At 39.3% G+C, this 243291-nt stretch overlaps 23 protein-coding genes and 1 long non-coding RNA gene across 31 annotated transcripts in view; 9 read left to right on the plus strand and 15 right to left on the minus strand.

Annotated features, from left to right (window-relative positions):
* Positions 1-1462: 1462 nt before the first annotated feature.
* Positions 1463-12753, minus strand: LOC145485478 (autophagy protein 5-like). Its single transcript, XM_081464146.1, has 8 exons — positions 12643-12753; positions 11313-11440; positions 8446-8524; positions 6101-6178; positions 5741-5825; positions 4988-5082; positions 4111-4159; positions 1463-3444 (listed from the first exon to the last, which is right to left on the minus strand). Exons 1-8 carry the CDS (start codon positions 12751-12753, stop codon positions 3245-3247), a joined length of 825 nt encoding a protein of 274 aa, XP_081320272.1. The 3' UTR covers positions 1463-3244.
* Positions 12754-12772: 19 nt separating this feature from the next.
* Positions 12773-14114, plus strand: LOC145485467 (dimethyladenosine transferase 2, mitochondrial-like). The gene has a single exon (XM_081464135.1). The coding sequence runs from the start codon at positions 12811-12813 to the stop codon at positions 13876-13878; it is 1068 nt and encodes a 355-aa protein (XP_081320261.1). The 5' UTR covers positions 12773-12810; the 3' UTR covers positions 13879-14114.
* Positions 14115-15812: 1698 nt separating this feature from the next.
* Positions 15813-20932, minus strand: LOC145482662 (uncharacterized). The gene is made up of 4 exons (XM_081461275.1): positions 20694-20932; positions 18513-18773; positions 17734-17931; positions 15813-17257 (listed from the first exon to the last, which is right to left on the minus strand). The coding sequence occupies exons 1-4, from the start codon at positions 20764-20766 to the stop codon at positions 17043-17045; spliced, it is 747 nt and encodes a 248-aa protein (XP_081317401.1). The 5' UTR covers positions 20767-20932; the 3' UTR covers positions 15813-17042.
* A 2304-nt stretch (positions 20933-23236) lies between these two features.
* Positions 23237-35439, minus strand: LOC145485489 (uncharacterized). 4 transcript variants are annotated; one of them, XM_081464174.1, is made up of 5 exons: positions 34602-35439; positions 34289-34313; positions 27656-28625; positions 27038-27100; positions 23237-24941 (listed from the first exon to the last, which is right to left on the minus strand). In XM_081464174.1, exons 3-5 carry the CDS (start codon positions 28499-28501, stop codon positions 24453-24455), a joined length of 1398 nt encoding a protein of 465 aa, XP_081320300.1. In that variant the 5' UTR covers positions 28502-28625; positions 34289-34313; positions 34602-35439; the 3' UTR covers positions 23237-24452. The 4 variants fall into 4 exon arrangements, with proteins under 4 accessions (XP_081320300.1, XP_081320294.1, XP_081320287.1 ...); XM_081464168.1 differs by having other exon boundaries at positions 34289-35439; XM_081464161.1 differs by lacking the exons at positions 34289-34313; positions 34602-35439 and adding an exon at positions 32977-33519.
* Positions 35440-40153: 4714 nt separating this feature from the next.
* Positions 40154-57091, minus strand: LOC145485517 (uncharacterized). The gene is made up of 15 exons (XM_081464182.1): positions 56526-57091; positions 52224-52454; positions 51886-52118; positions 51019-51276; positions 50330-50648; positions 48874-50023; positions 48450-48642; positions 47495-47616; positions 46605-46809; positions 46122-46301; positions 45810-45989; positions 45305-45465; positions 44734-44860; positions 44318-44391; positions 40154-43701 (listed from the first exon to the last, which is right to left on the minus strand). Exons 1-15 carry the CDS (start codon positions 56992-56994, stop codon positions 40857-40859), a joined length of 6747 nt encoding a protein of 2248 aa, XP_081320308.1. The 5' UTR covers positions 56995-57091; the 3' UTR covers positions 40154-40856.
* Positions 57092-59488: 2397 nt separating this feature from the next.
* On the minus strand, positions 59489-67644 carry LOC145485602 (cilia- and flagella-associated protein 157-like). The gene is made up of 7 exons (XM_081464245.1): positions 66473-67644; positions 65810-66077; positions 65311-65454; positions 64865-65002; positions 61575-61780; positions 60608-60800; positions 59489-60192 (listed from the first exon to the last, which is right to left on the minus strand). The coding sequence occupies exons 1-7, from the start codon at positions 67060-67062 to the stop codon at positions 60058-60060; spliced, it is 1674 nt and encodes a 557-aa protein (XP_081320371.1). The 5' UTR covers positions 67063-67644; the 3' UTR covers positions 59489-60057.
* Positions 67645-68383: 739 nt separating this feature from the next.
* LOC145485610 (uncharacterized) lies at positions 68384-76222 on the minus strand. The gene is made up of 6 exons (XM_081464250.1): positions 75851-76222; positions 73906-74038; positions 72429-72524; positions 69331-69495; positions 68693-68802; positions 68384-68599 (listed from the first exon to the last, which is right to left on the minus strand). Exons 1-6 carry the CDS (start codon positions 76120-76122, stop codon positions 68491-68493), a joined length of 885 nt encoding a protein of 294 aa, XP_081320376.1. The 5' UTR covers positions 76123-76222; the 3' UTR covers positions 68384-68490.
* A 1614-nt stretch (positions 76223-77836) lies between these two features.
* On the plus strand, positions 77837-89922 carry LOC145485621 (T-box transcription factor TBX5-A-like). Its single transcript, XM_081464262.1, has 5 exons — positions 77837-78895; positions 81523-81805; positions 82984-83124; positions 83627-83688; positions 89202-89922. Exons 1-5 carry the CDS (start codon positions 78369-78371, stop codon positions 89365-89367), a joined length of 1179 nt encoding a protein of 392 aa, XP_081320388.1. The 5' UTR covers positions 77837-78368; the 3' UTR covers positions 89368-89922.
* On the minus strand, positions 89917-95892 carry LOC145485615 (substance-K receptor-like). Its single transcript, XM_081464255.1, has 2 exons — positions 94906-95892; positions 89917-93145 (listed from the first exon to the last, which is right to left on the minus strand). The coding sequence occupies exon 2, from the start codon at positions 93116-93118 to the stop codon at positions 92042-92044; it is 1077 nt and encodes a 358-aa protein (XP_081320381.1). The 5' UTR covers positions 93119-93145; positions 94906-95892; the 3' UTR covers positions 89917-92041.
* A 6266-nt stretch (positions 95893-102158) lies between these two features.
* LOC145464856 (uncharacterized) lies at positions 102159-107604 on the minus strand. Its single transcript, XM_081448662.1, has one exon. It carries the CDS (start codon positions 107463-107465, stop codon positions 102159-102161), a length of 5307 nt encoding a protein of 1768 aa, XP_081304788.1. The 5' UTR covers positions 107466-107604.
* Positions 107605-108383: 779 nt separating this feature from the next.
* Positions 108384-112118, minus strand: LOC145482667 (orexin/Hypocretin receptor type 1-like). Its single transcript, XM_081461288.1, has 2 exons — positions 111791-112118; positions 108384-110029 (listed from the first exon to the last, which is right to left on the minus strand). The coding sequence occupies exon 2, from the start codon at positions 110000-110002 to the stop codon at positions 108926-108928; it is 1077 nt and encodes a 358-aa protein (XP_081317414.1). The 5' UTR covers positions 110003-110029; positions 111791-112118; the 3' UTR covers positions 108384-108925.
* Positions 112119-113946: 1828 nt separating this feature from the next.
* On the minus strand, positions 113947-124719 carry LOC145485788 (deoxyhypusine synthase-like). The gene is made up of 8 exons (XM_081464421.1): positions 124432-124719; positions 123069-123242; positions 121399-121617; positions 120445-120531; positions 119882-119987; positions 118965-119068; positions 118373-118498; positions 113947-115216 (listed from the first exon to the last, which is right to left on the minus strand). The coding sequence occupies exons 1-8, from the start codon at positions 124621-124623 to the stop codon at positions 115139-115141; spliced, it is 1086 nt and encodes a 361-aa protein (XP_081320547.1). The 5' UTR covers positions 124624-124719; the 3' UTR covers positions 113947-115138.
* On the plus strand, positions 124703-131470 carry LOC145485794 (ubiquinone biosynthesis protein COQ4 homolog, mitochondrial-like). The gene is made up of 8 exons (XM_081464434.1): positions 124703-124842; positions 126123-126299; positions 127794-127890; positions 128117-128219; positions 128981-129007; positions 129505-129599; positions 130140-130241; positions 131119-131470. The coding sequence occupies exons 1-8, from the start codon at positions 124749-124751 to the stop codon at positions 131288-131290; spliced, it is 867 nt and encodes a 288-aa protein (XP_081320560.1). The 5' UTR covers positions 124703-124748; the 3' UTR covers positions 131291-131470.
* Positions 131471-134795: 3325 nt separating this feature from the next.
* On the minus strand, positions 134796-138794 carry LOC145485802 (proteasome subunit beta type-1-like). Its single transcript, XM_081464446.1, has 7 exons — positions 138648-138794; positions 138042-138149; positions 137429-137510; positions 137214-137245; positions 136326-136423; positions 135487-135593; positions 134796-135266 (listed from the first exon to the last, which is right to left on the minus strand). The coding sequence occupies exons 1-7, from the start codon at positions 138701-138703 to the stop codon at positions 135081-135083; spliced, it is 669 nt and encodes a 222-aa protein (XP_081320572.1). The 5' UTR covers positions 138704-138794; the 3' UTR covers positions 134796-135080.
* A 1-nt stretch (position 138795) lies between these two features.
* On the plus strand, positions 138796-143666 carry LOC145485812 (U6 snRNA-associated Sm-like protein LSm2). The gene is made up of 5 exons (XM_081464454.1): positions 138796-138879; positions 138951-139018; positions 140548-140578; positions 141182-141241; positions 141839-143666. The coding sequence occupies exons 1-5, from the start codon at positions 138796-138798 to the stop codon at positions 141962-141964; spliced, it is 369 nt and encodes a 122-aa protein (XP_081320580.1). The 3' UTR covers positions 141965-143666.
* Positions 143667-147858: 4192 nt separating this feature from the next.
* LOC145485629 (casein kinase II subunit beta) lies at positions 147859-152352 on the minus strand. Of its 2 annotated transcripts, none has more exons than XM_081464271.1 (7): positions 152133-152352; positions 151908-152041; positions 150926-151028; positions 150631-150746; positions 149910-149985; positions 149260-149449; positions 147859-148632 (listed from the first exon to the last, which is right to left on the minus strand). In XM_081464271.1, the coding sequence occupies exons 2-7, from the start codon at positions 151977-151979 to the stop codon at positions 148518-148520; spliced, it is 672 nt and encodes a 223-aa protein (XP_081320397.1). In that variant the 5' UTR covers positions 151980-152041; positions 152133-152352; the 3' UTR covers positions 147859-148517. The 2 variants fall into 2 exon arrangements, with proteins under 2 accessions (XP_081320397.1, XP_081320393.1); XM_081464267.1 differs by having other exon boundaries at positions 152240-152351.
* Positions 152353-152452: 100 nt separating this feature from the next.
* On the plus strand, positions 152453-158077 carry LOC145485639 (DNA polymerase epsilon subunit 3-like). Of its 3 annotated transcripts, XM_081464282.1 has the most exons (6): positions 152503-152576; positions 153250-153304; positions 156349-156420; positions 156927-157012; positions 157494-157612; positions 157905-158077. In XM_081464282.1, the coding sequence occupies exons 3-6, from the start codon at positions 156355-156357 to the stop codon at positions 158072-158074; spliced, it is 441 nt and encodes a 146-aa protein (XP_081320408.1). In that variant the 5' UTR covers positions 152503-152576; positions 153250-153304; positions 156349-156354; the 3' UTR covers positions 158075-158077. The 3 variants fall into 3 exon arrangements, with proteins under 3 accessions (XP_081320404.1, XP_081320408.1, XP_081320412.1); XM_081464278.1 differs by lacking the exon at positions 153250-153304 and having other exon boundaries at positions 152453-152576; XM_081464286.1 differs by lacking the exons at positions 152503-152576; positions 153250-153304 and adding an exon at positions 156011-156103.
* Positions 158078-158782: 705 nt separating this feature from the next.
* Positions 158783-159775, plus strand: LOC145485664 (uncharacterized). The gene is made up of 2 exons (XR_014049213.1): positions 158783-159579; positions 159641-159775. It is a non-coding gene; the product is annotated as an uncharacterized LOC145485664 (long non-coding RNA).
* Positions 159658-164452, minus strand: LOC145485656 (peptidyl-prolyl cis-trans isomerase NIMA-interacting 1-like). Its single transcript, XM_081464295.1, has 4 exons — positions 164133-164452; positions 163068-163190; positions 162215-162233; positions 159658-161327 (listed from the first exon to the last, which is right to left on the minus strand). Exons 1-4 carry the CDS (start codon positions 164362-164364, stop codon positions 161249-161251), a joined length of 453 nt encoding a protein of 150 aa, XP_081320421.1. The 5' UTR covers positions 164365-164452; the 3' UTR covers positions 159658-161248.
* An 84-nt stretch (positions 164453-164536) lies between these two features.
* LOC145485672 (pre-mRNA-splicing factor SYF1-like) lies at positions 164537-184394 on the plus strand. Its single transcript, XM_081464307.1, has 27 exons — positions 164537-164694; positions 165291-165442; positions 166028-166081; positions 166709-166778; positions 168198-168395; positions 168567-168662; positions 169196-169234; positions 169716-169760; positions 171976-172095; positions 172626-172685; positions 173102-173186; positions 173552-173624; positions 173982-174281; positions 174792-174867; positions 174936-175022; positions 177063-177176; positions 177295-177381; positions 177484-177559; positions 177670-177779; positions 179788-179891; positions 180160-180259; positions 181119-181235; positions 181551-181608; positions 181836-181947; positions 182062-182162; positions 182929-182963; positions 184147-184394. The coding sequence occupies exons 1-27, from the start codon at positions 164665-164667 to the stop codon at positions 184177-184179; spliced, it is 2532 nt and encodes an 843-aa protein (XP_081320433.1). The 5' UTR covers positions 164537-164664; the 3' UTR covers positions 184180-184394.
* LOC145485682 (putative G-protein coupled receptor 19) lies at positions 184305-186755 on the minus strand. Its single transcript, XM_081464313.1, has one exon. It carries the CDS (start codon positions 185449-185451, stop codon positions 184393-184395), a length of 1059 nt encoding a protein of 352 aa, XP_081320439.1. The 5' UTR covers positions 185452-186755; the 3' UTR covers positions 184305-184392.
* A 2359-nt stretch (positions 186756-189114) lies between these two features.
* On the plus strand, positions 189115-209427 carry LOC145485691 (uncharacterized). The gene is made up of 12 exons (XM_081464317.1): positions 189115-189364; positions 193734-194324; positions 194668-195051; positions 196088-196384; positions 196832-196993; positions 198825-199208; positions 200310-200537; positions 201721-202068; positions 202978-203832; positions 204528-205310; positions 206090-206317; positions 207151-209427. Exons 1-12 carry the CDS (start codon positions 189328-189330, stop codon positions 209295-209297), a joined length of 6444 nt encoding a protein of 2147 aa, XP_081320443.1. The 5' UTR covers positions 189115-189327; the 3' UTR covers positions 209298-209427.
* On the plus strand, positions 209427-217248 carry LOC145485699 (MFS-type efflux pump MSMEG_3705-like). Its single transcript, XM_081464326.1, has 6 exons — positions 209427-212025; positions 212677-212946; positions 213762-213816; positions 214110-214325; positions 215353-215664; positions 216106-217248. Exons 1-6 carry the CDS (start codon positions 211580-211582, stop codon positions 216517-216519), a joined length of 1713 nt encoding a protein of 570 aa, XP_081320452.1. The 5' UTR covers positions 209427-211579; the 3' UTR covers positions 216520-217248.
* Positions 217249-237283: 20035 nt separating this feature from the next.
* LOC145485709 (uncharacterized) overlaps positions 237284-243291 on the minus strand; it is a 37330-nt gene continuing 31322 nt past the window's right edge. The window contains exons 5-7 of one of the 2 annotated variants that reach the window (XM_081464340.1): positions 241422-241513; positions 237502-237559; positions 237284-237413 (exon numbers count right to left, since the gene is read on the minus strand). In XM_081464340.1, coding sequence (XP_081320466.1) covers positions 237333-237413; positions 237502-237559; positions 241422-241513 — 231 coding nt within the window. In that variant the 3' untranslated portion in view covers positions 237284-237332. Of the gene's footprint in view, positions 237560-241421; positions 241514-243291 lie in introns of both variants that reach the window. The other variant, XM_081464335.1, reaches the window with a different exon arrangement.

Here is a 243291-nt window from a genome sequence, read left to right on the forward strand (position 1 = left end):
AGTAAAGAAAAGCAAAGCAAAGAAAAGGTTGCAATCTCTGTCCACAATGCGTTTTTATTTTTTTTATTTTTTTGTTCACAATGTATAAGCTCAGTACGATGAAAGGAACAAAACTTTCCTGTCTGTTTGTTTTCTAATGTATACTCGAAACGCGAAAGGGAAATGTTTAAGCATTTTTCGACTATTTTTTTGTTTTGGCGCACTTACCAGTCCTTATCAAAAGAGCTTGATGTTTTGTGTTTATCTGTCTAGGCTACCAACACAACTCAACTTGATTCTGGATCTACTGCAGGAGACACATTCACAGCGAAAAACGAGTAATTAAATATCAATTTCCAGGGAAACCAACAATAATTACTCAATCTGCGAATCATTTAGGAGTCAATATCAATATGTACATAAAAAGGAGATCCATTGTTTTTTGTTTGATGTCCCCAATGTCAAACCCAGAAAAGACCTGTTGACTGTTTTTCATGTAAAACCGGTTTCCACACGCAACAACTATTTGGAACAAATTCATCATTTCCGCAAATAAACGTAAAAAATATCCCTATTAAATGATCCCCAAGGGCAAAACACAAATAAATGAAAAATTTTTGCTGACGTCTGTTGTCTAAATGCAACAGTGAAAGCGTAACTTAGAATATCAGTCAGACCATAGTCTACAAATAGATACTTGGTTTTACTGCTAAGATGATACGAAGATGGAGCAACACAAATTTTCTTAGTAGGGTCAGTCAGTTCGTTACTTCTGAAAGGCTCTTACTAACATTTCCGAGGTCTCTACAATACTGAACTGTTTGTAACTGCATTCATTATATGGCTGTCTCACAAGGACTGGGAACTAGCGAATTCACGAATTTGATTGGCTGAAATCGATATTGACCGCGGTCTAGATTTTCCCATCTAGACCGGCGTTTCATTTTGCGTTGAAAGGTAGCAAGCTAAAATACAAAAATGTTCACCATTTTCTTTTATTTACTTCTCAATCATTTATGAAAGTGCCAAAAAGCCTGATGACAAAAAAAAAGTAAAGAGGACGAGCAAATTTCGGCAGGTTTAAGTTAAGCTCATCGCCGTTCGCAAGCAAAATGTCAGAAACTTAACCAGTTACATTAAACGAATTAAAGTTTTCTTCTTTGCCATATAATAAACATCTTATTATCCGAGCCAAGGCGGTCTGTATGAGAGAATCTTGACCTCGGTCGTGTGTACAGACCTCACTGCGTTCGGTCTGTACTCACGACCTCGGTCAAGATTCTTCCATACAGACCTCCAGCTCGGTTAATGAGAGCTAAGTACTGCTTTGCCAGGACTGAAAGAAATTGAGGTACGCCTTTAATTTTTGAGTTGTTTCGCGACTAAAATTTCATGCAGTGATAAATAGAACACAACTATATTCAAGGCGTTTGCTTACAGAGCATACAATGACTTATGTAGTTATGGAAATGCTTTAATTTGTCTGGTAGGAAACAAACTCCTCGAAACAGATGGACTAGTAGCAAGCAAATTTAAGGACATCAGGAGGATACGCTTGAACAACTTCGATTCATTCAACAGGTGTTGATCGCGAATTGTAAAGCGCAGGCCAAGAAAATGAAAGCAGAGGCTTTTAAAGATAAACGTTGGCTGTTGTGGGAAAGACAGGAAAGTTCTTCGTTAGAGCAGAAAATTTAGCCTCTGAAGAAATCGAGAGGCATGTAAGTGGCGTTATTCACAGTGAGTTCATAAATGGATTCATAAACACAGTGGCAGCAGTTGTTAATGACTAAGAACTACTCAATCGAAGACGCCTCCCCAAACGAGCAAGAAAGATCGGGATCACATGTCGTGTTCGCAAACAGCAGTTTTCTGCGCGTCAGCTAATACCTATATACGTACAAATTTAGCTCCAAAAACTTAAAAGCCATGTTCAAGAATGCCGTTTGTTACATGCTGCAGGTGGGAGTACTGGATATCAAAAGTACAGACTCCAACCTCCTCATAAGCGAACTGAACTCGACTGTTGCAACAAACGCTGTAAGTCTGAAGTTGTCCAAGAGAATTCACCAGAAGGCATTTGACATGAGCTTCTTGCACAAGCAAATCACCCACCTGCAAAGTGCTTTTGGTGTTGAAAATAAATCGATGGCAGCGTTTGAGAACATTGTGCGGTATCTTTTGAAGTATTTATCAAATTGGAAGGCCACAAAATCTCTCGTCTTACCGCTTTCTGCTCACCGTTCTTCACCCTAATCCTAAAACTTGTAGGCGTTTAGATACTGTAAAAGTAGATTTATTTACTCAAAAGGATGGAATATAACAGCAATATCATCGGAGATGCCCGAACTAGTGCAAAACCCAATACATTCCTGATATTCAACTCCGCCTCGTGAAATTTTCAAACCAAAGTAAAGTCTCACGACGTGGGCGCGAAATGCGTCTTATCCACAAGTTCTTCACCAGTGTATTTTTCATTTGGGACACCTTTAGACGCGAACACCGTTGCCGTAGATGTTGTTTTATGTGGTCTCGTTTGTTTTCTATCCTCAAAACCAATGAAATTATTTATTTGTGCAGATAACTGGCCTAGGAACTACTGGCATGGAATGTCGATATAGAAACTTTTATTTTACAATTCTGTCACTTTTATAAAAATTTTTACCTGCTTTTTATGCATTGTTACTTGATTATATGATCACCCTTGTCATAACTATAATATACAAAACAATGTTTTTGAATCCGAGTCTTTCCAGTTATCAGTGGGCTCGCCCAATTTTCTCGTAATTACAGACAGAATTGAACTCCACTCATTCAGATTAGGGTCGCACGTGGGCAAAACGAAATTGATTTCCCTGTTAATTCATTGGAGGGATTTCAGGTACCAAAACAAGTAGCGCGTAAATCGGAAGGGCGTACTGTGCTTTGCCTTCCAATATAATCCATCACCTTTTCTTTCTTGAGAACGCCACAACGGGACCCTGGCCAGAGAACAATGAAAACCTCCGGGGCAATGAATGAAAACCCCAGGGACAAGGTGATTATGAAAGGAAAATGAAGGAAACCTTCGATGCTATCATTGAATCCAGCTACCGACGAATTTCAGCTAAACTGCTTGATACGGCCTTCCAGATAAATCCCTCCAAAATCCCCTTCAAAATAACAAAAACGCCACGGAGATGAATTGTTCCTAATGACGCGCTTACTACAACTACACTGCAAAGAGGTTCTCTGCAAATACTTGAGATGGATGCCATCAGTTAAACTACACAACCCTTACAATGACAATGTACAAAAAATTGTCCGGGTGACTGAAATGTTCACTAATCCAGTGTATAGGAGTCTCTAGAGGAGGTTCAATTCCTTGAATCACAACTCGCCACTCGTTATCAATCACTGCGCTGCCACCGGCAAACACCTCAGGAACGAATTCATGTAACAAGTCACCAAGTGTGTGCTGTTCACCTGCAAAAGGAATCAACATGAACTGAAATCCGGATAGGTGAGTAAAAAGCTGACAGATTCAGGCTGACTCCAGCCTGACCCGAGCCTGAAGGTACTGTATAATACATGAATGAATGATTTTTATCATTTTTAAAGCACGTACACACATCAGCCTTGCTAAAGATGTCATTTGTAGAAAATTATACAAGCTACGTATTGGCCCACTGACTTTCCGTCAACTTGTCATCTGTGAAACATCTAGTGACACAATTCTCATTGATCTATTTATTATGGTTGTTTATATTTCAATTCATTAAATGCCATTTTTTTTATTTAGTTTTGTATATCTGAGGAACTTGAGACATTTTTAGATTTTAGATAATTACATTTTACTTCCTTATTTTAGTGTCCACAGTTAGTACTGGTGACGGACTAGACTTTGTGTTAATTAACACTTAAAATTAAGGTTCTTGTCCTGATATCTTATCCATGGATGCAACTGCTGAAATCAACTTTTCGAAAATTCCCAAGAACAAGATATGAACTAAGAACTTGTGAAACTTAGAATTGAGGAATTCATCAATTAATTAAGAAACCCATGTGTCAATTACAGTAAACTTTGAAGAATTTACTCTATAAAATCCTCGTCATACGCACTTTATTCTCATTCTGAAAGGAGGCACTCACCATTTTCGTTGACAGGTCTAAACAACTCTTGGATAAATTGCTTATCAGACTGCAAGTGAAATTAAAGAAACGTGTCACATACAGAACAGTCATGAGTCCACCGAGCAAAGCCACCAACACCCAGCACCCCATCAAAGAAACTACTACGTGAGACTCTGAAAATAACCATACCCACCACAATGTAATACGAACAAAAACTGAAATTTCTAGAGGGATTTAGTGGGGGGGGGGGGGGGGGGGAAGGAGGATCAAACCAAAACCCTCCATGGGGGGTATGGATATTTTCTGGAACACAGTGCTGAAAATAGACATGTTTATGTAACTATCCTGTTACATGTGGTACATGTATACATGTTTACTACTTCATGCTTTGTAATGTACTTGGTAATAGGAGAAAAACTGAAGTAATCTTTTTAATTCCCTTTATTTCTAATATATTCTTCCTAACTGGATGGGTTTACCTAAGAAAAAATAAATTATGACTCTGGGGGTGTAAGCATTACCATGTACTCCTCACTTAAAAATAAGCACTAGTGAGTAACTTAATTTACGATTGTCGCAAGTGTGAAACAAAGAAATAAAGAAAAGAGTCGAACGGAAGTCAAGCCCAGAGCATTCAGCAGGAGACCAGAGGGAGGCTGTAACCATTAGGTTTGTGTATGTAACTAGTAAATGCAGCTCCTCTTATTATACTGCTGTTTGGTGATCACATGAAAATCTGAAACAAAATGTTCAATTATAAGGTGTGTATGGCTGGATATTGTCTAAGTACAACTTCTCTTTGGTGATCATTATCAGCTATTGTAAGAGCTTTTCAAAGACTTAGTGCTTAACCTTGTTAGTATGTTTTAAAAGGAATAGTTACTTAACACATCACCTGAAATATTCTGAAAGGAATGAACTTGAAGTACGGGTCATCCCCTGTTCTTTCCATCAGACGGCGGTTCACAGCCCAAAACTGTTCAAACTTATCTGTTGAATAAAATGTAATGTCACTACAGGCTCCAGCATTTGCATGTACATGATGCTACATAATCTCTGATTTGCCTATATATATGTTTGCATCATATATTTAAAGATGAGCTAAGGTAAAGGTTTAGTCTGCATATGATCCAAGTGGCCCATCAGGCTGGGGCTTATCTGGGGTCTGCAGCATGAAGTGACTAGGAGTATTTCTACTCCCCCCTGGATGGGATAGTAGTCCATTGCAGGGTTACCCCAAGCATTAAATTTGACGCTTACCTACTCATTTATGCACCTGAGTGGAGAGAGGCATTGTGAGAGTTAAGTGTCTTGCTCAAGAACACAACACTGTGTCCCCAACCAGGGCTTTAACTACACTGTAGGACCACTTGCTCAAGAGTCAAGCACACTAACCATGAGGCCACTGCACCTCAACCATATGAAGATGAAGTGTACTAATATTCATAGCATTCCCATTATATTTTGATCAGTATATGTATGGAAACTATGTATATGTACAACCAAAAATTCAAATCTTAATCAGATGGATACTTTAAATTAATATATCCTACATTACTTTACAACATTTACATGCTATAAACACCCATACAGAATGGACTCTAGGTATTTCAGTCTTATTCTGGCAGTTGATCTGTAGAAAACTCACCATTACTCAAGCCCAGCCACAATTGTTTGTGATCTTTCTTTTGCATTGAATTTATAACTTGGGATCTGTGTTTCAAATTATCAGCCTGCAAAATAAAAGAAAACTTATTGCTGCACAAAATCCAGCACTGAATAAACATAGAAAACAAAACAAAACTATGCCTTTCATAAAGACAACAAAAAACAGTTCGGTATATACTGTCTTGTAAAAGAGTCAGCATAAGCTAGGTACGTAATAGGTTAGGTTGCCAAAGAAAACTTTTAAGATCTCTTAAAAGAGTAAGCAAGAAGCACGAACCCTTTACCAAGTATTGTCTATAAAACGCCTTGCAATTTTGTGACATTGATATTCAATAATTACCTCCTTGACAGCAGACATAAAATGTGCTTCTATGGCTTCCTTTCCAGGACACCTCATTACCTCACTCTCAGGAAATCTCTACATATTTAAACAAAAACCTCTAGTTAACCTACTGTGAGGTCTACATGTATACCGTAAGTTATTGAACCAAGAAAGAGAGTCACATATCAAATGGCCAGGGATACTCATCATCAAGCACTTAGGGGTATAAATCAAGGATTCTTGTCTCACTTAGGGTGTTGATGACAAATTGTGACTATTTCAACTATCAAAGTATCTTTTAGGGTGCACTCCAAGAAACTAGATGTTCTAACAGCGTTTACTCGGGCTTCGTACCGCGGTATTAAATCGTACTTTACGAAAACGCGTATTAGACACAATAAAAGCAAATTAAAGAATCAGGATATTTTGGCACAAGAGTTCCACTTAGATATTTACTATTCAAGTTGCTTGGTTGAGTATCCTCATCCTATCGCAAGTTGTGAGTTTAAACCATTTTGGTTCAAGAATGAAGCACAACTGTCTACGCATCGATGGAGAAGTTGTTCGCAAAGAATTTTCGAGGTCTTTTTACAACTTATGGCGATTACTTTGTACATGCTAGCAGAAATTGTACGAAGTTTGCTTACTGGTCGTGGCGATCCGAGTAAATTGTGTAGCTGAACATCTTTGCCATGTTGTGATCTTAAACCCTTTTCAAGAGTCATATCTCCTTTGGAGAGCGAATAATCCCTTTCGAGAGAGCCAAAACAAATCATGATAAACTCCTTCGCAAAAACAACAGTCCTGTGACTAGGCTCAAATTGCATTGCACATAATTTGCATAAACTTTCAAGTTGTGTATTTTGCGGATAACTTCCAAGAATTTGTGACCCTTAATGCAGTTTACATGTATGAAGAAATATTCAAGCTACATATTTTTATTGAATCAAGGCAAGAGTATTTTAATTTAAAAAGGACTCTCATTTTTAAGGGAAGATGTGGCATTCTGTTTTGCTATTTATTTTGGTTTCATGCTTGTCTAGTCCATGTCATGCAACATGATTTTCTTTTGCAGTCAGACACAGTTTTCTAAAAGAACTGGCGATTGCTAAGACTGCTAAATATATTTGAACTACTAGTGAAATAACTGGATTAACTATTGTCAATGCAGATTTTCCTTAGGACTTGGCAAGAACATTGGTTCGTCAATAATCCCACACAATTCCTCCCGCACAATTCTCCCGCACAATGTGCCTCCAAATTCACACATTATTTTTTTTTCCTGTACCCTACTAGAAAGCCAACTAACTTGGAGGTAAGATATTTAATTCAAGTTACCAAAAGTCTTATCTTTACAACTTTGGAGATCGACATATTTTGCGCGGTGCAAGAAACAAGTGGCATGTTTTTAATGAGCTACGAGTCCAAAAACGTTTTCGTACTTAGCTGGTTTTATTGCAATATGATTTGCTTTACTGCAATGTTCTAAATAATAACAGCAGTAGCCACATACAGTCATTGACTGCCTATTTTTTGCCAGTGTTTTCATAGATTGAACTCATACCGCAATCAGCTCAGTTGTTATCTCATGAGAACATTTTGAGCGTGAACTTTGCTTACCTGGCTGGCTTTCAAGCAATATAATTCGTGGACCAACCCTTTCTGAAAACGATCAACATCTTTGTATGTGAGATGAATGTATAAGGCGCGATTCTTGCCAAAACTTTCTTCACAAAACACCGCATTCTGTCACAAAGAATGAGGAATGTCGCGTTTCTCGTCCCCAGTTTCCATGCTCCATGCATGGAACACCTGGAACCATGACCCCCCTTTTGGCACCAAAACGCTTGCATTTTACGACTCGGGCTTTCCTACAGAAGCCCGAGTAATACTACTAAAAGAAATGCTTGTATTTCCATTTTTAGGCTCCATTTCCCCTGGTCTCATGAGTCCAGTCTACTTGTGCTAGGTCTTTCCTATACAGCAGCTGGTAATCAAGCATATTCTGTTTAAAGTGGTATCTTTTAGGGGTCAAATAAAACTTGAGCAACATCCAGATTGATCTCCATTAGGGGTTTAATTCAAATTTTCCAACAAACATTGACGTGACCTTTTCATATATGTATGGGAGTCCCCTTCCACCCCCCCCCCCCCTCCCCCCGCCACCCTGGGGTTATAGAATGAGTGTTTTGCTCTTCTTTTATAAACCACATAAAGTACATACATGTACAGTTTGTATTTGGAAATAAAGAACCATAAATTGTGGACAAGTATGATTTAGTTATTACTTTTGAACATACTGATATTTCTAAAGACAGAACAGGACTTTTTGATTCAAAGATATGTACTGTAAAGTTCATTACCTGAAAGTGAACTGTGAGATTCCATGGTAGAGAAGCTGATGAACCATACAAGTCAAACAGTACACCAATAGGATAATGCCTGCAGTGATGAATTACATAATTATATCAGCATAAGAACTAATGTGTAATGCACAAATATGTTGGGGGACTATGTACATGTACATAAAATACACGTACATTATAAATGATCTCTAATTGTTATTAATAGGAGGACTCTTATAAAGCTAACTCTACTAGTCTCTTAAAAGTTTTAAAACATCGCTGATGGTTCCATTTGTCTAATACCATGTATGTACAAAGAATTACATGGCTTTGCATGGTATTAGAGCTTTAGAAAGGACATCCAGCTCTCTGCCTCTTTACAGTTCAAGATCTAACTTTTTGACTTTTTTTAGCACTATCTTTTAACCCATTTAATTTGTAAGGTATCTCATAGCCTATCAAAAAGTTGCTAGTATAAACGATTTGTATTATCAACATTAAAGAGATCAAATATAATAGTCATAGTAATATATTTTTTGAATATTTCTGTAATTTCTCTTTGAAACTGTTCTTCAACTTACCGATAGTATTTCAATCTGCAGCTACACCAACCAAGGTCACTTAAACAAAACTGACCAATCACAGTGCAGGACACAAACAATGAATTCAAACTAAAGTTGTTTTAGCCAATCACAAACATGGGAGGACGATGGTTTGAATTTTTTTATTATTTATTTTATTTCATTTTTTTAATTTAATATCACCACTTACATATACAATTTACATTACATTGGCTAATACAATAGATGTAATACAGCTAGGGGGAAAAAACAGTACTGAATAAAGGAATAAAAGAAAAGAACAAGTTAAAAAAAAATAATAAGGAACAAAAAATAAATTACAAGATATAAATTGAAAGGCACCTAAGAATTACTTACTCACTTTGTTTGAAATAAAAAACTGGCTTTGCTGAAAAAAAAATTATTATATTCTTGTAACTAAATGTTCTGAACAGCAAAAAAAGAACTAATTGAGATGTTTCCAGTGATAAAGATGGCAGTAAATCGAAAACGTGGCTTGTGCAAGGTGGCTTGTACCTTCCCAACAACAAGTTGCCTCTGACGTTTCATGAGAGAGTTCTTGATTTATATTACGAATTAAAAACGTCTCTCAGTGGCAGATAGCACTGTCAGTTAACCAGAACCAAATTTATTATGTTATTGTAACTAAATGCTCTGAACAGCAAAACAAAGAACTAATTGAGATGTTTGCGGTGATAAAGATGGCAGGAAATCGAAAACATGGCTTGTGCAAGGTGGCTTGTACCTTGTTTCTCAGTGGCAGATAGCACTGTCAGTTAACCAGAACAAGCTTGCACTTTGTCCAAAATGTTACAAACTTGTCCCTTAATCCTACAAGGTCTGTATGTCAGACAGAAAATGATGGGCAATGTTGTTGACTTTATTGAAATGGAAAATGTTTATTGAAATGTTGACTTTATTGAAATGAACTCGCATGAAGGAACATCCAGCCATTGCAACTAGCCCTGGCAGTCACACTGGGAAGCGAAACAATGACTGACGATGTTTTGAAATCCACTTGAAGTTGAAGGCTCAATTTTCTGCTGTAGAGAACTATAGAACACGGTGGTTCCAGACAACAGAACAAGTGAAAGAAGGAAGAAAAGGCTGCCCAGTTGTATCTTTTTCATATTCATATAGTTCTGTTTCCTGTCAAATGTAAAGTATTTGTGTAGTAGATTGTGACATTTCTCAACTAAACCACTAAATATGTGAAGTAACAAAACAAGACGTTTGAATTATATGTTTCAAACCAGCCAAAGGCTCTGTAGTTTGTTGTAGTCCATGACAATTTTAAGTTGTTCTTGCCATCATAAGTGTTGGTAAACTGTTGAGATTGAGTTATATGTATTTTCCATAAATTCATTCTATGAGGTTCATGGTGTTCACTTCTGCACATGTAATATCTTGACTGTATAAAATATACACGATGTACAAGGCTCGAAAAAAGTGCCATCCCATTGCCCTGGACTAGTAGATTTTCCTTCTGGGCAAGTAACTTTACATTCTCACTTGCCCAATGGGCAAAAGACCAAGCAAGTCATCTGCCAACTAAATCATTAAAAGGGCAAACTAAGACTTGCCATGGGCAAGCAAACTTTAAGAGATACTTGTCCCAAGGGCAAGTTGGAATTCAAGTTTTTTTCGAGCCCTGCATGATGTATAAAATAAAAAAGTTGAGTTTTTACTAGGAGTTGAATTACTTTTGCAAAGCGCATATGACTGATTACACCGCTCATTTTCAGCATGCGCTCCCAAAGGGCTAATCTGGCAAATGGGCATAGTGCCAGAAAAGTTGATCATTTTTAACACAGTGGGATTATGAAGTTCTAATCATAGGTTTCGTAGAGCCCTGATTGCTGCTCAGGATAGAATTCAAACCTGCTTGGCATAAGTTCTGGCGATCTTTTCAAGCAAAGTACTGATACAGATAGGTGAAACACACCATCATGACAACTGGCGTTTCCATTTTTACAATCCTTTTTTAGTTTTCTTTTGAATGCTTCTTTAAGCCAACTCTAAATACTCTCAAAATTAAAAGTGTAATTCTGTGTTTTTCTTCTTTGCAAACTTTGTTATCACTGGTTGTTTCTCGAACAACTTTAGTTTGAATTCCTCGTTCGTGTACTGCACTGTGATTGGTCAGTATTGTTTAAGTGACCCTGGTTAGTGTAGCCACACTGTAAAATTATCATCCTTTTAATTTCAATTTTAGCAACAATGGAGCTGTCTTATGAGGACCTTACACTGTGGTCCTTAAAGTGGCCCTATCTTACTAGACTTTTCAGCTAAAAAGTCACTCACCATTTTAATGGTTGCCCATCATATTCAAACCACATTTCATCTACACTTTCATTACTGATTGCCCTTTGGAAATGCCGCTGTACTTTGTCTGTCACAAGGGTAAGGTAGCTTAATCTAGGCACTAAAAGCTGAAAAACATGATTCATTAATCGACACATTACTGAGACAACACAGCATACAAAGTGTGAGGGTGGGAGTGGTGAGTAAAAGCTTACATCTCCTTTCCAGATCTTAAGAAAGATGAGGCCCTAAGACCCACTTGCTTGACTAAAAGAAGCATCCAATATCTCTTTCACTAGTTAATTAGCCATCATTAATCAATGATTTCTCAAATATGTTAAATAGAGTGAATTTACTAAACATCCCTCTGACACCAATATATACATGTACTTGTAAATAAATAGCAGTGTCTTGGCACATACACTGTATGATGTTTTGAAAAAGGAAATATCTCATTAAACACTGATCAGTATACACATATTCTTCCCATATCAACCAGTTTCTAAATTACAACATACACAGCAATTACAACATACACAGGTAATAATTTCTCATCTCTCTCCTTATAATTTTATGAAATAATATATTTGTGGTGGGTTTCTAGCCTGTCTTAAAGGAAAAGGCTTTCTTTGGCAAGATATAATATAAACTAAGAACAGATACACTATGCTTTGCCTTAAATAATTTTTACATGTGCATTTTCTCCCACTTTTCAAGCTCTGGCTTGCATACAATCACCAGCTCTACTCAAGGAAAGCTGGAGAGTGGTGGCTGTATATACAACTGATAATCTTCCTTGCAATGATGAATAATTGTCCATGCGTTAAAACATTTTAGTGTCACAGCCTCGGATGTGGCACATATAAGACAACAGAGGAAAGTGCTATCTGTATGGGATATTTGAATAAAGCCATTTAGACCAAAGATTTAAAAAAATCAGACCCCTCGGAAATAATAAAAAGTTGTTTGTAACGTTTATTAAATTACATGTATGTGGCTTTTAAACTTGAAAAAATTTTACCATCTAAATCTTGGGGGCTGGGACATTAAAACCTCAGGTGGGGAATTTGAATAACAGTTTTGCCTGCTCAGTGGATGGGGGTTTGCCCGGGGGTTACTGGGGGGGATGGGTTGTTGACATTTTTTCCAATTGACTAAAGCATTAACGACTGTTATATTTCAGTTATTTTCTGCATTCTGCGACAGGACAAAGAGTATTGAGCTTACTACTGCTGCAATCTTCTAGGAAATCCTGCATGTTCAAACGTGCCTTTCAATGACAACACAAATTTACCACACAGCAAGGAATATTGATATGGTGGCTACTTACATAGTATGGATCTGGCTGTTCTACAGTTACCACCTCATCTGAACTTAGATTGAAACACACTGGCAATCGGCCATCCCAGATAGATCGTAGTACTTCCCTGTCTTCCGCCATTTTGAAAGTAAAACATTCCCAGAAGTCATTTCGCGTTCACGTGTATTACATCACAACATGGCGGCACGCTTTGGGCACGTTGCTCGTCTGTCGAGAAGTCCTTCTTCAAAGTGTCACTCAACAAGTTCCCACTTGGTAAAGCATGACATTTCTTTGTTTAGAAGGTTGAGGAGGAACTATAAATACATTTTGGACGAGAACTTGGCCGCGAGAATAACTCAAAGTCTTGGAAGGTTACAAGACGATGTTATTATTGCAACTAATCCAGGTACTGGAGTATTAACAAGAGCGCTCTTCGAAGCCGGGGCGACTCATGTTATAGGACTTGAACCTGAAAGGAGATTTCATCCTATTCTATGGGAAATTCAACGTCAACTTTCAGATGAGAAAAGACTTGATGTGATTCATGGCGATTTCAGTAAAATTGACCCTCACATACTGACAGATGACATTTGTACACCTCCAGCCATTGCTTCTGAGGATGTTCTGCGCTTCGTAAAGCCGCAACCATGGGAATCCGATAATTTAGCGGCGAGATTTGTGGGGGTTGAAGCTGCTATTAACCCATCAGTTCTCCACAGGACTATGATTAGACATCTGGGTTCTATATCTGCAAGAAATGGAATCTTCCAGAAAGGAAGATGTGAATTGGCATTTTTCTTTGAAGAGGATCGAGCTCAAAAAATCACTGCCAAGTTTGGGAGTAAATATTACAACAGACAATCAGTGATTGTGGAATTGTTGTGTGATGTGAAGGTGTTACTTAAAGAACCGTATTCTCTGTTTTACCCTGTACATGGAAAGCAAAAACACAAATATCTTACATTAGTCAGTATTGTGCCAAAGAAACAGCCCGCTGTGAACATTTCAAGTGGAGATCTGCATTATTTAAACTACTTCATAAGACTTCTGATGGTCAAACCAAAGAGCAAAGTTGTAAACACAATGGAAACCATCAACCCTGGTAGTGGTGTGATTTGTGAAGAGCTACAATTCCCTCATGATATGAGAGTAGGAGATCTGTGTCCTGAAGACATTGGTAAACTTGCAAGTGCCTTTTTCCAGTGGGAAGGCAAATCACTCAGTTTTTTCTATGATGTGGGAAGTAATGAAGTATTGCAGTAATTTGCTCTTGGTATACCAGCGTAATACTAGTGGACAGGAGTGAATGACTGTGTGCTAGGATTACCATGAGCTGTTGACACTATTCCTTATTGTGCAGTTCCAGATAATATCGATACTCCCACCACAGAAGGGTTGGAATTTCTGTGGGGGGGGGGGGGTGGGGGGGGTGTGTTCTTTAAGACCAAACCCTTTAAAATGTATCAAGCTTAATTGGATTTTCCAGAGGGGTGGGGGGGGGGGGGTCTTGGAAAATATCCCTTTTATGGGGAAGGTATGGATATTTTCTGGAACTACACATTTCAACAACCAAATTTACAAATTAATGACCAATAAATAAGTGACTAAACATTTTTTACATTTTCAAATGATAATGGTATATTTTCTGAACGTCTATCAAGTTATAGAAACAGTTGTTTTGAAAGCTTGATAGCAACACGAGTTACATGTATTTCCTTCTTAATAGTATGAGCCAAAATTTTGTTCCAGTTACTACCGTCTCTTGCATCTAAGTTTAAACACATGACGCCAAAACATGCTCTAATTGGGTGTCAAACATGGCATGATTGGTCATCAAACATTTGAAGTTTAGCTTGACATGAACTTTCGTGCTCAAAATGTTCACTATCTTGATTTGATCAGTGATTGTTTCCAATTCTCTCTTCTTCTCCATGACTTCTTCTGTTTTCACTTTAAGTTCATTCTCCTTGCTCTTGATGTAATGTTCAACTGGGGACAACATCTCGAGTTTGCAAGCCTTACTGACACCACTAGATGAGCTAGTTTGGTGAACTTGATTCCTCAAGCTTTCAAACAGTTTTATCATGCTTGCACTCTGGCTGGGATTGCCAGTAAAGGTAGCTGAGATGTCTCTTCTGGAATGGAAACTAATCTTGGATTTTCATCAATTTTCTTTGACACAAAAGAAGAGCAATGCTCTGCAGTTTTGACTTTGGGTGTACGGAGTTTTGTGACCATGTTTAAAATCAGTCGTCGATGTCCTTTAGGGATTTATATTGAAGGACTCTGAAAGTCTTGCTCCGGCTAAAATTTCATGGTTATACTACTGTACAAGTAAAACCACTTTCATGAAAGGGGTATGTATATTGACACAGGTCAGGGTCAATTTCTCTGAGGAAGTGTTCAATGTCAAATCTTTCTGCCATTTCATGTGCTGAACTTTTAGTGCAAAAGTTCACGCCACGGTCTGCTAAACTTCAAATGTTGGATGACCAATCATGCCAAATTTGACACCAAATTAGCGCATGTTTTGGTGTTACATGTTCATGCATAGATGTAAGCGACGCAAGTAGACATTTGCCATCTACAACTGAAAGCAATTGAGTTTAGGAGTTGTATTGAGCCTCACCAACCCAACCCTTCATTTTCAAAGTAAAGTATGTCTTCCATCACAAATCTGCTGCAATGTTGTGTTTTCAGTGTACACAGCTTCTGTGACCAACTGTTTCAGAATTTCCTGGATCTGTCTTGGCACATTGTAGTGGTCATCCCATGGTTGATTGTTTGCTAACCATGTTTGCCATTGCATTGCCTTTGAGAGGTAAATTATTCTTTATATCTGGCTGTAAAATTCCTAAGAGTTTCCATTTTAATGGAGATATTTTGTAGTGTCTACAAACACAAAATAAGATATCAACCATCATTCTTTTTGTTGTTTTGTTTTTTTTTCCCGCATAAAGGGATCGGCTGTACCTTTTTGACTATTCACTCTCAGGAAATATAGCTTAATCCATTGTCAAAAAACCTAACTAGTCAATAACTTCTAATATGTGCCCTATTAAGTACCCCGCAAGATATTGATTCCCTTCTCTTTCTGCTTGGTGAGATTCACAGTGAGTTGAAGGAGAAGGGAACCTCTGTCATGAGGGGCACCTAGTAAGTGTCCCAACAGTTTTTTAGTGTGTGTGTGTGTGTGTGTGTGTGTTAGTCTCCTTCGCAGCCGTTATTAGGGTCGTCACGCAACGCTTCTTCCCCACTGTGGGGGAGAAGCGTTGCCTGACGACCCTAATAACAGCTGCAAAGGAGACTGTGTGTGTGTGCTAAATAAGTGTCCCTATTCCTCCAGGTGCCCCTGTACTAACAATCATTCTCTTGGTTTAAGTGCACCAATTCCAATAAGTGCCCAGTTTGCAAAATAAGAACAACATATAAAAAGAAATTTAAAAACCTGGCTTCAATTGGCATTATCCTGCATTGCAGAATCAATGGTATCCCTAGCGTCACAATTGCTTCTTTCATGTCAGGGTTCAATTCCTTCAAATGGAAGATCTCAATTCTAGACACGTTTATTTCAAAAAACACAAATAAGCCTCCTTTAAACATCAAAAATAAAATGAATACCCAGCTGCTAAATTAGGCAATGAATAAATTCTTGAGCAGAGTACACATCAACTGATTTTATCAGAGTGACTTTTTTACAATATTTCAACAACAGAACTTTAAATTAGTTCCTGATCAGCTTTTGTCATTTCCAGACGATTTTCTGTCATTCCCAATAAAGCTGATTAAAATTTTCTGTTATGCCGTTTTGAAAACAAATTTAGCCCAGTAAGACAAGTAAAAAACTGTGGCTGTATTCCAGTGACCCTTGCCATGAGGTAAGAAACAAAAACATAGGACCCCTAGTCCGGTCACTCTCTGTCACGAAACGCTACACCCTGGGATGAGAGGTACGTGACAGGGAGGGTCAGAACTGGACTATGGTGACCCCAGCCAGAGAGGGCCGTAGCTACATCAATGAAATGGACACTGCAAGACTCATAGACTCCTGAGGACACTAAATTTCTTTTTTAATGACAGTTTCTGGAGATTTTATATTATTTTACAGTTTATTTATACATTTTACAACTGTTGCTCAGTTTGAGGCGAAATTTAACAAAAGCTCGTGAAAGCTTCCGACATTATGGGGATTCAGTGAGAGAGAGAACTAAGGACTAACCGCGCATGGACTTGGAATGAAGCCGCGAATGATTTGCAATACAGATGAGAATGCTGACTTTTCTTTATCAAGTATATTATCTAAAACGGTATTCTTACACTTGTAAAAGATATATTGATTATTTTCTTTTGCAAAGGTTTGCGAAAACGTTGAAACTGAACATTTGTTAAATTTGCATCACCTAAAAACGTAGAAAATGTGAAACATACTATCCTGACACCAACAGGGTTCTTGGTAGCATGCAGATCATCACCAGTATCACAAAACCCACAATTAGCCCCGCTAACATGTTATCTTGAAGTTGCTGCTGTGTTTGAAGCTGCTCCTCAACCTCTCTTTTCAGTTTTTCGTAACTTTCACTTCTTTTCTTTAACTGTTCTTCGTATTCGTTGAGTTTCCGCTTCAACGAGCGTTCTCTTTCACCTTTGAAAACAAAAAATGCTTTTAATAAAAAAGGAAAAAAAATGTCGAAAGCATTCAGTCACAGCTTGCCCTATCCACTCTTTTTTTTCTGAGAATATTGTTTTTCCGGCCGAGGCTGAATATTCTTATTTTTCTGCCGATTTTAGGCTGACAATATTCTTGTAAATATTCTTAGATTACAGCTTATGACATTTCTGTTTTCGAATGTATTTGGTGCCTCGTTGGTGTTAAAGTAATTTTGGAGCATAACCTGCAGGCCTGATATGACGCACAAAACTTCTCGCAGCAGAAATGTTTTAAGCATCGAACACACGGCTAGTGCTGTTTCTGTTGTTTTTTGGCTAGTTTGCCGTTTAGAGAAAGGCAATATTACGTATTTTATTCCAACTTTCAAGGAGAGTTCGAATTTCGCGCCTCTGAATGAAAGATCCTTCAAAAGAAATACAACAGTTTTTAATTGACCAGAGAGTACTGACCTTTTTTCTCGTCCAACATTTCTCTGATAATTTCGATCTTGGTGATGTTACTCTCAAGCCGCTCTTCGTGATTTTTCAGAATCCTTGCGTGATGCTCAAGTCTACTCCAAGGATCACCTGACTCGGTCCGCTCGTCATCTTCGTTGGTTGATCCAACCAGTAGATCAAACACAACATCTTGCAGGTTGGACTGAATATCTGAAGCAAGAAGACAGTGGACTAAACAAATGAAAATGACTCTTTCTAACGGAGACTTAAAAAAACAAAGTAAATAAATTACAATATTTAGAAAGAGAAAGTCGACCACATCAGCCTTAGCTAGTTTTCATGTGACTCCTCTAGATCTATCCTGGTGGAATTGGAATTTAGTGTTGGGTTTGCAGAATGCGGAAAACCGGAGAACCTGGAGAAAACCCTAGCAGCAAGAGAACCAGCAACAAACTCAACCCACATATGACACCGGGCCCGGAATCGAACCCGGGCCGCATTGATGGGAGGAGAGCGCTCTTACCCCTGTCACCACCCTGCTCTACTCTCCTGATTTTTCAAGAATAATCTCCCGGGACATAATGATATATCACTACCTTGGGTACCTTGATTCTTGACATTTTTCTTTCATTCCTGACAAGAATGAGCTGTTCTCGAAACAGAGCTTCTTCGAGACTTGTCAACTCCATGGAAATTATTTGCAATGACAAATTCACCTTTCTTCCAGTTGTCAAGGATAACCAGAACATTTGCACTACCTTCCTTTAGATAAAGATGATTTTACTTTTTACCTTTCTCGGTTTGTTTCTCTTTCTCCTCGTGCTCCGCGGTAAGTTTATTAATAACATTTTCTATCTCTTTTATCTTAACACCATGGTCCTCCAGAAATTTTCTTTGGTTATCTAACAGACACTCTAACGTTTCCAGTTTCTTGAACAATTCCTCTGTGGGTAAGTGTTCAATTTGGTGTACTGATCCATAATCCCTGTTCTGTTCCTTGGAGTCTCCACTTGTTAAAGACTTTTTCTCTGGACGACTGCTTTGGGACGACGCTGTACATTAAAATTCACATCGATATAAATCAGCAAGCAGTGGACATACTATGAAAACAGTTCATTTTAGGTTCAGATAAAAAAAAACGTAAACAGAACCTCAATTCAATTCAATTCTTTTATTTACACTATATAGGGGATTTTAGATACAATGAAAGATATCTTGTAATATAATATTGGCCGTTTTCACACTAGAGACGGATAATCCGTCTACGACGGGTTATCCGTCCATTACGGATAATTCGTCTTGGTGTGAAAACGGAACGGTGCTCATTTTAGACGGATAATCCGTCTATTTTTATCCGTCCGATTATCCGTCTATATAGACGGATAATCGGACGGATATAAATAGACGGATTATCCGTCTCTAGTGTGAAAACGGCCAATGACTTTGTAATATAAAAAATATCTTTGTAATATAATAATGAATGAAGGAAATAATAAAAAAAAAAAAAAACAATTTAAAGGTAAAGTAATGAAAATAGTAAAACAAGTTTAAAAATATGAAGCCGTAAGGAAATAAAATTTCTTTGTGAGCGGTGGTTAAAGTAGCAAGAACTTATATAGTCTTCATGCTCTCTTGTCGTCGGTTAAAGTGACATGACGAATTAAAATCATGACAAGATAAGTGTTGTAACTGATCAAGACAAAATAAGCTGCAACTGTTATAATGCGTTGTTCCCATAATGTTTTAGAACCAATTCATCAAGCCTTAATGGAACGCTTGAGAACTTCAGTATGTTTGTACAGAAAAACAATTTTAGTTCAGTTACGTTTATTTGTACTAGTTTTTAAGACGTTCATACCTTGAAGGAAAACTTTATAATGTAAATACGATCGATGAATTTAGGTTTGTATTGATGAATCATGGTTCCCTAGCGCGAACTTTGCTTCAAGCAACGCTTCCCTTCAATGCAAAAATATGAATAGATAATTCGGACGCGGCGTTATTGATAATGAGTTTCACAGAATCTATGGAGGACAACAATAAAAAATATAGAAAAATCTACTCAGTAAACATCGTAAGAGAGAGAAATTTTTTAAAATGAATTACGCAGAAGTCCCGGATGTGCGTATACTCTTCACCAATACACAGCTAATAGGGATACCTTGAACACAATAGCTGGTCAACTAAAAACTGAAGTCTATTAGTGAACAATGTGGACAGTTACCAATTAAGAATTCACAAACATATATGTGAAATGTAAATTAGGGAGCTAGTTTATCTGTTAAAGTGCTAATCTTCATGGACTAATCGGAGCCTCAAGAGATATTTCTTTCGTAATAGATGACAGTTTTCATAAATATTCATTAGATGAAATTATGCAGCCAGTATGGATCTCATTCTTATTATCGAAGCAGAAATGACGCTTTCCGACAAAGAAGATAAAAATTTGGATGAAAGAAGTTCCATTTTGCTCTACAAGGAGGTGCATCATTTTTGAAATGTCGTTCCACAAAAACTCTGTATTTGGCAAGTGGGAACGGTTCAAACCTCAAACAGTTTAGGTCAAGGTGTCCATCGAACAATTTAGAATAATTCAGTCGCTTTCTGATCTTCGCTGCAAGTGCGGGAATTTAGCTGACATTAGGAGCATATCTTCTGCCAAAGTATAAAAATATCTCTAGTTTTGGGCCAAAATAACAATGTAAATATATGCTGCAATGTCTGTTTTTGAAACTATCTGGTGATAATAACAGCACATGTATGAATCCAACAACATCACGGAGTCACGGAATATGCAACGTCCGTGTCACCATTTTCTTCGTTTCAGTGTCGTTTGATTGAAAGTCCACAAAAGATAAATTCATGTTTCTGTCAAATTTTGAGTATTTTTATTCGAAGCATTTTACCACAAAGTACCGTTTTTTAACTGTTATCATAAAAGTGTAAATGGCAAATAAAAGTGATATATTTACCCTGTTTTGCCTTGTCGTGCGATAACTCAAGTTTTTCGCGCCATTCCTTGATTTTCACCACCAACTGGCCCATTTGCTCGGCGAAGATTAACCAGGTTTCAGACGGATAGCTTCTTTCAAGAGTTCAAAACACCGCCTATCTAAGTCCCAGAATTCGTCCCCACTAAGTAAGTTGTAAAAAGACCACATATGTTTAACATTCAAATTAATTCTTTCGTCTGGAGTCTCTTGTGCTTCATTTTGTTTTCACTCAAGGGATGCAGCTGTGAATTTCTTTGCAGTTTCATTGGTTAAACGATTATTATCTCACTTCATCATATTGCCTGAACGACTCAGTGCTAAAATTCATCGATTATTAAAATTTCCTTTGCGTGCAGGTGTAGTGCATGTCAGTTTATCTATTTATTTACCCGGTCGCAAAGATCGCGTCGTTTGAACTATGTTAACAAGAAAATATCAACTGGCACGAAGACTTCAGAATTCAGTGCATGCTCAGTAAAGATGATTATACTGCGCAAAAATTTGGCTCAGTTCTTTTTATAGGTTTGTAGAATTCCGAATAATGCACTTTAATATTTGGAGTCATTGTTGAGTCAAAAAATAAGCAGGAAGCATTGTTAGCATCAATATATTTGTATTAAATAATTTACCTCTTGTCGGCCTAGTCATTGAAAATATTCAAAGTCGTTTTTTATTAGCTCTTCGACATATCCGTTAGCCGCTATGGTGGAAAAAAGAATATTTGCCTCTGAATAGTTCACCTCTTTCTTGTTCCGCATCTAAAGCGAGCTACCCTAGGCAGCCTGAGGATATGGTCAAACAATTATAATATTTTGGAAAGTGGTAGAAATGTATTAATCTCTTCAATAAATTTCCCAGTCATCTACACTAAGCGATCGGCGACACCATCTGCGTTCATCCAATGATTTGCATACGAAATTGAAGAAAATAATTGCAAGAAAACAACCTGGCAAAACGATTGTCCAGTTTTGAAAGGAAAGTTTGATGGACAGGTTTGGGGCGGTCCCTTTTCGCAAAACTATTAGCAGATTCACGACTAACATGATGACTGGACAAATTTTAAAAAGTACTTTTAAGTTTTAGCTGTATCACGCTGGGTGCATATAGAACCACATCGTGCAGAAAGTCAGCTACAACTCTCGCAAAGTTCCATAGTTGAACGATAACAAGTTTACAAAGAAAAAAAAAAAGACTCTGACGTTGGGTATCGTATACTCTCCAGCTGTAACTATTTAATTAATTGTTTGGAAGTGATCTACGTCCTTTTTTTACCTCGCGTACATAACCATTGAACCGGGATTAAACCCGGTATTCAAAGGCCTTATCATCAATATTTTATCGCGATAATGGTTTGAGTAACTTTAGAATTGAATAGCATTACTGTTAATCTTTTTAGGATTAATTAAGGATAAATTGATTAAAATCGCTGCCATGCCCCCGATACACTTCATTCTCCCGTTGTTGTTGTTTTTTTTATTCCTATTGCAATTACAAACAAAAGTTATCCCATTATTGTCAGTTTATCGAGATTCAACAGTTGCTATCACTGTCAAATTTCGCTTATAACGGGCTAACAACCTAGCTACTCTCATTCTCAGACGGTCCGGGTCGCTCGCGGCGACGCGCTTTCGTCCCTGATCGATGACAGCAACAGGATCGTGAGATTCAGTATCAGGTGCAGTGTGATACATGCTCTTATTAACGTTTTCACTCTGTAAGTTTATTTCTAATCGTATTAAATTTTTCCGAGCCAAAGGGCTCAAATCGATTAAATCTAGCCACGTCTAAAAAATTGTGAACACGGACCTAAAAACTAATTTATTTAAGAAAAAACGCATTTTGCTGTTCTGTTGACTTGTTCCGTGGGGTTTTAAATCGGATCCGTAAATTGGGCAACTGTTTAAATTTTCGATTCAGTTATTAGCCTGTGACGGTGATGGGCTCCTGATTTAATTCGATCTGAAGTTAAATCATAAGAACTCATATTCTACGGCCATTTCAACTTTAACAGAAATGATATACACACTGGGGTTATAAACAAGACAGCACAACGCATGTTAAAAAAAACTTTGATTAATGACTTGAAGATTCGTATGCTTCAACAGACATCCGGAGAGAGTGGCGCAGGGTAGAATAAAATCCGGTTTAACTGCTACGAAGAAAGACTGGAATCTGATTATAAAAGCTATAACAATGGTGATTTACTGATAATTTACAGGCCTATCGTAAGGTTAGTTGGAAAATATTTTAACATGTACACAAGGTTGGTAAAGAAAAAGTTTCTTGCTAACCACAGTTTCATTAAGACCATTTAAAGCTGCGTTTAAATCCCCCTAATCAATAATGTCTCTTGTGGACCTACAATCCACGACCTAGGTCCTTGGGCCCACCCCCCCCGCCCCCCCTCCCGGTCTGTGGTACGCCTGGATCAGATAGCAAGAAAATGCGTTGACAAGCTATTTTGGGAACAATAGTTCATTACAAGAATAGAGAAACCCCTCCCCCCTCCCCCCTCCCCTCTCCCCCCGACAATGTTGTAAACGAGCAATGATGACTTTATTACGACAAACAACATTGAATTGGAGGGGAATGGGGCGAACTGGATTTCTCTTACAGACATTACAAAAGTGGACAAGTGTGCCAAGACTTTTGTCAGGGATTGTAGCTTGCAATAAAGGCTCGTGTGAGGAATATCATTTAAAAGAGACTGATGTCATCAGCATTTGAAAACACTCCCCACATTAACCTCAGTTGCAAGCTAGTCCCAGTCCAAAACCGAGAACACGAATATGGTCTATAAACGTCATGGAGCTTGATATGTAGATAGAACCCTACCCTGAACTAAATAAGCATAATAAAAACATTGTAATTCAAACTTGTTTTTTTATTATTTTCCTCGACAACAGCAAAGCGCCATTTACACAACCTTCACAAACTGATCATTATACAAAAAAACATCAAACTTGAGCTTGTGATGATTTCAATCACGGCACTCGCGTGCGAATAACTTACACTAAAGCAACCGGCGAAGTACTTCGATAAGAAGTACTAACGCCCCAAAAACAACCCTCACTCTAAAGTAAACTAAAGTTACTCAGCATTTTTATCTTCTCTGACGCTACTATTTCATTTTCTACTAACACAAAACTAATTTGAAAAAGTAAAGGAAGTTAACTGTTTGCCTCAAACAATCCAATGTATACCACGTTAATTTTACGGTATATTGTGAGATCTTTTTTTGCTATAAGTACTCTTTTATTCAAACCTATTTAAGCTAAAAGAACCTGAAAAATGTTACACTAGCAAATTTCAAGCTATCCTAGACTAATGTATTTTTAAATCTATTCATTAACGCTTAACCAAACCTTTACATAAGCCACATAGTACCTTAACTAAGGTTTTATAAATCATCGAATACAATCAATAGTATAAAATATCTGTCCTATGATGTCAATGACTGATCATTCTAAAATCAGTCTCTTACACGCAAAATCGTATAATGGAAATACGAAAAGTTTAGAAAAATACTTGATTTGGGAATAAATATAATTTTCTCTGTGAACAATCCTGTACACTACTGGGTTAACAAATCGATACTAATTTGTATAATTAATAGTAGAAAGCATAGCCATGTATATAAACATAAACGTTCGTCTACTTTTTGGTTATAATTAAGACGGGAAAATATAAATGTTGTCAGCCGCTTTATGTTGTTATTGTTTGATATTAAAGTCAACTTCACTCATCTTCAGGAGTGGGGGAAAAACGCGAACGGCGAACAAATCTTTTTCTTTTCTTGTCGTTTATGACGTCACTTCCGCCTGGCTGACTGTTGTGGCACACATCACCCACATACGTCACATCCACGTGTTTTCCTTTTTCTTTCCGGATGACAAATCTCACTTTCACGTTACACTCTGGTCGCTTGCATTCCGCTCCTCCTCTGAAGAACACCGCTGAGTGGATTTTGCGCGAGTTTTCTGATCTCACGTGATTATTCTTGAAGCGCAAACTGCACCATGGGTTGCTTTCTTTAACTTTGCTGAGAAAGATTCGAGTCCAGTCCCCACTCAACAATCGGCCTCCACTTGGAAATGTGTTGATTGGAATTCTCTTCCAGTCTTCTTTCGTCAACTTAAATCTTGCGGTTGTTCCATCGATGTTCTTTCGAAAATACTTTTCGGGTTTTCCGTCTTCATCACCTGCATCTGATGAATCAGAATCGTCCTGCAAGAAACGAATTTTTGTACGGTACAAATTATTGAGACGCTCCAGAACCGGAAAATTCACAGTGACAGCTATCAAACAGCAAACAGGGGTTTTTGCTAGGCACTTTCGTAGGATTTGCATCAGCACAATCGCGGTTGTGTGATACGAAAGAACTTGACCGTGACAGTGTAGACTCAGTAGCAACAAATCTATGTCTCTGAGACAGGACTGTACGCGCAGTTTCCCGCAGTTGCTAAAAAATTCAACTAAGCGCGCTATTTTTTTGATTGAATACACTCTCTCTTTTTTTATAAGAATACACTTTGTAAGAATATCGAGGCTGAAATTTGCAATGAAATTTGCGAAATTATTAAAAGGAATATTTTAAGAATAGATCCGAGGCTGAGAATTTTGAAAATAATTTATTTTTTGTGCTGAAAATACAATACAATTATATGTTTTAACTAAACTGTATAAACCTAAACGCCAAAACTAGTGAAAAAACAACAACAAAAGCAGCACTAGCTGTATGTTTCTGCAGGAAGTTCTATGTGTCCTATCAGGCTTCATTGCCTGCAGTCTGGCTCAAAAATGACTTCAACGCCATCAAAGTCGTGATAGAACAGATGATTTGACGTTCTGTCGGCATAGTCCACTTTTTATTCCTATAATAATTAATTTAAAAATATTCACAAGAATATTTACCGCCTAAAATCGAAAGAAAAGTAAGAATATTCAACCTGGGGCGGAAGATAATATTCTTATATAAAAAAAAAGCGTAGTCAAAATGAAAAACTTGGCGAGTGCTCTAACAGAGATTTACCACGATGGCACTTGTTTTCCTGTCTAAACAGAGACTAGAAGAAGAGTAGAAAACGGAAGTAAGTTTCTTAGAAATTATGCAACAAAATTTAGGAAGACTATTTTACTTTCAAGCTTATCAGCGTCAGGAGACCGCTGACAAGTTTGAGCTGTAACTATCTTTGCTTCTGTTTTAAGTTAATTTTATTGTTAAGGTCATTGCTCACATTTGCATTGCGCATCCTTGCTGCGCATAATTTATGGCGTCATTAGCGCGCGCTTGTGCACGCGCATATTGAAAACATGACGAATTTGCCTTGATATTGAGCTCTGTCAGTTGAAAAATGGCTCTAGCTCACCAACGAGCATGGGCACCCCAATTTTTTTTCTAGTCGTTGTAATCAACTAATCATAAGCTTTGCGTGAGAAAAGACTGATCTAATTTCTATTGCTGAAAATTGAATAAATAAGAAAATAGCAGATACACTGTAGGCTTTTCTATTTTGCAGTCGGTAACCACGTCAAGAAATTTGGTTCAAATTTTTAATCAAGGATTTAGCTTTCTGTCTGAATCAAACTTAAACGTTTATTTGTGTCCGACACAATGTATTGACTGTAGTTTAATGCGTGTTCTTATGAGTCCGGGCTTACAAAGATGTTACAATTACTGGGAATGCGTTCTTATAATAAGCATTAAATAATGCCAAAATGGGGCACTTTCAATGCCTCACTGCTCCTTAATGAGCATGGGCACCCCCCTTTTTTATTTCAAAATTGAAGTTATCATATGACAAATATTCAGTGGACAAAGTTTGAACAAAAATCTATTGTCACTTTTATTTCAGAGGAATTACCTTAAACCTCCAAACTTAAATACGTTTTCGGATTGGAGGAGAACGTGTCACGTGTCGTGGGTTAAACTCAGTAACCCCTGGGGAAGAAACGACTTGAACTTTCGATTCGCACGTGATCAGATCGTGCACCTTGAAACCGAGGCGAATTTGTTTTACCAGCTGGCGCCAAGCAAGTAATGTTTTCGCAGCTTGTTTCTATTTTTGAGTCGGGAGGAATAACAAAACACTTAATGACTGGCCCCAAAGGAAACAGTGAGTTTTGTTTCCCCGAGGGTCGAGGGGAAACAAAACCCACTTTTTCCCTTGGAGGCGGTCATAAAGTGCTTATTGTAAATTATATCACTGCCAAAAGCCTTATAAGTCGCCCGTCAGGTATATATCGGCACTCAGATACACTCCACGAGGGATGGTTGAAGCACAGGTTATATAAAACAAACAGGTTTTAAAACAAAGCCTTACCATGTCATCAAATTCCTGGTGCTGGAGATGATCTACTCTGATGCCTTGGACTGATGACTCAACCTGTACGTGTTGAAAACAAAATCCCAGTTTGTAGTCAGTTACTGCAGACTTTCCAGAATTCATTCGTTGCTTACATGTAGTAAATCGATTATGGATGTACTTTCTGAAACCTAACAACTTTCCAAGACTGGCATATTATTCTACAACCTTGAGACACAAAAATCCCTTCCACAACTGAACAAAAAACGAAAGTTGACCGTAGGCTACAACGTTACAATATCCAAGTTGCTGACAACACTGACTTAGGACCTTGTGTTAGAACGGGCAGAAGTTTGTTCCAGCATTAACACTGTTGAAAATCTCTCAGGTTTACAATAAGAGATCAAATCTCATTTTTCTTTACAATGTGAGGCAGTTAGGTTAGGAGAATAAAGAAAATAATCTGTTAGGAGATATTGCCTAGATTTGCCAGTTAGGAGAATAAAAACTTCGAGAAAGTTTATGATGAGTCTAGACAAGAACGGCTCTGTTGAGCTAGGACCAGGGCAGGACCTTAACAACAAAGAGGCCAATTTTTTTCCATGAAAAAAGGTGCAAGTTAATATAACTGATTACCTTTCCAGTAACATCCGAAATCAATCCATTCCAACTGGCAGGAACCATGATGACTGACGGGCGTTCATTTCTCAAACCAAAGGCGGGAATATGCGATGAAGCTGGAGTGGACTGATGATGACAGGAACAGCTACAAGAATGCTTTGGTTGAATTCCGATCTCATAGGTTGTCAACGCCCTGTGGGTACCCCTGTATGGATTCATTTGGTAAAGCGGTGCTTTCTCTTGGCTAACCATGCTATAAGCTTGCACCTCTCCTTTAGGGCCCAACTGATCAGATGGCAGTGTGCCGTACGTATTTGATTGGTAAGCAGGAAATCCCTCGGAAGCACCCGCCTGTTTGGTCGTTATTCCCTCATAGGATTCAGAGGGGTAACCATGCGTTCCACCGGTCCCCACTTGAGTATCTACCCCCCTGTCTTGACTCCCCACGGAATAATAATACACTTCATGGCCACCGTTCTCATAAACTGGAACAGCCGTGTACACGTTCAATATCTGTCCGTCACTCATTTCAATTGCAGAACCACTCGCACGATAAGCCTGCTCTGGCAGCTGTGCCTCCATGACACCAATCGATTTCATATCGTAAGGATTCGAGTCGTTTGTCGTCGTTCCTTCGTGGATACTCGTATCCACATTGGCCGTCTTTTTGTACTGATCAAGGCGAGTAGTCGTCATGGCTACAGAATTGTTGTTATCAGGGGATACAACAGCATAATGTTCCACCTGTCCGTTTGAATGGTTTTGAGGGTACATACTCTCTACTTCCCGACAGTCAACTTCATCAGAGCCGATAGGTTCGAGTTTTGGACAAACACTTGTAATGTCGTGCAGTGAATACATGACGATGGACGCTCACTGATTTGTCTGCTCTCCTTCCAAAGCCAATACCATAGGAAATCTCTAAAATGCCTGACGTTCCACCACTAAAAACATATCAGCTGTTCAACGGCAATCAGGCGGTGGACTAAAATAAAAAATATATATATAACCAATGCATGACTTATAGCAAGATCATCAACTCATCCCTACTGTAGTCAAAAGTTTACTCCCTGTAAATCCTTTAGCTGCCAATTTTGTGACTCAAACGTAATGAATTTTACCTCTCTCTTGGATATTATACATATAAAGCCGAAACAGTGACTTGACGATGGAAAACACTTCGTTTTCGAATAGCTCAATCTGATAATGGATATTAGAGGTAGATGCCGTCAATCTGTTAAAATCAAGATTTTTTTTCCGTTTCGTCTGAGCAAAATGGAAATTAAAGGGAGCAAATTTTCTTTCGGACAATATCTTTAACAATGAGGGTCATGTTACAATTTCTGACCCAAGCGCCTTTTTCTGTTAATAATGCAGTTTCAAATTGTTTCTTACACGAGAACAGTGGCCATGAAAAGAACAAGACTATCTAGCTAATAACCACGTGTTTATATCGAAGATTTGCCGATTTTATAAACAATTTCTTCGCCATTTCATAATGGGTAAAAATCTGCTAGCTGAAAATAGGAAACGTTGAAAGTCATGTTCCTGGTTCTTTTATCGCATCAGGTATTCAGGTAGCCTGCGTCGCAGACAGTGTTAACCGCCGGTATAGTCCTATATCGGGGATTTTATGACACGTCCGGCTGCAACGTAGGCTAGTATTCAGGATATGTACTTGTTCTCTCGTCCGTATTTGAAGAGTGTATCAATTCTAATTTTATTTCGGCTAGGACAGTTTCTATCCGAAAACATCTTTTATAATACCCAATGTAGCTGGTTAAATTTGCATCCCTACTGACAAGCCTGTGTTCGTGCCGTGACACCGCCTACTCTTAACAGTATTTAGAAATTAAAATTAGCCCGAGGCGATCCGGTTTGAGTTACCATATTCTCCCAAGATGCAAAATGGGAACTTTACTAAGAGCACTACTGAGAATTGCCATTTGATCTTTGGGTACGTGCAGATAATTTCCAGAGTTGACCCATAATTTCGTTTTCTCGCCACAGGAAGGAAATTACGTCAAAGCAAAACTTAAAAGGTTGGAATAATGGTTTTCAGTTGCCATCAGCGTTCTTTTTTTTTATCTTAACATTTTAAAATATGAGCCCCCGTTGTTGATTTGTCCAGACAGTTTCAAATAAACCCTTTCTTCGTTACTGGGGCCATTACAGTTTCCATACAGCAAAAATTTGTCAAACCATAACTAAATAACTACTATTGGTCGAACACAGTCTCGCAGAAATTGCAATATCAAGTCGAATATCCCTTGCCCATACCGCTGTCGCGTGGTCGCTGTCATTCAACTACATTGCGTTTGTGACGAGACAAGAAGACTACAAGAGGAATAACTTCTGTTGTTTCAACACAAATAGAAATAGCTTTATAAGTTCCGCAGGAAGATAAGATCATGTGACGATAATGTGATGGACTTAAAACGGCCATTAACCACCGCAATGTAATAACAACTATTCGGGATATTAAATCAAATCTTTATTTGGCTTCGAAAACGTACTCTGTTATTCATAGCTCTGAGTCACTAAAACTTTTACTTTTCGTTTCAGGTCAATTATGACAAAACTAACGAAACAGGAATTTTAGAAGCATCATACCTAAAATTTCGCAAGCTTGGCTGACGTTGTCATATCGGTCACGCAATTGCTTCGGCAGTTGTACTTGTTATAATTGATCCCCATTCTAAACTTAACGCTTCTAAAGTCCGTTTTGCAAGCATTTGAGATCAGAACACCTAGCGCAGTTTAGGAATATACACTCAGTTACGATTTGTGATTTCAGTTCCTAATCGGGCGCAAACGGAACGTTCTGCCCAACATTTTGACCCGCTGATTAAAACGAGTTACAATGTCATCGGTGAGCAGTGACGCAGAGCATAAAGTTATTGTTTCTCATGAGTAAAGTGAATAATTTGGACTTAATTGATCGAATGAAAGTTCTCGATTATCAATCTGTATAAGATCAATCGAGAAACACAGCCTAGCGCCTCCGCTAGAAAATGTGTATTTCTAATCAGTTAACCACAAGGAGAATTTTAAGAACGTCGGCTTGTATCCGGCATTATGAACCGCACGTTCAAACAAATACTTAAACTCATGGCTTGAGTCACGTGAAGATTATTCAGGCAGATACGCCACAGCTTCAAAGGAAAAGAAAACTCGAACGTTTCGATTAATAGACGAATTTGACATCACGGCCCGGTACTGAAAAAAAGTAACGACTTCAGTATTGTGTAAACAAGAACTCATAATTATTCACCTCCACGTGGAATGAATTCACCCTGACATTAATCACAGGTTCCGTGATTTGCATCAGAATATATTTAGGGACGTATTCTAAAACCAAACCTTTGTACCATCTTCAAAATGGGATAACTACGAAATGACAACTAAACTGTTGAACTTGATCTGAAGATTCGACTGTGGGGTCTAACTACAGCCGTTGGACTACAGGAATGTGATTCCGTGACTCGAGCCTGCTTTAGTGAACTCAAAACAAGCACAGTGTCAAGGTCTAACCTTCCTCTGCTAAATATCATCTGAATCTGAGGTCTTAAAACACTAAAAAAAAACTTCTGAAACTAAGCTTAATAGTATATTCTAGTCTTGCCAGGGTTTCGAACTCTTGGGGTTCTCAAATTAATCATCAATTTTTCCGACCGTTCGGCATGCACAATATTTAATATAATCAGTATACATTTCGAGAATCACCGACTGAAAATATCACTTTGCTACGAAGCATATGGATACTAAACACCTCGTAATGGTCATTAAATAACAATTACGACTAAATGAAGACAGTTTAGTGACGGTGTACATATCATAAGTTAGAAGCAAGCGAAAAAAGGCAAAAACGTACCTCGATGCTGGAGGCGTGCCGTTCTCACACGGTTGTCGCACTATCTGAATGGTGTGACACAGCAACAGTGATGACACTCATGCTGGGACAACCGAATGAGTTCATGGGAGGGTGGGTGGGGGTCAAGCAATAAGCAAAAGGGCAAGTGAGGTTTAAAAATTGTTTGAATAAAAAAACCAGTCTACTTTGGGCTTGCTTATGTCGTAGATCTTTCTGATCAGCATTCTAAATCATTTAGATCGAATTCGCCGACTGGTGAAATGTAGAGTAAAATTTGACAGATTTGTTTGAACGCAGTATGTCGTTTGCATCTCATGTCACCGTTACTAGTTAAAAGGAAGCCAAAAATATATTAATAGGCGAGGGCTGAGGAATCCTTGTCGAGAACATTTCTTTGATTGACATCATAACCGGAAAAAACGGTTGGCACATGACTGAAGCATGGTCTAGGTGACCTATCAATTTATAATCAAAAACGTGCTGAGTAACAGGAGAGCGTCGATTATTTGAAACAATGCTAGGCAATGTGTGTCTTATCCAAGGCTTTCAGTACATGCATCACGAGGAAGTTTAAAACTGCACGTACAAAGAGCGACGCGCTGCAGCGAAAGCTAAAGGAATTTGACTCAGACGGGTGCCGGAAGGCATTCTACACGGGTGTAAACGCAGCCAGCCCAACGACGGAAATGTTAAATTCACTGAATATTACTCCTTGAGCACAATAGTGTTTTGTAACGGGCAGCTAATTACAAATTCAAATTTCGTTTACAAATGTGTAGCTTCAATGATCTGATAGCAATCAATAGCGGTAACAAAAGGGCTAAAAATTATTACAAATTCTTGATGACGAATGAAGCAATCAATAAAACGAAAAAACCATTTGCGTGTTGGCCGTTGTTTGTCTTGCTCCCCATTGCTTTCATTTGGAATTCTTGAAAATAAATTTAGATTTGACGCTCGATTTGCATCACAGTACAAACAATTCCCTCCTTGATATCTTCGTAGCGTCAAGCTGCAAAGATCTTCATCCAAAGAAAAGTAAATAATTCAGATAGTCTTGTCTTGGTGATAAATCGATTACAATGACCTTGTTTGATCACTTTTTCCAGCGGAATGTGATTGATTCCGGAATTCTAGACCATTCTATCTCGATTATGGAAGTGTTTAATACACCTCCAAAATGTCTTCCGCTATTGAGTGTCTGTCTGCCGACACTGACCCCGAGATTCAGAAAAAAATACTGCTCACCACAACTTATTTTCCTAAAATTAGGAACATCTAGTTGACTAGCGTTTGGTACATTATCATAAACAATAAAAACGATAAACGAGGGGAAATTCATTCTCAGATTTCGGCGGAAATAAACGCAGTCGAAAACATGCTTCTAACGGCGTTATTTAGCGGAATGAGTCCCACTTTCGAATGCCTACGTACTCACCGTTTTGTTAATAAGGATACTTACTTAAAACTTGTAGCTGTGTGAACAGTGAGGGAGAAGAGCACTGCACATCTAAAAGAACCACAGCGAACTGAAACTCGTGCTGTTCTAAATCGCGACACAGCAAACAATATCATGTTATTGACTGCATTGTCGGACGGGCGACTGGTGTAATTCAGGGGGACTGGAAAGTTGTTTTCGTAGCGGAAGAGAGAAAAAAAAGCGAAGAAGAAGCCGAAAACTTTTAATTATACACTGTCCAGGTGGAGAGGTACTCAGCAAAATAGTGAAGACTACACAGTATTAAGCCACGATCTCACGTAACATGAGATGTAACCTAAGTTCGCCAATTGCCCATAGCTTGTACGGCCCAATACGAAAAGGTGACAAAGTGAATTCTTAGAAACCCATACTAAAGATTTGTTTTTAACTCCAAGCAGTAAGTAAGTTAATTGTCTTAACTGTCACAGAGTATAGTCAGGAGAATTGGTTGAAACTTTAATAATGATAATGAAAAGAGCAATTAAAATTTATAATGCACAGACTTCCAGGTGATGCTCAGTCGCGCATAAAAATTATAATACATTATAAATTTAAACGTGGAGGATAAAATGAAATTACTTTATAATACGTCGCTGGATAAAAACATAAAAACGATCCAAAAATATTAATAAATTTAACGATAAGCTGAGATATGAGATCTGCTAAATCAGTACTGACAGCTGTATAGCTAATGGGCGGAAATTTTTAACTGACACCCGAGTACCAGATCTTTTTTCGACCCTGTTTACCGGATTTAAATTCAATCGCCCGACTGACATATCCCCTAACAATCAATCCTAATATTTATCATTCTCGTTCAATTTTTTTCGCTCTTATTTCCTCTGTATTGTTTTTCAGTCTTAGTACTATTAAAGAATATTATTTTGTGGTTTAAATCAATTTGAAGGAAATTGTCTAGCGGTGCTTGCTTGTGTTGAGAATTGAAGTCGCCAAAATGCGATTCCTGTTTATATATCGGCATCAATTGGTCTGCTTATCAGCCTCCAAAAAAAAATATCGAAAATCATTTAAATGTAGACGGACGGACAAACCTGTTGGCTGAGAAGAATTGATACCTGGCTGTGCCATAAGGTCTGATAGCAATATAAATATCATAAAACATGTGTGTGCACGCAGTCATAACCGGTAACAATCTGATTAAAAGCCGTGCTTGTTAATTTTTTGTTAATAATTTCCTCTTGTGTACACGTGTTTTTTTTTTCCTGGTCTTGTAACTGTTATTTTGTGACTGTTAACTCCGAATTGAATTCGAAGGTGAATATAAAGTACATACCTGTTTTAAGCGGCGCTTGGATGAGCTGAAAATGAAAGTCAAAATCGTGGAGTCAGCAGAGGAACTTTAAAGCAAACTGGTGATCTCTGAAATCAGGTGGAAAACGGCCAAGGATATCACTTCTTCAAGAGCTCAGGTACCTTTGACCAATTGTATTACAGCATCATTTAGTAGCGTTTGTAAAACTGAGGTCACGAATGAAAGTTTTTATCACTTCCTGTTCTCAGAAATCTCAAAATTACAATATAACTATGAATATAGTGAAAGAAGTTTCCTGGAACCGCAGGTTTAAACAAAAGAATGAGGAACTGACCTTTCATTTTAATTCACAAGAAGGCGTGAGGACTCTCTTTCCTTCAGTTTCCTAGAATCTTAAACAAAGAAGGAAGCTTAACGGCATCCGTAGCGAGGTCATGACAAAACAAAACACCCGAATTGAATACATCTAGAGGTAACCTGAGATGTTAATCCTGGTTAAACTCTTCAATCTGTTTCTCGAAAGCCCCGGAAACTTTTCGGGCACGTAAAGCGATTTTTAGTTCATCTGTATCTAAAAACGGAGAAGTGTATACGCCTGAAACTTCTTGAATGAAGAGAACCTCTGTTCGTATTCAGAATACGTGAGTAAAACAGCTCTGTAATCTTTAGGTTTGAGATTTTGCTACGGCTTTCCGGTTGCGAAAACTTTTCGGGAGCTTCAAGCCCTCTGTCACGCACGTGTCAAAGGAAACGTGCGAACTCAGGAGTGGCTTTTAGGGAACTGTCTCGCGCTGCGCTTGCTTGAGTAACGGAAAAAAAAACAGTAACGCAAGCGATTTCTTTTCAGTACGGAATTGCGACTTTTACTTAATCCAGAAAGCTCATACAAACTGTAAACCCAGTCCATGAACAAGGGGTGAACACAAGAATTTCCCAGTAGCTCGGTGGGGACACACAAGCATATACAGCCGTAAAATATCGCTTGACGTGGATTTTAGTTTCGATGATATAAAGGACCGTAAGGTTGACCCTGTCAGTTTCCAGTTTCGAAAATAGTGTCAGAATACGTATTTGTAAGGGTGGGGGAAACTAATCAGCTGATTGTCCACTAGTCGGCAATTAACTTTCATTTTCGATCCTGTTGAGCAAACAAAACATAATGATAAAAAAAAAAAAAAGAGTAATCCCTGACACACCTGAGCCAGCAACCCCCTGGGAAGTCCATCAGTTGAAAATCAAATTTGGCCCGGTCTTAAAGACTACAAAATTAATGTAACGAATGTTGAAGGGTCGCGTTCATTTCTTACTGCCCCGTAAATTTCCTAAAGTAACGACGCCTCGAAAGTAGCGAACCCCCAAAAGTAACGAGCCCTCTGACGGAAGCGAGCCCAAGGGCTGCTAATTCCGAAAGTAACGTTCGGAAGTTCACGGTATCCGCATGATTGCAATGAACAGGCGATGGAAATGAAAACAGGAGCGGGCAGCTAGGCAGAGCCCGTGTCTGTCTGCTCTCCCAAGTCCCTTAATTTTCGCGCCTTTTCTTGCCGGTCTTCCGTCAGAAATTAAATATGTTCAATTGTGTAAAGCAAGAACTGAGCCTACATAGAACCGCATAGCAAGGACAAATGGATCGGGCGTATTAGCCAAACAAAACAGGCGCTTCGCTAAGGCTATGTTATAATGAGACCCTGTTAGGGATAAATTCCGACAGGCGACATGGCCTTGAAACGGCGACATGAGAGCTATGAATTGGCGACGAACGACAGACTACTCCAGCCAAATAGAGAAAGCGACACCAATGGCAAGATAGACCGACAACGAATTTCGGAACTGAGAATGCAAACATTGTTTTAAACGTCTGAGTCGAAGTGAAGATGCATTTCCAGAGTTTTATATGTGTTTTCCTCAGTCTCTCACGCGCGATGTCAACGGGTCGTGAAACCCAGGCTTTCTTTCATATGCTAAAACGTCCACGTCGAATAAATCGAGTCCGTCATTGCTGAGTATTTTTTCTCACTCTCAGCTGAGTGAGAAGTGCCCTAAAACGCCTAAAAACACGCTTAAGGAAAAAGGAAAGAGATCTTCGACCGTCTGCTTCATACTTTTATTAGTGGGTCACCAGCAAAAGAATATAAAGCTGTATTATCAACAAATGGCATTATGGAAGGAAAAGAGAGACGGGGGAAAGCTGCCAAGGTCTTCTCGTTGTCAGCAGAAGATAAGGTTTACGCCAAATTCAAAGCTAGGAAGATTATAGATAGGAGAGATTATCTGATTGAGGCCGTTAAGATTTTGAGTTAAAGAACGGTTGTTGAACATAATAATAATAATAATAATAATAATAATCGATATTTAAACAGGGTGACCCCTTCAGTCGCAGGACTGGTATCAACGGGGGCCCTGTATAACGCAAAATAAAAAGAGCATGTATAAATAATATATATAAACATGGTAAAAATTGCCATAGGTTCGATTGTACTTTAGGTCCAAATACAGACTGGAAAATGGCTGAAAATAGCAATTCCACCTGGAGGTTAGCAACCTCAGCGCTCGAAAGCATGCCCAAGCCCTTAGAAAGCATGCCCCCAATATGCCCCCAGCCCCTTGCAAAAGATTGAATTCGTTTGCGTGAGCCTCATGCTCAATGCGTGAGACTTGAGAACACTGTGTCGGTTTTTTTCAATAAACAAAGGTATTACGATGTGTTATACGTGTAGCTTTGTTTTAATCGAACAAGGTCAAATTTTCCGACACAACTCCTCTGAGACGAAATTCCGACAGGCGACATAGGAATCTTGCGAAATGCCGACATGGCTGGTGGCGAATTTCAGACAGGGGACATGGGTACCCCCCTAACAGGGCCTCAAAAATGTGAATTCGAACTAACGCCAGGAAAGAATCTTTCGTCCAACAATTGACTTGCCGAACTACGCAGCCAGCTAAAGAGCAATTGATTCGGTAAACTGGCTTTCATTGCCCTTACATCAAAACCAACACGGTTCGTAACCTGCGAGGTGGATTGCACGCTTTCATCGATCTTGCCACTTTTTAAAACATAGTTCCTATTTTTCTTTTACCGACAACATGGAAAAATCTAATAATTCTTCCGGAGATGAGGAGGATTATTCCTGTGAGCCACCAAATTTCTAACTCAAGTTTTTTTCTGGCGTCGAAAGCCATTTAGGAGGCTAGCAACAGTTTCCTTTACCTTTCTAACAGCTATACTTTGAAGGATGAATACTACCACTGTATAACAAGTGATGCTACAATAATGGTATCATACAAATTTCCAGTCATTGATAAACAAGTTGCAGTCATTCTTTTTATATAACAGGTTACCATAGCAACAATATGATCTGCTAAAAACACCCTTAATTTTAGCTTTAAGCGCTTATAACTCGAAAACGAGTTCGGTGACCCCATTTTCTATTATTGAATTGTAATTGGCATGATAAGGTGCAACTTTTTGCAAAGTTTAAAAAAAACTTCTGTGAAGGGGGTTCAGAGCCGCCTTAAATTTTCGAAAAGTTAAGGTGGCTCTGAATCCCCGTCACAGAATTTTTTAAACTTTGCAAAAAGTTGCATCTTGTCATGCTGATTACAATTCGATAATAAAAAATGGGGGTTACGTATGCCGAGCTCGCTTTTGAGTTATAAGCGCTTAAAGCTAAAATTAAGGGTGTTTTTAGCAGTTCATATTGTTGTTATGATAACCTATTATGCCACAAAATTGACAGCAACATGTTCACCAATGATTGGGCAGGTTTTTTTGCCATCAACCGATGTAGAGTGGTTACAATGACCCATCAAAATCTAAGTCTTGGAAAATTAATACTGAAAACTATTTGGAGCCACCTTCATTTTCCGTGAGCAAAATTTTACATAAGAGTTTTAACAAATTTGTGTTTTAAATGAAATCTTACGTACGAAATACCACGTTAAAGATAATAGTTTTACTGAGCTTTAATAAAGGAAGTATTATCAAATATTGGTAGCCGTCTGCTGAATTATTTCAGTTTCCGGGTTTCACTCTCGCTCGATCGCTCGATCGTGAATTGAACTCTTGAAGGAACAGCCACTTGAAAGAACGGCTCAGTGCATCGTGCACAAATATAAGTTTACATTTCTGACATTTTCCTTTAAGCCTCAGTTTTCTATTCATTTAAGCGAAGAGGCCGTGAAGGACAGAGAGCTCAACCGCCAAAAGCTTCAACCATGCACTACTGAACATATGCAGTTTGTCTTCAATTCCTCGGAAAACAGATCCAAATTTAATTACGTTTTGAGAAACACTTTTACCGACTGCAATTTTCGTTTGTTGTCAGCTTGATATTTAGGATATCTGAGTAGTTTTAAGTTGTTTGTTTGTGTGGGATCGAGAAAACGTAAACTAACTCACCGCGATCCAATTAAGAAAAATGTTGATGTGTCGCTGAACATTTTCGCGCGGTTGATCGTGCTTTTAACTTCATTTAACTTCATTAACTCTATAAAAGAAATGGTAAACGTGTAGCGTGCAGCTACCGAGAGTATGGATGCTCTTAGGAGGTTTGCTAAGCACTCAAGAAGCTTAAGTCGTACCCTGCTTTCGACTCGTGGATCCACAGCTAGTTTGAAAATGTTATGATGAAATTCATGATCAATAACAGGACAGACGCATGTTTTCGCTCTCGCTCGTTGACGCATCGCATAAATTTATGTGTCTGTCCGCTTACTGACAACGAAAATTAGCCAATGAGCGCGCTAGAATTTCTGCAGTTATCGTAAGAAACTCCATAGTTGCACGCTGTACGTTTACCACTTCTTAAGGTTGACTCCGTCATTTCAAGTCATGACTCGAGCAAAACGGGCTTTTTTTGTTGCTTTTAGCGCACGTAATTTTCAGCTGAAGTCCGGGAGAAGGAGAACTATCAAGGTTAGAACATTGAGAAAGGTACTTCAAGTATGCGAAGTGCTAGTTCCTGATCAAAAACGAGCGCTTCAGATGTCAATATCAGTTTGACACAATATGACGACATAAATTACAAAAGTGTTAACTTAATTAATGTGTTATTCGTGTAGGGGTGATTTAGGAAGTATATGAACTCCCTTGCGGGGTAGGTGAGGTAAATGGCCTTTGTGAAAATACTAAGAAATTGCTTCTCTTCACTCCCCAGAGACTTTTTGGTGCTTATTGTGTTTGAACATTTGCAAATTCTGGGGGTAATAGAAAGTTATTTTTTCGATCGCAACATCCAAAACGAGCATGGCGTCGTGTGTCGAGGTTTCTAGATGGTATAATTCCTTAAGGTCGGTACACATGAGGGGACTAGTCTCTACAGCAAGTCGCGGGGACAAGTCCCATCGTGTGAACTGGCCATTTCTGCTTCAAAATCTAGTCGCAGGGACTAACTTTGGTCCCTGCGACAAGTCCCACGAATTCAAACCAGTTTGAATTTTTGGGAAAAGTCCCTGCGACTTGTTCCTCAAAACGCTTCGTGTGAACTGTACGTGGGACAAGTCCCTGCGACCAGTCCCTTCGTGTAAACTCTTCAGGGGACTAGTAGCAGGTACTAGTCGCCTCTAGTCCCCTTTACTTAGAACCAAACACACCTTAAAAGAGTTCGAAATGGTAAGGAATAAACATCAAGAAGACTCGACCTACGATAAAGAGGGTAATAATGGCTTAGACGCAATGACAACCTTCTTCGGGCTCATGGCGCGGACTTCCAATTGCACGGTCTGAATCAATGGCGTGTTACAGATACCTTATTACTGCCTTTATCTAAAGTTTGATAACTCCGCACTTTTAATCATTTGTAAGATTTTTTAGTTCAGTGTAGTTTTTGAAATGTTTGAACTTGGAAACCTTTTTGGAGTGAAACAATTACCACAACTATTGCGAAATAAACTGACTTTTGTATAACTTTATTGAAAACTTTGGCTTCTGCCATTATAAATTGTAAAAATATTCTACACTGTAATAATAACGAAACAAAGCCGATAACCAAATGGAAATTAATAAACTGCAATGAAGAAAACACATTTCAAGTGGATTTTCAACATGAAAAACAAAATTGGGCACAGTCATTGTCTTTTTTTTTTCATCCTGCGAAAACAAGGTTTGAGCAGGGCTTGAACCAAAGTCTCTAAAAAAAAATATAAGGGTGGACCATTTTACTGTTGAGGGGGAATGGGGTGATTTAGTGTAGGCATGAGTTTTTTTAACCCATTCATGCAGTACGAATTTTCTCCTCGGTGCGTGTGTATGTATAATTTTTTTTTTCTCCGTATAACAAGCTTTTTTTCGGAGAAGGGAGAACGTGCACAAATTTTTTCTTTTTTTTGGTACAATTATGCTTGCAGGCTATTTTTTCAAACTCACCAATCCACGTGTACCGGCCCCTCAAAAGTCAAGATGGTCCACCCCCAAATGCCATTCAAGTCCTTCTATGGGAAACAGTATCAATTCAACTGCTCTGTATTTAATCTAGACGATTCTCTTCTGTTCCTTCTACTGACTTAAGGGAAATTTAAAACTGTTTCAGGTTTCCTAAGACTGACATCTCCGCTAGAAAGATTAGTCGTCAAGTTAGGTCAACCGAACTCTTCAGTCACATTCGCCGGAATGCTGTTCTGGTGACTCCAAGTTACCTGAGCTTGCTCGTTTCTCCAAATCGTATGAACCCTTCCGCTTTTTAAAATGCAACTGAAATGGACTTATTTTGACAGGGGAGTGGCTCCTTCCTTTGTCAACTTTTTCGTCGATTTGTTCCGCCTTAGCTGTTACCCCGTTGACCTGGTTGGTGGGATATTTTCCATTTGTACATATTGCTGGCGTTTCTTCAACGCTTTCTTCGTGATCCTCAGCCAACACTTCTAATGGCTCACTTGATAACTCAAAAGATTTCTTTCTAAGACCGCGGAATCGGAAATGTCGTTGCTTGGATGATTTAGCTACGGAACTATCCGAGGTTGTGTGAGCCACTTTCGGCTTTTCAAACGCTTCTTTCTTGTTCTTAACTAGATTTCCGTCACTACGGCTCTTAATTTGCAGGATGCTTCTTCTTTTATCAGCAGGTTTAGATTTTGGTTTTGATACAGCAGCACCCAGTATCTGTTTTTTTCTTTCTTCAAGTGAAAGAGAAACTTCTTCTTTCCTTTTCACTCTTTCTTTGGATTGCTGTTTGCCAATATCCAATAACGTCATCTTTCGACTTTGTGAATCAGTTTGAGTGTAGTCTGAATTGGCGCTTTCTGTGATGACTGGATTGCCATCTTTCGTAATCCGAGAATCAACCTCTTCGTGACAAGCTTCCTGTTTGGCAGCTGATGGTTCCTCGCCGTCTTGCACATGTCCATGAAGCTCAGAATCACCAGGAAACCCTTGCTTTCCTTTCGGGACGCCATCTTCCTTGGTTGTTTCTTTCGTGTCGTCATCAACGGCATTCCTCTGTGCGTCATTTTCACTGTAGTGAGACTGAATTTCTTTTGATAAGTTAATGATTTCATCACTGTTTTCTACCAAAACATGATCAGTTTCATCAGCCTCTACAAGACGTGTTTCATTTTTTTCCTTTCCAACTTCCGAGTTAGCATGATCTTCAGCAGTATGTTCCACCACAGGCTCGGGTATGATGTTTATCATAGTCCAACTATCATCTTGATCTTGAATCACTCGATCGCACGAGGTCATCTCAGTGAAAGTAACACTCTCGTCAATATTGACTGGATTTTCTTGGTTATTCACACCAGAATTTTCTTTAAGAGACAAGGTTTGTGCTGAAGTGCCTTTTTTGATGGCATTTTCAAGTACAGGTCTGGATGGCTCGGTATTTACTTTACCTTGCTCTATGATCGACCTTTCTCCTTTACCTTTAGAATTCTTTAATAAAGGTGCACGGTTATTTGCTCTTCCAGTATTCTGACTTCTAGTTTTCATTCGAGTCTGATCAGCTATTCTTAAGCGAGGCGGTTTTTTGTCGTCTTCACTGCTAGATGATCGACCAGATCCCTTTTTAACTTGACTCAGTCTGGTCGTCTTCAACCCGTTTACTTGCTGTTCCAAGTTCTTTGATTTAGCCACTGGAGGCCGCGTTCTAGATCTTTCTATATCAAAGCTTTTGGTCTTCAAAGCAGGTCGTTTGTCCGTTCTTTTTGGAGCTTTTGCAGCCAAATCCCGTTTATTTGGTGCAGTGTCTTGTCCATTACGGCTATCCAGAAAAGCGGCGTTCTTCGCTTCTTTTTGCCGCTGAGCGCGTGTTTTAACAGAGCTTTCTCGCCGGTCTGTTGTGTTCTTTTGGTTTCTCTTTGACATGTCTTGACTTATATTCGTAGTCCTATCTTTTGGCCTTCTATTGCTGGTCACCTGTGCTACATCGACGCTTTTCGCTTTTGAAATTCTGTCACGATTTGAGCGACCATTCGCCATGGAACTCCGTTTAGAGTTTTCAAATGAATTGTCAAAACTCTTGCTTTTCTCTAACTGCTCTGTTGTTTTGCTGGTATGGGGCAATGGAGGTTTAAAATCACTTTTTCGATTTTCCCTTTGACGAGGACTGTAGGGTTTCCTGTCTTTGATATTTTCCTTGGCACTCTCGGAGGAAGAGTCGCTGTTGTCATGGATTAACAAGTCTAGCGTTGCACAAAGAGCTTCTAATTCCTTGTCCTTGTTCTGGTCTCGAACTTTTCCTTTCACTTTGCCATTTTGTGGTTCTTTCTTTGTTTCTTTCTCAGACTCTGTCTCTCTTTCAGAATCTGTAGAGCTGCCTAAAGTGTGTATAAGATTTCCTAGCACAGAGGAGAGCTGGTCTGCTTCCTCTAGCACGGCTTCCTGAGGTGACCGTACTGATTGGCGTTGATGCGGAACAGTAATTAGTTTGTTTGGCTTTATCAAGTCTTCTTCATCTGATGAGCTAATGCTTCCTTGGTTGGGCTTCTCATCAACAGGCACAGTTTCCAGGTGCAGTGGATTCTCCATAACTATATCACAGGATGTTTTCTGTTCCTTGATGCTACGCTGAGAGAACCTCCGTGTGAATGGCGAGAAAGTTGATGTCAATTCGTCATCATTTTCTGAAGACATATGAAGCGCGTTTTCGCTCACAGAACGACGTACGTATCCTGATTCATTCTCCTTCTCTTCCGCATGGCTCCGTGGTTTCTGAAATTCATTATCCTTAGTCGTAGATCTCAGAGTAGAACTAGTCTCACCATTTGTTCTTAAGATGTTAACTTCATCCATTGAAACAGCTCTTTGTAATATCTTTGATTCTCTGTTCTTTACGCCATTACTAAACTTGTTAGTCTTGAAGGAATTATTTTTCGATGAAACTAAAGCTTCTTTCAGCTCCATTATTCTCTCCGCCAGATCTGTCGAGCTAGCTCTACGCAGGTTTGATTGCTCTGCTTTTGCTGGGCTACTGTTTTCTTCCAGGCTCTTCTCTTCTGCCAAACTGATTACAAAAAAGTGAAAACAATCAACGAAACTGACTCCACGAAATCCGCAACAATCAACAATTTATATTGCTATGTCTGATTGGTTAGTTAGTCTGAGTTGTTCTCTTCCTAGTTTTGACTTAGTCAAATGTAGTTTTAAGTCTTTAACGACTTCATTCTGTTCACATGAGACTTTTTGCGCATTTCTCTCCCACCCATACCCTCTGTCCTATCCGCGCCTACTCGCCCCCACGTTCTCTCACTACCCCGCCTTGACTCCCTCCCCCATCCCACATTCCCTCCCTCCCTTGCCTCGTTACTCCCTCCCTGACTACCCCCTTTCTTGAAGTATTCGTTGCTTGTGTTGTTCGCCCACTTCACCGCTTCATTAAGTAGCAAGCTGTTCGTAAATATGATAGGCTTAAACGGAAGGTAAGCTGGTGCTTTAATTTAATTAAAATGCATCATATTGTAGTCTAACAGGCAGACAGAGACTATGATTTTTTTTTCCAGTCATTCAACACTTAGGTTGGGGCGGGGGCGTTTATTTAAATCCTATATGTGAAACAAATCCAGTCGATGTCAGCATGCAATTTTTCAGGTCAATACTTGATATTAAAATACAAATCATACCTTAGGTACTTGTTCAACAGCAACAAAGGTCCTTCAATCTGTTTTGACAAAGGAAAGATGAAAAAGCTCCCAATCTGAAACAAAGACAACCAAAAATGATTTTATTACAAATTGCATAAGCCTCTCTCAACTTGATCCCTATAAAAATCAAGAGGGCCAGATAATCTGCCTTAGGACTGGGTGACCCTTATGACTAACCACTGATGGCACTATGGAACAGGAATCGACTGAAAGTAAAGTGTCTTACCTAAGAACACAACATTGAGTAACCATTTAAAACCCAGACTTTATGCACCAACCATTAGGCAAGGGCGTTATAGCAGAGAGCAATTGCAAGATTTCTTTTATAACTTGTGAGGTACAACAGTCCCAGAAACACTACAAAAGTTAATTTTTAGTTAATGTTGCAGTTTTACCTCCGTCCACCCGCTTGCAGTCATAAATAGCTTGGCATTCCTCACGGTCCACACGTGTTTTCTGAACTTAGCTCTTCCTTTGAAAATCCTGTAGTACTTCTCTTCGTTTGGGTGTTTTTGAATTTGCCTGTAGAAATATAGGGAGTTCAATAACATGAATAGATCACAAAGTAAACTGAAAACGGAAGCAAATCCTACGGAATTGAAAACAAGCTCCATGAATACCTGGGCTCTAACAACCACCAATCTTCGTACCCTGTGTCTTTGCTTTCCTTGTGAGAGGGGGTGAGGAAAACAGAGACACTGGAAACGAAGTTGAGTCAAAGCTAAAAAACCCTGCAAACTTCTTTCAGTTGGGACGATCCAAAGGAAAGAAATTTTGCATCTCAGCTGCTTAACAATATTTTAGGACGATCTTTTCCAACGCTGATCACGCTCAGTTATATTATTAGCTTCGTGTGACGCGATTAAACGGTAAATTGTTTCACTAGCGACAACAACTTTGATGACCTGATCAATGTACAAACCCCTTAGTTCTAGTTCTAGTAAAGGCAAAAAAATACTTCCTTACTTGAAGATACTGATCATGTATTTGATGGAATTTCTTGCCCTCAGAGCTGATGTGCTGTTCAGTAGATTCGTTAATTTTTCCTCCATCAGTTCAGACGGGAACACAGAAGATCGACGCCTTCCCTGAGAAGGTTTTGTATTAATGGACCGCTCCTCTGTCACCTTGAACGAAGCAAACTCTGCCATGTTACAATTTTAGCATCTCTAATGAAATTGTCTTCAACGTTATCCTTCTCTAGAATATATACATCTTATCGAAACACCATTTCGTTTTCAAAATACTCCTCCATGATAACCCTTACACGATAAATGACTTAGATTAAGGTTCATCACATTACAGTAAGGCTTGTCTCTGTCAGCGACCAATCAAAACACTCTTATATTAATATTGAAAGATCCGGCTTTGAATCCAAGGCGCTACAAAGGAGTCAAAGGAGTCAGTTCCCTTGTCTCATTATTTCTTGCAAAACATCAATGTTTCTATTTTGCATTCTTCAGGTTCCTACCTCTTCGCTTTTGCGGGAAATACTGGGGGCCTCCTTGTTATGTTCTTTATTGTCCGCGTTGTTTTCGGCCACTACAGCAATGGCTGTTTTTTGCCAACTTGGAGAAGAAAAGTCTCTGACAGCCTCCTCGTTTTCTGGGGTGTAAACTGTACTTGCTGTTAATTTGCCATCCACTGTTTCCTTTAATAAGAATGAAAACACGAATATATGTAAGCTGTTCTGTCTTTAAGGTGACTTTGGTCAAATATTGCAACCAATTTTCAGCCTCTTGGAGAAGACCTCCAAAGTACACCAGTTTCTTTTCATTCCTACCTCATCGTTTGTTTTTGACACCTCTGCAGGTTCGTTTTCTTTACTCTGGTCGTTCGACTCTGTAACTTTTGCAATCACCGTTTTTTGCCAAATGGGAGAACTGAAGTCTTTGACTACATGTCCGTTTGGTGAAGAAACATCACTGTCGACACGAGACGAATCATCTTGGAAATCCTGCAGCTAAACATAAAAAGCCAACAATTAATTAGTCAACTGAAAAAAATTGGTGTTTTTAAATTCCAGCTTCTCTGTAATCGACTTTAACATTCTTCCTTTAGATCCACTCAGTGTTTGGCAAAGCAATAAAAAATGAAATCCTGCCGTCATATTTCCGTTTAAAACACTGCATCGAACTGTGTTTGACAACGGTCTGCAAAAAGGCCGATTTTCTTAGTAATATAATGTAATTTTTAGATGCAGCACTCTTCTAAATCATACACTCTGAAAAAAAAAATCGCCTGACACCGATATTTCAGTTGTTACCTTGATCTTTAATCTTTCCAGTGAGGGAGAGGGCAGTAACTGTTTTTCATCTTTTCTCATCTGCAAAGTCTTCTTCTTCTCCGAAGGAGGTGTTGGTTTCACCTCAAACGAATCCTTGTTTTCCTCGGTGGAGAATTTCTCGTTTACGTCGTTTTTCTCGTAACCATTGTCAATTTTCCGCGGCATTTCTACAGAACCATCAACACTTTAAAGAGAAAAATAAAAGTTAGCCGGAAGGGTTATTTATTCAAAATACAGTTATTTTTTTGGTGTAAACTCGACACAGCTGACAGTTAACAGCTTGGCTTGAACAGAAATGATCATAGCTATTATGAAACAAGCACATGAGTGAGAGCAAGTTTGTGTACAAATAACAGTTTGGATACTCGGCTCGTTAAGAAAGTAGTTAAAGGCTGGTTTTCATTAACGAATAAGCATAAGCTAAGATGTTTATAATTAGCACCTTTTGTTAGAAAAATCCCTCACAAGAGCTGCTAATTATCACCATCTTGGTGGGTCTGGGTATGCCGGCTTATACTTATGCTTATCTGCTAGTGAAAACCAGCCTATTGGAAACCACATGCTGTAATTTCTTTTTTACTTCCACTGAAATACTCACTCCTAATATGAAAAAGGTGTTGATGGAATCGTGCAGTTACATACTCTCGTGGACAAACCTGTTACCGTAGTAACACTTATGACACGTCCAAATGCTTGATGGCGTTTTAATATTACTACTACCCAGTGCGGTATGAAAGCCACTTAAAAATGTCTATATAACATTTAATAACAAGCACATATCAACTAAATTGACAGTCATCGCTAGCAAAATTAACGTACATTTTTCAACACACGTTCCCGAGGCAAGTCGAGCTAAATGATAACATTACCTATCTCGTGGCCTTTTCAGTGGCGTTGCATCTCCGTTCATCTGATCAATCAATGGTTTCATGTTGTTTAACGTGTTATACCGATTCACAACATCGCGTACACGACCACTGCTTCTTCCAAGCTGAAAGCGGCAAAGGAATGAAATTAGATCATTGACAAAATCGCACTACAATTTAAAATAACGAGATCTGAAAGATTTTGGCTGTACTGCGCAAGACTCGAGAGATAAAGAAAATTTTTTTTCGATATATTAAAACCACAGGCAACCCAAGCTCAAGCTGTGAGCGGTGATTATCTTGTGTAGATCACCTTACATAATAGCGGTCATGGCGAAATTATAACGCTTTGTATGGGAATATTTATGCTCGGCTTTTGGAGATACAAATACTAGAAAGCTCTTCATAAAAACGCATTATCTTACATCCACAGTGCATTGCCTTTTGTCTGTTCGCTTATTCTGCTGCGGATTTGAAGCGATTTTAGCGAGTTATCGCTTCCTAGGTTTCTCAAACCTAATAAGCGATAACTCGCTAAAATGGCCTCGTTTTAACAAAGTAAGCGGTGAGGCAACAAGCGATACACTGTGCAAGTTATAGACATAGACAAACTTTATTTAGACTCGAATTTGAGAGCAACTATAAAGCTAATATCGTCGAGCTAAATAATAAAAAATGTTATTAAAATACAAATTTATGATAAATTTATATTATAATAGTGTGTACATTATGACAGTTCTCTTACATTTTCGCCATGACTGCTATTACACAAGATGATCACAGCTGGAGCTTTGGCCGCCTGCCATTAAAACTAAGTAAAAAATCGCAGGTGGTTGTGGAGTAAATGAACACACTCTTTTGCGGCTTTATTCCAATAAGACTCCAAGCCGGGATCGAATTTAATTTTATAACCGAAATTGGCAATTATTTAGTTCTAAATTTAACTAGCAATTCTTACCCATGATCCCTTCCGGTCCATTCCATTTTTGGCTATCAGTCCATCCACCAAAAGCGGCGTTGCCATTAACAACATGGCAGCGTCTCGAACTGCTGACGTCACTGTGTGCTCTTGTAGCTTTTCGTTTTCTTTGTCAAATTCAGGGCTCAGTGTTGACAGAACTGGCATAGCACGCCTAGCTGAAGGTGATAACCTGTTGACAAAACCAAAGAACAAAGAAGATAAATATGTGCTTTAGAGGTAAATATGGCGACCTATACCCTACTGGAATAACCGCAGAATCACCCGAGGAAGTAAATATAATATTATTTCTCGCAATAACAAGAAATTTTGGAATGAAGGACATTGGTTAACAGTATCGATGTCTAGGGCAAGTAGATACGCATTTACTGTACATTTCATGTCGTTTACAATAAATACTTACGCAGCAATTTCATCAAGCAAGCTTTGTTTCTTTGATTTCTTGTTGGGCGGTGTAGTTTGTGGTTTGGATTCGGTTGCTCTCTTGTTGTGCAGATTGTTTGCTTGTTCTCTCTTCTTTATCTCGTCATCTTTTTTCTTTCTTCTTTTTTCCTCTTCTTCTTTTCGTTTCTTCTCCTCATCATGTTTTCTTTTCTCTTCATCTTTTTTCTTTCGTTCTCCTTCCTTTCTTTTCTTTTCTTCCTCCTTGTGCTTCTTTTTCTCGTCTTCTTTCTTAATCTTTGCCTTTTCTTCCACTTTCCTATTGTCAGCTTTATGCTTTCCATTTTTCTCTCCTTCTTTGCTATTTTGATCGTTTTCGTGATTTTCCTGGACATTTGCATCAAACGCGTTCCCTGTAACCTTCCCATTGCCTGTATTTTCAATTGTACCAGTCTCACCTTTTGATCTTGCCTCCATTTCTCTAATGATGTCCCGAGCTGACCGTCTTGTGTATTGCTCTCGGGAAAATGAACCCGCGGGACGCCTTCTCTCCGAGTCTTCTCGTGCGAAGTTCTTCTTTTCGTCCTCTCTTGGTTGAACACTCTTCAGAGTGACTCCGTTTCCAAACTTTCTCTCCATTTGTTGGTGTTCATCTCCATGTTTCCCTTTAAACAATTTATTATCCTTATCAGAGTGATAATCCGAGTCCACCGGAGTCTTATGTTTTGCTTTCCCTTTCCCAAACCCAAAAAATCCTCCTTTCTTACGACGTGTATTTTCCCTCACACCCTCCGAATTCTCTTTCGATAGACTTTTCCTTGTTGTTGTCTTTCTTCTTTTATCATTGAGCTCGTCGCCTGAACTGTCTATTGTGGAGCTTCTCCTCCGTCCTGCTGAAGGTTTGATTCTTACCCGCCTTGTTTTCGATTGGAACACTTCGTCGTCGCTTCCAACCGAACTTAACGTATGCGCACGAACTTTGCTGTCAAGCGGAACGGAGCGTGTTGAGGAAAGTGGCTTGTGTGACACCAGGTTTTCCATGCTAGATCCTGACGTTGATCGTATTCTATTTCCCGCAACGTCTGCAGCAAGATGAGAACTTGCTCGGCCACGCTTCCGACCTTTATTTGAGGTAAACTTCGCTCCGGTGCTGATCTTTCTTCTGCGAGAGGCTGGGAAAGGAAAACGGTTTTATAAGCTTTTCCATGATACTCTCAACAGAGCATAGCTGAGCTAATGTCATCTGTTTTAATCTAGTAAAAGACTTTCCAGACCAAGCTAGGGCTGACAGATTGACAGTCTTTGCGCTTAATTTTGGTTCGAACTAGCCAACCAGACCAAAGTCAACCCACCCCACCCCCACCCCCAACCCCTGCCACCGGACCTTCCTAGATTGATCATGAGACAGAAAAAAAACATCAGAACTTTCACTGGACAAAGCCAGTTGTCTAAGCCACCAGGCCATCAGGCTACCCTACCTTTGTTCAAGACTTCTGTCTGAGGACTTCCAATGCTAAAGTCAGCGTTTACAGGATCATCAGTATCAAACAGGTGATAAACCTCACGGATCCGCTTGTGAGTGATGTGTAGATACCGGGTACTTGGGTTGATAGTATATTTAGCGTGATCTTTGTGAAGATTCTCCGCACTGGTTCCTGACAGCAGACGGTAGATGTTCTCTCTCTCACTGAGAATCTGAAGCGGTGGCTTGTCCTGCGCGAATGAGCGAATCGTCCATGCCGCATCCAGTGCGCTCAAAACACCGCGGGCGCAGCCAGAGCCTGTTGGCCAAAAAGGCTGAGAAAAAACAAAAAATATATATTTATATCATTGAGTGCAATCGGGACAGACATGTATGAGCTGATTTGAAAAAAACTGCTGCCGTTCTTAGGATATTTCTTAGGATACTTCTGTGCATCACGAACAATTTAAAGGAACATTTTTCTGTTTTATCTAGTCGAGGGTAAAATTGAATAAACATTACTGGCAGGAAAGACCTTAGTTAAAATTACCCCAGTTGCCTTACCAATAAAAAATTCAATGATACGTCAAAAAAATGGCATCCTTTTTAAATGACAGGCTTTCCAGAAGGAAACCACGACTGATATTAAGAACAAATTTTACTTGCAGAAGAATTCTAGAAATTATATTTTAATTTGATACTGACCTCCAACAAACTGTCTCCCACCAGACCCACCAAAAGTCTGCTTCCTTTCCTTTCAATGATCCTTGCAGCATGTTCAGCTTTCTTGATCGACGTGAAATCAAACGCAGCAATGTCTGGTTGATTATTGCCTACAATCTTGAGCTCGAGATTCTTCAGTGTACCTTTTGTAGCATACTTCACCACGTCTGTTACGTATTCCAGTAGTTTAGATTGGTCAATGTTACTTGGAGCAAGAAGCTTGACTGGAGGGCTCAAGTCCTGCGTGAAACAACACAAAGAAATTGCAATTTTATCAATAATGATTTGTTGGCATAAAGTAGATGTTCGTAAACACATTGGCGTTGCGTGTTTGCTTGCTTGTTTGTTTGTTTGTTTGTTTGTCTTTGCCTTGTTTCTGCTGACGATAAAGCAGACTAGCAAGCTAAGGAAATGGAGAATGCCATAAATGCGTGCTTTTTACAGTATTAGTAGTATCTTTCCCAGATGGATAAGTAAGTGAAACATTCCTGTTGCAGAAACGACTGCATGTGAGTTTAATTCCGACTTGCCTCGTGTGAAATACATGAAAACTTAACTCCGACAAGGTGTGCCCCCACATTTAGTGAACTGTTCCTCAAAAACGTGGGAAATGCCATTCCCGAACCACTAAACTTAAAAATTTCCTGGAGGGAGGCATTGCCCCAAAACCCCGCTAGCGGCTCGTATCGAAACTTTCTCTTCGGTACGTGCGTAATCAGTAAAAAGTGCGTTCTACGTTACTGACATCACTGACATTGCAATCTGAATAAACTTTTGCATTGTGCAGAGCTAACCAGCTTGTTTTATTCAACTACAAACACATGACACAAATTTTGGTGATTACAATACCTGTTTAAGAGCTCCTCTTTTGAGTAAGCTGGCTTTCCCAGCTGTCATAACAAAGTAGTGTGTTTCATCTTTGTAGTAAACAATATTTTCAAGCTTAATTCCTTTTTCTTCTAACAGCAGATCAAAAAACTGTGGATTAAATTGATACGCAATGCCGCTAATTTCCTCAACGTTTGCTTCTTCTTCTGTGCAGTGATTGACGAAGTTTGCCGTTATGCCAATAGCGAGTGTACCTAAGTAAAAAATCAAAACAAAAATAATCAGTCCCTCGGTCTTATTTTCCACTAGCGCCATTTTCTCTCACAAAATAACATGACTAAATTCAATTCTTCACTAACCTCTCATTTCAATCTGTTGAAAACCAGGAATAACGTTCTTCTTCCCATCAGCTCCAATAAGAACATCAAATTCGTATTTACTGACGGGGTGGGACTCGGGAGACACTTTGCACTTCCATCCATCTTCCAGTGAGTTTGGTTCTATCACGTGATCAAACATGACGCCAGTGTACAGTTTCGCGCCAAAAATGAGCGCAGCCTTGAGAAGAATCCCTTGGAGCCGGCGAATACCTGAAAAAAAGTCAAATGCTGCTTGAGACTATTTTCGTATTCTCGATATCGGACTGTAACTAGCTTGCGATGAAGACTCGTGTGTGGGAATATCATTAAAAAAAGATTAAGACGAAATCCGACAGGAAAATGAGCAAGTTCAGTTTTTAATGAACAAAAACCTTGTACCAGAATAACTTAAGCACAGTATAGTTCTTTTAGCATTTTCTAAAAGCTAAAGGTATAAATAGTTGCCTAAAACAACACCAAAAACAATTTTATTTCCCATGGGAACTCGAGAAAATAAATTTCAAAGTACAGAGAAATTGTGCAATCACAGGTAAAATTTCATCATCAGTTTCATTTTACCAGTACTTTCAAGTGTTTCATATAATCTTCAAATTTTTTTTTTGACATTTGGTGTTGTTAGAATGACTTCTTTTGAGAAGATATTTAAACTGACGTTCCACAGAAGTTTGCAATACAATGTAAATAACCTCGGTACAAAGTTTTTGTCGACTTTTTACCCGAACTTCTGGTGGATTGCTTCTTAATTTCATTTGCATTTGAAAAGACTCCTCACATTAGCCTCGGTTACAAGCTAGTCCCAGTCCAATACCGAGAATACGAAATTGGTTTATTGAAGTTTTTACTTGAAAATGCGCCGCCTCGACTAAGCGCCGCCTCAAATGAGCGCCGCACATGACAGCAAAAACTATAAGCGTTGCACCCTGAACAACAACCCAGCGCTAATATTCAAAGTCCGTGATTCCTGAAGCGACGCTTGCTTTTAGAAGCATATGTCTGTGCAGCTACTGACTCTAACACGGAAAACATAATGACACTTTGTTGTTGCTACCGTTTTAAAATAGAAATAAGGGTTGCTATGATTTATTCAAAAGTTTGAAACGTGTTTTTAACAGGCATCGCCTTTCAATAAGCGACTCATCAAAGTCGAAAAGTTTAAAAAGCAGCTGGCGATTTTTCAAGTAAATACGGTACGCTGTTTACTGATCTTTTAGTCGCTTAACTTTTGTTATGTACTGATGGAGGAGTTGATTGCATCATCTCTCCCTTTGGATACAACTCCTCCGCACTTTAAATGGTCACGTATATTTGAAAGCTGTAGTCGAGTAATGAATATTGAAAAATCAGATAAATGGAGAATATTGGCATGAAATCGTAACCGATTATTGAATATTTCGATTTTCTGGCTATGCAAGAGAGATAAATACTGGTCTGAGGGAAATGAACAACCAATATTGACCCGAAAAATGAACATTAAACACTTATGGACACCCGGCTAATAATATATCAGCTCTGTGAATATTCATTGCGTTACGTTAAGGACATGAATTCGCCAAACCCGAAAGTTTCAGCCAGCGATGAGAGTGTTGGTAGTAATTTTGAATTTCAGTTTACGTCGATATCTTAATGTGGATAAACGTATGTCACTGATCCATTTTGTATAAAATAAAATATAAGAAAACTCCCCTAGACGTTGCAAGCGTTCGAACATGCTCTAGAGGTCTTTAATTCATAGGACAAGTTCTTTGCAGACGTAATAATTAATGCTGAGTTGGTAAAAGAATGCGGAAATCTTACCAAGTGAACAAGTTCCTTCCTGCGACTTTCGATACAGTAAGGAACAGGCTAGTTATCAAAACTAATGCGTCTAATATTGTTAGTAGTTTAATTAGAACCTACGTGTTTTGCAAGTCACACAGCTTTTGGTCGGTGACTCAATATAGACATTCCTCTTATACGTTTTAAATGGAGACCATAAGGAATTTATTTTTACAGTTACAAGTATCCGGGGAAGTATCAACATGCTGCCGTTGACGAATAGAACTTCAAAGGGATAATGAAATTGCCCTAAATTGAACAGGATTGAGAGGTCTGATTTATCTGCTCTGGAATCCTCCTCTAATGCTTTGGAATGTTACTAAATGTTGTACATACTAATCTGTAGAAGCCATGCTGATACTGAGTCATAGAATACAATACAAAACTACAATTCAGGTCAACGACGCTATTTTCATATCGCTTGTTTTCTCAACTTCTTCCAAAGCTTAAACCGTAATATTGTTTTGATACTTAACTAGAGACCTCGAACTCTGTCCAGAGCCATGATAAAGAACAAAAAAATAGGGTACATTTTAGTAATTACGATTTATTTGCGATTCGTTTTTGCAAAAAGACGTGTGGTAATTAACAAGAATTCGCGAGTTCGTGGGTGAGCAACTTGCAAACGTCACGCAAAGTTTATCGGCGAGAAATCAAATTTGAACGGACGATGCAACTTCCTAGCCTGCGAACAAGCTAGCGGAGAGAGCTCACTCATAGGTCACCAGACTATATTCCTTACTGGGAACGAAAAACAGAAAAAATCGTATGATTGCACAACCCAGAAATTTGTTAAACAAACGATTTAAACTGAACGGCCGCTAATTAAAGTTCTGACATGCAAATAAGACATGCCCAAAGCTCAATTATATATTAATGCGCCAAAGCTGGAAGGACGAGAAAGGACAAATTTGAAATATTTCCTTTATCATTCTATTGATATACTGAGAAAAATAAAAACGTGATAAATAAAGCAGGAATAAATTTTTTTTTTTTAACACCTGGGGTTGATCAGACTTCAATATTTCACAAAAACGGTAATGTAATTAAAAAAATATAATTACTTTGGTTAAACAGAAATAACAGACAGTCAAAATAAAGAGGCGAAAAATAAACAAATAGCCAATAAAATGCATATATTGCTTTGATGTCCGGTGAACTTCAAACACCTGCAGTAAACGTCTAAATCATATTCAGAAGCTGCTTCTCTTGCTGTATTTTCTTTTTTCAGTCACAAAAATTGGTTCAATTAATCTTGTTGAATTTAGAGCTGAATGCGAGATGTTTATCTCGGATTGTTACAAACGACCACTAGGAAGCAGAGAAGAACTCGGTCACGCCAAATGTTTCATTTTTTTTTGTACGCTTCCGCTAAGACTGCTTTGAAAGTTGCCGTGGCTGAAACTAACCTCTAGATACCGAAAAATGTAAAATATCTTGATATATACATTATCAATAACAAAAATAGAAAGAGAGAAAGAAACTATTTCCGACCGCCAGGATTTCTGTTCAATAGCTCGAGGGCAGATAGATCATGTTCAGACCAACATTTTTAGTACAAAACAGTGGTTACATGATGAGGAAACAAGTTTTTAATAAAATATCAATAAAAGTCACGATTATTATTTATACAGCTTTCTCAGGCAAATATATTGGGTAGGGAATTTGAATGTATGATAAGGCTTGATGCTCACGTAAAATCCTGTCCAAGCTTGTCAGCCGCGTGTATCCACGCGCGCAAATTTTAAAATCCCCACAAAATGTCATCACTAATATTAAATACGCTTGCGTTTCAAAAATCTGATCTCCTTTACTAAAAATCCCCTTGAAAATTATCTCCCAGTCTACGGCGATTTGATAAACAACTCTCAACAAATTCACAAAGTAAATGATGTTGTTGAGGATTACGAGGGCTTATCGTGTCGCTACGAACAACAAGGACTGCGCGATCATTTTAGCTTTCTGGGACATTGGAGTGACAAGATTTCGTTGTAGAAAAAAATTCAGCCGGTCTGTTCATTAATAAATCCATGCAGTGGTTGAGCGCAACGTTGTTGTGATGCGATCATCCGTTCCAAGCAATCGAATTGTTTCTTAACAATCAAGAAAACATATATTTGGTCCGCAGTTATGACAATAAGCAAGGCAGATCTTCGGAAAACAATTGTATGTAGACGTTATATTAAACCGTTGTATGTTTCTACACACTTGACAGATTTCCTGTTACTGTTAAGTCAGAATTAGGAATGGCGAAAGGAAATACCGATATTATATTGTTATTAAATAGCTATGACGAACGATATTTCAATTAGCAGATACGTAGAGGTTCAGTTGTTAAAACATATGCGCGCTTATTACTTCTCCAATAAATAAATCATATTTTACAAACCTCAAGTTCTCAGTGAAAATATACGTAAATTACTAAAACCATTATCCACAAACAAGAGATATTGTAATTATACTTACTGATGTGATCGATGGAACCTGAACAGAATTTTCCGTAGAATTTCTTTGCACCGAGTGAACGGAAATCCGTGAGTAGGAAAGGCCACAAATGAAGGACATTATTTCGTACAAAAGATTCCCTCTTCTCCACAATCACAACTTTTGCTCCAAGCAAGGCGACTTCAATCGCAGTTCTCAAGCCGATAGGACCTGCGCCGATGACTAACACATGAGTGTCTTCGCATATTTTTCCTTTTCCATACTCCTTCTGATTAGCCCGACTGTCTAACAGTTCCCACAGTGATTTGCACCTCCACGATTGAAGTTTTCCTTTAAGCTGCGAATAAAACTCGCGCGGATTGTCCGCTTTGATTCCAAGAAGCTTGACAAGTTCTCGAAAGGTGCTCGTTATTTCTGGACAGTCTTGAGCGTCCATAAACTTGAAGAATAAATCTTCGGCCGTTTCCTTACTTTTACGGACATTTTCCATCCTATTGCTGTGGAAAGTAATTCGATTTAATTCATGCGGGCTCAAGATAACCGAGTAATTCAACAAGACGTAAAACCAGGACAACCGATCGCTCGGCACGGTATTCGCGCATCGCAACGGATAAAAATTTCAAATTCAGTAGCAATATGATGTGTCACGTCTGTTTACGCTCAGCAGTGGTCACTCAACTGAAACAGCTTTGTTTTTCAAACAATTGACAGATGTCATCCTTGTTTGAAAGATCTTTCAGATGACCGCGGCGCGGAGAGAGAGAGAGATGGGGTCGACATTTGTGCGGTGCCGTTTTATATCCGGTTTGTTTTGAAAGCGAGATGAACAGTTTTGCTACAGCGAAAAGGTATAACTTTAAAGCTGGTTACATACTCTAATTTATTCTGGAGTAATTGGATATGAGTGTTGTACTGACCCTTGCACGAACTACTTTGCACAACAAAGGCTCTTTCCTCAGGAGACAAGTGTATTCAATTGTTTCATCATTTTATCACGTTTGGCATTTCTGGAGTCTTCTGGGACAGACAACATCAAACAATCAGGTTAAGAAACGCTGGTTGGTATGTAAATGTTTTTATTTTGGGTTCAAAATAAAAATAGAATGTATGAAAATCTGAACAAGTCTGACAATAGTGATCACGCCCGTACGACTTTCTAACCAGTTCACAGTTTAAGTGTTTTGATTGTCATGCAATTCGTGTTGACATTGCCCTGATATGACTAGCCGTGCATACCAGATATGTATCTAAACGTCAAACCTTTCGCGTAACTTGACTGTTAAGGCAAATACAAGAGACGAAAGTTTGGAATAGTTGCGTACAGAGGTCTCCTATTTCTTCAGCTCAGGCTCAGTTTGGGACGATCAGTAACAAACTGATAGGGTTGCGGGATTTAGAAAGCTACGTATATGTTACTGACTCTCCGCCCGAAACGGTTACAAGAAAGAGCGAGAGCTAGTAGACTCTCTCCTGGCCTGCATGAAGCAAAACAAAGCTTGACCCCCGCAAGCTTGGAATACAGGAAAAGTTTGTTTCTTCTTGCCAGAATCCAGTTTGTTCCCCTTTCATACTTGTAAAAGTAAGGACTGTGACGTTGATTCTCCCCCTCACCCCTCCCCCACCCTCTCTGCCCCGTTCAGTCATTCAGTTGTAAAATTGGGCCGCTCTTAAACGTCAACTCGATCGACGAACTACCCATGGCACGGCGGTAATTGTGTCAGTGTACGGTTTCAGTCGTAGCACAAGTCAAGTTTGAGGCTGAGTCAAGTTCGAGTAACGAGTAAAGATTGGTTTAATTTGAGTGTAATAATTGCTATTGTCGAAAAAGAATTGTCAGGTTTTGTTTTGCATTTTGAATCAACATAAGCTTAAGACTACCGGTATTCCTCGCTTAGCCTTGTCATCTTTTGATTTTGCGGAGAACTCTTGATAATTTGGTTGGGTGATCTTAGTGGAAAAGTCTTCGGGAAACAGTCGATAACAAACGGCAAGGCTGGAAAATCATTTCTCGCCATTTTAGATAGCTTTAGATTTCAAGCTCATTCCACCAGACTTGTCAGAGTTGTGACCGGTTCCTCATTGCTCCTGTCATGGTTACGGAAGGTAAGACAAACCCGTTGATTTAAGGAATTTGTGTATCTGTTTCACGATTGAGGCTGCTTATAAGTTGTTACCAAACGCAGGGCAGGGTGTGGCAGAATTGTTACGAAGTTTCCTAAACGTTTGCTGCGTTGCTAACGCTGATAATGTATCCATTCACAGCTATGCAGTGTTTCGAAAATCTTGGACAAGATTTTCCATAAAACCCATACACACGGAAAAATATACATTTGACGTCATTATTCCGTCGGACTGGACACACCGGTACCCATGAAGGTATACGGTGCTCATCGTCAGTGAAGTATCTAACTCACTTTAGGTTTCCACCCATGCCTGTCGTGTGTGCCCGTTTTGGCCAGCTGAATGCCGATAGAGTGGCCTGCGCCATCTTGAACGCAAACTCGGTGGCCAAGTTATTTGATTTTCATTCAGTCAGCTATACCCTGCCAATTTATTTGGTAGCTGTCGGTTTCGCCCCATGGCGAGTTCGCCCCCACCGAGTTCGCCCCCACATCGACTCAACCTGATCGAGTTCGCCCCCTACCAGATCGAGTCGAATATAGAGATTATTGCTCGTTCTTTTATCCACTGCCTTATTAAATTACTGGAGGCGAGGAAACTTCGCTTGGTGGCGACCAGGAGTTCGTTGGTGGCAAGACTCCCTGATGGCGAGATGACATAAACATACATAGACTGAAATAGTTGTTCGAAAACGTTAAATAACTCGATGACAACTACGTAAACACGGACACAAAATTTTGGGGCAAAGTCGAAAAGTTGGGGGCGAACTCGAAATAGAAATTTTATAGTGGAGGCGAACTCGCCATGGGGCGAAACCGGTATCATTCTTTATTTTCCTTCTATCAGAAGATATGTAGGCATCAAAATAACCTTATTTATTGCAACAGAAGATATATTTACAAATTTAAAAAGGTCGCACCTTGTAAGCCTTCTAGTTTGGTATTCACTCGCCAACAAACACAACAAAAATGTATTCAAGCGACGCGGAGTAACAAACTCTATTCATATCTTTCATTGGATTATAAGGCGTATCACCAACTTTATAAAGCGACATTTACACCAAAAGCGGAGAGAAAAATATATTCATTGCTCACGGACATGAGTGAGAAAATTACACTATTTACAAAGTGGGATTTTGATGGAATTGATACAACAATGTGGCTGAACTGGAAATATGTGTACACAGTTTGTTTGCGCATAAGTTAGAGTTAGTAAGTCATACTCCAGTATGGCCTTGAAAGCGGCTTCCACATCGAAGGAAACTTGTACCAGTTCATTCCAGAGAACGGTGGCCTACAGCAATCTCTTGTAGTGAATAAATACAACTACTTCGCAAAGTAACTAGACTAAAGTCATTCACCAAGGAGACAGGGTGGTTTCTTGCAGAAAAACTAAATAGAAAACCTGTTGTCTGTACTTGGCAGCGCCCTGTTTAAGGTATTCTTCCACGTGACCCGCTGCCAACAGGTAGCTCTGTTCTGATTGGTGAATGGTAGTCACGCGATATGGAGTGACTAGAGGAAGTAGGACTTCGTTTGGAAAGGAGCTGATCAGCGAAAAACATGGCCTGCAAAAAAAGAAAGAAAAACACAAAGATCACAAATACGGAGAAATAACTTTCATTAATTACCACGCCATAGTTCACTGAACATAATTTCTAATGCATGACTCTTATCTGTCAGGTTACAAAAAAATATTTTGTCATTAAAACCTCGATTTTTTCCACATATAGTGTAAGTGGGGTACTGGGAAAGATCGTATGAGAGACGTTTACTCAAGAAATAACACAATTTAGAGCTTCAGCACGTTCTACACTATTGGCTACGAAGCTTCAAAAATGTGGCTAAAATCCACCATGCTTGTAAAATGCAAACATTTACAGTTGATGTCCACCTTCATTTGTATGCTACCCAATATCGAATTTACAGGAATTATGAGACCAAGAACTTCAACACTTGTGTAAGAGATGTGTCGACACTGACCTTCTGTGCACTAACAGTTTGTACACCAATACTTCTGGTCTGCTTGCTAATGGGAGCCAGTGGTGAAGAAGCCCCGGTCCTCTCTCCAAGCTTTGGATGGGACCTGGGAACTATTCCCAGGTCTCCCAGCTTGTAATGTGGTAGAGGGCGGTTCACTGCTGCTGCCACGGCCTGTGCTTTAGAAGCTAGAGTTCTAATATAGAGCCAAAGACAATGTCAGTAATAAGACACCTAATATCAAAACCTTCAGTATATATAGATGGCCTGTATAGCCTAGCAGTCTTTGTCATATACAGCATGTCTGCCTGCATGGTAACAAGTTATTAGACAAGAGTGAACTTTAACCAAGGAGCTATAACAAGACTAGAATTCATTATACTCCTTGCTGGACCAGTGAAGTCACTTACTAGATAACTACTGTACATCAAGTTTTGTGCGACAGGCTTTTATAAAATGGGAACTTCTCTTGAAATTTGAACACAACACTAGAATTAAAGAATTCATCATATGACTGCAAAAATTACTTCATTGTGATTGGCTAAGAACAGGTCAATTTATCGCTAATCTTTGACCAGGACTGCAGTGATCACTAACACATTTGTGGTTAGAATTTTCTCAGTAAGTCTGATGGCTCATACGCTGGTAGTGTAAAAACTTGCATTCATTCAATAGACCTTTTTTGTATTCTTGATATTGGACTGGAACCACCAGTAGCTTCCAACCGAGGCTAACGCAGGGAGTCTTTTCAAATGCAAATGATATTAACCCCAAACTACATGTAGTTTGACTTCCAATGCAATACCAAGAACACAAATATGGCCTATTTTCTATATAATTTGATCTCTTAACAGTTCTTGGGGCTTTGCTGAAGTTATTTGTCAAACCAAAAAAGTTATTCACCATTAACTTCAGTGATCTTGTTCCTTGAAACACAAAAACTTGCAAAGTTTCTCAAGTAATGACTTACTCCTTCTTTTTAGGTATATGTCTGCCTATATCTGGACTAGGGCTTGAGTATCCTCTAGTCTGGCGAGTTGGTATAAAATCCTTTGCACTAGGACCCACACCAAATGAAGCTGCATCATTCAATATTCCTAGAAGTGTCTGCACTAGATTTTCACGTTGAGAAATGGCCTCTGCTTCATCTCGCTTTCCGTCGACAACAGTGGGTGCCTAAAAGATCAGAGAAAAAAAGGAAACCATTCAAACACTTACAAGGAACTTGATATTCAAGAATATTACTCGCTAGGAAGAAAACTTGGCAGTCTTACAAATTAACTCAATCCACACATGTCTGTGATTTCAGCAAGACACCTTGATAAGTAGTTTCTTAAATAAATAATAAATAAGTAAATAAAAATTAACATGGATATACGCTTAGCTTGAGAGCTAGTTTACAGGTATTCCACCAAATAACTAATGAGAACCTGGCAACTAATCAACGCCAATATCACAATTCATCAGGTAAAAATCACAAATTAAATACTAATTAAAACTATTCAAAATAAAAACTAGTGCTAAAAAGTCACAACATTTCAACCTCTCCGAGGTCATTTCCAAGTGAGTAAAATTTTTCTAAATTAGCATAAACATGTTAAAAACAAGTTATAATATAGATAAAAATGTAGCAAATGCTAAAATGTGATAAAATATGTGAAAAAGTGTAAAAAATATACAATGGAAGAATAAAATAATCTTAGCAAGAATTGCTCTAAACAAATAATTTGGCACGAATTGAATCGCACTGTTTGTTTAGCGTTGGTTTCAATTCTTTGATAAAAAGCATTTCAAAAATGAGGCAATCAAATTTGTTGTGACACTTTCTTAAGATTCGAAAACTCTGTGCTATGTCTTCTGACTCCATATGGTGCTGTTCTCTGAGGTGGTTCCGATTGCCGATCCTTTGTGTTCTTCAATTCGTTGGTGTAGGTGTTGGCACGTGTAGCCGACATAGCCTACATCACACGGGCCACACTGAAATGAATACACCACGCACCTTATTTTTGAAATGTTTTTTATCAAAGAACCGAAACCAACGTTAAACAAACAGTGTGATTCAATTCCCACCAAATTATTTGTTTAGAGCAATTCTTGCTAATCACTATGTTATTTTTCCATTGTATATTTTTTTACACTTTTTCACATATTTTATCAGATTTTAGCGTTCGCCACACTTTTATCTATTATAACTTGTTTTTAACATATTTAAGCTAATTTAGAAAAATTTTACTCACTTGAAAATGACCTCAGAGAGGTCGAAACGTTGTGACTTTTTAGCGCTAGTTTTCATTTCAAAAACTATAACCTTAACTTAAAATTAAACCATTTTGACAACTTTAGAGTATAAACTAATAACAATATCATTATGCATTGGTCTACATAAAGATAGATTTTATTTAAACTAAACAATTTTTTTCCAAATTCTTGGATCAATGAACATTTATAGCACATTAAATTTTAGGGGCAACTGACAAAGTGATTTAGATTTTTAACATGCCATGATGGTAATGGGCATTGCTGTACAGTGCTATGCACCATGCCTTTGCCACTTATAAAATTTTATAAGGTTACTGTATACCTTCAGGGGTGTCTTGCATCCAAGCGATGTAGTACGTCCTGTTTAAGCTGTAGATACCTAAACCTCTGTATCAAATTGAAGCTTATAGAGCTGGCTATTAAACCATACCAAAAAGTTTGAAATAAAATGAACTGTTGATTTTTTCAAGGCCGCTAAATGTGAGTGTCCTAATCACCTTTTGGAAGCTACAAGTCAAAGTGAATTTTGTTTTTTGCCAATTTATTTCTTTCCTTGGTTTCAGGACAAAAAGCGCTAAAAAAGTGTGTCTGTGTTTTGCCATATTCAATTGCACTAAAAAGTTACAGAACATTTTCGAAATAGGATTTAAAAAATGTGAAGTGATCGTACAAAAACTGCTCTCGGAAAAAAAAAATTTCAAAAAACACAATTTGCAGACATGTTTTTGTTTTTTATATATTAATCTAGCTACTGTCCAAATTTGAGGGCAATCAAACAAATCCCCTTTGAGTTGTAACTCTTTAAAGTGTCTGCTTCAAGCAAAAATTTATTCGAGAAAACAGCGCTAAGGAAAAATCTCTTGCTTCGCAAACAAACTCCGCCCACAAACGCCTTCAACAGGGTTCTCAGATCACTGAGCCAATCAGCGCTTGGAAAATTTACTACCATTGACTCACGGTGAAATTTACACATGAATCTCCAAAACACCCTTGTGTTTTGCAATACGCTCAAGCTCGGTTTTTCTTAAAGCTGGTCTGGCAAAATAGGGAAGACGAAAAAGGATACAAACGCTAGAGTGGCTGGGCGATGAGAACAAACTGAACAAAAGAAAGCACAGGGGAGCAAATGTACATGGATAATATTCCAGTGGATCTCAATGAGTTGGATGATTCATCGGTATCGGACTCAACAAAAGAGTCACTGTAAACATTGCTGTTATCGCTGTTGAGTTCCCAAATTTTTACAGAACCTTTCTCTTTTCTTGACTTGATCTTTTTGCCTGTTTGATACGATAGTTATAGCTTCATCCACGAGGCCAACTTTTGCTTCTTCACTCATTGATGTGTTTCCATTCGTTGTTCACTTTTTCGAACTGGTAAACAGAGTTTTCCGTGGTCCATGTTTACTTATAACTTAATAGAATTACACCTAATACGAAAAATGCTTGGATAACAATGCTGATTAACTGAGTAGCCAGCCAATTCGTGGTATCCATATAGGTAATATTCCTGCGAAAGTAGTCTCGGTTGATTGCGTACATGTTATATGGATGTCAATTAAGAGGGAACTTTTACTTCCAGCCATAATGTAAAACCTCCATTTCTCTGCCAATATTAAGTTTTTTTCAATTTTGTTTTCAGAAATTAGAGATTACTCTTTGACCATTGCTTTGAACCAAAAATCCAAATTTGAAGGAAATTGCCAATCTGAAGGTATACTGTAACCTTAAACTGAAATATTTTTGACAACTTTCTGAACTTTTTGCTGGCTTTTATTTCAACCAACTATCAAAAATTGTCAAATTCACCATTCACTCTCTTGAGAATTTGAAGTGTCAACCTGCAAACATTTGAAACTGGCAGCAAGTTGTCGCAGTTTCACTGGCCATTTGAAATGGAAGCTAACTCAGAAATTGTCAAAAAGATGTCAAAAAGTTCCTAAAAACATTCCTACGTGGCAACAGTAAGGCGTGTAGTACTGTCTACATATAAACAACATACCATCAGTGAAGTTCTGAGAGCTTGTGCAGCCTGAGAAAGAATTCCAGTCAACTCATCTTTCTTCTTCATGGACAGATCTCTGTCCTTTGTAACTTTTGCAAGTTCATTCTCTAGAGATTCCTTGTTTTCTGTTGTTTTCTGTTAAAACAGTTTGAGGAGAATTCAATACAAGTCAAGTTTGTTGACACCATTGACAATATAATATATTATATATTACACATGTTATACAGGAAATTAAAAGATACAGGTACATTTTCAGGAATTTTGTTTAAAACTTGAGCCAGGAGCAAGGAATAGCATTACTGGGTAGCCTGTCATAAGGGTTCTATGGCAGCCTGTCATAAAACCCTTGCATTCACAAGTGTCATAAGGCTGTTTAGATTTACCTTAAATCAATCACTAGCTCAACTTCCCCATAGAATCCAGTAACATTTGGAACAACCCACCTTCAATTCTTCCTTGATGCTATCCACCTGTGCTCGAAGCAGCTCCACCTCACTCTCCCTGTCTTTATTATGTCCTTCCAACTCATCATATTCAACCAGCATCTCCTCTTGTTGTTTGGCTTTCTCTGCCAACATACGGATCATCTGAAACCATACAAGCAGGCACTCTTCAAATCCTGCTGAAGTTTATTTATTACAGATTCTAAGCTTATGTCCCATTGAGATGCCTCACAGATATTAACATTGATACCTAGTCAATGACTCTATGATAGTGAAATTTTCTGCTTCAGTGAGGTGTTTTCCTTAGAGTTAGGAGAGCTGAATTTTATACAAAGGCTTAGATAAGTCAAAGACCCACTGAGTAGTCTCAAGCTGTGTTGTAGAGATAGCTGATTCTTGATGTTAGGGCATTCACTGTTCTACATTCTGATAAATGGAGCAAACACAAAAAGTCCTAAAAAAAACCCTTAAAATCAGATTGCATTAACTGCGTATTCACCTTTTGATTGCTGCTGTTTTTCTTGGCCAGCTCCTTCTCATTATGTTCCAGCATATCAATCTGAAGTTTCATCTTTTTCTCCCTGGTTCTCAGTTCATCATTTTCTTGAATGAGTTCCATGGTTTTGTCTGACATCTTAGCCAGCTGTGCATTAATAGAGACATTCTCTCTTATTGTTCTTTTGGTTGTTTCGGCCATCTGTTTGTTTGATACCTTCCTAAATTCTGCAGCAACTTGGTTCAGTCGCAGCACCATCTCTTTCTTTAACCTGGGTCAAATAAGGTCAAAAAAGGAATACAATATATTACATGTATATCAATATTATTAACAGAATACTTTACCGGCTCTTGGGAGAAATAAGGTGGTAACAACATACAATGTACATTAGCACAACTACATTATAAGTTCTTTCGTACCATATTTATCTCTCCTTACAACAAAAATTCTTATAGACACATACTTAACTGCAAGCACCAAGACCATTAATGCCTTGTGATTTTATAGTATGCATATCAACCATGTCTACATATCTCCATGTGAAGTTAACTACCAAGTTAGACTTCAAGTCAAATTGACCCAATAAGGGACATTCAACAGCTACAGTTGATAATTAACTAACAAAGTCTCGCTTTTTGTAAGTGTTTTAAAAAGAAAAACACAGACCTGTCCTTGTCAACGACAGCTTTCCTTTCCAAATTGTAAATGACGTCTTTATGTTCTTTCTGCTGTTTTTCCAGTTCCTCCTCCATCTTTGCAAACTTTGCCATCAAATCTTCCTTTTGAACACGAAACTCTTCCAGTGAAGCTAATTTTCCACCCAAAACCATATTCTCTGATGTTAACTGATCCTTAATTTCCTGCATTTCAGTTCTCAAAGTAGCTAACTGTACTTCGTATTGATCTTTTTCGCCATCCTTGGCTTGTTGTAATCCGATCAGTCGATCCTGAAGGTCAGCTATTTCGTCCGCTCTTTGCTCCAATTGCTTTTTCAAAAACGAAACAATTTCTTTTTTATCCGTTGTTTGTTGTTCGTATTGAGATCTGTAATCCTGATTTGCCAGTTCAAGCTCGTCGCACTTTTTCTGGTAGCGAGCAAGTCTTTCTTCCAAGTCTCGTATCTGGATAAGGAAATACTCCTTCGACAACTCATTGAGGATGTCACTCGAAGGTGCTGCAGAGGGAGACTTTTTGGCGCTCTTTTTACCACTCTTCTTCTTCTTGCCACTTTTCTTTCCTTTCTTTTTTGGAGGCATGACTTAAAACAATCGAGAGACAATCTTAAAATGGCAAAGTACAAGTCGCTCAAATATTAAATCCTTCGTCTCGCACACAAAACAATAATCATGGCGACTATTAGAGTAGTTGTCATGGGAACGAAAAGATCAAACAAGGCAGTCGTTCTTTAAGTACAGCGGATTACATAACAGGTCGTGTAATGGTTGTCCGCGAGGACAATTTTGCGCCAAATGGATTGTTTAATATCCTTCAAATATTTTTCGCAACGCTTGCAGTTTTGAAAATTAGGGGGAATATCACTCGGATAGCCAGTCAACCCATGTCTCTTCCAAACTACCTTTTCCTCATGTCAAAGCCCTGCCAGGTGAGCGGGCGACGAAAATGGGTTTGTTTTTTACTTTCTCATATTGCGATGAAAATGGTGCTGGGTCAAGGTTATAGCAGCAATGGATTAAAATGTCCACCCCAACTTTGTTCTGATGCTTATTTTTGCAAACTCTGACATGAAATACAGAAAATGTCTATTCATTTACTTGTCTGTTTGTTTGTTTGTTTGTTTGTTTGTTTAATGTTTTTAATGAAGCACCCCCCCCCGTCCCTGCTCCCCTACCTTGCAACATTTTCCAGTTTCTCCTGAAGCTTGTTATGTCATAACAAAAGTGCATGATGAGAGCCTTTAGTAGGTCCACTAGTAGTACTCAGACCGTGAGCATTTTACCATCTCTAGAACGTTTTGAAAATGTCTTGTAATATATTCGAATACATTTTATGTGCATGCTGTATTATATTTTAACTTCTTCAATATTTTAACATTTTTTAACTAAATATATATATATATTTTATATATAGCCCACAATGTAAACTACTGGGTTACCAGTAATTGTGTCAGCTATTAAAGTGTTTTATTATTTATTACTATGGGAAAAGCAAGTAAGTTACATTGGGGGATTTGTCCAAAATATCACAGGGAGAAAGAATGTGGAACCCTCCCTTAGAAATTACCAGGAGGGGGATTGGTAAGGGGGATTCAATTTCAGAAAAGTGACATTGAAAAGTATTTAAAAAATTGCTTAGTCACCAGCATTCAGGGATGGATAGTTCTTCAACACAACGATCCTGCTGAAAACATTCAGGGATTCTAAAGTAACTACTTACACAAAAATTGATTTTTTGCTTTGCCTCTAGCCCCTGGACTACCAACACTGACAAAAATTTGTCACCCTATTCATTATGTTCAAGGAGTCAAACCATGTTCATCAACATCAGGCTTTGCAGACTTTGTACATGTATTTCTACCACAGAAGGTGCCAAAAACCATACACAAAACTGTCTTCAATAAATAAAACAGGATCTCTTTAATCTCTGTGTAATTATTAAACTATAAAATAATCTCATAGCAATACATCTTGGTAATATTAAAATGCTGACATAACAAACAGCTATGGCTAAGTTCTCATTGCAGTTGATTTTCTTTTGTTTGTTTTCTTTTTGTGAAATCCTTTCTTTCCACTTTGCTTTGCAGCCTGTATTTCCAAATATTTTTTCTTGTTGTACCTGTAACAGTAACAAAAACCACACATATTAAAATTTTATTGCCAATTATTACACAGGAATCATATTAAGTTGCACAACCAACATACACTGTACCTCCTAAATTCAGCATCTGATAGTAACTCATCAATCAAGTTACTCTTCCGTTGACGCTTAGGAATACGAGAAGTGTAGAAGTCTGCAGATCCCTCCACCACAGTACCAATCTGTACAATAAAGCAATTCATAATAAATTAAAGACATGATCCATAAATAAATACCGTACTTTACTTTGTAACAGGTTGAGTCTGAATACAAGCCAAGTGGCCTATCAGGCCGGAGCTTATCCCAGTTTCTGTAGCATGAAGCGACTAGGAGAATTTCTTCTCCCTAGAGGATGGGATGTTAATTCATCGCAGGGTGACTCCCAGCATTAAGTTTGTGGGCACCCATTTACACACCTTTGTGGAGAGAGGCACTGTGAGAGTTAAGTGTCTTGCCCAAGAACACAACGCAAGGTCCCCAGCCAGGGCCAGGGCCAGCATTGTATATTTCTGAGATTTAGAGCAGTAGCAAATGTTAATGTTTTCAAATTTTAAACTTTTCCTTCTCGCTTCTGATGCAATAAACTAGAATTAACAGGATTTTTCTTCAGGCAAAACGTTTTCACAAACTTATCCAATTTGCAAAGGTTGACAGAAGCAATGTTACTACCTGGTACCATAATTTTGTACAATAATTCAATCATTAATAACCTGGAAATATTTAGGCAAAGCAGATGAGTCATTCTTCTTGTAATGTCGTTTTCTGTCCAAGATATTTCTCATTTTTATAACTTTCATGTCCTGTTCAATTTCTGGCGTTAACTGAGTTGCTGGAAGGTTAAACCACATCGGCCCTGCAGACTCCTCTTTGGTTTTCTGAAATATCAAGCAAAAAGTCACATCACATTTGAACAAGTTATAATAATTATTATGTATGGTACCACAACTGTATAATCTCAAGGGGAAGGTGCCACAGGCTGTGGACAAACTGCACAGAGTGAGATGTGACATTGTAGATCACATTAAACAGGATCTGGATTACATAGCACACACTGGTGGGATATACTGACACTAATGTTGTTTTGACATAAAGTGTTTTTACGATGATGATGATGATAATGATGATGACAGCAGTGATAATGGCGACAGCAACAGCAGCAGTGGCAACAACAACGATGAAGATACCTTAAAATAAGCAATGCAATTAAGTTTCCTACATGTAGATGTTTAGTTCCTACATGGATCATTTTCACCCAGACGATCACACTATACGAACTACTGATACTCCTGGGTTCAAACCATTTATTATAATAGTACTTTTCTCTCACTACACCTCAATGGTTATGTATAATTATTTTATATATACATGCAATATTCAATTATCGGCTTATGAACCTTCTTTTGTTTTTTGTGAGTGAACTTTGAAGAAACATCATTTTCAATAGGACTTTTGTAGTTCATTTAGTGTGATTGTCTGTTGTTGGTGAATGATGTTTCGAAAACCTGAGTGGAAGTCATCTACAACACTGACTTTATTAGACAAAACATTTACCGGCCGACTGAAGCTGACGCTACGAAGAGGAACCCAACACCTGTTACTACAGTGATTATACCTTACATTAAGGGCACTTCTGAGACATCTCACGGATCCTACAGCCCTACAACATCCGTGTAGCCCACAAACCTACAACTACATTACGACACTTACTGACCAATGTGAAAGACAGGGACAAACCTAACAACAGACAGGGAGTAGTTTACAAGATCAAATGCTCCGACTTTCAGGCTTCCTACACTGGCGAGACTGGCAGAAACCTTAACACAAGACTGACTGAACACAAAAGAGCCACGAGAAATGGTGATGCCAACTATTTTCAACGATCGACTCTGGAAAGCTGGTACACTAACCTAGAACAAACGCCTCTCAACAGATGTCAACAACTACCAGCACCTTACAAACGACTTATCCAAAACGGAAACGAAACCAACAAACGGACTTCTAACAGACCGACCTAAAAATACACAGACCAAAAACCGACCAATTTGACCACAGGCGACCCAAGCTCTCAATGTTATCCTTTTTTTACTTTTACACAAATGTTCAGCCTAATGTGACGTATGGCATATACTATTACATAACGACTGAATTTGACTACGCGAAACGTGACTCTGGCCTTGCAGCATATGGAGGTGTTGTGTCACAACGGTTTGAATTCATAAAGGTTTGTATGAGAATGCAACGGTTTTGCTTGAAAAGTCGATTATTCTTATATTTTGTGAATAAAATCTACTTACCCTGTTACTGTGTTGTATTCTTTGTTGTTTGCCAGCTCCTCAGGCTGATCTAACGCAATTTCGGCGAGTTATTGCTCTGTGGGTTTCCACTGCTAAAAGAAAGGCCAGAGGCCGGAGTGCCCACCGCTCAAGGCAAATAAATCCACTGAAAATAACCCTGCTGCCTCAATTCCTCCGTAAAATCGAAGAAGAGATGTTGTAAACTACTGGGCAACCAGTAAATTATGTTACCCTCGTTAAATAAAGCCTTTTTGTTTTTTTTGTTTTTGTTTTTGTTAAGTTCCATGTCAGTTCACTCGCTACGCGATTCCGTCCACAACGCCTTCGCAACGATACATTTATTTCGAGATTGCTTCACTCACAAATTCGAAAACAGCCGCTTCACAAAAGTTAGGACACTTTCGCGGTGTCGGGTAACTATAATTCGCAGGTAACCGGGCACTCCCTTTATGGGTTTGACAAATAAAGCACGAGGGTACCAGGGAGCATTTTGGTTTGACTGTTGACAAATCGTTGCTGACTACCCCCAGTCGGGCTAATTATAGTTACCCAACACCGCAAAAATGTCCTAACTTTTGTGAAGTGGCTGTTTTCGAATTTGCGAGCGAAGCAATCTCAAAATAAATATATCGTTGCGAAGGCGTTGTGGATGGAATCGCGTAGCGAGTGAACTGACATGGAACTTCAAGATCTCTTCTTCAATTCTACAGAGGAATTGAGCCGGCAGGGTTATTTTCAGTGGATTTATTCGCTTTGAGCGGCGGGCACTCCGGAAATCATTGTCCGGCCTTGTCTTTCTTTTAGTAGTGGAAACCCACAGAGCAATAACTCGCCGAAATCGTGTTAGATCGGCCTGAGGAGCTCGCAAACAACAAAGAATACAACACAGTAACAGGGTAAGTAGATTTTATTCACAAAATATGATATGAAATAATTGACTTTTCAAGCAAAACCATTGCATTCTTATACAAACCTTTATAAATTCAAACCATTGTAACACAACACCTCCATATGCTGCAAGGCCAGAGTCACGTTTCGCGTAGTCAAATTCGGTCGTTATGTAATAGTAAATGCCATACATCACGTTAGGCTGAACGTTCGCATAAAAGTGAAAAAAAAAGGATAACATTGAGAGCTTGGGTCGCCTGTGATTTGACTAACAATAGACGGATCGAAACCCACCAATGACTGATGACAAACTTTACATGAGTCTTTCAGCCAATAACATCATGGCTAAACTGACCAATAACGTTCAATGGACCAGACTTATAACACCATTGACTAACAAACACTATTCACTTGACTCTGAAGATGACTTCTGCTCAGGTTGTCGAAACGTCAGTCACCAACAACAGTTCTTTTCAGAACTACACTCACCCAGACGATCACACTATACGAACTACTGATACTCCTGGGTCCAAACCATTTACTATAACAGTACTTTTCTCTCACTAGACCTCAATAGTTATATATAATTATATATATGTGCAATATTCAATTATCGGCTTATTAACCTTCTTTTGTTTTTTGTGAGTGAACTTTGAAACATGCACTGGAGGAACAGAATGCCTCTTTTCAAAGTCGCTTGTAATCACACTTCGTTTCATCAGCTGAAAGAAACAAAAACTGTGTTATTCAAGTATTACAAGTACATTGAATGAAACTGCTTGACCTGATGCAACACCTCTTCCAACATTCTTTATTGTTGATCTCTATTAACTTTACAGTACAGGACTTACAGTGTACAAGATTGGAGGAAAGTCCTATTTGGTAAATAAACACCTTCTCACTTTGTTGGTATGTCAGCTGATTATGTTCGCAGCTGAGAAATATTTGTCCAAGAAGAGAAGCATTGAGGGTAAATGTGAAATTTTAAGGCGAATCTTTCAGCTAACAACATTATCAGCCAACATACCACCAAGCCAGAAAGGGGTTCATTTATTCTAGAACTCTCTGATTAATTTTTGCATCGTACAAAAACTGTTCCTAAAAAAAGCCAGTAGCAATAATAATGGCAAATGTGCATGATTAACATACATGTAAGCAAGTACATTTCATAAGTTTAGTTAACCTCATTTAAGGTACAAGTAAACACAGTGTATTAATTGTCTGTTTTAAAAAATGATTCAAATTTAAGTTTGCCTAAGAAGTAAAATCTGACAGTTGTAACTTTCTTCACCTTCAAACATTGACATATTCTGATGACTTTTTAGTACTTTCAAGAACAGAATTTGCCTCCAATGTTTTAATGTCTCTGTCTTTGAACTCTACAAAATGAGTTTGTTTTTTTTCAATATAATATTAAAGAATGTGTAGTTGAAACTCTCGAGCTGGTTTTGTTTTTCAATGAAAATAATTGGAGGACTAATATCTATGTAGAGACAGGGTTATTGCATGATATCCATCCTGTAATTTTGCACCACATAATGTAAAGTATCCAGTAAAATCACACAAAAATTCATCCCTGGGTTAGAACAGAGAATAAAGTTCAGGAAACAAAAACTACATGTAGTCATATGCATACCACAAGTATTACAGATTAGTAAAGAGGTAACTTTAGAATATGCATGATTTCTTTATTAATATTTTGATCTACAGCATTAACGTATGCCATGTGGTTACGAAAAATATGTTTTCTTTGGCAGCTGCATCAACTCTTGCTAAAACTGTTTATTTTCTGAGAGATTTTGTATTTGTTGTGACTACAAAATTACGATAAAATTCTGTAGTCAAAACAAATACAAATCTCTCAGAAAATAAACAATTTTAGCTCTTGGATAGTTGGCAGTTTCTATTGAATAGCTATTGGTAGCTTCCTTCTGTGGTTTAAATGTTACACACACTGTATAACCATATTTCCATTCAGTGAGTTATGCTCCATCACTCAGTGACACAACAGACAGGGTATTCACACTGTTCAATTAATTTTGCAAAACTCAACCCAACTTTTTTAAAGGAGTACTACAGGAATAAAATGTTCTAATTTCTCACCTCTTTGTTATTGCAAACAATATCATCAAAGTTCCTACTAGTTGTGACAGGTTTGAAGCTGGTTTTGTCAAACTTGAGATACAAATCATCTGTATCAATGTCCACTTGCAACTCAGATGAGAGTACGGAAGGACTACAACAAACAAACTGAATAAGTCTTGCTCCACGTAAATTAGCTTAATGCAGTTACTGAGTCAGTTAAATTATTTTTCAACTTCTGCTTTGCTGTTCCTGTGAATTTTAGAAGGAGGCAGGCAAAGGGATCACTTGACTGACCTCATACACCTGAGGCCAAAAGTGAAATCCTTAACAAAGAACAATAAAATTTAAAGTCTCTTTCACTGCTGTTATTTGGGTTGCAATGAACACTTCTCCCCACTAACGGCTGCTCATACGTGACCTACATTCCTTTGCACGGTTTAGCCAATAATTGCTTCAATGCTCATGTGTTCATATCTAAGTTGAGCCAAAATTCACCAACTTCGCCAATCAAAAGTTCTGTCTTAATTATCATTACACCAAGCATCAGAGATGTCGCCTTTTGAATTTGATACACACCAGACATCAAAATAAAACAAAGCTTTCTCCAAACACCGCACACCTGATTGAAAAACTTAATATGCAGAGAAAAAATTATATATGCATTAATAGGCATCCAAGTTTAGAATTAACGCGATCTTACAGCATTTGGCCAAACATTAACTGCCACTTTCTTTCCAATCTGTGTCAAAGTAAATGCAGTCAAAACAAAAGGAATGCAGTACAGGGAAGAAACAGTGCATAAGCACCTAAATGGTGACTGCAAAGAAGACTTTAAAATCTACAGAAATTTCCTTTTATCTGACTAATTTCACAGTAAGAGAGGCTTTGGACAAACAATTAAGAATAAAAATAAGTGATAATAATTTCGATGACGTTTCGATGACTCATTCACCATTTTCAAATTTTCAAATTCTAAAAGTCAGATTCCTATGCATTCTTTATTATTATACCTGATTTTTATTCTCAATTTCACAGTGATGCACATCAGGCATTCCAAATCAGTCAATAGGAATGCTTTATTTTCAGTCCAAAATTTTACTACATATTAGATCGGGTAGAGTTTCTACATTTTAAGCTTTTCTACAACTACAATATCATGATAAGTTAATAAAGATGGTGAATTTTAAGCTCGGTAATGAAACGCAAAGGTGAATTAATCAACATGACACGAGCGTGGGACAAAGAAAAATTCTGAGTCCCCGACAGGAATCGAACCCATGACCTCCCGAACACCAGGCGGGCGCTCTATCCACTGAGCTATGAGAACTCATGGAGACCAAGGTCATTTAACTGAGTTCATATATGATAGGTGTCCTGCATACTGCTAGGATCAATGCTATCGAATTCATCGTGAGTAGTGATAAGTTAATAAAGATGGTGAATTTTAAGCTCGGTAATGAAATGCGAAGGTGAATTAATCAACATGACACAAGCGTGGGACAAAGAAAAATTCTTTATTATTCTTTATTAAAATTCTTTATTAACTTATCACAGGACACCTATCATATATGAACTCAGTTAAATGACCTTGCTCTCCATGAGTTCTCGTAGCTCAGTGGATAGAGCGCCCGCCCGGTGTTCGGGAGGTCATGGGTTCGATTCCTGTCGAGGACTCAGAATTTTTCTTTGTCCCACGCTCGTGTCGCGTTGATTAATTCACCTTCGCATACAATATCAATCACATACAATATCATCACGAAGTCTCTTATCGATCACTCTAGCGCTAAGCCACACTGAGGGAAGATCAGTTCTAATTCCCTGCATGTACTTTGCTACAACCCACGACATTCTCCCAGCATGGCTATGAAGCTTGGTTACCTCGCAGTTAGAAAATCACACAGCAATCTTAATTTAATTTGCAAACTTTGTTATACCCATTTAAAAGATCTCACAATCAACTTACTCCTTTAATTTGGTTTTGAATTCAGTTGGAAGACTGAGAAATTCGTCTGCTCTTCCAGGCTCGTCTTCTTCTTGTGAACTCATCCAAATTCTCTCACTACTGACATCATCATCAATTTCTTCTCTCCCGTCTGTTGCAATGTCATCGTAAGGTTTTGCAACCAAGTCTCCTGTATCAGGACTCGTGATATCTGCAGGTTCTTCTTGACTACTTCCCTCTGTTTCGGAAAATGCTGCGTCTTTTTTCGCCGCTAAACGTTTACTTCGCCTCATCTTGTGATGGATTTTTTTGTGACTTTCTCCTCATTTTCAAGCCAGCGGTAAAGCCTACTACGTAGGCGCAATGTGTGTCTCGGTTCCAGATCCAGTCGCGCCAGTCGAATCCAGTCCTCTTCTTATCCAAAATGTGGTGGTAAACATTAACTTATTTTATTTATTTATTTTTTTATAATTATTTTACTTATTTATTTATCTATCTATCTATCTATTTATTTATTTATTTATTTATTTATTTATTTATTTATTTATTTATTTATTTATTTATTTATTTATTTATTTATTTGCGTTTTCCCGCATGATGATTGTCGTTTCTACGTATGAGCTGCTGTTTTATGTCAATTACTGGGGTTTAGATCGTAACAAGGCTCAAAGGAATGATAAGACCCGACAAATTTTTAGTCGAGTTTCAAGATCTGATTGTTTTAAATAGAGACTTCGCATCTGACTTGTCCCGGTCGTCTTTTTAAAATTTGCGTCTCAGAAATGAAGGCCATCTTGTTTGCTCGAAGTTTGAACACTTGGGTCAAGTTCGGCATGACCAGGTTAGACCAAGGACAAATAAAATGCTCTTGCCAGTTATAGAGGTTAGTGGGTGGATTTTTAGTGTAAGGTACTGAGCGACAACCTGTCCTGTCAGAAAAAAAATCTGTACGCGCGAACTTGTGAAAACTAATTAGCTGTCTTCTGAATTCAGTGCATTCAGATCTTTTCCGTGCGATCTGTGCGCGCACCGCTCTACTGTTGTTTGATTTTCTTTGTCTAAACCACAACAAATGAATGATAAATGCCCTTACTCAAAAGTTTGATTTTCCGTTTTCAGTAGTATAGAACGTTTGATCTCGGAAACTCTCGGAAGTAAATCTCAACCTGTCCCCAGTGCTCACGTTTCATTTCTTGGAGTTCAATTCCAGTCGGTCTAATATTTTTTCAGTCTGCAGTTGCGCGCTAACTATTTTCGAAGTCTTAAGAGATGGTTCAACAACAGTAAAAGCTAGCTTTCTTTGCGTGGAATATAATCACTGTTTTCACAAGTTTTGTGTAAGCGTGCTTGTTAGGATGTTGTGATTCCCAAAGGGCAATCTCAACATTTCACACCTATTGTGTTTTTCGGCACTCTGTTGCCGCGGTCATAGTTTTCGCCTTTGCTTGATTGAAGAAAGTTGTAGTTTAAGAATTGATAAGAGCTAGGGTTAAAACTTTCCTAGGACTTTTAAGTATCACGTTATAATAAGCGGCATAAACAAAATTGAAGCACCTTTAAGAAGAGAACGTTGCGTGTAAGTTTTTCTCGAATGGTGTCAAAGTTAAAAGTAAAAGTTACATTAAACTTCGCTGATAAATTAGATCAGTTTACAAAAAAGTGATTGAGTGTGACTAAGCATTGTTTCATAGCACACAAAGCACCGAGAGAAAAATTTGTCCCCACCAAACAGCCAGAGTGATTATTGGCATAATTCACCAGAAAGTCGGATTAAATTTCTTTCTGCCACTCTCAATGAAGTCGGTATCTCTTTTTCTTGAGAAAAACTCCTCTTGACTGACTAAATATGATAAGAGACAATTAAATCTTCTTGCTATTGTTGATGTCATATTTGCGCACAAAGTACGCTGAGTAAGCGCGCGATTTTTCATTTCTTTTTTTCTTTTTTTTTTTTTTTGGTGCTGGTGATTTAAGACCATCAGAGTCATTTGCGCGAGTAATTTAGCAACTTCCCTAACTTTTAAATTGTTCCAACCACAGGGATTCTTTGTTGCAGTCGCTTTATCCGACGATTATCAGCTGCGTCATAAGCCAGTTTAAAAAGTTTTAATTGGATGGTATTAATACTAAGCGATAAAGCCCAAAAACCCAAAAACCAAACGTTTTACACCTGCCTCTACCACAGGCAAAATATTTGATGCAGATTGTCGTGCGCTAAGCCGGCCCGCCCAATCACAAGTCGTTGAATACAAAATTTCTGAGCAATTAACGCCCAGCAGTGAATTGTTAGTGTGACACCTTTCTCACTTCAAAGCAGTTTTGTATAAACTTGATGTCTCGGGGGTCAATTAAGGCGATTGTTTATGTGACGAGCCAATCAATTTACACGTCTTACAGAAGCAAGCTAGTTTTCAACCTGAGCCACTGTTAACATAAACGCGGTAAAAGGTGATACATGTTAAAAAAACCCACTGGGTCACTTACTGACTTGTGAAGTTAGCATCTCAGAAAAGAGGCAAGGAGAAGCGAAGTCAAAACCATGAGCGCACCGGCTGATGACAGTGACAACCTCTCGCCGAGGGCTGCAGCTTTCTCAATCGCTAGCTTGCTAACCAAGGATTTTAATGAAAATTCCAACACTCGGGAGACAAGTGAAGTAAATCCGCCCTCAGTGGATCACAAAGAGAAAGGAAATTGGTGGAATGGCTGCCAAAATGATCGATTAGCACAGAAGGCAAAGATCTGCGCGGTATCAAGAGACGTTTACGAAGACCACTCCATCCAAAACATTTTGAACGGAGAACAAACGCGAGGTGAAAAATGCGGAGATGGCAAAAGGCGTGGATTAACAAGAAGTACTTCAATCCTAGATCCATTACAGCAGTTCGCAGCTTGTTGCGACTTGGTTAGAAATTTAGACTCTCTAAAGAACACTGCTTCATACAGTCAGCCGCAAATGAGAGTTATGGAGGTACAGCGTGAGGTTCAAGTCGCCATGCAACAAAGCGATCTGTGGTGGAAATTCTACGCTTGCGGTACAGAAATGGTGATTACAAGGACGGGAAGGTGAGAGAAAATCTTGTCTAATACCATGTATGACAAATCGAGTCAAACCTCATTCCGTAACTGAAGCGATTTTACTGGAATAAAAGGCAAACATTTAGAAAAATGACTTTTTGAAAAGTCTCTTCAAATGTTTATGAACCACTTATCGTGAAAAACGAATCTACTAAAATTCGTTATTATGTTTCTTGAGACACCAGTGAAAATTACACAAATTATTCGAAATGAAATGTTATTAAATTCGTAAAGAATTCCGCCACATTTTACTAAATTTTACGCCTTGCAGAAGGCGGATAGCAATTTTTGCTCAATAACAAAAGCGCTGAAATCCTTCTCGTTGAATTTTTGTCGAACAGCAAAAACTTTAAGGGACTTAATTTTCAAGCGAATGAAACTTCAGTGGTTTGGGTGTAAATTCTTTAACCGCTCTCCCGAAACAACTAACTACCTTTGAATTGAGATGTTAAATTCGAATAAAACGGAGTGTTACTCTCAAGAAACGATTTGGTAAAAAGAAACTTTCAGCTATTCAAATTCATTGCGCTTCAAATTGGTCTTGTCCTTGACATGCAAACTAAGAGCTTACTCACGGCGGAATAATTGTCTTTTGCATTTAATTCAGTCAATGGTTATTTTCGCTGCGGGTAGCTGGGGTTTCTTAATTCTTGTTCGGTAATTGCACAAAACATCCGACCCGGCTAATTCCTTCCATGAAATATGAAAAATAATCTATCCGTTTAACTGCTAACTTGTTTTATGTCATTTCGTTTATAGCTTTCTACCAATACGTGACGTCATTTTCATAGAAATTTTCCCGTGTCCACGCGCGCTTTCGAATGTTAAGAATGCGGTCGCGTGCCACAAGAGTTTTATTTTCTATGTTCTATAATTTCCCCAGGTGCAAATGACAAAACAAATCTCTTTTGGGTTTCTTTCAAACTGTTGATTTTCTTTCTCTGCGTGTGCCTTTGATACTGGATCCTTTCTTCCGCCACAAATCAATTGTTTTATCCAAGGAGTCGAAAGTGGGGTCATCAAACACTGACAGTATTATGTGCAATTAAAATCTTATGAAACACTTTCCGAAGGGAAACGTTAACTTTTGTAGTACCAACTTTTGTCTCAAGCTAGGCAGTAACTTCTAAAGAAATTTGCAACTGGGTGTGAATAGATTAATAAATACGATTTTCCTCGTCCTCTCTCTTTGAACTTTCATGCATTGCATTTGAACGATTCTATTTCCCAAAAATAATAGTTTACTGAAAGCTTAGTGTCTGAGATCGTTTTAGTCTAGCAAAAAAAATGGAATTTCTATCGCAAAAGATTACCTCAGATAAGGTTTCTATCGCGTGAGGTGTTTTGAGATTGGGAAAATTGAGGATGGACCGAGTTCTGAAGTGACTTGAACCTTTCATATGTTACTATTATGATTCCCAGGTGTAGTGTTATTAAAATGCGGGTTAGTTACTTTTAATATGCAAAAAAATACCAGATATAATAAAGATAAGAATTATTCACATGTGGACACAAAGACCTTTTTGATCGCTTATCTCTCCAAGTGCAGAATATCGGCGAAAAGTAATTCAATTGCATGTCCTCTTTGATCAATCACGCTCAAACAAAAAGTTCAAAATCATAGCAAGAGCCGATAGCGATACAAACACTATGCCCTGGGGTATCAAAATAACAAGATAACGAAAAGGTTTTATATCAAACAGCTCGAGCTGAATATAAGATCACTGTGCGTTGAGCGGTGTGATTTAGCAAGGAATGCAAACAAACTGTACACATGTGTATCGCGAAGCACTCTTGATGGGACATGTTGAGATGAGGTGAAAGTTCTTTGTTTTGTTGAGAGTTTCATTATCAGAGAGTCCTTGTTTTCACTTGTTTCTTCTTACTGCATCTGAATTTCTGTATACAAACGTGCACCAATAAACTTGTTCGTCATCACAATATCTTGGTTTTGATAAGCTGTTTTTCAAGACACGGGTTGTTTATTCAGTTCGTCTATCTAAAAATCAGCAAAGCGTAGGTGGAGGAAGGTCCAGATAGCAACAAAACCACAAAGGAGAAAGGCATATGGATAGCGCAAAGTAAACAACCACTTAAGGGTTTAGCGCAGATTGTATTTCCCACGTGCCCTCTTTTTATGGGTGTGTCTCATTGTTTGTGACTCATAAAATAATGAACGATGTTTTGCTTCTGCTAATGAGAGGAGAGATGATTTAAACAGATGACAGGGCTCCCTTAGCATGTGCTTTAGCTTACTCTGCATTTAAACCTTTGTGCTTTGCCTTTATTGTACTTGGCTTAACTTAGTCGACACAGGTCTTGCGCGTGCCTCACATAGCTACTGATCGTACACGTTAAGCCCTTATGAGGGGTTTTGTCAGCATCTTTAGATCACAGAAGCTGAACTCTTCTATTGCTTGCTAGCTGTCCGCAATCAAACTGGCTCAACACAAGGCTTTCATCATGAAAGCGCATGTTTGAATCGCTTGTCACCTGCTTTTCGCCTATCGCGTTGAATTCGGGTAGATTGTTTATTAAGCAGAAAACCCCACCGAGCTGACATTTTATCATTTATTTCAACTTATCTCACGCTAAAACGTTTGATTTCATTGCAGACGGATGTTTCCAACACTCGCTCTTTCTTTTCTTGGAATGGATCCGAGACGTTATTACTCCGTCCACGTTGATATTGTCCCCGTGGACGGCTATGCGTACACTTTTGTGAACAATATGTGGCAAGTAAACGGAATGGCGAGTGAGATGCACGCTTTACCTTACATACAGTCATACCAGGCGGACGAAGTGGCGCACACTGGCCTGTACTGGATGAAAAATGGCGTGGACTTCAAGAAAGTTCGCTTGACGAATCGTCGAGTTGGCCCGTTTAAAGATGGCGAGGTAATTCTTTTTCATGATTACATCTAAGAGTATCTAATCAAAGTTCAAGATTTAATTTAACTCGAAAGAAATCTGTTTTTTGTTGACATTTTCCTCACGAAAATAAGTTTATTAGTGAGAAGCGGCTTTCTTGTATCCCAAAACTGTCGATAAACAGAATGTATGCCAAGAAAAAGCCAATGAAATAAAGCAAAGAATGATGGGAAGTGCTTTTAGTACGCATGTGTTGTTTAGAGCCGCGATGTCTGGCAATGGAAACGCAGTGATTAAGCTTATAATTCCAGATGGTTTTTATCTCTTAAAACCAACAGAACGAAGAGATCAAATGTTTCTAAGTTACTGCGGGTTACGTTCGCCGCGTGCCTCAAGCCACAAGAGTTGTCATGGGGTATTTAGGGACTTTTTGGCGATAGCGAGATGACGATTTTTGTAATTTTCAAACTGACCGAACTCATAACTTATTCATGAGTGTCTTCCATTGTCTTTTGCATTCATGCGTTACCTCGTGTTACTTGCTTTATGCTTTTACATTACAAAGTTAAAACCTTTCAACTAAAAGTCACAAAACCATCGCTGGTCAAACCGGCGAAAGAGGAAGCAAATTATGATCCAAACAGTTCAAGATGTGTCAAATAAATTAAGACATGCGAATGTAATACGGAGAAACCTCAAATTACACAAACGCGCCGGTCAAAAACATTTCGATGCAAATTTTGGCGCCGTGAATAAAACGTAAGAGACTAATATAAACCAAACTTCCCGGGTAATTTTTTAAGCGCAATTTTCCATAGTTTCAACACTGGTATTAAGAGATTTTCCCACTATGAAGTCAAGATTCTTACATCTCTGGTTAGCTGTGAAATTGATATTTTTTGTAATATTTTAAGGAAGGACTGCTGCATTTTCGAAAGACAGTAATTATGAGTTCGAAGACTGAACGGAAGAACTCCCTCGTGGCAACAAAGTCTGTGGTTTTTGAGTGGCTGTCATACCCAAGGCAGATTAATGTTTAAGAGATGAATTTCCGTCTATTATTGTTGCTGGAAATTTTATTTTATGAAAGTCTAAAGCACAATCATCTTTTGATTGTCTATCACTGAGAAATACGTGTATGGTAAAATAATTTTTTTAGCCTTTTCCGCTCTTCTAAGCTGTGTGTCGTTAACAAAATTTTGCAGCTTCATCTAAGTCCGAATAGAAAGTACCAGCCAAGGATTCATGTCGTCGAAGAAACAGAAGAAGGCGTAAAAGTTTCGTGTTCAACTTATGTGTTCCCTGAAACCACGTTCATTGCTGTAACGACGTATCAAAATGAAGAGGTAAGGATAAGAAGTGCATAGATATTCTATACCCGCGCTAGTGAAGACAGCCGAGTACTGTACGATATTTTATAAACGATATTTTAAATATATTTGTAATATACATGCAAATAGTTAGCAGGGTCACATCAGTGAATGCTGTCTTTAATTCCAACCTGTTTTATCGAATAAAGCATGTAGATGTGTGTGTGTTTGTATTTGTATGAATGTATATGGATGTATAGTCGGTAGAAGCTCTGACAAAGCACAACTTCACCTGGCGGATAACTAGCAAGAAAAGGGAAAAAAATATTCACTTGGTGAAGTCTTGGTTTAACATTTTTCCGCAACAAATTCTCGACTGAAAGGAAGAGAATAAAATCTTTGTTAAAAGTCTGTCATGATATCAAATACTTGACTTATTTCATTCCTTTAAAATGTAGCTTCAAACTGTCTCATAACTGCTTCTTTAAATGAAATGATTTTTGTTTAGTTTGAACGTTTTGTTGTTGTTTGTTTCCAGCTGATTCAAATGAAAATCGACCACAACCCCTTTGCCAAAGGATTTCGGGACAAAGGATCAAGGTATATTAAATATTTCATGATATTTCTGATAAAGTTTTGACAATGTAAGCAGCTGTAAATGATTGACATTTGCAACATAAAACCCAAACATCGCTGAACGATCATAAATTCGACAACGTACAAGATATGTTTGTTTTTATTTTATCGAAAATCACATAAACGAGATAGTTAGTTTTAAAGAATCATTTAATCTCAAAAAATCGGAAAGATCGATAAGGAAATTGTGAAATAATCTGACTACCGTCGATTTTGAAACAATGCATGCAGAGAACTGAATATAATATATTTTACTAATGAGTCAAACTCACTTAAAGTTGTACACAGTTTATCACTTTCGAATTCTGTTGATGCACTCTAAGTTGGCGATGGTACCTTATATATCTTCCATTTTACGTACAGTACTGTCGTTAATTAACCGCATGCCTTTGCTTTTCTCTTGTCAAGAACTAAATGCCCACAATCTGCTTAAGTGAAATTCATTCAACTGACTTAAAGCTTGTTTGATTTCAGTTTAAAATACTATTTTAGGGCTAATAAAATTCCAAACAACATTTCGTTTAGAATGAGTACATGTGTATCACATGAAAAACATCAATAGCGCGGTGATGCGGTGTAATACATCATCAATTCGATTCTGTCACTACATTTCCAGCCAAAATTCTTACCAAAATGAAACAATGCTTCGTATTTGAACAATTTACTGCACTTGTAATTCCAAAGGATGAAATTATAAATGCCTTACAGTTAATAAATGTATTTCAGTGATTCGTTAGTAACTGATGTAAATATATGTCTTTGACAAAATATTTCGTCATATGCTTCGTAATTCTCAATCATCGTCGTTATTTTGAATACGCAGGAGGGAATATTTATCAAAAGTTTTTCAAAAGACTTTGACACGAGGAATATTAAGTTCAGTTCAAGGGATTACCGTACCTTGCCTTATCCAAGATTTCAGTTGTGGTTAAATGCCGATTGAACATCACTGGACATGGCTCAGTTTCTATGAATCTTTTAGTAATTTAGTTCTTAGTATTTATAGAAATGTTACTCTTGATTTCTTCCGTTTGACACTGATATCATGCGACTTTTTGTTCACATCTGACTTCAGCAGTTTGTAACTTGAAACTGAACCGTAGTAAATTTACATATACATCTCCAAGGCTTTGTTAAAATTCATTTGAGCTGACAATGTGACAAGCAATAACGATAAACTACAATGAAATGTTTGAAAGAAAAGAATGATAAGGATTGCTATTCACAAAAGTATTCTTTTGTCGCGTAACGAAGAACATCAAGCGAGAAAACTTAACGATTTAGAATTTCAAACTGAAAAAAGAAAGGTTATTTCACTACTCATACTTCACATAACGTGATTTACGTTTTTCGATGTGGCCGACATTCGGTAGTTTAAAATGAAACACGTGGTTTTGAATGCTCCAAAGGAGTGTAAATGTGACATTGAAAAATAGTCTCTGGTTTAGTCAAACTTTGATCACCGATCAAGAAACTTTTCACTCTTAAACTGTTGGAGGCACACCTAAGTGAGGTTCCCTTAATGCAGCAGAAAAAATGTTTGTAAATGCCGAACCTCGAGAACACTAAACTACTTTTGATCGCATTTGTTCTGTTGAGCGTTGAGGTCCAGCTTGTAATGGTTTAGACTTTTTTAGCTGCCCTAGTTAATAATGTGGCGCAATTTACGCGCCCTTACCTTGGTTGAAATCGGGTAGATTTCGAAGCGGGACTTTTGAATGATACACAAGATATTTCTCGGTTGGTTTATCAATACTAGCATAACATTATATAGGGTTAGTTCATTCACCGTAACAGAATACTTCCAGTCAATAACAGTGTTTTCGCTGTGTAGACACAAAGCAGGCTAATTAATCCCCGTTATTTGTGCCAAATGCATTAAAAAGATATGTCAAAGCATTAGTAACGGCCTAGAAGGATTTTGATTTAGCTCAATTCCATGCCCTCGGGTCTTTCGGGCGGTCCAGTTGAGTGATTCCAAACCTGAGTGCTGTTTCACTTGCTTTAAGCCGGTAAATCAAACAGCACTATTGTTTTACTCACTTAATAGTGTACTTAGAATGCCTGGTTATTGTTGAGATTCTAAAGGAAGGCCACACAGGAGTATATACCGAAACATTTGAAACTGTTTCGCCTTCCAGGGCGCTTCCATTATTGAATCTATTGAAATATACTCGCCCCGTGCCACGTGGGCAATTGTCCAAATTTAGCGTGCGTGAAACTGTTTTTTGTAAAGGAATAGTAATTAACATATTTGTGGTTTTTTCTGACATCATATTTAAGAATAAATCTTAAAATCTAAGGGATAAACTTTGAATGAGTTTGCACACTATCAAATAGAACGCCTAGATAAGTTATGCGCTGAAATTCTTGTAGTATAAGGAATATCGAATTACTAAATCAACTTTAAGTTCGCTCTGAGGTAGGACTGCATATTTTTAACTCTTAATTAAAGCAGTATCATATACACTTTTTAACGGGCGCGATAGCAAAATGATTCAGAAAGATGATAGAAGGCTTTGATCTAACTCATTTTGGGTGAAATTAAGAGTATATTTGTAATTTTTCGCGGAGTTCATCATAGGTTTGGTAGAACGGATTAATGGGGAGTCGCAAATACTCGAATACGCGATTTCAGCTAGACTAAACCGAAGAATCTCTTGGGAGCGGGATTTGTTTACACGCCCGCTAAGTTTTTACTTAACTCGTATTCATAAATTTTCCGTTAAAGTTACTTCTACTATGAAAGTTTCAACAAAAGATTTTTTTGTAGTAGCCTCGTGTCGTGTGCCGACTTCACTCCATTATATTCCTTTTGCGTTAATAAACAAAGGAAAATTAAGCAAAGTACTTTGCTTTACAGAATGTTCTTGTGAATGAGTTACAAAACATGAAAAAGATCAAGAAAACCAAAGTCAGAAGTCTTTTGCAGCTTTTTCCGCCCTTTCTAGTTGTGAGAAGTAAATAAGACTCGAAATCTTTTTACTATACGACTTTTGATTCCATTTGCAGTCAGGCACAGAACTTTCAAGATTCATTGTGATGTACACATATCTCTCTTCAGACATGATCATAATTTTCAAAAAATCCCATTCGGGGTGAAAAGAAAACTTTAAGGATTTAATTTGCTCAACATAATAAAATATCTCATTATTTCACCCTCGTGTCGCGTGCCACGCGTCAGAAAGAGCCAATTAGAAAACAGCTCAAGCTGTTAATGACCCATGCGACAACACTTAAACATAATATGGAAGATTTAAACTTGCGCCTAACTTCACTTATTCTGCAGGCAAGATAAGGCTGGAAGCTCTAGGCAACAGGATCATCAGAACCAAAAAGGGTGGAACTATATTTAGTAGCAACTTTTTTGTGCGAAGTTTTTGTGCAAAGGTGTTTCAAGTAAGACATACGTTCAAATGTCTAAAAACTCTAAGGGGCGTTGGCAAGCTAAAAACAATAAATCCTTGTTAATTCAATTTTATCAGCTCAGTTTTCCTACAGGAGTCAATGCGCGCTTGGGACATATCTCAATTAAGATACTTTAGAGTTTAATCTTTGGAAAAAGGGGAGTCATTTCACACATGTCCCCACCCCTACCCTGACAATGACTTTTTTTATTGATATCATTTTATATCATACATCCCGGCACACATTCGATATCCATCTGTCTATTAGATGTTTTATGAACCAGCTTTTCACAAATTTTTCTGACACAAGTATCAAACTTTAAACTTATTTCAATTAGTTTAAGCAAGGATTACCCAATTTAAAAGTTGCGCTATTGCAGTATATCGATAAATATCATGGGGATCTTCCTAAAGTTTACATTTAACGGAGTGTTGTAAACATAACTTTCAAGTAATCCATCTTATGTACTTTCCTGTCGATTAATGCGAGCACATTCTTTTAACTCGTGTTCCTAAAGGATCAAAAATCGTTACCCAGCGGATAAAAGCAGAACATTTAAGAACAAGGGACCTTGTTTTTTTTAAAGTTTGTTAAGCCAAATACGATGGCTCATGCCGCTAGCGCCCCAGTAGACCCCCCGCAGTCAACACCAATGTTATGTTGGTGTTATCCCGACATTATCTTTACATGTTCCCTGAAATCGGTAACTAACTAAAACTGTGTTCTTATTTAAGTCTCGTGAAACATTGCAACACCTGGGACTCTTCTGCCTTGAATTTTCTCTTAATCGAAGCGGTGCATTTGCTGAAAGTTTCTTTGTTTAGCTTCTTATGAAAGACAAAGCTTTAGGTAAAGTCCGCGTGTTACACATCGAAAACTCATTTATAGTTATAATTATCAAGTATGTTGGTTGTGTGCTGTTTCTTACTTGGAGATGAGATATCCGCATGAGGTATACTTGATATATTACTCACAGTCTAACACATGGCTTCATTCTAATTAACAGTAAAATTGTTAAACTCTCAAATTAAAAGAAAGCTAACAACTGCCAAACACAGTGAGGAAAGTCAAATGAAGAATTTTGACATGTCTTGCGAGGACGCGTTGCATTGTGTTTAGCGATGTCTGTTTAAAATCTAGAAAAATGTAGGAGTGTTGGTTGAGACCTTTGTATAATCAAACGATCTATACAAACTTTTCAAAAGCTAAACTGTTATAATCAATTCGTTGGCAGTTTTAGCCCTGAAAAGCACACCACGTTTACAAGCGAATGGGTATTTTGTGATCTGTTTGTTTATCCTCGTGTCGCGTGCCACTAAAACAACTAATTAAAGTTAATCTTTCGCAAAATACCTCGCAGCAAGATTCCTATTGGAGTAAATATCACTATTGTAGCATGAACGTGCGCCATGTTTGAGCGCCCAGCTGAGCTACTGTTCGTTATTATGCCCGCTAGATTTGCGCATGTGTTGGCATGGGCTGCGCACGTGGAACTCATTTTCAAGGCTGTTTCTCCTCAAATCACTTTATATTAAACGACTTGGAAACTTCTTGATCTCTAATTCTATAACAGCTTTATGATAATTCTCCATCTAACCACAACTAAAGTTTAAAAGAAAAACGTCGGGAGATGACAGCAAAAGTTATTATGCTTGATCACTCAAGTTTAGATATGACATTGTAGAGTGCATGAAAACTTCGCCCAGTGCAAGAGAAAATCTCAATAAATTTGCTTCACAAAGACGTTCGTATTTATTTCTGTGGAGAGATTTCATGCCACACAAACAAGTAGGATACAGCTAGAGGTTTCTTTCCAAAGCGTGTGCGGGATAACGTTTCGATTGTTTAAAGCACAGTATAAGAACAAGATTAAGGGTCTATGAGCATGGTGAAAAATTTCCTTTATGAGCTATGGGTGTGTTTGAAAACAGGTTTACTGAGGGATCTGAGGGTGTTCTGAATTTAGAATTGCTTTGCTACATATTATTTGATCTTGACGATGGCTTAATAGAGGAAAATGCTTTAATTAGTTATACAGCAAAAGTAATTTTCTTTTTTTTCTTTTTCAGGCGCAGGTATCTCCCGTATGAGCAGAGAGAAGACGGATCAGACAGTTCTCAGTCTTCTTTGAGCGAACTGTGCTTCTCGACGGCAAGAAATGTTGAGAGGACAGCGGACTCTACACACGTTCCTCTTCCACTTCATGTCAAACTACATGACTTGTCACAATACTAAGAAGAACTTTTGATTAACGAATGAACAGTTCAAATTCGAGAGATCCCAGGAGAGTTTTACTCTAAGTCGATGATGTAGGCTAAAATATAGATTCGTGCATTGCGACTACAGACTGAAAGAAAGTTTAGAAATGAAAGAGAACGAAAATTGGAGTTTTTAAAAAACAAACAAAGACAAAAGGAACTTAGAACAGAGCTAAACTTCGATATGATTCAGGTATTAATCTATATGATATGTTTTGTTAATTGAAACAATTTGTAAATATGTGTTTTCATCAAAAAATGGTCTTCATAAGGAATGACAATAGATTAGTTTCAGTTGTTAGTATTTAATTATGTACAGAGCATTCGTTGGCATTTAAATATGTACAAAGCTTAGTTGAGGTAACGTCTTAACTCTACCTGGGAGTATGCTAGTTTTTAAAAAAACTTTTCAATGGAATGATGGAGTTTTGTTCAAGAAAAAGTTGTGTCAATTAATAGCAATAACTTTAAAAAGCATCTATTAAGAAACTGTAAATAATTAAACACATACGCTTTTTTAGGACGAGGGAACTAAACGAAAATTCTTTGTTGCAATTATGAAATTTGCATTCTTTTTATTTAAAATGTTAGTAGTTTTAAGTTATGCTTTAAGTATCAAGTAATGAAACTTAAACCATACATGTTAAGATTGTTGTCAATTTAACTCACTTGGCCCGAAAGGCCATTTTCAGGACGAGTTCAATTTCAATTTGGATTCAAAGATGCCTAACCCGGGCCATGAATTCCCGGGTTTCCGCAACGACTTGTTCTTATTCCACACTTCTCATTGCTATGTGCAGAAGTATAGAATACTTTCATTAACTAATGATTACAATAACCAGCATATCCAGCAGAGATCTGGGCACCATCTCTAAAGACAGCTTGTGATGAATTACCATAGCAAGAAGGCGAACATGGGAGCATAACACGCTCATCTTCTCTGTAAGTTCATCAAAAAAGCAAACCGTCCATTAATTTATGAAGCACATCAGTATTGACCGGATCACCCACCGGTTCACAAACTTCGCAGAAAAGTAGTTTGCCATTAGATGAGAATTATTGAATCTATCAAATATTCTATTTCAAAAGTGCCGCAAAGGCTGCACAGGCATCAGATTTCAGTTAAAACGAAACTGACCAGAGTGTTTTTTTTTTTTCGTTGTGTAGTTTTAACTTCCAAGACCGACTATGACAGAATATTAAAGAGAATTAAAAAAATTTCCTTGGAAAAAGGTTGATCCGTATATTCACGACAGATTACTACTCTTTGAAATACTCTACACTTTGTTTTACGTCTTGTAAAAAATAAAAACTTACACTTCAAACAAAGCTTGGTCAGTTCAGTTATGAGAATTTTAAATTTCTAATTGGCATGGCTTGCAGCTGTCTTTTACCTGCTGGCAAAATATCATGGCTAAAAGCGAAGGAAATTGAACTGATGGACTTGAGAATGACTTCTCATGTTTCACCATTGAGAAGCTTGGTTAATCACGAAATATTGCTCATAACAATTAAGTGTATAATGTCTCGATGCATTTGATAAAAAGAGCATTATTTAAACATTTCCATGCCGCGGGTCAAACAGACGAATTGACTAAACGTTGGGATGTCTTTGAATAAAACCAAAATATATCGGCAAGACGTTTCCGGCACTTGTATCACAGATGATAACATATTTTCTCTGTCTCTGTTTCTAAGAGATAAAGAGTGGGATCTCTTCAGGTGGAGTGCACTTAAGTTTTGGTTTTAAACATTAACAAAGTTGTCATCGCGCAATTTAATCGCTGCACTCTACATAAAAACTGATCCTCGTCCAGTTGGACAAATTACTGACTGCCATCACGAACTCGACACGAACTGTCCAAAATGGATTCGTTTGGTTACTAGTTTACCTTGAATGTTTTTCCTATCTACACTAACGTTTTTTCTAATCGACATTAGTGTCATCAGTGTTGCTTTCTAATTAAAAAACCGAAATTATTTGCTTTTTTCGCATTAAGTTTCTGTCACACTCAACCAGCTTGTTTGTCTATTTCTTAGACAGTTGGGAGACAAACACTACATTTACAAATTAAAACAACCGACTCTAAAACAATTTCAATGCCTACCCGCGTTGAAACCCACGCGTTTCTTTTTCCTTCTAGATCAATCTTCTTTATTTTGTTGCACAAATTTACTGGGTTATCATCTTCCTACAATGTATACATCACTTAAGCTTATCACTTAACGAACTTAATTCTAGCAGCTATTATAGCTTTTATACCTTTTATCAGTACGAACCGCAGAATTAAAAGCGATTTTAACAGTAACCGAAAAATCTATATACGTTGTAAACTTACATTTAATACCAGGCTTGAGTTCTCTTTACCCCACAGGTCCTTGCATACAATTTTTTCCTTTTTTCTTCATCTACATCTACTGTATCTTGTCAGCTCTAAATAGAAGTTTTCTCACTTAAAACTGTGTTAATGTTCCTTGTACCCCGTAATATGGAAGTTTCTTTATTTGTATAGCTATGTTTCATTTAAAGCTACAAGCTTATTAATTTCATTCATTCGTTCGATCGTTTGTTCTAGAACCGAGCAAAGGTAGCATCTACCCAATTTAGTATAACTTTTTTTCAGTTTAGCAAGCAACGCACATCTGAATATTTATTTTCTGCAGAGAATAATTTTTGAGAATGCCTTGGCGTAAAACCTGCTCATTGTACCGTAACATAAAGGATGCAGGGCACCAGGAAGGCAAGTCAAAATAAAGATATACGCATACATAAGCTCATGATACCGAAATTGATATCCTTGTGGTTTATAAATCCTAAACCACAAAAAATGGGCTTGATACGGAAAATAACAAACTACAAAAATTATAATAATCACAAAAATCATCTTAAGTAGATCTCTTTCCAGGTCAGTGCTCTCTGGCCTACTTCCCCTGCGGTTACTCTCGTTCATCATAGACGTTCGTTGTTCAGTCTCTCTAGAGCGCCTCACTTCATTTTCCGGTGCGGCTTGGAGTTCAATTTGGTCTTCAGTTTCCACAATACACGACGAAGGGACCATCGAGTTTCGCGCCTCTATTGTTTTCTCTGCAATTCTCTTTCTTAAGTTCCAAGCCACTGCACCGTAAGACGCCAACATGATCACATATGGCAGAGCGTAATTCAGGATGAATTTCGTAAGCACATACGTGTCATTGCTGGCTACGGCAAGTTCTTTGCATTTGCCATCTTGATATCTTAGTCCTATGAACAGCGGGAAGGAGATTGCAAATGAAACCAGCCACACCCCAAGAATCGTCAGAAGTTTTACCTTCGTTGATGGTCCTCGCGGATTCGGTTCAACCATGACTCGGTAACGATAGAAAGCGATCGCGGCCAGTGAATACGTTACTACAAGGATTGCCAGCACTTGGAAAGGATTTAAAATGCAATTGGCTCTGACGACTAGTTCCTTGTTTTCCCCGTTCGCTAGCATAACTGGTAAACACACGCTGCTTAGGATTTCGGCAAAGGCCATATTAGCGACGAGATAGTAGGAGAGGGGCTTGTGGTACGGTATGCTCCAAACAGCATAGCAAACCATCGAGTTACCGAGCAAGCTGGCCACGATTATCAGCGAGAAAAGAGCCAAACGGAAAACACGGAGACCACTTGATTCCGCATACTGCTCGACACCGTAATTAGGAGGATCAGTTCCATTTGCGATGGTAGAGTTGTTAGGTGAACTCATTTTGGTCTTCTTCAAGTAGCACGTCACCTATAAAATGTAAAAATTCAGCAAGGATGCCTGAGGCTGTATTTAAAGATATTGGCTAATTTGCATTCGATCGGTTGGGTGCTTTCCGGCACTGGAATATAGTTACCAAATTGCTAAACAATGTAATTCTCGATCGTATAAGGGCTTTAATCGTATATTGTTACAGACGTTTGGCAATAACGTCCATTAAAAATAACACTTCCAGACCAAACCCCCTCCGAAGTTTTTGGGTTGCTAAGGAAGTCACTCAAACTGACGCCGACGTAATTTGACTAGATAGTGAATGAGACAATTAATAATCATTTCGGCACATCAGTCAAAATTCGTGTTAATGTCCTCCGATCAAACTTCACAGCTTGCCAGCAGAGAAATTTAATTTCATTATTGTTTCAATTCTTCGATACGCCGGTTCAGTATCAAATTATATAGATACTTTTTTAGATCTGTTCTAAACGTTTTTTAAAGAACTATGAGCACAGATCGCTCCGACAGTTTTATATAGATAGTGTTTGAATGTTTTGTCATTGAAATCATTTTCAGTCTCGCAATCGAGTTATAAGCAAATTACTGTAGAGGAAGTATATTTGCCGAAATAATGAATAAGACAAAAATAGTTTGAATTAACATATCCATCTGTTTCTCCTGTAAAAAGACTTCGAATCAACAAGCGGTTTTATTTTGGTAAGGACGTACTGAATTTCGCGCAGCGTTAGAAGACTTTAGTACAAAGGCCAAATATTCTTCTTACATTGAAAACGCACATACTCAATCAAGTAGACAACTTTCTATCTCAAAATGGTTTCCAATTTAAACAGTCACTCGAAAGAAATTTTCACTGTGATTAATACACGGCAGTATTCAAGAAATGAGGTACTGGCCTAAACGTTTTACAACCGAATTAAGCATTTAAAAATGATATCCCCAGAAGTTCTTTACTTCGTGTACTATATAAAGGTTTATTGCTTAAAACGTCCTCTGCTGTGTTTAAAGAATCAGCCATAGCCCGCAGCTAATTATGTTTATAAATATTAAGTGGGAATTGTGTGAGTAAAAAATGACTATCCTGTTGTTGTCAAAATACAGCAGGATGGTTTGCTCAGAAAAAACATAACAACACTCATTAAAAACTGGTCGAAGATGAGAAGGATAATTTTGATTGTTTCCTGCTCGAGCGACCCGAAGTTTGAAACACGGACAGCTACATAAACATTGGCCGCTCATGAACCGGTTTCGGTGAATTGCTTTTTAAAACCATTGCACAAAAGAAAGCAGTTTGTTATTTCGTACAAACAACAATGGCAGAAAATTTGCGTTTAACTTTGACGAAAGCGCGGACCTGAAAAAGGAAATTCCTAATTTGCGCGACTTACTACTTTGTATTATTTTCCAGTTAATTGTTTTGCAGTTAGCGCTATTCTCTGACGCGAAGTAAATTCATTGCCTGCGATGAATACAATGAACTATATTTTTCAAAATCGTTCTGTTTTGGACCCATACCAAGTTTTAAACAGAAGGTTTTGCCAAACAAGAACAAAACACTGTTTTGTTTTTGAACTCAAGAGCCCATTCACCGCAAAAGCTTTTCGGCTGACAAATAGCAGTTCTCTAGTTTTTCAGCAAGCGATCAGATATTACAGCCAAGCAAGAAATGAATATATGGTAAGAACAAATGCTAAAGGACAAAAGGCAGAATGAGGTGTAAACATAGCCAAATTGTCAAACAACACTTCACATTCAACTATGAAGTGAACGCACTGTACCTGAAGCTCTGAAAGATGTTCAGTTGCGTTTGCCAGGCGGATTACTGATCTTCGTGACCGGAATGATTAAACTTATAACTTAGAAAACTGCAAATTGAGAGTGAGGGTGCTTATCATCTGCTCAAAACACACAAAACGATGTCAGAATTAATCATACTGTCAGTAAATGAGCCAATAAGAGTGGGCTGGTGTTGCCCAACTTACAGAGCTTTTCACATTAATTGGACAGTGTATCCAGGGATTCGATCCGAATTGAGTATACAATGCGTTGTCAGGGAAGCTAATACTACTTCTAATAATAATAATTCGAAAAAGCGATGATTATTTAATGCTTTTTTCCTTTGTAAAGATTGTCAAGAATTATTAAAGACAGTGATGTCAACGCTAAAAAGGGCGCCCATTTTTCCGTCGAATATCGTCTTCGCACTCTATCTAAACCATTAAAAATTGTTCGTCTTGTCAAGGCGGTTCTTCTCTGGAGCTCTTCTCGATGAAATTTCCAAATTCGTCAAGTTCTAACGCTGAACTATATTTATCTTTAACTGAGCTTGTCTGAGAACTTCCCTTGGAAATGGTTAAAGAAATTAACTGCGACATAAATATGTAAAACCACACTATCAATGTCTTCAGTCTGCTAATGCAGTTTGTACACAGGAAGAGATCTTTGCGGTTTAGTCGCAATGGATGCTTAAGACAGGATTCTTGGCCTTTTTGCGGCGGGTGGAAACGCCGATCATTGTAAGTTAAAAAAAAAACTGTCAACAGATATCTGAATTAAAAAATAAATGCTATGTATATGAGCCGCGGATGAGTCGAGAGATTAATAAACAGTCCTGCAGTTATGTAGCAAACTCAGGACCAATATATATAAAATTCGATTGCTTTACGTCACAGTAAAAGATAGATGTTTACATGGCATCGCAAACTTCATGAGTTTGATTCCCGTTCAAGTCGAATTTCTTTGGAATTGCAAAATACCCAACATCTTTAGTTTGCTTTGAACTAATATAACTGTGACCATTGCCTTTGCTAATCTGTATTAGATCGGAGGAGTTTAATTGCAAGTTATGATGAAACGTTAACGAAGAGTAAACAAATTCGACCCAGTAAACGAATATGGTGGCCCTTGTCACTATACGAAATTTGGAGTTCACTTTTCGCGATAATTTTTCTTATTCTAAATTGCACATATAACGTGACGTTATCGTTCGTTGATATTGGCACAGCGTTGTTGTCACCTATAAGCTCTTGTTAAGGACGGTGCCTACTAAATACAAAGGTGTTTGCGCCAGGCAAGGACCACGCGGAAAATGTAGACCTTTGCAAGGGCTATTGGAATCCACAAAGAATTGGGGTAGCCACGCATTTTTTCGAGATAATTAGCCTTGAATGTCAACAAAAACGTTGACGTCAGCATTTTCTGAAAAAAGAAGGAAAGGATATTTCTTCACAGATTTCCATCGAATACGCCTTTACAAACAGAAAAGCAAACATATTTATAAAGATCTTAAAACTGAATGGTAATTGGTAACATAAAAACCATTTCTGCTATGTTTTTTATATCAAAATCGTTGCAACAGCGCTTTTAGCGTCTATGACAGCCTTCCTTTGATTCAGCCAAAATACTGCTGTCTCGACCTTTTGGAACAGTCTAAATACCTTTTGCTCAAAACCAGAAACTAATCACGTGTTGAATAGGCTTGCCACTTCCATTTCATAACATAAAATGTGGGCGTAACCACGCGTTTTTTCAATTTATTGATCTTTTTTGAAAACTTTTACGGTGCCCGTTACATTTTTCCCTGTCACCTCCCCAGTATGCAAAACATTTGCGTATTTCGCACTCGTTTTACGCGCGCACTACGCCATCCGCAGGTACATGTTTACAGTTGGATTTCAGTATAATTTTCGACAGATAACAGCTAGTTTTTCAGCTGGGAAACATTAACAGTTAGTGGCTAGCGATATGCTGCTATGTTGGTGCTCCTGGGTTAAGTACGGGTTCGTTAAACTTGATTTGGTCACAGTACCGTGACGAAAATTTTGCTTTCATTTTTTTAGTCGCGTACTTGACAGCGTAGCTGATTGCGTCAATGTCAACCCCAGCGCGCGCGTGGCGCTTAACCATGCCTCGCGTGATATGCAGAACGTGTGCGCACTAACAAAAGTAGGCACCGTCCTTAACAGACAATTTTTTTTATGAACGTCCGCGCTATAACTTCCTTCAAATTTTTAGCAATTAAATGCGTCCATTTACAGTGATGACACATCTCCAGCCTTGCATCATCTCGTTTCCCTCCAAATCCAGCTGAAAACGATTCGAAAACTTGACGAAAGATAAACTAATTCCCTAGCTCCGTATTACGGGCTGTGCTCAGAGCAGTGCTTCGCTTAAATTATTTCTAGCTGTTAATTTTGAAATTCCGGGCAAAGGTCTCGGCTACCAGGAGAGGAAACACAAGAGAGGCATCGGCGTACACCTGAAACAAGACCGCAACAAATTTGTCAGTGTTGACTTGCGAGGGTAGAAAATGACAACATTTAGCTTTATTGTTGATTCGTATTTGCTGTTAGGGAAGTGTAAAATCCAACATATTTCTCATTATTTTGAGTTGCTGTTATTTGTAGTCGTAATCATAATGAACAATAAGCGTTGAACTGTAATTAAAAATTGTGTTCTGGGGCCTGTTTCTCGAAAGCCCCGGGACCTTCGAGAAACGGTCTTTTTTAAACCTGTTATCCACCTGCGCGGTTTCATAAGTAATCAATTCTTCAAAGTTCCAATAGTTTTATCCAATCGGACTTTTGCAAACTTTGTTTATGTTGTGAAAGAAGCATCACTGTACTTTGTATGGCCTTATTAATTGAACGAAACTACACACCTCAACACAACACTTACAGCGTTGTAACGCCTCTAATTTGGCGATTATCACGAGAATTAAACTAAACATTTCTGTCGACTAGTTGTCCATTTTTGTCAGGACGTCCAGGTATCATCCATAATTTTTTCGGACAATATTTGGCCTGGCGCATGCTACTGGTGTACACGAGCGTAATTTAAGGCTGGGAAACACTAGGCGACACGTCGCGGGGACAAGACGCCGCAACAATTCCCTCGTGTGACACGGTTAATTTTTGTGAAAATCATTGTCGCTGCGATAAGTTGCAAGAATTCAAACCAGTTTGAATTCGTGCGACTGATCGCAACGACAAAATTAGCGAAAGCGGCGTTGTCGCACCGTGTGGACACTTCCGGCAACAAGTCGCTGCGACAAAATATAAATGAACCAATGAGAGAGCGTCATATATTATGCTCGCTGGTCCGCCATATTGAATTAGAAAACTAGTTCACATTCCCTCTCAAATGAAACCACCGCGACTTGTTTTGCAATCAGTACACACGGAGCGACTTGTCGCCTAATGTGTCTCGGCCATATGCACAAATTAGCTCTTCAGAGAAAGGCACGGTTTTGGTGCAACAGCACAGGGTAAAATCGAAGAAGGCAAAAATAGGGCACGGTTTAGGCACCGGCAAGACGCATTTCTGGCACTCTTTAGCACAGTTTAGGCACAGCCCAAGCACAGTTTAGGCACATTTTATGAACAATTAGGCAAGTTTTTGGGACAAGTACCACAAAGGTTTCTTTATGCCAATTTGGGCTTAGTGCAACCTAATTTGCGGGCTAAAGGCAGCCCTTTGAACAACGTTTTTCAAGGAGAGGATGTATCTAAAAAAGTAGGCATCAGCAACATATGCCTACTAACAGTATATACGCGGTGAAAAGCGAATAATGCGAATCGCAAACTGTGTTCATGTTGAGAATTTAGAGATTGAATAGAATACGGTTTATTACAATCTATCAAATATTTCCCTCGCGCGCGATTGGTCTAAACACGTCACGTGACCGAATATTCCCCAGCTAAAACTGAGGAATATCCGAGAATATTCCCAAATTTTCAAAACTGCGCGTGTTGCGAAAAAGATTTGACGGATAATAAACACAATAGCCGCCATTTGGCGCGAAAACATGCTAGGATATTTGTCCTTGGACATTATCTGTTCCTCGAAGCTCACAGTTTTCCTGGAGCTACGCTCTCGGAAAACTGTTCCCTTCTCGGAACAGATCATGTCCGCGGACAAATATCTTAGCATATTTTTGCGCCAAATGGAGGCTATTGTTTATATATTTATTATATCGCATAACAAAGATTGTAGTATAGGCCTCACACAGGTTAGTTTAAAGAATCCTTTAAGAGCTCTTTAACACACAACTTTGCCACGATTAAGCACGATTTGGCACAATTTAGGCACAGTCTTTGTGACTACAGACTGAAAGAAAGTTTAGAAATGAAAGAGAACGAAAAAAGGAGTTTTTAAAAAACAAACAACGAAAAAAGGAACTTAGAACAGAGCTAAACTTCGATATGATTCAGGTATTAATCTATATGATATGTTTTGTTAATTGAAACAATTTGTAAATATGTGTTTTCATCAAAAAATGGTCTTCATAAGGAATGACAATAGATTAGTTTCAGTTATTGGTATTTAATTGTGTACAGAGCATTCGTTGGCATTTAAATATGTACAAAGCTTAGTTGAGGTAACGTCTTAACTCTACCTGGGAGTATGCTAGTTTTTAAAAAAACGTTTCAATGGAATGATGGAGTTTTGTTCAAGAAAAAGTTGTGTCAATTAATAGCAATAACTTTAAAAAGCATCTATTAAAAAACTGTAAATAATTAAACGCATACGCTTTTTTAGGACAAGGGAACTAAACGAAAATTCTTTGTTACAATTATGAAATTTGCATTCTTGTTATTTAAAATGTTATTAGTTTTAAGCTATGCTTTAAGTATCAAGTAATAAACCTTAAACCATCCATGTTAAGATTGCTGTCAATTTAACTCACTTGGCCCGAAAGGCCATTTTCAGGACGAGTTCAATTTCAATTTGGATTCAAAGATGCCCAACCCGGGCCACGAATTCCCGGGTTTCAACGATTTGTTCTTATTCCACACTTCTCATTGCTATGTGCAGAAGCATAGAATACTTGATTACAGCAACCAGCCTTTCCCGAAGTCACAAATCCTTGTCATTTTCCACTGATTTCTTTTTATTTACAAGTTTAGAATACTGTGACAAACTAGGGATTTTAACAACCTTTTCCCTAGCCATTGCACCCTTGGCATCCTTTAGATTTAGCTTTACATTTCGTCTTTGTCATGCGCATGTAGTTTACGTATGTAAACTGAAACTAATACAATTATTGACATACACTGGTCGATTACGCTTGCCGTCCCCACTCAACAAAAGAGTCTTTCACCGGGAAAACGCCACCACAAAATAAACTAAGGTCCTCAGCTCGCAAATTTCAAAAGCAGAAAAGGACTTAGCGCCTTTTTGTCACTATTATGGCTGATCACTTCAACATCCCCCTTCACCCTCTCTGCTCCCTGGGTGACTGATGCTCAGTGTCAAGTAATCCCCCCGGATAGATCTACAGCCAGTTCTGTGTCAGAAAATTTGCTCACGTGCTAAGCACAAGCCGCTTTACATACATTTTCAGCCTCTAAAAAAACATCCACGCAACGCGCATGGCATCGTTTTCCAGCGGAGAACTGGGCACCATCTCTAAAGATAGCTTGTGATGAATTACCATAGCAAGAAGGCGAACATGGGAGTATAACACTCTCATCTTCTCTGTAAGTTCATCAAAAAAAGCAAACCGTCCATTAATTTATGAAGCACATCAGTATTGACCGGATCACCCACCGGTTCACAAACTTCGCAGAAAAGTAGTTTGCCATTAGATGAGAATTATTGAATCTACCAAATATTCTATTTCAAAAGTGCCGCAAAGGCTGCACAGGCATCAAATTTCAGTTAAAACGAAACTGACCTGAGTGTTTTTTTTTTGTTGTTTTTTTTTCGTTGTGTAGTTTTAACTTCCAAGACCGACTATGACAGAATATTAGAGAGAGTTAAAAAAATTTCCTTGGAAAAAGGTTGATCCGTATATTCACGACAGATTACTACTCTTTGAAATACTCTACACTTTGTTTTACGTCTTGTAAAAAATAAAAACTTACACTTCAAACAAAGCTTGGTCAGTTCAGTTATGAGAATTTTAAATTTCTAATTGGCATGGCTTGCAGCTGTCTTTTACCTGCTGGCAAAATATCATGGCTAAAAGCGAAGGAAATTGAACTGATGGACTTGAGAATGACTTCTCATGTTTCATTGAGAAGCTTGGTTAATCGCGAAATATTGCTCATAACAATTAAGTGTATAATGTCTCGATGCATTTGATAAAAAGAGCATTATTTAAACATTTCCATGCCGCGGGTCAAACAGACGAATTGACTAAACGTTGGGATGTCTTTGAATAAAACCAAAATATATCGGCAAGACGTTTTCAGCACTTGTATCACAGATGATAACATATTTTCTCTGTCTCTGTTTCTAAGAGACACAGAGTGGGATCTCTTCAGGTGGAGTGCACTTAAGTTTTGGTTTTAAAAATTAACAAAGTTGTCATCGCGCAATTTAATCGCTGCACTCTACATAAAAACTGGTTGTACATAACACTCCTGTACGTCTCGAATTCGTCTTTAATTCTAACGATTCACTTAAAACCAAAATAACAAATACAGAAATTAATAAATACGAACTTAAACTTAAATAAACTGAAAATACAACAATACGAAAAACAACAAAAAATAGAAAGGAAAAACGAGATTACTTACAAGATCTGTACGGCACTCCGGAACTGACAACGACTGAATACAACTAAAAAACTACAACGCTTTTAAACGGAATTTTGAACTAAAAGAATAAACTTAACGAGGTTACGTAATAAACAATAGACGATTACATAACACGACGTGAAAAAACTAATTTGCATTTAAAACTGCACAAAAAAGGCACGCTAAAAATTTACCTTTAACAGCAAGACAAAGCAAAATAGAAAAGGCGACCAAAAAACGGAAAAATTTAACTCTCGTGGCTACATAGCCCCCCTAATGGACTAGTAAAGTCTACAGTTCATTACTATAGTGTAACTATACTCAGACACGAGAGTAAGTCCTCTTGATCATTCTTCACACTGGATTTTCTGGTGAATTCAGTTTCTTCAATTTAAGCTTTCTTCTCTCCTTCTAAGAAGCACAGTTTGGTTATTGGCCTTGTAAGAATTGTGGTGGCAGTTTTCACCTTGGCTGATCGGACATTTCCATCTTTTCCCATGAAAACCTCAGTTACTCTGCCTAATGGCCATTTTCCTCGATGGACGTTGTCGTCTGCAATCACAACTAGATCTCCGGTCGCTAAGCAACGGCGAGGTCTGGTCCACTTCGCTCTCTCTTGAAGGGTCGGCAAGTACTCCTTCAACCAGCGCCTCCAGAATATATCGGCCATGTACTGGACTTGACGCCAACGTCGCTTGCTGTACATTTGTTCTCTGCTGAAGACTCCAGGTGGCAAATTTGGGTTGGCTCTTAACAACAACAAATTTCCATGTAATATTCCTCTGATGAAGAAACTTGTGGATTGATTCTTGATTCCAGTTGCTCAACAACTCGCGTAACTCCCTCTCTCCAGCTTGGAAGTTTGTCCCGTTGTCACTACAAACGGTAGTTGGACATCCTCGTAAATTGATGAATCTTCGCAATGCATTAAAGAAGGAATCAGTATCAAGTGAGTTTACGACTTCTATATGAACGGCCCTGATAACCAAGCAAGTAAATAGGCATCCATAGCGTTTCACATTCGAGCGACCTTGACGTACATAAAAGAGTCCAAAGTAGTCCACGCCTACGTAGGTGAATGGCGGATCTCCTGATGTCAGTCTTTCCTTCGGTAGGTCGGCCATCAACTGCTCTCCACGTACTGCACCAAGTTTTTTACACTGGAAACAGCTACTGATCACTCTCCGCACAGCTGAACGTCCCTTGATTATCCAATAGAATTGATGCAAACTGGACAGTACGTACTCTTGCCCAAGATGGCCGGTTTTCTGGTGATGTTGAGAGATGATCAAATCCGTAGCGTGGTGACGATAGGGAAGAATAATTGGATGTTTAGCCTCATACGTGATTAAGGCATTTTCCAGTCGCCCTCCAACTCTTAGGATTCCGACGTCGTCCAATAATGGATGCAGTTTGCGCATGTAGGCTGGCATCTTTTGGTTCTTTAACTCGGAAGTTACTTGGCGCGAAGGCTTCGATGAACTGATTCCTTGCGTGGTTCTAATGACGTCTGGAAATGACAGCCTTTGTACAAGCTTGATAACTTCCCTTTCTGCAAACTGAACTTCTTCCACGGACAGGACAGGTCCCCTTTCTAAACAGCACTGAGATCTGAAGTTAGTGGAACCACCACGGTATCTTTCAATGAACCACGTTTTGAATCTCAATAGCCAGGCCACAGCTCCTCTTAATCTGTCCCAAGATGAGTAGCGCTCTATCAACTTGGAAAAAACTTCTTCGCCTTGATGACGAGTCGACGACTGGTTGTAGAGCTGAGTTTCACGTTTGATCTCTGGATCGTCATCTGATAGTTCTGGTTGGCGAATTGTAGGATCACAAGGCCAAAACTCTTCCCTCCTCTTCAAAAACTCGGGACCGCTCAGCCACTTGCTACTTGCACTCATTTCGTCCACTGTAAGACCTCTGGAAACTTCATCCGCTGGGTTGTGTTCAGAACTGACATGCCTCCACTGATGGGGTGCTGAATTCTCATGTATAACTGACAGCCGGTTTGCAACAAATGTATGGAAACGCTTTGACTGATTTCTGATGTACTGCAACACACAGGTGGAGTCTGACCAAAATGTCGATTGGCTAATCGGAATGTCCGGCTCTTCTCTTACGGTCTGGTCTAACTGAACGGCTAACACTGCAGCTGACAGTTCCAATCTTGGCACAGTCATTGGTCTCAGAGAAGCAAGACGAGACTTTCCAATTAGAAATGCGCAATGGATCCTTTCTTCGACATCCACCAATCTGAGATACGAAACTGCTCCATATGCAACTTGTGAAGCGTCTGCGAAGTTGTGCAACTCGGCAGTTTTCAAGTCTCCAAAACAGGCAGGTCTAACGCATCTCTTTACTGTTATCATGGAAAGATTGGCCAACTGACTCTTCCATTTCTCCCACCTTTCACCATCGCCGTCGCTGATTTGATCGTCCCATCTGCGTTTCTCTCTGCAGAGATCTTGTAACAATTTCTTAGCTGGGAGGACGACTGGCGCAACGAACCCAAGTGGATCATAAACAGAACTGGTCAAGGATAGTATACCACGGCGGGTGTTTGGTCTGTCTTTAAGAGCAACCTTGAACATGAACTTGTCACTCTCCATATCCCAGTGGAGTCCCAACGTACGTTGCATTGGTAGCTTATCCTTGTCTAGGTCCAGGTCCACCACTGATGGAGCCTTTTCGACTTGCGGGATTGTATCCAGAACTTCGGATCTGTTGCATGACCACTTGGTGAGCCGAAACCCGCCTTTGGAGAGGATTTCTCGGAGCTGGTCCACAACTTCGACAGCATTTTCAACTGATTTAACCGATTTAAGACAGTCATCGACATAAAAGTTCCTCTTGACAGTCCTGACTACATCCTCTGAAAATTCATCTTTGTTGTCTTCTGCTGTCCTTCTTAGCGCAAAGCTGGAACAACTCGGAGACGATGTCGCGCCAAACAAATGGACCTCCATACGATGGTCAATTGGTTGTTGGGTCAAGTCTCCATCCGGCCACCAGAGGAATCTGAATGCATCACGGTCATCTGGTGCTACTCGGATCTGATGGAACATACACTCGATATCAGCAGACAATGCAACCTGTTCTTCACGAAATCTCATCAGCACACCAACGATAGAATTGGTCAAATCTGGACCGGTAAGGAGCTGATCATTCAGAGACGTTCCCTTGTGTTTTGCGGCACAATCAAAAACCACTCGTGTCTTTCCAGGTTTGTTTAGCACCGGGTGATGGGGAAGGTACCACAGCGGCCTGTCTTGTACGTTGATTTCGTTAAGTGGCACTCTTCTTGCATGACCCTTGGAAAGATATTGTTCCATGGTGGCCTTGTAATTTTCAAGGAGCTCGCTATCTTGTAGGAGCCTGTTCTTGAGTGTTTGCAGTCTGCGTTCAGCCATGAAACGGTTGTAAGGCAGGAATGGCGGGTACTGTCTCCAAGGAAGCGCAATTTGATAATGACCATCTTCAAGTTTCACAGATTGTTCCATGGTTGCAAGGGCTTCCTTGTCCTCCACTGACATGCTAACCTTGGATTCAGGGATCACTCCAGAGTTCTCCGCTGCCCAGAACCTTTCAAGCTGGTGCATGAGACAATCATCATCTTCTCTCAAGGCCTCCGCTGAACGAACGAGGTTAACATTCAGATGACAATCTTCGCCGACGCTCCTTTCCATTGGGCCCACGAGTGTCCAGCCAAGAGGTGTATGTATGGCGTATGGCTCTCCTCTGTTACCGCGTCTTTCTTCTAACACCCAGAATGCATCAGGAACGTTGGTGCCTATGATCATTCGGACTTCTTTCTCACTAATACTTGGTAGCTTGATGTCCCGCAGGTGAGCCCACTGTCTTGCATCTTGCACTGATGGAATACTGCGGCTAGAAGCATTCAGTTTATCAACTGTCCATAGTCTTGTAACGTCTACTTTGTCAGTTCCATCCAGTGGCTCCACAGTTAGGCTGAATTCATAGCCAATTCTTGGGCTGTCTTCTCTCTCTTGGGTCGTCAAGTAAAACGTTTTTTGGCGTCCCTGCACACCGAGCTCCGCGGCCAAGCTCTTGTCACACAAGGAGATGTCTGAGCCACTGTCTAGAAGGGCGTAGGTTTCCACGATCTTGCTTGCGTCACCGTGACATCGTACTTTTACAGGAACTATTCTCAGGCACACCTTTCCTCCTCCAGCTGAGGTACTGTTGGCCTGTCCACTTTGTAATGGAGTACTGCTGTTAACCTGAATTCCTTGATCGGCCACTCTGTCTCGACCTTCGACTGTCTGTTGTGGAGACGGTGGGTGAAGCAAAGTATGATGTCTTCTCCTGCATCCTTGGATTTCACATGCACTTTTCGCTAGGCATCCTACACTGATGTGACCATACTTGAAGCAATTAAAGCATAGCTGAGCTTTCCTCATCACTTGTAGACGTTCGTCGAAGTTCTTGTCTTTGAAACTACCGCATTTCGCCAAGGAATGATTTCCGTTGCACGATGGGCACCTCAGGGTTGGAGTGAATTTATTGGAAGACAAACTCTGCCCGACACCAGGCTTAGTCTCTCGTGTATTGAATGTGCTTAAACGTTCTTCAGATGATGCACCACCCTTTGGTTTTCGCCTCTGATTCTCTGATCTGTCACGCGCAACGTCTACCACGCAACCAAACACTGGGTTATTGGCAGCTCTCGCCTTGACTTTGACAAACTCGGCGATATGGCTGATATTCGTTCTCTGACCAGCTTGCTGAATTTGGTCCGCTAGTTCCACAAACTTAGTACGGAGATGGAACGGCAGTCTCTGGACAATTCTTCTTAAGTTGTCGGCGCTGTTAATCTGCTCCAGATATCCAATGGATTCCAAAGTGTGTTCACAGTCTTTCAATCTGTCCGCAAATGCAAGTAGTCCTGCGCGATCCCATGGTTTAAGTGGTGGTCCTTCTGTTAACTTGGTTACGTATTTCGAGGCAATTATGAAGGGGTGTCCAAATCGTTCTTCCAGCAGGTCTCTCGCCTTTCGGTATCCCAGGGATGAATCCATGACTAAACAACACTTGATCGTGTCCTTTGCCACTCCAGATGTATACTGAAGGAGATACATGAGTTTTTCACTTTCGCTGGCTTCATTGCTCACGATGCTGTTTTCAAACGATTTGATAAAGCTCCAGTACTCGAGAGGATCACCATCGAACACAGTCAATTCCTTTTTCGGCAATGCAAATCCCTGCTTTATGGTTAATGCCATCTTATCCACAATTCCTCCAGGCAAGGTAGGATTAGTTGCTCCTGGATGCGCAACGGGTACAGTGGGACCTACTGACCAACTCGGAAACTCCTGTGCATTAGGATTCAGCCGCAACTGAGCGTTTCGAGCACCAATTTTCCGTTCGACTCGAGGATCAGAATGTTCCTGCTCAGGGACATTTGCTGCTCTAACATTAACTCGTTCACTAAACGGCTTCACATCTTCAAAAACGTCCCGTAAATTAGCTAAAGCGCCTGGCTCCTCATCCTGAAGCAACTTTAGTTGAAGATCAGTCCTTTGAATTTCATACTGCGCATCCACAATCTCCAACTCTAGTTTCGTTTCTTCTTCCTGACGTAATAATGCTTGCTTTTTCTTCAGCTGGTACAATTTTAACTGCGCTAACGCCTGCTTGGCCTTTAGCTGTCTGACAGACAAATGTGAAGATAGCAGAGAACTTGCGGTACTTACAGAATCTTCATTTTCTTGAAGCGCTTCGGCGGCGGTAGGTGCGGTGATTTCTCTAGCGTTTTCAATCCATCTTTGGATTCTCGCAACCGTCTCCATTTTCCGATGAAAATGTTCCTTAAAGTAACGAGCTTGACATTCGTCGTAACTCTAGACAAATACCCTGAACGCGAATTCTTCAGGCGCATACTGTCGAGGGCATCCTCTGAATGGACTCGCCGTCTTCTTAGACTTTCAATTCCGGACAACATGGCATCCCCTAGATCTTTGAATGCATATACATAACACTCCTGTACGTCTCGAATTCGTCTTTAATTCTAACGATTCACTTAAAACCAAAATAACAAATACAGAAATTAATAAATACGAACTTAAACTTAAATAAACTGAAAATACAACAATACGAAAAACAACAAAAAATAGAAAGGAAAAACGAGATTACTTACAAGATCTGTACGGCACTCCGGAACTGACAACGACTGAATACAACTAAAAAACTACAACGCTTTTAAACGGAATTTTGAACTAAAAGAATAAACTTAACGAGGTTACGTAATAAACAATAGACGATTACATAACACGACGTGAAAAAACTAATTTGCATTTAAAACTGCACAAAAAAGGCACGCTAAAAATTTACCTTTAACAGCAAGACAAAGCAAAATAGAAAAGGCGACCAAAAAACGGAAAAATTTAACTCTCGTGGCTACACTGGTCCTCGTCCAGTTGGACAAATTACTGACTGCCATCACGAACTCGACACGAACTGTCCAAAATGGATTCGTTTGGTTACTAGTTTACCTTGAATGTTTTTCCTATCTACACTAACGTTTTTTCTAATCGACATTAGTGTCATCAGTGTTGCTTTCTAATTAAAAAACCGAAATTATTTGCTTTTTTCGCATTAAGTTTTTCTCACACTCAACCAGCTTGTTTGTCTATTTCTTAGACAGTTGGGAGACAAACACTGCATTTACAAATTAAAACAATCGACTCTAAGACAATTTCAATGCCTACCCGCGTTGAAACCCACGCGTTTCTTTTTCCTTCTAGATCAATCTTCTTTATTTTGTTGCACAAATTTACTGGGTTATCATCTTCCTACAATGTATACATCACTTAAGCTTATCACTTAACGAACTTAATTCTAGCAGCTATTATAGCTTTTATACCTTTTATCAGTACGAACCGCAGAATTAAAAGCGATTTTAACAGTAACCGAAAAATCTATATATGTTCTAAACTTACATTTAATACCAGGCTTGAGTTCTCTTTATCCCACAGGTCCTTGCATACAATTTTTTCCTTTTTTCTTCATCTACATCTACTGTATCTTGTCAGCTCTAAATAGAAGTTTTCTCACTTAAAACTGTGTTAATGTTCCTTGTACCCCGTAATATGGAAGTTTCTTTATTTGTATAGCTATGTTTCATTTAAAGCTACAAGCTTATTAATTTCATTCATTCGTTCGATCGTTTGTTCTAGAACCGAGCAAAGGTAGCATCTACCCAATTTAGTATAACTTTTTTCAATTTAGCAAGCAACGCACATCTGAATATTTATTTTCTACAGAGAATAAGTTTTGAGAATGCCTTGGCGTAAAACGTGCTCATTGTACCGTAACATAAAGGATGCAGGGCACTAGGAAGGCAAGTCAAAATAAAGATATACTTATATATAAGGTCTTGATACCGAAATTGATACGTTTCTATGTTATAAATCCTAACCCACAAAAAATAGGCTTGATACGGAAAATAACAAACTACAAAGATGATAATAATCACAAAAATCATCTTAAGTAGATCTCTTTCCAGGTCAGTGCTCTCTGGCCTACTTCCCCTGCGGTTACTCTCGTTCATCATAGACGTTCGTTGTTCAGTCTCTCTAGAGCGCCTCCCTTCATTTACCGGTGCGGCTTGGAGTTCAATTTGATCTTCAGCTTTCACAACACACGAAGAAGGGACCATCGAGTTTCGCGCCTCTATTGTTTTCTCTGCAATTCTCTTTCTTAAGTTCCAAGCCACTGCACCGTAAGACGCCAACATGATCACATATGGCAGAGCGTAATTCAGGATGAATTTCGTAAGCACATACGTGTCATTGCTGGCTACGGCATGTTCTTTGCATTCGCCATCTTGATATCTTAGTCCTATGAACAGCGGGAAGGAGATTGCAAATGACACCAGCCACACCCCAAGAATCGTCAGAAGTTTTACCTTCGTTGATGGTCCTCGCGGATTCGGTTCAACCATGACTCGGTAACGATAGAAAGCGATCGCGGCCAGTGAATACGTTACCACAAGGATTGCCAGCACTTGGAGAGGATTTAAAATGCATTTGGCTCTGACGACTAGTTCCTCGTTTTCCCGGTTCGCTAGCATCACTGGCAAACACACGCTGCTCAGGATTTCGGCAAAGGCCATATTAGCGACGAGATAGTAGGAGAGGGGCTTGTGGTACGGTATGCTCCAAACAGCATAGCAAACCATCGAGTTACCGAGCAAGCTGGCCACGATTATCAGCGAGAAAAGAGCCAAACGGAAAACACGGAGACCACTTGATTCCACATACTGCTCCACACTGTAATCAGGTGGTTCAGTTCCATTTGCGATGGTAGAGTTGTTAGGTGAACTCATTTTGGTCTCCTTCAAGTAGCACGTCACCTATAAAATGTAAAAATTCAGCGAGGATGCCTGAGGCTGTATTTAAATATATTGGCTAATTTGCATTCGATCGGTTGGGTGCTTTCCGGCACTGGAATATAGTTACCAAATTGCTAAACAATGTAATTGTCGATCGTATAAGAGCTTTAATCGTATATTGTTACAGACGTTTGGCAATAACGTCCATCAAAAATAACACTTCCAGACCAAACCCCCTCCGAAGTTTTTGGATTGCTAAGGAAGTCACTCAAACTGACGCCGACGTAATTTGACTAGATAGTGAATGAGACAATTAATAATCATTTCGGCACATCAGTCAAAATTCGTGTTAATGTCGTCCGATCAAACTTCACAGCTTACCAGCAGAGAAATTTAATTTCATTATTGTTTCAATTCTTCGATACGCCGGTTCAGTTTCAAATTATATAGATACTTTTTTAGATCTGTTTGAAACGTTTTTTAAAGAACTATGAGCACAGATCGCTCCGACAGTTTTATATAGATAGTGTTTGAATGTTTTGTCATTGAAATCATTTTCAGTCTCGCAATCGAGTTATAAGCAAATTACTGTAGAGGAAGTATATTTGCCGAAATAATGAATAAGACAAAAATAGTTTGAATTAACATATCCATCTGTTTCTCCTGTAAAAAGACTTCGAATCAACAAGCGGTTTTATTTTGGTAAGGACGTACTGAATTTCGCGCAGCGTTAGAAGACTTTAGCACAAAGGCCAAATATTCTTCTTACATTGAAAACGCACATACTCAATCAAGTGGACAACTTTCTATCTCAAAATGGTTTCCAATTTAAACAGTCACTCGAAAGAAATTTTCACTGTGATTAATACACGGCAGTATTCAAGAAATGAGGTACTGGCCTAAACGTTTTACAACCGAATTAAGCATTTAAAAATGATATCCCCGGACGTTCTTTACTTCCTGTACTATATAAAGGTTTATTGCTTAAAACGTCCTCTGCTGTGTTTAAAGAATCAGCCATAGCCCGCAGCTAATTATGTTTATAAATATTAAGTGGGAATTGTGTGAGTAAAAAATGACTATCCTGTTGTTGTCAAAATACAGCAGGATGGTTTTGCTCAGAAAAAACATAACAACACTCATTAAAAACTGGTCGAAGATGAGAAGGATAATTTTGATTGTTTCCTGCTCGAGCGACCCGAAGTTTGAAACACGGACAGCTACATAAACATTGGCCGCTCATGAACCGGTTTCGGTGAATTGCTTTTTAAAACCATTGCACAAAAGAAAGCAGTTTGTTGTTTCGTACAAACAACAATGGCAGAAAATTTGAGTTTAACTTTGACGAAAGCGCGGACCTGAAAAAGCAAATTCCTAATTTGCGCGACTTACTATTTTGTATTATTTTCCAGTTAATTGTTTTGCAGTTAGCGCTATTCTCTGACGCGAAGTAAATTCATTGCCTGCGATGAATACAATGAAATATATTTTTCAAAATCGTTCTGTTTTGGACCCATACCAAGTTTTGAACAAAAGGTTTTGCCAAACAAGAACAAAACACTGTTTTGTTTTTGAACTCAAGAGCCCATTCACCGCAAAAGCTTTTCGGCTGACAAATAGCAGTTCCCTAGTTTTTCAGCAAGCGATCAGATATTACAGCCAAGCAAGAAATGAATATATGGTAAGAACAAATGCTAAAGGACAAAAGGCAGAATGAGGTGTAAACATAGCCAAATTGTAAAACAACACTTCACATTCAACTATGAAGTGAACGCACTGTACCTGAAGCTCTGAAAGATGTTCAGTTGCGTTTGCCGGGCGGATTACTGTTCTTCGTGACCGGTATGATTAAACTTATAACTTAGAAAACTGCAATTTGAGAGTGAGGGCGCTTATCATCTGCTCAAAACACACAAAACGGTGTCAGAATTAATCATACTGTCAGTAAATGAGCCAATAAGAGTGGGCTGGTGTTGCCCAACTTACAGAGCTTTTCACATTAATTGGACAGTGTATCCAGGGATTCGATCCGAATTGAGTATACAATGCGTTGTCAGGGAAGCTAATACTACTTCTAATAATAATTCGAAAAAGCGATGATTATTTAATGCTTTTTTCCTTTGTAAAGATTGTCAAGAATTATTAAAGACAGTGATGTCAACGCTAAAAAGGGCGCCCATTTTTCCGTCGAATATCGTCTTCGCACTCTATCTAAACCATTAAAAATTGTTCGTCTTGTCAAGGCGGTTCTTCTCCGGAGCTCTTCTCGATGAAATTTCCAAATTCGTCAAGTTCTAACGCTGAACTATATTTATCTTTAACTGAGCTTGTCTGAGAACTTCCCTTGGAAATGGTTAAAGAAATTAACTGCGACATAAATATGTAAAACCACACTATCAATGTCTTCAGTCTGCTAATGCAGTTTGTACACAGGAAGAGATCTTTGCGGTTTAGTCGCAATGGATGCTTAAGACAGGATTCTTGGCCTTTTTGCGGCGGGTGGAAACGCCGATCATTGTAAGTTTAAAAAAAAACTGTCAACAGATATCTGAATTAAAAAATAAATGCTATGTATATGAGCCGCGGATGAGTCGAGAGATTAATAAACAGTCCTGCAGTTATGTAGCAAACTCAGGACCAATATATATAAAATTCGATTGCTTTACGTCACAGTAAAAGATAGATGTTTACATGGCATCGCAAACTTCATGAGTTTGATTCCCGTTCAAGTCTGCTAATGCAGTTTGTACACAGGAAGAGATCTTTGCGGTTTAGTCGCAATGGATGCTTAAGACAGGATTCTTGGCCTTTTTGCGGCGGGTGGAAACGCCGATCATTGTCGCCGATCATATCTGAATTAAAAAATAAATGCTATGTATATGAGCCGCGGATGAGTCGAGAGATTAATAAACAGTCCTGCAGTTATGTAGCAAACTCAGGACCAATATATATAAAATTCGATTGCTTTACGTCACAGTAAAAGATAGATGTTTACATGGCATCGCAAACTCCATGAGTTTGATTCCCGTTCAAGTCGAATTTCTTTGGAATTGCAAAATACCTAACATGTTTAGTTTGCTTTGAACTAATATAACTGTGACCATTGCCTTTCCTAATCTGTATTAGATCGGAGGAGTTTAATTGCAAGTTATGATGAAACGTCAACGAAGAGTAAACAAATTCGACCTAGTAAACGAATATGGTGGCCCTTGTCACTATACGAAATTTCGAGTTCACTTTGCGCGACAATTTTTCTTATTCTAAATTGCACATATAACGTGACGTTATCGTTCGTTGATATTGGCACAGCGTTGTTGTCACCTATAAGCTCTTGTTAAGGTCATTCCTCACATTTGCATTGCGCATCCTTACTGCGCATAATTTATGGCGTCATTAGCGCGCGCTCGTGCACGCGCACTTTGAAAACATGACGGAATTGCCTTGATATTGAGCTCTGTCAGTTGAAAAATGGCTCTAGCTCACCAACGAGCACGGGCAACCCCAATTTTTTTTCCACTCATTGTAATCAACTAATCATAAGCTTTGCGTGAGAAAAGACTGATCTAATTTCTATTGCTGAAAATTGAATAAATAAGAAAAATAGCAGATACACGGTGGTCTTTTCTATTTGGCAGTCGGTAACCACGTCAAGAAATTTAGTTCAAATTTTTAACCAAGGATTTAGCTTTCTGTCTGAATCAAACTTAAAACGTTTATTTGTGTCCGACACAATGTGTTGACTGTAGTTTAATGCGTGTTCTTATGAGTCCGGACTCACAAAGATGTTACAATTACTGGGAATGCGTTCTTATAATAAGCATTAAATAATGCCAAAATGGGGCATTTTCAATGCCTCACTGCTCCTTAATGAGCATGGGCACCCCCCTTTTTTATTTCAAAATTGAAGTTATCATATGATAAATATTCAGTGGACAAAGTTTGAAAAAAAATCTATTGTCACTTTTATTTCAGAGGAATTACCTTAAGGACGGTGCCTACTAAATACAAAGGTTTTTGCGCCAGGCAAGGACCACGCGGAAAATGTAGACCTTTGCAAGGGCTATTGGAATCCACAAAGAAAAATTGGGGTAGCCACGCATTTTTTCGGGATAATTAGCCTTGAATGTCAACAAAAACGTTGACGTCAGCATTTTCTGAAAAAAGAAGGAAAGGATATTTCTTCACAGATTTCCATCGAATACGCCTTTACAAACAGAAAAGCAAACATATTTATAAAGATCTTAAAACTGAATGGTAATTGGTAACATAAAAACCATTTCTGCTATGTTTTTTATATCAAAATCGTTGCAACAACGCTTTTAGCGTTTTTTGACAGCCTTCCTCTGATTCAGCCAATATACTGCTGTCTCGACCTTTTGGAACAGTCTAAATACCTTTTGCTCAAAACCAGAAACTAATCACGTGTTGAATAGGCTTGCCACTTCCATTTCATAACATAAAATGTGGGCGTAACCACGCGATTTTTCAATTTATTGATCTTTTTTGAAAACTTTTACGGTGCCCGTTACATTTTTCCCTGTCACCTCCCCAGTATGCAAAACATTTGCGTATTTCGCACTCGTTTTGCGCGCGCACTACGCCATCTGCAGGTACATGTTTACAGTTGGATTTCAGTATAATTTTCGACAGATAACAGCTAGTTTTTCAGCTGGGAAACATTAACAGTTAGTGGCTAGCGATATGCTGCTATTTTGGTGCTCTTGGGTTAAGTACGGGTTCGTTGAACTTGATTTGGTCACAGTACCAAAATTTTGCTTTCATTTTTTAGTCGTGCACTTGACAGCGTAGCTGATTGCGTCAATGTCAACCCCAGCGCGCGCGTGGCGCTTAACCATGCCTCGCGTGATATGCAGAACGTGTGCGCACTAACAAAAGTAGGCACCGTCCTTAACAGACAATTTTTTTTATGAACGTCCGCGCTATAACTTCCTTCAAATTTTTAGCAATTAAATGCGTCCATTTACAGTGATGACACATTTCCAGCCTTGCATCATCTCGTTTCCCTCCAAATCCAGCTGAAAACGATTCGAAAACTTGACGAAAGATAAACTAATTCCCTAGTTCCGTATTACGGGCTGTGCTCAGAGCAGTGCTTCGCTTAAATTATTTCTAGCTGTTAATTTTGAAATTCCGGGCAAAGGTCTCGGCTACCAGGAGAGGAAACACAAGAGAGGCATCGGCGTACACCTGAAACAAGACCGCAACAAATTTGTCAGTGTTGACTTGCGAGGGTAGAAAATGACAACATTTAGCTTTATTGTTGATTCGTATTTGCTGTTAGGGAAGTGTAAAATCCAACATATTTCTCATCATTTTGAGTTGCTGTTATTTGTAGTCGTAATCATAATGAACAATAAGCGTTGAACTGTAATTAAAAATTGTGTTCTGGGGCCTGTTTCTCGAAAGCCCCGGGACCTTCGAGAAACGGTCTTTTTTAAACCTGTTATCTACCTGCGCGGTTTCATAAGTAATCAATTCTTCAAAGTTCCAATAGTTTTATCCAATCGGACTTTTGCAAAATTTGTTTATGTTGTGAAAGAAGCATCACTGTACTTTGTATTGCCTTATTAATTGAACGAAACTACACACCTCAACACAACACTTACAGCGTTGTAACGCCTCTAATTTGGCGATTATCACGAGAATTAAACTAAACATTTCTGTCGACTAGTTGTCCATTTTTGTCAGGACGTCCAGGTATCATCCATAATTTTTTCGGACAATATTTGGCCTGGCGCATGCTACTGGTGTACACGAGCGTAATTTAAGGTTGGGAAACACTAGGCGACACGTCGCGGGGACAAGACGCCGCAACAATTCGCCTCGTGTGACACGGTTAATTTTTGTGAAAATCATTGTCGCTGCGATAAGTTGCAAGAATTCAAACCAGTTTGAATTCGTGCGACTGATCGCAACGACAAAATTAGCGAAAGCGGCGTTGTCGCACCGTGTGTACACTTCCGGCAACAAGTCGCTGCGACAAAATATAAATGAACCAATGAGAGAGCGTCATATATTGTGCTCGCTGGTCCGCCATATTGAATTAGAAAACTAGTTCACATCCCCTCTCAAATGAAACCACCGCGACTTGTTTTGCAATCAGTACACACGGAGCGACTTGTCGCCTAATGTGTCTCGGCCATATGCACAAATTAGCTCTTCAGAGAAAGGCACGGTTTTGGTGCAACAGCACAGGGTAAAATCGAAGAAGGCAAAAATAGGGCACGGTTTAGGCACCGGCAAGACGCATTTCTGGCACTCTTTAGCACAGTTTAGGCACAGCCCAAGCACAGTTTAGGCACATTTTATGAACAATTAGGCAAGTTTTTGGGACAAGTACCACAAAGGTTTCTTTATGCCAATTTGGGCTTAGTGCAACCTAATTTGCGGGCTAAAGGCAGCCCTTTGAACAACGTTTTTCAAGGAGAGGATGTATCTAAAAAAGTAGGCATCAGCAACATATGCCTACTAACAGTATATACGCGGTGAAAAGCGAATAATGCGAATCGCAAACTGTGTTCATGTTGAGAATTTAGAGATTGAATAGAATACGGTTTATTACAATCTATCAAATATTTCCCTCGCGCGCGATTGGTCTAAACACGTCACGTGACCGAATATTCCCCAGCTAAAACTGAGGAATATCCGAGAATATTCCCAAATTTTCAAAACTGCGCGTGTTGCGAAAAAGATTTGACGGATAATAAACACAATAGCCGCCATTTGGCGCGAAAATATGCTAGGATATTTGTCCTTGGACATTATCTGTTCCTCGAAGCTCACAGTTTTCCTGGAGCTACGCTCTCGGAAAACTGTTCCCTTCTCGGAACAGATCATGTCCGCGGACAAATATCTTAGCATATTTTTGCGCCAAATGGAGGCTATTGTTTATATATTTATTATATCGCATAACAAAGATTGTAGTATAGGCCTCACACAGGTTAGTTTAAAGAATCCTTTAAGAGCTCTTTAACACACAACTTTGCCACGATTAAGCACGATTTGGCACAATTTAGGCACAGTCTTTGAACACTTCACGCATATCTTTAGGCACAACTTTAGGCACAACTTCGAGATCCTAAAATGTGCCTAGTAAGACTTCAAATGTTACGCGAAGCGATCAAACTGGGCCCGTTTTAGACGACTTTTTTAAAATACTCTCTTTTATTCAACCATATACGCAGACCCAAACCTTTTCAGTGGGAAGATATTCACAAACTTCAACTTCTTGCCAAATATCAACGTGATCTGATTTTAAAAAAGTTCACAAGAGCCAAATTATGTGTGATTTTTAGCCGTGTACACCAGTAGCTTGCGCCAGGCCATTTCAGTTGAAAACCTTGCCTCTTTTTTTACCGTGATATTAATTCCATGGTGGTTTTAGGTTTGCGTCTTTAAAAATGAATTGATTTAGATTTGCTTGGCGGTGTCTCAGTTTTTAATTTAAAATTGTTCTTTTATTTAAATTGTATTCTTTTTTATTACATTAAATACACTTGTGATCTCTTTTTTTCACGGAATTAGCGCATTGTGAATATGAGCTACCACGTTTGCCTGTCGGATAAAATTTCCCACTTCTCCTTGGACATTAATTTTCCACAGTGCATAATTTTTCCATGTCTGGAAAACTTAACAACGAAATTTCTTTTTTCCAGATTTGCAGACTATGTGTGAAGCAAGTTTGTATTGTTCAAACAATAACTACTTTTCAGAAGTGTCATTCGTTTGATAAAGATCCATCTGAGTTATGTACATAACCCGCAATCAAGAACAATATTCCTTTCACCCGGTCCAAATTTCAAAGATTTAAACTTAAACGCTGGAAAACGAAGAAATGAGGGTTGGGAAATGTTACAATGTTTCAATGCTTACATTGTAAATAATCCCACGATTGTAGTCCCCCTAAACGGTAGCTGCCGGTTTCGCCCCATGGCGAGTTCGCCCCCACATCGACTCAACTTGATCAAGTTCGCCCCCAGCCAGATCGAGTCGTATATAGAGATTATTCCTCGTTCTTTAATCCACTGCCTCCCATTATCAGAGTACTGGTGGCGAGAAAATTTCGCTTGGTGGCGGGATGACCGGTAACCGTTTGACTTCGAACAATCATCATCTAAGTTTATCAAACATACGTAGAAGGAAATGGTTCTTCGAAAACGTTTGATAACTCGATAACAACTACGTAAACACGAACACTAAAAGTTGGGGGTGAACTCGCCATGGGGCGAAACAGTTATCATTCCCTCCAATTCCCGTAAACTTTCATGAGAAACCTTACTTCCTTACAGTTTTTCGGCCACCAGATGTTGCAAAGAAACTTTTCCAAGTTCTCACGTTCTTTACCTTTACTGGAGAAGCAGTGATTTTGATTTTTCCCCACGACACGGCCTCATCCGGTCTGGCTCCCGAGTCGCTGCCGTCAAATTCCTGCCCAGTGTTCACAAACACAGAGAAGTCTGCACCATTACGCTGTGAAAGACAAAAATCCCAACAATTACAAAATATTTACACAACGTAACAACTCTCTACACAGAAACAACTACACAATTATACTCAATTATCACCAGAAATGTAAGTTATACTTAGGCATTCTTCAACGTAATTCGTCAACGTACTTTTTCACTGAACAGACTGTGCAAAGACGTTCAAATATCTTTTCGTAACCCTCCTTTCTTGGGCCTCCTTAAATTACAGAGGGGGGCCAACTGGGCCCTCATTGACCATTTCTAGAATGAGTGTCAATCAAAACCGAAACTAAAAGGGAAAATCGAGAATTGATATCCAAAGAAAAAATTGATATCCATTAAACCAAAGTCACAGTATTGTTGCGATTTCTTTTGTTGTACCTTATTGGTTATAATCACATTGAGTTAGAGGAACAAATACATAAAAACTGCATTGTTTTAAACCTTAATTTAAAGAAGCCAGCACTTACCATTAAGTTAGCATTACAAATATGATGTTTTATAAGACCTCCTCCAATAATTATCATTCCTGTATTTTTTGCATATACTGAGATATTGTTCATTTTCCTAATATCTGAAATAAAACAATAGTTGAACGGTTATTCAATCTCTGATTTCAAGTCCACACATATCCCTGTCCACCCCAAGGATGGGTTTGCATTACCAGCTGCTGTTTGGCAAAATGCTCCTCTCCCCAAACTTTAGTAACGGGATCCAAGAGAGTGGCAGAAATCAAGCCTGCCACATGGAGGGTTATTGGAAATCGCAAAGTGGACTTTAGGGGGTCTCAAAAGCCAACATTTTCAAAGAAAAGAATGGAACGGGGGGGGGGGGGGAAGGGTTCAGGCCCGAAGACCCTCCATTAGAGGGATATGGATATTTTCTGGAACAACATATTCTAATTGCATGCAGCCTTGCAGGGGTTTCATCAACACTCTCAGCAGGAGGGCAATTGGTTTTCACAGGCAGACAAAACTATTTGAACTGAGCTTCTTTATAAAAATAACTTTCCTCTAGATGGTCAATCCTGCATGAAGCCATCAGGAACAAAATAATAGACTTTTCATCATATGGACCATTTGAACCATTATAACAAAATCTTGCTTTATTTTCACACACAACCCACAATACACAACCCATGACAGATTATGCATGACGCATTATGCATGACATGTGACCAATAATGCAAAAATATGCATGACCCATGATCTATGACTCAACCACCCACGACCCACCCACCCACGCAATATAACCTCACCCCCACATTGTCAGAGCAAACCGGAGCTTCAAATTACGAAGAAACTTGAAATGGCAGCTTCACACACACTCTATGGTGTTAAATCACCTTTTATATCAAGCTAAAGTTGATACCTTACTAAGTATTTACCTTCTACAATATCAATTACTAAGCCAGGATTCTTGTACGAATGAAAGTATAAGGTATCCCCTAATGCACCATCAGTAAGGGCTGGGCTGAACACTGGAATGTTATTCTGTTGAGAAATTGGAAGCAGTTCTTCAATAAAGCTGGTTATGTTAACCTTTCTAGGAAGGCATAAGGGCCTGAAATTATAGAAAAACAGTTCTGGATGACAACCTACAAGAAGATAAAAGAGTTGCCTGTTACAACTGAAAGAGTGATCTACACAGCAGGGAAGGTGACGAGTGTGAGTTATTCCTGGAACTAAGCGAAGGGAAATGAACGACACAAAGGAGCTGGAGGATGAGCGGGAGGGAAATGAATTCATGATGATGATGATGATGATAGTGATGGTGATGATGACAACAATGATGTTGATGACAATAACAAAGATAAACACAATGATAATGATGAATACAATGGTCATGCTACTGTTTGCTAAAACATTACCACATTTAAATTTATTTACTGAAGGTTTGAAATACTAAATAATATTGTTATTGATTAGCTTTAAAGGTCATAAAACATACCTTGTAAGCCCAGTACCAAACTGAGTCTGGGTGATTTATTTCTTTTCCAAGCCTTGCAATAACTTGAGATGGGGTCCACTTTATTCCCTAACATTAAAAGAAAATATGCATTATGGCTTTCAACATCATCAGACCTTGTTGTGCCATGGGACACATAAGGCCTTATTATGGCCTTCAGGTTCCCTGCTGATCCTGTTATGCTACTTACTCTACAAAATATTCTTGAACACTTAAGACTGCCAAAGTAAACTTGATTTGCAATGTGTCATATTATGTAATAACCAAGAGTGTGTTGTTGGGGACAGTTAGTAGCGTTGAGTAAGATGTGCCACTTTGTATTGCTTTCTTTCACTTACAAGTGATGGCAAAATGAATTTTGTGATGGTTATATGTATTAAAGGGCCCTTCCTAACCATTTTGCATATGCATATTTGCTATTGTTGTCATCTGGGAAACTCTTACTATCTTTCACCAGACAAAACGAAAGTCAGGCAAAAGATTTCACACAATAGATCCATCATGATGATTCAGTAGTCAACAGATAGCAAAGGCAAATTGCAGTTCTAAAAGAAAATGAGACAGATCTTCAACAACCACTATGGACACTTACAGTAGTCTATTCTTAGTCACTTTTGTGAAATACCATTTTTAGGTGTACCAAAAATAGCCACAAAAAGCTGCTCAGTGTGTACATACTCTTTAAAGACTTATTTTACAAATTGAGTTTATGAAGGAGATATAGTTGAAATAAGCTATCGTAGTGCATATCACTTAGAACTGTTTTATCCATGATTATTACTAAAGGATATTGACAAAGCCCAGTAAATAATCTACTTAAACTGTAGGATATTATGTCGGTGTACCATCAAATCCTTACAACTTCATTTTGAGCTTCAGGCTAAACTACAAATTATTGTTAAATTTATAATGAACAAGGTCAAGGATTTTATATACTTGTGTTTTTTGTTCTTCCAACATCTTATCCCACACAGGCAGAATCCACTCTTCTAACTGACAGTAATTATTGTTTGGTACAAGCAAGTTGCCAATTCTGTTGATTCCCTTTTTTCTCAGTTCAGCACCACGTAATGAAAAATCACCAATATAAGAAGGAGCCATACATTTTATCAGGTCTTCTTCAATGCCGCCAGCTGTGGTGGCTATACAATCAACCTGCAAGATTCAATTGATAACATTTGCATTATTATTAGAAGGAAGCCACACCTCAAAAGTATACATGTACTCATTTTAGACCTCAGGACAAAACCTGATTCTGGAATTAACCTGTACATATACTGGGGGACATTTTCCCCTTTTAATCCACCAATTCCAACAGACACACAATGATTGTAGTACACAGCATCTAACATCACTTTCAACTGACTCTTATCTGTTAGGGAAGGAGGTGACAATTACATTGTATGGACTTCAATGTGCAGACTTATTAAAAAGTAAATTCTGCATACTCTTAAAGACAACCTGCGTTGGATGTAGAAAGCAAGAGACATTAGCTTACCATATTACAAACAACTCTACTTGTAAGTATTCTTTAAGTTAACATTTATAATAATTAAATTACATTCATCTAATTCCTGATTTATACTGGAAAAATGTCTTAGGTCAGAAGGATTATACAATTATGACTTAAGGTGGCTCCATGGGCTAATTATTTATTGCGTTGCACACACTAGTGTTATGTTTTGACTGTCGTTTTTGCATTTGTTTTTACACCCAGTCCTTTCAAACTTATCAAATGTAATAAGCAATCTTATGATGATTTGTAAAATTTTGGGATTTAGTCTAGTATTATAAATGCCCAAATATATGCATTTTTTTACTGTTTTTATGTCTTCATTTGTGATTTTCTTGAATGTTCTTCGGTGAAATCTTCCAAAATTCTCACAGTATGATGAATCTGGTGGGATACAAATTTTAAACACAAATAAAGTGGCTTTGTGAAGGCAGTTTTTCCATTATTTGCAAATTTATGTCTTTTACCACTTCTGAAAAACTGGTCAGATAGATTTTCCTGAAAAATGAACTCCAACTAAAGTAAATATTTATCATCAGTCTGCCAAATTTTACGGAATTTCAATGAAGGAAACACGAGAAAATTCACCGTTAGTTTTGCCTTTTGTGCTTATGTTGATGTTACAGGGTTCATTCTCTTTGAAGCTTTTAAAATTCCATGACTAGCCATGACCTTTTCCATGACCAAAGTTAAGCAGTTGTTCTCACAGCAATATCAAAACAATCATTTATTTAACGTATTTTCCAACATTATAATTCATAAAATGTGTGCTTGTGTCTATTTATACTGAAATTAAAGCCTGTTTCTGACTTGTCTGTTATTTTTTCAATTTTTAAAATATCTTTTTGCCAAGCATATTGCTTTTCCATGACTTTCCATGACCTTCACTTAAATTCCATGACTTTCAAGGCCTGGAAATTGAAAGAACAAATTCCATGACTTTCCAGGTTTTCCATGACCTGTACAAACCTTGCGTTATAAAATAACGAAAAACAGATTACTTAAGCTTTCATCCCTGGGTAGCACGCATGTGATCATAAAACTATAGAGACCCACCTTAACTAAATCAAACAGCAAAGATTTGCTTACCTACCATGTTATTCTTTACCAGGTATTTTATTGTCTCTCGTACACCACTTGAAATCATGTTAGAAGTAAATCCTAAGAATATTGTACAATTGTCGATTGGTCGCTGACCAGGATCAAGGTAATTACTATTTACAGTACCATCTTCAGGTTCTGGAAGAGGCTCTAACTTCTTTTTAATCTAAATGGTAACAAAAAAAACACATCAACTGATGAGATTACTACGTACAAAGCCAAATGATGATTTTCCAGTGGTAACAAAAAAAAAACCACATTAGCTTATGAGATTACAACGTACAGAGCCAAATGATGATTTTGCAATGCACTATTCCAAGATTCAGGGGTTGACTGGCAATAGGCAAGTCTGAATAGTACAGTTAATATGGATTATGTTTTAGAATATTTTGTGTCATCATCCTTTCTCACTTTGTACCAGTAGTCACATATGGCCACAATGGTGATAAGTGTAATGCTACTGGTCAGTTATGGACAACCAGTCCTTGATTCATAAGTTGAAGTCTAACAAGTCTCATTAAGGTGTGTACAACTCACCAGTAGATATTTCGTCTGATATTAGCTCAAATACCTGCATGAACTTCACTATGGAAGAACACAACTACATTTAAGAAATAAAAAACATGTACTGTGTTTCTATCGAGTCATAGAATTATGAGTGGAAGTTTGGGAGAACAAGAAATGCTGTGGGAACATGAGCCACAGTCAAGTATTACCACAGCTTTTCCGAGTTCTCCCAAACTTTCACAAGTGTTTCTATAACTCAAAAGAAACACAGCGAACATGTTTTCTATTTCTTTTAGAAAACAACACAATGAGAAAAAGGAAAACTTGTCAACTTTGATTATCAAAATGTAAATTCCGTTTGCTTGCACCATAGTTACAGCAATTTTTCGTCCTGGTTCTGTGTTTCTATCAAGTTATAGAAACACAATTTTTAACCAATCAGTGCATGTATTTGCTTAGGACTGTGTTCTAATTTTATATAACTGCAATTTGCTTCCCAAAACCTACTCAATAATCACAAAAAGGCACCTTTCAGGCTCCTAGGAATAAGGAGATATCCTGAACACAGGTCTACCGACAAAAAGTGAGTTTTTAAGTGTACCATTTGATAGATGCAGCTAAACCTCGGTCTTTTATAAATATTTATTTTCTTAACTCTTCGCCCTCCCCCAACCCTCCGTCCATCCACCCTTGCGACCCCCTCTCACTTGTTCCCTGTTATGACCAGTAATCCATGCCACTCTTGTTTTATACAACTCACAAAAATACCGACTCAGAGTAATATACTTCGTTAAGCTTGACCAAACTCAGCCTTCACGCTAAATATATGCTCCTTGCTGGCTACTTACCATTTTGTTGATTTCTTCTACCGCTTTGCCAAAGTTGCTGGCCTGAAATCCTGTTGTTCTGTATGACTCCAGCAATGCGTGATAATCCACTCCATTACTGAAGTCATAACCTTTCACTTCCGAGGATCCTGGAGGCATCAGTTCGCTTGATGCTAGAACTGCATCCTTCACTAACTGCGGGATCTCCGCCATGTTTGGATTCCACGAGGTTGGAGGCTTTCCGACGCGTTACATGAAGTAGTCACGTTTTGGTTGCCCCAAACAGTTTGACCTCGCTTCTGACAGAGGGAAAACTGGGACTGAAATTAAAAATAAAAATGGCGGCTGTCGGATTAAGAAATCGCCGTGTTTTGAAACTGTTATTGAATCCATGGTTCAGGCGCTCAAAGGTAAAGCGTTTTGTGACGGCAGGTAAGTTCCATAAGCCTATAATAATTATTATTAATTTATTAAGAGAGACCAAAAACCGTGGTTTATGTTATGAAGTCTGACCCGCTCTCCCGGGGAGGGGAGTCCCATGTGGAATGGACAGGGATACTCGTCGTCTCGCTTAGGGGTAGAAATTTCGGATTTTGGTCTCGTTTAGGGTCTTCTGGGCAAAATGTCATTATTTTTAGCCGTCAAGGTCTCGTTAAGGGTTGCACGCGAAGAAATAACAAAACAGAAAGAATTTTGATTCTTTATATTTACTCAATTCATATAAACAAAGTTTTCCATACCATTAATATCTGAAGTCCACTGTAACAAAATGTCTTTGTCTATTGTTTTACAAGAGTGTAATGGTTAAGATGAAGACTTATGACAATACTTTTATAAACTACTTATAGGCAAAAGTATTTCATGATAAGGTCTTCGCCATCATTAAAAGTCACTGTACTTTTTATTTGCCTGTTTTATAAACTGGTCTCTTTTAGGGGTCTGCATAAGCTTCAGCCACGCCCAGATTGGTCTCTTTTAGGGGTTAAATTCAAAATTTCTGACAGGCATCCCCATCCATTCCATATGGGAGTTCTCCCCCCGGGCCCGCTCTCCTTCGCACGCTGGCAGTGTGCCCTTAATACCTCTTAGATCTTAATGCCTTTTAGTAATTTTTAATTGTACTATGCCACAAAAAATACAGCCAATCAGAATACAAGAGGGCAGTTATGTTTTCGACTGTATTACAATCAACCTTCCCATCATGCGCCACGCGTATGTCCCATTGAGTGTGTTGGCCACTGTATTTTCTATGGCACGGGATGAAATAGTTATGCAACGCCGCTCTCTCGCTCTCTCAAGGCTTGTGTGTATACTGAAAAAATTCAAATGGCTTGTGGGATATTTCATTCATACCATTAAACAGTGTTACATAACTAGTACAGTCAAACCTCTCCACAACGGCCACCTTGGGGACAGAGGAAAGTTGCTGTTGTAGAGAGGTGACCTTTATTGGGAGTTAGAGGTGTAATGTGACACTTGTTTTATTATTTTTTGGGGGGGGAGAGGGGGAGGGTGCAACATGTTTTGTCATGAAATGCTTATTTTACCATAAATTAATGAATTAAAATGTATCAATACAACCAGGGACTTAACAGAAACAGAGGCTAACATTGTTAGGGACTCAAGCTGGTGTCCAATTAATAGAGGGTGTCTGCTTAATAGGGGGCCCTTCACTGTATTCTTATCCTAAGAATCTGTTGTTCTTCTGTAAGGATTAGAGTTGGAGGATTCTAGTAGCGATAGAACCCTGTCTTGGCAAGATGAAGAGGCCAGTCATGTACAAGGAGCACATCAACTCTATGAATCTCATGTCCCTACTTCTAAGATGCAAAAGGTGTTACTAACAGCAGGCTCTGCCTTTATGGCATTGTATGATCCAACAAGAGCAGGTAGAACTATCACTTAACTAACATCAATCTATACCGGTAGTTTCCACAGTGAGAAATTACCATCAGGCATTTGACATTCAACTGACATACATCCCTTGGTGTTGTCTTCTGCTAAGAGAATATCGTACTCCATGATATTGATAAATTTTTCAGTAAATTTTTATTCATTCTTGTATGGCCCTTTTCTTCTAATGCCTGCGTGCTATGTAGAACTTTTTTTTTCATTTTCCTGTGAGAGCTGGAAACAGCAGGGTTTAATTACATTTGTTTTTCTTCAAATGAACCATTTTCTGCGGCTTTTCTTTCATTGTTTCTTGGCTTTGAGTTTGATAATTCTTGTAAAATAAATAAGTGCAGCCAATGTTTCCACATGTCTGAAGGAAAAGAAAATACATGAAATCATTTCTTCCCAATAATTGTTTCTCATTATTTTTCAGTGTATGCAGCAGCTCTTTACTACTATGTTTGCTACCTTCAAGTCTTGTCACATAAGCTTGAGGCTTTGATCTGACCACATTATATCAAACAATCTGTAGCTCGTTTGTCTCACGATGTAGTCACTTGAGATGTAGATCGCGACGTTTCGACTGCTAGTCTTCTTCAGGTGATAAGGTCGACTGATTGCACGGTATCATTTATATCACAAAGGTCAGCTGTGATTGGTGCATTTCGATCCTCCTATTGTTCCCTTGCTCCAGCGAGTAGCTGTTCCCTCAGTGGTCCACTGTTGTACTGTTCTCCTGTTGTTGTGTTTCTTGATCGTGGGTATCCATGCTTCAGGAATTTCAATTCCACTATCCCTGTTGATGTTGTTAGGGTGAAGTCTTATGTGAATAGCTTCCTTGACCCTACGTGTGTACCAGTGAGGATCTCGATCAATAAACTTGACCTCATTCCAGATAGGATAGTGGCCGGTCTCGTGGGTGTGTTCAGAAACGGCGGAGGTCTGGGTACGGGCGAGTCGTATATCCCTGTCGTGTTCTTTGATCCTCTCCTGCATAGATCTCCCTGTTTCCCCGATGTAGACTTTGCCGCACTCACAGGGAATCCTGTGAAATTCCTGAAGCATGGATACCCACAATCAAGAAACACAACAACAGGAGAACGGTACAACAGCGGACCACTGAGGGAACAGCTACTCGCTGGAACAATGGAACAATAGGAGGATCGAAATGCACCAATCACAGCCGACATTTGTGATATAAATGATACCATGCAATCAGTCGACCTTATCGCCTGAAGAAGACTAGCAGTAAGCAGTCAAAACGATGCAATCTACATCTCAAGTGACTACATCGTGAGACAAACGATAATACACTTTATTATTGCATCTACTACGATGAATAACAACAACCTTTCCCTCAACAAATCTGTAGCTCCATGTGGACTTCAAAGTAATTAAGGGAGATTTTAAAAAGAATAGAATAAGATTGTTACAAGTGTATATATATCTTTTATTCTAATGTTCATGAATGTTTAAATTCAATATTGCAGACATGGTGGCAACAGTCGGAGAAACAACAGGGCTTCTTGCACTTAAAAATATGCACCATAGAATGATACAAGATCCAGCTGGACAAGAAATATTGAAGTAATTGCAAATTTATGCCATGTGATTTTAAAAAATATTTATCATTAAATGATGAAGCTGGTCTTACACAAATCATTTAATTTTAACATGACTGTATGATTAATAAAATCAATGTAATTATTTTTGGTGCATGGCATGTCTATGGCTTCCAATACAAACCTAGTTTGTTTTATGTATACAGTATTCCTTATTTTACCTGTTAATCATTTTGCACTTTTTGTATTAGAGAGCGGCCTCGCATTAATTCATCCTCAATTGACTTTGACAAACTCCGACAACTTCCAGATGGATTGTTTGGACGAGAATACGCCAGAGGGATGGACCTTCATGTAAGTTTGTTTCTCATTTACCATCAAACCTTTCAAGCGTTAATTTTATTTAAAAATTACAACTCGGTTTAAAATCTTGAATTCCAACATAGTTATTGCTAAAAAAATATGTGTAATTTATCTGGCACTGACAGTCCATAGATACTTTATTGAGTATGTTATTGTACCCAGCCAGAAAGCATTATGTTGCTGAACAACTTATTTTTTTAACAACAACAACAACAACAAGCTTTATTACCAAATAGAAAAAAAAGTTAAACTTTACAATATAGTATATTACTACAAAAAAGAGGTAAATTATGTTTACTCAGGATAACTATAAAGCTAATCAAGCTGAGTAAAACTAAGTAATGTTTAAGTACAGGAGGTAGGTTGGCACTAAAGCTTGATGAAAGCAATTAATTAGTCAATAAAAAAGAGACGAAAAGAAGAAAGAAAGAAATAAATAGATAAATAAAAATAAATAAATAAATAAAATAAACAAATACCAGTTGAAAACTCATGAACAGTAAGACTGTAAGATGTTTAGCTCGACTTTGTTTTTCAACCTTTTAAGGGGGAGGTGTTTAATGCTTTCCTCAGGGTGATTCAAACTTTTACAGCTGTAAAGCGAATGTTGAATTTACCATAGTTTGTTTTGATGGTATTGATGTAGTAGGTTGATTTAGAAGCAGGCCTAGTATTGTATTTTTTAATATAAATTTGAGAAAATCCTAATCTTGCTTTGTTTCTTTTTATTTACGGAACATTTACTGAAAAAGAGACTTACACCTGATGGTAGAGATGAGGTAAGAGATGCAGTCTAACTAAGAGAGATCTAATGCTCTTGCCTAATATAATAAATGGTATGAACGATATCTCACAATATTACATATTACAAATATTGAGGTAGAAATTATTATGAATGAATAAATGTTATTGAATTATGAATGAAAATTAATTCATTGTAAATAAGAAGTAATGAACTATGGAGGAATATTAGTGAATTGTGAGAATTAAGATATGAAAAAAAAAAGGAAAATTGTATATTTATGCATTTCATTCATTCAAGAAAGAGAAAGCATTTTTCTGTGGTTATAAGTTATACTATAGGAAAATAAGTGTGAACTTGAAATGCTTGAAATGTACGATATGCTAGGATGTATGACTTAATATTTTATAATTGACCCCTGAATGAGATCTTGTATTACACAAATGATACATAAAAAAATACAGTCCTTTGCCGCTAATTTGATTCAGTTCTCAGCCAATCGGTTAATAGTATTTTGTGTGTTCTTGGACTCAGGTCAAGTTTGTTGATGACAAAGACCTTGCATATGTTATGCAAAGATATCGAGAAGTTCATGACTTTGTTCACACTCTTGCTGGTCTCTCAATCAGGTTTGAATCTCGTCACAAATAGCAATTTATTGTGATCAAATAACAATTTATATGGAGTATCTACCTTTCATAATGCCAGATCTGTGAATCATTGAGCTCACTGTGGCACAATAGATGCACATTTATCGTATTTATGGATGTTTTAACTTTGACAAGCCAAACCAAAACCCACCCTACCAATTAATAATAATTATCACAACAAGACTAGCTCTACAAGGGGGAAAGACGAACCAAATCCTGTGCTATGATCAGGTATCCAACTGGCAAGCACTAGCCTGTGTAGTTGGTGAGATTTTGCCACTACTGAAAATTACTCTCTGATCATTTCCATAGTGTCCACATTTCCACTGCCAAAAAAACCACTTGGGCAAAATCTGGCCAGCTACACAGGCTAGTCCACGTGGGATTACCACTATTTCCTGCCAAAAATTGTGTTCTTTATTCATATAAATAACACCTTTATTTATGGAGTCATCTTGGCCTCATGCTTGGTCAAATAACCCATATTGTATGTGAATGGTTTCTGTATCTCGTCATCAGTGTTCCTCATGAAATAGCTGTCAAGTGGTATGAAATGGTTCAAACAGGACTCCCAATGTGTGCATTGAGCTCATTTGTTGCACCTATCAGGTTAACATCACGGTAAGCTACTAGACAGTCAAGTTCTTATTTTTTCGTTTGTCTGTGCTGTTTTCAGAACACTTGGTGTTTCAAAATAATATTACAAAGTCGTATCACATGGTAAACAGATCTCCCCAATCACAACAGACAAACACCGTCAAGTGATTTGTTCATATTCTCTTCATGATTGCCAAGTATTGATATTGCTCACCAGTTTTTGAAGATTTCTGAGAAATTCTGCTTGTCGAAGCCAAGAAAGTTTTACTAAACATCATCTTAATTCGGAAAAAACCTACTTTGCATTCACTTTCGACACACTAATCCACATATGCGATTTACAAGACCTCTTCAGTTGATCGCCATGCAAGACTTTTTGGAAATTGACGAGTTACAGTAGCTCTGGTTTTGCTTCAACGACTCTTTGGGAGGGCTGATGGTATAGATTCTGCCCGGGGGAGGGGGGGGGGGGAGAACTCCTGTATAAAAATGACCGGGGTGCTGGTTGTACCTTTTAGGGGTTAAAAACGTGGTTTTGCTAGCTCTTAAGGTGCTTAGCGTCAAAAGGTTCACAGCGAGAGCTTTTGCAGTTCCTCTGAGGGTATTGGCCGAAAAGATATGACAGGAGATTGTGTCTTATGTAAGAATTAGTACCTCTTAGGGGAGAAAAAATTTCAAGCCACGCCTACAAAACAGGATCTTTCCACGAGCACCGCCGTCTTTTTTATATGGGATTACCCTTCTTTGTCTGTAAATTGAAAATTGAAAATTTATAATAACATCCCTTCTATGCTGGCTGCTAAGGAAAATGGGTATCATTTTAAGTCAGTCGTGGCTTAGAAGACTACAGTATAAGTATTTGCTGTTAATAGCGTTTTTTCTGTTGTTTATCTATTTACAGAGAGCGGGCCAATCTGCGGAAATATTACATCCCTTGGGCTGTATACTGTGGATATCAATCCAAGTTCTTTATGAATGTTTACTTCGAGAAACATTTTGAGGAACCGATAAATAACTTGCAGCAAAGATTGAACTTTGTTCCAGCTCCAAAAATACAAAAGCAAATACCATGAAGATATTGTTGTGAAACTTACTTGTAACAAATAGCGGAAAAAAAACAATTCTTATTGTAAATAGTTTAATTAAAGAAGTAATAAAGATTATGTCTGTGGAAAGGGACTGCTTTTATTCCTTGTGTCTACTTAATGATCGCACTGCCTTGATTTGTTCTAACGTCCCTAATGTACGCACCTACGCAGACGCTCGTCACGCAATCTTCCTTCCCCACGGACGTTCGTGGGTAATCACTTGCGCAGAAAGGGTATAAAGGATAGCAGTGATTGTCTCAAACAAAATTTAATCTTCTTCAGGCGAGTTAACATATCCAAGTCGTTATTGTAAATGCCGTGTAGAGGGGCTTGTGACTAGAGAAGCATTGACGACAACTTTTTTTCGCGAACTGCTAGGCATAAGACTGTTCTTCGTGTGTTTGAGAGCTCGGTTTCGTCCTGTTCTGATAGCAAATACTCCTCGGAGGTCGTTTGGTGAAACAGCTCCGTTCTTGGATGATGTCTTCTCTTTTCCTTGCTTTTTTCTGGCACTTGCACGAACTTTGTAAAGCCGCCAATTTGGTATTGGTAATTTACCTTCGCTTTGTTCTTCTAGAGCGACACGAGGTCTCTTTCTCCTTCGCTGTTCTTTTCTCTCTTTTAGAACTTTCTCTTTGTTCTTTTCGTAGAATCTTGCATTTCTTTCTTTTTTCTTTTGTTTCTTCATCTCCAAGCGATTCACGTAACCTCTCAGCTGTAGTTTTACCCATGACTGGGCGACTGAAATACGCACGGTGCGAACACGAGGTATGATTTTTCTGGAGCCTAACACCTTTCAGTCGCGGTGCACTGGTGCACTGAAAGTGCACCGGTGCAGTGCACTAGTGCACCGGTGCGGTGCGGTGCAATGGTGTACCGGTGTACGGAAAGAAATTTAAAAACTAGTGCGCCTGTGCGGTGCACTAGTAGACTACTAATGTGCCGGTGAAATAAAAGACGGTGCACTGAAAGACCCAAAAGTGCACCGAAAAGTGCGTTCGCTTGCACACTGTACAGCGGTCAGATCGTTTTACATGTTAGGGACCTTACGCAAAACATGACGGCAACGGCAACGAGAACGTCACCAAACAAAAGGTTTGAAGAAAAGCACAAATTTTCTCCAAAACTTTCTTTTTCTCCATAATTCTGTCCAAGTGAGCATTCTTAGCTTCTAACGAGCAAAATTTGGCTCAATGAAGGAATTCATATATTTTTGGTTAATGAGCAAAACACTGCCTGTGCAGGCGCATTATAATTCTTGGTGCATTTCTTTGCTGTCCTCTGCAAAACAGCCACGTGAAATGACCAAATTCTGCGTTGTCTGGAGAACGTGAACCACAACGGCTAATTTTTTGTATTTCTTTTTGGAACTGAACGCATTTGTAGCATATTCAGCAGGGGCAAGTTTTAATACCGACAGACGCACCGGATAGTTCCAAATAAATGCGAATTTCCAAAGTAAAATAGAAACAATTTTACTGGGCGTCGTCCTCGCCGTCGTCCTCGCCGTCGTGGTCGTATGTGCGTAAGGCCCCTATTAAAGGTAGATCGTCACCGATACCTGTACCACAGTGTGGTATCATGTAAAATGTATTTACCATGCAACCAAGACAGTAAATCGACAGCAGGTCTGATTGAATCACAACCTTGCTCCTACAGTTCACCATGACGGTCAGTTGCGTTTTGCGTGTTTTTAGAAACTCACTCTGTTAGTCCTGTCCAGTCCTTCTAAGCACCAGCTTCTCAAACCTCCCTTCTTTAGAAAAATCGTCTGTTCGTTACTGACAAACTCCCCCACCCCACCTTAAAGATTTTGCGAACATCGAGATTTCTTCTAACCTCTCAATTCTAATGGTAAAAAAACCGACTGACATATGTGCATGTGCATCGAAAACATGTGAAGTCAAATGCTTGAGTAAGAACCTCACTATGGAGTTTGGAGAAAGTGCGGTCAGATCTGCATGGAAAAATGAATAAACACACGCGATTATCAAAGCTTATCATGTGTGATGCTATTTCTTGTACCCTTTGCATGTAGATCTTTATACTTCTCGTGCGTTATCCACGGAAACCGGAGACGATCTCGTATACCTTTGAGGGGTTAAAAAAGCAGTTTTGGTACCTCATTTGGTGCCTCAGTTTCAGTTAATGTGTTGTTTTCAAATTGTTACCTCTTAGGGGTGAAAAATATTTCAAACCACGCCCAAAAAACAAGATCGTGGTACTTCTTAGGGGTTCTTTTTAAAATTTCCGACGAGCATTCCCGTTTTTTTTGAACGGGAGACCCCCTTCCGGGGTGCAGGCACAGTTAAAACATGAAATGGAAGTTTTTATTTTTGTTCTCCATAGTGGTTTTGTTCACCACCGGACGAAGAAATCATTTCTATTGGCAATGAATACGCTGATGTGCCAAGATGAATGTGAATCGGTGATTTTGGTGTCGTGATAACGAATTATCTTTGGTAAAAAAAAGGACCGACCACACTAATCCGTCTTCGTCTCAACGAAAACGAAGCAAAATATTTTCGGCCACACTTGCGTTTTCACCTGTCCACGCTAATCCGCTAATCCGCTAATCCGCATACTTTGTGATGCGTTTTCGCCTATCGTCCAACGCCAGAAAACGCTGATGGAAGCGACAGTATACGATGCTCTTTTCGGCACGGTTTTCACACTAGAAACGGAGCGTTTTCAAAATGCTCCACTTTTGAACCCGTTTTCGAAAGCCTCCGTTTTCATGAGCGTTTTCGGTCGTTTTAGTGTGGACGATAGGCGAAAACGCATCAAGATATGCGTTTACATACAAGAACGGATTAGTGTGTTCGGGGCCTTAGTTTTATTATCTTCAGTAGTGCTTCACCACTTCAGAACTTGTCTTTCGATAGCACTTATTATTTCAAGACACGCACGGACTCAGTAAAAATCCTTTAAGATGAGAAAACTCCTACAATCCTAGCAAGTAAAACAGAACAAGTTTAACCCTTTGAAAGTAGGCAATTTCCGAATTAACGAGTGCCTCTGTTTCAAAACGAGTCTTCGTGCGAAAACGAGTCTGATTTGCGCGAAAATTCGCCTGTAGGCGGAACACATTTTCATATGAATGGTTTCGCACGAAGACTCGTTTAGACGCAGGCAAAAGGCGACTCGAAAAGGGCCTATTTTACCCAAAGCGCTTAGATTTTACCCGTTAATCGTTTTCTCGTCACCCCGTGACTCGTGACGTCATGAGACACATCTTTGGCTTACGTAAAACACTCCAAAAACCTCACAAAAAATTAACGTAAAACCCAACTTACCTCAATGGCTACTTTTGTTATTCCCTACACATTTCACCACCTCTTTGCAACAAGTTCGTCATAAAATTACTCAAGGAGCTCAATACCCACCTCTTAAAATTTCTTTCCAATTCAGCCGGAAATACGAGACAAAAAAACGCTTCTCATTTGACGAGCCACACTCCCTTAGGCTACGCAGTTAATAAGGCAGCCTCTTTTTCGGAAGAGTATTTTTATTGTCTACAAATTATACATTGAGAAAGACAGAAGCACTCAAGATTCCACGAGTAACAAATTGCCTCTCTCTAGTGTGCAGCTTTTGTTCCTATGCTATGAAGAGGGAGCCTGGTGACCAACAGCGCAGCAGCTGAACTTACAAACACAAGAACCATTAAGATACAGAGTAAAATAACAAACATTGCATCTAGAATGCTTCCAGCAACACATAGAAATTCAGACAAGTTTGTTTACAAAGTTAAACTTAGAAGCCGCTCTTCAGTTTAATCTCTTCTAAGTGGGAAGGCTTCTTCTGTCACACCATCTTTTGTGACAACACTGATAATAACAGCATCCCCAGTGTAGATATCTCGTTCAGCCGCTGCAGTAAAAACATCTTTGACCAGGAAAACTGCTTTATCTTTAGTCAAAGGAACCTCTGTTGCCCCTTGTTGGTTCTTAAACCCAATCTTCAAAACAATAAGAGGTGACCAGATTAACACAAATACAAGTTCATATTATTTATTATAACATGATATATATTAAACCCTCCGTTTAAGTTTTATCTGATTTTAGCTGCATTCTGTATTAATCAAAGACAGCGTGCCATCTTCTACACTAATAGACCATAACATCCATGTCAAGATGTAGCACTATAGTATGCACAAGGAACATCATCATACAGTTTACCTGATTGTCAAGTAGTGGTTGTAGAAGGGCTGATGCTGAGCCACCAGCTCTGTAAGTCTCTCTTTCATAAGAGCCCACAGGGTCAAAACTAAACACACATCCTTTACCTGAATACAACAAACAATCAACATTATTGTTTTATGCACAGAACAACTGAAGATTGAATATGCAATTTTCAGTGCTTGACCAGTACAGCACCTAAAATGATCTCTGGTCCTGCAATAATTGTTATACCCATTTCAAATCTGAAATGATACCTTAGTGATTCCCAATCTTTTTCAAGATAAGTCCAAAATGATACCAAAGTAATAACCTCTTACTAACCGAGTGCGAGGGCCGTATCGGGGAATATTGGCCCTCGGTCGTTTTTGTAGGAACCTTGCTGTGCTCGGTCCGTACAAAAATGACCGAGGGCCAATATTCCCCAGTACGGCTTGAGCTAGCTAGGTTAGTAAGTAGTTTATTATATGGCACTCGGGCTATGCTTGTTTTGAATTTGCCGTGTTTCGAAAACAAAAAATACACAGCTTATGACCATTTCCATGGCAACGGTCCGTATGGCAAAATCCCGACCAAGAGAGAACCAATCAGAACACTCTGATTTACCTCAAGACTACCTTGCCATATAATAATGTTGGGTATTCAATGGCATTAGATTTACTCTCAACGATATTGCCCAACACTTACAAAGTATTTTGCTCCAACAGATGCATCTAATCAAGGGAGACTGTTGTCTTTTTGTTTAACCTTGCCTAAGCACTTCTGTACACTTCTGCCAGTTGAAATGCATGAGGCATTCAAAAGAAAATAAACACTACATAAAAGCAGTAGAATGTTACCTTCATTATCCAACCCAGCCAAGATATTGTATGTATAGTATGGGAAAAAGCGTCGATAGTACAAAACAGTTGACAACATCTGAGCAATAGCAGGACAGCTAGAACAGAAGTGCATAAAATAGTTGATAAGTGAAATAAAATGAAATTCGTACCCTCAATAATGCACTAAAGGCTAATTATTACAGAGAGTAATTAATGTAGCTGTAAAGGTCCAATTTTGCCCTTTGCACAAACTGGTATTTTCCTTTGCTATGGTGTATGGTGTATGGTGTATGTCATTCTCTTATTGACTTTGCTATTCATCTTATTGGCTACACTACCCACTACTCACTATCCAGTCCATTGTAGATAGCAAGCAGCCTAGCAGTGTGTGGTTGTCGAAACAACTTGGCGTACTTTTCGAAGTATCTGTGAAGAGGATTTTGATACAGTTTTGAACAACTAGTAGGTTTATACTAAAACAATTGGATTATTTTCTCTTTCTGTGTAAGACAGTTGATGAGGGTTGTGCCCTCATCAACTATTACATGATAGAAATTTCGAGCTCATAATCTAATAATTGTTAAATATATGTGAAACAGAGGAAACAAAAATTGTACCCAGAGTAATATTGATCTAGAACATAGCCATAGTTCTTTGCACACATTGCTGTCCTATGCTGCTAACCATCATTACTGATAAAATAATAATGATAATGATAATGATAACGATAACAATAATGATAATGATAATGATAAAGATAATAATAATAATAAAATATGTTAATTGACCACTCTCCCAGTGGGGTTTTTCAAGGCCAATAGAAACAAATGATGAAACAAATACATGAAGATTGATCACTATCACTAGTACATGCACATGCAGTTCCAGACATTAAAATATCCACACCTCATTTTACTCCCATGCTCATGTTCATACATCTAAAACAAACATATAATGAAAGTTAGTTCACATAATATTTAGTATTTCACAAATGCAAGAAAAATACAATGTAAAATGAGAAGAATCTGAGCCTAGTTGTTACTGACAGGACAGATGTTACATTGCCTTGTGAAAAACAAAAACACAACTCAGATTCACAATGCAACTAGTTATCACTGCACCTGAAGTCTTGCTGTAATAAGCTTCGTTAGTGTGAGGCAATCACCATGAAACCCAGCACATCCGAGAACTGTTGAATTGGTTCTAAAAGTATGGAAAAACACGAAACATAAAATAAACTTTGACTATCAGCCCCGCTCGATTAGGTCACCTCACCACCCACACAGTTATTTACTGCATTGTTCATATTGTGAAATGGTCTTGTCCAGCATCATGGTGGTCCATGTTACTGATGTTTTGAGAGTGCATTTTCAAAATTGTTTGTTTCTCTTATTTTGACTTACGCATCTCACGTTAGCATCTGAAGGAAACATCACAATCTACTTCTACAGTTCATACACAGTTTTTGCAATAAAACTAAGCTGAAAAATGTAGGGACAAGAATCACGCCACAGCATGTGTAACTAAGGAGTTTTCCAACAGATTAGCAACACAGATTAGCAACACAGATTAGCAATACCTGAACTGTCACATTTGTAGAAGAAATTTTCACCACATTTAAATTTAATAAATTACCATACTCTGTAAAAAGCCATTATTATTAGATGCATTTCACAGCCAACACTTCACCAAAATAAAGCAAAGTTGACCTTGCAAAAAAAACGTCTCACTCACAGTTTGTAAGTCTTTGGACTATCTCTGGTGTGAATGGCAAATCCCTGACTCAAACGCGTGTCTGAAGCAATGACAGAAAAATCCTCTCCTGCAATAGCTAGTACAGTCCTTGAAGTAGGGAAAAAAGACGCAATGTGAAAACTTATCAAAGTATCAGTAGTTAAGCATATTTTCACTTTTGCTATCTTTGCCTTATTTCTTTTGTCAGTTTAAAAAAGTCAATTCACTGTCCTCGCACTGTATAGTTAATCACAAATGGCATTTCATCCCTCTCCTGAGATGTTTTATGGATAACTATTTGAGGGATCAGAATGTTCTATAACCTTCTCAAAAATATAAACTTATCACAGTGAACAGGGATGTTATTCTTTACAGTAGACAGAGTACAACGTTTATGATGACTCATAGCCAAATCTTACATTCTATCTACTGCAGGGTATACGCTCTTGACAAGAAAAAAAATTTTAATCACAGAATAGAAGCATTTCCTTGCCGCTTGGGAAAAAAACCCTACAATGAAAATCTGAAGGCTTACAAGTCATGTGCTGACTCATGCGGACCCCAATGTCAACTGAAATAAAACTACGAAATGCAAGCATTACTTACCCTCCATTGAATGTATAAGGACTAAAATATTGTTGAACAGGTCTTTCAGTATTCATTTTTTTATACTGTCTGTAAAATGGACGAATATAATTTCTATTTTTGAGCAAAAATCGTTTGTACAGTCTGGAAATTCTTCTAGCTTTGTGCCATGCAGTATCCCATAAACCTCTACGCTCCCACGAAAGAACTGGTCAGCGGTTTAAACACCGCCATATTTTCAGCTTTCAAAATGGTGAGCATTTGCTTTTCGTTTGTAGGACGTTTGTTGGCGAAATTTTACGGTTGTTACTTTCTTTCTTCTAGCTTTTCTACTCATTTTTCAAGTCTTTGGTTGGAAAAGAGGTTATTGTAGAGCTGAAGAACGACCTCAGGTGTGCTAGCACTCTATATTCAGTCGCACGTGAATTTGTCTGATTTGTAAAACAACTGTAGCTGAAGTTTTGTACTTTCACCAGATAGCAATACTATTTCATTAGATTTGGCATGATAGTAGGAATATTTGAGACCTTGCTTTGTAACACCAGCTAAAGTCAAGGGTATTAGCAAACGTTTAAAACTATAAACCAATCGCAGTTTGCTTCTGAGCTGCATTATAAAACGGTCACCTCAAAATGCAGAACATGCAGACTGCAGACTGCAGACCGCAGACCGTGCAGACTGAGTACTTTTTTTTCTTATTCTTGATTTTTGCATTTACTTTTGACTCATATATTTCTTGGTTCTCTTCAATTATGTATCGGAGTGTTTGTTATCCACAGGTTGTGCAAACTCGCTGGTATATGACTGTTGATGTGTTGTAGATTTTGCAAGGCAAACTCCCTTTAGTCCTAAATATGCTTAAATAAAGCTATTTTAAAATGTAGAAATAAACTTCATTTGTAATGTAATGTCACAGGTAACATGTGCATTTTCAACTCTTGGTGTACAAAATGTAATTCCAAATGGCTGTTGGAGCGTGACTGTGATCATGCCAAAAAAGACTAGCACATGGAAAGATCACAGAAAACCGAATAGCTTTTGAAATTCTTAGCTCAGTATGGTTGCCTTGATGAATTGATGCAATGGTTAATTTATCTGTCCATATGGCAGTTGTGTTTTTATGGCGATTTAGACTATGAGTGGTCCCTCTTCCACTTAGTCCATTGTGTGTGACGCATAAGAAAACCAAGGAAAAAATTTCATGCGAGCATTTTGTTTCTCGAGGTTTACTTACGGTCACACTTAACTAAGCAAAAGAGGGAATACTCCTAGTCTAATGGCGATTCTGTACTTTGTAAAGCAAAAGCGATATGTGGGACAAGGTCACTTAGAATCACCGTCCATGCTTTGTTTTATGAATCAGTTGAGAGGAGAATGAAGACTAAGAAAATCGAAAAAAAAAAGACAAAATAAATAAAACTACAAACCTGTCAAAAATTGACGCAATTTACGCTCAGAATTTATATAAGTTTATTTTTATGCTTGATTATAGTATATTTAGGACCAGTAAAGGGAATTTTCCATAGAAAGTCTATTAAATGTGTGAATCAACACTCAGATGTTGAGTTTGTGCCGCCCGTGGATAAATAACAAACATTAGGACATATTGAACACTATTTTTCCAAATTACATTTCAATGTGAAAGCAGTGAAGGAATTGCAACTCCATGGATATGCCACTTCTAATTCCCAGCTCAATTTTAGATTTCTATTGAGCCACAACATTTCATAAGAAATACAACTTTCTGCCAGTTTACTGCTCATAATGTAACAATTGCTGGCTAACTTTTGATCATCTCAGAATTAAAATGTCTCTTCATATCTGTTCAGTATGTTCATAATTTATTAATTTTGTATGTAAATAATTATTAGGAAATGTGGTGTGTTGTTGATTAAAATTGATCTTGTTCATTTCTTAACAGTGTGCATGGGACATTGGACTCTGTTGATCAAGTAAGTACAGCATGCCCTGCATAAAAAAAAATAAACAAAATAAGATCACATTCATGATGACATTGTTTATTGGCAGTACAAGGCAGGACCCTTACATGACGGAGATAAGCAGTAGAGACAACTGCAGATCTCTTCTTGCTGACTGAAAATGTCTTAGTTTTATGATTTGTCTCATCATCTTTGTTAATCTTCTGCAGGGATAGGGTGATATTTTTTGATCTTCAGAAGGGTTCGAGTGATCCTTGGAAATGTCCAGAAATGTCTAATTGCCTTCACCTATCTTTGGAAGGCCTTGGATGAATTTTCACCACCCTTTAAATACCTCGGATGACTGTCCGTAGTCTTTGAGTGTCTTTGCACTAACTTCGGTTATCTTAGTTGTAATCTGTGCTGTGGTGTTTCACTCTCTTTGGGCCAGTCAGAACTAAGTGATTTTTTTTCAAGTGTACTATTATTATTATTGTGTAAACACTTTCTTTGCTTTCTTTCCTAAAATGAATTTGTGTGACTGCAGGCCATGTGAGTGAAACTGCTCCATATTAACTTAGTGCCTTTTTAATTTAATTTAATTTTTTTGTCATTTATTATAATATTTTTTCATAGTTTCTGAACATCAAGTTAACAGATATAAGCCTCACAGATCCAGACAAGTATCCTCATATGGTAAGGTTTAATAAATTGATTATTCTTATTTTATTAAAAACTGGATCACTGGATGAATCAATAGACCAATTTTTATCTTAAAATTCAGCCTAAAACAATAGACCTCAGCACAAGGCTCTGGGGAATAAACCCCACAAACTCTGTAGTTATTCCCCAGAGCTCTATTATTAGGCTGAATTTAAATATATCAAAATTGGTCTGCTCACTGGCTTAGCCATCATGGTGTTATTTTGGGGTGTGTTTTTATTTTAGTTTGTTTTCCATATCTTGGGGCGCCTTGTTGGCTCTCTGTCATCTCATATCCAACGCATGCACCTGGAATAATTTTAGTAGCCAGTTCCTGGCTGTCAGCTTTTTGGGGGGAAACACAAAAGTTCAGGTACAGATGAAAGAAAAACAAAGGGTGCCCTGGAGAAAAGAAGACTGGAACAGGATTCAGTGTTATCTTCCACTAATAATAAAAGCATTTTGAACTATGCACATGTATAGCTTAAGAGCACTGTGATTGATAGGTTTTAGCGTATGTTATAGTGCATACTGTCTCTGAAAAACTCTATCCATGTTTAAGTTGGTTTGATTTTCTTTTTTCGTTTCTAGTTATCTGTGAAGAATTGCTTCATCAGAGGATCAGTAGTACGATATGTTCAACTGCCAGCAGAAGAAGTAGATACGTCACTGCTACAAGACGCAACAAGGAAAGAAGCAGCCCAAAGTAAAGCATGAAAACAAGCCTGACTGGACAAACTGACAAGGAAAATGCCAAGACCTCAACTGAAGGAAAAAAAACAGTTGAAAAACTATTTAACAGAATTTCTGCTAAGTGATTTCTTAGATTTTGAATCTTTTTGAAAATCCAAGTCTGAAAACTTTGTATGCGCGTTGTATGCAGGGTAAATTCTTAAACTCTTCAAACAAAAAATAAGATTGCGTGAAACTGACATTCGATTCCTACACCTTTTAGTAACAAGCACTTCCATGTAAACCCCGTATGGCGTCTAACGTTGCCGTCATTTATCTTGGTGGGCGTCCCAGGAACAAAGTTTGCTCAATCTAAAGGGCATTGTAATTAAAATTGACGGCAGCATGGTTTAAGTTTTAAACTTCAGCGTTTGCATGTTGTTGCATGAAACGTGCAGTGAGAAGTCTTAACTTTTTTTATAATATCCATCGGGAACAACTGATTAGAGGAATTACTTTTATTGTTTTAGTGCATTTAATTTATTTAATTGACACTGCGCCTAAAGCAGATTATTATATCATCGTGAAACAGACTGGTAGGCCGCTTGGCCGCAGTAGCTGAATTGTCTCGCCAGGCACACTGTCACTTGTGTAGATATACCATTTTTGCTTTTTCACTGTATACATGTATGGCCTTGCTCTAGCTACATACCTCTTTTTGTATCATTCTTTCCGGAGGGGTTCCCTTATGTAAAGGTCGGGGCTGCTCGTTGGAAAATTTGGATTAAACCCCTAAAGGAGACCAATCCGGGCGTGGCTTGAGCTTTATTTGACGCCTAAAAGATATCACTTAAAACAGAATAGGATCGATTATCAACCGTTGTTCGGGAAGGGAGCCCGCGCTAGTAAAGCGGCCTCCAGAGAGCAGCGGAAATCGAGCGTAAAAACGGAAATGAGAGTGTTATTTTATTGTTATTTGCACGAGTGCATCCTAAAGGATACTTTGAAAGTGAAAAATTTTGGCGTTTCGTCCTGAACACCCAAAGTGAGACCATAAAGCTTTATTTAAACCCCTAAGCGAGCATCCCCAACCTTTTCATATGCGAGTCCTCCCCGGGCATTCGTTATGTGTAAGGAGAATTTTGTTTTCTCTAGATTCCAAGTTATAGATTTATTGACTGAGATGAAGATCAGTATCATATTATGGAAATGGCAAACCAAAGCAAGAAGCTTCAAGATGATTACCGGTATATTGAGTTTGTTTCATCTGAGTCACTTGGGCTTTAATGAAAGTAGATCAATAGTAATGTTAAAGGAAAACCCGAATTTTTTTTAAAGCAAAAATTCAGAACTTTTGTAAATTAGTGGTTTACCTTTGCGTCAGGTTTTCTGTGTGTAGTGTTTCGACAACTTCAGCGAAAGGTAAACGATGACTCGCAAGGTATTGCCTAAACGTCAGTTACTGAAAAATCCTCACTCGGACGCTTACAAAAGACCAAGTACCGACTGAATCTCTTGTATGATAATATTATGCAATGTAGTATCGAAAACAGAAAACTTACGCTGCTTCTTGTATAGGACCTCTTTCAATACAAAAAGAAATTGTCAGCACAACTGTCTGCCTAATATTTGGTGCTTGCCGTTTGAGTAATAAAAGTGTCAAGTTAATATTTCCCAGGAATATCTTTCTAAATTGATTACAAGTCGCTTTTGAAAGGTTGCTCTGCACGATTTTTCTTGGCTAGCAAAGAACGGGGAGTTAAAACATTACATTCTGTGAAGCACCGACTCAGCAAAACCCAACAACGAGACCAAAATTTACCAATACAAGGCGTTACAAGACGGTGGCAAAGTGTAATAGAGAGGTTATTTTGACAGCCGGGACGCGTTTTAGTTGCCGTTGCCGTTGTGGAGAGGTGGCCGTTGTTGAGAGATTAAAATTAAATAAGAGTGAATGTACGTATGGACTGTCCGCCGGGACCAAATCAAGTGGCCGTTGCAGAGAGGTGACCGTTGTAGAGAGGTGGTCGTTTTAGAGAGGTGGCCGTTAGTGGAGGTTTCACTGTATTGCCGTTAGGTGTCGACAGGTATCGGGGAAGAGTGATATTTTATGTCCATTTTGTCTTGACGACGTTAAGGCGGAGACAGAGACAATATTCGATCAGTCAAACAGCCAAGGCCGGGGATGCCCTCTACCACTTGATTACCAAGTACGGCGGAGGTTGTGCGCTAGGTTAGCAGCCCGAACACGGAAAAACGTTCTTGCTACAGTTATCAATACAATGCAAATAAACTTTTCCACGTTCAAGGTGATTCTTAACAGGTCTCTGCTTCTGACCAGTTGACTGCTGTCAGTGAAAGCCCTCGGGAAGCTGGCAATCTGTTTGCACCAAAAGCAAGCTACGTGTGGGAGCATGGAACGTCCAAACAGCGTAAGCACCATCTAGGTAGAACAGCACAGATAATTCTCCACATGCAGGAGTACAGACTCAACATTTTGGGCATCAGCGAATATCGCTAGACAGTCCGGTCGTCCAGTGAGTGCAGACAGGTCTTGACCGTGCTCTATTCTGGGAGAACTGGTGGCATTTATGCAGAAGATGTCCCCTTATCACAAGTCACATCAAGTCACTGCTGGAATGGGAATGGATTATTGCCGACATGAACGCAAAGGTTGGGTGTGACAATTCCCTCAGAGGAGGAGGGCATCATGGACCGGCATGGGTGAGGTGTTATGAATGACGGTGGTGAGCGTCTGAATGATCTCTGCACCAACAACAACTTGGCCATTGTTGGAGCGTTGTTCAAGCACACAGACATCCATAAGCTTACATGGGTATCTCCCAATGGCAGACACCAACCAGACAGACCACATCCTGATACACAAGAAGTGCAAGTCCTCCCTGCAAGATGTGCGTGTGTTCCGTGGTGCCGACATAGGAAGTGACCGTTTTCTTCTCATGACAACATTGAAATTGAAGCTACGAAAGACCCTTTTTCCAAGACAGACACGTGAGTGAATTGATGTGTCAAAACTGAAGATTCCAGGAGTCAATCACGCACAATTTCATCTTCAAGCTTCGAAACCGTTTCAGTTTCCCGGAAGACTCTCCTGAAGAGGACGGGAGGTTAGCCGTAAGTGGATCAACATCAAGGAAGCTTACACCGAAGTTGGGAAAGAGGTCCTTGGCCTCAAGAGGAAGAAGTAGGAAAAAGATTGTTTGTCCCCTCAGACTTGGCAGGCCATCGATGAAAGCTCTGATCATTCAAGTTGAGTGCTTTGAGCACCAAGTCAGTACGGGCTAGGGAGCAGCTGCTGGTCTCCTGGAGACTGAAAGATAAAGAAGTTATGGGAAGTACATGAAAGGACAAGCGGAGTTATTAGGAAGACAAGGCTGCTTGTGCAGCGAGCAGCACAACAGGGTCAGCTCAGTACAGTGTACAGAATCAACAGGGAACATTGCAATGCAAACGTTCAAGGGAGTGGCCCAGTGAAAGGCAAGAATGGCACCACTATTACAACTGAGAGAGAACAAGCAGCTAGATGGATGTAACATTTCAAGAGGTGCTCAACGGACCAGACCCTGAAACGCCAGCTAACCCACCTCCATCCAGTGACCTACTGGACACTGACACCGGTCCGCCAACTGTGAAGAAGGTCCGAAAAGCAATCACTGATGAAGATGAATTCGAAGAGGAAGAGTGGTAAGGCGGCAGGCATCGATTCCATCCTTGTCGAAATGATAAAGGCTGAAATCAACACCGCAGCAGCTGTCTTTACCGAGCTCCTCTTCTGTGTGGAGTGAAGGTACCATGCCAAAAGACTGGTCCAAGAAGCTGATTGTGAAGCTACTCAAGAAAGGCGACTCCTCTAGCCATGAAAACTGGCGTGGAATCACACTTCTTTCGATCCCGAGTAAGATCTTCAGCAGAATTACCTTGATTGTGCGATCGACAGAAGATTGCGGAATGAACAGGTCGGATTTCGGAAAAGTCGTGGATGCCTCAAAATCTTCACTTTGTGGAACATCAAAGAACAGTGCCTTGAATGAAATGTTCTCCTGTTCCAGAACTTTTGGATTTCCGCAAAACTTTCGATAGCGTTTATCGTGATGGTCTTTGGAAGATTCTTCATTCATAAGTCTTTACCCCCAGAGCTATTGTAGTCAAACTGACCCGCCTACTCCATGACATCTTTGAATGCAGCGTCATCCTGAATATATGATTGATTCGTTCCCAGTAGAATCTGGTGTCCGCCAGGGAAGTACGTGTACTCAGTATACTAGCACGTATCCTTCTCCTTATTGTCATGGAATGGGTAATGCAGAACACAACCAGCAATAGCCGCTTTGGAATTCAGTGGATCAGGACCTTGACTATGCTGATGACCTAGCACTTCTGTCTTCCCATCAGACACATTTGCTGGAGAAATCCAACCGACTCTGGAAATGTGCTGGGCAAGCAGACCTGGATGTGATCATGAATACTTATAAAACACCGATCATGACGGTGAACGCATCCTTGGAAACCCCCATTACCATCAGTGGTCATGCTGTGGAGGTCGTTGAAGACTTCACGTACTAGGTGGCCTTGTCAGTAGTGACAGCGGTAACCAGCGATCAGGCGTTCTATTTTTTTGGCGAACGGGGGAAGAAGAAAAAAGAATAAAAATATCAAGCGTTCTTTTTTTTCTCCTTCCCCTGGACTGATGTTAATAAAAAAGAACGCTCGATTGCAGGTTATGACAGCTTCGACCTATCTGGAAATCCCAACAGTTCACCCTATAAACAAAGATGTAGCTTTACAAGACCTTACAATAGCAATGAGTGCTGGCGAGTCGCGGCCATGACCCGGCCAAGAAGGGCATGGTTCGTCTATCATCGTTCCACTACGTTTTTCTGGCCGAATACGATTTAAAATAAAAATCGATATACACTGACAGGCTTCACTAGCGTCATACTGGAGATTCCTAGGTGGCGTGTAAGATGGTAGGTCACGTGTTTCGTATGGGAAACGACACCATCCCTAAATGGACCCCTGAAGGCAAGGGGCGCACAGGAAGGCCAAAGACCATCTGGCGCAGAACGGTGACAGCAGACCTCAAAGAGCTTGGCTTGGTCTGGGCGGAGGCCGAAAAGATCGCGAGGGACTGTGAGAAGACAACAATAACAACAACAACAACAACAACAACAACTTTATTTGTACTCAACAAAGAAATTAGAAATTAGATGAACAAAAATAAGTTGAAATAATTAGAGTACATGGCTGCCCGAAATAACCTTAATGGGCTAATAAGACTGGGCAGCCATTCTTAGGGATGGAGAGAGAAGAGAAGAGGAGAAGTAATGTCATGGTGTCCTTATGTCCCAACTGGGACGATAAGGGTGAGTGAGTGAGTGAGTGACGTTAAGGCTAACACGAATAGCATCTAGCCATGGCTGAAAACAGCTCTTCATGATGGTGAGAAGCAACGGTGACATTTGTATCAGCGTACAGTCGAGCATTTCAGACAGGATTTCAGTTAGTTTAGCCATTTCTCCATTGTAGGGGCTGGTGCTAGCTCCAGTCACATGTGTTGGCAAAATTTGACCTATTTAATGAATTAATGAGGCCACTTTTGGCCGAGTGATAACTTCTTGCCCCCACAAGGGGATGGAACTAGGAAATATTTATATTAGCAAAATGGCTTAGATCCTTGGCATCAGCTCTCAGTAAGGCTCTACCTTTAAAACCATATAACCCTAATTTTCTTAGAAGGATTTCACAGTCAATGGCATATGATCACTAAACAGAATGGCATTAGTTGGACCATTGTAGACGTTAAGATACCAGTTATCAGGAAGGGTCATGAGGGGAAGTCCGGGTAGAGTGGAGCGGATGAAAACCAGGCCAGAATGAAACTGCATGAAGACACAACTCTTAATATCTCTTCCAACATGTCAAGACAACAAAAAACAAATAACTTTATTTCTTTCATGCAGTATGCACAACAATAACTTTTACTTAATAATTGTGCTTTGTGTTTGTTGAAACTGTACTAAGAAGAAATCTGCAACTCTCCAAGTTACATATATACATAGCTTGTTTGCTCTATTTTTTTTATCGATCAAAGAATTCTTTTGAAGCTGTACATACACTCTTTTTGCATATTAATTACTACAATACCAAAGTTATATGGAAACCTTGCATTAGAATTTGATGAAGATCACTACAATTCACTGCCAGTAAAAATTGCTCAACAGCACAGTTATGTGCACCTTAAAATTGATCTACTAAAATCCTCCATTAGATCCCTGGGAGGGGAGGGATGGGGAATAGTGATGGAGTACAGCACAGTCACGGCAGGCAGTTATACATGTTTTGCTGCATTGTGTGATGTGTCTCCATCTAGAAGAGCCATACAGATTAAAAATCATCATACAAGGTTATCGCTATCTCTATTAGGTTACCTACACTTTTGAACAGTTGATAACATAGCAAGAAAGTCGTCTATCAAATAATGATTTTCCGATGTGTTGTGTATTAAGGTATTTGAGAATTGGGCAGAGCACTAAACAAAAACTAAAACAAACAAGCAAGATAGAAAAATAAATTGCTCTTATTTGTAGTGTGGTTTGGTTGATCGTGGACGGGCAGATGCCGACCGTCCTCTTTGGGCCGCGGCTCGTTCCTGGATCTGGTAAGCCATGGGTGAAATTTTGAATCCAAATAATCTGTGAACAAAGTATAATAGAGTAGTAAATTAGGTGACTCAGTAGAGCTTGTAAGCTGGCAAACTGCATTTCTGTTCAAACTCTCTATACCAATTTTCACAACAATAAATCATTTGAAGGGGAGATTCTATTTCGACTTGAGAGGATATATCCAACATTGGGGACAGTGTCGCATCACATTTCCAAAGATCTCAAAGTTTTCCAAAAACACTTTGCTGTGCATTGCTTTTCCACTCTCTCCTTGTTGCCTGGAGTGTTTGATGTTTCATGTTTGATAAGTTGCATGAAAATGACCGTTCTTTGCAACCACATGGCAAAACAGAAGAAAGCAATAATTGAATGATAGATATGCTTTGAAAAATGGACAAGTTTATTTGAGGATGTTGCCATGTTTTGTCACCAGGGGTTGTATCTTCTGGTATGTCACTATTGATCAGTGAAAGCAGCATCTTTGTCTTGCACCCCCTGCCCCTCCTCCACCTCCCCTCCTCTAAGAAAAAAAAAAACTTTGAAAAATCTGGGGAAGTGGGTCCCAATGAAAGTCCCTGTGGTTTGTTAAGGTTTCATTGTTGGAACTGCTGTCCATGGAATATTTTACAGGGCCACTCATATCCTAACTCACAATACCTTGGTACAAATTGGTTGTTAGGTCTTTTTGGTCTGTACTCTGGGTGGACCATAAACAGCATGTGAGGGAAACCTGTGCCAAAGTATGCTCCATCTGTGTGGTGATGCCGAGATGACTTGGGTGTGTAAACATCCATACATTTTGGACAGTATAGTTTTACCATGGCCTCTCCAGGTACATCAGACAAACCTGTTGATGGTAAGAAATGCTGAGCATGAGTTTACTGAGGGTATGACAGTATGAGGTTGTTGTACCACAAAAAGTATAAGGGTACAAGTTTACCGATTTGTTGCATTGTTTCAGAAATCAATAACAAGTTCTAGGAATTGATCTATGTCAGAGCTTGACCTATGTCGTGTGTGTACAACAAGTGTGCAACAAGTGTTCTGAGTTTTTGATAAAGGCAACGAACTTGTTTCTTGTGCATTGTTGAGTTATATAACTTGTGAAGGAGTCAGGACGTACATCTTTCCCTTATTGATTCCACTACGACATAAAGTGTAATTTAGGACGATGACTATTTAAACCCTGTAGCTGAGGTGTAAAGTGACAGATACAGACAAGAGGAGAGGAACTGTCCCTACTCTTAGCACTGAGGGCTGTATAGGATATTACTGTAGGTCAGAAAGATTCAGCCTCTGAAACTTACCGATTGGTAAGACTGCTTGATTTTCACAGTAAACTCGACAACAGTGCCCAAAATCACCATTCTGATATTTTTCAAGCTGGAAGGAAATCAGTTAGAATAAGAGCTAAGATTCCTGCTTTGTTAAAAGTTCAGTACATTCATGATTATCTATAAATCTGTAGTACATGTATTACATGAATTTCCTACTTACAAGCCTATAATGGTACTTTAGCAAGTGCTGCACTCCTAGGCCTTACCAAATATCAGCTTACAGTAAACATAAAGCTCCTGGTCCCATTTTGAAACAATTTGAAACATTCAAACCTAATCAAATTTGCACATTTACAAAAGACTATAAAAAATTAGGGAAAATTCCACCAAAGAAGATGGTCTACATATGAAACTACCAAACAATGATAGTAAATAAATTAATATATGGCTAGCTCCGTGGGCAGGCAAGATGCATGAAACCCTGTATTGCGAATGGCTACCCAAGTGGGCAAGATGGTGCTATCTTGCCCACTCGGGATTAACCGCTCTGTTCCTCAAGAAAATAGTGTTCTTCTTCCATGTAATAAATCCTTTATTCACAGGTCAAGATGACTGGATATTAGCCTTGTTCCTTTTTGCATGTTTTATAAACCTCGACTCTGTCTTGGTATAATATCCAGCCATCTTGACCTCATGCTTGGTCAATAACCCATATATATGCTACAAAAAGTGCTTTAATCTTTAACCTTACCATTTGTGCAAGCCCTCTGTTGGTTAATATGTAACGAGCATGAATCAGACCATATAACATTTCAGCTGCTTGTTCAATCAAATCACTCTGATTGGGATTATCCTCTAGTTCATCATCTGTTGACAAGATAATACATTACGATTGTACTAACGAACATCTGCCTACCTTGAAACCAAGTCTATGTGAGTCAGCTCCCAGTCAGTTAAGTTTTAACCTTTTCAGACATGATCTGACCGTTCCCTGAAGCATTGTTTTGGTTATTTCAATTGGATAAAACATCAGAATATCCCCTTACCTGGCTCCATATCTAATATCATATCCAAGGCCTGCCTGTAATGGGGCACTTGTTCATTTAATCCTGTTAAATTAAACTTGTCTTGAATGTAGTCTTCATCAACCTGGTAAATTAAAAAAAAGTTTTTTTTGACTGAATTATTACAGGACCATACATCTGCACTAAAACTGCCTCAAAAGGACCAGTGCTGAAAGGAAAAAAGAAAGAAATGTTCTTGACCCTGTTCTCATTACTGCACAGTTTGTGCCCATAGGTAACACTGAACTGAACTGCCTCAAATGGACCAATTCATGGAGACAAGACTCAATCTGACATAGCTTAGCAGTATTCTCATTGAAACGTGTTACCCAGAACACCAGCAAGGGATGTTAGGAGGAAGTGTTATGGCTGTGTAAAAAATAACTGCTGTGATCAAACAAATGTAAATAAAGGGCTTTTTGATAAGCATCAACTGATTTGCCAGCCAAAAATAAAATAAAATTACAAAAACAAAGAGAAAGGAGCCATCTATACACACCAAAACAACAAGGTTGTGAACCCATCCAAGTATGTATAAAAATGCATGTTTCATAAGATAAGTGATTGAGCAAGGTGTCACGAACTGGTGAATAATAGTTTTATCACTTACCTAGAGTGAACGAATGGAAATAATAAATAATTATCAGTAGTCTAAAGAAACCATTGATATTCATTATAAACAAGACAGTGGGAATTCACGCTTTTGCAGCAAACTAAATAGGTGAGTGACAAGCTAACTTGAAACCGCCTGTACATGCAATGCTTGCCATGACAAGACGATTTGATTGGTCTGCATTGAGCCTTGAAGTTAGAAGTGTGGTAAACAAGTGATTTTCTAAATAACATCACCACAGTTCGAAATGTTTCTGGCTATAGTGACGTTACTTCACTTTTCGTTTTAAATACATCGATCTCGATTTGGCGGCTTTTAAGAAAAGTAAGCTTAAATATATTAGTTTCTTACCTCACAAAAAAACTCGTTTCCACGAAGACCACAAAACCAAGAAATCCACGACACTTCTTCCGAGCTGCTCATGTTTTTGACTCAAGCCTTGCTCCAAATCTACGACGTCAGCTGGTTTAAAATACTTGCAATTACTGCAATGGAAACCAGTAACAAAAGATGTGTCTGGTGTTGATGATGATCTACGTTCCAGACAACTTAATCAAAGTAGGCACGGAACAAAACCTTGATCCTTGTCTCCAGCAAGGTTAGTCGTTAATCAGAGGCTTGCCGAATAGGTAAGAAAAATAAGTATCACAGGCCTTAAAACGGCAAAACGTGTAAATCCTTACCAAGAAAAACAGAGGGAAAGACTACCGCGGCATTCGACACAAACACTACGGACGAATTCGGAACAAGATTGGAAACGTCCAACGAGGAGTCAACGTTATTTCTGCGCATACTCTGTCATCCGCTGCAAAAATAAAGTGGCTCAAATAGTCCTTTTTTTAAGACCTCCTATATAACGAAGGTTTTTATTGGACAGATTCTTAAAACTTTGACCAATGTTATCGACTCATACTTTCCTGTAACAGCGAGTTTGTAGAATGCTGGGAAGTATTTCGCGGGAAAAGTAAAGAAAGTCGACATTTTGGCAGTCGTCGTTGAAACCCCAGGAAATTTATAAGAGTGAGTGTATTTTGTTGAAATAATATTTAATTAATCGTCGTTCGAGAGAGAGTGTTATCAAGAAACGTGAGCTTGGTGGCGTTTGGTGATTACAAAATAGCCAAATTTCGACCTCTTATGGATCATGAAGAAAACTTTGGCTAAATGATTTGTTTGAGATGAAAGAGTCAATGAAACGAACCATTTTGCTCTATTTCTGAAGCACTTGGTTTCGGTGGATACGACGGTTTTCGGAATAGAATAGCTTGAGTTAAGATGTTTTTCAAAAAGTGTGTCAGTTAAGGCTGAAATAACTCCAATTTTCAGAAGGGCATGTGACCTGCAGGTATGAGACACGCTTGGGTTTGAGATCTGGTGGGTATACATGGGTTATTTCAGATATACAGCGCTAATCCTCATGGTATGCATAGTGTTGATCAGCAGACCATGTAAATGTAACACCTCTCCAAATTCTCCAATTTTCAAGGGAAAGCACTCAGTCTGGTTGCAGTGTGCCTATGTTAATGTTGATGTTTAATTTGATCCTTGCTACGCTTTGGTTGTTCCTTTGTTCTGTGTATAGTTATTTTTGTTATTAACAATGTAAGTTGTATGAAACAAACAGCAAATTGTACCAAGGAATATTGAATCATAACATAACTTCTAAAATGATCTTATTTCTGTCATGTTTTAGGCCAAGTAATACCCCCGGGAAGGGGGGAGGGCACTGCCATATGTGGGCTTTATAGGTATGTGCTGCTGTAAAGGGTATGGTTTTCAAGCAGTTTACTCTAGGATAGGGTATATAAATCAGAGCATTTGGGTCTAGAATAGGGTATCATTTTTCACAAAACTGACTGGTTGGTTGAAGATTTTATCTAGAGTAAGGACACCAGGAATTGCCACTCAAAAATATAAAAAAATCAAATCAGCAAGTTTAAATTTACGCAAATCAGCCACAACAGTGTCGATAGATGGGGGGATTTGGGGAGTTTACTCTAGTATAGGTTAGCAAAATTCAGCTGAACTACAATCATGGACAAAAGTCTTGAGACAAATTTGCACTTTTGGCGCTTTTGCGTACACGCCAGGCGTGAATACAACTTCACCTGCCTAACCTCGCCCCCCACCCCCCATACAATGTTGAAAACTAGTACGTGCAATTTCAGCTGATTTTCAACATTGTGTTGGGGGGGAGGGGGGACAGCAACCCGTTTATAAAGGATATAGCAGCGTTTTCTCCATACGTCAGTTCTAAAACACAGATAATCCGTTACATTACATAAGTGTCCCAAGGACTTTTGTCCACGATTGTCTGATTTTTGCGTCTCGTGGAAATATGCACAATCAGGATGTTTTTTTAACCCTAAATGCATTTAGAACCTGAGAATGTGAACATCTGAGATGAGAAAGGCATTTCTAAGAACTTTTCCACAGCTTTTGTGTATTTTTAAGTGGTTTTGGACCGATCGGGAAGGGTGTTGATCTCAAACAATCTAGAAACTTTTGTATGTGACGGCAGTGATAACGGCGTCGCTTGATTTGGATATGTAACAAATTGTTTACATGATGATGTACAGTTTTGCAGATACTTCAAGTACTTAAACAACAAATTTGGTATTTAATTCAATCTTAGTGATCACCTTAACAGTTATTACAGCGCGTTTAAGTATACTGAGGTGCTATGCTCTTTGTAGTGACATCACCATTTATTGGTCATCGCACAGTACTCAGTGGCGAAGAAAAACAGTGTTTCGTCAATGTTAAGTATCAACTAAGTAAGAAAACCAGCAAAACTACTTTTCAACACGAGATTTATGGTACTGTTTCAAAATTACTTCACAAAAGTCACGTCACAGCATGCTGGCAGTAAATACAACGGTACTCACTTGATTCAGTATGGAAGAATTGACTTTAAACAATTCTTAACAAATGGAAAGTGAGTACCGTGCTTGCGGAGCTCAAAATTAAGTTTTTACTAGCTATAAAGGTGTAGAAAGATTGATTGCCAAACACATTTCACTTCGACATGTCTTAAATGTGAGCTTTCGGAAATAAGTAGGTACATTTTAAGGTTTTAAAGTGAGTACTGTTGCTGAGAACTGTTGAGTTATGCAAATAAGGAGTGTCCACAACACTAAAAGAACGTCACACAATATTGTTTCGTAAATAACTAAAGGAAATGACTTCCACTTGTGGGAAACAACTTGCTAGTATTTGGTTCGGTACCCTTTCGACCAAATTATAGTTTACGTTGCCCGCTCACTGCATGTATCATATTCATGATACAGATGACTTCGAGATTTGACATTTCTGCGCGACTTCCCGGGGTGAAAACCTTCAGTTTTCCTTCAAAAAAAGAAGACTCTTACTCACTGTTCGACAGAAATTCTTGTCATATGCACAATAATCTATAATGCCTTATGCTCGTTGCTACCTTGAACGTTAACCATGTGTGTCCTTTCAAATACCGCATGCACGAGTATGAGATAGAACAAATTCCGATTTACGCCACGCGTTTGCGTTAGGAAAAATTGAAAAGAAAAACAAAAGAGCTGAAATAAACCACAAAATAGCTCAAAAATAATCTTTGTATTACAATCTATTCACAGAGTCGAGAGAAAACACATTTAGACTGTGGAAAACCGCTGAAAAGTGACATTTTATTTCTGAACTGAAATTCAGACAATCATGGACAAAAGTCTTGGGACAAATTTGCACTTTTGGCACTTTTGCGTACACGCCAGGCGCGAATACAACTTCACCTGCCTAACCTCGCCCCCACCCCCCATACAATGTTGAAAACTAGTACATGCAATTTCAGCTGATTTTCAACATTGTGTTGGGGGGGAGGGGGGATAGCAACCCGTTTATAAAGGATATAGCAGCGTTTTCTCCATACGTCAGTTCTAAAACACAGATAATCCGTTACATTACGTAAGTGTCCCAAGGACTTTGGTCCACGATTGTAGCTCTGGTATAGGCAAGGGGTCCAAGGTCCCAGTGACACATCCCCACCCAGAAATTCCCAAAGTACCGCCGCCCCCCACCCCCCCCCCCCCCGGAGTAATACTAGCTCATTGCATGTGCAGCATTAGTTACTTTAAAAATTGTGAAAATATAAAGGTTGTGTGCGCATTCATCCACTGGTAGTGCCAGTAAAGAGAGGGTCAATAGATCAACAAGGTTACCAGCTGTTTAGCCCCCAAGTTGATCAGCCCCTAGCCAGTTAGCCCCCAAACTGGGGTTTATCAACTTGGGGCTAAACGACTGGATACTGATCAAAGAGCGGTCTTGTAACAAGTATGCTTGCCTGAAGTACTAGTCTAGTTCCCGCCTCGTGGGTCACATGACAGAGCTTGTCTGGTTGGCCATGCTGTAGTTTCGTTGTGCTGCTTAGTGAAATAAATAAGTTTGTTCTGCGGACTCTGTTGTCTATTCGTGTGTCCTCACAGGTCTGTAACACAACTAAATGACCTTTGATAGGCAAGATAGGCAGGAATGTCAGTACAAAACACTAGGGAAGCTGGAACAAACCAACCACCCAAGTACGTAACAGGACTACCGCTGGCCGGTACTGGTGTAGGATGAAACCTAGGGTGGAGAAAATTAAAATAAAGAGATGAGAACTCAGTTATAAATGACAGCTCAACAGACCATTTGTAAAGGATTGCTGATAGGAAATAAATGTCTGTAGGCTGCAGTGGAGGCTGTCAGTTGCTCATTATAATATAGGAATAGTTTCTAATAATAATCTATTGTTCAAAATTAATTTGGGTATTCTATTTTACAGTTTCTTATGGCAGAAAAACCAGAGGATTTAAATCTTCCTAATGCAGTGATTTCACGCCTGGCCAAGGAAGCAGTAAGATTTTTTAACTCGGAATTTTTAGAGGCAGAAATTGCACTTGAATAATTTTAATTTGTCAGAATGTGCACATTAAAAATAATGTCTTATTCAGTTGAAAGTTGCCTTATGTGCTGAAAAGGAAACCACTTTAAAGCTGGATTAAATTTATTTAATAAGCCATTTTCTGTGAAGTATAAACTTTCCTTCAAGGAAACCTCAAATTATTTAATTTTCTATTGGAGGGTAGAAAAACTCTTAAAGGGGAATTTATTTTACCAAGAATGAAAGAGGTGGAAGCTCTTAAAAGAGAATTTAGTTATGAAGAAAGAAATAGGTATGGTCAGTAAAATAGTGAAGATTGAGACACTCTAAAATTACAAAACTGAAGAGTATTGGCTTCAGAAATTCCTTTCTTTGAAATATTCACTTGTGAATTATTAATTTAAGATATATCATTGCATAGGTTATTAGAGATTACTAAATTTCTTAGTTTACTAGCAAATGCCTCTCTTTGGTTACAGCTTCCTGAAAATGTCAACATTTCCAAAGAAGCTAGAACTGCCATTGGAAAGGCTGCCAGTGTATTTGTTCTGTATGCAACATCATGGTATGTATTCTACTACTGAACTTCTCCCAGCCTCCATGATTACACATCTGTACACTGTAAGAAAGTGCACACTAAAAGCTGTACACAATTCTAAATACGTGAATCTTAATAGAAACACAGAACTTGGATCTATTGATGTCCATAATGGAATGATGAAAGAAAATAATGTTACTTTTTGACAAATGTATTCAATTAAACATGTGATAACTTGGATCTATTGATGTCCATAATGGAATGATGAAAGAAAATAGTTTTACTTTTTGCCAAATGTATCCAATTAAACATGTGATTTTCCTTATTTCTCTGCATTAATTTTTCTGAAAAAATGCACATTTTTCCATATTGCTAGAATTTTTATTAAAACTCATGAAAGTATGTTCCGATTACTTGTTGGAAACAGAAAATGGTTTCTCTCTCTTAAGCAAGCTTGTTAGTGATTGTCTCACCTTTAATTCAACACTTTTTGTCTGTTTTGTTGAAGTGCCAACAACTTTGCACAAAAGCAGAAGAGGAAGACTCTGACAGCACCTGACGTATTTGAAGCTTTAGAGGAAATGGATTTTGAGCAGTTCATAAAACCTCTAAAAGAAAGTCTGGAATGTGAGTACTGAAACTCTGGAATGTGCATACTCCCTACCTATGGATAAAATTAATGCAGTTACGCTAAAGAGGTACAGGGTAAAGAGGCATGGTTAGAAAATGTAGTGAAATTCAAATTGTACTGTGGAGTTGGGGATGACTCCATTACACTTAATGTTCTGTCTAGCACTCTAGTTTCATTTTTCTTGCCCCTGTTATTGGTGGCGCCTGAATGTCAGCTGCCCCTTCTTGTTGCTACTCAGGAGTGTATTAAATTCTTCTTAATCTATTTGTTTTTCAATGTTTTTAAAAGTATTCAGAAAGGAACAGAAAGGCAAGAAAGAGGCAGCAGCAGAAACAAAGAGAAAGAAAAGTGACACTGCAAGTGAACCAGAACCTGAGTCCAAACGCCAAAAAACAGAATCTGACAACAAAGACAAATTGAAAGAAAATGAAAACAAAGAAGCTGATAAAGAAAAATAAAAATGGAAAAGATCCATAGATAGTACAAATATTTTAACATCAAACATTTTACTTCAGAAAAGAATGACTTGCATTATATTTAATAAGTACATTGTAGAGCCATCAAAGCTTCAGCATTGCATATCACAAGGATCTTGCTGGAAGAGTTGACTATGATTCATAGAAACCAAGAGGGAACAGGATGCAAAGAAAACCAATTTTGAAGCTTGCCCTTCAGGCAAACTGTAACAGTGCTGTGATGTACTAGCCCAAAAGTCAATCTCACTAGCCACCAAAAATTCCATCTCTTATAGTTCCAGTTCTTCTGTAATTTGAATTTCCTCTAACATTTTTCCAAGGAACTTTACTTGCCTGTCGGGCAAGTACAGGACAGAATCCACCAGCCTGGCTGCAAAACCCACTAGCCCAGTGGGCTATTGGACATGACTTTCTTTGCATGCAAGGAAGTAGTCAAAATAATATAAACACCATAAAGGACAGTCAGGGTGCAAAGCTGTATGTTACAAGGATGTCATTTTCACTAACCCACCCCCTCCCTGCACCCCTAAAAAAACATCCCCACTAGCACAATATTATGCTCCCTCATCATAGGCCTGCAGTGCCTGCAGAGAGCTAGATAATAAAGCTCTGAGGGAGAGAATTTTTATGCTCCCTCATCATAGGCCTGCAGTGCGTGCAGAGAGCTAGATAATAAAGCTCTGAGGGAGATAATATTGATCTTTCTTTGCACGCTGGATATAAGTAATGTGATAACAACTGATCCACCTAGATTAGCCCAATGCTATCAGCGGAGCAGTTTTACATTTGTATTAATTTCCAAATGCAACTGAAATAAAGTGTGTAACCACAGTATTCCAAAAGTTATAATTTAAGGTATTTTTAAGCAAAAAAAGAATCGTCCATTTGAAGGCAACATACATGCGATTGTTTTCTATTAAGATTCCTCATTGAATGCACTGTGTCTAGTACCAGGGTGCTAGCATACAAGAGATGAAGCGAGGTCCGAAGCTAACTTTCAGCCGATTATGACCAAGTGAAGGTCTTAATGTTTAGTGTGGCACTGTTTAAGAATTGCACAAATTTACTTTCTCTTTAGAGGAATTAGCGTTTGCATTTATAATGAATCTGAAAGAAATGTGTGTTCATGGGTATAATGGTAAAACTACAGTTATATGGAATTAATTTGTGTCAATTTTATTTATGGTCAAATTCTTTGAAATAAACTTTTTTTCAAACATATTTGTACTTGTAAATGGCTGCAAATGAGTAGCTGATCCTAAAACAAGGCACAGACTTGGATTTAGCAGTACAGTTGAACCCTGTACTCATTAGAGATGGCAGGATTTCAAGATAGCCAATAGTTAACAACTGAAAAGTTTGTATATCCAAGGGAAATTGTTCAAGATCTACTGTCAGTTGTTGATTCTTTGAACAAGGATGCATGCAGGATACTCATCAAGTCTTATTACCATGTGTGATTGAAAAAAAAAACCTTTCAGAGTCGGGTCCTTTGAAGGAGATGAGTTTTTGCTGCTAACTTGCTTTAAATACTTACATGTTGTTCAGGTCCTTTGAAGGCGATGAGTTTTTGCTGCTAACTTGCTTTAAATACTTACATGTTGTATAAAGGTGACTTCTTAGTGTACATGTAAATTACAGTTCATGAAGTTGTGTTCTGATCAATAAAATGTTCTGATAATACTTTCATGTGTTGTATGGTTTAATATGCTCTCCCAGCTGTAATGACCACAATCTGATTTTTACTGTAACTTATTATGCTTTGCTCTACTTCATCATAATTAGTAGGCAGGAATTATAAGGTGGTCACGAGAAGCTACATTTTATTGTGAATAACCACTTATTTCAGCCTCCTCAACCGCGAATGCTTACAGCACTTCTGGAATGTTTATTGTTACTTACAAGCAGTAACCTGCATGCAGATGTGTCCTATTAACCTCTTACACATGCAGATAATATGACTTGGGTTGACAAATGTTACTTACAAAATCATGGGTCTTGGAAACTTGAGCTGATGTCAAAATCTAAAGCATTTGTGATGAGTCACAAAACCTTGATTTTTTGTTTCTCTCCATTTTGCATTCTAAAATTGTTCAAATTTTGATCTTAGATTTCAAAAATGGGTTTTGGTGGCACAGCAAGTTGTGAATCTCACTATCCAAAACACCCATATGTTGTCTACATGCAGGTTACCATTGTTGGTAATCTAAAACCAAATGTTGGAACATGCCGTCAAAGGCGGCTAATCTAAAAGCTTTGTTACGGTATAAAATAAGGTATGATGACATTTTCTGCCCAAATAAATCCAAAACTCTAAGTTTTCAAAAAGTCAACCACTAAAGCAGGTCCAGGAAAATAATGTTTGAAATACTCAATAATTCATCGAGTTAAAACAAAAATCACAACCATGAAGGAGGTTTGGATACCCGGTCTTAATATTAAGATTTGGACGATTTTACTTCTCTGTTTACCCCTTACTTTTTTTTTTGGTTGAGTAGATTTATCAAACACTCAAGATAGTGTTATCATCGGTTATCCAAACACCTCGAATTTTGTCCAAAATACTCTGCTGCTCGTCTTATTTTCAACTCCCTTATTGGTGTTTGGATATCCTGGTGAAACAATGTCTCTTATGTTTGATATGTTACATCAAAACTGATGGAAAGAAACTTCCTGAATATCACTAGACACTTGCAACTTCAAGCGTGTTTTTTTGGTTTCATCTTGCCCTGATTTGATAGGTTGCATGAAAAAAAAATCTAGAAACATTTACTGGACAGTATAGTTTTCAGCTGAATAAAATGTAGGTTTTGCTACCATGACTTGGAGGAATAGACGTCTAGTATTTACTAGAGATGCACATTGTTACATGATATACTTTTTAAGTAGAAGATTATAACTGTTTAGTTGCTACTACCGAAAGTTACTTTCAGCAGGTTACAGTACTTATGGGATGTTCTGAGAAAAAAAAAAATTATTGCTAACGATAGTCAATCTGATTCTGGTACATTACATGACTGCAACTCGCCATTCCTTCATGTACATACTATGTTCGAGTCAAGTTTGCTGATTAAAGATCTCATTCAAGTTATTGAATGACAAATTATTAGTCTAGAATTTACATATCTATGTGGTTCTTGAACTTGTTGACTTGCTTTATTGTGTCCTGAGAATCAAATGAATACCAGAGTCTGTAAACACTGGTTCACTTAATTCACCAATCTTTAAGGCAAACCTGTACAGAAAAAAGAGTAGAAATAACAAGCATGTTTATGAAGACAGTAAACATGTATATGTATTATTTTATTCATTCAGCATAATTAAAAAAAGGTTTTGTATTAGCTGCCAACAAAAGAGAATAATGCATGTTCATTATTTGGAAAAAAATATTTAGTGTCCATGGCACTTCTTGAATTTTTGTAGCTCAATGGTAGTGTGTATTGGAACATTCAATGGACTTAAGGGGTGATTTGGACAAAAAAATGCCTCCAATTAAGGTGTTCTTTTTTGAAGGAAGGTTTGAAGGTGGCTCTCCTGAATAGTAACCCATTAATCAATTTATGAGATACCCATAACAACTTCCTCTAGACTGCCAATTTTTTTATTTTACGATAACGGCAGAAATTCTTGCGCTCTCATTGGCTAATTTTCATTGTCAATCAGTGGACAGACACATGAATTTTTTAATTTATTTGATATGTCAATGAATGAGAGTGGACAATTTGACAATTTGTTATTGTAAAAAACAAATTGACATCAGTCTGCAGATCCACTTGGCTATCACTTTGTGGATCCCCAGCTACTTGGACAACGTTTTAATGAAATTCATGATCAATAACAGGACAGATGCATGAAAAACATATTGAGTCATTCCATGCTGTCAGCTCTGTGGATTGTGGATATAAACAACTCCTACTGACCAGTACAAAACTCTTTGGTTGTGGATTATAAGGATTAAAATTGGCTATAATTTCCTGTTTTGTGCATGTCCCAATTAATTTTAAAACAATTACAAAAGTTGTCTAGACTGAGGTGGATCAGGAAAGAGGATAATTCTCTCATAGTTACTGCGCTTCCATTGATGTTAATTTATCAATATGTATACAGGCCCTTATTACTCACGTTGCTTCCTCAAATGGTCCTGAAAAGAGAAAATACTACTGTCAGCTTCTAAGCAGCCCTCAGATACTTACTCAACTATCACTCACTGGGTAAGGTTATTTTTTCTAGGAGTCTGCACTATTATTGTACATGTATTTTACATTAAAAATATCAATACCATCTCTTTTGTGACTGGGTGCGACTATAACATGAGGCCTCCAATGAATAAATTACCTAGCATTAAAAATTACTCATGACAATCCCTTTCCATACATTGCACTTTGTATGCCCTTTGCTCTGCAGGCTTTAAGAGGGCTTTGAATATCTAGTTTTTAACACGCATTGCATGCCTATGTTACTAGATAACAGCATTGTAGACACTAATTTATGTGCCCAGGATGCATACCATAAAATCCCATGTTAAAACCCTTCAATTTGCTGACAAAGATATTATTAGGGATATAAGCCCCCCAGATATAACCCCCCAACCCCCCAATATAAGCCCATCAAATGTATAAGTACATTCTTTTGAGTTTCTTTACAAACGTCAAAATTTTTAATCTTAAGTTATAGACTAATAGGGTAATAATAAGGTAATAGCTCTAAATGTAATGGTATGTTAGCTTTAATTCGTTTCTCAGATATGTTTTATCTCGTCGTTCCGAAACATTTTTTTTACTCCACTTATATACCTCCTGCCCACCCCTGGATATAAGCCTCCCCACTGTTTATAAGCCCACCCAAACCCCTGATGAAGTTATTTAAGCCCAGGGCTTAAACACAGGGTTTTACAGCATATTGTGGAATTATAACTTAGTTGTAATCAAAAATAGTTATAGTATGAGGCATCTGATGCATTGACACAATTCATTACTTTGCATCTGTCCTGGTCCAAAAAATCCCAAATCTCCTTTATTCTTAGCACTACTACAATCACTTTCTGTGCTTGCCAGATCCTCAAGGGTGATTTCTCCTGACTCAATACGTCCGCGATAACCTGTAACATACAGTAAAGAAAACTTAAATCTAAGATCATTCCCAAGAAAAGAGCTATCATAGTCAAATAGACAGGTCAGAGCTATTTTTCCATGCCCTATTCTGATTTGCATGCTTACTTTAATAATCACAAAATTCCTCTTTTAGACAAGCCTTCAATGACATATTAAACTTCAGGGCTCTTCCAGAAAGGACAATTACTTTATTATTTTTATTCTTGTCTGGTAGATCAGACTGAGTTCATAATGTTGAATGCCAAACTTAATACAAAACCAACTTTCAAACAGCTCTGCCCCTGCGAAAGAAAAAACTCTGTCATGGAAATGCCTGTTCAGACAAAGAACTAGAAGATTTTTTTTTTTCGGTGGACGTATGTTATACTAGTACACCCTGACCCATGGCTGTTCAGATAGACCTTTTTCACCAACAAACAACTAGACCTTCTCACTTGCATGAAAACCTCAACAAATTTGACATTACACCAAGTACAAATATGTCAGGGAATATGCAAAAACCAACTTTAACTATTTGCAAGGTTCTTTATAAGCAAGTTTGATATTAGGATGATTGGAAAAAAATTGGTACATTAGATAACTTTCACTTCAGAATGCTTCAGTTATTAGTATTTCTGCAGTGGTTTTGAACAGTTTGAAATGAGCAAAGCAAAAATTGTTATGTTTGTCATTTGAGAACACGTTGAGCCAGACTGAACACTGCATCTTCAAAGCAAAGAACTTTGCTGTACACATTTGCTGAGAGTATCAAATGTTATTTCTCCATTCAAACCTATGCAAGCACGTTTCTAAGAAGGACCCATCCTTGTTAGTTCCAATTCATTTGTTAGGGGGGTGGGGCACGTGGCATTATCCATGAGAAGCTTTAATCACGCATCAGTAGCTCAACACTAACATGAACACAAAAATTGTGATTCATTTTATAATACCTTTAATTATTTCTAAAGCTTCATCTCGAGACCGTGTTATCTTGTCTTGCTTCCAAGACGACGGCCTCCTTGACTCGGTGTGTTTCACCAATAAATGCGACGCGCGAACCTTGTCGCTTTCACCTTCACTAGGCTTGTCCCATCGACTTTGGTTTGTTCGTCTGTTGAAGTAATAAGTCTTCCCCGTGGATTTTGATACCTTCTCTTCCCAACCAGGAGGCAATCCGCTCATTGTTTCAGGAAAGGACTAAAGAAATGTCAAACTATTTCTTCGTATAAATTTCGCTCCAAAATGTTAGCTATGTAACCGAGCAAATTCCAAATTGAGACCGTTGCGCATGTTAGTGTGCTATATACGCTGAGAAGTGTTGCTACTGCAGGCTCAGTATATTCGTAATGGCGACGATTTAACTCGAAGTGACGCTCGAAGTAGGCTCGAAAGACAGCTCGACGCGGTGGATTTGTAGAAGTTAACTCCATTATTTTGCAACAAACACAGAATCAGGAAATAGTTATTATCTGCGGATTCAAAATGCCAGTGACATCTACGAACCTGATCATTGTGAGTCTCTTCTAAAGATGGTTACATGCGTGTATAATGCTCACATGTTTGGCTTATTGAACACAAAGCTTCAGTTTTTAATCCAGCAAGCTTTAGTTAACTACTGGTGACATCACGAGTGAAGTCTATGCACTAAGCTGAGCATTGTGAAGCTGTCGATGTGCTCGTAGATCTTTACAAATTAATTTTTGATCCTCTGGCATAGGCTAGCTATGTACCAATAGATTAAAACTTAGCAGAATACTCCACTTCCTCTTCCCATTCCTCTCCATGTACCAGAGCTCTCTTCAAAATTAGAATTCCCCACATTCTAGTTTTTATTCAGTCAGGAAATTCTCAAGGGACCATAAAATGTATTGCCTGATTTTCCTGTAAATTTGTTTCCCAACTATGATGGGTGCATTCCTAGACTGTGATTTCCTTTGCTGATGATCATTCGAAACTAATCAGATGACGGTCTGGGATATTCTCTAGCATGACATTTCCACATACAGCCTAGCTTACGATGAAATTACAAATCATGACAAATGCAAGCGAATGTAGTTGCAGTTGCAATGGAAATGCCCTTGCCTAATAATTTGACCGTCAAATTTTAGGAAGAAGAAGATCTCCCCTATGAAGAGGAAATAATTCGCAGTCCTTATTCTGTGAAATTTTGGATGAGATATATAGAGCACAAGGCTAAAAAAGGCTCCAATACAGCATTGAATCTACTCTATGAACGTGCTCTCAAGGAACTACCTGGAAGGTAATTGAGTGTAGAATTCTCCAAGCTGTATAGTTAGAAATTCATTGCAGATTCCTTTCAATTTAACAGAACATACAGTTAAACCCTGCTATTTTGAAATAGCTGATAGTAAATGACTTAAGGGGAAATCCAGAGGAAATTGTTTTCACGTAAAAAATAGCAAGGAATTTAAAATAACCAAGTTTGTTTACGGCAAACTTGGCATTATCAACCTATTTGCTGTAATATGTATACAAAAGATTCCAATGAAATCGTCATCATGCACAGCAGAGGTTCCCACTCACCCGAATGCTGCAGTGTCAAAAACTGCTATCATGACAGTCCAGTCCATCTTGTTATTGGCCTTGGTTCAAAGTGAAGCTCGACCAATGTGCAGTGCATTCTAGTCTGCTGAAAGCGAGGCTCTATCACAGCAATTATCAATGGCTGCTAGACTGTTTGGATTGAAAGCTAATTACTCATAAAGGTCTCTTTTTTTCTTGTTGGAGTTGTAACACAGTTATTGTAATGATAAACATTTGCAGGTTTGCTCAATTTGCTATTTGTTATATTCATTGAGAACATACATGCACAATGCTGTTTCAGTTACAAGATTTGGTATCTGTATCTTAAAGAAAGAAGAAAGCAAGTGAGAGGAAGGTCAGTTAATAAGTGTATGGTACTGAACTTGTGCAAAATTCATATTCATAGTGAGACCTACATACCTCTTTATCTTCTGGATAGTGTTGGCTCAGGTTCAGTTGTGTATATTTTGAAGTTCAACTTACATCTCCAATTGATGAGCTTGGGAAAGGTGCCAAAGGGGTGGTGGCACCAGGTGAGATTCAAGCATCAAACATCCAAGTATCCATGGCAACCCTAAGAGCAGCAACCACCAGGTGCCATTGCATTGACAGAATAAGTTGAAATACTTACCAACCCAGATACATACTTACCATAATCAGCTATAGTGGGGGTTCAAGAAAGAGAAAAACATGCCACAAGCACAATGTATCAAAGCTCAAAGAAACCGCTGCACCTCCTCACAGATCTGGAATGCAAAACACCTAAGCTCTGCAAAACCCTGTGTGAGACCCCAAGGAGCATGACTGCCCTAAAATGCCACTGACCAGCATTGGCTCCAGTCTAACTTAAGCAAATTACATTTAGCCACATGAAAAGCTGCAAGGTATCCCAGGTAAAATTATTTACATCTAGTAAGTCGTTATTCAAGTAATAACAATCTGTTTGAAATTGATCAATATTTACCATATTTTTTTTCCCCAGGCCGATAACAGACCCTGCATATGAGGACATTAACAATGCTTTTGAAAGATCTCTTGTCTTCATGCACAAGGTATAAACTAGTACTTGAATCATGTTCACTTATTGTTTTAAAGACAAGTCATAAAAGCTTGGTTTTAGTAGCCATACAGTTCTGTAAGGTTGTAGTGTACTCCTTTGATGTACAAAACACATGCACATGTAAAAGTTTCAAACTGGTAAAAGCATGGTGGGTAGACATGTTAACTTTTTGATGGCATAATGGTACCCTAACCCTTTGGAGCCCAGTGTCCGATATACCGGACAGCAGAGCAGCCTGCACTTCCTTTAACCAGCAGTCTGTCCCTTAGTCATTACCAGTTCCCAAACAAAACACACTTGGAGACGCCATTTCAGTTTGATTAGAGTTGTTTTCATCGAGTTTTTTCGCAAATTTTTGCTTCTGTCAACAAGACACAATTTAAAGACCACTTTTAAACAGGAGCAGGGGGTCTGTGAGGTATAGCGCTAGAGAAATACTTGATTATTTGCATGGAAACTTCGCTACTCTAGACAATGGTTTCGAATCTGACATCGAAGGATTTCAAAGTGACAATGACAATGATTTAACACACAAATGCCGCCTAAAGAGCCATGTTTATTTGAGCATTGTCATTGTCGAGGATGAAGAAGCAGAGGAGCCAGATATTTGCGATCCAAGAGCAACAGGGAAGCCAAATAATTATTCTTTCAATGGTTCCGAGTGGACAGAACATTTAAGTAACCCAGCTCAAGTTCACGAATGATGAGATTCAGTGACATCTGTTAAGACTATAGTAAGTGATTTGTCACACAAGTACCCAGTTTTGTGAAATCAGGTATACAGGAAGTCTTAATTACTGTTGAGTGAATATGTCAAGTGAGGTATCAGAATAATCCTTGATAGTAATGTTATTCTATCATTCTGTGTAGTCATTGGAATTTTCCTTTTCATTTTTAGGCCCTCGTGGTTAATAACTTTTTCTATTTTGAGTATGGCATGACACAATTGTTAATAATTAAACTCTTATAATGGTTTCATGTTACGTCAAACACCTTACTAACTGCACTCAAAATAAAATGTAATTATCAAGGAGCGTAATACTTTGTGCAGAACCTGATTATGTTAAAAGGTAAAAACTTATGATGTTTTAAATTATCTGGGTCTAAATTTTCTGAAATCCTTAAAAATTAATTTGGGCTCCAAAGGGTTAAGGTCTCTTCAAACATTTTCTCTGAAAGTGCAGTACTTTTTCACAAAAACAGGCATGTCACACAGGGATTACTGTCACTACAACATGCCCATGTTTCATTCCCTTGAACATGTACCCTAATATGTACCAACCTGCATGTTAAAGTAAATTAAATACATCAGACACTTATTATCTTCGGGAGAGAGAACACTGATTCCTTTAGGGTGTGGAAACCTTATAATGACATCTCAACTGGTAATTTTCTTGGCACATTTTTCTAGATGCCAAGGATCTGGATAGATTATTGTCAGTTTCTAGTGGACCAGTGTAAGGTGACGAGATCACGGCGCACATTTGACCGAGCATTGAGAGCTCTGCCTATCACTCAGCACCGACGTATCTGGCCTATTTATCTTAAGTTTGTTCGTAAATACCATATTCCTGAGACTGCTGTAAGAGTCTACAGAAGATATTTGAAGGTTGGTGCAGATATTTTTTAAATTTTTTGTTCAAGAATTCTGTAGTTGATCTACATAGCCTTAAGTAAAAAACCTTTTTGGAGTGTGGCGTTCAATAGAATAATTGCCAGTTAGTTCCTGGGTGGAAGATGGTTTAAATTTACCTTTTAATTATTTTTGATTTCCTACCAGTTAGAGCCTGAAAACACAGAGGATTATATTGATTATCTCAAGTCTGTAGGATGGTTGGATGAAGCAGCAACTCGTCTGGCTTTCATTGTCAACAAGGTATTCGCATTCTGCTACTTTTAGTGCATAATAATATTATATAAAATAATGTAACAAAAACCTTGCTGTTAGATTATAGTTCAAAGGTACATGCTAACATTTTATTAAAATTATAAAATTATCACTAATTTTGAAAACAGTACTTAAAATTATACAGTTGAATCCTGCTATTTCGAACTCTCAGGGGAAATGAAAAGCTGTCCAAAAATTATAGCAGAAGATTGAAATTGGCGATTATAGTGTATGACTGGGGAGAAAATCCAAAGGAAATAGTTTTGAGTTTGAAATAACGGAAAATTTGAAGTTTAATGGAGTTTGAATCAGTGGGGTCCAACTGTGGTTCTTTTTTTTTGGTAAATGTTTAGTAATTCAATTTAACAGTAATTATTAAAATTAATGATGTATTTAATTTGTTATTTAATGTGCAATCTGTAGGAGATAGATGCATGCTTCTTGTACAACTCTTGGAGCAAAAGTCAAGCAAAAATACTAAGGCTGACCTGAAAATGTATTATTAATACTTTCCCTTGCAGGAGAAATTTGTATCCAAGGAAGGGAAATCAAATCATCAGGTAAAGTTAAAAGTTTATTGCTGACCAGTTAGATAATATTTAAGAATCCGAAATCCTTGACTCAAAACACAAAGAATAATCCCAGATATATCGTAGACTGAGGTGAACCTAAGTGTTTTTGTAGCACAGTACACAGAATGAAGGTGTATACATGTAGCATGTATGATACAACTTGTACAAAGGTTTTCTGTTACCGAAGCAACATGCAGTGGCTTGGGTTAAGTCTACAAAATGTTTGATAGAATTATTGAGGAACAATTATTATAAATAATAATATTGTGGAGCTATGGATTGACCTGTACCAACTTTGTAATTTAACAAACCGGCTTTCAGCCCACACTATGTGACAATTTTCATGGTCAGAGTCCACAGATGATTTTTGTGTTTTTCACTTAAACTGACTCATAATAACAAATTAGTCAACTACTGTACATGACATTGTTAGTATTTATATAGACTTATTAATATCTTTCATCTTCAGCTTTGGCAAGAACTTTGTGACCTCATTTCCAAGAATCCTGATAAGGTATCAGTGTTTATTTTTTTCACAGTTAATTTAACCTTTGAAATAATTAAGGACCGATGGGAATGAAGATAGCTTTCATCTTGTGTTATAGTCTGTGAATAAACTAATTAAATATAACTACAATAATATTTACACCTTATTCTGTAGAAGACACCTGTATGTGGTAACCAATTAGTTAAAGTGCACCTAACCCCAAAATTTTTTTTTCGCTAAAACAAATCTAGACTTTATTTGAAGCATTTGGGCGAAGAAATTTTTGAATTTGGTTGAATCTTCGATTTTCTATGCCCTTTCAAAGTCGCGATTAAGTGTTTCACGACCGCGTTTTAGGGAGTCTGGGGCGGCGGTACCTGATGACGTCTACCCAGGAACCAAACACAATAGCGCCTCAGTCAACTCTCTATATTTGCTCGAGAAAATAGAACGCAAAACTAATCGTTCCGATGTATTTTGGGACTAAAACGGCCAAGTTTTGTCTCAGAATCATTTCTTTTTCGTCACTGGAGTCAGAGTTAAGTTTCGATTCGGAAGGCTCCAAAATAAACTTCGATCGGGCACGTTCGACAACTGTGAACTCACTGCTTAGAGCTTTTAGAGCAATTTACAATATTTCAAGCGACGATGGGGAAGACGTCTTTGTGGACGAGCTGCCTGTATATTAGGAATGGAAAGCTAGATACGAAGTGGAGGAGCAGGCAAACGAAAAGCAGGAAAGAAAACTCAAGGACTGCTTTGGATGGTAATTTCGTCAACTAAACATAAGATTCCCACGCGTGTTTATAGCCCGTTTACATTTGTCCTTAGCGAGAATGTATTTTGTCAAGGTTCTGTTAAATCCAGTTTGTGTTTTACTTTCAGTTGAATGCTTCATGTTTATAAGAGCGACGTACGTGTTGCAGTTTTCGAGACTTGATGAACTGCAAAACATTGGCTTCGATCGATTGAAAATCGTATTGTTTGGACCTGTATTTTTGAAGCTGCGGGAAGCAAGGCGGAAGGAAACATTTCATACAATTACTGATTTCACATTGTCACACGTTTTAAGTCGTAACTCCAAATAACCAATGTAAATTGTTCTCAAAGTTTGCAGTGAAATTTGTCGGATAAGCGAAAAGGATGTGTTCCCTAAGCGGTCCGCAGATAATGTTACGCGGTCATATTTTCGACGCTATTGCACAGAATCTTTGTCGCACTGCTGATTTCCAAACCTTCGAAAAACTCTGTGAGTCTAACAATTTTGTTATCATGTAATTCTAGAGGATTAATCTTCGACTTTCATCTAAATCGAAAGAGAAATAAGTGTTGGTTAGCGGCGTACAGTTGCGATCTATTTACATATCAGTATAACGCTTCTTGATCATGACCGTATCACACAACTTTGCCGGTTATGTTATAAATACTGCGGGATTGGAAGATATAGGTTGTAGGTAGTATTTCTACAAATTGCTGGTTAGCTTTAAGCAGAACGTTTATGAAAATAGCGTTCGAAAGTCTGCGGAACAAATTCTAGTGACAGTTCTTCAATGGTTCTCACAGATTCAATTCGCTTGTTTCGGTTCGACAAAATCAACCATCGTTTACGTCTTTATTGCACCATTAGCCGATCATCGTCAGTAAATTGTACAGTATATCTTTCTTTAAATCTGGAATATTGCTGCAACAGCCGATAGCACCTCTGGAAGGCGTTTCTGCGCACTTTTCGAATGTGTATTGCACCATCCTGAAGGAAATGAGAGGAAATGAGATATCCAACCTTCCTGGGTAGACGTCACAAGAGCCGCTGGACCCATTCTCCTCAAACTCGGTCGTGAAACAAAATGGCGGTGTTTTGGAGCTATTTTCGAGATTTCGTCGTGGCACAGAAAATCGAGGATTTAACGGAATTCAAAACTTTTTTCGCAGAACTATTTCAAATAATAAGTAGATTCGTTCTAGCGAAAAAAAATTTTTGGGGTTAGGTGCACTTTAAGAAAAAATGGCAACTATAATCTGTGTTTAGAATGTAGACTGCTTTGATTATTAAAACACCTACTGTACATGGTGTTGATAATCATGGATAATTTTTTACTCTGAATAGTAGAAAACTTTTTGCTCATCCTTGATTTGTTATCTTTGAAAAAAAAAATGAGATTCACTTCAGAATACATGATATATATCTTGACTAGTAACAACTGTTTGACTGTGAAATTGAGACCACTATCTGTTCTTGTTTAAGATCAAGAGTCTAAAAGTTGCTGACATTATCCGAGGAGGTTTACGCCGATTTTCTGACAGTTTAGGACAACTATGGAATTCACTTGCTGACTTTTTCATAAGAAGTGGACACTTTGAAAAGGTCAGACACTTGTTTATACCTATATGTGTACAGTCGAGTATACATCACCGTGATTTTAGGGCGTAAAAGAAATGAATTAGCCTGACTACAAATAATTGACTAGCCCCAGGCTATCAGACAGGACTTTTTTGCACATTTATTTTTTTGTGAGTACTACCAGGGACATTGTGTTGTGTTCTTGGGTGAGACACTTTGCTCTCGCAGTGCCTCTCTCCACCCAGGTGTATGAATGGGTACTGGCTGGCTTAATGCTGGGGGGAAACCCTGTGATGTACTGGCATCTCATCCAGGGTGGAGTACTTAGAAATACTCCTAGTCACTTCCTACTGCAGAAACTGAAGGTAAGTGTTGGCCTGATGGGGCCACTTGGCTCATGGGCAGACTTTACCATTAGTGAACAGCAGGGGTGGGGACTTGCATTGTGAATACTGTGTCCGAGCTTTATGTTGCATTCAGCACTATCTGAGATGGTTATATCACTAGTTGGAAGTTACCAACTAACTTGACTTTGTTGTTTTCCTGTCTTTCAGGCAAGAGATGTTTATGAAGAAGCCATTCAAACTGTTATGACAGTGAGAGACTTTGGGCAGGTAAATGTGGGTCTGTTGACATCAAAAGCCAGTAGTCCTCTTCTCTGCTGGTCAGCAGCTTTGTGGTTGAGTACTACTACCTTATTTACCTTGTCACAACAGCATACCTAGCCCTTAGAAAGAAAAGACAGGATCAGAAAGTTGGATGTTCTGATGCATGTACATGTGTTTATTTGTATGGCATAGTCCTGCAAGAGTAGTGTAGTCAGGCAAAAGCATCAACTGTCTTCTTGCTTTTTTAGAGTGGTCTTGAAATTGGTTTGATGGACAGACTGGTGAATTAATTCACTGACAGGTAATGACTGATGGACGGACATAATGAAAAACAAACTGACTGAGTGTCAGACATACAGTTGTCAATGTAGTGACTGAACAGCAGGCTGCTTGTTAATTTGTTTTGTTTTGTTTTTTTTCAGGTGTTTGACGCTTATGCACAATTTGAGGAAAGCATGATTAGTGCTAAGATGGAAACAAGTTCAGAGATGGGACCTAGTGAAGAAGGTATACTTGTACTACAGCCTTCCTTTGAAATTAATCAAAATTCATATGTGTCATTGTTGAACTTGTTGTGTACAAGGAATGCCAGCTTGGTGACCTGTGCCATTCCTTGCTTTTGTTCATATGCTGTGTCTCCCTTTTCTGTCAAACTTCCACTCCAGGCTGCAACTCCATTTTCACGTTCTCATACAACAAGAAATCTTGTTGCCCAGTCCCTATTGGCATTCCCCTGTTGTGTAACCATCAGATCTAAATAATATTAGTGCCAAGTTTATTTGATTTCAGTTTAGTCTTTGTTCAGGTTTTAATGGCTAGCGCTAGTTGATTTTTTTCATGATATTGATTTTCATGCCTGCATTTGTCTTTAGATGACATTGATTTAGAGCTCAGAATGGCAAGATTTGAACATTTAATGGACAGAAGACCTCTTCTGCTTAGCAGGTAATCATCACAGAGTTGATCAAGTTGTTTCAATTTTCTAATTTAAATTACTTTTAATTATAGCCTGCATAGCAGGTGTAAAACAGGGGGAGGGGGTGAAAGAACGGGGTTGGAAGTAGAGGGGAGTGGGAGAGAAGTTCTGTCCCTTCTTCCTCGCTTGTTTCACCTCCCCAACCACTTCCCTGTCTACCCCTGCAATGCAGGCTTTGTTATTTGCCGATGCTGACACTTGGATTTATCACAGGTAACAGATGTTGGTGTACTTCATGTACTGTCTTGAACTCATAAACCTTGATATCCTCTTGAATTCTTTTCTATGCATAATTTGATTTCATGTATTGCCTGTTTTCTTTGTAGTGTCCTTCTACGTCAAAATCCTCACAACGTCCATGAATGGCATAAAAGAGTCAAACTCTATGAAGGTAAACCCAAAGAAATCATCAACACGTACACAGAAGCTGTGCAGACAGTGGATGCCAAGCTAGCATCAGGCAAACCTCACACCTTGTGGGTGGAGTTTGCCAAGTTTTATGAACAGCACGGTCAACTTGCCGAGGCACGGGTCATATTTGACAAAGCTACCAAAGTGAATTACCGTAAAGTGGATGACCTGGCTAACGTGTGGTGTGAGTTTAGCGAGATGGAGATCAGACACGAGTAAGTAGAGAGTCATGGTGTCTCTTTTGTCTCGCAGTCAATCCTCAGGACAAACTGAATACAGTTAGGTACTTGCTAAGTAGACATTGTGTGTGATGCCTATTTGTCTTTACCAAGTTAAGAAAAATGATGAAACAACGTGGAACAGTGTGTACTCTTTGGTCGAAAGAGGCATTTACTAAATCAGTTGAATGAGTATTTAGATAAATTTTATTGAACTTTTATGTGAGCTTATATTGTGGACTTTATGGTGTACTTTATATAATACAGTTCAAATAAAAAGCAGTTTAGAGAGCTTTCTTCCCATATCTCGGGGTTTTTTAGTGCTTTCAGGTGAGGCTGATTACATTTTCGTGGTGCCCAGTTTTTCAATGCTATACATTAAGCCTTCTTTATCTTGAGAGATGTTCTTCTTACTAAGACCAATAGCGTTAGCTTTATTACTTTCACATGACTACTACATGTTGGTTGTTGATCTACCTTTTTAATTTCATTTTCATTTTCTTGTAGAAACTACCAACAAGCTCTTGATCTTATGAGAAGAGCTACAGCCATGCCGTCAACTAAAACAGACTACTATGATGAGGTGAGCCCGTGGAATGTGACAAGTGAAATTCTTTATAGCTGTATTTATTTGTTGTGCTTTTTCTTCAGAGTGAAACAGTTCAGAGACGTGTTTACAAGTCGTTGAAGCTTTGGTCCATGTATGCTGACTTGGAGGAGAGCCTGGGAACATTCCAGGTAACCATGTGTGTTTTATACTTTAGTATTTTCTGTAACGTGATATTTAAAAATAGCATGTTACAGAAAATACTAAAGTACAAAACACACATGTACAAGTAGGGTCAGGAGTGTAGGGGTTTAAGGTAGTTTTAAGGCAGTTGTAGCCTGTTCCGGGCGTTAAGTTAGTTGAAGCGCAGAACGAAAAACGGCGACTAACTGAGAATTAGGGAGTTGTATTAAATGCTCAGCTTTGTACAATACTCCTGCTAACTCTGTAAGTTTACAGTGAGAAAGTAAATCAAGAAAATTTGACTCTCAAGGCCTGAAAGTCTCGATTAGAAAACTTGCTATGTTTTATCGCAGCTCTTTGGAAATGTACGTCTTTTAAGTAACTGGTCTGCCCATAGAAGTTTATTTTTTTTTGCAAAAAGTTACTTTTGGTGCAGAGTGCTCTATTGTTTAGGGGGCTAATGTTCGGTCAGGCACTCCGTTCTCGAGTTCAGATGCACGCTTTTTTAATTTTTTTTGTGATACCACACTCTCGTTTTGGCCGGGGATAGCAGCTATATTTCAGGTAACGTCAGTTCTCCTTTTTTTTGTTGCAAAGAACGCTACTGTGGCTTCGTATCTTCTGGATTCTTCCATAGCTCGATTCAAGAAATGTCTTCTGTTGTGTGTTTGCCAGGGTTCAAATAAAGAATGGAAACATATTGCTTTTCACCTTAGCAGCTTGTTTGTTTCCTCTTCTATGAAACAGAGCCAAAAGTTCATATTCAGCGGAAACTTTCCTGCGTTAGTTACACGTAAAACTAGTAAATTTGTGACAAAAGAAACTTCGTTATTATTGCGGCAGACTCCGTGGCACTTACTGAAACCGCCAATTAAAGGTGCGTTCCTTTGGGGTGATCCGGATCCGGATCAGTGATCCAAGATCACTCGGATCATGGTGCATCAAAGGAACCGACGAATCCACTCTGGTCACGGATTCATCGGTTCCTTCGATACCCCATGATCCGAGTGATCTTGGATCACTGATCCTGATCCAGATCATCCCAAGCAACGCACCCTAATTTTATCAGTCGATGAAGTGACTCGCTCACCGATGTGGGATATAATTTCGGTCAAGTAAAGATCTCTTCCTTCAATACTTCTTGTTGAAGCGCTCCTCAGTTGTATTACTCGATAGCATTGTGTATTAGTTTGACATGGTTTTATTGTTAACACCAAAGCTGGCAACAGAATAAGAACGCACTGTTCTGTGACTCGACGTGACTATTTGATGATTAGGTTAGTTTTTGTTTATCGGTGAAATGAAAATTTACGTTTTAAATACAACAAAATCGTTCCTCTTCGACTTTCCAGCAGATATTTAACTTTTATATTCCATTTATCTCCAGCAGTGAGTAAAAAAAATAGACATCTTTCTTATATTTTCGTGGAAACAAAGGTATCTTGTTGCATACATTGGCGAGGAAAACAAAAGTATCAAATTACAACCGCTCACGTGAAAAGTAAAATTGTCACATTTGCTACAAAATGAACGAAACTCGACATAAAATACCACGATAAATTTAAAACCGTTTAGACCAACGGTAATTGTAAGTTATCTTTGGGCCTCGAAAGAAAACACAAACACGAAACATACACACTGCTAAGATTTTGTCTTATCAAGTTTTTGTCCGCTTATATTCTGCAAGAGGGAAAAGGCCTAGATGACTACCAATCGAGAGAACGGCATGGGTGAGGACCTGTGTGACTACTGTATCAGAGCCGTAAATTACACTCTGCGCTATCGGAGATTGTCTCACTAGTCTTCAAGCGCGCGAGCGATACATGCTAGCGCAGAGCGCGAGAGCGGCCACAAAGCGGGCCCAAAAAAAATTTGATCTTTCCTCAGCCCTACAAAATAGACTGAAAGAAAAAATTATTGTTAGTTAATGGATTGCAGCAAAAGTCTGCGATTTAAGGAGACGCTGTACTTTGAAGCAGGCTGCCATTTTAGTTCAGCAACTCATTCTGTACTTTTTCTTAATTTTTATATTTATTTCTATTTTTTAGTCCACGAAAGCTGTATATAATCGGATTCTTGATCTGCGGATTGCAACTCCTCAGATTATCATTAACTTTGCTTCGTTCTTGGAAGAACATCGCTACTTTGAAGAAGCTTTTAAGGTCAGTTGATGGCAGGATGACCCGCGTCACTCAGGCTTGTTATGTTTATTCCTAGCAGTGATTGATTAATTCTTGTTGTACGCCCTTTGGTTAATGATGTTCTGTGTTATGTTGTTAGGTTTATGAGCGCGGAGTTGCGATGTTCAAATGGCCAAACGTGTTTGACATCTGGAACACCTACCTCACAAAGTTTATTCACAGATATGTAAGTTACAAAACTGCAGTTAGAGTTTATTCATTGCGCCGATAAATCCTGTTTTCTTTATGTAACATTTACATTTAAACATTTCTTTATTGCTTTTCTCAGGGTGGCGGCAAACTCGAGCGAGCGAGAGATCTTTTTGAACAAGTTCTCGAGGGCTGTCCGGCTAAATTTGCTAAATGTAAGATTGGTTAATTTTGAATTTTTCTGCTCCTTGATGTTCGTTGCACAGTTAGTTGTTGAACACGTAGGTCGTAGCAATACCCTGTGAAATCTCTCTCTATTTTTCAGCTTTTTATTTAATGTATGCCAAGCTTGAAGAGAATCACGGTCTTGCCCGACACGCTATGGCGATATACGAGAGGTCTACAAAAGCCGTATTGCCTGAAGAGCAGTTTGAAGTATGCCGGTATTCTTTATTCTTTGGTATTCTTTATTCTTGGTATTTGGTATTCTTTATTCTTTGGTGGCACTTATTCTTTGTTTGTTTTTCGTTTTAAAGATAACTATATGGTATTAACCCTGCGTGAGGGCCATACTTAGCTCTTATTAACCGAGCAGGAGGTCTGTATGGGAGAATCTTGACCGAGGTCTGTACACACGACGAGGTCGAATCTCCCATACAGAATGACTTAGCTCGGTTAATAAGATGTTTATTATATGGCAAAGAGGAAAGCTTTAATTTGTTTAATGTAACTGGTTTGCTGACAGTTTGCTTGCAAACGGAGATGAGCTTAACTTAAACCTGCCGAAATTTGCCCGTCCTCTTTACTTTTTTTTTGTCATCAGGCTTTTTGGCACTTCCATAAATGATTGAGAAGAGAATAAAAGAAAACGGTGAACATTTTTGTATTTGAGTTTTCTACTTTTTCAACGCAAAATGAAACCGGTCTAGATGCCGGTCTATAGGTGGGAAAATCTAGACCGCGGTCAACATCGATTTCAGCCAATCAAATTCTTGAATTCGGTAGTTCCCAGTCCTTGTGAGACACAGTCCGCACTGTAAAGACCGTCGAGAACCGATTATTTCTCCAAGTGTATGGTCCGGAGAAAACTCGGTGAAGGATTGATGCACGACTTTATGGTTGAAAAAAGTTGGGAATGGTGTACCTGTAATACGTGAGAAGTTGTACCCAGTCCAAATAAGTAGAAAATATCAGACCGCTAGCAATATAAGTATTTTAAACGACTGATTCTCTCAGCTGTCTTGACTCTTAGTCGTGCGGTAAATTATATCATATCCTTTGTCTAATAAGTTGTTGCGTAGATAAAATCATCAAAATACGTTGAATGGCAAAGTATATTTCCTCATCGGACCTTTGGATACCGTCGTTATATTTTTCAGACAAACGTAGATGGCTAAACTGCTATTTCATGAGTAACCATGTTTATCATGTGTGTATTTTCTATTCTAGGGAGACAGCAACAACTTATATTAGAAAAACGGAATTTCTTTGAGTATCTACATTCTGGTTGAACAAAAAATTCAGTATTTTTATTCTCCTTGTTTGCTCGCGTACATGGATCAACACTGATACCCAAGAAATAAAAAGTCCCTTAAACGTAATAGTTAAAAACAACAACAACAAAACTTTATTCCTTTTTCAATAATTTACATGAATTTTAGGTTAATGAGTTGTGTTACATCTACACTTTATTATTTAAAATAATTAAGTTAGCAACTTAAATATAATGACAGATGAACCCGCAGGTAGTCTAGGCTAATCTAGGCGGGCCTCATCCCCCGGGGGGTGGGGGGTACTCCCTCATATGAGCTATATAGGTATGGGCGGCCCCAAAGGGTATGGTTTATCAGCCGTTTTGGTCATAAATAGGGTATCGATTTTAGCCTATTTTGGCCATTTTGGTCATAAATAGGGTATGGATATGGTTATGTTTTTAAGAAGAAGCCACTTTTTCATCATTATCAAATTAACAAAAGCCCTTCACAAATTATGTTTACGGTAATTTAACCTTGGTCTGAACTAGGGAACTTATTATAAGGCAGGTCTGAAACAGGGTTTTAATTTAATGGTTAGGTCATAAATAGGGTATCGAATATTTGGTCAGGTCATAAATAGGGTAGGGAATATCGCAGATTTTGGTCATAAATAGGGTAAGGGTTTTGAGAAGCGGGCCGCACACCCCCACCCAACTTTTCTGGGAATACTCCCCCCCCCCCCCTCCCGGGGCCTCATCTATTTTAATATTATCCATAGAAAAAAAACATAGACAGTAATTTTTTAACCACTGTTGCTGTAAACCGTCTCGTGATGGTGTAAACTGTTCATGTCTAAAAGCGGCAGGAGAGCAACATAACAACCGAATTCAGTTCACTTTATTTTTTGTAACATGTGGATTCCTTTGAGACAGAATTCAGCACTCGCATACATTGCTTTGTTTTCGCAGATGTTTAACCTGTACATCAAACAAGCCGCGGAGATTTTCGGTGTCACTCACACGCGTGAAATCTACGAGAAAGCTATTGAAGTGCTGCCAGACGAGCAAGCTAGGTGAGCTGTTTATTACTGATGAGAAAATAAAGTAATGAAATTTACCTTGCGAGTGATCACTTTTAAATGCGGAATCGAAACTGCCATTAAAGTTACGGCTTCAGTATTTTAGCTCTGTAAAAGATATACATTTCTGTGTGTTCTTTATTGTTCAATTGTTGAGCAATTTAGCCTAGAATTTGGAGAATTTGGGGACTCGTATCTCATTTTATTGAATAGTATGCTATAGTAAACTGCTATGTTTAATTTTTTTTTTGTTCTATTCCAGAGAGATGTGTATAAGGTTTGCTGATCTTGAGCGTAAACTGGGCGAGATTGACCGAGCGAGAGCTGTGTACATGCACGCTTCACAAATGGCTGATCCGCGGGTTTGTTCTTATTTCTTATCTTTTTCACGCACTTCCTGCTCTCAGAGAACTGGGAACTAACGCAAACAGTGGGAGTAACAGTCGCTGTGGAAGCCCTTATTTGAATTGTCACGCAACGCTAGGAGTACTAGCCTAAAACGGCCTAACCTCCTGTGCAGACGCTCTTTGTTCTCGTCACACAAGAAGATTCCGTGACGAACCCAGAGCGTTATCGTAGGAGGTTAAGGTCATTCCCCAGTATTGCATTGTGCATCCCTACTGCGCATAATTTCACACGTGATTAGCGCGCGCGCATTAAAAATGGCGGCTTTTTCTTTACGGCTGGACCTCGCCATAGAGGTAAATCGTCATTTTCTCGCAAACGAGTATGGTGACCTATCATTTTTTTCTGTTGTTTCGAATTGAGTAATAAATTTCTCTGTGTAAAATAAATATGGACCAATTCTTAGTGTAGAACAAAAAACAATCGTCGGAAACGTGAATTTAGCAAGCAATTGTGCTACAATCATGATGCTGTTATAAGGATTTATTGGGTATAAACAAGGTGCTGTTGCTCCTAAACGAACATGGGAATCCCTCATTTTTATTTCAAAATTTAAGTTCCTCAAATACAAACAATCAATAGGCAAACTCTCACAAAAATCTCAGTGCAGGTTCTGTTTCAGTGGAATGACCTTAATGACGGCTGCGAAGGAGACTCATATCTCTGGTTTATCTTTCCTCAACTCTCTCTTGTCTTCTCCATTGTGGTCCTGTGAGCAGATCGATACAAGGCACTTCTAGGACAAGTCGACCCAAATGAAACTACTTTTTTACTTTACTATCCCCGCGAGTCATATTGCTTTACTCTCATTTTCAGACCACTCCAACATTCTGGAAAGAATGGCATGACTTTGAGGTTCGGCATGGAAACGAGGATACATTCCGAGAAATGTTGCGCATCAAAAGAAGCGTACAGGCTCAGTTCAACACGCAGGTGAGTAAAGTAAAGTTCATATGTCCTTACAAGAACATCCCACAATCAAAAACAATTTTTTGCCGCTTTGTAAAATCTGTTAGATCTACACGGTCTTTAGTCTTTCTTTCGTACGCCCCAAAATTTATGATTAAGATTTAGTTATGAATTAGGTAACTCTACAGTAAGTGATGTAATAATAGTAGTAATATCTCTGGTTAGTTGTTTGACACAGATGTCTGCAGAGCTGTGTGTGACATTTCTGGAGCGAAAGAGAGAAGACAGCTCTACTATCTTGCTGGATATCGTTAATTTTACCGAATGTTACTGTTACAGGTCAACTTTATGTCCGCACAAATGTTGGCAGCGGCTGCTAGCAAATCCGCTGGAGCAGGTGAGTAACTTTACTGATGTGTCTCTGTTGTGATTCACACGTGGTCAACTCCCAACATCACGATAAAGAATTTGTCCTCATTCCTCTGTAGTTTGCTAATCAAATGAGGGCGTCCTTTCTTGTAAAGAGACTCATTTTTTACAAACTCGGATCCAGTCCCATATGATGTGAAAGGCTGATACAGGCAGCGGTCTGGGTACTAATTTATGTCTGGTTACTTTGTCAAGGAACTGATGAGCCTGTCACTGATGATATGCAGCGTCTTGAACAGCAGGCTCAAGCGGTGGCGACGAGCAAAGACGTGAGCGCTAAGTTAAAAGAGAAAGTCTTGTTTGTCAGGTAAGGAAACACTCACATATACTTTTACACGTCCTGGAATGACATACGTTTTGGCAAAGACTCTATCACCTTCATGATTCGACTGAGCAGTTACCGCGTTTCTTTACTCACCAGGGGTGAAACTAGTCACGAAGACACTGAAGATACAGAACAAGTGGCAAACCCAGAGGAGATCGACATTGATGAAGATGAAGATGAGGATGATAATGAACAGGGTACATAGTCTGCCGGCTTTATTTTATAATCACATTATCAGTAATTAATCCGACCGTCAATTATGTTTTTGTTTTTTTTAATTTATTCCATTCTAAAATTACAAGTAAGTAAACAAGCAAGAGGAGAAATGGAAAAGGGCAAAAGTATAGCAAGCTAATTAGATGCCCTTGTTTAGTTGACAATAATAATTAGGGTAAAAAAGTTAACTTAACATAGGAGAGGAAGAGGTATGAATTAATTAATACTGAGTTAATTTATACTAAGTTAATTAATGTTCAACATTTTAATTGCATATTTTAATCAAAGCTGGCGTTGACTTGCATTATAAATCACCATAATGGATGACAAGGAAGCGCGGAAGTGGTAGTTTTATCGTTGGCTTATTTTTTGTCTCATTAATGATTTAAGTTCAGTGTGAGGGATACGACAACTGAACGGCGGCATCGGTGTTACCTGGATACTTTGTAGTAAGATAGCTGAGAACTGTCTGTTTGGGGGGTGACTGTGAGCTAAGTTTGATTCATTCACGAAGTAAGAGGGAGTCACGCCCGAGGAGGAAGGGGGAGTGAGTACGCACCACTTAGCGATTGTTACACGAAAGGATGAGCGACAGCTATCTGCAGGGTAGGGGAGAGTTACCGCTCGATATTCCCACAACACTGTTCTTCTATGAAACCTTCGTGTTAAAAAAGGATTTGATATTTAGGATTGACATGAGTTGCGTTCAATGCTCGTTGTTTATTTTCATTTACTGTCTCTCCTCAGAAGTTCAAGTTGAGCAACAATCGGTTCCAAGCAAGGTTTGTACTCACAACTGAGTCATTCACGTGGAAATGTTTATCAGTTTACTGTTGGTCTATCAGATCCATGTTTTAAATGTAGTAATTCTCCTAACAGGAGAAAGATTTCGCTGACGTGAGATTTTGCTTATACATACGTATTTTCTTGGTTAATAATACACATGAAAAAATTACTCGATTCTGATTGGCTAAGAGCAGTGCAGTTCAAGTGTAACACCAGTGCAAAAAGTGTAACATCAGTGCAAAAAGTGTAACACCAGTGCAAATTACACATCGAAATTCTGGATTTTGATTGACTGTAAGAAAATAGCAACTTTTCTAAGAAAATGATATCATGTTAAATGATGATGAAAATTTTGTGCTGAAACTTTGAAAAAAGTTTTCTCAAATGAGAAAAAATGGCTTCAAGAAAGATCTTCCGGCACTTCCTCCGCGCGAATTTTTTCATGTTTATATTATTAATAAGTAATCATACGGTTTTTCTCGTTCAATTTGGAGTTAATTTGCACTTGTGAGTTTTTCAAAAAGCTCACTCGTGCAAATTAATTCCAAATTGAACTCGAAACCGTATGATTACCTATACAAACACACGAGCCGTAGAAATTACAGTGCACGACACGATCAATGCGACATGCATAGTGCTCGATGGGAAGGTTGGGTGTGATACCGTCGAATATATAATGGCTTTCCTGTATTCTGATTGGCTGTATTTTAATCAACATATCTAGTTGAGGATTTTCTTTATTTTGGAGGCGGCGTGACCGAGTGGTTTAGGGCGCTGGATTTGAATTCTGGAGGTCCCTGGTTCAAAACCTCCACCCTGCTGCTCTCTGGATTTGTCCTCAGTAGTCCCGAGTTTAGCTCCTCGACTACGTTGTGTAAATAGCCAACTGGTCAGCCTTCCACCACTTGGGATTCTGAATAGTTTATGTTCTATGTGCAATATTTGTTTCATTATTCACAATGTCCCCAATTAGTACAACAGTGCTAGATACACTTGGCACTTAAACAAAGTTATTTGTTGTCATTTATTTTTATTTATTTATTTAACATTGTTACGTCTTGTTGCCGCGTATACAGTGTCCTTTTTCTTTTTCATTCGGGCCAAAGTTTATGTTATGTAAACCATCTCTCGTTTTGCACTTTACTCGCGTCACGAAAACACATTGTTTTATTGTTGCAGGTTTTTGGCGGATTAAAGCAAGATGACGACTAACATGAGGATACACGCGGCATTTGCCAATTAAACGACATGAAATGTTTTTTTAGACGTTAATCTTTTACTCAGTGTTCTGTCTTATACCCGGCATTTTTTAAGCAGGTGTAGCAGATGAACATCCAATAAAGCACAGTCAATCTGGAGACAAGATTTGTTGAAGATGTTGTGATTATTTTAATGCCGGAAGTTATGAATTATTTGCAGGTCGAATTAGCCGAGTTTTGTGTGTTTAAGCAGGACTGGTGTTCCAGTTTTAAGATCAGGAATTGTTATAGGGACTGCTTCTCTGACAGCTTTTTCTGGTGGCGGTAAAACAACTGTGGCTTTTCTCTGTGTTTTTTTGTGTAGAACAACCTCGCGAAATGCGTCTCGAAAATTCTTGTTGTAGAATGCATAAATGAGGGGATTATAGACCGATGCTGACAAACCGATCCAAAAGGTGATTATCTCCGCTCTAGAGATAGTGTAATATCGCTTTTCGACTAGAATACAATACTTCGATATCACTGAAAACGGAGCCCAGCTGAGGAAAAACGCAAACACCACCATAGTCAAGCTTTTGATGGCATTTTTCCTCATTCTACTCTTTATAGTTTTTCTTTTCCATATTGTTTTTAAAATGTTGTAATAAAGGGCGATTATTATCAAGAGAGGCGTCAGAAATCCCAGGATCGCACGAACTGTCAAGTAAATGAAACCAAGTTTTGAGTCGAAGGAAGTTTCCTTTATTGCACAGAACTGGTAGACTTCGTTGTTGTAAATGATAGGGAAGGAGTTGATGAGATGAATCTCTGGCAAAGTTAGAATCACTGCGTACAACCAACAGCATATTGCTAGGAACTTGACTTTGGTGCGGTACAGAAACTTTAGAGGATAACAGATGAGAAGGAAACGGTCTGCTGCAGTTGCGGTGAGAATACTGACAGAAGCCGGAGGCAGAAGGTACTGGAAAAAGCGAACTACTTTGCACGTAACATCTTTTTGTAGAAGTAGTAATGGTCTTGGATGCGTTGATACCAAAGTAAGCGGAATGGAAACCGAGCAAACCAAGATATCGGCGACAGCAAGTTGTACCATGAAAAAATACATTGACGATTTGGTGTAACGGCTGCGGGTAATTACATAACAAACCAAACCATTCCCTATGATGCCGAGGATGAACAGAAGACAGCCCACCACAATTTCAACTATCACTTCTACTGAACTCCTAAGCGCCAATGGATAACCGAGCGAAGTGACCAGTGTTGCGTTTTCAAGAGACGCATTCATCTTCAAATGTTATTCCAATTGGTGCATTGATTTTCTTTCCTCTTAGGTTATTTCAAACGAAAATGCTTCATCTAAATCCTGCATGCAAACACCTCTTAAGTGCTTACGGGATTGCTTTGTTTAAATTGAAATTTTCAATAGTTCTTTTGTGGTCGCCAACGTGACACTAATAGCATTTGAATTTCCCTGGGGATTAGTCGTTTTACATGGCATCTTAAATATAGGTGTGAAGAGACAAGGCGAAAATGAATAATTAAAAGAAACCGAGCACTTCAGAGGCACGAGGTCTTTTTAATAATGCTGCTTTGTATTCATAGAAAGGTAACCGGTCAAATAATTACAAACAGTACTGTGAAGTTCAGCAGAAAACAGATTTCATTGTTTACTGGGTTTATATTTGTCCAACTTAAAAAGAAGGCAAATTAACTGGAAAAGATTGTCATGTCTAAGATGATGTTATCTAAATTGTAACCTCGTCTCATAAGCTGAATGTGAATTAGAAATCAAAATTCGTACACTAACGTAGGTTCACACTTTCAAGTCAATGAACGTCTATTGGATCATTGTGCACAAAACTTGGAATTTGTGTTAGTATAAACGGCTCTGAAATGACCTAAAGATGGCATTAGTAAACCCATTTCTTATTCTTGGTTGTCGTACCCTCGTTGAAATAATCTGTTTGCAAAGCTTGCGATTGCCAATGTACAAGCTGCCTCAGTCCCCCTGTGGAACCCGACCTCGAATTTTTTTGCCCTCTCTGCGACATTCTAACCTCCCAGTGGATTCGCAATTTTTCTGTTATGTTTTATCCACCACCCCAACCACCCATGATGAAAATAGCTCTCCTTAATGTGCAATTTAGGGTAACAAACTCCCCAACTCCTAGAGAGGAACATTCTCAAACATGTCTTAAGCGAGAGAGGCATTGGATGTTCGCATTAGAAGAGCTACGTTTTTTGGTCGTACAGTTTATGGGAAGCTCCTAATGCGATTTCGATCTACCCCGGTGGAGTGCTTGCTACATTTCTGGCCCGGTGGGAAGGGGGGCGTGGCGTGGGGTATCCCGTGTTAAAAGGCAGGAATGTTCGTCGTGTCGTTTAGGGCCGTAAATGTAAGATTTTACCCTAGCGTCACGCCAGCTCTTATTGCACTGTTATTGGTGCGTTTGTTATGAAATACCGACTTCAGTTTAAGGTTCAAATAAAGCTTGATGATATTCGCTCTGTCGAAGTTTGTGCAAAGTTTCAATGGTCAAGGTCTTTGTTTTCTAGACACCCGTTAGAGTGGTTTTTAATTGGGTGTCGTGAAACCAAAACCAAGCCAATTACTTACAAATCAATCAATCAATCAATTTGTCAGCCAATCTCGAGCCGTGGTAAAACCAAAACTAAAACCAAAGTATTAAATTGCTTGATTATTTTCGACACTCAATTGAAAACTGCTCTAATTTAAGAAGGATTATTTATCTGGGACATATTTTATTATCCGTCTCAAATTCAAACAAAGCTTAACAGGAAAACAAAGAAACCATTGTCGGTGAGTCATAACGGCAACTTTGTTCCAATTTGAGTCACCTCTTTGGGTTTATTATAGAACATTTCTAGCAGTTTGTCAACGAGGCAAAGGGATCTAGATTACCTATGATACACATGAAGCTGTCATCATCACGCGGATTTTATTGCGAAAAAGCATAAACTATAATGCAGGCTACATGATAACTAGGAATCGAAAGAGGAGGTCAAAGAGTTTATAGACCTTGTTGGCCTCGCTAACTCTTGAAACACTCGTGCGGACTTCAGTGCTTTGAAGAGATTTTAACAAAGGGGATTTAAATGTGAAGTTTAGTCCAGTTTCGAGTTACCAAGACTTATTCTCAATCTGAAGTCGAATATTTACAAAAAAAAATTATCGCATAAATTATAAATTCGTGTGGTAAAGGTAAAGTCTGTATATGAGTCAAGTGGCCCACGACGCCGGAGCTTATCCCGGTTTCAGTAGCATGAAGCGACTAGGAGTATTTCTACTTCCCCCTGGATGGGATGCTAGTCCATTGCAGGGTTACCCCCCAGCATTGGTGGAGAGAGGCACTGTGAAAGTAAAGTGTCTTACCCAAGAACACAACATAATGTTCCCCGGCCAAGGCTCGAACCCGGACCGCTCGATCCGGAGACGAGCACACTAACCATGAGGCCACCGCGCCTCCCCAAGTTGGCTTAGCTATTTTGGTATTTATACCATGCTCTAGAAATATGGTGAGCGTACGCGTTTTGTTTGTTTGTTTTTTGTTTTTTTTTTTTGGGGGGGGGGGACGTTTTTACTTTCATTTTACTTTAGTTGGCTATCTATCATCTTTACATGATATGTGGAATAATTGTTAATTAGCCAATGAGTGCGCGAGAATTTCAGCAGTTATTGTAAAACAGTTATTTGCAGGTCACGTGGTGGGCTTTCGGCCAATGAAAAGAAGAAAATGACGAATCGAACGAGAGTGTCGGTTTTCGGTATTATTTTGTGTGTCGTTTCGTTTAGATGGACGTTTAGAGTGGTCACAACTTCGTGTCAAAATTTCTCTGATTCGAATTTATCCAATTTCTCTGTATATTGCTTTTGGTTCATTATTCTGTTCCGGATGATTACGAGCGTCCAATGTCCTGTAATTTTTTAAGCTTGTTTATTCAGATAGGGAAGACAACATGTTTGCGTTCTCCACCACTCAAATGGGTGACAAATTTTCCTGGGCTGTCCCAGGGATCGGGAAATGCTCGGCTCCTGGCCGGGTAGTACATGGAATTTTAAATACGTTACGTACCCCAGGGATTGATGTGAACAAATGCCCAGCTTTTTCGGCTCTCGGAAGAGGGGATAGCCTGATTCTCAGACGTCCGAGGTCGTTCGTGTCCCCTTCGCTTCCCCTCTCTCCGAGGAGAGAGGGCCGCGAACGACCTCGGACGTCTGAGAATCAGGCCAAAGCGGGGAGGGATGGGCTGGAATTGACTGATGAACGTGACCGGAACTATACCTAGTATGCTGAAATTTAAATGTAATTTTAAAAATGTATGCAGCTGGACACAGTTATTTTACGTGCAACGCGGAAAAGAGTAACGAATTCTTAAAAAAACGTCATACTTTCTACTTTTTCTTTAGCTAGAAAATTGAAAGAAAAAAAATCAAAAGTGAGAGGGAACAAGAAGGTTAAATTTTTCATTTTTTAATTTGCCAGATAAAAAAAGAAGATCTGTACAAAAAGAGAACGACAAATCGAGAGAAAGAATTAGATTCAGTGTTAAAACTCGCATCTGTCGCTTATAGATAATAGACAAGACTGGCTCCTGAGCGCTTATCCACGTAGCTTAGTTTCTGAATAAACATCATACAGAACTTCTGAGGCTCACCAGTATTGAATATAAAGTATATTTTCTTCTATTTTCTTTGTTATCAAACTCACGTCTCAGGTCGGATTCTGTCACAAATATCAAACCGAATGTTTGCCATTCCTACATAGTAAAGAGAATCCAGAATTCGATGATAACTCCTAACGCTGACAAATGGATACCATGTTGTTAAACACCATCATCAGTTCTGAATTAAGAATAAGAGTGTATCATTGCAGCGTCAATATGGTCTCTTTCGTCAAATAAACCTGATTTGCAACGACGAGGAACTGAAACAGTAAAGAAGTTAATCGATGTTATAATATGATCCAATTACGTTTTCTCCTAACTAAACTTTCAAGTGTCCGACGTTCGCGACATAGTTGTCGAACAAATCAAGCCTAACTATAGCGAAAGGAAACAAAATGGCGCTTAATGACAACCGCAGTGACCACCGGTCTATGTACCGTGAACCCTCCAAGTTCATTTTGAATATGAAGTAGCAATGAAAATAACGACTTTATTTCGCGTCTTGATTCCAGGTGAGTGTTTACGACATTACATTGGGTTTCTTCGCTGGGGGTTATTTTCTTATGGAGACGCAGAAACAGCGATCTCGGTGGTAGCTTTTATGCATATAATTCTGCTTCCTTTTGCTCACCTTTCGACTGGGGGAGTATTCCCAACATACCTTCTTAGGAGGATCGTTCTAAAACAATTATTTGGCTGCCTTGATACGTTGAATTCAGTCAAAGAGGACAGGCGCCAACTAAGGCGAATTCGTTGAAGAGATACCATAGGAAATTCCACTTTGTGTTGTTAAGTACAAATCTAAATATGTAATCACGAACTCCGATTCTCTTTAACAGAAGTTGTATTGCTATGTTTCTTGAGTGCAATAATCATTGTGCGAGAATTTTCTGTCTTTCCTCCTTGGTTAAAGGCGTTCTAACGATCGATCGTTGTGCGTCGATCGTTGCCATATAAACTTATTAAAATTCAAGCTTGGGAATAGCGAAATTAAGGCTTAATTCTTCGCTAATTTCACCTTTTTCGACGACAGAGGGGCAGCAAAATACGCTTTAATACTTGTTTTAATAAACTTTTTTGGCCAAGATTTGCAATACAGAGAAAATAATTTTGTTGTAAACTTCTCGTGCAATATTATTACGATGACTTTGTTTGCACAGAGAAGACTATTTGTATGCAGTAATGCAGATACCTCAGAACTTGAGTAAACAGGAAAGAATTGCAGAAATAAAATATGAATTCTGTTTTTCTTGTGGATTGGAGTAAACATTTATTTGTATACCTGTTTCCCTGCATATGTCCTTGGATTAAAGGTCAGATATATTTAATTTTAGTTGAAAAATATATTCATTTTTAATAACCAGGAACGTGAAAAGGTAATGCAGAACTTTCTAAAGTTAGTTAACAAATAAACATAGAGGTCTTAAGGCCTTTTTTCATGCCCTTAAGGGTGAGGTGGCAATATTAAGATCTCATAATTGTACATTCTAAAATAATTGGCTGCATTTTCAGTGACAATACAATTAACTGTACATGCACGTCAAGCTTGCTGGCTTCACCTCTTTGTGAGAAATGGATGTGCAATAAACAGGGTCTGCAAAATCTGCAAGCCAGTGAGCCGTGCAAGCCACGGTGCAAGCCATGCGAGCCATGCGAGTCATGCGAGCCATGCGAGTCATGCGAGCCATTTTTGTGAGTATTTTTCTATTCTTTGATTGGTCTGGGAGGTCGTCGATCATTTCACCAAGAAACGTCTCGCGCCCGACTATCGCTAAATTAAACTATCGCTATAAACCGCCCGCCTGCCATCTTGAAAGCGGAGATGACCCTGAGGACGAGTATAAACAGTACAACCTCGCTCCCAGGGTACTCTCTATTTCCCTGGGAAATTAATTTTAAATTTATCAACAAAAGTGCCTAAAATTGAAATATTCCCAGAAAAAATCCTAATCTCGCTTCAGTTGCCAGAACTATTGCTGGTGTGTCAAATATGGTACATCATCGTGCCAAGTCTTGCGTCATAGTAATGGCTGCCCTGAGTTGGACGAATTTTTTTTTTTTTTTGTTTCATATTTTTGTTATGTGTAGAAAAGTTTGTCTATTCAAATCGCCCAGGATCTGCAAAACATAAAAACAATGCGACAAGAATTTATTAAGGTTCAAGACTTAAGTAAGAAACATTTTCTAAGAGAAACGCAGTGATAAAAGTGTTGACAAGTCTGCATGACTCCTGCTGTTCGCAGATGAATAAGTCCTAAAGCCTTCATAGCTTAGCTTTAACTGCTGACTAGGATGTCTTTTAGGGACTTTCCCTTGTGATATGAGTTGATGGGGGGCTCCTTAAAGATTTCTCTCAGTTGTGGTTGATTATCTATAAGGTGCCCTCTCCCCATGAGTGTGTCTTTTAGGTTAGGCAACGCTGGGTGGTATTGCAGCTTATTGCGTTACAAAGGGCAGTATTTTCTTTTGAGCAGTTTTGTTTTTCTGTGCTAACAACATTTTTCTGTCAGAGAATTTAATCTCTGAAAGGTGTTTCTCTACAGTTCTAGCTGGGTAATCTCTATTCTGCAGGCTTGTTTTGAAATTACTCGTGTTTTCCTCAAAAGTATTATCAGAAGCCTTAACCTTCTCCTTTGATAAAGCCTTTCGCGATGCCTGGTGGATGACACGAATAGAAATTCGTGTATTGAAAGGTCTCTGTAGGTTTGAAATGTGTTCGCACGTCAAGAAAAGATTCCTTATTGAATCTGTCCCCTTTGTACACTTTTGTGCCCAAGAACATAATTTCTGTTTCTGAGATTTTAGCCATGAATTCAATTGTTAGGTGAAAACTGTTTGCCTTTAGAAGGAAATCTTTTATTTTGTCTCTACTTGTGTTCCACATAAATATGACGTCATCGATGAATCTTTTCCAAAAGATGGGTTTGGTGTTACTTTGTCTGAGTATTTCTATTTCTATTTTGGCCATAAATATGTTAGCAAAAACTACGGCTATTTTCGTTCCCATGGCTGTTCCATGAGTTTGGAGGTAATCTTTTCCACTGAATTGGAACGAGTTTTCTGGTAGAATCAGACTGACATTTCTCTTAAATACCTGCTAGGAATTGGAGGGTTCTCACGATAAAACTCTTCGTATGCTTCGCATACTGTGGTAATACCCTCTTCCTGTGGTATGTTTGTGTAGAGGCTGGTGACGTCCATTGTGACAAGAATGGTGTTCTTAGGCAGTTTAGTCTTCTCACTGATGAAGTTAAGAAAGTCTGTTGTATCTTTAGGATACAAGGCTTGTCTTTGTGCTATCGGCTGAAGAAGGTGGTCAACAAAAGATGAGATCATTTCTGTAGGACCGTCACACCCTGATGTAATAGGTCTACCAACAGGTGTTGGTTTGTGAATCTTTGTAAATGTGTAAAACACTGGTATTCGCAGAGGGTCGGGCGTAAGGGAGAGCCATTTAGCTTCCATTTCGTCTATGTGGCCTTCTTGAAGTAGTAATCGAATCAATCGATGAACTTTTTTGGCCATGTTTTGTCTAAGGGTTGGTATGTATATCATCAAGTTGGACTTGACCCTCGTTGAGTTTATCTATTCTGTTCATCATGACAGTTGTGGTACCCTTATCAGCTTTCCGTGCATTGTGAGGCATTTTAACCGGAAGTAAAATTTGTAGCTATTTAATTTTTTTTAGCTTGGCTTCTGATTGGCCTATTCAAAAAACGTCTTGGTGACGGTTTGTGTAGTCGCTGCAAGAATTTAATATTGCGATCTTATTCATCTTGTTCCGTTGATCTTGCTCTTGTTCTCATGCAAATATAAATGTAACAAATAAAAATTCTTAACATTTGTACTGTGGCTCGCATGACTCACATGAGACTCGCATGACTCGCATGACTCCCATGGCTCGCATGGCTCGTATGGCTCGCTGGCTCGCTGGCTCGCAGGTTTATAAAACTCCAATAAACATGGTCATCCCTGTTTCATGCTCAAATAAAACATTTGCTTTTAAACCAACCAGAGCATGCATAGAATATATTTAATTGTTCTACAGTCATCTTGGTTATAAAATTTATAATATTCCTATGTTGAAACCCTTTCAGTTTGATATTGTGGCGGGTGAAATAGCATAGTCCTTCTTAAATTCTTACTTACTATTAATACTTGTAAGATAAGTTATCAAATTTGCATTTGATAAGTATAGGTAATCATACGGTTTCAAGTTCAATTTGGAATTAATTTGCACAAGTGAGTTTTTCAAAAAGCTGAAATTGCACGAGCTGCTTCAGCAAGTGCAATTGTGCAGGTTTTTGAAAAACTCACAAGTGCAAATTAATTCCAAATTGAACGAGAAAAACTGTATGATTACTTATTAATAATATAAACATGAAAAAATTTGCACGGAGGAAGTGCTGGAAGATCTTTCTTGAAGCCATTTTTTTCATTCAAGAAAACTTTTTTCAAAATTTCCGCACAAAATTTTCGTCATCATTTTACGTGATATTATTTTCTTAGAAAATTTCATTTTGTCTTTCAGCCAAGCATAATCCAGAGTTACCATGTGTAATCTGCACTGGTGTTACACTTTTTGCACTGGGCGGTGTTACACTTGAACTGCACTGTTCTCAGCCAATCAGAATGGTGACAAAATGATGCTGAAACATCATGTAATAGCATTTCTATTTCTTTTAACAAGTGTTTCCTCAGGCTCCACTGTACATCTTCTTTAATCAGTAGACAAAAAATATGTGAAAATATTCTCTCAGAAGTAAGCCCTCAAATATGATCGCCACATTCTCCTCCTGAATGACAAATTTTACAGACTGATTAGAACATAGACACTCTTTATAAAATAGTAAAATCTGTTTGATTTGTCTGTGTTTACAGGAGTTTTTCTCCTTCACTACCCACATACAGCAACATGCAGTAAGTTCTTCTTCAATTCCACATCACAGATGCAAGTACCATCACCAGTTATTCCTCTCCGCACTGGGTTTGATTTCAGCTTTAGAACTTGCAGTGGTGGGGTTTTGCTTGATCAAAAAGGGCCAAGCAATGGTTTTGTTCGTCTGGAAGTGGTTCCCACAACAGTGAATTATTCTGTTACACCTGTATTGTTTATTGCAAGCCATCTGAAAATGACATGGTCAATAAATTCAATACAGGAGTCAGTTACATTAGGGAAAGACTTGGACCAAAATATTATTTATAAAGTACAATTTACTGCTGGCAGTGGAGGGACAAATTCAACGCTCAGCCTAACTGGATTGGCATCATTTTCTGCAGCTATTCCAAACAATATTTTAGACTTTACAAATACAGGCCCATTATTTGCTGGCTCTCCTGTCTCTGGTGGTGGTACAGGATTTGTTGGATGTATTATAAGTGGAAGAAATATTCCATTGGTAAAGACCGGCACTTCTATCAACATCAGTGAAAACTGTACGCTTGATTACCAACTGGGATGCCCAACCAAAGGTCAGTCTAATATTTTTGTCCCAGAATTGTGTTAGAAGTAAACAAATATAACTCCAGTGCTTCATCAATTTGTGAAGTAGGAAAAAAGTGATCCAGAATGCATGTGCAAACATTGAATTTGGGATTTGCCTTCTTGTTTCCTTTGTTTTGTCCTAACTGATCAGAAACAGAATGATTTTTACATGAGAACTGGCAACTTTAATTTGTGCAGATGACAACTAGGAGTGTAGCTTCATTTAAGTCAATGATTAGTCACATCAGTGTAGAGTTCAGTATATGATAATTTAATTATTATGGTAACCAGTATCTTAATTGTGTTGTGTTTGCTTGGGATTGCTTTCAGTGTGCCCTGCTGGTTTTACTGGGGATTACTGTCAGGTCAATATCGATGACTGCCCTAGCGCTCTATGTCATCACTACAGTACTTGTATTGACCTTATTAGTAACTACAGTTGTAGCTGTGGACCAAGATGGACTGGCCGACTGTGTGATAACTTCCTGGGATCTTTATGCAACAAGACTATTAACAATAACACTGATGTCTGCAAGAATGGAGGTCTTTGTTTCGACACTGATGACAAGAACAACTACACGTGTACTTGTGCTGTGGGTTTCACTGGACGTAACTGTGAACTTGAATTTGACCCTTGTGATAGTTCACCATGTGAGCAAAGTGGAACATGCTCTAAGCTTGGACTTGATGATTTCAGATGTGATTGTCCAAAAGGTGAGACTTTGACTAAGCAAAACATTTGAAATATAAACATGACTGTGTGTGTTTTTTTTTACTGGTATATCTACTTTTGGGTTTCTTACCTTTCCATTAATATTTTTTATCTAATCTGAACAAATGTGGCTTTATTTAATATGTTTACTTCAAAATATCTTCTTGAGATTTGTACTTGACTTACATTTTTTTAACAAGCTCTTCTGTCAGCTCCTAGGTGCCACATATGTATTATGTATTAAGTAACTAAATGATCGATTCTCATCTATTCTGTCAGTGATTGGTCAGTAAGTTTGCCTATGGGTGCAGGCTGATTGCTACTGGGCAAATTTGTTAAAATGTAATTATTGTAATTCTATGTACATATATCTGTAGCAGGTAGGAAAGTCTGCATACAAGCCAAGTGGCCTTTCAGGCCGGGGCTTATCTCCAGTCACTGTTACGTGCAGCATGAAGTGACTAGGAGTATTTCTACTGCCCCCTGCACAGGAAAAAAATATCAAAATCCCATTAATGGTTTTTCATCAATTTTTCCTGTACTGTATGGGATGCTAGATAAGTCCACTGCAGGGTTACCCCAGCATTAAATTTCGCCGTTACCCATTTATTCTCCTCAATGAAGAGAGGCACTGTGATACTAAAAGTGTCTTGCCCAAGAACAGAACACAATGTCAGTGGTCAGGACACAGACTGCCTGATCCACAGGCGAGCGCAGTAACCATGAGGCCGCAGCACCACTCCCCCTGGAAATAGAATTCTACATGTATATAGCATACTTTTATTTTTGTTCACTTGTTACATTGTATGAATAAAAAATGCTAATTTAATTTTTTGTGTATATTTAATCTATTATAATGATCTATTGTTATTACTGAATTTATTACTTAGTTGATAGTTGTTTGAAGCCAATTTAAAAATCAAATAGAGATTGAAAAAATAATTATTAGTACAGCTGTAGTCTAAAAGTTAATTTTTGTTTTTATCATAACTTGTATTTAGTTGATGTTTTTCTCCCCTTTTTTTCTGGCCTTCTAAGGTTTTAAGGGAAAGACATGTGATGAAAATATAGATGACTGTTCACCATCTCCTTGTGGAACAGGCTTTTGTAATGATGGAATCGACACCTTTACTTGTAACTGTACTGGATCTGGATACACTGGAGAAAAATGTAATGTGGACATTAATGAATGTGAAACTGAAAAACCTTGTCATCCTAATGCTACTTGTACTAACTACAAAGGCACATACCAGTGTAACTGTCAACCAGGATTTAACGGAAAGAATTGCTACCAAAATATTGATGACTGTCGAAGCAACCCATGTCAAAATGGAGGTATGTCAGATTATTTATATCATGACAAATAAAACAAATATGAAACAAGTATATTACAGTATTTGTATTAATCACTTCTGGTAGTGTTATTTATTTGTTCGCTTCTGTTTTATTTATTTCAAACATTCAATATTAATGTTAAATAATGAATAATTAATTATTCATTCAGTCAACGTTCAGCAAACTACTTGTGACAGTTTAATTAATCATTTCAGACTTCATTATGATGTCATGATGACATCAAAACAACTTTCCATTTTATTGCTCAGTTTTTCATGCTTAATATTAGACCTAAAAAAAACTATCAGGATTAGATAAATTAAACCATTGGGGAAAAAGAAACTTCAAAATGTCTTCACTTTTGATTTCTCTTGGTTTTGTCTTGGGGTCCTGATCTGACTCAATATCTTTCAGCATGTTTTTGTTTCCATTTAATTTATTTTGTAGGACGTTGTGTTGATGAAGTAAGCCGTTATAGATGTGAATGTGTAGTTGGTTTTAATGGCACCTCGTGTCAACATAACATTGATGACTGTGTGGCCCACACTTGTAACAACTACTCTCGGTGCCAAGATGGTGTCAATAATTACACTTGTGTTTGTAAGCCAGGTAAGTCTGTGCTCTTTTCACCACAAAGATGAATATCACTTTGACAGTACAGTACAGATCAGAAGAAACCTAACCAGGAATGTGTTTGCGAACGGGTATAGACCCTATTCATAAATGGCTGCCAATTAAAAATTCTTTTTTAAGTAATAAAATTAGCCCAACTAACCTCGTTTTTGAGTTGATAATTCAAAAGAATTTTTACTTGCAAATGAGGTTAGTTGGGCTTATTTAAATACATACAAAAGAACTTTAAATTGGCAGCCATTTATGAATAGGGTCTATAGAACGGATACAGAACGGGTACAGAACGAGAACGGGAACAAGTGTGGAACAACAATAGAAGGTGTTCTGTCAGGCGTTCCCTGTTAGGTTTTTTCTGATTAGTACTGTATTCATACAGGGATCTAGCCAAGAGCCAGCTGCCAGCTTAGTGCTTCTAGGATAACTTAAAAGCCAGAATAGCAGTTTTTCTTAGCTACATCCCAGTCCAATATTTAGAACTTGTTACATGGTTAAATATGTAGTAATGACTTCCTGTCTATATTATATTAGTAGAATTCTACTAGTATACTAATGCAAATGCAGTAATCTGATTGGCTGAGCCATTGAACACTATCAGCCATTAGTGTACAGTGGCTGGAGGTCATCTACGTTTTTCCAAAGTTTTGGAGGAACATTTTGATGCAAATGGTTAGTTAAATTCCTGAGAAGTCTAAACAAAGGACATTTACGGCTTCTTGACTTTAAAAAAGGTTGAAATTATTTAAAAAACTGATGTGCACACACACACAACTTCAGTCTTAAATGACAATTCACCTGAGCGATCTTTTACAGGTGCAAAGTTTAATAATACATCAAGAAATAATTGGAAACCGTTATTTGAAGTAAATTTTTTGTAAGAATTCTACTAAAACAGTTAGATTATTTGCTCTCAATTTCTATGAGGTGATTTTCAGCCTCATCAACTATCACCTCATATAAATCTTGAGCTCATAATCTAATTGTTGATTAGTATAAATCTACTAGTGTTCTATCACGAATGCCGTTCTCTGATTGGCTACGCTACTCACTATCTGTTCTGTGATAGTGAGTAGTGTAGCAGTGTGCCCTTGTTAACAAAATGACAGCCGCTTCTTGGCGTTTTCGAAGTGTCTGTGAAGAGAATTTAGATTAAGTTTTGAACGACTAGTAGATTTATACTAAAACAATTAGATTATTCGCTCTCAATTTCTATGCACGATAGTTGACTCGGGCTGCGCCTTCGTCAACTACATGTATCACACGATAACAATCTCAAGCTCATAATCTAATTGTTTAATAGCAGCTAGCCATCTGACTCCAAAACAGCTAAGAGTTTTGCACCTGACTGTTCACTGGCTCATGCACTTGACTTATATTGAATCCCCTAAGTACCTACAACAGCCACAACATAAACACGTACACATCACATGTGGCCTGCAAGTACATTCTTCCCCACAGGGGTGTCATTAACATTTTCAGCAGGAGGGTAACTGGTTTTCACAGGCAGACAAATTTTTGAACTTGACTTTTTGATAAGAAAAACATTCCACCAGATGATCAAACCACATTGTAACTGTACCTCGACTTTTTTCTAACTGGCCCTCTTTCTGTCACGCAATGCTATTGCTATCGGGAAGTAGGGTGCAAGGCAATAATTGCCAACAATTTTCAGAAATAATTTTAGAACAGGTTTTGGTTTGCTTACAACAGTTGTCTAAGTATCAATTATGTACATTAATTACCATTTACTATGCATCTAAATAAGAGTATTAATAATTGTTACCATTCACATTGCCTTTGTTTTACCTAGGATTTGAAGGTGAAAACTGCACAGTTAACATCAATGATTGCAAGAATAACTCTTGTGTCGCAAATGCTACTTGCAGAGATGGTGTCAATAACTTCACCTGCCAGTGTCCCCTAGGGTACTATGGAGAGTTCTGTCACTTGGAGATTGATGAGTGTCAATCAAACCCTTGTGAGAACAATGGAACTTGCAATGATTTAATTGGCAGTTTTAACTGCACCTGTGTAACAGGATTTAATGGCACACAGTGTGAGAACAACACTAATGACTGTCCATCACATGGCTGTAACAATGGAACTTGTGTTGATGGCATTAATAGTTTCACGTGTTACTGTAATCCGGGGTTCAATGGTTCATTCTGTGAGATAGACATTGATGAATGTGAAGGTAAGTTTATAGAACAACCATAAGTGATTAGGGCAATTATTGTTGCTAAGAAATGATATATCACACCTCGGATCATTCTTAAGGACAAAAAGACGAGCACTGACGCCCTGTCCACACCATGCTGGAGAAATTTGAAATTGCAGCGTTATCTATATGGTTAGGCCTAACATCCTTAATCCATTGCGCAAAAAAGCAGAGATTTTTGAAGTCGCTCTCCAAACTGAAGGAATTAGAAAATGCTCACGTTGTGATAAGTATGGGATTTTCCTGCAGGAGTTTTCCTCAAGTGCAAATCTATTTTATGACTGTTAATTGTTGCGTTTTCAAATTTCTCCAGCATTGTGTGAACAGAAAACATCTGATGAGTTTTTAGTGTGAAAACGCCATTTTCAAATGTCTCTAGCATAGAGTGTGGACAGGGCTTGAGAGCTGCTGACCAGAAGTGGTTCTCTAGTAAATAGATTAAGTTGTCATTTACACAACATAAGTTCCTGTGTGTAGTCTGACTTTTCCAGTTATATGAATCAAACGGTGACCAAGAAAACAACTACAGCAGTGCAGATCTGAGTTTGAACTAGAATGGACACTACTTAGCAAGCTTTAGTTGACCAAGTTTAAGAGGTAGAACAATATTGACCAATCAGTGATAGCCGTCGGACTGAGAGAATCTTAAATGGAACATTAAACTCATTGCCAATTGATAGGCTTGGGAAAGGTGCCTATTGAATGGTAGAACCGGGCGTGATGTGAGCATCAAACAGATCACGAGGGTATCCATGGCAACCTTGAGGGCAGCAACCACCAGGCACTGTCACACTGACAGAGTGCATGTTCTTACACAGCTGGCAAGCAAAACATGTAAGCCCTGCAAAACCCCTTATGAGACCCCACAGAGTATAGAACTTTGCCCTGAATGGCTACTGACCAGCATTGGCTCAAATCAAGCATTGCCTAAACTGCATGTAGGCACGCCCCTGCCACACCCATGTAAAAAGTACAAACTATTTATATTGAGCTATTTTTGGCTGAAATGATGAAGTACCTGGTTCTGTGGTAAGTGCAGAAACATGATATCAATCAGTGCGTGACATATTTTGCCAGGTCAGTCTTGCAACTGTGGAACATGTGATGATCGTCCTGGGTCATATAACTGTATCTGTGATCAGTGGACTACAGGCAAAAACTGTGAGATTGACATTGATGAATGTAACAACAGCAACCGTTGCAATGAGGACAAGAATCAAGGTCGTTGCTTTAACTTCGATGAATCCAGCTCCACTTGTGCCAGTCGTAAAGGATTTGAATGTCTTTGTAGGAATGGCTTCACAGGTATTTGAGAAGAACCTTGCAATTAAGTCTGTTTTCTTCCTTAAAACTTGCCAACAATTTACAGGGAACATTACCAACAATCATGGACAAAAGTCTTGGGAAAAATGTGTACTTTTGGCACTTTTGGCACTTTTGCGCACATGCCAGACGCGAATACAACTTCGCCAGCCTAACCTCGCCCCCCAGCCCCCATACAATGTTGAAAACTAGTACCTGCAATTTCACCTGATTTTCAACATTGTGTTGAGTGGGGAGGGGGGACAGCAACGCGTTTTTAAAGGATATAGCAGCGTTTTTTTCAAACTTCATTTCTAAAACACAGATAATTTGTTACATTACATAGGTGTCCCAAGGACTTTTGTCCACGATTGTAGTATAGTATAGTGGCATAATCAGTGATACAATTAGCACTATTTAAGAAATAGGAAACATGTTCCGTGTTTCTATCGTGTTATAGAAACACAAGTGGAAGTTTGGAAGAACGAGAAATGCTGTGGGAACACGAGCCGCAGGCTGGTGTTTCCACAGCTTTTTCGAGTTCTCCCAAACTTTCACGAGTGTTTCTATAACTCGATAGAAACATGGAGATCATGTTTTCTATTTCTTTTAGAAAACACCGCGACGAAAAAAGGAAAACAGCTTGTTCACTTTGATTATCAAAGTGTAAATGCTCTTTGCTCGCGCCATCATTACGTCAACAACTCGTGCTAGTTCTGCGTTTCTATCGAGTTATAGAAACACGATTTGTAACCAATCAGCGCGCGTATTTTCTTAGGACTGTTTTCTAATTGATTTTGTTGGGCGAAATGGTCATTAATGACACGTGAGCCTGATTTGGTCTTTTCCCCCAGAGTACAACAAAGTTTGTCATTTATAACAAACCTGTTATGGAGCTTTTTCACATGATGTCACAGCAGCCATATTGGCATACCAACCAATCCTGTGGGAATTGAACTATTTTCTTATGTAAACACTTTCTTTTGTTCCAGTATTATAGATTTACATGGCTGCTGGTCATGTCAAGGAAAGCGCTCTATACAAAAAGAAACATAATTATTTACCCAGTGCCTTGTGAGGTTCAATTTTATCAATAGTGCTTGACAAAAACAACAACAACAACAGCAACAACATATTTTTGTACGACAGGAAAAATTATTTTATTGTATAAACCTTATTATTTCAGGCACAAACTGTCAGACTAATATCGATGACTGTAAGCTTAATGATCAGCCATGTCAAAATGGAGCCACGTGCATCGATGGAAATGTGGACTACACTTGTAACTGCATGCCTGGTTACACAGGACGGAACTGCACTGTTGACATTGATGAGTGTCAGTTTGGATTCTGTCAGAATAACGCAACATGTAATCACACAATCAATAACTACACCTGTCACTGTTTACCAGGCTTCACGGACTTCAACTGTTCAACAAATATTAATGAATGTGAACCAAACCCTTGTGTAAATAGTACAAACTGCACAGATTTGATTAATGACTTCAACTGTACTTGTCTGCCAGGATTCACAGGTAACCATGACTACGAAATGAAAGTGATTCATTGTTTTGACAGAAACTATGTTGTGTGGTACTCTAGTCTTTTGTGACAGGAACTTGGTACTTCGTTGACATGAGTACTGTACATCATTGTCTGTTAGTGAAAAATGGGTTGACTGAATGGTCTGATTGTTAATTTTAATCGCCGTGTACCGCTACACTGTACATAAGAACCGATACAATAGACCCAACGAAACACGACAACTAAACAAAGGCTCATAAAAAAAGGTCATTACAATGGTGACTCCTTCAATGTACCGGTACAACAGGACACAACCCGACGTCTGGTTATTAACCCTTTGAATACCAAACTTTCGCCAAAAAATATCGTTTTTGACCGTTTAGCTGAAGGTTTTTTAGCTGCCATGACGCTAAATAAGCTTAAGCTTTGCTAAGAAAGCTTTTTTTATTTTAGAAGGAGAGATTTTCGGAGGATTAGGTTCAAAATTGAGCAATATTTCAGTTCCGGGAATGCGCATAAGCCAAAATTTCGATTTGCGACGTCGGAATGTCGTCGATATCTAAACCTGACCATTGTACGGAAAGGCCTATTCTAGTACTACTATCTGCTTACCAAGAATATCTGATGACATTTAAACTGATGGCGTCACAAGTGGTACAAAGAGCACGACCATTAATTACGCATATATGCGTGATTGGTATTCAGAGGATTAAGTAAAGTTTCCGTGAATGTCACAAGTCAGTCCTTATCAACTTGGTTGTTCCAAACTTGAAATAGAAGCTCTTATCAACACTGAAGTACGATCAGTGTGACGTTGTTCAAAAACCACGAGGATCGTTTTTCTCCTGCCTAAACAATAGATACATGTAAGATTCGTTCATGCCTGGGATTTCAATTTGTGTTATCTCTTTGTCACGCAGGTAAGAACTGCTCTGTTGAAATTAATGAATGTGACTCCAATCCATGTCTGAACAATGGAACATGTCTTAACTTGATAGCTGATTTCAGCTGTAACTGCACAACAAACTACACCGGCAAGTCCTGTGAGTTCAAGGTATCTTCCTGCAATCCTAATCCTTGCCGCAACAATGGAACCTGTATCAAAGAAAACAACAACTTTACTTGTACATGCGCACCTGGCTTTGGAGGGACACTCTGTGATAATATCACCACAGTTGGATTCAATGGCTCTTCGTACATGAACTTCACCCTTGGAAAACAAATATTTGAACTTTCATTTCAGTTCAGGACAACTCTTCATCACGGCTTGCTGGCTGCTGATCCAGGTAACAAATTCCTTGTGTTTCTTGATAACGACAATGTTCATTTTGCGTACAATGAAGCACAGAAACTTTCAGCTGGGAAGGCGGCTAATCTTAGCAACGGCCTCTGGCACACAGTTCACGTCAACAGATCTGTTGACTCGGTGACCCTCATGGTGGATAATTCATCCTGCGGCCAAGACTGCATGGCATCTTCATCTCAACAAACACAAGCGTACATTACAAACCTTCACATCGGCGGCTCTTCACTTTCTCCAACCTATGGCCGTAATATTCTGCATAATTTTACTGGATGCATCCAAGATATAATGGTTGACAGGAAGAAAGTAATCCCTACAGAAGAAGGGGTGCAATTATTTATGACCGGTATTGGGTGTCCACGCAGTGAGCAGTGTGTGTCCAATTCCTGTGCAAATGGCGAGTGTGTTGATGAATGGATCAAGTTCAGCTGTGAATGTACACGGCCCTGGATTGGTCCACGGTGTAATACAAGTGAGTTATGTGGCAATTAACACTTAATGACTGATTCCATGAAAAACAATTAGCTTTGTTTCCCGAGGATTTCAATGTTGTATGTGAAGGGACCGGTCATTAAGTGATGTGTTATTTAGAACAACAAAGTAGATGTAAAACGCAGATCTTTGATCATCAATCATGGTTAACAGCACACGTTACCCTCTGACGTCATAGGGTTTGTATTGGTGCTCGCTCAGACTTTTTTGGCGTAAAACAGTTTCATAGCTAGACCTGCGACGTCATTTACCTCACGAATCTTTTTGATTGCTAATTAGTGCCAATAGGCGCGAGAAGGCAGAGACATTATTAAAGTTACTATGTATGTGTATTTAAGTATGTGTGACCTGAAAGTGTTCCATAAAATCGTTTGTTGTTGGGGAAAAAAATTCAGCTGCCATAGCAAATATTTAGTCATTTAATACAGGAAATTAACTTTGAGCTTCTCAACTGAACCTACCAACAAAATTATGCAGCTAAGATCTTTTAGAAGGCCACCGGCTTAAACCATTTAGAGTTATTACAAGGCCCCCAAAACTACCAACACTCAAAGCATCAACACAAACATTAATTTAACGTTCAATAACGTAAACAACGCCTACAGCTACTGCTTGTGTGCACAGTACAACCAGTTAGAACAACCTCAGTTCACCTCTAACTAATTTTTTTTTCAGGTTTGACTCCAGCAACGTTTGGTGCGACTGAGCCCTTAAACCTTGTTAGCAGCAGACGGCGTCGTGATGTTGAGAGCATGCGTAACGCAAGCTTTGCCAAATTTGTCACCAATGGTGCAATGTTTGGCGCTACTGGGGAGCTATCATTCTTCATCCGAACTCGAGAACTGAGTGGATTGATAATATTTATGACAGACAGCAAGAGTAACAACATCAGTGTTGGTATTAATGAAGGTGTCTTAGTTGTCCACACAACTCTAAATGGGAAGAATTCCAGTGTTACCATAAATGCAACTGTGAGTGACGGTCTGTGGCACTTTGTTGAAATCCAAGGAAACATGTCACGCGTTGATAACCTTAGCTTAGTCACTGAACCTATTGCAGACAAAGACATCAATTTGACTGTAACCTACATTGGAGGACTTGATGACTTCCCTCTTTACCCTGATGCCAATCTCATAAGAACTCCATTTCGCGGCTGTTTGCAGGACACCCGACTCAACAACAAACTGTTTGATTTTGGGATGAATAATGGTTCGTTGATTTCTATTGAGCGTTACATGTTAGTCGCTCAAGGCGGTTTGGGCGCGGGTTGTAAGGGTATGAACGTGTGTCGATTGGCACCATGTGGTGAAGGAGGCTACTGTAAAGACTTGTGGAACAAGTACGAGTGCGACTGTAAACCGCGCTATGGTGGCGCGGACTGTGCACTGTATGGCTGTTCGCTGGTCAACCTGTGTCCTCACAATACCACCTGCTTAGATGTCGGCGAAAACTATGAATGTAAGTGCTAACTGAACGATTGGTTTAGTTATATGAAGTTTGTGTGCGCGTTCACCTTCGAATTGTTAAGGTAAACTGCATTGCTCCATAAGACTCTAAGGATGGCGGTGTTTTTTCCTACGAAATTATCTGTCTTCAACAATTCACAAGTGGAGACCAACATAAAGAATGAATCAGTTTCTTTCTAACAAGTCTTGCTGGTTTTTACAATATGCGTGTTATTTTGTCGCATACCATTAAGCCAATCAAAACGCTGGAAGTACATTTATTGTAATAAAACCATTTAGTCCTCTCATCTCTAGACAAGGGACTGGGTATTCGACGATACCAAACACTCCTGACGTCGTAGTTACCCACCATAATGGTCTGTTAGTGAACGCTGTATAGAGAAGAATTAAATGAGCAAGTGATAGACTGCTCCCTTGGCAGCAGTGGTCTTCTTCTGAAGCGCAAACACCGCCGTAGCGAGTCAAAAGCTCTCACCAATAGGTCTTTTCCGAGTTGCATTTTGCCTCTGCATAAAAACGAGTCAAAATAAATCGAGTCTTCGTGCCAAACCATTCATATGAAAATGTGTTCCGCCTGCAGGTTCTTTTTCATGGAAATCAAACTCATTTTCGTATGAAAGGTTTGCAAGAAGACTCGTTTTGAAACAGAGGCACGAGGTAACCTGGAAGCCTATTCTGCCACAATGAATGAGGGAATTTTAATATTTCGCCCGTCAAGTGTACATGTATCTTACAGTTTCTAATTTTCTAGGTGTTTTATCTTCTTTTTAGGTATACAGCCTATTACTTTCAATGGCAGTGTAAGCAGTGCAAATTTCACTTTCGTCTCAAAGGTCAATGTCAGCATAGATATGTCTCTAAGAGTGCGAACGAGGCAGTCCTCAACTGAGTTGATTGAAGTTCGTTCAGATTCCAGCAGATTCCTTAAGATGGAGCTCACTAATGGACAAGTGAACATAACCTTTGCTTTGGAAGGAGAAAGTGGGTTTATATTGTCAGGTAGGATCGTTGGTTTTGCTGAACCAAGTTATTACAAGATCATAATATTCCTACTGAAGGACCTGTTTGGACCATACGCGAAATGTGTTGTGTTTCAAACTTGGAAGACTGCTTCAATAACCCGAGCCATACTTTCGAATGAAAAAATCCAGCGACGCCATGTGGTCGGCTATCGTACAGAGGCTTAAAAGCTGGTCGTTTTTAAAAATTGACAAACATCAAATGATTTGTCGTTATGAAAAAGATCGTAGTCAGAATTATGGTTGGTAAACGGTGGAATATTTACATTGGTCTACTGTTCATGACCTAGGACATGCTTCAAAGAAAAAGCGAGTTTGTGACGAAATTCTTAATCTTGGAAATGAATTGACCTGAAAATGAAGCGTTTAGCGGTCGGATTACTCAGTACTACTATTCTTAGAAAATAAACTGTCAGTGAGAGGGGGCGTACTGTTGAGTTGTACTGAGTTAATCAATAGATACTGGGTTACATCTACGAGTATCAGTTGAGTATGGTGCGACCAAAGTTTGGTGACCAGGTTTTAACGTTCAACTTGTGTTGTTGTCACGGGCAACTGGCTCCGTTTCCAGTGGCAACTTGTCGGCCCTTAACGTCTTGTCGGCAAAGCGCGCGAAATTGCAGGCGACAATATTGTTACCATTAGAAATGAGGAAAGTTGTCCTTGGCAACACCGTAATAGTTCCGTCGCGCCTTAATCAACTGATAATCGTAGATGTAACCCAGTATATATTGATAAACTCAGTACAACTCAACAGTACGCCCATTCTCACTGACAGTTTATTCGTTGTTAATCGTGTCTTTTTATTTGCAGATGATCGAGTCAAAGTTAATGATGGCAAGTGGCACAGCGTCGTGTTCAACATCACAGGCAATCAGAGTTATGTGACTGTAGACGGTTCCAGTACATTTAATTCATCCAGACCTTCTAACGGAGGAATAACAAGTTTATTACTCGACACTCCAGTTGTGGTGGGCGGGTCAGTGTTTAAAGGATGCTTAGATAGCGTGCGCATTGGTGGCCTGCTACTTCCGTTTGTTGATTATTATAACAACACATTAAATGTTAGTCACGTGACTCCTTTAAAACCTCACTTCAATGTCACCACCACAGGCTTGCAGTCTGGTTGCCATAGTGATGATGTTTGCGGTCCAAAACCCTGTGAGCGGGGTTTGTGCAGTGATATTTGGAACCAATTCACTTGCACATGCCCAGAAGGATGGGCGGGGCTTATTTGTACCCTGAGAGCCAACATGACATGCGCACATTCGCCTTGCGTCAATGGCTCGTGCTACAATGCGACAGATGTTGACATGGCAACCAACCAGAGCCAAGTTAGTGACGTAGGATTTGACATGTTTCGCTGTAATTGTACTCCGGGATTTGAAGGAAAGCGGTGCGAGAACGCCACAGACGAATGTGTCCCTAATCCATGTCAAAATGGCGCCAACTGCACTGACTTATATCTTAACTATACCTGTACATGCGTCAGCGGCTACACTGGAAGGAACTGTGAAATAAACATTGACGACTGTGCCAGTAGCAACTGTACTAACAATTCTACTTGTAATGATGGAATCGACTCGTATAATTGTTCATGCCTGGAAGGTTTTAATGGAACTTTCTGTGAACTAGATATTGATGAATGTGATGTTATGAAGCCACACGGACCTTGCAATGCGACAGGAACAGTGAATTGTTCCAACACAGTCGGTGGCTTTGACTGCAATTGTAAACAAGGATATTTCGGTGAGTTTTGTGAGTATGACCCTACACAGTCTTGTGAGAAAAAAGTTCCGTTTCCGTGTCGTAATGGGGGAAATTGTTCAGATAATGAGACAGGTTTCTTCTGTTCATGTCCAGAGGGTTACAATGGCACATTTTGTGAGTTTGATATACGTGAATGTGACGCTGAGCCGTGTCTGAATAATGGAACATGCATTGACAGCCACGCTATCTCCTCTAGAACTTATTTCCCAGGCTATAAGTGTAACTGCACGGTTGATTATACAGGGGATCAATGCGAAAAGGAAATCAACCTGTGCGATGGCGAACCTTGTAAAAACAATGCAACGTGCAAGAGATTAGCGTACAACGAGTACCAATGTAATTGTACAGCCGAGTACAAAGGAGAAAACTGTACAATCTTCCAGCCATGTTACAGCAGGCCCTGCAAGAATGGAGCTACATGTCACGAAACTTACGAACTTGTTAGTAACTACACCTGCACATGCGCACTAGGATTTTACGGCAGGGACTGCGAAAACATTACAGACTACTGTTCACCAGACCCCTGCAGGAACAACGCGACTTGTGTGAACTTGAACACGCAAGGGAAGTATTTCTGCAACTGCACAGAAGGGTTTGGTAATGTGAATTGTAGTGGGCTGTTGAAGCATTGCAGACCCGATCCATGCGTTAATGGAACGTGTATTCCATTAATGCACACTTATCAATGCCAGTGTGTTCCAGGTTATACCGGAAACACTTGCGAGGAATCCATAAACAAATGCCAACCGAATCCCTGTCAACACGATGGCCAGTGTTCACAATCTGCGAATTCAGTTAGCTGTGCTTGTACAACTGGTTGGATCGGCAAAACGTGCCAGTTTGAAGATCCTTGCATAAACAGTCAGTGTGAGAACGGTGCTACTTGTGAAATCATCGAACAGTTTGGGAACTTCTCTTGTGTTTGTCCTGAGTACTTCACTGGAGAGGTGTGTGAAACGTCTCTTGAACCAACTGATCCTGGAGAAAGGACCAGTGGTACTCCAGCGATTCTCATTGGTGGAATAGTAGCAGCATGTGTGCTCGCCTTATTGCTTTTGATTCTGCTGCTGGTGGTAGTAAGGAAGCGAGCGGGTAATGGTACATACAGCCCCAGTAAGGAAGAAGTAGAAGCTGGACGAGTTGAGATGGATTCCGTGTTGAAACCTCCTCCACAAGAAAGACTCATATGATCTCACTCATGGGCATTCATCTCTGGGAGACCTGCCAGCATTTCGCGGCGTTCTCTGGTGCAACGTTCTCCCTGTGAAATATTTTCCCCGTGCGTGATAAGGGGTGGACCATTTGACTTTTAAGGGTGGGGGGGGGGGGGGGCGGGGCTGATGTTGAAAAAATTATCCTGCAAACATACTTGTACCCAAAAAATTAATACACACGACCACTGCTGACAAAAACGTTCACGCAGTGAGTCGAAAAAGAAGCTTGTTATACACACGTTCCGAGAAAAAATTTCCTATTGCATAAAAGGGTTTAAAAAAAAATTCGTGCTTGTTACAAATCACTCACAACCCCCCTCAAAAGTAAAATGGTGCACGGCTAATTTCCCGTTTGTAGTGAACGTTGGACTGTTATCCCAAAATAGTAACTTCCTTGTCAATAAAGCACTTCCTAAAACGATTTAACGCGAGAAAAAATAATCAATGAAAGGGTAGCGTTTTCTTTCGCGTGTATTTGGATCGTAATTAAATAGGATATACAACCAGATTTGAATATACAACCAGGTATACAACCAGATCTGACTGGCTGTTATACCGTGCGGATATTGTAAGCTCTGTAGGAATTGCTTAATTTCTGTTTGTTCGTTCCTCTCTTTAACAATTCTTAGAGAGTGAATTGGCATGCTCTGTTCAATTTGTTTTAACGACAAGCAAAAGAGGAGGTTTTCTAGGGGGTTTGTATAAGATGAGGGAAATTTTAGAAGTGTACCATTCGGATTTTTATTTAAGGTAATCTAGTGTATATAAATGCTTAATCGAGTTAAGAGTAATTTTAAGCTGATTTCAGTACAACTACAGAAGGATTTTTGATGAAGCGCTGTAATCTTTTGTAAATAAAAGTCCGGTAGACCATGTGCTTTTCAATTGACGTCTTAGGAATTAACAGTAGTATTATATACTTTTGAAATAAATATGGCTGGACATGAAGACTTTTTAACTTTTTCGTTGGCCATTCCTTGTTTAAAATTACTCGTCGAGACTAAAGCAGTTTCCACTAGGAAAACCAAAACCAAGTTAATCAATTTAGCCAGTCATAAAAGACAGTCAATCCAAGTAAACCAATCAAAACTCAAAGCGAATACGTGTAGATGGCGCGAAGCACGGGAAAATATGTGCACGTCAGTTCACGATATGAGATAGTTGCGCGGGTTTCTAAAACAAAAGCGCAAAGCATAGAGATGCAGAACCAGCGCAAACGCGAATTACCTCTGACAGTCCAGTAACGGCCGCTGGTTTTTGCGTAGTGACTTGATTGTCGAATGTATTTCGCGTTTGTTTTGGTTTTGCATTTCTACGTTTAGTGATTGGTTTGATAAACCCGCGTCACTTCCTTAGTAGTTCATCTAAGGGAGACCTTTCAGCATTTCCTGTCTATAGGTTGTAATTGCAGTTTTTAGTCTGGATTTCACCCTTAGTTAGTTGCGGTGTAACTCAAAAAAAAAAACAAAAAAAAAAACGGCGTTCGGGAGAAGCAGAGAGGGGGTGCGAGGAGCTCACCCGCTCCACAGTCCACGCTTTTTCGCACTCTGCCATTAGCCGAAAGCCTGGAAGAGGTTAGACTTTACTCAGCCAGCATGGTTATATGGGCTAATAGTTTCCCCTGGAAATTTCATTTTTTAAAAAATAAACTGGTATGTAAGCTTTCAAACTTCATTCTCGGGCTTGTAGTTGTTTTAAGAACGGGAGTAAAATTGAATTCCTTTGACATCACCTAACGCTACGCGCAAAGCACACGGACAAGCGACTATTTCAACACGCTGCGCTGACCATCATTGCGGGAGTTGTTCTGCCTTTTTGAATTAAAAAAGCTTCCCTGGCCTTACGGATAGAGTCTCGGTTAGAAACGAATTGATCCTAATGGTCTGAACATCCGCGAAGAAACATATTAATTGTTTCCATTTGTTTTCTTTTATTATGTTCTTTTATCATGTTATTTTATTTTACCGTATGCTTATCTTCAATTTACACTATCAATTACTTTTGCGTATTTCCGGTATTACGTAAATATCGGCTACATAAAAACACGAACCAATGTAAAATCTTCCATTGTACCTGAAGAAGGCTGGTTTGGCCAGCCGAAATATAGTACACCTTCAAAAAATCATTCTACGTTGTGTCGGTTTTTGCTTTTGTATTCTTCATTTTATATGTAAAGCCGATTAGATCACTATTGATCCAACGTATACCAGCAGGATCATCGTTTCAGTTGCTTGCTTAAACATTTTGTACGATAATGAATGTTCTCATACACCACGTACCTAACCAGTGACCCCTGCTTGCTGCTGACCAGTGCTGTCCGTGGCCTGTTATTGCGGGCTCGTCTCATGACAGTCACGCGAGTTTTTGCGTTCTTCCGTTTTCTCGTGCACGGTTTGTGTAAAATCTTTTCCATTCATCCGCTACTGAACACGCTCAGACGAAGAAGGATGGCTTCCGAAAGTTTTGTAGTAGTTTTTAAGGCTGGCGGCTATGCAGTGTATGTTCTTTTTCTCCTGCTTAGTGCGTATTTGCTGAACCAACTCGACAGGTATGCTTTGGCAGTTTCCTCGCAACCGATGGCACATGACATTAAGTTTGGTGATAAAGGCTGCTTGCCTTACAACTCAACGTTTTCCTCTGAATACAAAGACTTCTGTGTGAAAAGTACCAAAGACAGCAATGAGCCGGAGAGGAACAAATCAGCGTAAGTATTAATTTTGATGTGAAGGCGTCGTGCTTAAATCACTGCTGTAAAATAGGCTTACAATGTAAGATGGAAGCTTAGACTATTTTCAAACGCTACATTAACATACCTACAATCAACCAACAGAAAAAAAGCGTATAAAAGTTAAGCCGACAACTCTGTTGAAAGCCAGAATTTACGAGGCAAAAAAGTAATAAAATACACATTTATCACGCGATATTTTTTCTTTACATTATTACGTAACATCTCCACAGGATTTCGAAACTGCAAAGACACCTCTGGCTATGCGATAGTTCCATAAGATGTCATTGCATCAAACAGTTTCGTCATGTATATCATACAGATATATTGGAAAGGTTTTATATCTTTAAAAGGCTAAGCAAATTGCACTACACAGTGGAAAATATTAATTACAGATAAAATACACCCCTAATTTTACCATGATTTTAAAGAAACATGTAGCATTGTGTATATTACTGACGAAATGTCCAACTGTACTTAGGCCTGCCAGTTTCTGTAAGCAGTTCAGGGTACAGATACAGGCTTCACCTCCATCACACCTTTGTGCTCCCCCTCCCACCCTTTCCTCTCCTCACCGTGCAATGGTCATTACCAGCCTTAGTGACATGAATTCCTTTGATTGTTTTTCAGATGTGAGTGGAAAAAAGCCAAAACCTCAAGCCAACATGTGTGTGTTTGGGATTATGATGGGACAGGAAGTGATTATCAGATCCTTGCTGGTCCTGTCTTCATTCTTGTTTACACTGTCAGTGGTATTCCTCTTGGGTTTTGTGCTGGTGTTTTTCATCGTAGAAATCTGATTGTTTTCTGCCTCTTACTGTGGAGTGCCATGACACTGCTGACAGGTTTTGCAACCAAGTACTGGCACTTAGTTGTTACAAGATTTGTTCTTGGGATTGGGTGAGTGTGGCCAGACATCAGATGAGTATATACTGTGTTATATATACTGGTAAATAAATAAACTTATCACATCATAAGTTATCGGAAGTTTAGTCCTTTTAGCATTCCAGCTTGAGGTAAAAGTCTGTGCTATCCAAGAAATGAGCAGTGCCAAGTGACTTGTCATTACTAACAATGACAATTTTCATTAATAATCATAAAGAAAGTAATTGCTGCAAACTGCAAACAGCTAAAATAATGTTTTAAGATTACATGGAAGAAAAATAAAGATAAAGACTCACAATGTACCTGACATTACAAATCAAGAGAAAGCAGTACAAGAGCGAAACGAAGAAAGACCACCCTGAAGGCAAAAACAAAATAACCATGTAAAAGAAAGAAAAAAAGAGAGGGAAAATCCTCTACATGTGGGTGTTAAGCTACTAATGGCAAAATAATTGATGAAACAGATGATTTCTACTTTTCCAAGATGTAGGGAGGCGGGTGGCCTCATGGTTAGTGCACTCACCTCTGGATTTGAGCGGTCCAGGTTTGAGCCCTGGTTGGGAACATTGTTTTGTGTGGCTCAAGACACTTAACTCTCACAGTGCCTCTCTCCACCCAGGTCTATAAATGGGTACCAGTGATTTTAATACTGGGGGTAACGTTGCGATGAACCTATCCAGGGGGGAGTAGAAATAAAGGTGGAGGAGTTGGTGTTTTAATAGTTGTAATGACACTGAAGGGGAGGAGGTAGTACACTTAAGCAAGGACATATAGTGCATGCTACATTCTATGGCATACTGTATGATGTATATTTATAAACATTTTTACAGAGAGGCTGGCTGCACTCCATTTGCTACCAGTTTAATAGCTGACTATTTTCCTGAGGTAAGTGTATATTAGTAACCTGCATAGCTGAGAAGAGCTACATGTAACGGATTGCACAGCATGACTTGTCAGAAAAGTTGACTTTACAGTTCACCAGACAGGTCTGTTGAACCCGCTAGCCAGAATAATTTTTTGCCAGAAAACTGGAAAGAAAACTATTTAAGATCCTAAGATGACACTCAAATTCCTATCAGTCTATCACACACTGCACCAACACCTATCCTTGACCTGTTAACATGTTTGCATTGAGATTCCACGTTGATGATTAGTTTGTATTTTTGTATTTTTGTTAGACATTACGAGGATCGGCCCTTGGTGTTTACAACTGGGGAATTTATATTGGTTATAGCATGGCTTATGCATTCGGTAACTTTATTACACAAGCGGATATTGATGGCAAAGGATGGAGATGGGTGTTTTGGATTGCTGCTATGCCTGGCTTTGTTCTAGGACTCCTCATGCTGTTCACACTGAAGGAGCCAGCAAGGAGTGAGAAACCGGATGTGCAGGTAATATTCCGGTAGTGCCAACACTTAAAACTTACATACTATTCAGGTCAAAAACTACACTTACAGGTAATCTTCAGTTGAGAAACTACAGAACAATACAGTTAAAGCTCATTAAGTTATACATGTAAAGACAAGGTCACCCAACAGATCATTTTGATTTAATATATGTGCGTAAGGCCTCTAATCCCCCTCAAATTTATTAATATGGGAAGTCTAACGTGAGAAAAAAAGGTTGTTTCAGATAGCTAGATGGATACATGTAGATAGTTTTATTAAGTAAAATCATTGCAGCCCCCGAAGCGGCTGAACACCCGCCTTTCAGCTTATCTGACCCCGCTACAATTGAAGTTCACTTGAAAGAAAGAGCTCATATGAAGCAAACTGGGGTCACTATCAAAGCAAGGGATTTATGCCCTAGTAAGCGCCAAGCAATGAACACCTATTTAGTAGCGGCAAGAGAAAAGCGGTGGATGTGGGCGCCATGACTAGTGGAGATGTGCGCGGAAAATGTCTCACACCTGGAACAGCTTATGATAACAAGTCTTGGTCGCATCCTCCCCATTCAATCTTGAAGAGTGCATTCTACTGAACCTCCTTGGATCTCAAGCGCATCAAAGCGCCGTTTCCAGCTTTTTTTTTAAGTAGGAAGGGAAAACGGCAGCTCCGTGTTTTTTAGAAAGGCAACTGCTGCTCACAAATTCAGACAGGTACAGGGTAAAATATTCAGCTAAAGAATAGAAAAAGATTAGATCACGAATATCCCCACTAGTTAACGATTTGGGAGACACAAACAACTTTTAAGGACCTTGCTTAAATTTCTTCATCAGGTGCCTGTGATGGAGAAAGCATAACATGCTAACTCTGATGACAAACCAGACAGGCTAATTTCAATATTCAAATGAGAAACCTGACATGCAGATAATATTTAACAGAAACCAAACATTTTTGAAGCTGTTGGTATTCAGTTAAGGTAATTTATTTTAATTATTGTCAATATGTATTCATCCATTTTTTTTTTTTTTTGTAGAGAATTGTTAGCCAGCCACGGCGAGAGGTTTTAAGAGAGAAGCTCTTATTGCTGGGAAGGACGTTTATCCGTCCTTCACTGCTGATCCTGTTCCTTGCCGGCTCAATCAGGAATGCAGGAGGCTATGTGTGGGCCTACAACACTCAACCATACTTCAACAAATACTATCCAAAAACCAATGTCGGTGAATATATGAGTTGGATTCCTCTTGTTGGGGGAAGCCTGGGTGTGGTTCTTGGTGGATTTATCTCTGATCGCTTGATTAAGAACCGAGGATTTTATATGAGGGTCTGGGTGCTAATATTTAGCCAGGTATGTGTCCAGGATGAAAATAGTTTTACGAGGGAGAGACTCAAAAATTTCGCTTGACTTGTTTCGTAAAAGCCTACTTCAGATCTGACATCTTTAGTTCTTATTTGTTAAGCATCAGGTAACGAGGTAGTCTGCGACGACAGACAGATTTCAGGCTAGGAAGTGTAAACGACGGTATTATAGGCGATTTTTTTATGAAGTAGGATGTTAAGTTTAGGATAGAATCAAATAAAGAACCAATAAATGACCTCCTTTAATAGAGTACCTGACCCTCAGCCCAAACGAAGCGTAATCCTGTTGTGATGGTAAATAAATGCCTGTGCAACCACTTCTTATCCTCTTACCCAATCTTCTCGCACTTGCACTTGTGTTTCTCTTTCGCAGTCATCTGCCACAGAGGCGATATGCTTGCTTACTGCTTTTGTTCTTTTTCTTTTCCAGGTAATCGCGGCGCCATTCGCTGCTGGAGCTCTATTTTTGAAACCGCCATGGGCGTTCATCAGTTTGATTCCGTCCAACATCATTGGTGAAATGTGGGTTGGTGTGACATTGACTGTCGTTGTAGAACTGGTGCCAAACACTATCCGCTCACCGGCCATCGCTGGATATCTTTTCATTATCTCCATCATTGGCGGTAATGTTCCTCTGCTTGTTCCTCCGCTCAAGGAAGTCACCAGTCTGCGAACAGCACTGTACATTCTCTTCCCTGGCTTGTACCTCCTTAGCTCGGTGTTCTTTCTGTTGACTTTGTTTTCGTTGAAGCGTGACATGAGGCTCGCAAAGGAGGAGGAGGAGGTTATAAAACCGTTATTACCTGAAACGCCCACTTCTGAACACGGAGGGAAAACGTTATAAGTTGAAATGATAACGCCCAGATGTATCACCAGTCCGCAGGCCTACAATTGTTTAAGCAGATTACGTAATATAGAGAATATTAAAATGCGACGCTATGTATTTATGTGCAGATAAAATTCGAGGAAGTGTCCCCGAAACTGACAGGAAAAATTTGGGAGCCGTTCTCTCCAGTATGCGATACTTTTCAAGCTAAAAAGACTTCAAGGATTCAATGTGAATCGAACAATAGTAAAGATATTTCACGAGAGTCCAAGATTGGCTGGCTGGCAAGACGTGCATCCAGACTTGATCCAGGAATTAGCTGAAGCAAGTAACAGCCTGTGTCATGTAAAATGCACTGTTGTTGAGAGTACATCAGTTGCAGATAATTAGTAGTTTGCGATGACTACTCGACTTGGTTCGACAGTTGTAACGTGACTTTGTTACGGCAAGTTGTAATCAAGTTATCAGGCAATATCGCAAACCACTGACTAAGATGCAATATCCGCAGGCTTGAAGCATTTAGTTTAGGGAACGCAGTATTTATTCTTTCAAGAGATGAAATAGGACAAAGCGCTAGCTTGGAATGTTGCAAGAAACATATTTAAGGTGAATGAAATCTAGGCTAGGCTAGAAACTTTAGGAACTGCTAAGTGCGTTATCACCATGAAAAGAAAGAATCAAGGCTTTTGTATATGGAATTAAATCAATAAGTTGTGAAACAGAAGCAATTGTGAAATTCCTCTGCTTTGTAAAAAGGGGTAGCAAGGGTGGGGTGGTGAGGTCTCGATCCCATTTCACGCACGAAAATGCACAGCTCCATAACTGGAATAGTAGATGGAGTCTAACAAATACCAGCAGCGTTGCGCGGCTCGGCTGGGCTCGGCTCGCATTGCTCGCCTCGCCTCGCCGCGCAACGCTGCCAGTTTTTGTCAGACTCTCTATCTACTACTGAGGAGCGTTGCGTGCGTCCGCAAAGTTAAGCCTTCTGATGCCGCGCTCGGACGCACCGCCCCGCGCGCACGCAAAGTAAGCCTTCTGATGTCGCACTCGGGCGAACGCGCACCATTTGAACAGTAGCCCTACCTTGGAATAGCGATGTACGTCGCCCGTCACACCAAACGGTTTATCAAGACCGGCCCAATAGCGCGCCCCAAAAAGCCCCCGATTATTGACTTTCAGAATGAGATCGTGGAGATGTATGTCGCGCGCGAGGGGATGTAATACTAAAAGAAAGGCAGAAGGTTCATCAGATGGACCTTTGATAAGAGGTTGGGTGCAAACAGCACGCCCTCTATCAGGGCTAAGTTTCAGCAACGCGTCAACTTGGCTTTCTATATTCGTTACGTCTATGCGTATGTCATAGTAAACACCGAAACAGATTTGAAAATGGTTTATTATAGACAGCGCAAGGGCTCGCCTTAGATGAACACGTTTGCTGAAGCGGGAAGATGGTTGAATGCGCAGGGAAATGAACGGTTAAACCCTCACAATATCGAGCGCCCTAATACCAAATGGGCGTTTGTAAAGTTTTCCAACATTCAAGTGAAGGTCGTGCTCGACAGGCAGCCATTGTTAGGCACAGACGCGTTGCCAGACTGGCTGCGCAGCCTTGCTTACGGCCGCCAAATGGTGGCGCTAGACACTTTTGACGACAAATTGTGGCGCTGCATTGCTGTGTATGAGGGGCGCGCCCGGATCGGTGCACAAAGGCGGCGAGAGAGCTCGCGCAGGGGTTCTTAAAACTCAAAACAGCGCTAAACAATATCCCCAAAACTTCTCTTGATGAATTGGATAAGGTCGAGACGCACCTTAATCAAAGGAAACAGTTGTCGGCTTGGCTTGGGATCAGAGTCTCTGAGCCTGAGCGTCAGAAAAACGGCGAAATTCTGTGGCATCTCAGAAGAAGCCCTTCAGACAAGCTGCCGAACATAATGACGATTGGAAATTATGATGGACACGAGTTTTTGATAAAAGACATCAAGAAGTTAGCACGGCTGTGTGCATGCGTGGAGTGTCAAGTGCGCTTCACAAAAGCCTGTAATCTTGAAAGACACAGTAAAACATGCTCACAAGGGAAAAAGGTTATTGATTACCCCAACAAGAGAGTCGAAGCCCCGCAGACAGCGTATGAGAGAGTTTTCTACGGCAAGCCCGGAGCGTCTGCGTTATCTGTCCGCTGGCTAGGGCACGCAAGCAAGCAGCTGGGCCGACATATTCACCACGAGTTATGCGGCCACGACGGCGAGCGTTGGATTGAGGGAGCGCCAGTTGATGGTTATGACCCAAAAACAAAGACGGTGTTCCAATACCACGGCTACCATTGGTACGGCTGCCGCCGATGTTTCCCAAACGCCCGGGAAGAAATTATCACTCACAGCCAAACGCGAGAAAACCACTTCCTCGCCATGGTAGCAAGGACCCGCGCCTTGAGAGAAGCCGGTATCGAGTTATAGAGAAATGGGAGTGCGACGTCCAAAAAACCCACGACGCCCTGCCAAACCAAGAAACGCGGACCTATCCTGACGCGATCTTGTACGATTTTGAATTGCGGCATGATAAAAGTCAGAGAAACGAAGTGGCAGCGGCGCTCACGTACGAAGCAACCCACGTGCCAATTACCGTGAGCATCGGCGACACGTTAGAACGCGAGCCCACGCATATCTGCGAACGAAACCCCAAAGAGCTAATCCAGAAGTTCACGAAAGAGCTGGAGAGGCACTGGGCGAACATCCGCAGGCGAGTTAGAGCTGAGTTCATGCCGGAAGACAGCCACTTGTTAACAGGAAAGGGCCGCAGGGTGATCGCAGAATGGTGCGACCAGGTCCCCGTCGTCGGTTTCAACTCTGGGCATTGTGATATGAACCAGTTAAAAGAAAGTTTCGTCGAGCTGGTGGCCGACACGACAGCCAAGGTGCAAGTGGGGAAAAAGGCGCACACGACGATGTTTATGAAGACCAGCGGCTTCCGCTTCGTAGACCTCATCAACTATCTGGGGCCAGGCACGAGCTATGAAAAGTGGTTCAAAGCGTACTGCGGCGCCGATCTGAAATCCCACATGCCTTATGAATTGTTCGACACCCCTGGCAAGCTAGATTTCCTGGGCTGCCGGATTACCCGGCATGATATTCGCGCTTGAAAGGTGGTTTTCTCTTCTGGTTGGGAGGATCTTTTTGTCTTCAAGGTAATCTTTGAGCGCGATGCTGCCTGCCAGGACAGCCGTGAATTTTGCATAGTTCATGGCGCTGCCGCTGCGGTCAGCGGTAAAGGTCTCTTTGACCACCTTTTTCGCAATCCAGCCGATGGCGGCGGCTAAGCCGGTAAGAACGGCCGTATCCATGATCGTTTTAACGAACTTGTTTTCCAACATCTGTTTTTCTTCTTCGAAGAAGAGAGGATATACGGTTGGATGTTTTTCTTTTCAAATGTCAATCCATTGGCCGGATCCCTCTTCTTTAAATTGGCTGCGTATCGACGGCGGCTTGTGGCCCCGCTAGCGGGGCAGGAGGAGGGGCGGTTTGCTGTGGCTTGCTATTGCTGAAAACCTTTTTCATCTCATCGCGTTTGTAGTAAAGGCCAATGATGGAAGCAAAAACGCTGATTATACTGAGCCATTGATTCGTGCTGAAAACGTTTTTGTGTCTTCATTGGACGCCTCGTCAGTCGAAGCAACGCTTGGCTGCTTTTTGCTTTTACCACCAGTGACAGGAGGAACGAGGCCCGCAGCTACAGCGGCTTCTGCGGCTTTTTTTTGTTCTTCGCGCGCCTTTTTTTTTGCTTTCTCTTGGAAGGCTTTGCCCGCAGCCACCCGATTCGGGTTTTATTCTTTTACAGGTACGGTAGTTGGTATTTTTGAAGTTACCTGCTCCCGTGCGTCGACTGGCCGATGCTGCAGCTGTGGTGTTGGCTCCGCAGGCTGGGCTACAGTTTGAGTGTTTTCTGAATCCGCCATTATTTTATTCAACAAAAATATTTAATTGAGGAATTGCTGACCAGTTATTTAGCAGTTGCTGAGCCGGGTACTTCATCAACGCCCTCAAGCGGATAGCCGTATACATCACGAGAAGGGTGGCGCTGCTCCGACAACACCTCGACCAGTCGAGACTGTGGACTAAAATCAATTTTCCTTATATTGGTTTCGTTATCGTTTTTCTCATTTTTATTCTGTAAGAGCATTGAGATTTTTTAGTGGAATGCGCTAGAAATAAATTATTATTATTATTAATTATTATGTTTTCTCGTGATCAGCGCCGCGTCGGCCACCGCAAGCAGCCGTCCACATCTCAAGGCAAGGCCGTCTGCCAGGGCAGACAGCTCTTTAGTAATTATATAATCATTTTTCAGCTCATTCTGCAAAGCGTCGGCATCTTTGACCCGCACCACCATCCCCAACGCTTTCGTGGCCAACATCAAGAAACTTTCAATCGAAGTTTCAGTGGTCTTGGCGCCAACGTACGTCTCATAACTTTTGTAGTGCTTTTCAACCTCTTTGCTTCACCTGCTCGTGCATCAGGTGCACGCCAACGGCTTCTATTGCTTTGCCTGTGGAAACCAGAATCGCCAGCTGTTTACGCTTGGCCGGGGTGTCGGGCTGAGCAAGAGCGTTGCTGCCGGGAGAGCCTGAGGGCTCGGTTTCCACTATCTGCAGGACTTCATCCATTGCTGCCAGTTCATCAGCCGTAAGAGCCGCCATCTCGTGCATCGACCGGTCGATGCCTGTAAGAGGGGAAAAGAAAACACGAGGTGGGAGAACAGGCGCTCTTTCAGCCTCGCAATCAGCTGCTTGAGGGACTCTTGGGAAAGCTCTCCCGCGTAATCTTCAACAATCGCCTTTGTGGCCGAAGGGGTGTAAAACAGCACGATGTCCGCCGCATTTTCACGGAACGGCCTCGCGATACTGAAGAGCTGCTGGGTCAGCACCCACACGCTGATGTTCGCCTGGTGGGCAGAAAAGCCGAGTTTCACGAGCTCGCCGGTGCGCCCTTTCACGTCTTTGGAGGCCGCACAGTCATCAAGGACTATCAGCGTGTTGGCGCCTTCAAAAACGAAACTCGCTATTTTCAACCAAAGCTCCACTTCTTGTTGTTTGCAGATGATAACAAACAGCCGCGGATCTCTCTCAGCGAAACGGTAGAGGGTCTTGTTATAAGCGAACGTCGGGCAGATGAGCGCGACGTAATCAAACCGGCCGCAAAAAGGGCCGCAGAGCTGGTCCACGAGGAACCGCGGTTTGCCTGAGTTGGTCGGCCCTACGATGAGCGCGTTGAAGGGAATATTGCCGGGGTCCTTTTTATTCAAAGTTCACATGCCCAAATCAAAACTGCACAGATTCTAGCTGTCTTTCCATGATGTTAAACTGGGATTTAGAGATCACGAACACGTGGCAGTTCAGTTGGAGCCGGTGGCGGTACGTTCGATTGCCAGCTGGACGCCGTCTGTGGTGTTCACAAGGCGCACACCGCTGCCGTGCATTTAGCGGTCTGCCATAGAGCGCAGATCGATGAGCAGCCCGAACTTGTTTTCAACGTAGAACTTTTGCAGAGTCACGTGTTCGGTTTTATTTTTTTCTTTCACAAAGAAGCGGCTGGCTTCAGGGCGACTACAAAGTCGAGTCCATTGCATAGGGCTTGGGGGTAGAGCACGCCGTGGTCGGTCAGCAGCTGATGGTCCAGGCTGATGCGGTACTTAGTTCCGTAAACAGCGTTTAGCTTGTTTTCGGCGGCGACCCCCGATGTTTTCTTGTTCCCCGCGTTGGAGGGTATTTTGCACAAGTCTTCGCTCTGGATCCCCTCAGGCACCATGTTGTCGCGCTGTTCGACCGGGAGGAAAAGGTCTTCGAAGATTTTGTAGATGTCGTAACCCACGGTGTTTCGCAGGATGGTGCCCGCAAACTTCACGACCAGCTTGTCAACCAGCGCCCGCGTGACGGTCTGAACGAGGAGGTTGTTGGCGTGCCCGCCCTCCAGGTCGATGTCGAAGCGAAGCGCCAGCAAGCCAGGCATCAGCACCTCGTTTTCATGCAGCTTGGGCACTGAAACATACAGGATCTCACCGGGGATGGCTTCGGTGCATTCGAAGGTGATGCGTTTGACAGCGCGCGGGGCCATCATTGCGCGTGAGGTCTTTTCTGTGTGCGTTGGGCGAAGGTTCTTTGCACAGACATTTCTGTATAACACACCGAGATTATTTTCTAATTTAAAAACATGTTTGAGAGATATACTCGCCCAAATGGCCGAAGGCGACTAGCTTGGTTACGATGATCGTGACCTTGACTATCAGCTTGACCACGATGACGACGGCGACGAAGAAGGTGAAAACGGGACCCATCCCTTTCAGCCGGGTGCGACATCGACCCCCTATCATGTTGGGGAAGAAATAGAAATGCAAACGAGGCACCACGAGAAGACCGGGCTGCCTTCGTTTGATGAAAGAGCCGCCCTTTTGGGCGAAAACTGGTTGGTTCCAGAAGAGAAACAATCAATGATAGATCACGCAATAAACAGGATCAAAACATTTTCCGCGAAAGCTAACATTGCAAAATTGGGTCCGATAGGTTTCAGCAAAAAAGGGAACTCTTTAGAGATTGTTTCATTCGCACCAAAGGGAGGCGAGACCAAAATGTTTAAAAAAGTTTCATTACACAAAAATCAAAGCACTAGGCACTAGTGCTGAAGAAATCATAATTGAAGACCGTGAGACCATCGAAAAAAAACCAGCAAAGATTGGCAGAAGTTGAAGCTCAATTACAAAAGGACCAAGAGCTGGCTTCCAAAAAAAATAAATACGAGCAAGAAAACCAGAGGCTTAGACAACGAATGGAGAGAACTCAGGCGCAGATCGATGCTAATACTCAAGAGCATGGCTCCACGCTTGACAAAGAAACAGAAATTAACGAGCTCAAACTGCTAAAAAAGAATCTTCAAAAAAACTTGGATGCGAATCAAAAACAATTGGCAAAGATCCGAAAACAGGCCTCAAAAGACCGGGCGCAGATGGCAAAGGAAGATACCCTCAGAGCAGAAGTCGGCGGGCTCAGAAAGCAGCTGGCAGAGGCGCGAAGTAAACGAAATGCGGTAGAGGCGGGGCTGAACAGCACAAAACCTTAAGATGAGCTGAAAGAGCGAGAAAGCATGCTGCGGCGCCAAAACAAAGAAGACCAGGCGGTGTTACAAGATGAAAGCGCCTCGCCCTCTGAGAGAAAAGCCGCAGAGGCCCGGGTGACAGAAAGGAACGAAGAGCTCGCGCGTTTGCAACCTCAGGTTGAAGAACGGGAAGGGGTACGGCCTCTCTCGGAAAGAATCAAGGACATTTTCAAAAAATACGGTGTGACGGTGACCGCCGTGCTGCTCGCTGCCGGAGTCACGATCGGGGCTGTCGTGAGCACGATTACTAAGGCTTTAGTAGCCACCGGCAAAGCTTTGGGGGCCGGTCTCAAAGAAATAGGCGCAAAGCTTGGTTCAATGCTGCCCGGGCTGATCGACCAGGTTGCGAGCTTTCTTTTCAAAACCGCGTGGCAGGTGGTCAGCTATCTCGGCGAGCGCACCTGGCTGCTGATTCTTGCCGCGGTGGTCTTTTTGTTCGAAAAATATATCAAACAACGGCGATAGCTCGGTGGCCTCTACTTAAAAACGTCCTATATTCTCAAAAGATGGCCGGCGGAGGCTATACAGACTGGGACTATTACGAGCACTGGGAAGATAAGACTGCTTGGCCAGACGGCAGGCTTCCTTTTCAACACCGCCGGCCGGGCGGTCGCCTATCTCGCTGAGTACCCCTGGCTACTCATCCTCGTCGCTGTCGCCGTCTTCAAGAGCTCCGCATGAAAAGCAGCGCCGCGAGGACCGCCACGCCTATAAGGACCTTCGTTTTGTTGGTTTCGTGCTGCGTTGCATCGACCGGCGGATCTGTCCTTCGTTGGCTCGACAGATCGAGCAGGCGGCGTGCTTCCATTTGAAGCGGCGGGCTGGCTTTTTTGATTCGCCCGGGCAGCTTTGTGAACCGGGTTGGAAGGATGGCTGTTTGGCGGGCTGATTTTAGACGGACCTCCTTCCATCATTTTGAGCGCGGCTTGTTTTGTCCCCTGGTTTACCTCGTTGTTCACCCCAGCTTCATTTCGGCCACGGCCTGTTTCAGCTTGTTGTTGTAACCGATCCTGCTTTCTGTGTTGATTATCATTCGCGCGGGCATCAGCCACACGCCCGGGCAGACCGCCAGGTTGAGACTGACCTTCGTTTGATCTACCGCCAGCTGATACCTTTGCACGTTCTGTGACAAGTCTGGCTGTCTGATCGCGTCTTCCATCAAAACCAGAAACTCGCTCTGGGCTTCTTTCGCTCGACCTCCTTCTCCAAGAATACTGCTGCGCACGTTGACTTGCGCACCCAAGACGCAGTAAACAAACGCTTCGATTGACTGATTTATGTGCGAAAGGCCTGTCTGCGTCAAAACGGCGGCTCTGTTTGGGGTGAACCAGTCATACTGGGCCACGGCATGAGGTTCAATGAAAGAAAGCAGATTTCCTTTGCTTGCCGCACCGCCTTCATCACTGAATTTATAGAACCCTACTGGATAAGCAGTTCCTGTTTTCACTGGCCCGTGCCCTGTCACGCCAATGTATACACTTCCCAAGCCGTGGTTTTTCCCTTGTGTGAAGCGAAAATCGCTCGATGAATTTATTCCAAACTCGTCGCATATCGTTTTGTATGAAGCCACGTTATAATGGTTGTCGGCTTTATTGAATGTTGGATTGCCTCGCAAAGCGCTGATGTTCTGAATGCCGCCAAGCTGGAGCAAAATTCGCCTGACCGTAAAATACACGTGGAATTGATTAAAAGCTCTTATTTGCGGCGGCAGTGCCAGCCCGCGGTCAAAGATTTCTCGAGAAATTCCACAACCTTGTGTCGCACAAAACACGGCAAAGTTGAGTTTTTGTGGCCAATATTTCATATCGGGCTCGCCCAGCCACCTCTTTGATTTGGCCGCAGTGTTGCGCCTGAGTTTTGTTTGTTGGAAGATTTCTCTGAATTTTGTCACGAAGAAGGTGTAAGGGGTCACGTAGATGTTTATGTTTTGGTCGAATATTTTCTTAAGGCTGGACGCGGCTTCCGTGAAATCTACGGCTGGGATGGGCAGTGCTCAGTCTGGGCAGTGCTATTCTAGTTGGCGACAATTGACTATTTCATTAGCGAAAATTTATAGGAAAAGCCCGCCACGCCTGATACGCCAATAGCAGATTTCATTGCCTGACTCCAGTACTGCCTGTCTGAGCCAAACACGCTTTGAAGGGCCCCTTTTCTTGTCTTAAAGAACATTTCTGAGTGATGTTGCGGTTTTCATCAATATTGATTTGTGCCACGAATTGGGTTTTATCAGCATTAGGGAACTGTTTTGTGAACGCTGCCCACGCGCTTTTTTGGGCCGCGGCTTCTTTGGCTTTCGTATCTGGCCTTTGCGCCCATTTTTCAAAGTCCTTGAACGCGTCAATTTTGAATATGTTATATTTGTACAATATAAAATAGTTGTGCTTACGATTGCCACGCAAAATAACGGAGAAACTGTGTTCTTTGAGGAGCCGGACTCGAAGGTACATTTCATCGGACTCCTCTCTTGCAGTTTGTACAATAGCTGGCATAATCTGAAAAACGAAGGTTCAGCTGAGTTGGGGGGCAAAGATGCTAAAGTTAAGCCGGTTTCTAAGATCCCCCCTGGACATTATACTTAAGAGAGCTTGGCAAAAATAATAGACAGTCTGTTCTCACAATATAGCTATAACCTTTTAGATACACAAACAAATGAACCTGTTGGCCAGCTGGTAATCAAAACTTACCCTTGGCTTGACCGTGATTTAGCGCAGTTGCTTGGTATTGGGCGAAATTTAAAAAATATAACATACATAAAACGGCTTACATCTCCAACGACATATCTCATTCATTGCGATCTGCTTGACAAAACCAAAAACTTTTTAAACGGGAAGAGATCAGATGTTTTGGCTAGATTTGATATAAAAGGCTTGCCTTATGCAAAAGTAAGCTACGCCACCCCGCAACAGGTGTTGAGTGACTGTTCGACAGACGCCCATGTAAATAGCATAACTATCAGCCTCAAAGATGAAAATGGCGAGTTCTTTGATTTCAAAGGCATGCCTCTGGAATTTGAATTAAAAATTACTTGAATACTTTTTACACCATGTCGTCTGCGAACGTTCTGCCATTTGCTGCTGCCCAGCCGCAGCCGTCCGCTCCTCCTGGTCAGTCTCTCTATCCTAATCTGCCGGCTGCGGACTCGCCTCAGCCACAGGCTGAAAATGTCCGTTTGCAAAAAATCAACGAGATAGCTAACAGTTTGGGCCAAGAGGACAACCACTACCGCCTCGTTGCGAAAAAATACAAACGGGCAAAAAAAAAAAAAAACGTTAATTGGAGTGCTGCGGGCTCCAGTGTTCTCTCAGCAGCGTTTTCAAGCGCGAGCTTTGGTTCAGCTCGATCGGTGGTTGCCGTCGCCAAACGTGACACAATCAGCAGACTGTTATCCAAAGCTTTGAATACTACGATTATCAGTTGAGAAAGGTGGGACGAAAGTTTGGTCACCAAGTTTTAACGTAAAAATTTTGTTGTTGTCACGAGCAACTGGCTTCGTATCTATTGGTAACTTGTCGGCCTTTGACGTTATTGGCAGCAAAGCGCGCGAAATTGTAGGCGACGCGACAGGCGACCAACGGCCGTTGATATTGTTACCAATGGAAACGAGGTAAGTTGCCCGTGACAACACCATAATTTTAAGGCCAAAACTTCGTAACCAAACTTCCCTCGTGCCTTACTCAACTGATAATCGTAGTAACAACGCCTTGCCTGCCCACGAGTTTGACATAATTGTTTCCGAGTTTCAGCAGTACGACTTCCTGAAGGAACAAGTCCGAGCCAAGCTGACTCGCCAACCGTCAAGCGTAAATGTTGAAAAACTGGAGAAAGATATCCGCGGCAAGAGTTCGGGGGAGGAGCGCGAGCTCTTTTCCCGAACAGCGGCTGGTAATCGAGCCTAGAGTGGCAGAGACACGTGTGTGATATTGCACGCGAAGTTGTTGATTGCTTACAAGACGCGCTTCAGTTTGTTTAAGGTCTTCAGACTTCAGCTTCCGGTTGCGCATTCCTCTTGGCTTCAGTTAAAGCCGGCTGCATTCCTCTTGGCTTCAGTTGAAGCCATCAGGAATTTTCAAAGCCATCAGGAATGTTGAAGCCAAGAGGAATTTTCCAGTCAGATTTCTATTTTTTGCCCACAGTTTGTCAGAATACGGCATTTCTTCTCGGCCTGGTCAATAAAAATAACACTTTTAACCTTTTTTCGAGGATAAATCGAGCGCGAAACGCGGTAAAACAAAGAGCTTTCACTAGAGCGAAAAAAAATAAACAGCTGATTGCCCCAGGGCAAAATATTACACTCTTAGACATGCTGGGGTTAAACCGATCGCTAGCCTGGCGGTCAAAAAGGTCGCCCCAAAGGCGGAAAAACTTCTTAAGTGTTTGTTGGAATCTTATAGCTTTTCCAAGCGGATCTCTGCGGTTTCGGCACACCTTTCGCCACAATCGCTGACTTCTATCACCAAGTCCTCATAATCCTTACATCTCAAACACGTGGCGCCATCTGTCGAGAGCTCGATCTCCGCTATCTCTTCTTCGGCCTCGCGCATTTTTTGCCAAAAAACACCAGACTTTCGGTTGATTTTGGCGATTTGTTTTTTCAAGGCGCTGACCCGTACAGAAAGCGCGTTGTGTTTGTCGTTGATGGTGGCCATCTTATATCCGGCCCTACCGCGTGTTTAATTGACTGATATTTTGGTGTACAAAAAATTGTTTTCACAACGAGTTCATTTAGCGACGCGGCGGACAGCGGTTTTTGAGGTGATTTTAAACCGTTCTTCTAGTCACCCTTTTTCTGCAGTTTGGGCATTCTTCTCGCACCCCCTTTTGGCGGCTGGGGCATCCGTTTTGGAGGTGTTTATACCAGGGCGATTTCGTCAACATTTTACCGCAGTTTAAACAGGGGGTTTTCGGAAGATTTTCTGTTTCTAAATTCGGGCAGTGAAATTTGTGATGCTCGTGAAGTGTGTGGCATTGTGTAAAAGTTTTACCACACGCCTCGCAAAGATAATCACGCAACGACCAGCGGCTGGGCGATTTTTTCAATGAAACTTCGTCGATTGCGACATATTTGGCGCCAACCGGTTTTCCAAAATAACAGGGATATAGAGTCCTAAAGTGTGACGTCACAAAAAATAAATTTGAGAAATTATGGGATTTGGCGCCATTTTCGAATAAAGCGTCCTTAAAAAAGGGTCCTTGCCTAAAATTACCTCATAATTGTAATTCTCAGCCGAAATATAACGGATGAAAATTTGGTACGCCCCATATAAATCTCTCTAATTTTGAGTCAGTTCTAAACTGAAGGAACTGAAACAAATTTTGAAGGGTTTGTATGGGACGCTATCAAACTTTGATCCCTTATACCTCTATCTGGAATTGCAATTCAGAGCTAATTTTTGGGATGAGGGTATCTTTTAGGATCCTTTATAAGAATATGACATCATATCCCATAATTTAAAAAATTTTATTTTTGTGACGTCATCACCTTAGGACTTTATTGCGGCGGCGGTTTGGTGAGATAGGTGGAGGGTGTTGAGGGGCAATTGAGGTCTATAAGGTCGCTTGTTGGCGGTTCAGTGACGTCGATGAGGGGAGCTGTTGGAGGGTGTGTGAGCCCGAGAAGGTCAGCTGTTGGTGGATTGTTGATATCGATAAGAGCAGTCATCGCTATTCTAAGGTAGGTCTACTCCTCAAATGGTGCGCGTGCGCCAAAGTGCGACATCAGAGGCTTAACTTTGCGGACACGCGCGGCGCGCCTCAGTAGAAGATGGAGAGTCTGACGAATACTGGCAGCGTTGCGCGGCGAGGCGAGGCGAGCAACACGAGCCGAACCGAGCCGCGCAACGCTGCCGGTATTTGTCGGACTCTCCATCTACTACTACTGGAGTCATATCTGCCACTTTCAGAGACTCGTTGATTCACCAGCCTGAAGGTGCGCAGTCCTGGGAACTATTGCTGGTTTTCAGTGTCACGCAATTCAAAATAGATCAAAATAAAAATCAAAACCGGTCAATAGATAAAGTCCAGAATCTGGGAAATGAAAGAAGGTAAATATACAAAGACTCTCGCCAAAATTCTGGTCACAGCAGTTTTTCTTATGCGAGATATGCGGAGAAAATTTTTACCCAAATTAATAGAGATTTGTATCGAGACGCCATGCTGGTGCCCATTCGGATGGGCACCAACATGGCGGCCGGAAACCAACAGAAACATCTGTCACTGAGTTTTGCTAAAAAAGCGTGAATTTATCCCTCGAGGAACTCTAAAACATTAAAATAATACCTTTTCTAAGACATGAACTGTTCAGATAGCTAAGTCCCCCGAAATAAGTCACTTTTTTAACCATCATGACAGCTCTCTAGGCCGTCATGTAAATGCCGCGTCTCGCAAAAGCTTAGAAATTCAAGCGTAGAAATTCAAGCGTAGAAAAGCTTAGAAACTCATGCAATTAAAATATTTATTGACGCTTCCAGCGCAAATAGTTAAACGTAAATCACAAACACAGAAAAGATGGACTGACCTGAAGCTTACGTGACCACCTATTCACTTGATGGAGGTTGCTTCAAATGTGATAAAAATAGATGTGATTTGTGTAGAAATTATTTTATTGAGTCCACAGATTTTAGTAGCTTCAGAACGGGTAAATCCTATGCTATTAGACCCATTTTAACTTGCGATTCCAAAAACGTCATTTATTTGGTCTCTTGCAAAAATGCTAACTTTAGTACTTTGGCTCTACAACAACAGAACTTAAAGTGAGACTTAGAAACCTTAAATCATCCATGGTAACAAGAAATCTTGAGAAGTCGCTGTTCACTTCAATAGCACCCCACATTCGCTACAGGATTTTTCTTTTCAATGTATCGACCAAATAAGCCACAACTACACGCAAGTTGACAAATTTCTGATTACAAAGCAAGCTTATTGGAGTGTCCAACTATTTACGCTTTCGCCTCATGGCCTCAACAAAAGACAGGAATTCCATTCAAAGAACAGAATTCATTTCAATTCTTGATGATTCGCATTGTATGACTGGGCGCTCTTTATGATTAATAAGACATTTCGATTGTTCCTCAGTTTGTTAGTAACTTAAAAGGAGGGGGGGCCTCCCCTAGATCCGCCACTGACTAATTAACTAATTTATTTTATCATTATTGCAGTCTGCCATTCTGGATCGCGTGTTTGTTCTGACAATGACCGTTTTGGTATTATTGCGTGATCTCTTCTCGCCTCGGTTTGCCCGTTCCTGCAAGTTCCAAAAGATTAATTTCTCCCTCATCTGTTGAGTACCTACACGGATCGACTTTCTTGCATTCTTTGACTGTTAAAGCTAACTTTAAACAAGGACAAATGACGATACTTCTAATAAAAACATCCACCTTGCCCGCCATTTTAGATACAAATACCCTCGATTTGGCGTTGACCGAGGACTTAACTGGGCACCAACTGGGCAGAGATATAATCTGAAAGGACCTTCTCTCTCCTCCACAGAGACTCCCTCGGGCAGAACTAGGGGAGGTGGAAATGGGAGTGGGGGCGGCGCGCGAGTGAGGATAGGGAGAGCGAAAATTGTCCCCTCTCTCCAGCCTCCGTACTGTCAGCCTACGCGGTCGAGGCAGCACGGAGGAGAGAGACCTAACATTCAGAGCGGAAAAACGTTCTGTGCGGCTTTCTGCCCGGCTTTCTGAGCATCACCGCTCGAGAGCTTTTCGCGGGCTCTTGTTTTCCTTTTGAATGGAATCGAACACGGTGCCAAGAGAGCGTTCGCACCGTGCGAAGTGTTCTGTTTTTATTTTATACCATTTCAATTTTTTTCTGACTTAAGCACAAACTCAGACGACGATCGAATAGTATCCCATGATGCAATTTTCTACGTACGTGACGCAACATCGAAGTTATCATGGATTTCAGCGTGAAATAACGTGGTTTCCTCCGCGGTCTATTTCTTATATTTATTGCAGTAAAAGGTTAGAAAAGTGCATTATTAAAATCTTTGACACGATTATAATGTTTTGTAAGTGTTTAAGGCGCGGCCTTATTATAGTATTCTTGCCTTTGATTGTGTTATATGACTATACGCATCACAAAGTGTTCGTTGACCCGTAAAATTCGCTTTTCTTTACACAGTATGTTGATGTCTTCGATTTTTGGGCATCACGCCACAAAATATAGACATAATAATGATTTTTGGCAAAGAAGTACCGAGAAGTACCCACATTTTTATGACCTTTTAAGCGATCGAAGTGGACTGAAATTTCGTAACATACCAGTGTTGCGTGTGTAAATGTCTGCTTCAAGTCTCAGTTCGTTTGGCGCTTTATTCCCGAGCTTGGTCATCTTTTAGAGTCAAAATGATTATTTTCGAAGGTGTTTTGGTTACTATTCTTTCCGAAACTGCAAAATGCTCAGCAGTGATAACTAGCCTTAGTAATGGATTGTTTAACTTCGTAAATTTCAATAGTTCAATGGAGCCGTAATCAAGAGATGTTATGCAGAAAACTGCACAACACGGAACAAGCCTGCTAAGAAGCGGACAAGAGATGTCAAAAGAAAACTCAGAAAACCTCTTTACTTCTCTTCGGAGAATGTACCTGTTGTAACTTATTCGTATCAGCACAAGGCTTCTTACCCAAGCGAATAATTCGTCCGTAGGCGAATTCACAACAACCACAGGGACGAGAGCTCTTCTTCGTTCGTCCATGCTTTCCACATAGCTTATATGTATTTCTCGACGGACCAACGAAACACAAGTAAAACCCTTCACTGTAACGGCAAAATTCTCCTTTGAAACGCAGTGAACATAAACTAACTCGGTACTCTTAAAAGCAGAAGCCACGGAATCCAGACAAGCGTGAAAGCACGCCATGGCTTCATCGCGAGAGCGTGGAATAAATGATGACGTCACGTACGCAGTGATAATATAAGCCTAAACCAGATGCATCACGGGATACCATTCAATCGTCGTCTGGTACAAACTAGTGTTAGACGAGAGAAGAAATGTGCAGTGAATAAAAGTTTTGAAATTCCCAAAAGGCGAGTATTCATGTGATTTAAATATCATTCATTTGAGACTACGATTATTTTTTCCATCGTTAGGTCGCTTAGTTTGCAAACAATTGTCTGCTAGTATAGCGTTCAGTCATATATGATTTTTAAATTCTCAGGTTAATCGCGTTTTAATAATTGGACTGCTTGGAAGACAGTGTTCTCTTGGACACTGAAACGGTTAGCTTGTTGAGGTAAAAAAGAAAAAAAAACACCCTAAAGATGTTTGTTTGATCATTCAGAGAAATTGATAAAAGTCAAGGGTTGTCGGCTGCTCAGTTTTTCGATAGAGTCAATTCGTTTGAATCATTTGCTGTTTTTGCTTCAACACAGCTGAAACGATGCTTTATAATAAAAGGTGATGCAATTGTACAACCAAGCTGCTCTCGCAGTGTGCAAAGTTTTTCAGTTCTGAAAGAACATTGGGTGATGTGAAAGCAGAACAGGCAGAAAAAGCAATAACATGGGGGGAGGGGGAATAATTTGGAGGTGTCAGCTACTAAACATATTTTTCCTACAGACAGTTTAATTCTAGAACCTGGGTATATTGCTACATTTTTTTCAACGACAGCAACAAATTTGAGTGTTGACAGACACGTATTTGTGAAGTTACACCATTTCAAATATAACTTTCGTTCTTTAGCTGTGTGTTGAAGACTTTTAAACGCAGTGTATACTGTTTGTGACAAGCATACGTTATCTTAAGAAATGCATCATGAGAGAGGCAGCCAAGCGTGTGGGCTCAGTGAATACTGGCCGCATCGTAGACCGATAAATTAATCTTTGCGAAACGATTTAAAACTCCGCTCTGCAAAAGAAGAGACACTTTGGCAAACACAGCATATACAGATTAATTCTTTCTCTACCCACAGTTGAGCTCTCGACCTTAGATATTCAGTGGTTTGCTTATATCAACACAAATTGTTCAAGAGGTTGACAAGAAGACTTTCGGGGACGGTTTGTTTACACGCAGCAGGGGACCTTACCTCGTTTTTTGTTTGTTTCTTGTTTTGTTTTTGTTTTTTAGTTGATTAACTTGTGATAAAATCAAACTACAGCACTTAAAATACATTTGAAAGATGAAAATTGTGCTCATCGTGGTTTTCTTACGTTAAAAAGGATTTGCATGATACAAAAGCTCAATGCAGCCATAGTTAATTATGATGCAGCCAAATGTCGCCAAGCGTTGATTACCTGACTGCACGAAAGATAATTAAATTTCTGCGTAAAAATTTAAAAATCCGCTCCAGCAAAAATCGAGACACTTTGACAAACTCAGAAAATAACGACTTACTCTTTCCCTACCCTCAGTTGATTTCTCGACCTTAGATATTCAGCAGTTTGATAGCCACGTTTTGTTAACCGGTCCATGAAATAATGATCTTCCGTAAGCGACCTCTTTTCATGCCGCGAGAAAAATGAGAACCTCAAAACGATTTTTTTTTATAGTTTTATAATTTTGGGGCTCACGGATTTAACGTTAAATCCGTGAGCCCCAAAATTAAACATTGCACATTCGCAGGATTTTAGTCATATCCTGCACGCAATTCTGTAGGTGTTTTTTGCTGTTCACAGCCTAGTTGGAACGTGATTTGTACTCTAAAGAATAGCTGTAAAATAAGTTCCTTTATGTATCTTATTCAAACTCCCTGATGAAGTCTGTATGATCAGACGAAACCGGTCGGAGAAAATAAAGCAAGTTGACAAGATCTGTTGCTGAAGTGCTGCTCACTAGTATTACTTTAAAAAAAAAATAGTTATTTTCACTTCCGGTTATTTTTGTCTTGGAGGGGCTGGGGGGAGGGTCAGATGTTTTTGTGTAGGTATTTGTGAAGGGTCATGCATTAATCCATTCTGGGAAGTGGGAGGACCACGGCTTTTTTCGCAAAAAATTTCTAAAATTTCTAAAATACCCACCCCCCCCCCCCCCAATTAAAAACGTACCTTCCCTTACAGCAGCCTCGTCATATTTTGTTCTGAAAATAATTTGTGCCCGAAATTAACGCTAGAAAAGGAGAGTAAAGTTTAAAAATAAGTGCTTGTGCTTTATTTCGTAGGTCAATACCAGTAATCCTACAAAGACAATGATTTGTCAATCGAAGTAATCAAGAAGAAACTTAAGGTCCCTACAGCAGTCGTTTCACACAAAGCACAAAACCCTCTTTATGAAACACTAACAACTAAACAAATAGAAGAAATTCAACATTTAAAATTCTAGTTTTTTATTTTCTAGTTCTCGTACGATAACCCATTTATTCTACCTGAAAACGACAGGGGCAACCAGCCGAGACAATTAAACAAGATAAGTCAAATTTCTGTTGGCCAGATTATTCGCGGAGATTTAAAACCTAGAGGGCTATTTGGAAAAACAAACACACCAGCATGGCGCAAACAAGGAGCATGGGAAACTGGCAGTGAAATGCCCAGGAAATGATATTTCACCTAGGGGCAGCATAGTTTGTCTCCACGGCCAGTTGAATCTGGTTTAAGTCCTCTTAACAGTAGTGGTCTGAACAGATCTGTCACGAAAACGAGCTATTAGGTACTCCGGCAACATTCATCGAGGCGTGTTCTTTTGGGACTGTTCTGGTAATACTCGTTCCTGTTTAGGAATATGAGAATAAGCGAAATATTTTACGGGCTTGGCTGCCTACACACGATTTTCCCGTCAAAACGTTCCCTAAAGCACACATATTCAGCGTATTCCGAGTAAACCGTACTCAGTTTACTTTGGTGCATTCTGTTATCGGGAGCACAATTAAAGGAATGTTATTCCGCGTAGTCAAGAATACAGATTATGTAAGCCCCAAAATCTCTAATCTTTAATCCTTAATAAAAATTCCAAATTACATTACATTGAACAAGTCAATCCAATGAATTTGAGGACAGCTTAAAACAGATAAGATTCCTTAATATGAGCCGCCTTAGTGTCTGATTGTATGATTGTATACCTAGTTAAAAATTACTCTAAACTCATATTAAAAAATAAGATAATCACGTTAAAACGGCGGATCAAACAAGAAACGAACATTTATCGAACCACACAGTCAAGGTCGAACGAAAATCGCTCTATATAGGGAGATACAGTTATGAACTACATATCCTTATGAGGTAATGTTACCAAATTAAAGGTTACTGATAATTATACTTTGCATTATTGCAGTATATGTAATAATTATAGTATACGCCCCTCACTACTTCTCAGGAACATAGGCCGTTCTATGAGGTTTCCATGGCCAATAGAGGCTATGGGGAGAGGGAGCCAACCCATTACCCAGTTTCCTCCCAACCGTGAGATTAGGACAAGCCACAGCACAGGCAACTACGTTTCCTGCTTGTTGCGATCAGTGTGATGCGGGTCCTTTTATGTCCCCTTCAAGATTTTTACGTGTGTAGGTAAAGGAGACAAGGCCAACGGTTGAACGTCACAACCTAATTTCGAAATCATCTGAGCTGAAGCAATTGTTTAACACACAGCCAGCATATGGATGATCTAACCAATTCTTTTAAGACCTTAGTTTGTGGTCCGGTCTGAGGTTTGAACCCACGACTTTCCGCTCAGCAGCCCAGTGCACTTACCACTAAGCTAACCGGACGGTGGTTATATAACATGCAGTACATCCCTTTCTATTTTGCAGTAGTCACCTCTTACGATAAGAAAAACTAGTCTTTTTCTGAGCTGGAATAGCCCCACTTGTCCCCAGTATTAGTCGGGTGTAACAATGACAACAGAGCAAAGGTGATGACGCTTGTAAGATGGTCACCCTTAATTAAGTGCTCAGTAGCACTAACGGTAGGCCATTTCCCAAGATGTCTTCTTTCTAGACTTGTGTGTGCATTCACTCTGCCGCTCTCCTTGGCTCCGAGGTGTTTATAGAGTAAAGTATTTCAATTTTTTTTTGTGTTGAATTCTACGTGCTTCTAGAGGACGATTTAGAGGTCCAATCTCGCGCCGCGAGTCCTCGTTCCCTACTGCGCAAGCTTGAAGAAACGAGCGACACTCGAAAGATCCGGTAGGTTTGCGATTCTCGTTGACTTTTTCAAACAATACACATGACCGGAGGTAAAGCAAACTCCAACATGGCATTGAACTCTAAGCATGGGCGATGGACTATTCAACCGGAAGTCCGACATTTTCGAACTTTCGGATCAGAGCTTTCCAGAGTCGCTCGTTTTCCGACCGCTGGACAAGGGAACGAAGACTCTGGGTACGAGATTGCTAGAGGACAGACGCACGGATGATGTCATTGAAAATTGTTTTTGTTTTTTCTCCAAATGGCGGAAAGTTTTGAAAATCTCGAGGATCGAATTTATTCAAGACTGTGCGCGCAGGCTTGTAGAAAATAGTGTTGTTGGCTCGTACCAAATGAGGGAACTCCAAAAAGGAACCTCTTTTCCGACGTACGAGATCTGTAGTTGGAAAAAAAATCCTCGAACAGTCACAGTCGAGCGATTTTTTTAGTGTATAAAACAAAAAGATTTTATTTTGCCGTGTGTCTGTTCAGTAATAGATCACAGAAGACAACAAACGTTGACAACTTCAGTGTTAAATTGATATCCATTAGGGAAATAACTCATTTTGAATAGACTACTTTCATTCCATGTAGAAGCTGTGTAGCTGTCAATTGCTTTGAGCTTCGGTTTTTGGTGTCCCTAAATTGCGGTGTAATCATCTTTTCCCGTGCACAGCACTCCTAATTTCGGACGTAAATGACAAGTGAACCTTCCACCAGTCTAAAAAGTGAAGAGCAACATACCCACACAAAAACGTCATTACATAGGCGTACAATTGGAGAAGGAAGGAGAATTTCACTATGCGTACCTTTTTGTAGAATAAAGTTCCCAAAATGACAGAAATAACAAACAAAACGTAGCCAGACCTGAAAGATAAAATATAACCATGCAGATGTCTGTGTATTGAATTTTGTTCAGTGGAAACCCAATTTGCATTTTACAAAAAGGAGCTTTACATAAATTTATGTTATTATACTTTGAATCCTCTGTATGTTTTCAGAGTACATTATGGCCAAATGGCATCTGTTTGTTTTGTACATTAACAGGATATCAATTGTATGGCAGCAAGAATAAAGAATTTTCAACTACCGCTGCAGATTGAGATGGCAAATCAGGCAAATCTGGTTTTCTACGCCATTTATGATCTATAGCAGGAAAGCAAGCCTATTGGCTAATGCAAGGATATCCTAACTTGTGATGAGATAACAATGTGTCGCCTTAATTCGTGGATAATATTATGAATGACGAATACAAGAAATTTCCACCTATTATGCATCAATTCACTAGCCAATAGAAATGCGCGTTTTACTTAGACCATTGTATTAACCGTTTTAACATTTTTATTTGTTAATCTTGACGTGTTATGAACCAATTTGGAGATCTTTGACGGGTTTTCTGAGGATCAGGAACAATCACTGCCTGAGAAATCTAAGAATATTAGCGTTAGTGTCATTAAAGTTACGAAGGGAATATACGATACATGTACAGACACTATATGTAAGTAGAGAGAAATGATTTGACAATGCGAGAAGGTTGAGGTTTCGACTAGTGATACTCTCACGCGTGGAACGAATCAACAGCAAGGAAACTGCGAAATATGACGCAATAGAAAGATTGGGCTTAGCTACTGTGTGTGCAACACTCTTAAAAATATTTCCATAGAACCTCTGTCTTATGAATATTCCAAAACGGACGTGGGTTTCTCAAACTCCGGAAAACATTTGGGACCCGAGAAATATTTTTCAAGTCGGTTTTCAGTCGATTGGTACAAGGTTTTCAAGAAAACTAGCTCAACGTATTTCTCAATTTTATAGCGTGCTTTGTGAAAGATTATTAAAAATATTAGTAAAAATTCATAAAAAAACGTTCACTGGCTATATAAAGTTAAAACTTTCAGAGCTTTCGGCTGTCAGACTACAGCCTTCGATGGATAAAAAATGGAAAAGATAACAACTACAAATATATACAAAAATGGGTGGGACTATAAAAACAATATATTAAAATGGAAAAATATAAGTGTTAATAAACTAATTGTTCTTTTTTAAAAGAATAGAGTATTGATTGGGGAGCGGCCTTGAATTATTATCTGCATGATCTATCGAAGCGGTACGCCATGATTCTAGCGTCTTACGAATACGTGAAGAACCCTTGTCAATCACTTGGGAATTTTTAAAGTCAATAGAGTGATTTGAAGACCAAGCGTGTTTAGCGATGTTGGAACCTCTTGCGTAAGACATCACATTCCTCATGCGTTCTTTTTTTCTCGTTTCAAAGCATCTGCCAGTCTCGCCTACATAACTCCATGGGCAGTCGGCACAAGATTTTTATAAACCACATTTGGTTGAAGTTCAATCGGAGGTCGAGATTTAGGCGAGAGAAACTCCTGTTGTAATGTCTTGACTGGCTTGCTGACAACTCGAATATCATGTTTTTGAAGAAGTCTATTTAGAGGCTGAGAAATTCCATTAATGTAGGGGAGGACTATATACTGACTTTACATAGCCAGTGAACGTTTTTTATAAATTTTTAATATGTTTTGTCCTGGCTACGGTTCTTCTATTTTTAAAAATATTACTGTACAAGCCCGCAAATGATCACGGCCCGCAAATGATTCCAGAACCGCAAATGATCTTAGGAAATGATACCGCAAAAAATCAGGAATGGTGAGTGGACTCCATGAAAAGTCCACGTGTATATATATGAGGAAAAGACAAAATACTCAGGCATAAAAGCAACAATGAAAAGCGGTAACCAAAGGTAGACATACTGTGCCAAATAACAAATTAACATGGCAATATATAATTAATTTTTGGGCAAAACAAGAAAAGAAAAAGAAACGAACCATTAACGATTCTTACGCTGTCTAAGCACTTAAAGTTTTTTCCTGCACACTATGGAAGTGCACAAGATTTTAACGTGTCAGTTTCGGAGATTATGATACCTTTGTGATTCATATTCCTTTGTTTGAAAATACATTTTCCTTCACAATTCGCTTTTGATTTAAGATTTTAAAATTCTGTTTTAGAAAATTTAGATAAGATATCAAACTTTTAAAAGGAAATTGAATTTTTTCCCCCTGCCATTAACAAACTTTATCAGTGGATTTATTTGCAAGTGAGAATATTTTAATGCGTGAGAACAAAGCAAAAAAATACTGTCGAGCAACTGCGCAAGACAGCTCATAATTCAGACGAGTTTTTGTGGCGTTTGCCCTAATGCTTAAAGCCCTGGTCAAACGGACTCGCAAGTAGTCGCAAGTAGCCACAAGTTGAACTTGCGTAGAGACTTGCGTTGGGTAGCCAAACGGACTCGCAAGTTTCCTCGCAAGCAGGTTGCAAAAAAACCCATTTCAAGGCAGACATATCCTGTATTTCAGTGGCTAATAATAGATTAATGGACGTCTCTCAACTTGCGTTGACTTGGATTGGGTGGCCAAACAGTGAAAAACTTGCGTCGATTTGCATGCAAATTTGATCTCGACCAAAGTGAGCGCAAGTCATCGCAAGTCAACGCAAGCACACACAAGGCCTGGCCAAACGGAGTGGCAAGTGGACGCAAGTTGAGAACTTGCGTCTACTTGCGACTCCGTTTGGCCAGGGCTTAAAACGCCGGATTAGATCAATTTCGATATATTAAAATTCTAGCTTGGCTACGAGGTTTAGGGGAATAAAACAAAAGAAACTAATTACTCGGCTATGAACCTCAACGTCATTTCTTTTGGTTTATTCCCCTAAGCCAAGCTAGAATTTAAAACATATCGAAATCGGTCTATCTTTTAAAATGATTTTCGAAACTACTTTTAAACTTGCCGCCATTACGGCTCATGCACAACTTCACCTAGCTTTCTCTCGGTTCTTCTCGGAGCTGTGGCGTAGATTATGGGACATATGACGATAGCGAGCGAGATTTGACTGGCATCGCAAGCACTTGGACCAAATTATCATCAAACCGGTGGCTCAATTTCAATCTTCTCCTTTCTTTTTCTAAAAAACTTGTAAGTCACGAGAGGCCCGATCTTTAATTTTCTTGCACTTGCCGAGAGTATTAAAATTCTCGTCTCCTCTTGTTCTCATTTGATCTTGGCTTTCAAAGATGTATCGAAAAAACAAACGAACAAACAAACAAACAATTTCAATGGACTTTTGTTTAATATCGCAGCGAATTCGTCAGTAAAAGATCTGTCCCGAGTTAAACGATTTTTAGTTGTACTGCTAAAATTTACTTCGTGTTATTAGCCCTATTTAAAAAATGAGGAGTGTCACACGATTCCTACACATTTTAGGCGTTGTAATCGTAGAAGAAAAAAATATACCTGTATTTTACAGTTTACAGCAAAATTGTTCTGTTGAACAGAGCTGCTGAATTGTTAGTTCTAAAGTTGTAAACTTTGTATACAAAGCTTTTAAATGTAATGACTGTTACGTTACAAGAAAAAAAAAAGTTTAAATCCACCGTCTAAATTCTTGAGTTCATGCCATTCTTTAATTACTGATTAGGCGGCCATTTCCGGTCAGGGGATCATTTGCGGGCCTGTACATTTCTGGTTATGAACCTAGTGCACGTAAAATAGTTTTTCGGGCCCGAAATGTTTTGCAGGGTCAAGCTCAGCTCCAAATAAAGTTTATGATACAGAAAAAAATACTGTGTAAAGGGTTAATTAACGTCTAGCCTAAGAAGAGTTAAAGAAAGTTGTGGGAAAAAAAATTAAACTACTTAATCTGTTCATACGCGATAAGTAAGCTGAATGCTAAAGCCTGTCTGGAGCCCTCGGTAGGCGGTGGAGGTATAGGACAAGCATATTTGGAAAGCAAAGCTGTTGTCTGAAAGAAAAAAAGCAAGAAAAGAAAAAAATACGATGATTGTTCTGACATAGGGGTACTGTACACAGAGTTCTAAGAACGGATGACAAAGTATGGAAAGTGTTTGGGTGACTCATTAGCAAATGGGGGTGCCGTTTTCGGATTTTGACTTTCTCTAACACTCTTCAGCCTTTGGTTTGGAGTAATTCTGGGAAGTTACTGAAATTTGGATATGGTGACCTTCAAGTCAATCAAATTTCTTACTGGCTTTCATCGTCATGTACCTCATGTAGCCGCAGATTTCCTTGTGATAGAAGAGTGACTGAGGGATAGAAGATGTGAGACGCGCATCGGTGACACAAACACGGTGCATGTCTGTTAAATTTAGCGGATAAAGTACCTTTTCGTGTTACCTCTGCGAGCAAAATCCCCTCAAATTTTCTTAAAAAAAAAAAAACCCGGGATGATCCAGGAGAACTTTTTTATGTACTGGTTACCCTCAGAACGGTACTGACGTGTTTAAGCAGTTTGTTTAAGTCTTCAATTCAAGAATTAGAGGCGAGAGTAAAACAACCTGTTGTACTGCGAGGAGAGTATTATCCCTCAGACTTAAGAGGCTGTCCGCGTAAGAACGGATAAGGCAAATTTCGGGCCTTCACCGATTGGCTTCATTTTTTCACTGAAAGTCAACCATTATATGCAATTTACAAATATCGCATTTATTTGAATCAATTCGATTTTTTGCATTTTTTACGAGACGGTTTTCAAAGTGACCTCGAAACTGGCTACTTTGCCTTGGCAGACTCTGAAATTTTGCTATAAACGTCGGACGCTGCCAAAACAAAGTTTTTCAATCTAACAAGCTAAATATTTTACATACAAAAGTTTCATCTTTCCAGTTTGCCAGAGTTACGAATTTTCTAAAACGCCTCATACCAAACTCCGGAATGTGTGAAGCGTGACATACCTAAAGTTAAAAGCTATTTTCTCAAATGTGGGACCTGATCTAGAAACGAATCTATAATAACTCAAAAGTACTAACATCAATGTAAAAACTTACGAAATAAAATTTGTGGGCACTCTGCACTGCGCGCTGTACGGAGCTCCACAATTTTGCCAAATATTCGCCATTTTGATAGTAAACAAAGATAACGGCGGTCCCGCCTGTAACCCAAAAACATGAACTGTAAACGCTCGGAAATAAAATAATCATCACTACAGGTCAAATTGTAGATTTAAAATCAGATTATCCGCGGTTTAGCCGTTGTTTCGGGAAAAATCTACCTTCATTTGGTATTTTAAACAGTAAAAACGAAGAATATTTTTTTTGCCATCCATATGCAAATTACATGTATTGCAGCCGGGTGAATTTTTATTACGATGAGACGACCAAATGCTTAAACTGATTTCTTCTACATATTTTTAAAGGCAAAAAATTGTTTCTTACCCGAGGGAAAAAAACTGTCTCAGCCTCCTTGCCAAAGCTTTCCTTACCGGTTAGTGAGCTCTTTTCATTTCTCACGATGCGGTAACGCAATGTTTGCTTTCAAGGCTTCACTTGTTCGTTTCACTTTAATTGAATTAAACCGACGAGCCAGGTTGGTTCTTCGGTCTAAAGCTTCCTCTTCTCGAGAAATTTCGTAGTACACAAAGATTTCTGCTGCTGAAGTTAATTTAGTTCAAAAGGTTTTGCATGAGTTTATTTTCGCTGGGGGTACAAGCAGAAAAAAAATTGTTTCAAAATTCAGAATGTCAGTGTGGAAAAAATGTTACTGCGTATAACAAATACGCACTTTAAT

This window comes from Orbicella franksi, chromosome 1 (assembly GCF_964199315.1).
Source record: "Orbicella franksi chromosome 1, jaOrbFran1.1, whole genome shotgun sequence".
Taxonomy (NCBI): Eukaryota; Metazoa; Cnidaria; class Anthozoa; order Scleractinia; family Merulinidae; genus Orbicella; species Orbicella franksi.

Coding starts and splice junctions, on each gene's coding strand:
- LOC145485478 (XM_081464146.1), bottom strand. CDS start 12,753: ATGGCGGAAGACAGGGAAGTACTACGATCTATCTGGGATGGCCGATTG. Junction 8,525..11,312: donor GATGGGCAACCATTAAAATG/GTGAGTGACTTT, acceptor TCATCACTGCAG/GCATTATCCTATTGGTGTAC. Junction 3,445..4,110: donor TAGACCTGTCAACGAAAATG/GTGAGTGCCTCC, acceptor TTCCTTTTGCAG/GTGAACAGCACACACTTGGT.
- LOC145485467 (XM_081464135.1), top strand. CDS start 12,811: ATGGCGGCACGCTTTGGGCACGTTGCTCGTCTGTCGAGAAGTCCTTCT.
- LOC145482662 (XM_081461275.1), bottom strand. CDS start 20,766: ATGGGCCAGTTGGTGGTGAAAATCAAGGAATGGCGCGAAAAACTTGAG. Junction 18,774..20,693: donor GCACGACAAGGCAAAACAGG/GTAAATATATCA, acceptor TTTAATGTACAG/CGTCGTCCCAAAGCAGTCGT. Junction 17,932..18,512: donor AGAGAAACAAACCGAGAAAG/GTAAAAAGTAAA, acceptor TTCTTGCTTCAG/ATATTCAGTCCAACCTGCAA.
- LOC145485489 (XM_081464174.1), bottom strand. CDS start 28,501: ATGTATTCACTGCACGACATTACAAGTGTTTGTCCAAAACTCGAACCT. Junction 27,101..27,655: donor TTTCGGATGTTACTGGAAAG/GTAATCAGTTAT, acceptor CAACACGTACAG/GTTGAGTCATCAGTCCAAGG. Junction 24,942..27,037: donor ACCAGGAATTTGATGACATG/GTAAGGCTTTGT, acceptor CGTTTCTTGCAG/GACGATTCTGATTCATCAGA.
- LOC145485517 (XM_081464182.1), bottom strand. CDS start 56,994: ATGGAAAATGTCCGTAAAAGTAAGGAAACGGCCGAAGATTTATTCTTC. Junction 46,810..47,494: donor CTGAAAAGGCCACGAGATAG/GTAATGTTATCA, acceptor TTCTCTTTAAAG/TGTTGATGGTTCTGTAGAAA. Junction 45,466..45,809: donor TTTCCCGCAAAAGCGAAGAG/GTAGGAACCTGA, acceptor GCTTCGTTCAAG/GTGACAGAGGAGCGGTCCAT.
- LOC145485602 (XM_081464245.1), bottom strand. CDS start 67,062: ATGCCTCCAAAAAAGAAAGGAAAGAAAAGTGGCAAGAAGAAGAAGAGT. Junction 65,455..65,809: donor AAAACAGCAGCAATCAAAAG/GTGAATACGCAG, acceptor GTATGGTTTCAG/ATGATCCGTATGTTGGCAGA. Junction 60,193..60,607: donor AAACTGTTAGTGCACAGAAG/GTCAGTGTCGAC, acceptor CTTTTTTTGCAG/GCCATGTTTTTCGCTGATCA.
- LOC145485610 (XM_081464250.1), bottom strand. CDS start 76,122: ATGAGGCGAAGTAAACGTTTAGCGGCGAAAAAAGACGCAGCATTTTCC. Junction 74,039..75,850: donor TTCAAAACCAAATTAAAGGA/GTAAGTTGATTG, acceptor TGTTTGTTGTAG/TCCTTCCGTACTCTCATCTG. Junction 68,803..69,330: donor CTTTGCCTAAATATTTCCAG/GTTATTAATGAT, acceptor TTTATTGTACAG/ATTGGTACTGTGGTGGAGGG.
- LOC145485621 (XM_081464262.1), top strand. CDS start 78,369: ATGAGCGCACCGGCTGATGACAGTGACAACCTCTCGCCGAGGGCTGCA. Junction 83,125..83,626: donor CGACGTATCAAAATGAAGAG/GTAAGGATAAGA, acceptor GTTTGTTTCCAG/CTGATTCAAATGAAAATCGA. Junction 83,689..89,201: donor TTTCGGGACAAAGGATCAAG/GTATATTAAATA, acceptor TTTCTTTTTCAG/GCGCAGGTATCTCCCGTATG.
- LOC145485615 (XM_081464255.1), bottom strand. CDS start 93,118: ATGAGTTCACCTAACAACTCTACCATCGCAAATGGAACTGATCCTCCT.
- LOC145464856 (XM_081448662.1), bottom strand. CDS start 107,465: ATGGAGACGGTTGCGAGAATCCAAAGATGGATTGAAAACGCTAGAGAA.
- LOC145482667 (XM_081461288.1), bottom strand. CDS start 110,002: ATGAGTTCACCTAACAACTCTACCATCGCAAATGGAACTGAACCACCT.
- LOC145485788 (XM_081464421.1), bottom strand. CDS start 124,623: ATGGCGGAGATCCCGCAGTTAGTGAAGGATGCAGTTCTAGCATCAAGC. Junction 123,243..124,431: donor TAGAAGAAATCAACAAAATG/GTAAGTAGCCAG, acceptor GTTACCATTTAG/ATTAAAAAGAAGTTAGAGCC. Junction 119,988..120,444: donor TTTGGTACTGGGCTTACAAG/GTATGTTTTATG, acceptor ATTTCTCAACAG/AATAACATTCCAGTGTTCAG.
- LOC145485794 (XM_081464434.1), top strand. CDS start 124,749: ATGGCGGCTGTCGGATTAAGAAATCGCCGTGTTTTGAAACTGTTATTG. Junction 128,220..128,980: donor CCAGAGGGATGGACCTTCAT/GTAAGTTTGTTT, acceptor TTACTGAAAAAG/AGACTTACACCTGATGGTAG. Junction 130,242..131,118: donor CCTATCAGGTTAACATCACG/GTAAGCTACTAG, acceptor ATCTATTTACAG/AGAGCGGGCCAATCTGCGGA.
- LOC145485802 (XM_081464446.1), bottom strand. CDS start 138,703: ATGAATACTGAAAGACCTGTTCAACAATATTTTAGTCCTTATACATTC. Junction 137,511..138,041: donor AGTCCAAAGACTTACAAACT/GTGAGTGAGACG, acceptor CCATACTTTTAG/AACCAATTCAACAGTTCTCG. Junction 135,594..136,325: donor GGCTGGGTTGGATAATGAAG/GTAACATTCTAC, acceptor TGTTGTATTCAG/GTAAAGGATGTGTGTTTAGT.
- LOC145485812 (XM_081464454.1), top strand. CDS start 138,796: ATGCAGTATCCCATAAACCTCTACGCTCCCACGAAAGAACTGGTCAGC. Junction 138,880..138,950: donor TATTTTCAGCTTTCAAAATG/GTGAGCATTTGC, acceptor TCTTTCTTCTAG/CTTTTCTACTCATTTTTCAA. Junction 140,579..141,181: donor CATTGGACTCTGTTGATCAA/GTAAGTACAGCA, acceptor ATTTTTTCATAG/TTTCTGAACATCAAGTTAAC.
- LOC145485629 (XM_081464271.1), bottom strand. CDS start 151,979: ATGAGCAGCTCGGAAGAAGTGTCGTGGATTTCTTGGTTTTGTGGTCTT. Junction 150,747..150,925: donor GATATTAGATATGGAGCCAG/GTAAGGGGATAT, acceptor TCTTGTCAACAG/ATGATGAACTAGAGGATAAT. Junction 149,450..149,909: donor TCAAGCAGTCTTACCAATCG/GTAAGTTTCAGA, acceptor TACCATCAACAG/GTTTGTCTGATGTACCTGGA.
- LOC145485639 (XM_081464278.1), top strand. CDS start 156,355: ATGGCAGAAAAACCAGAGGATTTAAATCTTCCTAATGCAGTGATTTCA. Junction 157,013..157,493: donor GTTCTGTATGCAACATCATG/GTATGTATTCTA, acceptor GTTTTGTTGAAG/TGCCAACAACTTTGCACAAA. Junction 157,613..157,904: donor TCTAAAAGAAAGTCTGGAAT/GTGAGTACTGAA, acceptor TGTTTTTAAAAG/TATTCAGAAAGGAACAGAAA.
- LOC145485656 (XM_081464295.1), bottom strand. CDS start 164,364: ATGAGCGGATTGCCTCCTGGTTGGGAAGAGAAGGTATCAAAATCCACG. Junction 163,191..164,132: donor AGCTTTAGAAATAATTAAAG/GTATTATAAAAT, acceptor TGTATGTTACAG/GTTATCGCGGACGTATTGAG.
- LOC145485672 (XM_081464307.1), top strand. CDS start 164,665: ATGCCAGTGACATCTACGAACCTGATCATT. Junction 166,082..166,708: donor AGAAAGCAAGTGAGAGGAAG/GTCAGTTAATAA, acceptor TTTTTTCCCCAG/GCCGATAACAGACCCTGCAT. Junction 168,396..168,566: donor TCTACAGAAGATATTTGAAG/GTTGGTGCAGAT, acceptor ATTTCCTACCAG/TTAGAGCCTGAAAACACAGA.
- LOC145485682 (XM_081464313.1), bottom strand. CDS start 185,451: ATGAATGCGTCTCTTGAAAACGCAACACTGGTCACTTCGCTCGGTTAT.
- LOC145485691 (XM_081464317.1), top strand. CDS start 189,328: ATGAAAATAACGACTTTATTTCGCGTCTTGATTCCAG. Junction 196,994..198,824: donor CACTTGTGTTTGTAAGCCAG/GTAAGTCTGTGC, acceptor TGTTTTACCTAG/GATTTGAAGGTGAAAACTGC. Junction 202,069..202,977: donor TTGTCTGCCAGGATTCACAG/GTAACCATGACT, acceptor TTTGTCACGCAG/GTAAGAACTGCTCTGTTGAA.
- LOC145485699 (XM_081464326.1), top strand. CDS start 211,580: ATGTTCTCATACACCACGTACCTAACCAGTGACCCCTGCTTGCTGCTG. Junction 214,326..215,352: donor GTGAGAAACCGGATGTGCAG/GTAATATTCCGG, acceptor TTTTTTTTGTAG/AGAATTGTTAGCCAGCCACG. Junction 215,665..216,105: donor GGGTGCTAATATTTAGCCAG/GTATGTGTCCAG, acceptor TTTCTTTTCCAG/GTAATCGCGGCGCCATTCGC.